This window comes from Aphidius gifuensis, linkage group LG1 (genome assembly GCF_014905175.1).
Source record: "Aphidius gifuensis isolate YNYX2018 linkage group LG1, ASM1490517v1, whole genome shotgun sequence".
Taxonomy (NCBI): Eukaryota; Metazoa; Arthropoda; class Insecta; order Hymenoptera; family Braconidae; genus Aphidius; species Aphidius gifuensis.
In genome coordinates this window covers 6,691,116-6,943,147 of record NC_057788.1, presented here as the reverse complement: position 1 = coordinate 6,943,147, position 252,032 = coordinate 6,691,116, and the positions used below count along the sequence as shown (strand labels likewise).

Sequence of the window (252,032 nt, the reverse complement as noted above, 5' to 3'; positions counted from 1 at the left end):
ATATATATAGTAGCTAGTTAAAAGTGCATAACACGCACGTATTTATACTATAAACAGTTACAGAATAGAACATATATAGTACAATGAATTAAATAATAAAAAAAAAAAAAAAAGACTTACCTTAATGGTGAATGTGCGTACACGCGCCAGTAGCAAATGTGATGTCGCTAATTGTTATGATGTAATGTACTCACCAAGGCATTGTAGAAAAATGTGGCATCAGCTGGATATAAATTGCCATGTGAAAATCCATCAAGACTAAAACAAAAATAATAAAAATCATTGTAACAATAAAATACATAAAACAAAATTGCCTTTTTTATGTCTTTAGAAAATTAATTTTATATAAATGTATGTGTATTAAATACCATGGTCAAAGATGCAAATAAAATAAAAAAAAAAAATACAACACAATAATATCAGATATACAGTCTCGAAAAAAAAAAAAAAAAATTAGAAAATATGCTAAATGAATCCAAGTTTATTTATTTTTAGTTATTAAAAGTTACATGAGAAATAATACTAAAATATACATTAAGATTAAAAGCATTACTTTAATGAATATATATAAAAGAAAAAAAAAAAAAAAAAATTAAAAGCATATTTATTAAGTATAATATTTTTTACATCAAAAAATATATCTAGTATTATATTGTGACTAAAGCAATTCTATTTATACGATCGCGTATTTAAATGTTGCAAAAGAAGAAAAAAAAAAAAAATTTGTATATGAGAAAGAGAGGAAAAAAAAAAAGAAGGGTGAAATAATGGGGACCAGTGTCCAAGGCGTCGGGATTTTCAAACGCCACAAGAGATCCGATAAGATAAAGATCCTTAGAGGCCATCAGTGAATAAGAATAATAAAAACAAAAAGAACTATACGATCCATTCATCGGCGCCACGATACCACACTTGGAATATTGTTGTTTTTTTTTTACCCTTTTCATCGACCCGGCATATTAGAGCCATTGTGTTATCTGTCATGGACGAGATATCCAATGGACCAACATTTAAACACACACATATATTTAAACACATTCAAATATATATTTTTATAATATATAATTTATGTTGTATTGGTTATAAACTATATATATGAGAAATAAAAGTGAGCGCACTTTGAAAGACCAAATGAAACTACTTGAGTGTCAGAGGTGTCAAAGAAATCGTGGGTGGTGAACCAGAATATTCAATGGATATATATTTTTTTAATTTTAAATTTAAAAAAATATAATTCTCTTTACACTTGCTTTGACAGAATATTTCAATACACTTTAAAAAGATCCATTGTGTGTGGTTTTTTTTCATCATCTTATGCGAATTTTTTGATTGATTTGAATTTTGTTTTTAAATTTAATTTTGGGTCAGTTGGTTATATTAATTATTTTTGTTTGTTTTAATTTGAGTTTTGGAACAAATATATAATGTACAATGTCTGTGTGGAATTTATATTTTTATAGTCAAAATATATTAGAATCATTGTTGACTACTCAACAAAGAGATAGGATTCAAGATAAAATAAAATTGCATACTTAAAAGGGTGACTTGCAAATTAATTGTGAAAAAAAAAAAAATGTATAAGATAGTTTTAGAGAGTGCTCTGGTGATTTAAATGAGATGAGAAATTTTTTATCTTGATGAATCTTTATCACTCAATAAGACGTATCAAAAAAAAGCTTTTTATATTGAAATTTAATTTATTTTTCAATATTTAAAAGTAGCTAGGTTTTTAAGAGTAATTGAAAATTTCTTTGTTTATTAAATAATAAAATATACAAATAAACAATTTCTCAATTAATTTATTTGAATAATAAATAACTAAATTGAATAAATTATTTTATTCAAAATAATTAAATTATATTTTTCAAATTATAAAAATAAATATCTATTTTCAATATTACAATAATTCATTGAAATTTATTTATAGAATTTTTATAAACTTGACAAGTTAACTAGTTAAAAATTTATTGTACAATTTCCATTATATATAAATATTATTGTTTTTATATAATACAATTAAAAAGTTGATAAATAATCTAATGACACGCGAATTTATGTGGGTTAGGGCGTCGACATTACTGAGTCATAGATTTCTGCCCACTTAATCCGGTGGATATGTGTACATCAGTTGAGAAAAAGAAGACTTGAAATAAGGTAAAAGAGGTGATGGAGAGAGGGGACACAATGAACGATCACAAGAGCGACAAGTTGAACGTAAAAACACAATGCGGGCGTGGGTCCTACCACAAGGTACTTTTTCTTTAATTTTCTCATAATTTTATAAATATTTTTTTTTCTTATTATTTTGCTAGTACACCCTTCTTTTATATATTTATATACTTTTCCTTTCATTTTACGTGACCACGCGCAGCGACACTCAATTATCAAATAAAATAAAAAAAAAAAATTGCGTAAGCTTTGAGATTTATTTCATGATGCTTTATCATCAAGAATCGTGAAAAAACTATGTACATTGTCTAGTGTAAACAGGAAGTCAAAAGACCTTGAAACAATTTTTTTTCATTTAAAATTTCTTCTTCATTTCTTTCTCACAGATTACAAATAACTGTTACACCCTAATTCACATATAATTTCAATTATAAAACAACAGATGATTGATATTTATATTATGCAAGATATATTTTGAATGATATATTTCAAAAGGAAGTAGTGTAATAAGCAATAATTAATATTCAATTGGTAAACAAGAATATTTGTTTGAATTTTGATGTATAAGTATGTGGCCCATGATGTTTAATACGAGTATGACATAGTGATTATTGACCCTGAGACTGAGGTAAGTATATCTTAAATATAACCTTGCTGTATATTATAATCACAGTCTCAATGTGGTGATGGAGGTGGTGGTCAATCGTGCTTGTATTAAGTTTGAGAAAAATATATGCGTGACCAGTACTGTAATATCATAGTAATGATCATTTATTTTTAAATACAACAATACCATCTACATATATAACACTTTTGCACGTTCTTTGACTTTCGATATATATATGCTTTGTGTCGAGTCAATAAAACATTTCAAGGTTTTTCATCATTATACATTTTTGTTTTTTCTATTTTTAATTTTTTAAATTAATAATAATAAAAAAGGATTTTTTTTTCAATGAATTCTTGTATGAATATTAATTAATTATTTATAAATTAATTAATAGTATTTTTTTTTTATTAATAATAAATTAAATTTGTTATAATTATTAATTAATAAACACAAGTTTGATAAAAGCATGCAAACACAAATAAGTGTTTTAATGATTTAAAAAATAAAAAAAAATTCATTGCATCAAAAGTTGATCCATTATGTGAACATATAACTTGAAACATTATATGATCATAATAATATACTCATATAATTCATTCGTTAAGTTTTTGTATCTTTTATATGAACATTATTATTACACTATTTTTTATTTATTTATTATTTTTTTTTTGTGTATTACTTGGAGAGGTAATAAAATGCATTAAGCGTAAATTTTATTGTAAATTCTTGGTGGTCTGTGATATTTACTTCTAAACATATATCTTTGACAATGAACCGACGATTATCACTCTTATTTTTTATTTTTACACACACACAAATATCCGGGATTGTTGGTAGGAATATATATAAATATGTATATGTTCCAATAGGCAGGTGTGTAAATGACCTCTTGAAAATCATTATTCTGTGGTGAAGCTATTAATATTGCAGTGCAAACTATAAAATTAGATCTCATGTATAAATATTGCCTTTTTATATATATATTCCTTTTTTTTTTCTAGACCATCTATTCATTTGAAAAAAATTTTAAAAGGTTTCCGGGTTTTTGATTTAAAGTGTGAAAAGATAAATAAAATAAAAAAAAAAAAAATTTTATTATTCATTGTCGGCGTAATGGAGGCAAAAATAAAATAAAAAAATTACTTTTAATATATAAAGCAATAAATTTATATTCTTTTAGTGGTTTAAAAAATATATATGTCGAATGAAAAAAAAAAAAAAAAATAGTTTAGCCATTTAAAAAAAATAAATATATTCTCGTGCAGGTGAACATCCGGACCACAAAAATTACGGGGGCGACATTGTCTCTGAATGACGTTTAACTGTGTGTTTGTGTGTTTATTTAAAAAAAAAAAAAACTATATATACAACTCCCTGATGTTAGTTTGTAAATAATATTTGCGAGTGTATATCTATCTCATATATGATATTATATAAAATTCAAGAGTTAAAAGCCCACACAGTAGCAAACATTGTTATTCAAATAAGCCATTGTTTCTCGCGTTCGAATAGATGCTAATTTTTATTTTTGTGTGACTCCTCACCCTGCCTTATTTTTCTTTCTTCATATATAAATATACAACTACCATATAGCCTCTCTCATCTAAATGCTTACACGATTGTCGCGTTTTTTTTTTTTTGTATAATAATGTGTCTGAAATCAGAGCGTAAAAAAACTTATGAATAAACAAACATAAAAGATTTACGCATATAATATTGTATATGATTATATTTATTTTCTAACAACTTACAGTACATTCGTCAAACAATTCGATACATCATCCCACACATTTAAAGTATCTTTTTTTTTTTTTTTAAAACACAAGTAAGCCTGAAGCAAAGGTTACTAGTACACATTGTATCGAGACCACATTCATCAGAGATCAACCGGGACTTGATAAATGTCTTTAGCTTGTATATTAAACAAAAATATATCGATGAAAATATATAAAATAATAACAATAATAATTATAATATGAACATTTAAAATAAAAAAAAAAATATAATAAAAAAAAAGAAGAAGAATAAGCAGACTAAATTTTGAGAAAAAATAATTTTAGTTTATTCGAAGAAATATTAAAATAAGATGCGACAAGCAAGGCAACTGTTGGTATAGACATATGATAAATCATTGGTGAAAGGTTTGCATGACAATTGATCACACGGAAAGTGTTCATTTACGCATATGTGTGAGTTCATTAAAAATGCTATGTGCGCGCATCCGGTAGAACGCGTTTGCTTCTGGGCGCTCCCTTGATAAATTGTTTTTTTTTTTTATTTATAATAATATGAAATGTCTGATCTGTATTATACATGACTCGGTTTATATTTAAATAAAAAACAATGATAATTGATTTTAATATTATTATGAAATAATTATATATTGACGATTAATCATTGGCCTCATTATGATTGTTTAAACGACAAATAATTGACGCCCAGTAGGATATATACTTTTGCAATTGAAATTGCATTCATGTAGGCGATAATGGGGGGGTTTTAAAAATAATATTATTAAAATCTTTGAAATAATTTTATACACGCGATCATGTATCATTTTATGTATTAATATTTAATTTTTTATTCATTTTTTTTTTAAAGAAAATAATGGCACGAATTTTTGGCATGCAAATTTTTTTGATATAAAATAAAATTTTTCAACGTAATTTTGGATTTTTGTTTGTAATTTTTACATAGGATTTTTTGTAATGTGGATTGAGAATTTTGTGGATTCTATTTGTAATTAAAGTTCTAAGTTCAAAAATTTACGAGGCAATTCAAAAAAGCTCTCGATGAATGATCATAAAATGAAGATTAAGTTTTGTCTCAAAAAATTTATTACAGACCTGATATAATGTAATAGTTTTCAATATTTATTTGTCATGTATTATTTAATTTTTATTTTCAATATACATTCGTGACAGATTCCAGTAGACAATTCGTATTCCACGTATGACAAGTGCACGTTTGCGACGTTGCCACGTGACATTTCAAAATACCTTGTTTGAATCATCTGCCATATAGTTCGGTTTTACCTTAGTCAATACTGAAAAAGGATACTCAACGTCTGGTCACGTATAGTTTTACTTGAAAAAAATTGCAATACGCACCCTTTGCAAAAGAAAAAAAAACAAAAAAAAATTATGTAATGCATGCCAGGTATATATTTGTCTGTAACTTGCTTACAAATTGTTATAAATTTAGACTAAATTATTCAACACTTTTTTCGATGTGTTTAAAAATCTATGAATAATATAATATTTAAAAATATAAAATATACTTTTTATTATGATTGGATGAATTATAAAAAATGTAAACCATAGTAATTTTCAAATGACAATGAGGAAAAAAAATAAATATATAAAGAAAAATATAATAAAGAGTTTTGTCAAGAGTTTTGTCAGTATAATAAAAAATATTTGTGGTAAATATATACGATTGAGATATATACCATTGAAAGGGATAATAGATCGAGATCAAGATATTGATCGGTGCATATCAATCGTTGAGGTTAATCTGACAGGTAAGACGACAGGCATCGACATAAAACGTTCAAGTAATCGAATTAAGATTAAGCTTGTTGATATGACAACACGCGCCCAACACCTTGTCACTTGAACCGTGGTACATTGCCTCAAGCAACTTTTACATATATATATTAATTTACTTGCTAAAATTTCAAAAAAAAAATTTACATACATCTTTACATTGTCATATATCAATACAATGAATTATCAGATGTGCTAAAATCCACGCAAAAAAAAATAAATTACATTTCTTTATTTTTTTTTCAAAAAATAATATTTTTTAACTTGAAAAATTTTTAAAAAACAAAAATATATTAAAGATTAACACTAAAATATATTCATGATGTGAGTTTTAGGTCAATGACACATACAACTGTCTGCAAAAGAAAAAAAAAAAAATAAAAAAAGTCTTTAAAAGAAATAAAAAAAAAGATTCATATGTATACATATTTTTTTAAGAACAAAATTTTTTAGTGATCCAGACATATGAGCAATCTCTAAACCGCAAAACTTCCACTCTCTTTGGGATAATGCATTCAAATGTATTCTTGGCGGCATTTACGCGCGACGCTTTATTAGCACGATATATCCATAAGACAAGTTCGTCTTTTTTTTTATTTTTAAAAATTTTTTTTAACTCATGTATTTTCTCTTTGACCATGTCTCATTCCATAGTCTGACCCAACGATAATTTAATTATTACGTTAGATTTGTTAATTTAATGCCTGCAGCACTATGCTGATGGTCGCACGAGTGCTTATTGAACAAGATTCTTCCATTCATCAAAGAAAAAAATTAAAAAAACTTGAATATAATTTTTATGTTAAGGAGTTTTTATTACTATTATTTATATTTTTGTTTTTGTTTATTAATAAATAACACAAGGGATGATAAATAGAAAATTGTTACGCTTGTCTTTGGACTGACACATTAACTGATATATATTTATTTATAACATGTGTACTCTCACCCCAGAGAATTCCTTGATGTTTCACCGAGGCGAGCCATTCAAGTGCATGATTTTTTTGCTGTTAGACATGTCACGCTTCATCACCCAACGATTAATACTCAATGGTATCGATCAACCGATTGATTAATTAATACCTCTTTTTATTATTTTATATATTAAATTTATTTGAAAAAATATTTTAATGACTAAACTCTGCGAAATAATTTCTTTTTACTAAATTTTAAAATATTTCGCATTTGAATATTCAGCTAAAAAAAATACATAAATTATTGTTGATAATTATCTAATTATAAGACGTAAATTTAAACTTAATTTTTATTTAATTTAAATTTGTTTTAGATGAAACTTTCATCATGAAAAATATTTTGTAATTTTTATTTTTAAATAGTAGTATATTTGTTGATGTAAAAAAAAAATTATTTTTGATATAAAAATAGAGTAAATTAAATTGTCGAAGAGAAAAAAAAATAAAAATAGTTGTAATATTGCAATTTTATGGTTGATGCACGACAAGTAGAAGACATTTAATCGTGACTTGAACAAGCATATATATTTTAAGTGTATATTCATATGGAAAATTTAAGTTGATAAAATACACTTGATACAAAATAAATAACTATCGAAGTTTAAAATTTATTTGGAAGTCAAATATAAACAGGATAAAATCGAGTAATATGAGACTATCCATAAAAAAAAAAACTTTCTACTCGACATCAATTTTCAATATAATAATCGCGATGATAATCGTCTTGTTTTTCTTTGTATTTCTAACATGGGATACATCGTGATTTTATTACTGAGATTATGCATTACTTACACATACACACAGTCAAATTGAAGTGCACATGTGTATTGAGATGATACATGATTGCATTAAATGCACGAGTAAATGTAAATATATAAATTTGAAGGAAAATCTATGATGCTTATAGATTCGAAATTTTTTAAAATGACTTGTTAAGAATGAAAAATAAAAACCACATTGTTGCCAGAAGTGTATATAATTTTTTTTTAATATTTATATTATTTATTTTCTTTTTTTGTAAATTCTACCACCAACAAACTCATCTTGTTATGCCTTGTTGTAACGCAAACGAAACTCTCATTCCATGTGCAAGAGCTCGTTAACGTGGCAAAACCCACAGCCAAGCGTAATCGCAAGCAATCAAGCGGCCTGCTTGAGCTGATGGCGAGACATTATAAATGTATTAAGTTGGAAAAACAATTACGATTTAGAGAGAAAGAAACTTGTATATAGAATGACGTGCGGTCTTTATTGCTGTGTATGTATTTCAACCGAGAGTCATAAGACCAATAAGAGCTACTTGAAATAACTTCATGAGAAAAAGACAATTGATGTTATACTATGCAGGTTAACATTCGCACCCTAAAAAAAAACCATGCGTTTATATATATTTAAAAAAAACATGGTAAAATAATTTGTAAACACAAAAATAAAATTAAAAAAAAAAAACATGACAAATTAAAAGTAAAATTATATATAGTTTTCTTTGATCATCAAGTATATAATTTTGCTGTTTTTTTTTTCTCTAAATTTAACAAGTAAATGACACAGTTGAGAAATTATCTGTGAAACAAAGTGGAGAGTCTATATAGACTAGTTGGTTAGTTTGCAAAAAAAAAAACCAAAATTGCGAAAATAATAAAAATGAAAAATTATAAGTAAATTGTTGAAAGACAAAGAATTAAAAGAAAAAAATGTCAACGAATACGCGCTTGAATGCATGCGATTGAAAGAAAGAAGGCGTTTCGTGTTCGTTTGCTGAAACGAGAATCATGCGTACTCCTTCTTCATCAATATTGTGTCATGGATGTCATAATATATTATATATAATTATGTAATTTGTAAGATTATATACGCAAATCGACCACTGAAATATTTGTCAGCCAAATGCAATTGATGGACACACAGTAATTTAACTTGTTATATTCTTGATTTTTTTTTTTTTTTTATTTTCAAAAGAAAGTAAAGAAAAGTTTTACTTTTAATCAACTAATTTATCGAAGTAATAAATTTAATTTATTTAATGATAAACTAAAAATATAATTATCCAGTAAAAAGAAAATCCAAAGATAAAAAAAAAATTCTTTATTACTTGAAAGAAAAAAAAAATCAACTACAATTTAAAAATTATGTTCTATGATTAAATTATTTCTCTATCAATGGGAAAATAAATTTTCACTCAGTGAATGTACAAATAATATATAAAAAAAATAAAATTATAATATAAAATTGTAAAATTTTGACAAAAAAAAATACAATAAACTTTAAACAGCTGAATAGTGGAAGATGGTTTAAAGTTACCTGATGATTAAATGATAAAAATACACGGCTGTGTGTTCATTGTTTATTGTTGCTTATATATACACATACGACAATAGAGATATAGTCAAAGAAATACATTGCCGGATACGCGTGTATCCCTCTCTCCCTCAATAAAACTTCCGGCCATGAGACATCATAGCTATCCCTCTCGAAAATAAAGTAAAAAAAAAACCCTCATTTTAGATTCACCTCGTGACATAAACATAAACATATATTAAATACAAATTTCTACCCCTACTCTGAACCACGTCTCAGTAGAATATGGAAACGAAATCATATTCTTCGTTCATTGCTTACCGATGAGCTTAACCATCATCCAACAATGAATTTTATTAATTTAATCTTACTTTTTATCCTTGAAATAAAAATATATAAAATAAATGTTAAATATAATTATATATTTTTATTTTATTTATATTAATTTAAATTTTAAATTTTAAATTTTCTCTTAATTTTTTTTATATATACATATAATAAACATTTTACTTTTTAGACATGTTTGATTGAGGTTAAATTTTTGTTATTTGATACTTAAAGAGTACTTGAATTAATATGTGGACAATATTTTTTTTTGTTTAAATATTCTCATCAGGTGCAATGAAAAAGACACGTCATTGCGTTCTCATGATATATACATAAATTTTTGGCTTGTTGTGATTATAATATGTGATGTGATAAATTGATAATTCAGTAATATAATATGGAGCATTATTAATATAATTGCATGATATTTTTTTATTGTTTATAAATTATTATTATTTTGCATAGTTGACTTGTTAAGAAAATATAGTAAAACAAATTGTTAGAAAAATAAAATTTACAAGGGACATGTAGCGTCACGCCTTGTAAATAAATCGTTGCTCTTTCCCCAAGTAGAGTTATTACGAATCAGATAAGGTGTGAGTAGAAAAGGATAGAAGGCGTGCAAGAAAACTCAGTAGCCCACCTGTCCCCCGCGGTGAGATTCGGACTCAGATTAGAGCATCGTAAATAGCGCGTTTTTCTACTTCCTTCATATAAATTTTTTTTTTCAACCTTTGTTCTTTTTTTATTATAAATTTTTATTTTGTAACTTTATTGTCACCTTTTTTTTTTTTACCCTTTGTTGTAAAAGGACTCGTTTTCAAAAAATATAAAAGAATAATAGAAAATATATATGAAAAAGATTTGTCGTATAGGTCGCAGATATTAAAAAAAAAAAAAAAAAGAATCTAAAATAAATAAATAAATTAAAAAACAAATAAACTTATCGTTTCTTTTTTATTTTTTATTTTTTAAAGACCAGGCACGTATGTCTTGTCTCGCCCGAAATACTCTTCCAAGTATCCTCGTTTTTGAACGTGAGAGCTTTTATGAAATAATCAAATTTGCATCTTGTTTAGTTCAAGCGAAAAAACAAAGTAAAAAAAAAAATAATAAAATAAAAATTTAAGCATCCGATCAAGATGAACAAAACAAATTGGAATAACCAATGAAGTTAATCGGGAAGTCATGCATTTTCAAATTCTCATTTATTTAATATATGTATGTGTTCATGATAAAAATAATAAAAAGGAAATATATATAGATATAAAAAAAACTAATAAAAAAAAAAAAAAATAAATTTAATGTAAAATAGTATAAATAAATGTATATGTTTTTTCTCGTTTGTATATAGTGGTGGTCGCAATGAGTCTCGCCAAGAAAATCGTAAAATAATTTTACCATAAAGTTAGATATACAATGGCTGAATGAGGGTGTTACCACCTGTCTCGTGTTGTTTTATTCTCTCTTTTTTACTCATCTAATTTTTTAGTATTGTCATGACAATTTGTCTCTTTTCAACGGAAATATTGAAATGACACTCGTGAAGTCTTGGCTGTACAATGAGACGCCAAGACGTGTTCTGGATACGTCTGTATAAATATATATATATTTTTTATTCTTTAACGTTACAAATACAAAACGAACAACACATATAAATTTTTCTCAAGCTGATAAATAACTCGGTATGTATAAATTTCAAAAAATAAAAAACATTTAAAAATTGTAATATAATTTATTTTTTTTTTTTGCTGTTTTTCATTTGATATAATAATATGATGTTCAAGAATGGAATTTATAAAAATTAAAGGATTGAAAAATGAAAAATAATAAAAAAAAAAAAAAAAAAATGATATTGCTCCATTTATCTTGGCAAGCTCCCACCGTGTCTGGCGTGTATTATCCACAGAAATTGGTTCTAGTGAAACATGGGGTCAAGAATGTATATGGCTGCAAGAGCTATATGTATATCATGTAAAAATGAAAATAAAAAAAAAAAGGTATGGATCGCGTGCAGAATCCCCAAGACTCATCCACACTCGCGTATTAACCTCAAGTGCCACTTACCTACACACAAGCACGAAGCTGTGCAACAGAGACGAGATATACCACCATATTATACCATCATATACAAGATATGAGAGTTTAATACACGATAAAGCAAAAAAAAAAAAAAAATAATTTTAAAAAATAAAAAAAGCGCGTGCCCTTGTTGTTGTTGTAAATTACTTGCGTATTATTCTCACACCCGGACACGATAAAACACTGGCCCTTTTGTATCAACCTTGAGATCTTGTGAATTTTCACATTTCTCGGTTCACGCCAATCTGGTCTTTTTTTTTTTTTATGCCTCAACCTTTATGTATCAATTTTTATTTTTTAGTATAAGTCATTTCTTCATGAGTCATGACCTTTTTTCTACCCTCGGTTAAAAGATAAAAAATAGTGAAAGTTTGCTAATTTGTATACCAATCTAGTGCAATAACCCGAGTAGAAATTCAGGTCAGGTTCGGATCAAGCCCTGATCAGGCTTGCCTGATTTCAAATCCAATCTGGATCCAGATACTGGATCCGAACCTGATCAGGATGTAACGCTTTTTCGTAAGGTTTGGATCCAGAATGGATCAGGATACCTGATCAGGCTGTAGTAAAGATACATAATCCATAATGGATCCAGATACTGGATCCGAACCTGATCAGGATGTAACGCTTTTTCGTAAGGTTCGGATCCAGAATGGATCAGGATACCTGATCAGGCTGTGGTAAAGATACATGATCCATAATGGATCCAGATTCCGGATCAAAACTGGATCAGGATACATGATTTATTCAAAAAAATAAAAAAAAAAATTGATAATTTCAAATTTATTTTTTTTTTTAATTTGAAATCTAACGCTTAACAGAATACAGATAAACTTTATTATTACAAACTGACCTAATTGATAATTTACCTAACTAATTATTGCTACGACCGGTTCGAACCTTCGACACGGGATTACAACGCTAGTACTTGACACGCTCGGCCATTGAGGCATTCGATAATTGTACTAACTTTTGTTCATAGGTTCTAATAATTGTTTGGTCAGATAGTCAGGTTATCTTATTTTATCCTTATTAGATAGCCTGATCCATTCTGAATAAGATGGATCAAGAAAAATTATTTGAAAAAACATAAATTCAATAATTTTTCTTGATCAGATTCGATCCAGAATGGATCAGGCTACCTATTAAGGATAATAAACAGATAGCCTGATGCTATCCTGATCAGGCATTTTGTAAAATTCAAGACGCAAATTTGATACTTGTTTCTTCATCCATTTTGGATCCAGTAGTTTATTTATCCTTAGAGTAGCCTGATCCATTCTGGATCAAGACTAGATCAAGAAAAAACTATTTGAAAAAAACATAAATTCAATAATTTTTTCTTGATCAAGATTTGATCCAGAATGGATCAGGCTGCTCTATTAAGGATAATTACAGATACTGATGCTATTCTGATCAGGCAATTTGTAAAATCCAAAGACGCAAATTTGATTTTTTTGCTTTATCCATTTTGGATCCAGCTAGTTTCTTTATTCATTGATAGCCTTATTCATTCTGGATCAAATCTTGATCAAGAAAAAATTATTTGAAAAAAAAATAAATTCAATAATTTTTTCTGATCAAGATTTGATCCAGAATGGATCAAGCTAATTATTATGATAAAATACAGATAGCCTGATGCTATCCTGATCAGGCAATTTTAAAATTCAAAGACGCAAATTTGATACTTTTTCTTTATCCATTTTGGATCCAGCTAGTTTTATTTTATCTATTAGTTTGATTCTATCAACCTTGATCAAGAAAAATTATTTGAAAAAAATAAATTCAATAATTTTTTCTTGATCAAGATTTGATCCAGAATGGAGCAGGCTACCTATTAAGGATAAATACAGATAGCCTGATGCTATCCTGATCAGGCCATTCCTACTCTATTTGTTGTTGATTTAGTCGGATCAGACTTGATCAAGATCAAATTATTTAAAAATTTAATAAATTTAATACTTTTATCTTGATCAAGTCCTGATCCGGACTGATCAGCTATCCCGATTCTGAAAAGATGTAGGTGCCTGATCCAGGCTTGATCAGGATGTGATAGAGTTACCTGAATAGGGATAGCCTTACGATATCCTGATCAGGCCTGGATCAGTGTTCAGGCTATCCTGAACAAGTTTCTACTCGGGAATGCAAACTGCCCCTTGACTAAAATTTCTCTCGAAAAGAAAATAGTATAACTACGTCGCATTCCAGAACCCCCAGGGTCAACACAAACATTCAAAGCGAATCTAAGTACTAAAAAAGTAAAAAAGAAAATAAAAAAATATGCGAGACTAAAATTTAACATGACACCGTGCACTTTGGTTTCTTTGGAAAAAAAAAAAAAAATGCAAGTGGAAAATTTAGTTATATATCCTTTCATCACTTTGCTCCTACAAAGCTTAAAAAACCATGGATGAAAATAAAAAAAAAAAAAAAAAGAAAACCATCTCAACTTAAAAAAGTCACCATGTAAATAGCGCAGTTTTTTATTCTTTTTCTTTTTTATTTATTTTCAACACATTGGTCACGGTGTTAAAAAAACTAACTTCAAAAAAATAAAAAAAAGGTAACTCTGTAAATCATTTCGAGGCAGTGCGTATACCTGGAAAATCATGGTCAAAAAAAGAATTGTAAATTTGACAATGTCAATATCGGTATAGCCTTGTACATGTGTACTATTTTAAAAGTATCGTAATTATATTTGTTTTTTAAAAAAATGTCCAAGTACTTAATACCTGAAGGGTCACCTTGGACACACAATCATCCCCTGTTATGATGAGGTCACGACTTTTGCACCTCATCGTTTCACTCAATCGTGCTTCATAAGATTTTATTTATAAAAATTCTATATTATTGCCTCATTTTATCATCTTCATCCATCAGATATTATCGGTTGCGGGGGCGAGGAAATCGGTCTCTCTCTCTCTCTTTCTTCTTTGAGTACCAAATTGTATATACCATTATCAAATTATTCACTCACACTGTGCGCCATCTATCTTCATACTAACAACGGTGTTATTATTGGATCCTCACTTTGTTAGTAATCTAAGTATAATACTGAAATCCTGTATTTATGTATATGCCATCAATTGAGTGCATCAGCAAAAAAAAAAAATGTACATAATCTAGGGTAGCTTCTCACGATCTTTGATCAAACCTGCTGATTCAAAGAAATACGAAAAACGTTCTATTGCAAAATCCAAAATCTATATATTATTTTACAAATAATAATTACATCATTTAAAATATGACGTGACTCTAATGGATTATATTATGCTATTATTTCCATGCAATGCAAAGTATTTGTAAATTTTTTCAATTGATTTTATGAACTTTAAATAAGAGAAAAAAAAATTTTTTTAAAAAGTATATAATTTGTTTGAATTCAAATGATACATTGTATATTTTTTTTTTTTTTTTTTAATTAATCAAAAATAAAAAATAGAGAAAAAAAAGTATAACTTTTATGTAGCTTTTAGGGTACATTAATAAATATATAATTATGTATTTAAAAAATAATATTCGAGACCGTAAATAAATAATAAATAAATAAACAAGTAAATAAATAAATTGATGCACGATTATATGCTGTTATAAAATTTTCACGAGTATGATTATCAAGTTTTTCTATATGCACACATATAGATGTGTGTTTTTAATTTTTTTTTTTTTTCATATTTTCTCAATCGCCCTTTGATGATTTCTCGTAGTTCAGTTCATCTTGTGAACCACACACACGGCACTATAATTTACGATGAGATTGTAGACCAACGCACGATTATCCGTATTTACCATTGGAAACTCTAATTGCCTTGTGTAATTCTCATAATCGTAAATACACGCGTCGGGGAGGTGTTGAAACACCAAGCACGCCTCAAGGAGCCCCGACCGATAAATAAATCACGGCCGCCAAGATACGTAATCTAATTCCGCGATATGGGGAGCTCTTTCTATGCTAGGATCTTGGATATATATATACTTTTGATGTATGTATGTAATATACACATATGCACAAACTTGTTACATGCGGCGTTCATGTACATTTTGTATGAAATATTTTGTTGCTTGTATACAATGTTTAACAAAATATATTCCCTGTATTTTCAATTTTCTTCTCAATTAAATATGAAATATCATTTTTAACATTATAATCATAAAATTAAATTTATAAAATTTATAAAATTCACAGAATAAAAATATAAATAAATATCCTAATATAAAAAGGACAAACATCATCGGTCTTCCGGACATTTGATTGGTCATTGTTTTTTTCTCACTTACTCTCATACGAATTTCTTTCTGTTTGCCTTTTTCTATTATTTTTTTATTTATTTCGTTTGCAACGAAAAAACGAAAAAAAAAGAGCAAGTAAACAAAATTTTTTTTGATAATTTTTATATTTTTTTTTTAAAATTGACAAATTAAGCTAGCACAACTTTCTCAATAATCATCGGACGTCAATGCACTTGGGCTTAAAATTTTGCGCGAATTATGTGTTTTTTATGTGTAAAGAAATAAATTTAAAAGAAAATTTTTTTTTTATTTTTTACATTTTTTTTTAAAATTGGCGTATTAAGCTAGCACAACTTTTTAAATAATTATTAGATCTTGATGCAATTGTGCTTAAAATTTTGTGCGAATTATGTGTTTTTTATGTGTGAAGAAATAAATTTGAAAGAAAATTTTTTTTTTATTTTTTACATTTTTTTTTTAAATTGACATATTAAGCTAGCACAACTTTCTCAATAATCATCGGACGTCAATGCACTTGGGCTTAAAATTTTGCGCGAATTATGTGTTTTTTATGTGTAAAGAAATAAATTTAAAAGAAAATTTTTTTTTTATTTTTTACATTTTTTTAAAAAATTGGCGTATTAAGCTAGCACAACTTTTTAAATAATTATTAGATCTTGATGCAATTGTGCTTAAAATTTTGTGCGAATTATGTGTTTTTTATGTGTGAAGAAATAAATTTGAAAGAAAATTTTTTTTTTATTTTTTACATTTTTTTTTTAAATTGACATATTAAGCTAGCACAACTTTCTCAATAATCATCGGACGTCAATGCACTTGGGCTTAAAATTTTGCGCGAATTATGTGTTTTTTATGTGTAAAGAAATAAATTTAAAAGAAAATTTTTTTTTTATTTTTTACATTTTTTTAAAAAATTGACATATTAAGCTAGCACAACTTTTTTAATAATCATCGGATCTCAATGCAATTGGGCTGAAAATTTTGTGCGAATTACGTGTTTTTTATGTGTGAAGAAATAATTTAAAAACAAAATTTTTTAAAATATTTTTTATATTTTTTTTTAAAATTGACATATTAAGCTAGCACAACTTTCTTAATAATCATCGGATCTGAATGCGCTTGGGCTCAAAATTTTGTGCGAATTATGTGTTTATTATGTGTGAAGAAATAAATTTGAAAGAAAATTTTTTTTTTATTTTTTACATTTTTCTTTAAAATTGGCGTATTAAGCTAGCACAACTTTTTTAATAATTATTAGATCTTGATGCAATTGGGCTTAAAATTTTGTGCGAATTATGTGATTTTTATGTGGGGAAATATAAATTTGAAAAAAAATTTTTTTCTATTTTTCCTATTTTTTTTTTTAAGATATAAAGGTTGCACAATTTTTCCAGTAAACATTCAATCTTGATGTGATTAGACTAAAAATTACGTGTGAATTATGTGTGATTTATGTGTAAATAAATAAATTAAAAAAATTTTCCGTCAATTTATTCATTCTTTTTTTTTTTTTTTTATGATAATACTTGTGTTTATAAAATCAATGAAAAATGAACCTTTTAGAAGGTATAGATACAGGCGCACGTAGCGCGCCAATGTGCTCGTATTTAAAAAAAAAGAGAAAGATAATTTTCAAATTTAGATATTCATGCATAAAAATTATTTGTGCACTTGAAAATTTTATTTCCATGATCATCAAAATTGATAAATAATTTAAAAAAAATTTTATAATTTAAAATTAAATAATTGACAATGATAATTTTATTATTTTTGCATAATAAAAATATTTAAATTTATAATATAAAAATATGTTGAAATATTGATTAATATTATTATATTTAAAATACTTAATATTCGTTGGACGTTATTGTTGAGAAAAAAAAAAAAAATAACAAATAAAATAAAATTGATACAAAAATGGTTTGTTCTGACCAATGCCATTCGTCAAATTCGATCACGTATCGAGTTAACGCTTTACATTGACAAGAGCGCGTGCTGATTTTTGAACGTGCTTAGCTCAATAGAGAGCTTATCGTAAAACAATTTATTTATTTATGTGATATAATAACTAAACTATCAATTAACTACGCACTTGAAACTGTCAAGTTTGGCATTGCAAGTATTTTTAATCAACAACTTTGTAAATTTAAATATTTCGATTGAAGGCTATGTCCTTATACTTGGATTTATATTTTTTTATTTTTATATGCATTATTGAAAATCAATGGATAAATAATAATAATAACAATGATTTATATTTTATTCGTTGATGGAATTGATAAAATAAAAAATGTTAATATTTTTTCAACGAATAAATAGTGATGCATCGATGATGATAAAGAGTTTCGGCTACTCGATATTTTACCACATGTTAAAAATCAATTGATATGTGAGGTGAAATTTTAAAATTAAAAGGGCTTCTTTGAAAAAAAAAAAATATACAAATTAACGAGTCAGCCGGATGCGAGAGCAAACTCATGGTATTGTCTCGAAACGTATTTCTTTTATCAAACCGACAAATTTTTCAATGCTGAATTGCATTTTAATTTACTTGCAACATCAAAAATATTTTTTATTTATTTATGATATTAGCATATAATTTTTTTCTTTCTTTACCTCAAAAACATTTCCGGTGTAAAGCTATACCGAACATAATTTTTTCTAGCATCAATAGTCATTCAAATGAGGAAAAAAAATATATATTTAAATTTAAAAGAAAAACTGTTTTTATATTTTCTGTACAAATTTAAAAAATATCTATCAATGGGTTTTTCTATGAGAATTTTTATAAAATTAAAACATGAAAAATTCTTTTTATATTTTTTTTTAACAAATAATAATGCTCGATAATTGCATTGACTAATCAAATATCCAGAAGACCGATGACTCTTGTCATTTTTATAATAGAGCAAAAGGATTGAAATATTTTTTAACTCTATTTTTACGTTTATTTTATTTATTAAATAAACAATTACCTAGTTAGTGTAATATATTAAAAAATGATTATTATAATAATAAATGTATAAATATAAAAAATTTAACCAGGATGATTTTATCGAATCATCGAATATAAAATCGTTTGGCACGATCAAAGTGCGGTGCGATTTATAAAACCGATCGTTGAAATATATATAGATATATAAATTTGTGAAGGGGTTAAAAGCGTGAGACACAAATCGAGTAAAAATTGCGTGAGTTTTATATATGTACATACAAAGCATTGGAGTATATAACAGATATATATGCAGTTCACGAGCGCATGCAAGATGGGACAGTATGAAATGAAAAAATAAAAAATATTAAGATAGAAGGTGAGGTAGATGTCAAGGTACGCATGAAGCATGCACTTGCTGTATTGCAAACGAACGATTTAACACGGCCCCAGGCTCACTGTATATATATTTATTTATTTATATACACACACAAGAAATGAACTATATGTTAGTTATATAGAACTCGCGTAAAATTGTTGAGGGGGTTAAACAAGGCATTTGTATCTTTCTCTTGGTTCTTGAAATGTTAACGCCAATATCTTCATACTCACACGCGCAATATGGATCGAGAATAAAACACCTTGACATGCGAGTGAATTATGAGGGGGCAACACCCATTTCCTGGAGGTCAATTATACTTATAAATTTCATCTTCTCATCCCTCTTTATGATGAAAATATACATATAAATTCTCACATTTTTTTATTTATTTATAATATTTGCAGTCAAGTTTGTTTAACCAATCGCATTTAAAAATATTAATCGAAAATTAAAAATAAAAATAGATAATTGCTATTATATATGAAAATACTTTTACTATGTCCAATCTATAGGTCGATGATGTTGTCTTATTCATCCATCAGATATTTATTGCTACACATGAGGGAGTGAAAAAAAAAAAAAAATAAATATAAAAATCATGCTTTTGAAATAATGATGAAATTATTACAAAAGAAGTTTTAGATAATTTTATATCGATGCATTATATTACAAGCACAATATAATGCACAGTATACTAATAGGGAATTTAAATATAAAAAAATAAAATAATAAGTAAATAAAAAATAAAGTTGAAGGAAAAAAAAAAAAAAGGATATTATATCTGATGGAGATGAATACAGGCACTAAATTGTCGTAGGCGGATCTTGAGAATTGATCGACGGAATGACGATCTGCGTATCGTCAGTAATGATCTTAATCAAGCGTTACATCATTTGTGTCTATTTATCGACAACGCAAATTCGTAAGAGCACACGCGCAACTATCTTGCTACTAACAAGAAGAAAAAAAAAAAAAAAACCATCAGATTGAACGATGCAAATATTTTTTTCCCAGGTAAGTTGTACCGCAACTATATGTATTGAGTTAAAAATTATTTATATACTGATGCATCAACGCGAGACTTTTTATTTTTTATTATAAAAATTAATTATCATCGAAGAATTATTATTTATATTATATATTTTATAAAAATATTAATGTCAACTTTCAATTTTCAGTCTTGGTTTGATGTTGAAAATCAAATTGTTGAAAATTAAATTAATTGACTACTAGGATCAAGCAAAGACATATTCAAATGATTCAAAAAATTCACCAGGAAATAATTTAAATGATACATCAAAGAGTTTGATAGTTTTATAATCTAAATATCAAAATAAAATAGATTGAAAAATATTCAAACTTACCCTACCTTCCGTTGATGATGAAAATTGAAAATTCATGTTGTGATCCAGGATGCGATTGATCCATATCATCTGCAACAAAAAATAAAAAATATATTAATACATTATTAGGATAAATATTTATCAGTATAAATACTAAATTTTCTTATTATTTTCGACATATATATATGTATAAAAAAAAAAAATAAAAAATAAATACTAATAATTACAACTATAAATTACAAATAAAAATAAAAATTAAAACTTGATAGTCAAAAGAAAAAAAAAAAAAATAAAGGTGTTATTCAAGAAATCAATTATTGTCATTCAATGTATTCATTATTATTATAATACGTATGTAAAATAATTTATTACAATCACATATGTTAAATTAACTACAATTATTTTTATAAAACTTGTCTAGCAGGATTTTCCTGTAACGCTACACTTGTTGAAATAACGAAAAACATATATCATCAGATCATAGTATAATCGTAATTTGCAACGACGATTGTATACAATCGTGTGTGCGAGCGATAGAATCATTGCTTGGATAGAAAAAAAAATAAAAAATAAAAATAGAATTCACATGTATATAATATATATTAAATAAAAAAAATTAGAATAATAACAATACTGCTAATAATAATAATAAATAATAAATAAATAATAATAAATTACAAGATGATTCTAGAAAATGTATGGTAATTAGAAAAGTTAATGCAGTTTTGTAGCATCGTCGACGAAAGATTGATATGAAAACAGAAAAAAAAAAAATCAAGTAGAAGGGATAAGACTTGATTCGCACCTCGTGAAATGACCTTCGTTGATCGAGGGCATAAATCGAAACACGATGTAAAGATAGTTAGTGAAAGAGATTAGTAATCGAGGGCGCCAACTTGATGCTGGTACAGATGAGTTTATGAATATATTGCACATCAATGAAGAATGATGAAAAAAAAAAAAAATAAATAAAAAAGTGAATAAAAATTATGATAATAATTATATTTAAAAAAATATATATTGTATAATGAAAAAATAATAATAAATATGAAATATTTTAAAAAGATAATCGATCCTCATATTCAGGTTTACTCGCGATATCTTATTTTTATAATATTTCAGTCGAACAAAATTTTTTTATTTTTTATATTTTTTTTGTATATTAATCCACGTGGGTAGACGCGATTTCTCGCTTTATCGTACATCGAACAATCTCACCAACAAACCAATTACGTTATAGCATTGCCGGAAAAGTTTCATCGGCCCTTAAATTATACTCAAGATAAAATGGGGAGTTACGAGAGAGAAATATACATTTGCTTGTTTTTGTGTATTATATATACGTTTATAATATACCAATACGTATTTATATATATTAAAATAAATAAATAATAATAATAAATACAACCAATACATAGCTTTTAAGCTCGTACATCACCCAAGGGGGTTACGCCTCTCGTATTTGCTTAAGTCGTGCATGGGGAGGTTCACCACAAGGCGGCGATGAAACAATTAATAATCCATATGCAATGTATACATACGTCCAAGTAAGACCGCGAAAATCTTGTTTCTTTACTCTAGTCAAATAAAAAAAAAAAAAAAATGAATGCGCCTTGTTTTATTAAATTTATTGTCATGAAAATAAAAAATTTAAAAAACAAATTATCATACATGTATAATATAATTTAATGGTTGTTTTTTATATAAATATATATATATATTTTTTAAATGTAATAATTTTGCGTTACTAATTATATAATTGATCTATTAATTTATGTTGCAATGTATATATGTATATCGTGGTAATTTGTCTCGGTCGAAATAACAAATAATAAATATATTTTAGAGTATTAATCTGGTTGTGTAAATATATTTTATTTATTTTATATTTTAAAAAAATGGTCAGATCGTGTGAATCAATTTATTTGATTTTTTTTTTTTATTTATTCATTTGCAATAAATATAGTTCGCATAGAAAGTTGGCAGGTTGGTATACTGTCCTACTCCCACGAATGTCCTAAGATGCCTTTAGCAAACTTTGGCGCACGCGTATATACAAAACGCCCACTCTTCCTACTCGATCTTTGTAGGCGTTACAGTAATTAATTTCCGCTTGATAATTAAGTTATCCAAGACGATGTTGAGAGATAATTGGAAGATTCATTATTACTTTCTTTTATTTTTCAAATATAAATATTACGAAATATTTTATTAAAATTTACACAGAGAAAATTTAAATGAAATATATATATTTTCCATTTCTTTTTTTTTTTGATTTGATTTATTATCATTTTTTTTTTTATTATTTATGAGAATTTCACAGGCCCACAATATAAATATATATTTATTTTTCTATTTCAACATTTAAAATATCAATGCAAAAAGTTAATACCATAGAACTCAAGTAAGTGCAGTTATAAGTGATAAAAATATGAGAAATAAAAAAATATATATTATATGTCATATTGATTTATGGAAATTTATAGATTTGAAGAGACAAAAAAAAAAAAGAAGGAAGTATATTTTTATTACAAAAAAAGAGTTAATAAATAAATAAATAAACATGAGTTTAAAATGAGAAAATAAAAAAGAAGGGCAAACGATAAGGGACTATAGCTAGCACGAATGTAAAAGTTACAGGAGTAATTTCAACTGGATGGAAACCTGACTACAACATTTATTTATTTTTTTCATTTTTAAATATATTTTTTACCACCCTACTTTACCCTTCATTCTGTTGAAGGGGTGTGGGAGTTTCTTAGCTTTGAGTTCAAAGGTTTGCGATTATAAAATTCCATGCATGCCGTTTCGTGTGCATCAATTCGGTACGCCAGTTTCCGAATGAACCAAAGAGAAATATGATAATGTGTATATATTTTTTTGTCTGTATGTTGAGATATTATATAGTTTTCAGATATTAATTTTTTATACAATTTTTTTTTTTTTTAAATAATTACTGCATAAAATATACAATACGTTAATTTAGTTCTATCTCAAAAAAAAATAAAAAAACATTTATATTTTTCAATGAATATATATTAATAAATTTGTCAAATAAAAAAAATTTAATTTATCTTTTATGTGTTATTGTTTTTATATTAATTTTAATAATAATTTGTATTTTTTTTTTTTTTGTAATTTATATATAAAATAATGTTGAAAAAAATTAAAAAATAAAGAAAAATAAAATTTAATGGTATAGGTCGACAGACAGGTTGGCATATAAATAACGATGGAAAAGTCCATGACAAAGATAAAAGTGTGTGAGAGGATCGAGCTGCACAAATCTCGTTGATTTCAAGCTATATACAGTAAAAGCTCAGTGTGAGAAGAGACTGAACAGCCTACCGAGAGCTGCGTCATTAGGGATTAATTATACGCCTTGTCAGCCAGCTGATGCCTATAGGCACACTCTCTTCTGTTCTTTGCTTATATATATACACACAAAAAAAGAGAGTCAACGACTCTAAAACTATCTTATATATACACACAATAATATAACGTTAGAGAATCATCAAATTGGACGAAGAAGAAGGTAGTAGCAATCTTCCTACGCGATGCATCTTGATTTACACCTCGCACTTATATGGTATACATGAATATGAAGGTGTAATTGTGTAAAAAAAAATCGATATATATATGTATAATGTATGTCAAAATATTTCAGGAGTCATTGGATATCTGACATTTGCAAGAATATAAAATTAAAAAAATTATAAATTAATTTAAAGAAAAAAAAAATGCTACAGTATGCAAAAAGGTGCTTTTTTGCATTGTCATCACGCAGATGTATGTCATTTTTTTTTTATATCCATTTATTTACTTTTTTTTATTATTTCATTTGCAAGGGATCTACATATATATAATTTTTTATTTTTTATTTTTAGAAAGTGAAATGAGCAGAAGATCGCGCCCCCCAAGATCTCTATCGACATTTATACTACAACTGAAAATAACATAAAAAACGTCACATAAGAGCAAGAAGATACAGCTAAAAAAAAAAAAAATAATATTATAAAATTGAATAAATAAAATATGAAAAGCACTGTAGAGTATATGTAGTCGCAACATTTAAGAATCACGTAGTACATTTTATGCCGAATGTAGCATCCATTGTCTTGCCATATAAGTTCTCTATCAAGAGTGCGGATCCACACACAATCCGGAAATCTACATTTGACCTAACATCTTGTTACTTTATCCCTTTCTCCAACCCCTCTTTAAGAATAAACCGTCACTGAATAATTGTAATACATAAAAAAATTTACGTCTATATATAAAAATGAATAATAAAAAAAAAAAATTATATATGAAATTGCAAGAATATATATACTGAACACGCATCAAGTCAAATGACATGGGTCAACACATGATGTCAGAATGATGACTAGTCTTGGGATACATATATTTTTTGCGGTCACTTGTTTGACTTTCATTCTAACCATTAAAAATTTTTTCAAAAAATTATATACTATCTGATACGTATTCCTGACAATGGCCAATATTATTATTTTTTTTTTTTCTTTTAGAAATTTAAAGCTTGACCTTAATCTGATAAGTCAATCAGATTATAACATTTGACAATATCATAAATATGATAATGATTTTTTATTTTATCCATAGATAAATTAGAGGGAAAAAAAAAAAGTTATAGATATTTTATTTCGCCTACACGCAAATACTATATGATAAATAAAAAATAAACTATATAGTTGATCGGATTGTTCTCAGGATATATGTTGAGAATGTCAGTTTTGTAAGTTTACGTTTGGGAACGCAGGTCGGTTAGCCAGGCTGGTTAACTTTTAGCCAGCGGTGTGTGTTCGCGTGCCCAGCCTTCAACCTGGATATTCAGCATAGTTCGCCTACGGGGTCCTCATCACTATTCCACAGTAAAATTATTCTTTCATCTTTCTCCTCTTTCTCACATTTTCACTTTTTTCATTTTTTTATTTTACTTGCTTTTATTTTAAATATATTATTTTATATTTATATATTTATCTCTTTCATTACATTTTAATTTCTTTTTATCTCTCTATTTTACTCATTCACACATTGTTTTATAATATTTTTTATTTGCATATATATAAACTTGTATTTATATTTTTTGTTTTTGATAGTATATAGGTATAACAACATTAACGTTTCTCTTCATTTCTACATTTATCCATGACGCATCCCATATGCCACCCTGAGAACATCGCCCACGTTATTTTAATTTTATAGTCTCAAGACGATTGTGCCTTTTCTCAGCACCTGCCCAAGTATTTATTATAAGAAACAGCTTGTCTCATTGGATATATGTGTGACTATCGAGCTGACAAAAATTTCAATTGATTCAAGTCTGTTTTCAAGTTGTCTACATCTACTTCAACTCTGCAGCTATCAAGTCTATCAAGTTTTTTGATTTTTTATGAAACGAAAAAAAAAAAAAGCTTGGGTTGTTATTTGTTTGAATTTAACATTTAGAAAATATTAAAAATTATTTTCTAATTAATTTCCAAGTTAATTAATCATTATCATCTTTAAAAGTGATTTAAAAAAAATAAAACGATAAGAGCTTTTGTTGTTTGACTCAGGGAATACTTGAAAAATTGACAAAAAAATTAGTAAAACTTTCAGATCAATTTAGATATAGATGAATTATCGAAATGATAATTTCATTAAATTTTGAAATTTATGTAGTATTAATAATTTTATAATCAAGAAAAAATATAATTCATGCACACAATGGCCTGATTGTAAAGAAAAAAAAAAAATTGAATACAATGAGTGTAGGGAAAAAAAAAAATATATATATAAAGAAGAAATATATAGTGTATAATAGAGTAAAGAGTTTGAAGCCGGTGTATCATTTGACGTGGCACGACCCCACGATTTTCGATTGGTATTCATCCAAGTCTGTAATATCGGTGTCGGCATTTGTGAATAGTCGATTTCAAATCGAGATTGCACTCTGCGGCCAGTTTTGTGGTGTAAACCATCAGTATAATAGTAAAAATAAAAAAAATTTCTATTGAAAGGGATGATATCGCGTGGAGGTTTAATAATGAGTTCGATCTCACTTCTTGCCCTGTTTCATTTTATTCTTGTATTACTGTTATTCTTTTTTTAAAAATAATTTTTATATTTATAAAGATAAAATTTGCGGCGAGAAAGTTTTTTTTTTTTAATATTTTTTTTCATGTGACGATAATGGAAAATATATATCTAATTTTTTTGTTTCCTTGTCTGCGTAAAAGAATAAAATATTATTTTGTTTGTTTGCTTTTGAAACGAGTTTGTGGCTAAAGTTTATTATCCACCAGAGTCGTTAGAACAAAAGTCTATTTTACCTCAACAAATTTTCTTAACCAGATGAATTTTTTTTCTTTCCCATCTTTTTATTTTGTAAAAGCATAATTCTTTTTTTAATTTACTTTATGTTTTTTTTTCTTTTTTTGTAATAATGCATTTAATTTTTTGTTGTGATGGAAAAAAGAAAAAAAAATTAAAAATAGACTTGTGTGAATATGTTTGCATATTGAGTTACGACTGACCCCATAAATTTAGTTGTTCTGCAGAGTTATTAGTTAGGATCTGTTACACCCAATCAACAAGACTTTTTATTTTGATGTATTATGACGTCATATATTTGTTATGATTTACGTTGTAAAATTAGAGAGTGAACATGGCAATTTTACCACATTGATTCTCTGTTTTTTTTAAAATATATCCTCATTCTTTTGAGAGTGCTTTAGTTTAAGGTTAACCTCATTATTATTTTTTTTCTTAAAACCTGATATATATTTAATATGTTTGCAAATTTTTTTTAATAATTTTTTTAAAATCTTTTTTAACAGTGAATTTAGTTTTTAGAACTTTCTACAGATCCATCATTTTAAGGCCCGTTAGATTTTCATCCGGGACAAATCATCGGTGGTTTTTTAACCTTCCATTTGGAGAGCAGAATTTTAGAAGCTTAATAACATCCTACATTTAGTAGTATCAAGGCTGTATCGTTTTTTTTTTTTTTTATATTAGAAAAAGAACACGAATGAGTTTTGGTAATCCGGTTTGAGGTCAAAAACGGTCAGCGTGATAGTTTTGTTGATCGTTAGTTTTTTTTTTTTTTTCATTTTTTTATATATTATTATTTTATTATTTTTATTTGTGAAGATCACAGTGATGTTGTTTGGTAATGTTGGAAGATTTCAATCATCTACATATAAATTAATTGCCGACGATCCATTTGTGCCCATTTTTGAGCACTTGGGGTTTACGTACCCACGGCAAACTATAATTCACAGCAATAGATTGTAATTTATTTCAAATGACTTCCACTCTCACTTTGGCCAAACCAAGAACAAACGATTTATATTTTCTATACAGTATAAACCGTAACTTTACGTGGACAAGAATAATTTTAAAAAATAAATAAATAAATAAATTGAGTTGAGAAAAATATTAAAAATTATTTTTCATTATATTTTTTTGACTTACTATACAGTGCAATATAAGCACCATATATAAATGTAAGCATTCCTAAGATGCGTGGGTGTGCAGGGTCATGGGTCATCAACGCCAAGCCAACGGCTCTTGATTCTGATACTACTACAAATATTTCATCGACTTCAATTGTTCATTATTATTATTATTAAAAATTTATTATATATTATAAGTGTGATTTTTAGAGATGCACACGAGACGAGACGAGACGAGATTTGATCGAGTCTCGTCTCGGTCTCGAAAAATGACCAAAACAACAGTCTCGTCTCGGTATCGTCTCGCCTGAAAAAATCAGAGTCTCGTCTCGGTCTCGTCTCAAGTAAAAAAAATCAGAGTCTCGTCTAGTCTCGGCTGTATAAATATAAAGTGAACAAAAGTAAACTTTTTTTTTTTATTATCAATACAACATTTTTAAATATATACATTCTTGTAATATATGCATATAAAATATTTTTTTTTATTTTTTACTTTTTTATAACGTATGAGTACTTTATATTAGTTTTTTTTCAATTATTAATTAACAATGAAAATTGGATTTATTTTAACTCAAAAGTATGTATCGATTGTACTGAATAATAAACAAAAATATATAAAATGAATATAAATTAATATTAAATAGATTTGTTTAAATTAAAATGCTTATTTATACTTTGATTTTAACATTATATAATGAAGATGTTCTTTTATTTTACTGTACGTCTAAATCAAAATAATTTTACCATTATTTTTTTAATTGCTGATTTTAATTTAATTTTATTCATTCATATATTTTTGTTGTTATGGCATTATAAAGATGTATAAGAACTTGAAACTAAAAAAGGCACAACAAAAAAAAAAAAAAAAATTAAGAAAACCAAATTTGATATTATTGACGTCACGACGAGACTCTCGCGAGAGTCTCGCGAGAAGTCTCGGACTAATGCTAGTATCGTCTCGGTCTCGTCTCGCCTGAAAAATTGTCAGTCTCGTCTCGGTCTCGTCTCGAGTTCGCGAGACGAGACGAGAAAGTGCCGAGACTGGTCTCGTCTCGTGTGCATCTCTAGTGATTTTAATAATTTACTATTTTTTTTTTTTTTTTCATATATATTTTTAAATTATTATAATATACCTAAACACATGATGAAAATTTAAATTTTCTTTTTAGTCGTCATCATTTGCGGTTTTTATTCTTGAACGTTTGCAGTTAGAGATGTTTTACTCGGTCGCATAATGTACACGAGACTCGTTCACTGAAGGTATATGATACTGATTGCCGTGTTTTTCAAACTCAAAAAGAACTCCTCCCGACAGTGGCCCGTGGGAACTTGTAATTCCGCAAATACTACTGGACCACGTTTGTATGTGTTCATGTATTAAATGAAAAATATAACAAGGTATTTGTATATATATACGCAAAATGTTGTTTGTATATATGCTGCGGGGTTTTAAAGACGGTTAAAAAATTAAAGAGACGAATGAAAAAAAAGGCTTTTTATTTTTTATTTTTTTTGAAGAATATAAGATCAATTTATACTTTCATGAGCGGGTTCTTGTTTTTTTTTTTTCTTTCATTTTTCATTTGTTTAAATGAAATTTTAAATAAACATGTTATTTATATGGGGGATGGTTATATTTTGTCTGGTAGAAAAAGTCTATTGACATGAGTGTTAAAATCAAATGGAGGAGGAACGAGTAAGTCTCAATGAAACTGGTGATTGTTGAAAGTGGAAAAAAATAAAAAGAATGATTCATAATGATCGACATGATTTTGTGATTCTTCTATGACGCCTGCCTGCCTGTGACTAACACCCTTGGGCGGGATAATATAGCGTGGTAGTTTTGCAAGTTTCGCAATTTTTATATATATGTATGTCTCAGTCAACGATCCTTATAGGCCTCACCTCACTAAAACGTGGGTGAATGAAACACAAATTACATCATATTATCATTTTCATAGAACAAAAAAGAAGAGTCAAAACAAAAATAAATAAATAAAAAAAATAACCATTGAAGAGTATACATATAAATATATAAATATTTTTTATATAAAGATAAATATAAGGTTCAACAAACTGTTCAGACCTTTAAAGGGTTTTTATTGTAAAAAAAAAAAAAAAATGAAAAAATAAAAATCTCAAACGCAATTCTCATAGATGCACATAGAGAATACAAAAATATATAAATCAAAAAAAAAAAAATCATTCAACCTCAATAATAATTGAAAATAATTTTGTTTTTTTTTTTAAATATAAATTTTCAATATCATTAAATATATGAGTCACGAATTTATATCTGATGATTAGAAATGAATAATTTGCACGCGATACAGCAGTACTATAGATCATCCAAACTCGTGATAAACAATCCAACAAAATTCTTCAGTAATTGGCTACTCGTTACATAACACATAACGATATTATCAATATTCAAAAAAGTTTTAACTTAACGTTATTTGGTATTAATGTACCAAGTATAATATTAACGAAGTGATATGAGTAATAAATTTTTAAAACTTGCAATAAAGCGTTATATAAAAATAAAAAATTTTAAAAAATAAATGTACTTGAAAATAAATTTACAAATACCAAGGCATACAAGATCCAAGGCATACGCAGAAATAAAATTATAAAAAAATAAATATACTCTTAATAAATAAAAAATAAAAATACTTGTATTGTATATATCTATCAATTAAGTGATCCAGGTGGATGGTAGTTTATACAAAACACGAGATATAATAAGACACAGAGGAAAAAAAAAAATCCTCAAGTTAAATCTACGAGTTTAAAATCATGGTAATATCGTTTACTAACTCCTCCACGATCAGGGATAAGATCAATATACGATATTGATCGGCCAGGTGTTGTCTAAATATATATATACATGTTACTCAATACATATATATAACAACAACAACAACAACAACTACATACAATTCGTGTACAAGATATTCTGTTGGTTTGGATAATTATCCAATCTTACAATTCAATATTTATTGCATGTTAATACTCAACACAACATATATGGATAAATAATTTTCCACTGTAAATTTATAAAATCATGAATTTCCATTTGTTGTGTGTGTCTATATGAGTCAGAAAATTAAATATTAAACTCCAACTATTTCTCAGAAAAATATATATATGAAATTGAAATGAAAAGGTGTCGAAATATGTGTAATGCAATAAATAAATTATGAAAAATATTATAAATATATAAATAAATATATAAATTAATGAAATAATAATAATTTTTTTTTTTCATTTTAAAAAGTCACGTAGGTAAATGCTCAGTCGTCCTCCCACTTATTCGATTGTCCTGAAGAACAGGCGTACTAGAAGTCATCATGGACTTGACCAGTTGGTGGGTGATTATTTATTTTATTTTTATTTAACTCTATTGAGTAATTGGAACATGACCTCTATAACAACTACCATCACCAACAAAAAAAAAAAATTGACTAATAATTTTATAAAATAATATTTTGACTTTTTAATAATACACTGCAGCTTTTTTCATCTAATTTATTTTCATTCATTCACAACTTTATTCACTGTGACTTGTCTATTTTTTTTTTTTTTTAATTTATGTTTTGAGATAAAAACTATTTTTGTCTCTTCACTTTCTGTTTCATACTTGCATGTATATTCACTTTTGCATTACGCTTCATTGTCCTCCCACGAGGATTTATGCTAATTCGATTCCCTCGACGTTACAAACCATGTCAGAATACAACTGAGGGAGTGTCGCCAGGATATTGCAAATAATTTCTTCCTTGCACACCTTCAATTGACACCCGTGAAATTTTCATTAACTCTGAACAATTGTATTACAGAATATATATATATTTTTTAAATAAAAAAATATGTTAAATTAAATTAAAATAATTATTTTTTCATTTGAAAAATTATAGTTTATATATTTTAAAATAACAACTATATTATTATCAACTTGTTGTTAATTTTTTTTGACAGTTTCATTAATGATTTAATTTATCATTTTTATTTCTATTATTTTTCATAAAATCTGATTACAAAATAAAAATTAATTATCGTGAGAATAAGGTGTTTTAAATGGTACACGTGGATATTTATTATTATATTTATATATTATGAGGAAGTTTATAAAAGAAGAAATAAAAAAAAAAAAACTATAATCAGTCCCTCGAGGGGCTTCCTCTATTTGCTACCAAACTAATTCTTCAAAATACCGCCATGTCCTAATATATTTAATGCTTGATGATGTTATGGCCAGCAGTGGCAAACAATTATTATTTTTCCAAATGTAAACGAGCGCAATCAGCATCCGAATAAGTCTTGACCCCGAGGCATTTTATATATTATGGCTCTCAACGACGTCTAATTTTTTTTTTTTTTTTTTTTTTATATTCCGTTCATCTTCTTAATTTTTTTTTTTTTTTACATTTCTATTTTGATTCATAAATGTTTCAAGGGGCGTGACGAAGTTGATGTTTTTTTTTTTATATATATATTTTTTAATTCAAACTGATTAGAGGAAAATATTTTATTTTATATTTTTTAACTCACCGATTTCATCAAATCACTTCCGCTATCCTAATTTCCTTTTCAATTATTAACACAATATAATTTTTTTTTTTTTTTTTCTTTTATATTTTTTTTTATTGCAGCATTTACCAACTTTTGATGCAATGAATGTGAAGCTCGTTATCATTATTGTATGTCATCAAAATTTTTTATAATTTCTAAATTTCTCTTCAACGGTTGTTTTATATCATTTCTCTTATTTCAATGAACAATAAGTAAATAGTTATTCTACAGGTGATCACTGACTTTGGCAATTATATTCACTATGGGTGTGTATTTGTATAAATCATGATAGTCCGCAATGAATTGCTATTCAACACACACATACATAAATATTTTTTAATCATTCTTAATTTATTTTTATTATTTCTATAATAATTTTTGTATTTTTTTTTTTCTTTTTAATTCATTTATTTTACTTGTTTGCCTTTTTTTATTTTAGCACACAAATCACGATGGGTGGCTTCGACATATCGTCAATGAAGATAAAAAATTTATCATAGATCATTTTATATTATTTTGATCATGTTTGTGCAAACTATCAAAGTGTAGATTTAAATCTTGATGTTGGTTCACGCGGGGGTAACTCAATTTGTTATATTACAAATGAGAATAATATGCTAATGAGAATTTATGATATTCTGTCATTTGTCTGAGTCTGTCAATATAGTCACTCGTTGCAATAGACAACAAGTTATAGGTTTCACTGCAGGGGGTGAATAACCATTCACCCTTTTCCTTTTTTTAAATTGATTTAACAGAGGTATGAAAATAATTTATCGAAAATAAATCAAAAATAAAATGTTTGCAATATTGATTTTGTATAAATTAAACAATTATCAATCTAGTTTTTTATATAAACTTTAAGACAAATAAATAAATGAATAATTGAAAAATATTTATGTAGTTATGTTTTGAAATTTTTATAAATATACAGCGCTACATGTTCCTAATTGTTTGTTGACACATTAAAGTGCCAAGAGTGACAGCTAGATTGTTAAAAACAATTGATAAAATAATCCATCAGATTTATTAACTATCGATCATTGATCAAGAATGACATGAAGGATGATACAATAAAACAATATATATAAAAATAAATAAATAAAAGAAAGGGAGGAATTGCAAAATTGACTAACGAGGTTGTTCTTATTGGAATAATGCGCTCATATCCATACATAAAAAATAAATAAATATAAATCGACCAGTGCTCTGAGAGACATTGTAAAATAAAAAAGAAAATATAATAAATAATTTTTTTTTTTTTTACGTTCATTTAAAATTCATATGATATATAATGTTGATCTCATATTCATAAATTTTTTTTTGATATTTATTTCATCGAGAACAATCAATCTTCCAAGAGGTCTGGATAAAATTAGATGCAGTGAAATAAAGAGTCCATTGATTATATAAGACAGTATATATATATTCAAACTGATAGTAGTATTATTTTTTTTTTTTTATTAATTTTTTGCGTGGACAATATATAAAGTTGTATTTGACAAGGATCGATGTGATCGATAGGGGGTCAAAGTCAACTTTATTTTTAGCAAAATACAAATGATATTTACTTGCATATTCTAAACGATTATTGCATTTATTAAAATATATAAATATGTATGTGTTTGGATTGTATGATGCACTTATGGTGAGATACTTGAGGGCGTAAAATAAGGCAATACAGACGCACTAACTGTGAGACCACTGACTGTGCACAATTAGGACTTGGCGCGGAACAAATTCATCTTCGTTGGATACGCGACTATGACCTCGGCGTCCAACCGATCGATTATCAATCATTCTGTTATACATATTGTATACACACGCATATTTATAAATATATATATATTCACCTTATGAATTTTATCCTTATTTTATTATTTTTTTTTTTTTAATATGAAGATTCTCGTAACGAACGAATTATGGCATACGTTTTGTTTTCATTCTATATTAAATTTCACGCAAGGCTATATCATACTGAAATAATTTCACATAATTTATTATTAAACAACCTTCGAGAATATATATATTCTTTTTTTTTATTTTTAATATTTTTAACTATAAAGAGAAAATAAATTACAATAAAAAAAAAAAAAAAAAGTTAATGTTAAAATTGATTAAAATTATACAATAATGAGAATATATAGGAATTTAACCACAACAATTGAAATTAATTTTATTCTGGTAAATTAAATTTAATCATCTAAACGAGTTGTTTCTTTGAAAACATCAGTAAAATTTATGATAAACAGTTTTTTTTTTTTTTTTTCTTATTTAATTGTAATATATACTGTTATAAGTGAAAGAAATATTTGTTTAAAGTGTGTCTTGATTTTTTAATCATAAAACTAATAATTTTATAATTTTTTTTTTTTAATTTTAATGATATTAAATTAGTGATATATATTTTTTTTATACTATTACAAATAACAGTGAATAATTTATTTATTTTTTATCTTAATTTTAATTAAACGCAGTTGTGAATATAAAAAATAATCATTAAATTTATATAGAAATTAGTTCAGCTATATATTAAATAATGTAATTTGCGATATATAAATTTTTTTTTTTTTTTTTTACGCGCGTAATTAAGAAGGCTACAAAGATTAGCGCATATAGCCAAGTGTATATGATATATGTTGAATAGTTAATGGTAAAGTTGTAAATAGTTACGAGAGAGTTTTAAAATCCACCGAATAAGTGCGTTGAAAAAAAAAAAAAAACAAATTATAAATAGTAAAAGCTAAAGTGAAAGAACGCCACAAGCATCATGAACCTCATGCACCTCTTCGACAGTTTTTTTTTGTTCATATTGTAAATCAAATGATTTATTGTTTGACACTCCAACTATCGTTTCAAAACAACGGTCAATAGTGCAAAAAATTTTTTTTTCATTTAAAAAAAAAAACCGATGACACCGTAAGACTTTCAGTTTGACTTGTGTTTTTGCATAATGTAATAGACACCATACAGTAACGAGTACACACATATTTTTATTAATTTTATTTATTTATTTTTTTTGTCTATAATAATTCTATAATAATTTTATTATTTTCTACACGGGAACAATGAAGATAAAGCTTACGGTAATAACCGGTTCTTTTTCATTTTGTTTTTTCTTTTTCTTACACTTATTTTTATTTATTGTATTGTATATATATATATTGAAATAAAAGAAGTAAATTAACCCGTGATGGATTGCAAAAAGAAAAAAAAATATATATATAAATGTCTGACTGTGGGGAGGAGGGTATCAAGAGGTCTAAAACTAATATCGAAAGAAGGCTACAATTGCGGTCTCGCTACCGTGTACCCACAGACTGTAAATATTTAGTCCTACCCTGATAGATTGTTGTAAGTTCTTGTGGCATCACAACAGTATATACAAAAGGCTTTCAAAAAATTTTCAGTCGGCAGGACTAATTTTGAATGCCATTAGTTAGCACACGCCGACCCGGCAAATATAAATTCAACCGACTGGACTTGAATTGTTATTTCTATCATTTGTTTTTATTTTTTTTATTTCATTTTTTTTTTTCATTTGGCTTCTGATTGTGCCGCCTTTTTTGCCAGAGAAACACGTTCAGTGAAAACAGGGAGATACCAAAAGCATCACAAACTTATATTCTATACAGTGATTTATTATTTTTTTTTTTTTAATTTTTTTTTTCAAGACGCCAAAACGGATTATAGTCGATTGCACGCGGTGTGGCGCCACCTTGACGGACCCTCATGATTGAATCACTCTGAGATTTTTCAAATAATGATAAAAATATAAATAAAAAAAAATATAAAGAGCATTATACTTCAAGCTAAATTAATCCTCAGTGATATTTCTTACATGAACTTCAGAAAAAAAAAATAAAAAAATTTTATTTTTAAAGTTCAATCACTCAATTTTTTCTGTAAATCATATTTATTTAAAATTTTTAAATAATTGAATAAATTTTCTAAATAAATAAATCTATACTATCAAATGAAAATTTGAATAAAATTTTATACATCTATTGCAAAATGATTATTGCCCATAAACGTGGTTAAAGTGTTTTTTTTTTTCAATTCAAGTTTGATAGAAATTTAAAAAAAAAAAAAAACCCTGAGTATGCCTTCAAGTAACTCACGTAAATTCAACTTTGATGTATACCGCATTAGTGTATTGTTGTTGCATTATAATTTTACTTTATACCACCCAAAGTTTCAATAAAAAATGATAAAAAATAAAAATATTGTGACTTTGTATAATAATGCGTCCGGTTTTGATGGCGTTCGATAATCAAATGCACTTGTGCTTCAACCCACCACCATGATTCTCGTTTTCTTGGGACAATATTATACATGAATAGAAAGGCAATGGATTTATACGTGATGGGTGTTTTCAATCAAACATTATCATAAAACTAAATACATGTAACTATTTTTGAATATATTTTTTTTTTGACCATGTCTTTTTGAATAAAAAAAAAAACTTAAAAAGAAAGCTCAGTGTTTTTTTTTTTTAATTTAAATTTTGAGACTAAATAAATAATAATAGTAAATTACAAAAATTGAAACAATTTTTTTAAAAAAGAAGAAAAAAAAGAGAAACAATTGAAATTGGAATGAACTAAAAAAAGAAATGAAAAATAATTGTTTTTTGCTTTGTTAAAAAGATATTGCAAGAAGTCAAAGAAATCATCTTTTTTGATTATTTGAATTAACAATCAGCAATTTTATATTTATTTATTAAAATAATGATATAATACTTTTTTTTTATTTTTTCATTTCGATTGTTTTTTTTTTTTTTACTGCAACCGAATGCAAAGAAGAATTTTGCCAGAATATTTTCAGACATCACGAAAGAGTTTGGAGCAATAAAAATCTAAATAATATAATTTTTTGTTTAGAAAAAAATTACGTATAACCAACTATAGCTAATAATCATTTTTTCTTGATTTTTGAATTTAGATTTTTTAATTATATCATTATTTTAAAATAAAAAAAAATTAAAAATTATAAATAGATAATAAAATAGTGAACCTGTAACTAGCTTCACGATGTATATGATGAAAATCAAGGAGCGTTTTTCTATACGCCCCTATATATAAATAATTGTATTTTATGGAAAAAATAAATGAAAATAAAAAAACTTTCTCATTGTAACTTCCTCGAACGATTAAAAATTTTAAACCGACATATCTGATTCTGTGTGTATATATAATTGACAAAAAAAAAAAATAAAATTTACAACATATAAAGCATCACTTTTAACGAAAAAATAAAAACAAAAAAAAAAAAAGTTTTAACCATATAAGATCATGTCACGCCTTGATCATAAAAAATAAAAACTCCCATGAATTATTTTATTTTCCTTAGAAAGTTCATTGAGTCAAATAGTTTTGTATATGGTTGTTGTAATTTAAAAATATAAAAAAATAAAAATAAAAAAATAAACACATTAACAAATTGGCGTATACGTTGATTGACCGACAATTGGTCATTTAATGTTCGTTGAGTGGTCAAATGAATGAGCTATACAACCACATTGGCGTTAATGAGCACTGACCATCGTGATCATTGAACTCATCTCCCGGAAGAAGAATTTTTTTTTAAGGCCCCCTGCTGACGTGAATATACGAAACAACCATTTCTGGACTTAAATAATATGTGTTTTTTTATTTTATATTTTTACTATGGAATTCTTTTTATTTTTACTTTCCCAAATCCATTCGTTTTAATCATTCATCATCTGACGCTTGTATATATTATATAAAAAATTTATAATCGATTCTATATCTAAATTTATATTTCAACAGATGCTCTCCCTCTTTCTCAACTAATTTTTTATTTTTGTAAAAATCTAAATACTGCATCTTGAGTATGTATCATTTTTTTTCCATCCAATTTACTCAAATAAATATTACTTGTATGTTATCTTGTATTTAATGTAAAGAGAAAAAGGATAAAAATTCATAATATATGTCAAACAATTAATATCAATACAATATCTGTATACACATACACTTGATTTTGTATATGAATTTATTGATATGAATGGTATAAACATGGAGCCCGTGTTATAAAGTGACAATGGCACGATAATTCCTGGAACTTTTTACCCTGGAATTTACGAGCATTCATATATCGTTGTTGGGATTCAAGTAGCACGTACTTTGCTGGACGTTGTATACAGATTGTATGTATGAGAAAAATTATTTTAAAAATAAAAAACAACGCAAAAAATTATAGTACACATATAACATACAGAAGCAAAAGTAAAGGAAAGAAAAAAAAAAAAAAAACACGACAGATAATAAAGTAAATATATATAAGATATAGAAAATGAAAGAAATATAATAGTATCTTCCTGGACACATTGCTCACAAATGTATATTTCAATAGAAGCATTATATTCAAATAGAAAAAAAGGGCGCGTCATAGTTAAAATATCATCCGTGGGATTGAAACTTTGTATATAAGAGATGAATAAAAATAATAATATTTTTTTTGTTAAAATTAAAAATAATATAATCAAAGCAATAAAATCAAGTCATTATCCTTATTATCGTTAGTTTGTTGTGAAATCAAGTGTGTGGGTTGTATGTGGACCGATCTATAATGAAATAACGATAAGATAATGGCCTATAGTGCATCCGTTCACTCTTTTTTTTTTTATTCATTTATTTTTTATTTTAATCTTTTTATATTCTATTTTTATTCTTCTTTCTTGTCTGTAGGAATAATGCGAGGGTCCAGAGATATTAATGAAAGGACAGCAAGGTCTCATCCGGTGGTCTTGGTGACAAACGAGTATAGTGCCCCAACGTTTGAATAATAAAAAAAATAAATAAAAATTCGCCAGATTGATTAATTGTGCTTGACAAAAATTCGGAGCTGTATTTTACATACATTGTAACTTTTTTATATTTATATTTTTTTTTATTTATCTCTGCCTGCACCTCTTCTTGTTCGTCTTATATATTTTTTCTTCTTTATGGATACATACACCTAGCTATATTGTATTCGATTTAGTGAGGCAATTCTGGGAGCAGCAGGTTTGTTTAAGGTGGCAAGATAGGACAAAGAATATCGTTTTTTTTTTTTATTTTTTTCGAGTAAAGGAGGAGTGCCTTTCAACGTACGTGTCACTGTGTAGACGGGTGGCACGCGTGGGTGAGCCCACTGAGAAGAAACTTATTAAAAATTTTTATAACTCTATCGATATTATTATAATATATTTTTAAAATATATCATATTTTTTTCCCAAGAAAACAATAAAATCAATTGGTAATATGCCAATTTAAAATTTATTATTTTTAAAATATATTTAAATAACAATTGTTTATATATGAAAATAATAATAATAAGAAAGAAAAAAATAATGAAAAAAGAAGCAAAGAAAAGAAAAAAAAAAAATTTATATTAGCGCGAGAATTCCCGGCACAGTCAAGGTTCGTGATTCGCGGTGGCCAAAGTGGCCTGGAGGGCTTCTGCATAAACTGGCGCCAGACCGGCGTTATTCAAACTCTGTCATTACCATATACGCGACCAGTTGCATTTATATATATATACTAAAAAAGTGCATGCGTGTATACAGTATATATTCATATAAATATTTATATATGTATATAAAAAATTTGTGGCACCAAGCATGATTTTACTGTAAAACGTGCGTGAGCACGTGCACGCGTTAATGCGTGGGAGTCGACGACGAGGTGTCTCTCGCTGAATTTCACATATAAACACAAATATACACACGCATACATTAATATGTATATAGAATAAATGATATTCATATATACACGCAATAATAATGCACTTTTCTGACCTCATATTCACATTGCAGCATCTTCCAATATAGAAAACGTAAATAGAACTTTCACCCATGTTTGTTTTGACAATAAAATCATTTTTATTTATTTTATTTTACATTTTTAATGAAAAAATAAAAAAAAATAAAAATAAAATGTATATATAAAACATTAACTGTGACTGCTATTCAACATCACATAAATCACACTGTGCACAGTGTATAAGGTATATAACCCATACACCTGTTTTGTAAAATAAATTTTTCCCAAGAATACATGCGGTAAAATTACTATCATCAACTTTACTATATGTATAGCGATGCAAGCGAATGAAAAGTGAATTTTCCATGATGGTATTTAATTTATAATCAAGTAGAAATAATATAAATTACAAATGTTAAGAAAAAAAAAAAAAATATTTTAAATTTTTATAGCTTTTTTGTGGTACTCGATAAATACACTAAACGATCGAGAGTTTTTTTTTTCTCCTTTTTGTAGTTTTATATTGTGTTTTACAAATTGTAGTATAACGAGAGAAATTAAATGTGTTAAATGAGACCATTTAATGAAGAACGCGTTCTGTTTGTATGGTGAGTATATATATCAGCTGTGAGTTTGTATGTGTATACGCGTATATAAATGTAATTACTAATTGTATATATAGTTATGGGATAATATTCCTAACATGTGTGTAAAGCTAGTAGAACTCAAGCAAAAGGGCAAGTAACTATTAAAAAAAAAAAAAACCTGCAGACAAATGTTTAAACTAACTATTTTTCATAAAATTTTTATTTAATGCGTGGATAGTTTAACTGGGACAGAATCAACTCTTCACTCTTCAGAAAATATTCAAGTTAAAAAGAGATGAAAATATAAAATAAGCAAAGTTGTGTATATAAGCAGTAAAACTTGCCTTGTGTGAAATTAATTCATAGTTTATGGGATATAATATTATGATTACTTTTTTTTATTTTTATTTATATATATTATTTTGAAGTTTATGTTTGAATGCCTTCTAGTCTGTATAGTCAGGCTGTTGTAAATTCATAATCATGCATCTTGGGTTTTTTTTTTTCTTTTTTATTCATCAAAGTATATATTGATTTTTTTTTTTATCGAATAATTTATCTTTGTTAAAATTAATTTCATTTTTTTTTAATTATATAAATTGCATAATTTTTTTTTTTTTTTTCATATTTAACTATACAGTAAAATCATATTATTTTAATATGAAAATTTGTCGCATTAATTTATCGAAAAAGTTATTTTAATTTGAGGGAAAAAAAAATTCATTTAAATACTTTGAATTTTTTGATTTTCTATTTTACATTGTTGAGCATAAAACCATTAACGTTGAGTAATTTTTTTTATAATTTTCCGACTTGATTTGAAGTGATAGCAATGCAAGGTTTCACAGGGTCGTTCGTGAGCATCGTCACCAAAATTACCACCAACTTTAACCCCGTTAAATTTCAATATAAAAACACTGGTAAATTAATTTTATCAAAATGAAATAACGGATATAAATTGTCTATTTGTTTTTTTTTTTTTATTTTTTAAAAAGATGTCACGACAACTTTCACGACTCAAGGATTTTATATCCCCGTAAATTCCACAAATATCAAAAAATTAAATAAAAAAAAAAAAGATAATAAGAACATTTATGCGCACGATACATATTCAACGATAAAAATTATTAACGTGACATTTTATTTATCCAGTTAAGTAATAAAATCGCAATGAATATGACAAATGAGTTGTTATTTATTGGTCTATTTATACCAATCATCTCGTATTATATTTCGTATATAATTGTGTATATAAACTATAAACACATTTATATATTTTTTTTACAATTTTATTATCAATTATATTTTTTTTTTCCATTCCATTAAATTCATGTAAATTTGAAAATTAATTTTTGGAGCAAGATATAAAACCTGACAATAACGCACTGTATAAGCATCAATAAATAAATATTTAATTTAATTTGATATATAAAATGTAAAAAATAAAATAAAAAAAAAAATTAGAAATTATCAAGAGAATGTAGGTAAAGTGTGGGCGATAAGTTAATAAAAAAAAAAAATGTTTATAAATGTCTGAAAGTACGTGAATATAAATATGAGATTCACGAGTCGAATTGGGAATTTGGCTGGATGTATCTGGTGCGAACGATTTTATCCCGAGGGCAAAAATACGTGTGGAAAAATATGTATGTCTTGAAGAAAAAGACGAAAGGATATATATGCGGGTCCATCCCTCTTCACTGCATACCAATATGTATTTATTTTTATTATTATTCCTTATTTTAATTTTTTTTTTTTTTTTTATTTTCATCTTCTTCTTTCCACACCGTTATAAAGTCGGACGCGTAAAAGGTCAACTGAGAAAAGGCATATTTTTATCTCTTTCTCTTCTTTAGATTTTATATGCAGCCGCACCAGCTGCCATTTCTGGCAAATAGAATCGACGATACATCGAGAACTAAATGCGATAGCAGTATGTCGTCTTCGTCGTCGTCGTCGTCGTTGTGCGAATTTGCGATATATCCCGCGAGAAAACGACTTTCCATGAATACCTCTTTTCCCCGCCTATTTAATGCTACACGATGTTTAGTTTCTTCATCGACTTGCATTTAAATAAAAACAATGAACGAAAAAAAACAAACAAATATATTTGGACATGATGAAAAATAAAAAAATACAAATAAACATGATTGTTTTTTGTACAGTAGAAAATTATTTTAAATCAATTCAAATTATTTTTTCGATCCATGGTGTCTTTATGGACTTACAAAGTATGAAAATCTAAATGCTCAATTATTTGATTATTCGCTGAAAAATCGAGTCAGGTTTATTTGTTCAAGTATATAGAATTTAAAAATTATTCATCATCAATTTAGTCTGACCCATAATGTCTATATCTACTTAGTATGAAAATATTTTTAATATTCAATTATGTTGTTAAAAAGACTCAATTTTTGCATGCTAAATTTAAAAAGTCACGTTTTTCAAACATTGAGTTATTTGAATATTATTAAATGTTTTTTTTTAATGGAAAAAAAATGGGATAATATTTAATACGTTATTTGATATGTTACATGTTTTATAATTGTGCAAGTTGCACCCATGAAAGTAATTCATTGTTAATAAAAGAAAAAAAAAGAAATATATATATATAATAAAAATTTATAAACAATTGGATTTGTTCGATGAGCGAGCACGTGTAAGTTGGGCGTGTTTGAAAGAGATGACTCTCGATATATATTCAATATGTACTGAAATATGTGCATGTAGATATTCTCACTTGTGCGAGCTGAATAATGTGTATTTGTAGCAATGGAAGCATTAATAGCATATAGCTCAGATGATCTTGTTCATTGCTACGAATACGAAAGTATATGAGATTGGTATGTTATAATGCATATTATTATTGCAACAAATCTTGATACATCCTATATTTCTCGCGGGATACAAAGTCGATTGAAGTTCACAGGCTCTAGATATCGATAATCTATAGTTTTTAATCAATTTCAAAAAACAAAAAATAAATAAAATTGAATAAATCAAAAAGTAAAATTGAAGTTCAAAAAAAAAATTGAATAAACATTTTATTAAATAAATATGTTGATAACGAAAAAAGAAAAATGAATTTCTAAAAAATAAAAACTATTGGTAAAAAGTTATCAAAGATATGAAAGTGGTAATAGAAATTAGTTTTTATCATTTTTAAGATAATTATATTTAGGTCTTATTTAAATACTTGAATGAAAATTTTATGACGTATATTTTATTGAAGTATATTTTTAAACAAATATCATTCTAGCTCGAAATACTATGAAATAAAAAAATTATAAAATTCAAAAAAAAAAAAAAATGAAAATAGATGAAATTAAATTTCAAAATATTTAGAATAATTATATTGAGGTGTTGTTTAGATACTAGAAGCATAATTTTATGAAAATTATGCTTAGTAATATTTTTTTTTCACGTAGAATCAATCATCGAAATTATGGAATTTTTTCTATTGATTCCGAAAAATCAAAGTAATTCAAATTAATTTTTTAAACATATCTATTTTGATATAAACCGAAAAAACTCGAGGCTAGACTCATTGAATAGGGAAATATTGATCCTAATAAAGAAACTATTTTAAATGTTAATTTAAAATTAATATTAAAAGATTTATCGAATAAATAAAAATTCGCGACGTCATAACAATGCAACCTATTTATAATTACTCACTAAAGTCATAACGAGCTGGAGAAAAAAAGAGTCGAGACCCTACCAAGTCTCTTGATATATAAAATAGTTTAAATTTTCTATAAAATAAATAAAAAATAAATAAATTAACATTTTTTAAAATAAAATCATGAATGATTTGTAGAGTCACTTGTCAGTGAAGTTAATTACAATGAGATTGATGAATCGTCTCGACTTATTGCCAATGATATATCAAATGATTACCTCATTCTGATCTTGAATCATAACATGATCATCGATTAAATTCCATTTAAATAACCAGTTTCCGGGTTGACAAAACACGTGATTTTTACAAATGCACATTTTTTAAAAAAACTTTTTTTTCCTTTAGCTTAATAAATTTATTATATTATAGGCCTATATAAATAAGAGAATTTAAAAAAATAAAAATAAATAAACCAGATATATAAATATATCTTTTTTTTTTTTTTTTTTATATATGCTGAGGAAAGAAAACATATTGAACAGTACGGTAAATTTTAAAAAATAAAAATACCTGTGTTTAAAGTAAACAAAACGCATTGGATGTTCTTGAGTCATGTTGTAGGATTTAAAAAAAAAAAAAGAATTTTTTTTCTTGCTGATCGAGAAAATCTTGAGACAGGAGACGTATGTACACATCGAGTTTTACGATTGCCCTCATACATTAATGTAAACGCTCTCGAATACGACGAGTTGAGATCGCATATATTTTAAGCGCAAAAAATAAAAAATAAATAAACAAGGACCAGAAATAAAACACGGAATCGGATGAGTTTCATAGATATGCCATCATTCGGTAGTCGATAAAACGATTAGAAAATTAAAACTGATTGTAAATGTTGTTGTTTATTTATATATATTTATTTATGGTTTTGAAAGAAGGGATCATCTTGCCGATGAAGACGACGAGGATGACAACAACAACGACGATGACAACGACACGTTTTTATATATGGATTTAGATTTTAATTCAAAGGAGTAAAACGAGCTTTCCCCTTGAAACATTGACGCTAAAGCGGAAGAAGATATTTCCTTATGTGCAAGCAATACCGATCATCCATAAATCAGATGTCGGTTCTTGCTATCCAAGTCGTTTGCCATCAGGTCAGAGGCGACGCACAGCCCGATGTTGGTCCGTTTGATATTGCTTTCCGGTATGCTACCCTCGCTTGCTCACTCGCATACATACATTTCCAATCAAATAACGATTTCATTTTATTTATTATATTTTTCATCATTCTAACAAATCAATTTGTCTTTTTTTTTTAAATTTATTTCATCAGTATTATATAGAAAATTCCGGTTTTTTATTATTTATATCAAGTATTAACACAAATAAGTTTTTATGATTTGTTAGAAAATTATATACATATATTTTCTGTTTTAGGATAACTAATGAATTATTTGAAAGTTACTGATTGTAATGAAAAATCTTGAAAACATGTAAGAATTTTGAATGTAATTAAAATTAATTAAATTATAATTTTTATTTTTTCAAATGGAAATAAAATAAATATAAAAAAAAAAAAATATTATGTAACTTTTTTTTGCTTTATATTTATTGTTTTTATTTTTTTTTAAATATTGTGGAGTATAAATAATAATGGATTGTACTTGATTTGCATAAAATTATTTATGTCTGAGTCATGTAAAATCAGTCTAGTAAAATATTTAAATTCTCCCACGTTTGTCTAACTGAGAAGCCGCAAATATAGAAAGCACTTAGCACGTCTTGTTATCAATGAATCCGGATCACGCGCGTTTCATTAAAATTTTCATTGGTTGGATTTTTTAAAATACCAACATTAAAAGTAATATTAAATTCGAGAGGGAATTTTCTTTCTATGATGACTAATTATACAAACATGTGTATGTAAAAGTCAATGTATAATCAAGCCATATTTGAATGTTAAATTCATTCAATCACTCTTGTTAGCTAAGAATTTGCCCTTGAGATCATCAATGAGTTGAAATAACTTCACGTTACAAGTTGATACGTATCGGTATGAATTTTAATATCGTATATTATTTATCATTGCGATAATATAATTTATGTTTCTTTTTAATTTTTCTATTAAGAAAATAATCAAGTTAAAATCATTTAAAGAAAATATTCGTTGAGATTTTTGGTATAAGGAATATTGTTTTTTAGTTTTTTTGTTTTAATAAAAACATAAAAAAGTAAATTTTTATTTATGTGAAAATAAAAAGAATATTAAATGACGGTAGTTTGTTTGATTATTATTTTATACGTATCATATATCGTCGAGTTTTCTCTCACGGTTAAACAGTACACGCAATTGAGGGGCACGCGTAAGTGCATATATATATAATGGAGCTGAGAATCTGTAACTGGCGAGTAATACCTGGCAATTAGGAGTTGTATTCAACATTCCGTCTTAAAAGACCAAGAATACCAATTGAAAATTATCAAAATAAAACTGTACGAAATGTTGTACAAAGTTTATTAAGAATAATTGTTTTATATGTATTTATTTTAAAGTTTATTGTCAAGTTTAAAAGAACTAATTGATCATTATTACTTTGATGTAGTAAATTAATTATCATTATCAGTTTTAATTTTGCTAATTAATTTGATGAAACTGATACTGATTATTATTTTAAAAGTATTGAATTTATCAACATTGATATACAATTCATTTTGAGATTATTAAAATAAAATTAAAATGAAAAAATACAAGTGTCTTACCTTTGTGAAGAACATGCTGCAGCAAATCAGCTATGAAGTCCAAAGATTGTTCAGGATGATCATCAAGTAGTCTGCTGCTATTCACATCACTTTACTTTTCACTCACTATCTGCAACAAATATTTTACAAAAAATGGTATTAATTATTATTACTTTAGATAACTAGATAATTTTCAAGGGCATATCGATAATAATAAAATAGAAGAATAATATTAATAACTATTGTTTATTTATTAATATCATATTGATGTTATTGGATATGTTAAAACTTAAAACTAATGTTTTTATTTTGATAATATCATATTGAAAACAATCAAATCGAATGTTTCAATCAAGAAATTTATTGATGATATTAAAAAGACTTGAAAAACTCACTGTGCTTTTTGAAGACTTGATGATTTGTTGCTGATGGCATTCTTCTTAGTCTTGGATACAAGAGTTGTTTTTTTTTATGAATTATTATTATCATAAATAAACACAGCACTGAAATATATTGAAATATAGTATTAAAAAATAATCCTTAACATGAGCATCAATGATATGTCCTGAAAAGTTTAGTCGTAACAGTATATAATTATTAAATACACTCAATAAAAATACTTTCTGATTCAATGATGATAACATTAAAATTACTAAATGATTTGTAATGACTCTAATTATTTTTTGAATCATTTGAGTAAAATAATCAAAACACACGTACCATCTGTTGTTGACATCATCAGTAGTTGCATCAAGTGATTCAATTGGTGCGCTACAACACTCTTTGGATATTTTTTTCTGCTTAATTATGACTAGATTGGCAGAAGCTATTGACTCTGATGAGAAAAGAAACATTAATGAATTAATTGGTACTTGATTGTAGTTAAAATAAAACAAAATAACTCACTTTATTGAAATGAATTTTCTGAATTTCAGCTCGGCTTTGTGCGTCATATGATTTATCAGTGATGTACACTTGGTTTGTTATCAGCTGGGCTTGATGAATCCATGATCAGCTAATACATAGCTTTATTATTGTCAACTAGTCATTCAATATGACAATTGATAACCTGTATTTTTTGGCAAAATATATTAGCAAGATGTCAATGAAAATATAAAATTAAACAAAATAAATATTTACCATCAGTAATGTTTTTGATTTAGACTGCATCTTGTCCATTGATAAATGAGCATCAAGGCCTTGGTACCTAAGCATTGATGTAATTAATTGATTAATTATGTCCACAACAAGAGTGATAAAAAATAATTATTGATAAATTATTTTTACGACAAACAGTCAATAAATTAATACAGAATAATTAATCTCAATTATTAAAAATATTATTGATTTTATTAACTCTATTTATTTAATTGTTAAAATGCGTAAAAAAAAAAAAAAAAAACTCGATTTTACTCCAATTTGGAGCCTCAAAATTGGGTGGCGTCCTTTGAAATTTTTCGTCAATTTAACACTCAAATTATACATTATATAATATATTTTTAGTATATATTTTTTTTGTAAATCAATCAATCCATTGTTACTTACGTTATTTTAAATAGATTGAACGACTGACTCCGCTCCAAATTATATATTTTTTTTCGATAATACGGATTGCGTCATTGCGATAGCGACTCAGCAGGAGGCACGAAAAAATGACGCAATGAGACTGAGAAAATGGCGGTATATAAATAGCTCTGACCATGTAGTTACAAGAATATCCTTATGCAATCGTTAGTGTATATTTTCGCCGCCAAGTAGCGCTAGCTGCATTTCCTTTTTTGCCGTATATTTTAATTTTTAATTTTTTCAATTATATTACAATGTATTACAATATATTACATTGTTTATTAATTAATTATAAATAATCGTTTATTAAATAATTATAAATAATTCCAAGGGGAAAAATATATTTATTAGAAATATAAAATCATTTTAGTTTATATTTAAAATATACGCGTGAATTAAATTTAATTGATGTTTTAAAAAATATAAATTGAATGTAAATTACATGTAAATGAAATTTAATTTATATTTTAAATATAAATTAGAAGGATTTTATATTTCTAATAAATCTATTTTTTCTCTTTTGAATTATTTATAATTTATTAATAAACAATATAATATATTGTAAAACATTGTAATATAATTGAATAAATTAAAAATTAAAATATACGGCAAAAAAGAAAACGCAGCTAGCGCTACTTGGCGGCGAAAATATACACTAACGTTCGCATAAGGATATTCTTGTAACTACATGGTCAACGCTATTTATTTACTTTACCGTTATTTTCTCAGTTTCATTGCGTCCTTTTTTCATGCCCGCTGAGTCGCTATCACAATGACGCAATCCGTATTATCGAAAAAAAATATATAATTTCGAGTGGAGTCAGTCAATCAATCTATTAAAAATAACGTAAGTAACAATGGATTGATTAATTTACAAAAAAAATATATACTAAAAATATATTATATAATGTATAATTTGAGTGTTAAATTGACGAATTTCAAAACACCACCGAACTCCAGAAATTGAGTAAATCGAGTTTTTACACGCATTTAACAATTAAATAAATAGAGTTAATAAAATCAATAATATTTTAATAATTGAATTATTATTCTGTTAATTTATTGACTGTTTGTCGTAAAATAATTCAATAATTATATCACTGTTGTGTTTATAATTTATCAATTAATTACATCAATGCTTAGGTACCAAGGCCTTGATGCTCATTTATCAATGGACAAGATGCAGTCTAAATAAAACATTACTGATGGTAAATATTTATTTAATTTATATTTTCATTGACATCTTGCTAATATATTTTGCCAAACAGGTTATCAGTGTCATATTGAATGACTAGTTGACAATAATAAAGCATATGTAAGCTCAGTTTGTCAGCAGCTGACCGCATGCTGATAAATCACATGACCGGCTGAAATTCAGAAAATCATTTCAAGCAAAGTGAGTTATTTTGTTTTATTTTAACTACAATCAAGTACCAATAATTCATTAATGTTTCTTTCATCGAAATCAGCTTCCAGCGTCATATGAAGCGAAAAAAATATCCAAAGAGTGGTAGTAACCACGATTGAACTACTGACAACTAACGATGATAAATGTTTTGTGTTTATTTTACTCAAATGATTCAAAAAATAATTAGAGTCATTACAAATCATTTAGTAATTTTAATGTTATCATCATTGAATCAGAAAGTATTTTTATTGACTGTATTTAATAATTATATAGTGTTACGACTAAACTTTTCAGGACATATCATTGATGCTCATGTTGAGGATTATTTCAACTATTACAGTGCTGTGTTTATTTATGATAATAATAATTCATAAAAAAAAACAACTCTTGTATCCAAGACTAAGAAGAATGCCATCAGCAACAAATCATCGAGTCGACAGTCTTCAAAAAGCACAGTGAGTTTTTCAATTTTTTTTAATATCATCAATAAATTTCTTAATTGAAATGTTCGATTTGATTCTTTTCAATATGGTATTATCAAAATAAAAACATTAAAAATTTCTCTAAAATACCAGAAATAATATTTTGAAAAAAATATAAATATATTTTTTTATAGCTAACAATTAAATACATTATCAAAAATATAATTTAATAGATTTAAAAAAAAAAAAAGTTATTATCAAGCTAATAAAATTTTTTTTTTTTTAAATCAAAAATAAAAAAATAATAAAAACAGGAGCAATAAAATGTTCCGTTGATAAAAAATTAGAAAAATAAAATAAAAAAATGAATAACAATAATAGTAAAAATAATAATAATCATAAAAGATACAACATATTATTTGAAATTGGATATATCTCGATGGCTGTGAATCGTCTCAGTTACAATTTGTGTTCGCACTTAAAAGAAACATTACCCAGACACTCAAAACCTTGATCTTCATATAATATCTCTGTCTTTCCCACGTGATATTAAAAAGAGTTTAATCGTGTGTGGTCTGCCGCATATAAAAGTTGGTTGACTTGGTTTTAAACTGACCGTATCTTGAATCGTTTGTTACCAATTCGATTGTCATACAATCGTGTGCACGCGTGCGTCTGCTCGCGACAACATGATATTTTAAAAATATAAATATAAAAAAAAATATCCAAGTAGAAGCAACAGTAATACCCGCACATAACATACTACTTAATGAAAAAAAATTTATAAATTAATCTTTAGTTTTAATTACACCGTTAAAATAGATAATAATCAAATAGCATCGTAACTAGTGAGCGTCCTCGAACTCCCTCGGTGTGTGACGCTTATTCCCTTGACTCTCAATGTATATTTTTTTTTTTTTATATATATAATCTTGTCAGACAGATTTTTTTGCTCGAGATTCGATCGGCACGGGCAACGAAGACAAGAGTCCTTGACATAAGTCGAGAGAGCAATTCTTTAGATCTGACAAATTACCATCTCGATGCTCTCAATTCATTCTATACTCATTGTGTTTTGCTCCATCAAACGTCAAAGTCATCCTTTCGATTTTTTTTTTCCTCATCTCTTGTTTCGTCATTTATTCATTCTCATTTTTTTTAAATTTTTTTTATTTCTATACCTCGTTTATAATATTATGTAATCAATTCATTTGTTTTTTTATTTATACATTTATTTTTTTTATAAGTTTAATTTGATTCATCAAGAAGAAGCTTGAATAATTTTATTTTTTTCTCTTTTAAATTTTATTTTGTTGTTTATTTTTTTACTTTTAATGCTATTCATGAAATCGTATGAATTGCTGGTGTACTCTGAGAGTGGGCAGATCATTAAGGGTCCACTTTCTGACTAGACTTTCATTGAGGTCCATATGATACTTGAATCTTTTGGAGACACATAACATGCACTCGCATGTAACACGTGAACAAACACTTAGCAACAATTATTTTTCTTCTCATATTATTTACAAATCGCCCACAATATAATTTTCAATCGAATTATAAATCTATTCAATGTCCAACACATCCAATATATTTATTGTTTAAATAAATATAAATAATAATATAACATATACAATTCTCATGAAATATATATATAGGTATTTTAAATGTCATAAAAATAATATTCACATGAATATTTAGGTCAATTTAATAATAAATTGATAAATTTTAAAATAAATGGAAACAAGAGTATGTATATATATATTATTTAAAATAATATTCACAACCAAAAGTATAAATAATGATCAGACTAAAACGGGACAACGTTAATTAGAGCCACAGCTTCCCTGTTTTATTAAGTGAAGAGGATTAAACTAGCCGGACAAAGTCCTGATTAATAGCAAAATTATTCCATTAAGCATACTTATATGTAGAATCAAAAATAAAAATAAAGAATTAAAGAAATAAAAAAAATATAATTATTATTATTTTGAATTAAAAAAATCAAGAAAAAATAATCATAATTTAAAAAAAAAAAGGTAGAGCCCCATGCTTTCATTTACATACCACATTTATGGGAATTGGTCTGTAGCGGATAATCGTTCGATTTATGCGCCCATTTCTTTGGATATTTTTTAAATAAAATATATACATATATTATTCGTTATTTTTGTATTTAAAAATATCATAACTTTCATTATAATTTTAATCGATAATGTACATTATGGAATTTTTTTATTTCAATGATTTATACTGTAGCATGTAAATAGATGTACATTTCAAAAAAAAAAAAACACACATATATACATAATGAATTAATTTAAAAAAAAAAACTTTCTAAGAATAATTTTTCAGTGTGATGATGATGATGATGATGATGATATGTCGGTAGAGTTGATATATAAAGGGTAAAGACGAGTCCAATTACTGAAACCCTCAGTGCGTTTGTAACATACGAATCAAGTATTTGCCGGCTTATTAGTAAAACCCCCCGCGTTGCAAGTAAATCGGTGACACGAAGCAGTACAAAGACTCTTTATATATTTAATGAAAAAAAAAAAATGATTAAAAATGTGATTGGAATAAAAAAAAGGGAAATTAAAATAAAGAAAAATTGAAATACAACTAAACTGTCTAGAAAATATATATATAGTATTTGCGATAAACAACAACGAGAAGAATAAACGAATGAAATAAAAGACAACAGAGCATACGGATCTATGGGACCGCTACTAGTTTTTTCTATCATTGTCGGCCTCGATCTGACGCGATAGGTCTTTTCGTTTTGCCGCTCGACTTGAAGGCGACTTCCCATTGAACTCGATATATATTTACTGTATATATTCAGTCAAACAGTTTATATGGAGGGTAAAACAAAGGGTGGTAGTGGGAGACTTATCAAACGATAAATTGTTCAAGTATATCTCGTTCTTCAATATGCCCCAAGAAGACAGTTAAATAAGTTGGTATATAAATTTTTGATTCACATTGTAAGCGATTATATATATATAAACAAACATATTATAAAAATTCAAAAGTGAATTGTTGTTTATTTATTTATTTATATATTTTTTTTTGTTATTTTAAGTATGCCTTTCTTCATGAACTTTCCAGAAAAAGACAGATAGGGAACGGTTGCTGGAGGATGATTCGGTGCTTCGTCACTGTCACTGTCTGGAAAATTAAAGACTTTGGCGGTTGAGATTTTTATACGGGGGTGTAGTGAGGTAGAGTGTAGGTAATGACTCTTCTTATTATTATTATTGTTGTTGTTAAAAAGTAGCATCACACAAATAATGGATAAGTAAAAAAAAAAAGGATAAAATTATGATTACAAGAAGGTGACCCAGATGTTGCGTCTACGGATAATTTGCTTCCGGATTTAATAATGCTTCTGTACTTTTTAACACACTATTTCATTTCAAGAATCAAAAACATGTACACACATACATTGTGATGACAAATGTTACATGACAGAAAAATAATATAAAATAAATAATAATAATAATAAATATAAATTAAATATATATACAAGTGAAATGAGAAAAATATATATAAAATTGTGAATAGAGTGTTTCATGGCACTGATTGCCCTGTTAGATATGTTGTTCATTTTGTGAAGGCCATTTACTACAGGCCATTTTGCCTTCACTCGTGTTATTTTTATATATATTTATAAATTATATTATTTATATATATAAAAATCTCATTGCGCGCATCTTACTCCATATCCTCCCTCGTATTTGCCAAGTCGCCACACTGATTTACCGTTTCGATGTCTAAACCATACGACCTCGACATCGATACCCTTTCGACTTCCACTCGAAAGCCGACAATGAGATCGATATCATGACTGATCTTTCTATATCTCATGGTGGCTATTTACTCCCTTCAATTTTCATCTTGACATGGTGTGTGCTTCTCGCGACTTATATATATATATTCCCTCATTGTCTTCGCATATACTGCATTTTTATTTTCATTTTTTATTTGTAGTGTATACATTTATGTATACACAACACACTGTGCAAACATATTATTTTTTTTTTTTTATTTATTTTCATCTTCTTTTATTCATATATAAATATATTTTTTTTATTTAATTTTTTATCATTTTATTCACCTTCGTCTTTCTTGGACTTTATATCTCGACACATGCTCGGTGGTCCCAATCACTTGGAAGCAAATTACCGTCTACGCTTTATGGATTGACAATGCGTGTTTCAAAGACATTACAGGTATCTATTATATTACGAGCGCGGACTTAATCGACATTGCAAAGTCGCAAAATATATATATATTGATACTATGAACATGTGTTGGGTGTTTGTGTGTGTGTATGAATATAAAAATTTCATGATTTAAGACATACACAACTATCTCAAGTGTTTATGTCCTCAACGAAGAAAGGTGTCAAAAGCGTTTTAGTTATCTCATTACCGAATGATAACATATTGCAACAAATTTGTTGTTAATTTTATACATTTTACAATATACAAACATACTGCTCTATAATTCTGTTGGCACTCTTCTTTTTATTTTTAAATGAAAAAATAAAATTCAAAAAATTATACCACATTCTTTGTACACACAAAGTATAAACTTTATGGATTTAATTTTTTTTTCTTTTTAATGAGAAAATAAATTGTATCTTTCTTTTTAATATTTTTTTTATTAAAAATTTGAAATTAGTCACTATGTATAAGAGAGACACAAAATTTCCACACAATTCGTATTCTTCATTACTCATTATAAATTATTCCAAGTCAATTTCTATTGTATTTTTTGCATGTATTAGATTAATTCACATGCACTTATATACTTTACGTAGGTAGACTGGTAAATGCTTACCACGATTATTCAAAAAGTGGGCGTCGAATCGAATTCATTCAATTTTACGTCTACTTTTTTTTCATCATATTCTATTATTTTAATTTTTTTATTTTATTCAACTTGATTATTTTTAAAGCTTGTATTTGTTCTTTTTTTTTTTTTATTATTTTTTATGTATATCACAACTGTTGCAAGCGAGTATAACAAACCGGCAATGTTAAAAAGAAATGTGGTAAATAAAATATATAAAAAAAAGTACAGATCTTATCATAAACCAACATGATTTTAGTGAATATTTTTTTCAAAATTTATTCAACTGATCTGCGGTGTATTTTATGACTCAATTTTCGGTTGAAATCTAGAACTTAATATAATAAAAGTTAAAAAATATATGCGGTATTTTATTGAATCAATTTGATAATAAATTGCAAGATACATATTTTATATATAAAGAAGCAAAGAAACGCGAGAGAATGCTCTCGTACGATTTGCATCTGGCGCTTGTTAACTGAACAGTGATTTTCTTGAGAGCTATGAAAAATCGATCTAACCTCTTATTTCTCTCTTGTTATTTTATTTTTTATTTGTTTTATTTTATTTTGAGTCTCTTTCTTTTTCTTTCGTTGGGTAAGTTTGCATCGAGTCAACAGGATAGCCATCTGTTGAGTTACAACACCCTGCGTTAGTCCAACCATCCTCAAGATGACAAAATGGTAATGCCTCCTGCGAACAAAGAATAGTTATTAATTCATGCTGGTGATGACATGAAAAAATAAATAAAAATAAAACAGTTTAAAAAATTATTATATCTATAGTAAATAAAAAAAAATAAAACACGATTTGAGCATCAGGTTTAAATCTTGAATAAAATCACTGATGATAGGATCATTGAAGATTATTGAGTAGGGTCCAAAAACAAGTGTCAATTGATGACCGATATTTTTTATAGTAAAAAAAAAGGACAGTTACTAAAATACTAACAGTCCCCATGATTAACATCACGCGATATTATTTTAAATTTAATCATCATCAAATTGTAATTCAAAAAGTAAACTCAGTGTGAGAAAATTATGCTATACAATTTTATATCGTGCTTTTAATCAACCTGTCTGAATATTTTGTTGATTTTAAAAGTTGTTATATTGTTAGTGGTATACTTTCTGGTACCACCAGGAGCATACACCAACTGCAGGACACAATACACAGGGTATATATTATTTATATAAATATCCTTGCAGAGCAGTGTGGCTTATCCTCGTGGTTACAGTCGTTAGAGTCTTGCACGAATAAAGGCCACGTACGTTAATTGGCTCGAGCCATTTTTGGCTCAACGAGACAAGAATTTCTATACCGTTAGTTCTGGTTCACGGATAATATACACAATACATATACACCCATATAAATATACAATATAAATATACTTGAAAAAAAAAAAAAAAAAAACACTTGGGGATGAAAATTACAGGTTATAAAATTCATTAGAGTTATAATTCAACGAAACGAAGATGCTTTAATTTTTTTTTTTTTTTTTATTATTCTTTATATTCATTTGGCTCTTTTATTTATTATTATTATTTCTTCAAAACACATATATATCTTTAGGATATTTACGGTGGTAAAATATATAATAATATGAAGATGTACGACTAGCGTTAAACGATGATTTTATACCATTGCCATCACGACGTCATTGTAAATATCTTATAGAGCATAACGATAAAGACTTGCAACTATTGGTAGTTGTAGTAGCAGCAGCAGCTACATCCTTCGAACACATAAATTCAATAATATTCGGAAGCTAGAATAATTTAAACGTCAAAATAAAAACAAACAAAAAAATATAATAAAATCATATTAAGCATGTTGTGTTATCGAAAAACTTATAAATATTAAAATATAAATGTTGTGGAAAATGCTTGCATATATATACTTGCAATAAGTCACCCATCTTATAGACACAAACATAGCTTCTACTTTTGCGTTCTTACATGTTTACTATCTCACTCGTTTACTTCGCACATATCCCGCAGTGTTCTTGCCTTGATATCTTTGATAATTTATCGTTGATCGTCGTCGTCGAATTGAGTCGTTGTGCAATGCTTCGAATACTTTTCTCCCTTCCCTTCGTAATTTTTTTTATTTTTTATTTTTTTTCTTCTCTTTCTTTCCTCTCACTGTGCAATTTATCGGTTATTGAACAAGGATGATCTGTATATATACCAGCCGGTACTTTTTATATAAAAATAAAAATAATAACACTTGGATCATAAAATTTGCTTAAAACATCAATAAAATATTCACTCTAGAAATTTTAGCAGATTAAAAATATGTATATATGTATACTAGAACTGATATTTGATATATTTTAATTTTTTTTTTTTCGACTTTATATACGAAATTAAATTTACATATTGTAATTTTTTTTTTTTCTTGATAGTCTAAATTATCGTAAAATTAACATAGACTGTAACGAAGTGATCAGTTTAATTTAACACATATTTTTATACCGCATCAAGAGCACGTGAGAATGTTTTGGATTATTTTTTTTTTATGCTAATGATTTTATTTTATTTTTAACCTATCACGGTTATATACTATTGAGTATTGATGTCTTAAATTGGGTGTGTGCAAGTCAAATAAAAATTCATGTTTCATGTTCATATAGTGTCTCTAGATATTTCAAATTGTGAAAGTAATTATGAATTGTAATTGCCATTAAATAATTTATACTATTTATTTAGTTTATTTAATTTTATTATATTTTATTGAATACATATATATATGTATGGAGTTTAACATTCATTTATTTATTTATATAAACATATTTATATTTTTTTCTTATTTTCTAAATCTAAACATGTTAATCCGTCTTTAACCTTTCGGTAAATGATCATCACGACCATGGTGATGATGAGGATGGCAAAATAAATATTATATGTATATTGTAGAAAGGACATTTTATATATATGTTGTTGCTATGATTGGAAACTTTTCTTGCTTTGCTAAATATTATGATTTGTTTGAGTAATAAACTCATCAATATAAATATCAAATTATTTTTTCTAAAATTAACTTGAAATATAATTAAAATTAATTTTTATTCAATATTATTTACATAAATTTTTAACAATGATCCATATGAATAACATGGAAAAATAAAAATTTATAATTTATAAAAATTGAATTTAAAAAAAAACCACAAATAATGCATCTATATATATAATTCTTTGAATAATAAAAACATAAGTATAAAATTGTTCGTGGGAATTTGTTGTATATACATTTCGAAGATAATACATCGACATATTCAAGAGACTTGTGGTCATATGCTGTGATTCTCTTGTGGACCAATTTTTTTTTTTTTTTCATTGACATCAATGAATACCGCTTGGGCGCCAGAGTGCTTTGCATTTGAATGCGAAAATAGTGGACAAGCTTGCGGAAGTTGTAACAACCAATAGGTATAGCCGCCGTTTTCAAATGGGGACTGTCACCCACCTTGCGTATAGGGTTATTAGATCGGTATCATTGACTACAACTGACAAGACTGTGAATTCACGCTGAGCAAACGATGCCATCCCCCTTTTATATATATACAAACATCTTGTACATTGACCAAGATTTAACTACGATTCTAGTGTTCTATTCAATTCAATTCGTTTATTTATTCATTTATTCATATGTTTATTTTTTTTTTTTTATATTTGTTATAAATTTTTTTTACCATTCAAGCTTGTTTTTTTCAAATTATTCTTCTTCTTCTTTTGCCCAATTGCTACTAATTAGTATTATTTTTTATTTTTTTTTTTCAACTTACTATACATGAATTAGACTTGGGTAAACAATATCTTTCAACATAATATAATAAATAATAGAGCTGATGAGATGATGATGATGAAAACGTATGACAAATTGTGTCGAGTGACAAAGTATTTAATTTTTGCAATTAACCTGCAGAAGGCAAAACGTGTCTGGCACATAAAGCACGTTTCACGTGAATGAATCACAGTATATAATTCTTTTATTTTTTGAACGATATATATACAATAATAAAAAATAAAAACAGTTATATTTTAGTTTTCATATTATTTTAATTATATAATTAAAATATATTTTTATTTGTCTATTTAATTGTCATCAAAATATAAATAATTCTTTTCATAAAAATTGTCCCAAGGATTTTTAATATCAGACATCTCGTGTCTTGATTGTTATCGCATTTTTTTTTTTTTTACCAAAAATCCATTAAAATCCAGCTTTCGATCGTTTTTCATTCATTTAGTTCGGAAATTTAAAAAAAAATAATATAAAATTAAAGCTTTCTGTTTATTTTTCAACATGAATTTATTTATTTTTATATTTTTGAAATAAAAATCATTGATATGAAGAAAGTGGATATATATTTTGGCCAAAAAAATTGTCTCGTATATGTTACTTTCTTATTACGTATGTGTCATCACACATTCTCCATGATTTTGTATTTTTAAATACATACTTTTCATATATAACTTCTTCTTCTTCTTCGTTTTTTTTTTTTCTTCATTTATTTTATTTATTTATTTTTTATATATTTCTTTACTTCTTTCTCGTTCTCCAACGCTTTATCGTTGGGTTATCAAAACGGCTCATTGAGGATTCTTAATTATAGCACTTTACGATCCTCCTTGAGTTCTATCGGTGGATTACGGGCGTTATTTACGGTGCGATAAAACGTTGAGCGAGGAAAAGAGAAATAAGAAGGATAAATCTCTGATTTTGCATGCTTTTTTTTATTTATTTATTTATTTTTTATTTACTAGCAATATCTGTGTATATCTTTTTAGTTGTTGGTATTCATCAGGATTATATGCCTATTGTGAAAGGAAAGTGAGATCTGATCAATTCAAATATTCAAATAAATAAAAATATTCAAAGATTTAAAAATAATATAACATCATATGTGTGTCTAAGAAAAAAACAAAAAAAATTAAATCAAAACTACAAGGGAAAAAAAAAAATGTCAACGAAAAATTTGAACTGATTATTTGCCACATCTTTACCTCGGGCGAAAATAACAAACCGTTATTATGTTAAATTGTATACAGCCATACTGAAATGCGCGACAAGAGCGAGTACCATCTTTTTTTTTTTTTTTTTATTTTTTTCTCACAAGATATTTATTCCGGCCGTACAGGTATATAATGCGACTGACTCGTAAATATCAAGAAGAGCGGAAAGTATAATCGGTGAGTTGATCAGGTGACCAGATTGACCGCGTTAGAGAGATTCGTAGTTTGGGGCTATACGACTTGTTGCGCAACAGCGACATCATTTTGACCTCCACAGGTGAAGAGGCACCATAAGGTACAAAAATAAAAAGAGATAAAAAATAAGAGGAATTTCGTGTCTCTTTATAAATATATATATAGTTACTCCATTCGTTCGATATCAGATCATTAATTTCTGAATTTAAAATACTTTTGGAATGTTTTAAAAATTTATAGTTTTTAATTTGATTTAATGGACTAAATTTTTTTAAATAATCATAAAATATACAAATTAAAAATATAATAATAATAATAATTTCATTGATTATCATCAATATGAATAAAGATATAAATTAATTTTTATAGATAACTTGTGATATATGTGAAAAAATTAAAATTAAAAAAAAGTATATATATAATTTTTTATCAACATGTTTTACAAGGATTAATGGTTCCCAGTTGGATGGTAAAATCTAGATCAATGAAAGTAGAACGAAACCTTCGAAAATATATTTATTTATCACGCAACGAATCATCTTGTCGTGTCGCTCAAGTCATTGCAAAGATTCACTGTCAAGTACTAATGTAATTAGTTATAAAAAAAATATTGCGAATCATTTGGAATCGAAAAGTATTTATATCGTTATTATATTTTGTATATGAAAAAAAAATTGCAACACATATTTTTATCAAACAAAAAAACGTGGCTTGATAAGTCAAAAATAAGCCTAATATTTTACGCATATAAACACTTTCATTCTTAAATTACGATATTATATTTTAAAAAATGAAAATTGTAAAATCATCGCGGGTGTCCTCGTGGTCATCCTTGAGTAAGGTCTTTTTCGTTGATGCAGACTTTCTGTGCACTGCCTCGTCTGTAAGGAAAATGTACTGTCCACGCTCTTGCCCTCAGCCACGTTAGATCGATCGTGAGACCGGCTCATATAAAGCCGTTCGGGTCACGAGCTCCACGAGTACTGTACCAGGTAGCAAAATTATTTTTTTTCTTCGTTCAATGTTCATCTAACAGTCATTTATCGAATTCTATATAGCTTGAATATATATATATTGGATAGTATTATAAAGAAAAAAAATAAAAACAAAACAAAATAATCGACTCTGGGGATAGGAAGCTTCTTGACTTCATCTTTATGATGACAGTATTCTCGTAATTCTGCAAAACGTCCCTCGTGTCTTCTCATTGACTTCCATAGCAGTACTAGAAATTCACAATATCGTCTTTAGACCACTCAATCTCTCGTTGGTATCTAATGCAGCTGCTAAAATGCTTTCACCATATATATACATTTTTTTTTTTTCATTTTTTCTATAGAATATAAAACGAATAAAGATGTGACTTTTTGCTATTCATATATATACCAACTAAGTATATATTCCAAGCTGCGAACCCATGAACTCTAAATGGATATTTAATAGTATTTGTTTATATGTAAATTAAAATCAAGTTATATAAGGTCGACGAAAAAAAAAAAAATTATTGATATAATTTACAAGTCTGATATTTAATTGACAATTTAAATAATCTCTTGATACTATTTTTGTAACAAAATTTTACTCTGTCTATTTAGTTTTATAATTTCTTATTGGTAAATTTGATTTAACGTTTTTTATGAAGAATAATTTCAGTGAGGTAAAATATTTGGTAGAAATAAAATTAACATAATGAGCAGAAATTTTGCAGATTTCTCTTGGCAATGGTATAACACATGTATGTGGAGATAAGAAAAAGTGAGAAAGGTTAAGGGCAATGTATGCACACCAATACAAACTGGTCTATGGTGCACGCGCAAAATCACCATTATCATTGGTTAGAGAGAGAGAGTCGTTTTACCACACTGAGAGAAATTTTAACTAAAAATTACAAACGTATAAGAAAAAATTACAAAGCGAATAGTAAAAACTGCGTTCCTCCGATTATTTGTAAGAATTATTCGTATATTGATAAATAATTTTTACAATAAAGTTACGTAAAAAATTTGGCCATTGACTATATACAACACTAAGCCATAAAAATTACATAATTTTATTGTAATTTGTCTTTAAAAAAAATGACTAAATTCACGAAACTCACAAGTAAATTCTAGCAGATTGAGAATTTACGCACTACCGGTTTTAGAATTTACTATATTTTATTATAAATTTTATTTAAAAGTTGGACTTTTTAGTAAAGTTCGGCAGTTTGTGCTAGATTCACGGAGAACGGCAATCAATTCCCGGCAACATTTTTTCTTTTCTGTTTACACGCTCAAAACTCGAAAACTAATTGATAAATAGAAAAAATTCATTCTTGATAAATTGTTCAGAAATAAATTACCAACAATAAACCTCGCTTAACCCCATACCTAGCTTCAACAGATAAGGCTGTAGAAATGCTTGAAATTACATGACAATTCAATCATTTGTTCAATCAGTCGGCCATCTTTGTATTATTTCGCCCCACAACCAGAATTTTTACAAAGCGATATAGTAAAAAATATTTAAGTCTATGCTAACTTTTATATGTGTACATGATAAATTTTATTATATATATTAGAATATTTATTAAATTGTTCAGTATTTTTTATTCGAACTTATAATATTTTTTATCGTTTTCACAAAACATGTATGTGCTTTATTTTAATTAACTCATAACTCATTATCTAAGACATTAATCAAAAAAAGTAATTCTTTATAAATTGTTTAGAATTAAATTCTCAATAATTAACTCCACTCAACCCCATGTCTATCTGCAATAGATAACGATGTACAGAGACTTGAAGTAACATAACAGTTTTTTGACATTGTGTGACATTTTACATAATTTTATTGTAGAATATCATCTCTCGCGGCCAATCCCAGAAATAAAACAAAAATTACAAAGCAGTATAGTAATTTCTATTCAACATGGGTTTTAATTTTTAGTTAAAATTTCTCTCAGTGCATGGTAATGAGTGGCCTATATGCAACTAACATAAACAGAATAAAATAAAGTCATGCTTTTATTCAACGATATACTCGCGTAATCGTGCCGTGCGAAAACAAGTGCCGATCGCTCCAATTACCCCTTAGCAGAGAGTGTGCTTCACAGTGATGCTAAATAAATACCATGTGGCCTCGGGTGGAACACACGACCTCACATTGACTTTTTATATACGGTTAAATGCGCGAGAATCACCACCTCATTCCTATCGTACTTATTTTGCATCACCAAACATATACGGAAGCAATTTAAAAAAAAAAAATCACATCGGGGTATTTAAATCAGATGAACAATTTGTCTCATGTTTTTCATCTTATGTACATCTTACTTTTAAAAATTAATTTATCTGCAAGTTATTAAAAAAAAAAAACAATAATTAATGATCTTTAGATTTTATTTTAATCTGATAAATTATATATAGAGCAGTAGAATATATATTTTTTTTCTTTTATTTTTCTTGGCTGGAATGTCAACGCGCAGCTGTGATATATATTTTAGTAGAGCCAAGTATATATGCTTGGACTCAGATTAAAATTTAGCTTGACACTAGCACGATTATACTCAAAAAACACAAAAGCAAACAGACACACACACAAACTCGTAAAAAAACTATAAAAAAATAAAATATATAATAAAAATAAAATAAACAACAAGACAACTCGAAGAATTCCACTGCTCGAGATATCAGCCATCCAGATTATTCGATGACGTAGTGTTTAAGGAATAAAAAATCCAGTCGGGAATTCTACGCATTCAAAAGGTCCTGGGATTCTGTGTCATTAACTCGTCCCTTATCGCTATGAAAATCTCAATGATTTATCTGTATTCGACTTTCATGTATGCTTTTGTCTAGAACTTATAATCTGCATCACAACAAATTATCAGCATTACAAGTTTTATAAAAAATTATACTTCATATATATATTGCAAATATAAACGTAGGGTTAGATGAAACGAGAGAGCGAGAGAGAAAATATACGTACGCTATAAGAAATAAATAAATAAATATAAAAAATGATGTGTCTAAGGGTCAAGGATATGTAGCAGGTGGCGGATGTTTGTCTGTGCATATAAGAAAATAAAATACAAAACCATATTACAGGCGATGAGAGGCGTAAGAATCACGTCTTGCTTGTCCAATGTATATACCGGTCTATATAATTTTGTTCGTCCACCATGTGACCCTGAAGATAATCTTCAGATGAGGGGGGTCAGTATTATTTTTTAAATCTTTATTTCATCACACAATAGACGAATTGTTTTGCGTTGTCGTTAATGTGTTCGACAGATTGTCGATAGTCTGCTCCATAAATACAAAGCTCTAAATTAACTCTAAATTAAATGATATTGATTATGTCCCTGACCCCTTTTGTATATTCATTTGGAAATATGTAGTCTAATTTCTTTTTTTCAATTACTGTTGTAGATGACATTTACCTCAATTGGACAAGTCAATGACATCAATCTACAATTTTCATCATCAACTGAGGGTAAGTTTATACAGCAATTTTAGTTTTTATTTTCATTTTGATTCTCCTTTATTTTACCAAGCTCTTGACATTAAATGAACAAGTAATTTAATTTTTTTATAACAAAAGAATGATCTGTTATAATACAGTACAGTAAAACTTTTAATAATTTCATTTGAAAGAAAACAAAAAATTAAATAAAACTCATCTTTCTTACTGCACGGTTTTTTCTGCATCGTATTACAAACCAGCGATGTTTGACTTCTGTATATTGGAGATCAAACACTGGGGTCATTTTGAAGTATATATTTTCGTTGAAAGTTTTATAAAATTGAGGCTGCTCCCCATTCTCAGTTATGCTGAGACTTCATATTTTTTATTTTTTTTTTCTGCTTCACAATCTGTATTTTTTTTTTTCCTTATTTCTCTCTTTATTCATCCACTCTGATATTTGACTTTAGTACACACTGAAGATCAATCGTTAAGGTCACTTTTATGAAAGTTTCAAGAAAATACAGTTGCTCTCAATATTCTTATAAGTATATATAAGAAAATTATTTTCGTATTTGTTCAATTTCTTATTTTTTTTTTTTAACTGCTTGTTACTATGTTTCTTTTTTAATCGCGCTATTTTTTTATTTTATATATTATACATTTTTTTTTATATATCCTATATATTTTTTTCGTGTTCATGTCAATCGAAAAGACATAGAGATCGAAAAGGAGATCAAAGGGAGAAGTATCAAAGCCTCCTTTCCCTGTCTTTGGTGCCGATCTTGTGTATGCCCATACCCGGTAAGCTTTATTATACAGGATTGTCAAGTGAGTGCGTGCCCAAGTCTCGATTCGCACTGAGAATCATAATCAGTTTGATTTTATTTTATCCGAGGCTTTGTTAACCTCTCCAAGATGCAATTTTACCTCACAAAAAAAAAATTATAAATAATTAAATTCCTCTATTTATATTTAACTATATATTTAGCTATAGATTACACTTAATTCAATTCTAAAACACCTAATAAATATTTTTATCTATACATATACTGTTTTTTTTTTTTTTCTGGAATATATTTTGACTTCTTTACTCAATGATGATAAAAAAAAAATAAGGTGTATAAATACGTTAACCATTAAAAACAAGCCAAGCGAATAGAAGTGGATAAGTCCATTAGTCGAAGGTAAAAGTCGGTGGTATACGGTTACGTCAACAGAGTGTAGAATAAATTGTGTTAATATGTACATGAGTAAAAGAAGTGACTTGACCTATCTGAAGGGTAGTGGCTGATACAGAGAAGAGTGAAATTTAAAAAAAAAAAAAAATCATCATTCAATGAAATGTATATGTAACCAACACCTGCACAAAAAGTTTCCATGTGTTCATCGAGCCATGACGTTTTTTATTTTCAATCTTTTTTTTTTTAAATATATTTATTGTATAAAATATACATATAGAAAAGTCAATATTATTTTTATTTTTAATCTTTTTATTTTAATGTATTCAAGAAGATTCAATACTGCCGCGGGTACATTTAAAAGGCTCGGCGGACAAACGGAGGGGAAGTTATTTATCGTCGCCATTTAGAGCGCTATATAATAATATACCAGAACGCGCGTACAACAATTTCTTAATGCTTCAACATTACAACCGATACTGAAAGACAATTAGGGCTTTTATGAATAAAAAAAAAAAAAAAACAAAATATATATATATATTCTGTAATTACTGGTCGATTCGTGAAAGTTAATTTTTTTTTTTTTGAAACAACTAGTATTTTTTTCAATATATATTCTTCAAGTATATCAAATATATCCAATTTATATATTTTTCATGTTATAGTTGATCATACAACAACTTTTTAATATGATTTAATATGGTCTCTAAGCATCTTGTTCTCAGTCACTTTTTATTTTATTTTTCGCTTCAATAATCTTTTTCATTTTGATCTCAACAACGATGGGTTGGCGATGAGTCATTAATTGAATATTGCATCGTTGTTTTTATTTATTTATTTTTTTTTTCTACACCTGCACGACACCGTGACGATCTACCAGTATATATGTACAACTCACACGCGAATTTTTGATGTTAAAAATCTTTGTACAATTCCGTTTTCTGTAGCATGAAAGGGCCATCATCAGAGTCGATCGACTAAATGATGTTACAGAAGTGAACTCATCCCCTTATATTCCAAAGTACATATGCACGGTTGGTCAGTATTAACAACAGTAAACCAAGAGATTGCAATGTATATTATATTATTATAATATTATAAGTCGCTTGATGATAGTAAAACGGATCATGCTTATGAGCGAGTGAGAAAATATTAAAAAGAAATAGTAAAATGTTACCAGGCTCATATAGTGGTATCTATGTTGTCTTGTAGATTGTGAACATGCATATGTATAGTGAAGCATAAAACACAGGGATAAGTTAGACGATGTTAGAAATTATTATGACGATGCCACGCCATGAGAATCCAATTGTGCATATGTATATGTGTATTTGACCTATTCCACGGTCCAAGGACTGGGTAATCGATTTACCGTCTCGGTGTATAAATTGATCGAATTTTATTGTGGTAATTTTGAACATTTTATATGTCAATTTGTGTAACACATTAGATTATTTAATTTTTTTTTTTTTTTTATTTAAATTATTTATTATTATTATTTGAAGATGATGAAAAATAAAAATCTTCAAATGTTAGATATATATTTTATATAGGTATTAATTTAAAAAATATATTTTTACATACGCATGATTTTTAATGATAATAATTTACATAATTATTAAAATACATTTATGGAGTTGTTGAGGGTGTTGAAAGAGAGCGTATCGAATTTGAGTTGTCCTCTTCATTTAATCTTATATATAGTTTTTGGAAGTTGATTGCATACTGAGATATACGGAGATGCTCATACCCGGCAGGCCTTGAAGTTGAGGAATAGGTCACCTGCTTGATCAGATTATATGAGGAATTATTATTTAAATATATCTTTGCACATCATAGATTTATTTAAAAACTAGAAAATTATATAAAACAGGTGTGGATACTTGTATCATCGCATAAACTATGATTTTTAATTAAATTATTTTATTAATTATATTTTTCTTTTCATAATAAATTATATATTTTTTTTATTATTAAGTTTAAAGAAAAAAATTAATAATCAAAAAGGAAGATGAAAAATAATATTTATAAATTGGATGTATGTATGCTCTTCCGGGTTTTGACCTCTTTTTTTTTTTTTATCACATCATCTACTTTTTTTTTTTCATCATAATTCGTATGGCCGCGACAAATCGAAAATTACTGAGTATCTGAAACTCCATAACGATTAAGATTAATTGAATATAATTTTGTTTTTTTAATTTTATTTTGGTACATCCATACTTGAAGCTCCATTTTCGGCAGAGCTCTTTCACATATACTTATATTATACTGTTGTATTATATTATGATGCTTTGGGCTATAATTTTAAAGATAATAAATTTACTATAGACATATAATATTTTGAATTAAACGAATTAAAAGTAGGTGATGAAAAGCTCATGACTCGAGGCATGAAAGTTATTAAATTAAAATTGATAGCACATAGAATTGCGTCAACGCGTACTCAAGCTGTCGTGTGAAGAGATAACCACGGGTTTCCACGCGTGTAATAGCTCTCTAACGACATCGTGTGAGGCGTTTACACGCCCCTTGGGGAACAACTCGTCAATCTCAACGATCGAATGCTTTGAAAATATATATATAATATCATTTATATATTTGCAATTTAATTTACTTAATTTATTTTTATTTTATTCAATTATTGCTATTTGTTTTTTATCATACAAATTACATTTATTTATTTGATTGAAAAAAAATAAAAGTATACATAGTTTTTTCATTTGAATTTTTTTGCTAGATATATACATAATAATTTATTTGACATATTATTAATATAATACAAAATAAATTATATACTTGCAATGCAATAAATAAATAATCTACCAAAACAATATATTAATTTGTTAGTTGAAAATGAAAAATAATACATTGATAGAAATTAATTATGTTTATATTTATTTTTTTTCGTTGTATATATTTGGATTAGAGAGCACCTGTAATATCTTCCCACGCAAAGTAGTGAACATTAATTGAAATGTCACTTGTAACGTGCGACATTTTAACGCGCACTAGCAAGCAAAGCCACTGTATTTATACTTCCTGGTTTGTGTGCCTTATTAAACGTTAAAATTAACATTGCCAAGAATATTAAGAGTACAAGAAAGAGAAGATTCACAAGCCACCCTTTTTTTGTTTTTTTTTTTTGTCCCCTTTTCACCTATACATAGCATTTTGTTTTTTTATTTATTTTTTTTTAAACGACAACGAGAATCGTGCATTGCCAGGGGCAAATTTATCACCATAGAAGCAATTAATGGGATTTTTCGCGCACCTCATCTTGCCCTCACCTCACGAGCTTACTCCCCATATTTTTTTTTTGCACTTGCGGTCACGTATATACATATATATACAACAGTAACGCATTAGACTCGTTTCGTTGTTATGTAATTTAAAAATGTATATAAATTTATGAATTAAAAATAAAGTTAAATTAAATTTAAAGAATAAAAAAAAACAAGCAAACAAATCACGAAATAATCGTTACTAAAAATGTTTAAGTGATATTATCGTTATTTCATCATCATCATCATCATCATCATATAGCCTGATTTTATTCTCACAATAATCAGATAAAAAAAAACATAAAAATTATAAAATATATATATCTTCGAACGATATTTCATATATACCAGATCTTGTTTTGCCATGAATATATATGAAGAAGGTAATTGGTCAGCCGAGCCAAGTAGTTGCCCAGCTGGGGACACGAATGCGCAAACGTGTCAGCTCATTTATACCCATAACAGGAGTAAAAAGTTCGAGTAAATAAATATAAATTTATATTTTATTTTGTTTTAAATTTCCGGTTATATATACACATCTTATACAATTTGAATGAAAATGAATAAATATAATAAAAATCATATAAAATTGCAATTCTAGTGACTCGTTATATACAGAGATGTAAAAAATATAAAATTATAATTAATGTAATGTAAAAAAAATAATAATTATAAGTAAGGGCCAGTTTATATATAAAGCTTTGCAAAGTGAGAATAAAATAAAAGTAAAGGCCAAAGTACCAAAACATCTTAGAATCTATACGCGCGTTCTTATTTGACGTTAATTGGCCGTAATTACTGGCCAAAGTCGCTTAATTAGGTGAGCTTCATGTGGTATTTTCAATGTGTAGGCAATACGTATGGGGAGAAAAGGAAAAGAAAGAGGGATCGAGTATAGTGATACCAAAATTTATTGGCCCAATGCCGTTATCCCAGGAGCAAAGATTGCGCCTAAGATCGTGCGAAAATAAGTAAAAACGAAGAGAAAAAAAAAACACACATACGATATAAAATAAAGAAAAACAAAATGGAAAAGAAGAATGGGCAAAAATAAAAGAATCTAAAGTAAAGAGTTTCATGATATCGAATCACACGATCAATACAAACACGAGTAAAGAAGCAAAGGCGTTAAGCGCATGCGCTATTGATCGTTAATTAAGCGACGCCGCCGTATGAGGGCGTGCTAGCTAATATAAATACGTATTATAAAAAAAAAATATATATAAGTGATTCCTTTGTTGTCAGCAGGATCGAGCCATTTTTATTGTATTCGATTTATATATTTACTTATTTTTCATTTAAAGAGTTTGCAATTTATAATCAGCCGGTTAAAATCAACTTTGCACTGTTGCACACCCGCATCCTTTAAAAAGCGTTAAGGTACTTGTAACGAAGATAGCCATATCGGGAAAGACCGATCGTGCGCGTGTCTATCCGGTCCAATAGCCGCTACACTACCCACAGGAAGAATGATTTTTACAATTCCATTCATTTCACACATTCACTCAGGTTTTTTTTTTTTTTCTTTTATTGTTTTTCATTTAAAAAAAAAAATATATAAAGCCAAAGATAATTAAATAAATGATCAAAATGCTCAAAAGTAAGAGGTAATGCAATAAAAATCGCATGACATTAAGCCGCTCCCGCATGCGACAATCTTGTAGCACAAAAAAAAAAATAAAAATAAATAAAAAGAAAAAGAGATGGACGACGAAGAAGCGAATGGCGATCGTCGCGTATATCCGATGGCCTGAAACTAGACAGATAGTACAGGCTAAATGTCACTGTTGGTGCTTTTGCTTAATCAGTAAAACGCAGTGATTGGTTCACACGACTCATCTTGTCTTGTTTCCCGCTATTTCAAAATTAATACTCTAAAGCAACTATTAGCATCACGCGATCGCCCCATATAGACAAAAAAATAAATAAAAAAAAAAACTGCAAAATTACGCATTTAGAAGATTTGACTTTTTGAAACTATCCATAATAAAAAGATTATAAATTAACATTAATAATTTATTTATTTTAGCAGCTTATATTATAAAATAAGATGTTTGCTTCGAAAGATTAGTGTTAAAGAATTTTTTTTTTATTTTTATTTTGATATCCATTGAAAGCACCCAAATAAATTTAAATGTTTGATAAAGATCACCACCCTGAGAAACTAAACAAGAGGTGAATAAGACGCCCGCGTTTATCTTGCCTGGAGTTCGCCTGGAAGATCATGAGAAAGTCGTTCACAGCATCGAGAGCACTACTCTTGATCGTCGTCCATGATTTGATCGTATCGATTGCTACCGTTCTATAGCATTTTACTCCCACTCAAAATAATTTTATTTATCGATAAAGTTCGTGGCCACAAGAGATCCTTTAAAGATTCAATGCAATTGAAAGTCTCAATTTTATAGTAGATAATAGAGACGAGTTGCTTCAACTTGATCTGTTGAATTTTTCCGCTATTTTTTTTTTACATTGACTTGTTAATCGTAATAGATTTCGTGCGACGATTTTAAAATTTTGCAATATCTGACACATTCTTATATTGTTTTATAGATATAAATGTTTTCTATTGTTATATTTTTTTCATTGTTGCTATATGCTTTTTCGATTATACTTTGTATAAGAAAGAATTGAAATTTTTTTTTAATCTGCGGCATCTGCAAGGAATGGAAGCTCAAAGGCACGCGAGAGGGTGTGTTATCCACAATATCTTCTATCGTTGTAGCTTACCGAACCAATGTTATAGAATAAAAAAATTAACACACGATTTTATGTATATATGGGAAAATATTGACCAATTCAAAAAGAAAGAAAATTATTTTGCATAAAGCCTGATGAAAATAATTGCTACAGCTTTTTTTCGATCAATCAAAAATTCACTCAGTTCTTCTGCAACTCATTTCAAACTAAACAAATTATTTTTACCAAAGAATTGTAGAAATATTTGTTATTTCAATAATAATTTGTCTAATTTCACACATTCAGTACTTGAACTATAATTTTCTGATCATCAAAGTATATATAACATTCATACTATCTTTTTCTACTATTTATCTGTCATGACATTTGAATTCTATTTCTTTCGTAAAATATTAATCCTTTTACAACACATATTTATATAACAATTGTAGTACACTTGTCATCATTTCATATCACTTAATCTATCATTATTTCTTTACAAAATACAACAGTCATGTTTAAAGTAAACATTTCTAACACCTTGACCTTTAAATTTTTTCTATGAATACTTTTATTTCGTAAATTTATATATTGTCCCATTGAACAAAACTTCTACACACAATTATGTCCAGTTGGTACACATTGCTAATTCCCATGCCACTTTTTTGTTACAAATACAATGCAAAAAAAAAAAAAAAAAAGCCTGTCATGAAAGCACTTGCATTCCAATTCAAGATGTTACTCAATTCTCATTGTATAACAAAAACATTTAACGTACTTTGTTTTAAAAAAAAAATTAAACAACAATAATAATTTGAAATAAAAAAATGAAATATTTAATTGACTTCTGCAATCAATTGAAGAATAAAAATAGCTTTTAATTAATAGTATATAGCTTTAGAAGCATAGAGTGATTTGTGCACCAGATGCTCGAGTTAACGACAGAACACTTAAATCATCCTCTGGTGTGTCACAAATAAGCGTTTCACGTATTCGTCACGCACGCACTTCCGTAGAGCTGTATAAAACACAGACACTTAAACACAATGATATCACAGGTGAGCTTGTGAATGGATACGCCTTTCAAAGTATGTGACACTCTCACCATATGTGGATATACATATCAGACAAACCACCGCACATTTGGCATCAACCGGCAATTAACAATGACATTTCAACATTCTCCATAGATTTATATATTAATTACATCAATTCATCCATCAATTTATCGACAATCAAGCAATAAATTCTCCTTTATTTATATTTTTTTTTCTAAATTCAATTATTGCAATAATTTATTTTGTCTTTTTTTTTTTTTATTTTAAATTAACTTGTTTTTCTTTTTCCATAAATTTGGTAATTAAAAATAAATATAACATTATTATCATCATTCATGTTCAATGAATATTTTTATAATTAACATTGACATTCAACAAATTATCATATAATACCAATGTTACAGAAAATATTTATAAATATATTGATTGATCGTTTATTATTTAACACTTCCATGCAGCCAAAAAAAAAAAAATATGTTATTATATGTTTATCATCTTGTGTTAAAAAAAAATCGAGTTAAAAAAAAGATATAAAAAAATTTTATAAGCAAAAGGAAGAGGCGTATGTATAGCTTTGTAGGATGTATGTTGATTAATCAATAATACATAGACGATTTTAAGTGTAAAGACATCGGTAGACTTAACAATAACATAACTCGAGTAGGATCCAACTCGTTATGTAGAATGAAACGCGTTTTAGGATTGACGAGATGAAACACAATGTCGGTCATGCCTATGGGCTTTTTCTAACGGGCCTTAATAATCAAATAATCACTTGGGGTCTAGTCGAACGATCCAGTTTTTTTTTTTTTTTTAATCTCCTTACAAAATATATTGTAAAAAAACGTCGGCATCATGACTTTGAAAATATATTAAATATTTTTTCAAATATATTTTCAAGGAGAATTAAATTTGTACAATGAATAGAAATAAATAGAAAAAGATAGAAGGAGAGAGACAGTGTCAAGTGAGAGTTAAAAATTTTGAAAGGAAGCAATTCGCAGTCGCGTAACGATTTAAACGTGCGCCCAGTAATCACATTGTTCTTCACAGTAATTGCGCATTAATAGATGAGAACTGGGTCTCGCCTAACCTGACAATATTGTGCAATATCATCGTGTTTACTACGAAATCGTCTTAACACAGAAAACATATATATACATAAACGCAAATATCAAAATTAAATTTTATGTTAATATATGTATATTAATAAATGATGCAGTGAAAAAAAAAAAAAATTATTGTTATAATTTTCTGCTATTAATTGATGATTCTCAGCAAACAATTTTTTAAATGATTGACGTGTCTCAAGTAGAGATGAATAAATAATATATTAAATAATAAATTCATAGTCATTCAATGTAACAAAAGATTTATATAGTAATAAAATCGATTATCCATAAATATATATACAAAATCATTGACCTTGAATGATTCTCATATTTGACTGATATATCCGTATAAAAATTATACCCAAGTTTCCCCTATCAATATAGAAAAATTCAATTTACTAAGTATAAAAAAAGTAGTCATTATTATCAGTGATATAATTACAACAATTATTAATAAAATTAAAAAATTTCTAATTAGATAATTCAGTTAAGAAACTGTTATTTACATGAAGCCTTGAACCATGAATATTAAAAATTTTTGAATCCTTGAAATGATGAAAATTATATTAACTTTCAAAGTGCTTTAAATGATAAATTTTATAATTTTTTATTTCGTCAATTATAATCAAATTTAGACCAGTTGAATATTTAATAAAATGATCTGTTATTTTTTTTATGTTTTTTCTGACAGCTTCACAAAAATAAAAATACTAGATGAATAAATATATCAAAATTTTATAATGATAGTTTGAAAATAATCGTTAATACCACCAACCAATGTGATTTATAAAAATTTACCTTGAATTATTTAATTACAAAAAAACTAAATAAAAGAGAATATGAAAAAGAAAATGAAAAAAAAAAGTAAAATATATATTTGCTTGTTATGTATACTGGATATACGTATATTGGATGATGGTATGGATAATAAATGAAGTGATATGATGTATATTTCGCGAATATAAGTACTGATATCGCGTTAACCTGTTGACGGAGGACAGGAACAACGCTTCATGAGTCAGATATTCTCTGGGGCTTCATCGTGCCAGGTCACAGGTCGACTGACGCTATTCTCCGTTTATTTTTTTCCTACTTGTTCACTCCTTCATCTGGACTTTTTCTCACTCTAATTTAATACATATTTACATCTTCCTCACTCTGTAATAATACTCAAGCGAACATCCATCGTCGCTTTGTGAGAGTCCTTGATATTAGAATGGTCCAGAGTACAGTCGCTGCTCGCTTCATAGTGACCGTTACATGTTATTTTATTTTTTTTTCTTATTCATATATAAAGTTTTTTTTTTTTTTTATATTTTTATTCTTCTACTTCATCGTCTTCTTTTTCTTATACTTGTCTTCTTTTTATTATTATGATTATTTTTTTTACCTGTATATATGCAGTCAATTCGTGTGCGACTATATCGTGACCGGTAAAATGACGACATCGCTTTATTATCGTCACACGAATTACCCATGGGATAATTCCACTTGTTGCCATCCCAACCTTACAATCTTATTTATCAAGTGTACATATTATTTTCTGTAATTAGACTCAATGTTCATTTTATTATTCCATCATTTTACGATAAAATCAAATTTAATAGCCTATTAGAATATTTATTTAACAAAATAAAAACAAAATTTCAATTATTATATAATATGGCCAATAATATATTTGTAATTTTATATATAAAAAAAATTATTTAAATTATTTTATTATACAATTTATATATAGTAAATATATTTATTTATTTATATTATTTTTATAATTGTGTCGAAGAACGCACTGAGTTGTGTGTTTTGCACTTTCGCACGCCTCGTCACCTTGTCCAATGTTCGCACAACAAGTACTGCAACATGAAGGTCCTGCATATATATGTATAGGATGGATACCAGACATACAGTTTCCAATCTTAGAGAGCCAATTTACATCAACCCAACTTCAAGATTCTGAATTTCCGGATTCCACTATTTTATATATTTACACACATGTGTTTTATAAATATATTTATTCAATTTATATACATAAAGAGATCAAAGTATATGCAGTCTCTATGCATATATTTATTTATATCGATTTGATGTTTGATAAATCGACAATGAGTATAGGAAAATATACCGTTGTCTATACCCTTTTGCCACCTTTTTTTTTTTTGCTTTTTGTTTTATTATTATCCTTCCTAATTTACCCCCTCAATAGTAAAAAATATAAAAAACAATTCAATTCTTGCACGCTTTTATCATTCTCACTTTATATATTTATTTTATTTTTATTATTAACAATCTCTCGATACCCGTGGGATGTTACTCAACTCACGTCTTGACTGTGTATATTAAACCGTTTCATACAAGACATATAACTGGCTATATATATAAAAAGATATATATCTATGTGTATTTTGATCTTGATAATCAAAATTCTTGATAATATGATGTGTTCAATAGACATAGTGAAAATTGTACTTCCATTATATCTATTGAACAAATAGCTATCAATTTTTTTAAGTATTTTATTTATTTTTTTTTATATTATATATTGAATTAAATTGCATGGTTATCAAATAATTCAACACTTGAGTTTCAATTTTTTTTCTTTAACATTTTCTTTCCAATTTCTTTATAAACTTTTTCTGTTTTTTTTTTTTTTTTTTCACAGTATATATAAGAATCTAGATTTTTTAAAATATAATTTATATGTGTGTAATATATAAAAGACGGTTATTTTTTTACGAAAAAAAAAAAAAAAAAACAAGAGATTCAAACGCGTGCGGACGTGATCATCGATTGCAATCGTCGTACGAATAACTATTACGTTGTACGGGACATGATTATTGGATGATCGAATAATAATTGTAATCATCGCCAAGGATAATGATGAGGCGCGAGAGTATATTGTGTTGAGAAAAATAAAATAAAAAATTATATACAATGCATGTGAGGTGACACCAGTTGGTATATATGCATGAAGAAATGATAGAGCTCACTTGGTGTCGAGGTGTGAGGCCAAAAATCTCATTCATTATAAATTTGCTCTGATGATCCTGAGCACAATTAAATTGTGCAAAGTCCATGTCTAACAAAAAAAAAAATAATACACTTTAAAAACAACTTTACAAAACACTTGTTGATATTTAAATATATCATCAACAAAATCTCCTTTGAAAAAAATAATTAAATTTCATTTAAAATATACTTAATTTATTCTTCGTTTAAATGAAAAAAATTATCAATTAACTCGCAATTATATTCATAAAAATATAACACCAATATAAAATGATATTTAACGTTTTAAATGAGAAAAAAAAAATTGGCAAATAAATCAATTGATTATAGTGACAATTTTAAGAGAAAAATTATCTCAATAATTATTTTTATGTTATTTAATTACCAATTTAATTTAATTCTAATTGTATATGAAATTCTTGCAAATTCTTTGGGAAAAAAATTAAGAAATATATCCGTATAATTATTTTTTAAGTTTGTCATAAAATGAGTATACGTTGATGGGATATTTTTGAATGACCTGTTCTTATCTTGATTGATTCAACTCAGTACATTCTTGTTTTATAAATAAAATAAAAATAATATATTTAAAATATATAAATGAAAAAAAAAAAAGCGTAGCTAATGGACGTGAAAGAAGGCGTAAACCTCTTCTCACCTTTAATGGACGTGATCGCGCTCTGGTTGATTCGCAAATGTTACATCGGAGATTCATGAAAAAGAAAGGGTTAGATAAGAAAATATCGTGCCCACCAATCGAAACTAAAATCTTTTGGTTATTTCGTTATTACCATGAACATTAAGAGCATCGATTCTTTTTTTTTAAATTCATTTTTCTTCCATTAAACTTCACATTGATATGATTAAAAAAAAAAACGATTATTTTCTTTTTTAAAAAAATTAATTCGTTTTTAATTTTAAGATTATCAGGTAGTTGATAATATAGCAACTGAGCTTACGCATTTTTATGCAGTATCAAAGATCAACAGTGTCTTGTTTATTACATTAATTTTAATTTTCATATATAAAATTTGTTGGAAATATTTATATGTTAAGTTTAAAAAATTTATATATATTATTTTTTTATATTTATTTGAAAATAGAGTACAATTTATCCACTCACTCTTGTCAGCAAGTAACAACGTAAAGTTGGCGCAATGTAAGAGGCACCTTGTTATATGCTTGCCGCGAACTCCTTTTATCTTGCTTCCCGCAGAGTTTCAGTGTGCGAAGAGGCTGTGAGCTCAAACCAAGACCTGTCACTCACGTAGCACACAGCCCCGTGTAACACAGAATTTGATTTTATCATATTCAAACATGTCCTTTCTTAATTTTTTCCCTTATTTATTTAAAAAAAAAAAAAAACAACAACAAAAACAGCTTTTTATATTTTTCAAAAATCCATATGTGTCATCTGCACGCGTTCATTTAAGTTGAGCTTTTTTATTTTCATTCAGCCAACAAGAAAATTTATAAAATCCTTGAAGATAATTGATCAATATAATTTTTATTTTTCTAAATAATTTTGGCTTGATAATCAAAGTAATAATCAATAATTTTATTTATAAATTATCATGAAAATTCAGTAGTTAATCATATGATAAAATTAAAAAAATTCTAAGAAAAAAACCAACATGACGAAGGCTTTCAACACGATCAATGAAGAAGGCATTAATTTTATAAATTCAAGAGCAGTTTTTTTTTTTTTTCCTATTTAATGTGAAAGGAAAAAAAAAAAAAAGAAGTTATAGCTTGAAGGAACTTGAAGACAATAGGTCGCATGTAAATGTTTTATAGGAACGTGAGTCCCATCACTGATCCTTCACTTCCAACCAACTCGTGTATTTATCCGAATGCTATCAAGATTCCCTTGGCCTCACTCTGTCGACTTATTCTCCTCTGTTTTCATTTTTATTTTATTTATTTATTTTTTTATTCATTTAATTTTTTATTTATATATATATTTTTTTATTTTTTCTTCTTCCTCTCATTTGAAATCTATCCGTGAGATTTATCCAACAACGTCACCCTCATGATATGAATATATAGGTACAAGAAAACTGTATATTTACAAACCTTAAAATATCATCAATTTAATAGAAAAAAAATGTTCGAATTAAAAGGGTTTTTTAAAAATGAAAAATCAAGTATTATAATCGTCAATGTGGGATCAATGCCATCAATGGATCCAAGTATATATTGAGATTATTTGATAATATATAATCTTTTGTATTTATGCTTGTTAAATAAATGCTTGCTGAGCCGAACAAGTTTAATGTAAATCTTTGAAAGCTACTGTGAATGGAAGTATGGAACTTTGTGAACGACAGAAAATACAAATGAAAAAAAAAAAAAAAAAAAAGAATGTCTTCCAGACTGTGTGTGTTGTCAACTACGAGGTCGTTTAGACACTCAACTTCCTTATCTTCTTTTTCATTATCTTATTTTTTTTTTTACTTATATATATTTTATTTATTATTTTTTGCAACATCTCTTCTACATAGCATGCAATATAAAAATTACGCGAGTTAAAAAAAGTGACGCAATATCAACAAGTTAGTTTTAATAGCATCACAGAGGTTGATATACCCAAATATCAAAATTTTTAACACAAAATTCTATAGTCTTGCGAGTGTCTGACACGAAATTGATGGCAATTAAAACCACACGCATCAACATTGAATTTTTATTACCATCTTGCTTGATAATTTTAACGACTTTTTTTATTTTCATTATTATATTATTATTTTTATCGTTTTATTTAATCTACCATGAGGGGGAAATATTTTTTAAAAAGTTTTACGCGAACGAGAACACAAGCTCCGCGTGCTGAACGTTAATAATCGACTGCTCTTTTGCCTTCTATATATTATATACATCCCATCCTCAATCTTTTTTACACGAGGACCATCATCAGACGTGAGCAACCATTTGTAATCGACGAAACTGGAACGAATCATATGGACCAATCAGATCATCATTGTCTTGTGAAATCGAACAAGGTAATAACATTAATTCATCACGAAATAATACACACACACACACATATACAAACACTCAAGTATGAGGATTCGAAAGTAACCATCTACAAATGACAAAATAAAAATATTAAAAAAATATCAACAAGTAAAAAAAAAAAAAAAAAAATGACAGATAAAAAAAATATATAATTGAAGAAAAATATTTATATATATTTTCTTAGTCAATCGAGGCCACCCATGCTGAATGTCATTAAGACTGTCAACACCCTGTCAATCAGAAATATTCATAAGCTTTAAATGTAACATTTGAACTTGAGAGAAACTCATCATCACTTTATCAGATGTTGATGATGATAGCATGGTTGTATATGTGTATATATTAATAAACATGTGAATGTTTAAATTTTGTGTTGGTAAATAATAATTTTTCATATGAGAATTAAATGCATTAATTTATACGAAACAACGTTGGTTATTAATCGCCAAGGTATCATGGACGAGGTGAATCCTCTTACGTGGGTACAAATAACGAACACGCGCGGCAACGAAACGCGAGGTGAACCAGAGAAATGTTTCAAGTCTCACAAATGCATATATATAAAATTAAAAAATTAAAAAAAAAAATTTATATGTATATATATATAGCGCCCACGCAGCTGTATGCACACGCGCTCACACATCAGGTCCTGGTTTAAGTCATAAATTAATGTTATGTATTATACCAAGTAATGTATAATTGTGCTGCATATTGTAAAACTTGGTGAGCTTTGGCGCGAGCCTTATACTTTCAAGCATGTTCAATGTTCATGTATTGCCATCACACTGTTGACAACCATATGTTATTTCTAGCAATGACATTTGACGAGTAATTTAATACTTTTTAAAACACCAAATTAACTTGCCTATATGCAATTTTTAATTTATTAATTAAAATTTAAATTGTTGAGTTGAGCTTTTTTTTTTTTTTGGAATTAACATTGTATCTTTTTCAAGTTGTTTGAGATGATTGGTTATTTACTTTGTTGATAATTAATTGATTAATTTTTTTCATGCAACATTGAATTATTAAAAAATTAATATTCATTGATAGATTGGTTATATTATTTATGGAATTTATAATCAAGTTGTTTATAAAAAAAAAATCATTAAAAAAAAATAAAAATATCAGGTTTTGCATTTGTTGGATCTTCAAGTATGCAATTGTCATAATTATTATTATTTTTTTTTTTTTATTATCTTTTTCTAATTCAGAGTAAATTTAATTATATAATTAAATTGTTGATGTTATAAATTTTAATTAATGATTCTTTGATAAGACAATTTTGCTCATAGGTTTTAATTTACGTGAAAATTTTCTGGAATTATATAGCAAGGTAGACTGATGTATATCATCAGGATAACAGTTGAATAAAATGCATGACACACTTGGTATGAAACATCTTATGCTCTGTCACCATCTGATCAAATCATTGTGGTGCTGAAACATAAATCGTGTTTTTAATAACAAGATCTGTGTAGTTTTATTTTTATTATATTTATTTGTTTACTTTTTTTTTTTTGTCTAACACGTTCAATTGACACAGAGAAAACTGCTCCTTTTTTTGTTTCAATATAGCAAATGTTTTTCTTGATTTAATCAATTTTTTTTTCATATACAAGACTGGCAACAATCTCTCTGTTATATTACAATTTAATAGCACTAATTGTATATTGTTTCAAAAAATAAATTCAACCCTCTGTTGATGATAAAATTTTTACCCTTAAAAACTTCAAAGAATTTACGTGTGGAATAATTTTTATTCCAAGCAACAATAATGAATTTTTTTTAAAATTAAAGTGTGAAAATAAATAAATGATATGATAAAATATAATATTATCACCATAATGGTTTAAATATATTTCAGTATATAAGTGAAATTATACGACACAGCAAATAACTGCCCTCAGAAAAACGTGACTTTGTGAATCTTCTTATTTGTTTTTCCCATATCGATCGAACATTACAGTGAATTTAGTTTTTAAAAGATTGTAAAGTTTGATTATATTCTTCTGACCTGTTCGTACGAAAAGAAAAGAAATAAAAAAAAAATAAAAATAATATATATTTTTTATTTTTTTCAAGAATGGAATGTAACCGAAGTAGAGGCGTCGCAAGTTTTCGAACGATAATAATCTGTATATCACGCCATATACCATAAATATACATATATAAATAAATAAATCCATTGAAATCATGTCGTTCGATTGTGTTTAAAATTTAAACCTTCAATCGTAAAATATTGCATCAATAAGTTAATGAAAATATTTATCGATATCGATGTATAATTACCTTGAATTGTTTTATGTTAATATTTTTTTTTATTTTTTATTGCATTGTTGAATGATTATTTGTAAAATTCTTTTGTCTATTGGTTGTGTATATATATACACAAAGTTGGGAACGGTATCGATCGATCGATAAATGACGAAGAGTCGTGATGTGGTGCGCAAACAAGAGGGATCAACCTTTTGCTTTCTAATCATACTCTCAAGGTTAACCCCGTTGAACCTGCTAATGTTAGTTTGTTACAGGTTGTTTGTTTTTTAACTGGACGCAAACAATCATAATCTATACTTTACTCGGGCTATAACTTTTACCAAAATCTATTATCCTTGGAAATGTCAATTATGCAATTAAGATATTTATCTTTTTTTTTTTCTACAAATTTTTCTTTAAATTTATTTATACAAATATCAGCAATTCAGAGTAAACCTTCAGTTATACCTGGGTACTTTATTTATATCTAGATAAAATCTAATTTAATTTTTTTTTCTTTTAAAAGTTTTATCATTTATAATTTGAACAACAGTCTTATCAGTCTATTATTTTTTACTCTCTCTTTTATTGATAACTGAAGAGGAACTTCTATCATATCAAGCATCACAACTTGAATGACAAAAACTCAATTTATATTCTTTTTTTTTTCAATAATTACAATCAACAAACAAACGATACATTTAAAAAAAAAAATGTGTAAACACAAAGAGTATATATATAATAATTTCTTTATAACTTTTGTGCAAAGTCACGATGACTTTTCACCCCATTTTTAGTTTTTTTTTATTTTTATTTTTTCATTTTGCTCGTCATGAAATGCTCTTTAGATATATTACACATATAGCCATATAGGTGCGAGGCAATTTTCCTTAAACCCCATTAACCCCATGAAGATGAACAGTGGAGACTGACTGAAGTGCATCTATTCATAAAAAAAAAAATTTATTTAAAAAAATCAAGAGGCTCACACTTGTCGTTCCCATATCCACACGTTCACTGTAAAATCGCAATTTTTCATCCTTTTTTTTTTTATTATTGTTGTTAATTTTTTATCGACTTTCTTGTTTCTTCAACGCGTTGATCTCGCTTAGGGGTCATATCAGCCCAGCCTCTTATGTAAACTGGCTTCGAGATAATCATTTTTATTTTTTATTTTTATCAAGAGAACGTCACAATAAAATTGTTGATGCGAAAAAAAAAAATAAAAAAAGAAACAGCTGTTATTTTATATTCAGCTGAAATTCAGCTTGGGTATTGCATTATTATTATATTTTTTTAAAAAAATTATAAATTCAAGTGTCGCAGTTAGTAGCTTCAGGCAAGAAATAAATTCTCCTGATATTTTCAATTATTTTACAATGTATATGTATTTGTTTTTTTTTATTTATTGATTTATAAAATATAACAAATATATATGGTAAAGTTGGATGAGAAAGAAAGCGTCGTGTCTTGTACAACTTTCGTAATTGTGGCAGGATCATTCTGGGGTCCGGTTCGTGCTGTTGACAAATTTGACAAGGTACGCAATCTATTGCTCTTAATCGGTGGTAATCGATACAGCGATCAAGTCACATTAGACGATGAATATCCCAGATCTTGTCTTCTCTTTGGTTTCATTGGTTTTTTGATCACGTCGGATGTCAACTCACGAGAAAATCAAACTGTACAGCTTTCCTGATATCAACAGAGTCAACAAACATCCCATCTTATGTATCCCATGCTTTCTCGGGGATTATAATTTTTTTTTTTATTTTATATTTTTTCCACATTATATTGATATATATATTTTATTTTTATTTTTATGCTTCCGTTCGTTGTAAATACATTTTTTTTTTTTATCCTGCTGGTTCTCTTTGAATGTTACAAATGAAATTCCGTTTCTTAAAAAATTAAATATTAATGAATTGATTTTGTTTTAAATTAAAAAAAAAAAAAAGATATATTATTAATTTCCCAATTTTTGTTTAAATATAAAAATTAAGAAATATAATTTATTTTTATTTTGAAAGAAAATAATTTTTTGATATTTTTTAAAAAATTTCTATTTGTAATAATTAAATTGATTTAAATATTAAAAATATATTTACATGATTTAAAGACTCACGAATTTTGATTAAAATATAATTACATAAAAAAGTTGAGGAAAATTAACCATAAATTAAATATTTGATTTATGTGAATAATAATGATGAATTGAATATCAGCAATTTACAGCCCACCACGGTGTTAACCAACACACTTTTTATACAAAAATGTGAGTCGTGCATCAGTGCGGCCCAATTACTTTAAATTGAGTTATAAACCGGCTCAAACTGTCGATAATTGATCAGCAATTTAATAAATATATATATATTTTTTTTACACCACTAATTTTCTGCATATCATCGTGTTTTGAATTTAAAAATTAAACTTGAAAAACAAAAATTAAAAAACATATTTTTAACCAAAAAACAACTTTTTAAATTACCAAATATTAGCAGAGAATAAAAATTAACAAAAATAAAATTAAAAAAAAAAATTTATATTTAAGAAATAAAGGTATTACAGTAGCATTGCCCAACTCATACATAGAGTCATGATGAGCATGAATGATTGCTTATTGCCATATGGTGTAATGTATAAGCCGTCGCAACGAGTTGACGCATTGCCTCTGGCTTCGTTTTGTTATATACAATTTGATGATGCGTTCTTTACAAGCTGTAGTGTGTGTACTCTATCATCATCGTAATACGCACGTGCTGATTTAAATTTGTTTAAATATTTCATCAAAGTATATTATCATAAATTTATCATTAATTAGTAAATTGTCAATAATAATGGAATTCAAACAACTTATTCTAACAAATATATATATGCGAATATCAAATTATAAACATAAAATCTTTGAGATAAAATAAAATTCACTACAGTCGTAATAGATTGTTATTTTTTTTAAATAAAATGATGACAATAAAAAAAATATATATATATATAAAATAGTTGATTGAGTTTAAGTTGAATTACAGAACGGAAAAAGAACGTATACGACCTGCCAAGGTTAAGTGTCGCGATCTAACGTTTATAAACATTTAATACTTAGTTGTGTATATAATAGTTGGGTATATGTTTGGTTTGATGATTTTGCAATCCATTGCTTCCTGGTGCAATTGATTAATGGTGTATAATTTAACAGTATACATTGAAATATATACATAAAGCTATATGTACATTTTTAGATTAAACATTAAAATGTCCACCAACGCATTTTCATAGGTCCCCACAAGGTCACCAATATCCAAGCATGCCCTCAAGTTATATTTGATTTTTTGACTTCTGCATTATTGGATTTCCTATTTTTTTTTTTTTTTTCCTTTTTCTTCCCCCCTTTGTAACTACTATTTTTTTTCTATTTTATTTATTTATTTTTTTTTTTTCATCACGATTTATTTCTCAACTGAGTGATTTGTACTCGGTGTTTTGAAATACTTGACCTCCTTAAAGCATATAGTAAATATACAAACGATATTAAAGGGAAATAAAATAAATCAAAATCTATCAAACTTTTTATATAATAAAAAAATTAAATAATTTATTTTATATACTGGCTTTATCATCACCTCTTGGTTTATTTATTTGTTTTTTTTTTTCTTCTGTTTTTCTATATTATTTGCGAGGCCTAGAAGATCACACAGCTTTTTGTGTTTTAGTGTTGTCGGTTATCTTGTCCTTTGGAGGATGATCCTCAGTCTTAAATACCATTACTTTTATAATAGGAAATAGGAAAAAAAGGAAAGTGGATTTGAGTGTCATTTAAAAGAGAACAAAATAACTTTTTAATTTTACATTCTTGTTGATTCGTGACCTGACTTTATACTTCCTTCGTTTTCTCGGTTTTATTGAAATTCAAATATAATTGTTAGTTTTAAAAAATTTTAAATTTTATTAATTAGAAATTTCAATTTTATTTTACAGAATGGAATGGACTGGAGATATTGACAGTGATTACAGTGGCAAGAAGACGAAGAAATACATTGATCATAAATTAGATCAAAGGTGTGTAAAAATTAATATTTTTTACCTTGTTTTATGTATAAATAAATAAATAAAAAAAAATTCATGATTTTATATTCATGATTTTGTTGTCATAAATATAAAAAATGTAATAAATTTTTTTCTTTATTTATTAAAATGTCAATCAAAATATAAATTGTGTCAACGAAGCCTTTCTTTGTTTGTGTCGTGATGTAAAACCACCAACAATATACCTAGGCATTGAATTGTTATGAATGCAATAATACAAAACATTTCAATTTATAAATTTTATAATGAAAAATATAAATATTAAATTTTAATTTATCAATGTTTAGATGCTAGTGAAATAATGGGGACAACTGAGTCAAGAATAATATTGCTGGTGTATGATAATTTCTTCGAGTCGAGTTTTTTCATTGACAACTTCTACTTGTTCATCGAAAAAATCATCGAGACAAAATCAACACAAAGTAAGTACTCAAAAGTTTTTTATATAATCAAAATTAAAAGGTAGAAGGTTATTATCAATAAGGACAGGTTAATAAATAACTTGAAAATTATATTTATAAATTTTTTTTTATTATCACTTCTGTATCTGCAACTCAAAGTGCAGTATTACGAAATATAATTTTTTTTTTAAATTGAAGATTGAACAATTGTTTATCTAAATAATTCAGCAATTTATTTTTACAACAAATATTATTATTTTTTTTTTTTTATTATACATCAGTTATAACTAGCTGCATTTGATGCTGCCTATTCGATTGATAATTTATCCATTATCTCAATTTTATTTAGCGTTCTACCTTCAGTCTCGACAAGTTAAAATCAAGCACTTTTTGACACCAAATAAACAGTTTATTTCAATATTATGTACAAAGATTTAAAAAAAAAATAATACACTTTTTTTTTCTGCAATTTTTTAATCGGTTTTTTTTTATATCATCGTGGATACGTGGTGTACAACAAGTCCCATTATGGTCTTACAATATTTACAAACATGAAACTTGTTTTATTTTTTACTTTTTTTTTTTAATTTTGTATTTATTTTTTTTTTTATCATTGCCAAAAACTACATTGGCTATTTAAACCTTAGTCTTTAATTGTTTTTTTTTTTGTCTGTGTTTATGTACATGAATATAAATTCTAAGGCACATTTTTAACTGGCCCAATCAGTTATATCAAAATATACTCTATTGGCATATTATTTTTTTTTTTTTATTTTTTTAAATTTTTTGTTTACAAATATATAGTTTTTTTTACTACATCAAAAAAGAAAGAAAAAAAGAAACTAGATATATAAATTCATTCATAAAAATAAAATATTCATTCGAAATATTTTTATAATAAATTAAAAAAATTTGAAAGTTTAAAATGAAAAAAAAAAAAGAAAAAAAAATCAACTATATACACATTGAACACATTTTGTGAGTTGTACAACCTGGTTCATTTCTCACATTTCATTCACCAAATAAAATTTTATAAAATACGAAAAAAAAAAAAATAATAATAATACAAATAAAATAATAATATCAATAATATCAATAATAATAATAAAATATTTTTTTTTCTTTTTTTGTTTCTGTTGTTATTGTCATTATTATTTAAATAGATAAACCAAGTTCAATTGGCCTTTTAACACTCAAAGTTAAATCCAATGGTTTACCTTTAATTGTAGTCTCTTCATTAATGCTACATCTACTTTTCGGTCTATCATTATTATTATTATTATAATTATCCGGACTAATAGTTCTTCTTAATGAGCTATGCGTTGATCTTATACTTAAATCAATTGGTTCATCTTGTTGTACAGCAACAAGAGCATGATTTGGACTAACAAGTAATAAATCACCACCTCTTGGTGAATGTTGTGATGTTGCTGGTGTTACAAGACCAGGTGGTGGATAAACACAATTAATTTGTGGAAATGGATTATATTGATTTGCTAATGATGATAATGATGAATTAATTTTTTTTGGTGTATAATCACGTTCAGATAATGTTGGTGATGTATTACCTTTAAAATAACTCATTGCTGAATTACTTCTTGATTCATCATTATCATTAACATCACAATGTGATGATATTGATGTACCACTATCACTTGGTGTTTCAGCAGTTCTTTTATATGGTAATGGTGTTGATGAAAATGGACGAAATACTTCTGGACTTGATGGTATTATCATTTCTTTTTGTGGAAAATTTTGTGGATATATTGTTGATGGATGTTTATATGCATATGTTGGTGATGTACAATCACGTGGTGGTGTACCAATATTTTGTTGTTTTATTTGTTTTTGATGTTGTTGACCAGCACGTTCTTGTTCTTTATGCCATGCAAGTAATTTAAGTTGATTTTGTAATAATGCATCATCTGAATGTGGTGATTTATTATTACGTACTTGTTTCATCATTGAATAATGTAATAATTGTGATTGTAATATATGATCATCATTATTTGGTGATGTACGATCATTATCTTTAAATACATTTTGATTTGTTTGTGATGATGCCATAAAATTTGGTAAATAATTTGTACCAAATGGATTTGGTGTTATACCTGAATGATTACTATTTGTTTGTTCTTGTAGCAGACAATGTATTTTAAACCAATTTGATCTTCTACCATATCTTGATCCTGATTTTGACATACCAACATATAAACATTTACGTAATCTACATGCTTTACATGCTGTTCTATTTTTTTTATTTATTACACAATTACCACCATTTTTACATTCTGATATACTTCCAAGATTATTATAGGTACGGCCAAAGAATGACTGAAACAAAAAAAAAAAACAATAAAAAATTATTAAAATTGATTATTATTACTGTCAATAATAATTCAAATAGTTTAAATTTAATTTATACTATAATTAACAGTCGTAATATGAGGCGTGTCTTGAATTCCATGCACATTATTAGAATTAGCATGCTTGTAGACATACAAAAAAATATTAAAATGAAGAAAAAAAAATATTAATATTATACATACAGATGAGGAAAATTCATAAATACATAATATATATAGCTGTGTGGGTATGTGTGTAGATATAAAAGGAGGTGGGCAATATACAGTATGGTTGATCGTAAAGTTAAACGCTTGTCGGCTGACGATAAAACCGCCTTGAAGAAGATGAGCCACATTGCATGGTAGTATATAAAAGCATCGAAGAAAAGCAGTGGTACAGGCTCACACGGTCATCGAGAATTAATTTACGATGTAGCTTTCAAAAGTCTTTTGTGAGAAATACGCGCGTATATATTTTATTTTTTTTCTAATTTCTATCTCAAGTCTCAACCTAATCGAAATTATAATAAAAAATATTATTAATTATTTATTTATTTATTTTTTCATGTTAATTTGAATATTGTTTGTGATTTTCAATTTTCCGGTCAAATATAATTTAGAAAAAAAAAAATTCTTTTAGTGGTTAATGTCAAGATTATATTTTAAAATAACGTGACATGTTTTTTTTTATTTATTTATTATTTTTTTTTCCATCATCTGTTGAATAGTATGATAGAGACATGGACAATTCTCACGAACCACAATAATAATTACAAAAATGACGTGTCATATTTTTTACTATGTAGACATATTCTGACCATAAACTCATCTGTTGTTTATTCACGCATATACGCGGTTGCAAATATAATATATTTTGTTTGTTGAAGAATATATATAAAAATGGATGAATGTTGGTGATGATAAAAAATGTTAATTATGATGATTGTGGTGATATGATAGAGAGATGGGTAAAAAAATTAAAATAATAAATAAATAAATAACTTAAAATATGATAAATATATTGCATTTTGCATAGTTTGTGTCGTGAAACAGTCGGACTTTTAAGTGACGAGATTCAACTAACCAGCGTCACACACAATCTTTCAGTAGCAATCTTTTAGAGATCTCACTACTGGGGTAGACCTAACACAAACACACCAGATGATCCACGACTTGTCACTGCTACTGTGCAAAAGAGGTTACCATGTCATTCTTGAATTTATAATTTATTTTATTTTTTAAAATCTTGATGAACAAAATTCAACAGAAAAAAGAATTCAAATTTGCAATTACCTATTTTAAATTTTAATATATCAATTTCTTTTTTTTTTAACTCTATTGAAAATAGTATTTTAAAAAAAATATTAAATAAATAATTTTTTATTTTATATCCATGTTTATTGGAAAATTGTTTTTTGCAAACGCGTTAAACAAGTGGCTTGAGATTGCTTTGAACGGCCGATGTACCATACCATTTAGGGGTCGCGTGCGACAAATCCGTCGTATATGCCGACAGGCAACTGGGATTATCTCAAATCAGTTGGCACGCCCGGAATCCTGAAGCGATTTGTTGAGACCATAAAATGTGTTACCACAAGGAAAAACTTTGTCACCGCGTGTGCTCAACGTATTTCTGATGGTAAAAGTTTTGTACGTTATCAGTATCAACGACTTTTGCAATATAGCTAGTGTAGTCACAAATCTCAAAGAATCCGGAAGACTATATACACACAACACATACACACACACATTATAAATAAATATATAAATGCATTTTTTTAAATTCCAAATGTTTTCTTATAAAGTTTACGTTGACTTGATATAAATTCTTCGAAGTAATATCTTGCAAATGGATTTGTGTGTGTGCGTGCAATTATGTTGAATGAGGATCGAAGATGTCGATATTATATTTTTTACAACTACAAGTGATTGAAGAATGTCAATCATTAATTTGAAAACGAAAAAAAAAAATATATATATATATATTAAATTTAATGAAACAGCAGGTATATAAAATTCGAATGATTTGTTGCTTTTTTTTTTATTTCAATTTGAATTATTGAATGATGAGTAAGCTGTAAGAATGAAACTTGAAAAAAAAAATTTTTTTTTATTGATCACAATTGATTGACACTGCCAAAATAAATTTTTGTTACGCCTTTTTAGCAATGTAATAATATATTAACAAGTATGTGCCGTGGGACAATTTAACCCACCCACCGATTGGTCAACCATTTCACCTTTCTTCATATTATAATAAACCTATCTTGATATAGTACATCACATGTATTTGTGAGCTAGCAAATATAATACACATCTGTGTTCGTTGAACCGTCTACTCCGTGTATCAACAATCTATATTAAGGACGTGGGAATGTGAAATGGCCTGTCCAGGCACTGGTACCGCGTGAGGCGCGCAAAACTTTTCTCTGTCTTTCTTTTTATTTATATATATATTTAATTTTTTTTCATTTCATTTCTTTCTCTTGTTGATTCTTTTATTTATTTTTTTCTTTATCATCATTTTGTCTTACTCATATATATTGTAAAGTTGGTGTGGTCATGTCCGCTGTCTAGATATATGTATAGTTGGGTGAGAGGGGTCTCGTGTCGCGCGTCATTGTCTTGACCTCGCGAATGTACCAGGCGTGCAAGTTACAGAAACGACGACCAAGCGTGGTTCCCATAACCACCTGTGCGCGCGTCATCATGAAATTATATGTGGACAAGTTGAAGACGTGCCCAAGCATCATTCATTTCCGGATCCACATACGGCTTTTTATAAAAAATAATATTTTTCTTTATAAATATCAAAAATAATAATTACTGCATTCAACAGTTTATGGATGTTTAATCATGTTGATTTTATGACATCACTTTGAATGATTATTTGATGATATACTTTGATGACAACTCTAATTTCATGACTTTGGAAAGTGAGCTTTCTACTCTGGGTATATATTTACTACATGTGAATATGATCGCTTTGAGATGACTTACTATTGCAATACATAACTTTCAAGATGATTCATCGTTTGATCTCTTTATATAAATATTTTTTTTTAATTTGTCAGATGATTTTAAATTGTTATTCTTTCCTTGATGACATTCCACAAAGCCATAATGATTCATCCATGATGCTGGACCGCATGAAGATGAAAAAAAAAGTGAGAAAGATATTCAAGGAAACACGGTCACTCGCATGGAGATGTTTATGATATATATTATTTTTTTTTCTTTTTCATTTTGAGTTTGGCAAAGACCCAAGACTATATAACTAGAACTCACGAGTTGTATTAATCGTGGTAGACCTTGAAGTTCTTGGACTCGCGACTGCGTGTGTTTGGAATGTGAAATGTAGCACTCTCGTTTTTCTTTGAAACATCAAATCGAAATATCGTAAATTTTTTTTTTTATTTTTATTTCAAAGTAGATCTGGAATCTTTTTTTTTTTTTTTTATCCTTTTTTGATTTAATTGTTTATGCAGTGACGATAAAATAACATACGAGAATGTTGCCAAATGACAGGCAGTAGGGATATGCGATACAGAAAGTTTAAATAAATAAATAAATAAAAAAAATAAATAAATTTTATACTTGAATGTCTTTTCACGTCTATAGAATTTCCGTAGATCAGCCGTTATGGCAAGATCCCCGACTGGCAGGATCGTACGTTAAGATGCTTGGCTTTTTTTTTATTCTATTCATTTTTTTTTTTATATATATATAGTTTTTTTATTTATTTACTTTAGCTTCTTTAGAGTCGAAGAAAAAAAAATGAAAAAAAATCACCGATAAGGCATAGAATAGAGAATTTGTCTGTTGGGCGATTTGCTTGCGTCAGTTAGTCAAACGATGGTCCAACGATCTTAGCAAAATATATCCTGGTAAATGCACATTTGTTAAACGCATATATACATAAACACATAGACAATTTGATCGGCTATTCGAATGTCTACTGTGTACAACATATGACCATGAAATCAAACGAGGATTGACGCGATACAAGTGCGGTTCACGTTTGTATGCACGCTGAAAGCTTGAAAAGTTTCTTGAATTGCCGCGTGCCTTGGATAAATTGACTTGATCACAAGATTAAAATGGTAATGGAAAGAAATTCAAACTCGATTGTAACAATAAACAATATAAAAAAAAATAATATCAATCAAAGACAAAGAATAAAAAAAAATATAAAAATAAAAAACTCATTGAATAAATTGCACTTGATGAATAATATTGCTCTTGATTTCGCAAAATAAAAAAAATTTAAACACAATTTTTTATGCACAATTATATATGCTACAGGTGTCAAGGACATAATGATTTTAAAAATAAAAAATCAGGACACACATGCATACAAATATATACGCATGCATCAACAAAAAAAAAATATCAGAAAAAAAAAACATTTGGATGCAATTTGATGATAATTTATTATACTAAGTAGACATTTGCTCCTGATTTTAAATTACACCATTGTGTATATGTCACAAATAACAAAACCCGTATTATTTTATTCATCATCATTTTTTATTTTATTTTATTTATTTAAAAATGACATTTTTTTTATTATTATTTTTTAATGAAAAAAAAAAGATATTTTTATTTTTTCTTTTCTCTTTTTCATTTCTTTTGTAATGAAAGGTTAAGTAAGAATATTTTCTTGGTGTCAAAGAGAATATTGTGCGATACTGGATCCTTTCATGGAGCCCAGAATTTATTTCCTCGTAAAGTCATCGTAAAGCGAAACGGATCGTCGTTGTCGGTTGTTGCGCGCACGCGGTTTGGCCCACATACGAGGGTCTACGGGTTCATCTGTAGGTGGGCCTTGAATTTTATATATATATATACAAATCAGAAACGAAGAAACAAACACACTGAGTCATGAAATAGAATGAATATATATACTTTATTATTCTATATGTAAAATATAATTAAATATTATATATTATTCTAATATTTATATTATAACATAAGATTTTAACATTTATTGGATATTGTAACATAAGATTATTATGAATATCAATTGCATATATAGAGTGAGTAATCTGAATAATGGTAGTTCGAACTTCGTTATGCTTTAATAATCGAGATATATATATTTCCTCGTAATTAAGTCATCGTAAAGACGAAGATAGTACATTCTGTCATTGTTGTCATTGCTTGTCATTCTGATGGTTGGTAGCCATTAATGACATATCATATTCATATCATGAATATTTAAATACATGAATTTGATTAATTTATATAATATGATTGATTATGAACGTCAATTAAATCAGATATATATTTATACTAAATAGATGAATTATGAATTATTATTAATATATTTTCATATATAGATTAAATAATGAATTATATTATAACTAGCCATTAAATGCAATTAATAAGACAAGACTGAATGACAATAATGAATGAAGATATATTATTGTTCATAGATATGTATGATATGTGATTTACTATATGAATACATGCGAAAAAAAAAAAAAAAAACTTAGTAAACTGAGTATGCAAAGAAAGGACGATCGTAAATCGTTTGCTTATGGGCGAGATCTGTGGTTCGTGGTTTCCTCCCAGGTCACACGGTTTTTATGATACTTTTTTTTTTTTTTTTTATTTCACATACATATACAAAGATATTTTCACATCTTTTGTGTCTCTTGATGATGGAAGATTGTATTTTCCTACTTCCGAATATTGTGATTATCATTTATTCATTTATTTATTCATTTAGCAAAGAAATTTAATTCAAAAATTATTTTATAGATGTATGAATGTATAGATTTAGAACAAAAATTATCAGGCAAAATGAAAATGTGTGTGTCAAAGTTGTAAAAATCATACAAAGCACTTGTTATCTAGAACCATGTATTTAAAAAAAAAAATTCAATATTGTTGGCAATTATAAGAGTAGGTGGATATAATAATATTTAATTGCAAATTTTCATAAATATTCAACACATTTATTTGACTTGTATATGCACTTCACTTTACGATGATACTAATAGTTTCTTATAAGTGTACTAATGCTAAAAGTGATTGCAGTTCAACCAATTTGATAGTTTGTCTATATATGTTTTTTTTTTTTTTTATAATTTTATTCTCTCAATTTTATTTCTTATCTTTTTTTTTTTTCTAATTTCACCTGTGCAATATGTTGCAAATATCTGTAAGTTTAATGTTAGAATATAACGTTATACGGAAATGTTGTATAACGACTTGAGTGCCTTTCTCCATCGCCGGAAGTTCAATGTTCCAAGTCTGTGACCGCAAGTCCACAAGATAAGAATATATATATGGTCACCAAATGTAAATGAAGATGTTTTTTTTTTATTTATTTATTTTAATTTGATGTAATACAAAAAACGGGATATATTTTTAAATACTATAGTTCGTTTTTCATCAATTGTTTTTCAAAGTAATTATATATTCGTTGTGTCAATGGTTAAAAATTTGAAAATGACAACCATGAAGAATCATTGACCTGTATGAGTCATACACTTGACTCAAAAAAGATAAAATTATTTATTTTTCTTTTGTCTTTTTTTTTTCTTTTTACAATGCTTTACATTCGTGCATAAATTTATATTTTTTATTTTGGAGAACTTTATTGAAATTTATTTGAGACAATGAAAACGCACCTTGTATTTGCATGATATTGGCATCCCCTCGACCTGAATTTTATATTGGTATATTTGTTTTTTAAACCTCCACCTCTACCCTCCCCCTTTTCTCTTTTAACCCTGTTTTGATTTTTCGTCACATCCCTGACTCTTAACAAGGCAACAAATATAAATTGTTACTGCAACGAAATGGAACACTCAATTCAGGAGAGAAATCGTGTTAATATTCATGTGAATTTTTTATTATTTATTCTTTAATTTTTTGGCCATGGCCACTCCTTGACTCACACTTTTTTGTATATATAGATTCACGTATGCTTTTCTCATCTTCTTCAAAATAATATTCAAAAAAATACATTTTTTTTTATTTTTGCATATCACGGAACGAAAGGAATTTCAGTATCTTTCGTTTCCCATCGAAAAATATTCACGAGAGCATATTTAGGGTCACGGAATTTGATGGTGAGGGAATTATGCTTGAGAAACGAAGAAGAGTATGAAAAAAAAATATAAAAAATAAATAAAATTCTCGTCAACATGTTAATTTATATTTTAAACTAAATAATGAGTTTTAAAAAATTAAAAAAAAAATATTTATTATTGTCAGTAATATTTCTAATCTCAATTGACAATAATAAATTTTTTGTATTTAAAAAAAAAAAAAAAATTCAATGCATTTAAAAACATAAAATGTTTGAAAGATAATCAATTTACTGTGCCCGATTACCACTTATAAATTTGTGATGGTTTTTTTATTTTATTTATTTTTCCGTCTCAGCACCTTCGAGGTCCAAGTCAATTAGTCTTGGCTTATCAACACGTCTTTTTTTTTAGTTATTATTTTATTTTTTTCTCAAATAATAATATCAACAAGTTATTTATTTTTAAATTTTTTTTTACTCGCGGTAAAATAGTAATATATGAATGGATAGATTATATTTGAATTATATAGATGAGATAATTTATATTTTTTAAATAATATTTGATTTTATTTTTTACCTTGCATCCCTCACACGTAAATGCTCCAAAGTGGAAGCCCGCTGCAGGCTCGCCGCAAACCTTGCACTGTTGGTTCATCTGCAATTACATAAATTATATTATTCGAGGGATTATTATACAGTGGCAGACCTCGAAATCTCAAGGCCGATGAAAGAGGCAATAAGAAATAAAATAGAATAAATAATATAAAACAAAAAGATCTGATAAAAAAAAAAGACAAAAAAGAAACACAATTTAATAAAAAAAACAAGTTTACGATAAGAAAAGAGGAAATTGTCAATATACAGTTTAATATTTGTATGCATTTAAATGCGCGGGGGTGTAACCGGTTATATGCACCTTCCACTCTACAAATTTGATTTTAATTTTCTTATTTTTTTTTTTGTTATTTCAATATATATAAACAAAAATGTAAAATTAATGAATGCACTTATATGCGCCTTTGTTTAATTTTTTTTTTACTTCCATTTGTTTCGATCGACATAGTCCATTAAATTTTTAGAGAGTTCATCCATTAAACAATAAAAAAAGTGAGAAAAAAACCATTATGATTTGGGCTTCGTTACGAGACCAAACGGAAACTCGTTCTTTTAGGACTATACTGTTTCATAAATCAGCGCTATCTACCCGCCCGGTGCCATCTGCCGGACGGAATATTTCTCGTTTTGCTCTTTCTTTTTAATTCTTTTCTACTTCTATATATCTCAGTCTAAATATCCCTCTCCAAATACTCATCCAATCTCCGGATCCATTTAAAAAAAAATTTCAAAAAATAAAAAAAATACATTTTTTATTTCTTTTTTATTTTATGTTTTTTTTTTGAGTAAACTGGAATAAAATTAGGCCACGATCTGATAAACACTATGCTGGTAACTTTACGACTCTCTGTGGTTCCTTTTTTATTTTTTTAATTTTATTATTTTATTATACTTTTTGATTCCTCGACAAATATAAAAAATTCCAAGTTCACCGACATCTGCCTTAGAACATCGTAACGGTTTGAAAATATTTGAAAATTAACCTATTTTTGTAATATATATATTTATTTGAAAAAATATATAAAAATAATTATAAGCTAGATCAATTTAGATAAAAAAAATTTAATTTATTAGTTTTTTTTTTATTTTAAATATATATTTGTTTATTTTTAAGTCAATGAAAATTTTTTAATTGGAATTATTTTCATTGAAATAATGCCGGAAGATACGATGTACTTTCTGAGAATTATGTCACACAAACTATTTTACGGCTGCTACCGTTTTAAAAAGAGGGTGTTGTTTTTTGCAAAGAACCGAGTCAGGGTATTTTAACGAGAATTTACTTGCTAATTAGTGCTTCTTGAGTCTACTTTTCTCTTGATATAATTGCGTTAAGGCCCAGAGTTATTTTCTTCTTGGCTTCGTTAACATTTTAAATTGTAATTTTTATAAAATAATAATTATTTTTTTTTTAAATTAGCCCTCTTTATTTACCCTCTCAATGTTCGCATCATGATATAAAAAATATAAAGCAAAAAGATGCGCTCCATTTTTTAAGACTTGATTCATTTAATGTTTCTCATCAAATGACAAAAAAAAAAAGGAAACAAAAAAATATGAAACAAAATACATTTAACATCACTCAGTTATTTTTATATACGTACATTAAATGCATTACACGTAATTTTTATTTTCATATTTAAGCTTTATTTATATTTTTTTTTGTCTTTCTTTTCTTAATATCAAATTACTAGGCACGTTCATCTTTTTGCCTGGAGGGTGTGTGCAACTTTTGATTATTAAGACACAATTTTTTTTTTGTTATTTTTTTTTTTACGTTGTATTTTGTATTTTTGTTTGGATTGAATATGAAGTCGTGGGTAATTTTTTATTTTTTCTTATTGTTATCCCAAACAATCAGATCACTTGAAGAGTACATGCATACAGAGGGTTAACCGCTTACCCTAGTTATTTTACTTGCGTCAATATTTGCCGACACTTGCAAGTTAATGAAGTCAAGCCAAAGCGCGTGGCTAAAAATATATGCTTTTACACATAGATAAACAGAAAAAAAAATAATACATATACACACACAGGCACTGATCATAGACTGTGCTGAGAGATAAAGTCAAAATTCGAAAAAACATGGTCCCTTTTTTACGCTTCCCCTCACCCTACTGTCTGCATTGTCGACAACCCTTCGGGGCAACCTCGTTGACTTTTGTATTTTGTGTATTAAACACAGTTAGTTGACGAGACACAAGACCTTGATGATGAAAAATAAGATAGAGAAATGCAAAGATGTAATAAAAAAAAAAAAAGTATATATTTAAAGGGTGACACAATTCTCCACCCTACTCTAGTTTACGCGCCATTAAATTCAAGAACGTACGACATTTATCTTTTTTTATAACTTCTTTTTTATTTTTTCACCTTCGACTTGGCTTTATATACATACTTTACATTTCCACCCCATGAAATTCAAACCCTTTTTTTTTTATTCTTTACCACTCTACCTGATTTTTCATTATTTTTTTATTTTTTGTTTGCCATGAATTGAGTGCTTCTTCACTACATATCACGCGCATATATTTATTTTATTTTTGTATCCCAAGCTTGACGTGATGACTAATTGTCACTAAGATTATAATTATATACTCAAAATATAATTTTATAAAATATCTATTTATTCATATTTTTATAATATTATTGATTTAGAAAAAAAATCAATTTTTTTAAATATTGTTTTTTGATACTTTGTAAAATTTTAAATGAGATGAATTTTTAACGATCATTCTGATGGATGAATCGAGGAACCAGAGACATAAGAAATATCAAAAAAAATAAAATAAATAAACCAAGGGTACGAGAATCAGGGTCCTTGAAAAATGATTCTTTTGAGGGTCGACAACTTGGGTTAATGTTTTCGCGATCCACAATACACTCAGACCAGAAGCTATCAATGACAGACAATTAATAACATTTCAGAAAGAATCATTTATTGCGACAGTTTAGCCTTGTTGGGCGCGCTGGTTTATAAAAGGGTCTAGTAACGATACAAAATATAAAAAAAATTGAATACAATATGAAATAAAATAAAGAAGATTTAAAAATGAAAAAAAAAAAAATATGAAAAATGTAAAATCGTAAACCGTAACCGATTCAATTTTTTAATTTCTCAAATATACCTGATGGGAATTGAAAAGCAAACGAAAAATCTATTACAAAATTGAGTCCACCAAAATTTATTTATAAAAGTGTATGAAAATAATTAAAAAATTAATATGATATTTATTTTTAAATTAAATATATAAAAAATAATTAAAACAGCTATATCTTTTAATTTAATATTTCAATGTTCATTAAGACGCATACAACATAATCAATAATAATAATAATAAACAATTTAAATTATTGGTGCATTAAAATACTCGTGTTAGATGTAAATCGATTCTTAGGAAATGGAGTAATACCTATAATTAGAATGTTTCCGTATGTTGAGTGGGCAATATCATACACATATTCCCACAATTATTTAAAATCAAATAATTCCCACAGCACTATTAATAATTACTTTTTGTGTAACTAGTAATTATACTGATTGATTCATTTATTATATTATATTTTTTTATAAATATATTATTTTAAATATATTTTTTCATTATCATTAAGGTAATCAACGAAAATCATATTTATTTATAAATTTTTTTTCATTTTTTTTCTTTCAATTTTTATCTTTCTTATTGTCTCGATATTTTTTTTTTTTTTTTGTTTCTTTTCTTGATGATAACCCGGAAGGCACGTGTAAGTTTTTGTTCATTTAAAATAATTGATAAGACATATATAGATATTTAAAAATTTCAATATAATTTTTTTTTTTTTTTTTTTTGGTAATTATGATATTTGGTTGTTGAGAAAAAATAAACTTGTGATAATAAAAAACAAAAGAAACGTATTAAGAGATGGCCTTGGAAATAACAAAAAAAAAAATCTATTAATATACGACGTTTGATTAAATAAAATAAACGCGTAAAAAAAAAATCTAGTGTTAGTTCAAAGGTTACAAGTGAGAGATATGATGCGTGAGGAAAAAAAAATTAATTTCAAGATGGGGAGGAGGGTAAAGTTGTACCAACAATAGTTTAACATACCGCAGCCCTGCATATATGCAAAATTAAAATTTTTTTTGACCGATATATATCGTGCGCAATAATATATTTATATGAAAAAAAAAAAAGCAACATAAAGAACTTGGGATGAAATACAACTTGCAATAAATATATTTTGACATGGGAGTACCTTTTGTCTAGTTATGAATAATAATTGTAACGTTTTACACACGACATACCGAACCTTTCTTACTTCCTTGTTTTTTAATTTTTTATCTTTGCATAACTTACCTTTGTCCCTTGCGAATTACCGGGCGAAAATATTATTACAACTCGATCTGAATACCCCAAGGGATACAATTTAAAATTTTATTTATTTATTTATTTTTTTTGATTTCTTTGGTGGTACTGTGTGGTCTGTATTGCACGCGCATAAAACAATTTTCATTGTTGACAATTCGTGGTCAAAAAGGTAGAATCAAAAAAAAAAAAAAAAAAAATCGGAGTACATATAAATATGCCAAAAAAAAGGAGTAAAATAAATATCATTTGATTGTATTGTAAATAAAATAAATGGCCTGGTTGAGAATATATTTAAAGATAAAAAAAAAAAAAAAAAAAGAGACATCAATGCCCAAATGACAATGCTGTATCTAAGTCATTTGAGAACAAGCAATATTTGCGAGAGAGCATTCAAGTCACTATACTATATAAACTACTGTAAACACTCACCTTATTAAATTTTCTTTGTAAATTGCTAATATTAAATTAACGAAAAATTTCCAATAATTTTATTGTTTATTATTTAGTTTTAAAAACTAAAAAATAACAGTCATTTATATTTTATCACAATTACACAATTATTAAACTTGGTCTTTGCAGCACACCTGAGATTAGTTCAGCACAATATATAATTTATAAAACTTGTGTCACGTGTTTTTTTTTAAACAATAATTATTATCAATTGTCAAATTATTAAAACTTTTTTTTAATTTCTCAATTTTTATCTGCCAGTCGTGAAAGACTAGATCGCGATTACTTTTTGTTGAAAAAAAAATATATAATAATTATTTATCTATGACATTAAAAGAAATTAAAGAAAAAAAAAAATAATAATATTTTTGACGTATATAAGCGTCCGTGGCAGGCACACAGGTGATACCGAGGTGCGGCCACGTCGGTGGACGGGAGAGGACTAGAGACTCTTGGTGTACCGCGACCTGTTGGTCTCGGATAAAGGTAAACTTTGTGTTTGACTAGCACCGTTAATATTTTGTGGAGGGAGACTGGAACAGCCCATAACCTACGCCCCATTACCAGTTCAACCAATTCCATACATGATAATTCAATCTTTGACCAATCACATGGTGCAATTGTCATCAGACCGCGACCACAATACTCCCATCTTCAGGTACTATAAACCCCCCACTATTTTTTTTTTTTTTTTTTTCATTTATTTAATTTACCAGGTGTGGGTACCAAACCGTTTCTTCTTTTTTTCTTTTTCTTTTTTTAAACCAAACTGATTCATTTTTATTATTTTAGAAATTTAAAAAAAAATAAAAATAACTTGTTAAAATTAATCATTTGATAATGACTTATAAGTAGTTTTTCATAATATATTTTCTTGTTTATTTTTTATTATTTAAATAATTTATATACTTTATCAATTGGTTAAGAATAAATTAATAAAAAATTATTATTATTTTTTTTATTTTTATTTTTATACTTGTTACTCCGATTTTAATTTTTTTTTTTTTATTTCGTTTAAATTATTTATTTATTTTGATTTAATTTATTGAATGTATTTTAAATAGAAAAAAAAAAAAAAAAAAAAAAAAATTTATATACTTTGGGTTGCGCTAAGCTTTCGCAGAATATTTAATTTTTAAATTTCGAAATAAGCATTATCGTATTGAGATTAGAATAATATCAGATAATCAATTCATTTCGAAATTCATAGTCGATTTATCTGTAGTCGTAAATTAAGGATAATACATATACTTTTTTTTAAAAAAATTATATATATTTATTTATTATATAAATAAAAAAACCAGTTTTTTTTTCGGTTTATTTCTTCGTCTATTTAACGACAACGAAGACGCGACAGTTGCTCCAAGTTTTTTTTGTCTTATAAATTTTTTTTTTTTTAAATACAAGTTATTGAATAAAAGTAGAGTTGAATATATAGAAAATGAAAATAATAACATCTATTATTATTACGTTATTGTTATGATTTATTTTATTTTTTTATCTGTCGGGCCAACGCGCACATAGAATGTGAATTTTTGTCGATGAAATGCTCAGAGCTGTGTGACAAATACAGTAGGCGCGTTTGGATTTGTGATCAATTGGCCGTTGTTAATTCGGATCTATGTTATTTTTATATTTATTTATTTTCTTTACTATTCATAAGTACATATCGTAAGTGAATCCGACGGTTCACGCGGGTCCACGATATGTTTGTTGTTCTCTCTGTGATCGTTCGTTCATGCAGAAGCATATTCAAGAAGGCAGATGGGGCTAATATGGACTCGATTCTAACACTGTGAACTAACAACTTCACGAAAAATATGAACTCATTCTTTTTTCATTGATCAGTCAACTGTATAAAAATAAAAATGATTTATTATACTTTTATTTTTATATTCATGATTGTCATTCTTATTTTTTTTTTCCTCTCTCTTGCTTTCTTCCTCTATATCTTCTATTTAAATTTCAAATTTATCAACAAAAAAAGTTATCTACAATTAAAATTTTCAAAAGATTAATCACATTGCTACATTTTTTTTCATTGGGAATTTTAAATGAAATTTCTTTATGTTATTTAAGGTTCATAAAAAGCAAAATTAAACAGACAGTTATTTTGTAAATCTGCATTTTGTTTTACCAATTAACTGCATGTTGATGAGGAAAAAAAAAAAGTAAGATTTTCTTGTTCACCTCGTCATATCGTTAACAAGAATTCTTCTGCGGCCTTAACACATTAATTTAACGAAAAAAAAAAAAAAGCACACACACAACGGTTTATTGCATTTTCACTTTCTCAAAATACAAAATTTCAGTGAGCCAATGTGTGCATGTCGAGTGTCTTTATATCAACTCCAATATCACCCACGTTATTTCCTTGTATTTATCTTCTTTCAATTTAAATATAGAATATGACTGGTTATATATATGAGATTTGTTTTTTTGATTCTCAATTGGCGTGTTGTTATGAAATATTTAAGATTAATGTGTGACATTTTTTGTTTTTGAATAAAACCTGAATGGTATAAACTTTTTGATATGCAAAGAAACAGAGTAAAAAAAAAAAACAAATTGATTGTTCAAGACCACCTTGAACGGTTGACCATATTGCCAAGTGGCTACGCGACTATTTTGTGGACAAACATTCTTTGGACACGCTTGCTCAGACCTCTCAAGTGGCCATTCAGATACACTCCTCTCTGACCCCTCTGTACGTCCCATCTACATCATCGTCGTCGTCGTCGTTTTTTTTTTTTTCAAGAGATCATTCAGGACAAAAGATTAAACGCGGATTGAAGTGGTACCAAATAAAAGAAAGGAAGGAAGGAAGAAAAAAAAAAAACTAAAGCATCACAGGGTTCAGAAAGCATTTTACATTTGTCAATGTGCCATCAGTGTGTCTTCTTTTTTTTTCGGCACTTCAAGAAAAAAAAAAAAAAAGCATTTTAGAGCTCAGTGGAAAGTTTTAGCTCACTGGTGCTGATGATTTGGCTGGGACAGTGTGTTAAAACTTAACGACTTTACGCTGAATTTCCATTGAAAATATAAAAAAATATATACAAAAAAAAAAAAAAAACTATTATTAAAATATAAATACGAATATATATTAAAAGAAAGGGCTTTTTTTTTTTTTGTTATAATATTCCATTTACTTGGTAAAATACAGTTGAAAAAGATCACATGGCTGATTGACTTTGGCTTTTTGGCAGAGGATTTTAGAATCAACAAGAGTACCGCACTCTTTCAGATGAAAAGATTATCCACAAAATATCAAACAATGATACCTACTAGAAAAACATCTTATTTATTTTATTTTTAAGAATTTAAATAATATATTGTCATGAATCATGATACATCTAATAATAGTCAATTTTATAATGTTCGTTAATTTATAATACATTCAATGAATGTATGTGCAAAGTTTCGTTGACACTTAATATTCCACTATTATTGAATCAATGATCCCTAATGCATATAGATGACGTAACAAGAGGGTATAAAAACTAAAAACGAACCATGACTGATTGAAATCAGGAAAAAAAAATATAAACCACAGTCTAACTAGCCACCACCATCGACATCTGTCGATTCGTTTCGGTGCATTTAGGGTTCTCTTAGATACTGATTTTTCACACCGCAAGCTCTTGTCCCAGTACTGTTTTTTTTTTTAACTAGATATCTTTTCTTAACATTCAGTAGTAACACTTTAAAATCAGATGTGTAAATAATTTATGAATAACACTAACGAGAGTCTAGTGCAGAGTCATGACATTGTCACATTCAGAATCAACCATGCCAAATTCAAACATTATCAAATAGTCTAAAAAAAAAAATATATTATTTTTTTAAATTTTCAAACAGAACAGTATCAAAAATAAAAGAGATGAATTACAAATATACAATTGTCATCTATTTTCTTATTGAAAAAATAGAAAAAAAAATAAATGAAAACTATTTTTTAAAAAATTCCAAATGTTTATATGTTTCATTGTTGATTGAGAATAATAAAAATAATATTTTTTCAAATAATAATATAATAGAGAAATATAAATTTCATTGTATATAAAAAATATACCTTGGATTGATCGTAAAGATAGCAAAAGTCAATGAAACGTGATTAAACTTTTCAAATAAATATAAAAAAAAAAAAAAAATTACATGATTATCGAGTGAGCAATGTTGAATGTTCCCTTTGGTTTATTGAATGAACAAAGCCACCAAAGCCACAAATCTGACCGCATAGAAGTTAGCGCCGAAAAGCCGGTGACATGTATACAACACTCGATAAATCTACACGCCGTTTAACGCACATTTTTTTTTTTCTTTTTTTTTTTATTATGTCTTTCTTTTATATATACGCACACACATGTTACAATATAAACTTGTCCCTATAGTTGTTACAATCATAGTCCGCGTGCGGGAGAATGAATGACTTTCCATGTCGATGAACATCGTCAAAGACATGAACTTTAGTAACACAACAGTCAAAATATTGGGGGAGTGTTGTGCGAGTGCAATTCTTCTTTTTATTATTGATATTATACAACTTTTTTTTTTTTCACTTCTATTCTTTTATTTATATCCATTTATTTATTTATATTTCATCTCCATTCATAGATACGTGATTTAGTGAATTATTATATTTTTTTTCTTCCCAAGAAATATCATCACTGCAGTGTCGTGTGGTTTAAAATTTTGAAAAAAAAAAAAAAAGGAACAAAATTCTAGCCGATATATTCCGGTTATTTTCCACAGTAGCAAATAATTTTTTTCTTTTATTCTTTTGCAAAAAACATCATTGAAATGAAAACGGAAATGGTTTGAAAAACTCGTTTGAAATACCTTTCGCAAAAATTTCTTAGAAAAAATTGGTTGGTGCAGTGACTGCTCCACCCCGTTTTGTACCTTATGCTCCACAGAATTAAAAAAACTCCGCCAATTCTAACCCCCTCTGGGTTTGCACATTTTCTTATAGTTTATATTTATTTTTTTTCTCTTTCAAAGAAAATAGAAAAAAAAAAAAAAAAATCTGTATAGTTTTTTTTGGCATGACCATCGGACATCCATGGACACCTATGGTTTTTTTCAAACTAGTAGTTTATTTACAATATGTAGTTTGTTATTGCTACCGACAGCTTTTGTAGATGACCACAGTGCACTCTACTGAGAATCATTCTGTTAACACATTCTAAATCATTCCTGTACTAATGGCCGCACTTAAAATTGAATATTTTATTTTTTACAACAAACTCATTTTATCTCATATAATTATAGAAGATTTTTCAACAAAAAAAAATCATAAATATTCATTCAAACTAATGAATATAAAATGTAATTATTAATAGTATATTCTGCCAATTTATTAATTTATGAAAATCACAATTTAATATTCATTTTCCTGTGTCTATTTTTTATTTATTAAAAAATATGATAAAAATATTTTTATATTCATTCATTATCAGAGTCATTGACACCAACTTTCTGATAGTATTAGATCAATTTTTTCATTTGTGGATGACTATTCAAAAATTAAAAATAAACGTATCAGCTCATTGTACGATAAGAAAACATTCAACCCGGAAAGTCGTTCAAAAATTAATAAAAAAAAACAAAAAAAAATACGTTTCCATGAATTTATCATTAAAACTTAATTGATATTCTTTTTATTTATTTATTTGTTTAAACTGACTTAAAAGTATCACGTTAATATCATGGATTCTAAATTTGGTTAATATGTCTTATTGGTGGATCACGTCAGCTAAAAGTAGAACTTGAAAATAATAAAAAAAAAAGGGAGAAAATATTCACGATGACTATTGTCATTTTCACGGTGGGCTAGAGAATTTTAACCAGCAGATTTTGAGGATAATCTTTGTATAGATGTATTGGTATATAGTTGGTCCACCGCCTACTGCAGTTTTTCGTTATATCTTGGTTTGGGCATTGTGACAAATCCATTTAAATTCGGATTAAGTCCCTTATATATTTCTATTCATTCTTTGGCTTCGAATGAAAGATCAGCTGACACTGTAATGTTGAAAGAACGATACTCTTGATATACGATTTTAGGGCAGGTTACACAGACTGTTGTGCTACACTTTTTCTTTGCCCTTTTTTAGTTTTTTTTTTTTTATTTTTCTACAAAAAGTCCAAGGGTCCATTGGGACAATAATTTTTGGTATCGCAAATCTATGTATTCGTATTGGGATTAGTGTAAGGTACGGTCAATCTATAGATTTAATAAAAAACATTTTTGTTTGGTATATTGCTGGTCAAAAAAAATTACAAGAGATAAAGTATGCTTGATAGAATACTCAAGTTCTATATAATTATTGTCGGGGCTAAGCCAAAAGTTTTTTCATCTTGTATAAAAAAAGAAAAATATATATACGGCAACTGCAAAAGCCATCAGTTCTACGAAAATATCATTAATATAACTCGGTGATTTTTTTTTTTTAAATTTTATTTATAATTTTGTCAATTTAATTTCAAGAAGACAAAAGGTATACGTGACAAAATTAATATTTCATCGAATGTTCTTCAACGGGTCATTAAAAAAAATTTAAAATTTATCATCAATTAGATAACGATAATAAAAATAATATAAATTTTGATATTTATTTTAAAATAATTTATATAAAATCTTTGTCAATATAATATTGTAATTTTTTTTTTTTAAATATTTTCAATTGTTTATTAATTTTTTAAGATGATAAATAATCAATAAAAAATCGATATAATTGATGATAATTTATTACATAAGTTGTTGTTTTTTTTTTTTATGTTGTTGGTATTATTTTTGTTGATAAAAATTTTATATGAATGCGAATAAAATTTAAAATATTTTATGAGTAAACAAGGGTAGTTTGGAAAAATAAGTCCCTTGAGACAAAGTCACAGACTGAGCAGAATTTTTATTTTAAAATACTTTTTGAAAACTACGTTTCAGCTTGAAAGAATGTTAATTTTTGGGGCGTGACTGTCACGAGCAACTCTCTATGAGACAGAACATTTGTTAAAGGCATAAGGTATACCTTAAAATGTAGAGGATTAACTTAATACAGATAAACGTATATATATATGCCCTGCTTCATCGAAGAAAAAAAAAAAAAAACGAGAAAGACATGTAGTTTTTGCCGACAGAAAACTAATTCATTGTTCTGCAAATTTTCTTGTGGTTTTTTTTTTTTTTTTTTTACTTCAAACTGAGTTGTCTGTTCATCACATGCACTATATTGTTTCTTATTTTTTTTTTTTTTTTCTTTTGATTTATCTTGTTTTACTTTGATCGCTATTATTCATGTGTATAACAATAGTGAGTACCAATATAATCCTAGTCATGTGCTCTATTGAAAATGTATTATTTTGTCATGGGAGGGGGGGACAAAATTTTCTTAAACTGAATGAACCAAATGTCTTTGTACTGATGCCGACAAAAGGGGTGAAACTGCGACATTGTTTATAAACTATTTATACAAGTGATGATTTATGGTTTTACTTATTTTAACAATAGAATTTTTGCTTTAAGCTGATTTAGTTTTTAATGACTAATTTTGAGAATTTAATTTGCATTATAATGTGTGAAAATAAAAATTATTAATGGATTAACATTGGCTTATATCTGTCGGTATAGAGATTGATTTTTAATTTATTTTTAACTCTTGAAATATTTTTTCGTTTCTGGAAAATAAAATAATATTCTTTGTAACTTTGAATGGAATTTTCCATTACTGTATAGACAGTTTTATTTTTTTGTTTTTTTTTCAAAAATTCTAGAGTCAAATTATATTTTTCTTTATCAGTTATTGAGATAGCGTTTGAAAAATTTGTTGCCGCAGGCAAAATCAAAAAAAATAAAACTTTCCACAGTTATATAAATAAATATTTTTTTTTAATTGTAAATTTTGCTCGATATTTAAAATAATTTCTACAAATATTTTTCAACAATACTTGTTACTCCAAAATGACATAAAAATACAAGCCCAATTTAATTTTGCAAAAAAGAAAAAAAACTATTAAAATAATTTAGCAAAAAAAAAATGAAAAATAAATAAATTATAAATTAAATTAATATCTCAAATTAAATTTTTTATATTTTAATAATTGAGTTTATAATTAAATTTGTTATATAAAATTTAGATATACGTAGTTTAAGTAAAATTTAATTATAACTATAAGGTGAACGACTTTATAAATTAATAATATTAATTTCAGGTCGTTGGCCTGATTTAATAAATAAAAAAAAGCTAGAAGTCATCGAACTGTTGTGTCGTTTATTTAGATATATATATCAAAAAAACCATTAATATTTTGTTATCAATACTGGTCACTCATTCGTCAACTAATTTAACAATAACAGAGTTCGATGAACTGGACTATTCGATAAGCATATTATCACAAAAAAAATATACTAAAATATATATTCTACCAATGTTTCCTCAATATGTCATTGACCTATTTCTATTTTAAATTCTTTATCACATATTATTTTGGTTTTTACGTTTTTTTTTTTTTTCTCTAATCTTTTCAACATGACAATGCATTTTACACGTTATTATTTTTTTTAATTCTTTCATCGCTTGCAACAAAATGTCAAATAATAAAAGCTAAATAATCCTAATAATACATAAATCGATCTCAATCTATGATTGATGATATTCCCATCTATCTTCTGTATTATTTTTTCCATTCTAAAAATTGCATATCACCTAAAAGTACATTTTCATTTCAAGAATAAAAACGTACCTTTAAATTTATACATTAAATAAATATGTATATATATTGTGATGATGCTGTAAGCAAAAAAAAGGAAGTCATCCATCTAGCTAGTGAGCACTCTGTTGACATCTACACTGTAAAAATATTAAAGGCCACTTAACGCTTTTCCTAATCCAACATATATTTTTTATTTTTTATTTTTTTCCTCACATCTTTGTGTTGATTGTGTATACATTGACTTTTATTTACTTTTAATATTTTTATATTAATTTGTCAAATGCAAAATGTAAAAATTTATCAATAGCATATTTTCACACCTTAAATATTTTTTCTATTTTTAATTTTTATATTATCAGAGTATATATTTATGCATTTTAAATGGCATTTACAAAATACTTCCCGAGGGTAAAAAAATAAAAAACAAATTTTTATTACTGATATTTCATGTGCAATGCATGAGTTCATGATGCAGTCGGTGTATATCATTCACAACACACAAATGCGCTATTAAACAACAAACAAAGTAACTTGAATAAAAAAAAAAATGAAATAAAAAAAAAGCAGGCGGTATGAAGAAGTTAAAAAAGATACAGTGCAACAAGACACAAGTTGAAAGTCTTAAACAAAATAAAAGAAAAAAAAATACGCATGATGCTACTGTACACAAAACTAGTTAAGAGTTCAAGATAGCGATCCTTAGGATATACAAACAATGCCGTAAAAAGTAGCCGGGTCGTTGTGAATTGGACGTTATGGCAAAAACGTGAACGATTAGCGTTGAATCAACTGTTGAGTCTTGGTTAAAATCTTTGGATACGTGATACGTTTGTGAGCGGTTATATTAAAGATCTCAATGATCACAGAACACACACACTTGTTTAATTTATTATTATATTTTAAATTCTTATCTTAATAAACATATATAGAACTAATGTAATTGGTAAATTACATTAACCATTAAATTGACAAGTTGATAAATATATTTTCATCACATTGGGTGGTCTGATACTGTAACATATTTAAGCAATTATAATTGTTCTTTTTTTTTTGTCAAGTATATTTTATTTATGTGTCTAATACACATGAAAAAAAAAAAATTTATAGTTCAACTTATGCGAGATTTAAGGACATAATAAAATGTACTTGAAATGTTGCAAATGCCCTGAAGGACAATCGCGCTCGTCAACCAAACGTCAAAACATCCCTCGAGGATCCATGACGAATCAGCATTCTCAAAAATATATATCCACATGAAATATATTATTCGAAAAAGAAATATATATTTTTATATATGTGTATTTTATATTCGTCGTATTGCTGAATATTTTTATTGACAATGTGTGACCACAAACAAACGAGTAGCAACGATACGGGGCGCCAATGTTGCATTCAAGATCAGACAGAAAATCATTTGTCACGTCTTTTCAAAATCTCTAATGACACGCACTGCTTTTGGACGCCTCCTTATATGCCAACTATGAGCACCTGGTATATACTTATTTTATTTTCTATATGTTGGTTCATCATATTCTTGAATCAACTCCCCTTTTTTTTTTCATATATATATTTTTTTTTCTTCTCTTGATTTTTTAACATCAACGGTTAAATTCAATTTATAAGGATTAAGAAAAGATATCATTCCATGTGAACCGGAAGTTTAACATTGACAAAAATATATATTCCATGCGATGATTTTATATTTTAAAAGTATTTTTTTAGTTTAAATATTTAATAGTTATTATTATTGTATTTTTTGTTTATTACAAAAATTTTTCTCATTTAAAAAATTGTGATTGCGGTTGTGTTTTAAACCACGCGTGTATAGACGAAGATATTACTTTATATATTTCTTGTATGATTTAAACTTATTGGGTGTCCATTTTTATTTTTTATTTTTATGATTTTAAATAAAAAAAATAATATAGTATTATTATTATTTAAAGCAGTGAGTGAATGTGTGTTTGGATGAGTATTAAAAATAAAAAAAATAAAAAGAATTATATTTTTTTTTGTTCAATAAAATAAAAGCTATAAGACAGACGCGTATTGCGGTTGCCCTTGCTACTTGTGCCACCGGGTTGTGCCCCCGACAATATTCGCAAAGCATCCTCTTGGTATTTTCAATGCCAGGTGGGTGGCACTGAAAAGACCACGAGAAATCGAGGGAGCGCTCCCTTTGCGGCAAGACCAAGTCGTTCTTATATTAAACCAGGACGAAGACGTTCTGACTTTCTATGTACCAACATCGTGTCACGTTTCTTTTGTCGTTCGTGGCTACCACACATCCACCTGCATCATATAAAATTTACTCGTTGTACATATTTTCATTCTTGAACACATCAACTTTAACATTTTGCATGAAAATTTTTTATCCTATTCATATATAAAGATAAATTGAATCTATATATTTATTTGATTTTTTTAAATATTATTATTTATGTCTCGTAATTTATTATAATATAATAACGTTTGATCGACAAACAGAGAAAATTCCGAGTAGGTATATAACGTGTATAAGTTTTTCTATGTTGAGGGTTACGATATGCCTTTCGAATAAATTAATGGGTGCATCTCAATCTATAGCTATATTATATTTATTAATTTTTTATATTCTCGAGTTGATCTGTGTATAATATGTGCAAACTCCAGGGGGCAGACGAACCATATTGCCTGATCAATCAAATGTTATTGTCTGCCAAGCTGCTCTTCATAAACTAGCATCCTTTTTTTTTTTATCATTTTTTTAACACTAATTCATTCTATATTTTATATTTGAATACAAATGTGATCTTATAATCCTGATGAATTTACAACCCGAGTTAATCATCATCACAAAAAATTGATAAATAGCATGATCAATCATTGTTGATATTAATATCATATTAAAATTATTAAATGTTTTGAAATTAATTTCATCAATTTCTAAACCAATTGTTTAGCAATGTTTTTAAATATTCTAAATAATTCATAGTGTTATTAAATTGTAAAAATTAAGATCACTCACTGTATTTTTGGACAACTTTGTCTTGATATTTTACTTATACTGAATAGAATATTTTTTTCATCAAAAAAATTAAGAAAATTTAAAATAAACTTACTACTTGTGACTGTTAGCATCATGATTGTTTCATCAATTGGTACATTTTCAGTTTCTTTTTCTTCCTGTCAACACAGGATGTCATGATGTTTTGATTTCAATCATCTTGAAATGATCTTTGAAATTGTATTTGAATAATAACCTTGTCATTAGTAAATTCACGAAAACTGCAATGATAAAAACAAAATAATTAAAATAATAAATTCAATAGTCAATCATTGTTTCATTTTAAAAAAAAACTTAAATAAATACACGTATAAACTTCAGCTTGACATTGTGTTGGCTTTTGGTCTATGATTTATCAGTGATGTACACTGATGTCAGAGATGTCATGATGGTTTTTTAACAGTTGGTTTTGATGAATCCATGATCAGCTAATGGTTAGCTTTATTATTGTCAACTTATAATCCAAATGAACAATTGATAACCTGTATTTTTTGGCAAAATGTATTAGCAAGATGTCAATGAAAATATTTGATAGAAATAAATCAATATTTACCATCAATAATGTTCTTGAATTACAATATTTTTTGTCAATTATTTCATTAGCAGCGAGACTTTGACATTTAAACATTGATATGATAAAAAAATTAATTATTAATTATCATAATTGTTTAATTGACTGAATGCAATCAACTTTACTATTTTGGGATTGATAACACACATTGTAAATAAAGCTCAGCTGGAGACATAAAAACCGAGAGAAAATGGCGGTAATAAGCTATGACAATGTAGTTACAAGAATGTTCTAATGCGGACGTTAGTGTATATTTTTCCCGCCAAATAGCGCTAGTTGTGTTTTCTTTTTTTCCATATATTTTCATTGTCAATTTATTTAATTACAATACCAGATATTGCATTGTTTATTGTTTAATTATGAATTATTGATTATTTATTGTTTATTTTAATCACTTTTATATGAATTAATTGTTTTATAAAAAAAGAAAAAAAGCCTAGTGACATTTTAATTGATAAAATAATAACTAACTTTCTCACTAGACATTCTTGTTTATACTGCGCAGTCTCAGTTTATAGCCGCCATTTGGGTAAACCGTATCATACTGTTGCATCATGCTGAGCGTCGGTCTCTCTCAATTTTACGGCGTCATAATAATCAAATAAATAATAAATTTGATTTTAATCGGTCAATTAATCCGTGATAAACATTGTGATTGTAAATAAATAGTAGTTTTATAAAAAAAATGGACATTGTTTCTGTTGGCAGTGAGGTCAGAGCACGACAAAATACGCTGATAAATTTTGGAGTAAAAAGTTGGAGCAAGCTGAAGTGAAGGTTCGTAAACGTTCATATTCTGCTTTAACATTGTTTAAACAATTAATTAAATAAATAAACAATAGTGAATTAATTAATTAAATGCAAATGATATGTTGAATTTATGTTTGGTTGTAAAAGAAGTGAAATTGATAAACAAAATATTTTGGAGCATTGTTGGGGCTGGTTGGGATACTCAATCAATTGGTTCATATTCTTCTTATGATTTTTGTGTAATAAAAAGATAAATCATTTATACTTCAATATTGATTAAGCTTTTCAATGATTCTTTGCTAATACATGTTTGATTTAAATTACAGGTCATAGATTGTTTATTTGGATGATAAGTGGACGATATTGAAGCTAAGCATCAGCTGATAATAGATTCATCAAATGCAAGTGTTAAAAAAGCGAGAATAGAGTGAAGCATCGCTGATAAATCATGAAGCAAAGGTTGTGCTCGAGTAGAGTAAGTATTTTAAGTGTTTTTTTAATTACACAATGATTGACTATTTGATTAATTATTTTGTTTTTCATCGTTACAGTTGTCCTAAATTCAATCATGACAAAGTCATTATTCAAATACAATTTCAAAAACCATGACGTCAAGATACTTGATATTGAAACAAAATGACATACTGCGGTGGAAGAAAAAAAAAAATAAAGCTGTAAATTGTTGATGAAACAATGCTGATGCTGACATTGATAAGTGGTACGTTTGTTTTAATTTTTTCATTCTAACATATTTAATAATATCAATATGATATTAATAAATAAGCAATTGTTATTAATATTATTCTTTTATTTTATTAATATTGATATTATCCTTGAAAATTATCTAATTATCTAAAGCAATAATAATTAATATCATTTTTTGTAAAATATTTGTTACAGATAGTGAGTAAAAATTGTACGAGTGAAAAGTGAAGTGATGTGATTAGTAGCAGACTACCTGATGATCATCCTGAACCATCTTCAGACATAAAGAGCTGATTTGCTGCAACATGTTCTTCAGAAAGGTAAGACACTTGTATTTTTTTATTCTAATTTTATTTCAATAATGTCAAAACGAAGTATATATCAACTCAAGCTTGATGTTAATTAGTTCAAGATTTTTAAAATAATAATCATTATCAGTATTGTCAAAATAATAATTGTACAGCATTTGGTACAATTTTATTTTGATAAGTTTCATTTAGCAATCTTCATCATTTATTACGTTAAATCCACGCGAGCCTTTCAATTGCTCTTACTGTGTAACTTGATACATGATACGTATAACTCATGATATACCATCAAATGAATTACCATTATTTAATGTCCCTTTTGTTTTCACATACAAATAATAATTTCCAATAATATTTATCCCAAAAGAATACCTCATATTTTTAACTTATTATATTATCGAAAAAAAAAAAAAAAAAAACCAAGCAGAAAGAGTCGACCAAAAATTAGCCATATAGACCATAATAAAAAAAAATTATATTTTGTGTGTGAGAATTTAACCACGCCTTTGAAAATATTTTTTGTGCTTTTATTCATTTTTTTAAGTTGATAATTTAAAATCATTGTAAAGAAGTCAAAACGTTCGATTTTTTTATGAAACGTTTGCCAAGGCTCTTGAGAACCACCCTTGTCAAAACGTTTTTTTTTTTTTTTTCTAAATATTTTTCGTTGAGCGTGTCTATCAGGGTCCATCCTCAATGACAAATGACACTCAGTCATTCTTATACCTATCAAAAAAAAAAAAATTCTCATGTTGATTTTCAACCCAGTCTAAATATTTAACTGTCGAAAAATAAACTCTATCAATTCTACAAAGAAAAAACAAAAAAAAAAAAAAGTTAACAGTAAAATTTTGCTAATTTTTCTATCTTTTTTTTTTTTTTCGTTTCTAATATAAACCCAAATTAAATTTAGAAATTTAGAACAAAGACCACCAAGAAGATACAATATTACTTTAATTCATAACAGAAATATTTCGATATTTTTTTTTTATTCACCAACTGTCTCTCTACTCTTTGAAAAAAGATAAAATATAAAAACAAATTATTCAGGATCTTTTTGCTTTAGTTTATTTCATTATTATCATTATTATTTTAATATTATATTTTTTTTTAAATATTAAATTATCATTTGTATATCAACATTTTATTTTTTTTAATATATAAATTTGCAATGTGTATCTCTAAAAGTCATGTTGTTTTAAATCGAATTCTTAATTCGATTTGCGGTCACGAGGGCCAACCGTTGTGATGCAGGTATATAATATTATTTATATATTTTTCATGGATCTATCTGAGCTGGATGATGATTCAAAGTCACGATCATTTTCTCTCTGATTGATCTGATTAGTTACCTAGACCCTGAATCAACCCAACCGGTAAATGATCCAAGACATCTCAATCAGCTTCTGAAAAAAAACGAATAAAAACTTTTTTTATCTTTTGATTATTATACTATCTATTGGATTCAAACCTTCGTTAATCTTTTTAAATAAAAAATATAATTTTATATTTGTAATTTAAAAAGAACGGTATTATATTATTATTTTATTTTTTTATTAAAATTATAGGTTTGCTAAACAAAGTTACTTTTAACATTGTCATTTGACAACTGATTTTTTTTTTCATTGTTGACAATTTCAATATAACTCACTTGCAAATTTATTTTTTCTTATTTTAATTATTTTTTTCTTCATCTTCTTTCTCTCTTTTGTTAGTCTCAATTCTGAGAAATATTATTGTAATAATATTTTTCAATGAAACTTTACATATCATTACTAATATTATGTTAGTAACTATTTATTTTTCATGAGACCATTGATTTATTTATTTAAATCACAATTTTCTTGTTATTTTTTCTTTTCAATTTATATATATTTTTATTATCAATTTTTTTTCTTTAAATTATATTCAAATAGTTATCGTTAAAAATATATTTTTTAATTAAAAAAAAAAAAACATAAAATAACATTAGAGATAAACAAAAACAACGATAATAAATTTTTTTTATTTAAAAAATTTGATATTATATTATTTACAAGAAAAATAAATAAAATTTAATTTTTATTATTCTAAAGAAAAATATAAAAATAGTTAATTGATATTAAATTAAAAAAAAAAAAAAAAGAAGAATTTTAATGCGTATAATTTTTAAACAAATAAATCATGATTATTTTATTTATTTATTCACATATAAATTTATTTTTTTTGTTCATATATAATATTGTTGTTTTAATCAATGTCTAAAACATTAAAAGTAAATAAATTGATGGATATTATATATATATATAAATTTATTAATTAATTATATTAATAAAAGAAATAAATTATAATTTAATTTAAATTATTAATCTATTATTATTAATTAAATATAATTATTTAATTGAATAGTATTAATATGAATGTTAATATTATAATTAATTATATAAATAAATTATTTAATCATGATTATTTATTTTATTAATTACAACATAAATAAATTTATTTTATTTATTATATTACATATAATATTAAATTGTAATTGTAATCAATGCAATAATTATTGATAAAATAATAAGTATTATAAATAAATTGAAATGAAGCACATTATATGATGATATTTATATTTTAAATTTGCTCAGCAACAGTTGGCAATAATTCATTTAAAAATCATGGTATATCACGCTTAATATAGAACAACCATTGGACTGAATAACTATTGTCCATTAATAAACTTATAAATAAATAACTCACGAGTGTATAATTGACAATTTAAATTCTCCTAACAGCAATGATGAATCCAATCATAATTTAGTTACATCTTATTAGACTCCCACAGTGCTAGCACACCATGAGATCATTCGTGCAACATTCACGAAATGGTTCCTCTATCAAGCAACCCTTGGTTCCTTTTTATTTTTTTTTCTTCATTTAATTTTATAAAGCATCTCATACAAATTCCAATTACGTTCTTATTCAATTTCCCCAAGAATTGATATCAATGATAGAAATAAGAATTTCTTTTTTTCTTTTTATTTAAAAATAAAAAAGAAATTATAAATAAAATTTATAATAAACATAAAGTTACAATTATTAATATCATCAGTATCATACTCATGTTTATTGCATTATCATTCTGATATTGTCGGTTGTTAAATTTTGTTTTATTTTTTTTTAATGTATATATAAGAAAAAAAAAAGGTTTGATAAGATATCGCAAATTGTTCGTGGAATCCCGCGGTGCAAAGTTGGATCATTTGACAGAGAGTGAAACTCGTGTGGTGCAATCAACGAGAGAGAGTCTAAATGTATGTTCATGTGGTTATATATATTGCAGTAAATAATATCGTTTGCACAAATGATTGTCAGGGTCATGATGAGGTCAATGATATATCGATATCTCAAATTGACAAAATGACATTTACTCAACAACATGAATGCATGTCATCTAAAATTTTAATTCGCATACACACACCTTGAATTTACTTGCATCTTCTTTTTTTCTCTTTCTTAATTATTTTTTTGATTTCACTATTTTTTTTTTCTTTTTACCTTTTCAAGTTTTAAGTAAATGTCTTTTTTCAAGCATCATAAATATTAGTTTTTTTTTTTTTTTCTTCGCTGCGTAGAAATTACATTGACATTTATATTATTCAAAAACCAAGGTTAAAAATTTGTATTATATTGTAATAGATATTGGCGCCATAAACCTTGAGACATTGCCTGCGATTTTAACTACCCCCTGAAAAAAAAAAACCATTAAAATCTTTCAAACAATGTTCAACAACCTAACGGTATCATTTGACCATTAGTTTTTATTTTTTTCTAACGGTATTTTTTTTTTTTTATCATTTTCCATTTTCTTTTTCATCCCTTCAATGAATAGATACATTCGTTCTGCTTTGAACAATCATTCATTTTTCTAATGGCTAAAACAAGTTCCAAGAAATTCAAGGACTTACTGACCTGGTTTTATAAGTGACCCCTGAAATATCACCACTTAAGTCATAAAATAAATAAGAAAAAAAAAAGATGTTATATCCTTGTATATAGAGAAAAGAAAAAAAAAAAAAAAAATGTTTCGAATTATCTACGCATATTTAAAAGAACACCTTCTGCAACACCAACAAGACATTTACATTTATTTTTTTCTTCCAAAATTTCTCTACAATAAATTTTTACTATTTCTTCCCCTCATTTCTCATTTCTCTTTTTTATTATTATTATTTTTTCTTCTTGTATTCTCGTCATGTAATCTAAAATCTTTGGTATCCTTTTTTTTTTCTTTTTCAATTCATTATGAAGTTTTTTTTATTTATTTTTTCTCGCTGGGAGAAAATTATTGTTTGACATTCGAGTTGATCGAGATTAGTCGCTCTACAATGTCATGGTGGTCGACTAAATCTGGTTTTTTTTCTTTATTATTTTTTTTTTTTTTATTTTCAAACGACTGAAGCATTCAGATCGCGCCCGTTTGCCCACGTGACATGCAAAAATCACCCTCACTAGACTTTTTTTCTCTCTTCAACTCTCATATTTTTTCAATAAAAACCTCACAAGTACAGTACATGCATCCACAAATGGAGAATGACTGGTTATATTTTGAAGGGAGGTCTCAAACAAGGTAAAATGAAATAAATAAAAAAATATCCTGGATTCCACAACGAACTAATTCAACTAACAAAACGAACGTTTACGCTTGTTTTGCATAAGTGCTGACTCATGGACGCCCTTTTTTTTTTTCTTGTCTAACTCAACTCCCCAGGACAATGTGGAATTTTTTTATGAGAAGACCACTCACTGAGTTTCCAGGTGATCCAATAAATAAATATAAAAAAAAAAAAAATTATACGCAACTATAGATAAAATAAGAAATTGACGCAGAAATGTTATTTCAATAAAATTTTTTATTTAAAAAATTTCGAGATGAGCAACTTTTGATTGTCCAAGATTTATATTATTATTTCTATATTTTTACTGGAGTACCTGTGCGACCACAGTATATATAAAAAAATATATATAAGAAATTACAAAACCACCTGCTGTGAAAAGTGCTCGGACATTTTAAGAGGGTGACTGTGTTTCATGGTTGCGTCAAACTTACAGCACAGTTATTTGCATCATCCATCAGTTAAAAAATAAAAAGAAGATGATAGAAAATAAATATATAAATCGAAAAAAAAATATATGAAAGAAAATAAATAAAATTATATAAAAAAGTGAAATGGAAGAAAGAAGATGAAATCAAATAACGAAAAAGTATATATTTTTTTTTTTTGAGTATGGATTCCCTGGGGATTCGCCCGCATTGTTGGTATCTACGGTGATATTTTATTGGGTTTATGATGTCATTAATCTGATCCCAAGACGCCCACTGTCAAATTCTGTCGCCATTGAAAATCATTTCACCAAGATATCATATACATGTCCTAGTGCCCCGTCATCTGGGAACTCGAGCAAAGAATTTCTCCATCTCTCCCTTTCTCTTTTTTTCATTTTTCATAAAATCTGATTTTAAAAATATAATTCAAGTAATTTTTCATATATAATTCACTGTACGCAGTATGCAGTATATTTAAAAATCACAAGAAAAGAAATTTATACATTTATATTATCTTCAATTTGAAAAAGAAAATTAAAAAGATTATAAGATTAAAAAGAAAATTCAAATGAGTGAATTGCAGTTGGCACGTTCAGGAAATAAATTCAAAGTAAAAAATTTATATCAGTGTGTGGAAAAAGGTATAAAAAAAAGGTCATTGTTAAATGGTTATTTTTTTTGTTCGTAGAATTTGTTGTGGTTTAAGTATAATAGACGATTCGTTTGACCATCAACAATATAAAAATTAAGATAATGATCAACAAAGCTTACATCTAGCTTGGGTTTTTTTTTTTCTTCTTTTTTTTATTTATATTTATTTATTTTTTTCAAAATCAAAGTATTCTCATCGTGTGTGCAATATATATGTCAAAATAAAAAAACGCAAATACATGCATCTATTGAGATTTTAATCTCAAAATGTTTCGTAACTATATAATCATGAAATCTAAACTTCCGTCCCGTAATAAAAGGTGTGTTTGCAACATAACAATATTGTATATAATTTTTTATTTAGTATTTATGATTTCAATATTGATTATAATGCTGACAGATTGTTTAGTTTTCTTATAAAATTTTATTTTCTATTTTTATATTCACCAGATGTCTTGTTTCTTTTTATTTTTTGTTGAATATATATTCAACACCCAATACTTCCTGTTGATTTTCATTTCTCAAAATTATATCTCAATGTAAAATATCAAGTGTGAAAATTTTGCTAAATGAAAAATAAAAATAAATAACTTCTATTAGAAATACGAGATCATTTTTTCGATCTATTATATATTTTTTTTAAATAAATATATTCATTTTTATTTTTTTTACAAGCTTATAAGTATTGGAAAAAAATTAGAAAAAAAAAAATACATATGATGTTGACTTAGGCTTGGTATTTTGAAGGACAATAAAAAAAAAAAATCTTTTGAATACTCACGAACCTCTTGTTAAGCTAAAAAGAATTAAATTATTTTTTTCTTTCTTTTCACTCTTGTTCACGAACAACCTCAATTTTCATGCAAAGAAAATATGGCTCTATTTACACGAGATAAATACACTAAGGTACCCCTGACCAGCACAGTGACACTAACATTCCAAAATTCTATAATTGCTACTCCTAAAAAATAAGAAAATAAACAATACAAAAAAGAGAGAGTTCCATTAGTTACGGAGAAATTTTATGATTTTTTTTTCTCCATGCAATTTTAAGGTGTTGAAATGTTTTTTAGAAAATGCAATAAAAGAAAAGTCAAGGTCAGTTGTGTAGGTAGAAAAACCAATTTCCAAACAATGAATCATTTATTATTTTTTTATTTTTCCAACAAACAAACAAATATATATATATTTTTTTTTTAAATAAATAAATTATACATGTGAATTTTTGTGAATTAAAATGGTAATAGAAATGTATCATTTAAATTGCGAATGTCATATATATATACAGTAATATTACCAGTAGTGCATTATATCTGTACACATGATTTTATGTATTATGCTAAACAGTTGGCTTGTTTTGAATTTAGAACAGGGCGCCATATTGCCGGCTATATGAATTTGCACTTTGACTCTCTTGTATACAGTAGTTAATTCGTGCACCAACAATCATAGTCATATTTTGCATATATAAAATAAACACGCATGGTGAAAAACCATAGCAATATAAGCGTCTCTATATATAATCCATTGAGGCAATATACAACTCGTGGTAATATTTTTTTTTTTTATTTTTTTCGTTTTTGTATATGCAATAGCCGTGCCCATATCCGCGACAGGTAGCTGCAGCGAACCCATTAACCCAAGAAAACAGCTTCTTCTTTATATTCTTATATTTTATTTTTCTTTCTCATATACGCATGTGTATTTTTTTTTTTTTCCACTTATTTTATTATTTGTCATTTGTATTTTTTTATTTCTATATTATTCAAACGTTCAACTACCCCATAAAATTTAAACTCATTCGTTGGTTAGTTTATATATTAAACTACTGTGCTTGATGGTTGTAATCTAAATTTGTTTTATTTTTTTGTCATTGAAACGTCGTAAAATATATAACAGATAACCGCAATATTTTATTTTTTTTTTTTCTACATATATTAAAAATGTGGTTTTGTTGGTTAACAATTTTTTTTTTTCTTTATTTTTGCTATTATTATTTTTCATAATAAAAAATTTATTGGTTATGTAATTTGAAGATTATGTTATTTTATTGGTCAGGGTGATGTGAGCTTTGTTGTAATCACTGTAACTAATTTTTTACAAACACGATTAAGTCTGGGAGGGTTTAATTTAAAAAAAAAAAAATCCCATGTATATATTTTTGCTGATTTTAGATGTGTTTTGTCTTTTGAATTTTCAATTTTATTCAGAAATTAAATGGTGACATTTAAATATTTGATTTTAAAGATAGGTATTACGGTTTTTTTTTTGTGGATCATTTAAGAAAGCTAAATGCTTCATAAGTAATCTATATTCGGGTTTGTAAAAGAGAAAAGAAAAAAAAAAATTATGCTGAACACCTGGTTTGACAAAACCCTTTTAGTCACGAAAGTCGGATTTGTGACTTGGGAAATGACTCGTTCCCGCGAATTTATGGGACCCGTCAGATTATCCTATCTGTCATTGTTGATTTTTATTATTTTTTTTTTTTCGATTCACTTTTATTTGTTCGGTTACACATAACGAGATCATAAACAGATGTCACAAGGAACACTTTTCATCTTATTAGATATGTGTGGAAACTCGTGTATATTTGAACATATATATTACAATGTCATAAATTTATTTAAACATATATTAAATAAATAAAATTATAATTTCATATATATTTTTATGATAGCATCAAAAAAAAGAGCCAACAAATTACTGTCAAATTTATCAGTTTGTTTAAATTGGTTTGTCTGTCATCGTCTCCAATTCTGTCTCTCAATTCGTCAAGCTTCGCATAGATTTAAAAATAAAATAAATATATTTCATGAATATATAATTGTCGATATAATATTTTTTTATAATTTCGACCACCAAGAGTGTGTTACTAGCTATTTGTTTAATATCACCTATTTGATTTTTTTGGGTTTATCTAGCTGTCAATATAAGCGTTAAAATAAAAATAATAAATTCTCTCACATATGTATTCTAGATTGATGGTATAGTTATTTCAACATTGATGTCGATATCTTAACATATTAAAAAAAATTTTATATAACATTTTAAATTCATTTAACAAACAGTGACGAATCGTTGTGATTTAATTTTTATTATGAATAATAATAACAACAGTATTAATATATTATATTCATGTGAATATAAATAAATAAATAATTTAATTTTTTAAAATAAGACAAATCTATATGAGTGACTTGTAACCAAGTTAAATTTGCAAAATATAATTGTATATGCGGTATATTCGTATTACTGATTGCGCTCATTGAACTCACCAGATTGACGGGTCATTGCAAGACAGATCTTTGCAATTAATCATACAAGCTGAGTCATGATAAATCCGTAAGTTTGTATATAACTCACAGACAAACTTGTTGTTAAAAAATATATATATGTTTAGGATCAAGTTCGGTAGTCAAGAGACTGTAACTCATAAAATATATAAAATAATATTTCTTATTTATCAATAAAAAAAGAAAATAAAAAAAAAAAAAATGATTTTTACAACATGAATAGAACCTTGAGAAAAATATTACCTAACATTTATTTTTATTTATTTTTTTTTTTTACTAACGAGAAATTGAAAAGATTCACGCGTGTTTTTATCTTCTTTTTTTTTCTTTTTATATAAAGTCAATGAATATATATGAAGGAGACAAAATTTTAATACCAAACAACAATATATGTGTAAGAAAAACCAAAGAGAGGCGTCTCACACCGCAGAACATATTTGAAAGAAAAATTTTGAATTGAGTTTATCTCAAAAGAGGCAATAATTTATCAACTTGCTCGGCAAATGCATCATTGACTTTTTCAAATGAAAAAAAAAAAACGAGATTGCTACACATATATTTTATTCTTTTTTTTTCATATTATTATATATATTTCTTTTAATACATATATATTTTTTTTATATTATCGTTATTGGAAAGATCAAGTTAAGCGTGACGATCAAAAAATTGAAACGGACCACTCGACAGTGTCAGGGAGCATTCATAAAAAACCAAAACATTCATTTTTACTGAAAATTTACAACAATAGAAATCCCCTTGACCGTTCTTTTTTTTTTTTTTTTTTTTTGTCAATGTTGAAAGACGAAAATGCTTGACAAGACCAAGTGGTTTTATTCACTCCACCCCCATGGCCATCAACTTTTACTGATTCTAGATAAAATTTTTAGAAAATTCATTTGAAAAAAAAAAAGCAATTTCAATTGATCTCTTTACGCACATACCAGTGTCGATCACTGAAAAAAAAAAAAATGAAAAGAATGAAATATAAAAAAGCGAAAAATAAAATGAAAATTTTATTTTATTTTAGTGAATTCAGCTAGACATAAATGGATCCAAATTTATATATATAGCTAAAAACAATTTGACACTTTGATAAATTGTTCAGACTGTTTTTTAAAATATTTTCTTTATGTTTTTCTGTTTATTTTTTTTTTATTTTAAATAAATATAAAATGATAATTGATATTGTTTTTGTCAAGTTGAATAATAAAATTTTTTCATTATTGTTTTGATAAGCTTGGCAAAAATAATATACAGCTAGAGTGTATTTCAAAGACTACAGATAAATATATGCAGTACTAGTATGGCTTATACTGAGACGACAGGTGTTATGATAATATTTTCTCGAAAGAAATAAAGGCTACTTTTGCAATGCAAAACCCCGCCATACACTGTGGGTGGTCATATACGAGTTGCACTCTTCCTCTATACCTCGTTTATATATATATATTTCTATATGACCCATCTTGTTGTGTGTAAACCTTCGATATATACAATATTTTTATATAATTTTTATTTATTTATTTTTTTACCATCATTGCCGCGATGATTAAATTCTCTTTTAATCGGCTGGCAGAGGAGAAAATTCACCTCTGACCTCACCAACATCTCGCGACTCGCCTTCAAGTATTTTTTTTTTTTTTTTTACATTTTTATTTTCAATTTATATTTATTTATTTTTTATTATTCTTCTTTTTTTTTCCAAGCCAGATCATATATACACTCTCTATATGTACATTTTGACTTTTGCCTTTTTAAAATTTAATTTTACATTTATATTTGTATATAAATTTTTTAAATGCCATATTATATACAAATTATCAAATCCAGTTTTTAATAAGATCTTTGAAAACATTTTTGAATTAGTTTTTATTCACTAAACATATATTTTATTGGCAACAATTTTTTTTTTTTTTTTTTAATTTATTTTCTTTCATTAGTTATATATTCAAGGATTTGCGGTATGATCCTACTTGAATATGTTTATTTATTATTTTTTAAATTATCATTCGTATAAATAAGAATGTTTGTTTTTGGTTTTTTTTTTTTGTACTAATTATACAAGTAGAATTTTTGTACATGATTTAACACTTGGAAAATTTTAATTGGAAACGTGCGTATGTGGTCAGAATGATGATTTTTGATTAGATGTTGGTGGTACAGCTAGTTGCTCGGTAAACGTCATGTTACTTCAAGGACACCTCTCACTTCTAGATCACACCGTCAATCAAAAATAATAAAATTTAAAAAACCTAATCATATACAATATTAAAGAAAAATAAAAAAATTAATTTCTCAAAAAAATATAACAATTTTAATATATATTAATAATCAAACTGTAAAAAAAAAAAAAAAAAAAAATTACAGTTAAAGAAAAGATATTATTTTATTATTCAACATATTGGTAATTTATTTTTTAAAAATTAATTTAATTGAATAGACTTTTCTAATTTTTATCGATTTTTTTTTTATATATATTATTATTAATTTTTCATCGTCTCGGTTGAGAACAAATGCATTCTTAGTTGATGTTAAAATATAATCAATCGACTAGATTGTGATAAATTGAGGGGTCTATCATCACTGCCATAATGATGATGATAATGATGATGATGATCATCATCATCATGCTGCAAGAACTCGAGCACAAGGTCGGCTCTCATATACAGTAATTATAATTAACTCCCACATATATATTATCTGAGAAAAACTTATTACACCTTCTATATAACATCTCAATATTTTTCCATTTGTACATATATCTTCATCGTATAATCGACAATGTTATTTCAATATATATACATATATAAAATCATGTGCGAAATGCGTATCGTCTGCATATCCTTGAGAATATCTCATCGTGAAACGGGACTGGTTTATACTTTTCTCTTTTAACATATTTATAACTATTTCTGATTGAAGGTGAAATTTATATAAATATACATCCTAATGCTGATTATCCATATTTATTTTTATATTTAATTTATATATTAAATATTGTTGATAATCATATAAAATATAAAAATAATAAATGACAAGTCATATACGCGCGTACTTGAAAATAATCTAATAGCTAATATTTTTTTATGTTTTATTAATTTGCTGTATTTTTTTTTTTTTAATTAATTTTTAAATGTCATTTATAAATATTTGTTAATCTGATAACTTGATTACTTTGAGCTTAACCATTTTTGGATATTCATATATATCAAAAGTATGTTTATGATAAATTTTTTAAAATAAAAAATATAGAACGATGATGATTGTATTTGTGTATGCAGGTATATATATTTATATTGTACATAAAATAGCTGAATAAAGTCGAGTTGACTAACGATGTCCAGAGGTCGTAATGCAAGTCTACAAAAGTTATAAATCATTGTGACAAGCGCTTAATAAACGAATAATGCAAAATATCGTGGTTTTAAATATTCTAGACAAACCAAGTGGTCGAGATATTACAGTAAAGTAATAACAAATTCTTGTCGCCTTATATTATTATTATTAAACAAACTAACAATATATTTTTTTGAAATATATAATTTTTATTATTTTATTTTGATACATTAATATAAATAATATATACAAGAAAAAATATATAATAATAATAAAAAAAAAGTCTGGCATAACGAATTGATTGTTGAGAATCAATTGTGTTTTCATTGTTGTAATAGTTTGAGTCTGCAAGATGGCATCTTTTATATATTATTACCGAATGATTTGATAAACGATAAATTTGATGTTTTTTTTTTTTAAATTCATTCAAGCAAGACGAGAAAGAAATATAAAAATTTAAGAGGATCGTATCACATCTGCGCACACTCTTTTGGTCTCTCTTGATCCTGGTTACACAATTTTTAAATCAATTCAAAAGTCAAATAATTATTGGTATACATTAAAGTAGCTATTTATAATTTAAAAAAAATTATCAGTTATTTTTTTGACGCACGAATGTTTATCATTTTTTTTTGTTGAATTTTATATTGAAATATTTGCTGGCGTTAAAAATATTATAAATTAATGAATTTTTATTAATACATGTATCATAGTAAAATTTTAAATATTTAATATTATTATGTTATTAATATAAAGACGTATATGAAAAATTATTTATTTTCATGTATGCAAAAGTTATGTGAATTTATATAAAATCATAAACACAATCTTAAATACGCGCTCCAACTATTTTAATCGTATGACGTTTTATATTAATTTGTTGTTTGTTTATTTATGATAATTTATTTTAACTAATAATTTAAAATTAAATAAACAACATTTTCAACATGTGAGTAAAGTATATACATGACAAAGATTCAATGAGCATTTATGTGAAAACTTTTGTCTCAAAATATATTAACGCGTCATATAAAATGACTATGCCATTCGATTATCGAGAATATCTCGTTGTTTGCTTGGATAATTATTTAAGTGTGCACAGTGTGTACGATGAAATTATATGAAATTACCTGTAGAGCGTGCAAACTCATTGGACAGATGGCGCATCTTGATATAATCAACATGCTGAACTTATAGATGGTAGAGAAATTTTAAATAAAAAAATAAATAAATATCTTGTGAAAGAAATATTAGGAAAAAAAATTAATATAATTATATATTTTTCTAAATCTATTGACAAGTATAAATTAAAATATTTTTATTATCAAAATTTCTAATTAAGAATACAAAAATTATATATAAATTTAGACCAAGATCAAAATACAAAATTCGAATTTATATGAATTTTTTATTTCTAATAATTATTGTAAAATTAATTCACAGCACGTTTATTATATTGATTGTAAATATTTTTCTTCCAATGTTACACGACCTTGAATAAATGACAACAATATTACGTTCGTGTGTGTGTAAAAATCTTAAATGCAGAAAATTTGTGAGACAAAAAAATAATGAAAGAACCAGAAGAAGATTATTGCGTATGCATTAGTTTTATAAACTTGCAGTCACATAAGCCCCAGGGTGCTTGAAGAGAAAATTTGATTTTTAATTTGTTTGCGTATATATACATAGTAGTTTCGAGTAAAAGAGAAAGAAGAAAAAGACAACTTTTTTTAACTTGTAAATAACCACACCAAATTCAAGTTTTGACACATTTTGACACAAGGACCACACAGAGAGACAAGTTGAAATTATGCAACACACACACACACACAAATAAAAATAATTTGCAATGTTATTTGATTCATTCACATGCTTGAAATATATTAGGTAAAGAGAGGAAGAATGAGTTAGGGACCTCCTTAGAGTTGTCGTCGTCGTCTTAGACGAGCAAGAAGTGATCCGATCGCTAAACTGGCGCCCTTTGCTTGAGTAAAACAGTGCAGCAGTCAGATTCCCCATGAGAGAATTAAATGAAAAACAAAAAAAAATAATACATAATATACTCGCACATCAATAAGAAGAGCATTCTTTTTTTTTCAATCATTCTTCGTTAATCGTCAACGGATATATTTATTACGTCGATCGAGTTTTTCGGTATCTATCTCTGATCATTTATTGAATGTCCCAATTGGAAACCCTGTTGTGTTTTCCACAAAATCATATACGATCCGGTTCCCATTCATCACTGACTTCATTATATTTTATTATATCGATGTTAAATTGTATTATATATTATTCAAGTGTTGGTTATATTATTATATTCTATTCAACAGTAATTTAAAAAAATTACAAAATATATAAATATAAAAATTTATCATCATACAATATAATATATTATATAAAATATAAAACTATTAAAATATATTACTGCACATGATTTTAGTAGGCTGTGTGAGAATCGTGTTGAATTGTTATACTACCATGAAATGGTAACATTGAAACAACTTTTAAACTAATCCAAATGGTTATTTATTTTTTTTACTTTTTATTATTTATTTAATTTTTTTTTTTTTTTTATTTGAGGGAAGAAAAGATGATGGTTATACACTGGGCTTGATGGTAAGCGGCATAATAATCCAAGAGGTTGTACCCGACCGACACTTTTTAGTGCTCGTATATCATGAAACAGGGGGGCGAACTTAATAAAAATAAAAAAAAAGTAAAATATATATAAGCAAGACAGAAATTGAAGTCGACTATGTGGTATATTTCCACACGGTATATAACTATATGGAGCTTCTGCTTTGTTATCTTTGCTCTTTGGTTTTTTATTGCATCTTCAGAAATTTGTTCACCTGACGTGTTCTCTCTACACTGGCGATATAATCAACATCAAGTGATTCATGAAAATATTTTGTTATTGTTGCCTTACTGGCCAAAAGACCTAGTTACCATAAATATTAAAATAAAATTTTAAAAATATATTTCAACGGTTATAAATATATCTTTTTGATGCGTTTTAAAAAAAATAAAAGAATATCCAATTTGTAAAATTAATTTTTTGTTATTTTGCAAAATTTTTAATTGACATAATTATTTTATTTTTTACATTATCATATATAAAATAATATAAAAAAATAAAAAAAAAAAATGATAAAAGAGAAAAGAATTCGCCCACACGCTACTTGGCTTGTCGTCGATTTTACCAAGGGTATAAAAGTGTCTGCAGCATTTACACAAATAAAAAAAAAAAAAACCTGACAATTGTGTGGTACTTATTGTATTCTGTACGAGACCACCTTGCAAAATTGAATAAATATGTGGGTGTTCAAGTATATGTACAAGAGCTATCAGCAATCTTTTTCATTGACAATTTAAATATATATTTTTAGATTAATTTGATCGTATTTTTAAGGAAGCGCTTTAAAATGATATAGTACTTTTATTATCTGCTGCTGGACAAATGGCAATATAATAGTCATCACAAATGATATTCAAAGCTAATATATAGTACATATAATAATATAAAAGTTATATAGTTTTTGTGTTTGTAAATATTCACATAATCACATATAACCAAAGATATGTTTTTGTTATTAGCAGACGTTGTGTATTATATATACATATATGCACACGCTCTCAATGTGAGTTTTGCAAAAAAATAAATATAAATAAACAAAAAATAAAATATGTATATATATATATTCTGACACACACGGGCGGGCCTCTTGCATTAGTAATTTATTGTTACTATTAAAATATAGCCGCGCGTCGCCTTCGTGGTGGGTAACAAACGTTATGGTCGAATATAAGTATTTCTATGGGTGCACGAGGCGTCTACCATGATTTACAATACCTTTGGAGTTATGACGACGTTCGAAGGAGTCGTCTTTCTTATACTTTCATGATTCTCAGCTTTACTCTCATGACCTCAAAAATATCAAAAAGCTCTCAAACAAGTCATCTACTTATTTGTGCATATGTTTGTTAACATGTTATATTATTATAGATATTTATTTATGCATTATTAATAATTCAATGTTAACTGATTGATTAAATGAATGTAATAATAATAGTATAATGTGATAATAAATTGTGTAAAATTATTATGTTTTTTTTTTTTTATAAAAATGATAAATATCTTGTCTTTTGTATTCGATGGAATCTGCACTAAACCAAGGACTGTGAGATCACTTGGTATATATAAACCTTGAAAATGAAAATAAGCTTGTTCTCGAGGTGTGTGGTCATAAAAATCAACCTACCAAAGTAAGAACCTGCACGTTATACATGCTATCAATGACATTTCAAGACTGTTAAATGACATTTGTACAAGCCACTTTTATTTGACGATGCCTTTATATATTTTTTATTTTTTTATTTAACAATTTTTTATTGTTTCTTTTTTTATAAACATTCTTACTTATACCTTCACTTTTATTTCCGTATTTTTCTTGTAATCATGTGTTTAATGGGCTTGTATTATTGAGAGTAAAAAAAAAAAATAAAAAAAATTACTGTGTGATGAAAATATAATTAAAAATAAAAAAATACAAATAAACTTACGTGATAAAAATAAAACCAAGACGTATATTATATTTATAAATAAACGTACACATAGTCTTGGGATTATTAATATTTTATGTGTTAAATATAGTATTGTCGTTAAAAAAAAAAAAAAAAAAAAAAACAATAATAATAAAAACAAAATTATACGTGATGTATAAAAATCATTAACATTTAATATTGTTTACTCGATGAAATGAAAAGTCATGTGTCATGTTTATGAATTAAAATTACAGAAAAAAAAAAATTAGAAATTACTTTATAGCTTGTGAGGTAAAATTATTATTCATCACAAAAATGTGATAAAAATTATTATTATATATATCTTATACAGAGACATGGAATGTCCATTGCATGAAATTTTTTACATTTTATGTTACAAAGATTATAGAAGGTTAATTTAAATTTTATTAAATATATTTTTTAATTTTATTTTTAAATCTATATATGTTTATGTAGAAAAAATACATATATATATGTATAAATGAGTATTTAAGAGGTTGGATAGAATTTAGTATGGTGCATGAATCTTGCCAATCACTCGCATGCAATCGGTATCGATTCTTGGAGAGCGTATCGATCGATACCATCAGCCACGCCCCGGGCGTGTCGTGAGCTTGAACGATTTGTAATATTTAATACACTCATATTAACAAAATATGTAGTATAATGAACCCGGAAAAAAGCCTTTCTTATTTTTTTTTTAATAATTTTTATTTATTAGATTTTTTATATCATTTTGTAATCTTATCATCATAGATTTTCATTTTTTTCCTGTGTCATTTTAAATCAAATAAATAAAATTATTTTAAAATATAGTATATTAGTAATTTTTTTTGTTGAAACAATTGAATATCTTGGATTGAAAAAAGTTCTAGATTTAAATACACAACAAGTGGTTTTTTTTTTTAAATATTTTTTTTATTCAAGTGATCATAAGAGTCATGCTCCTTCCTCTTTGCCACCAAATGTTTGTCTTTCTCACGATACGGTCACACTCATGACTTGCATACGTCAGTCAGGACGCCCATTGAAACGACCACCTTCACCATCTCATCTTCCATTACGACCACTTTTTAATTTTTTTTTTTTTTATTGTTATATATTTTTTATATATATATATTTATATATCTTTACTTTTTTTTTTTTATTCTCATCTCGTGCCTTGAATGTTACACTTGAGACAAAAAATTTTACTCTTAAAAAGCATCTTGTGTTTGCTCAAATCAAATCGAAAAAATCTAATTATAATAATAATAATTACACATGACAATACTGACAAGTGTTATCGAATATTTGTTATTTAATTTTATGGGTTTTAATTTATTTCTAAATATATTTTTTGATAAATTAAAATTATTATTTTTTATTTCGTTAGAATTTTATGGTATTAAGCAAGGTCAAGATACTCTGATATGTGTATAAAATTTTCTCATAAGCTTTTATAATGCTTATACATGAAATGAAAAAGACGACGGGTTTTTTTTTTTTCTTATTTTTTTTGCACTCAAATGCATCTCTTAAACACGATAAATTAGCATTAGAGTGTTATTACCAGTGTCATGATAGGGCTCTTTACATCAGTATGAAACTTGAATTGAATGTTTTTAACAAAATATACATGCTATTATTAAATCCGACAAGAAAATTCCAATATATTGTTTATTATTATTATTATAAATATAATTTATTAATGTAATTTGTTGTAATATGTATAATATCTAATGTACAATTAATTTACTTTTATCAATTAAGTACAACAAAATTATATGAATTAAAACAAGCAAGTTATTATTTGTTGATCCAATGCGTAATCTAGAATCTACCACTCCCATCGTTGTGTGTGTTTTTTTTTATCACATATACATTCTCGGTTAAAAAATAAATTTAGAAGAAAAAAAAAAGACAAATCTGATGGCCTTTTTCATCCCTCAATTAGAATTTTAATTTTTAATAGTTTATAAAATTGATATTTAAAGAAAAAAAAAATTATAAATATATAATGAAGCACACAACCTCACTGTATAGTTCATCTGATTTAAATAAAAAAATATCCGCACGAGTTTTCAGCAATATAATTAAATAATAAATTGATAATTAATCAGAAGGCTAATTGCAAATTATGACTGAGTCTAAACAATGCTTTGTTTTAATTTTTTTTTTTTATTTTAAAAATAATAATAATAAATAAACATAACAACGCACTTTGTTGAGAGAGTCAAGTGTGGGAAGATCTAATAGGTATATAGAAAGTCTTCGTATTTTATTTATTTTTTAAATTTAATTTTTTTTTATTTAACTATATTTATTTCATCTTTTTTTAATTTGCTCATCGAAAGTATATACATGTTTGCACTGCTTGAAACTCCTATTATCCGAAAAATAATTACTGACGTACGTTTTATATATACGCCTCTCTTTTTTTTTTTTTTTTTTTTTGAATTTTAATTTAATCAAACACTTTGTTTATCACTGTCTCTTTCTCTTTTAATTCTTTATAATATGAAGATGTGTTATATTCAACGGTAGTTATCACCGTAGCAAATCTCTTGTATCCAAACTTCTTGCAACAACTCACAATGTTTTTATTTATATTATTTTATTCAGTGTACTTTTAACGTATAAATATATTTTAAAAACTTACTTTCTATCATCATTTATTGCAATTGTGGCTTGCTATGTCTAATGAGTTACATGAGTTTATTAGTGCTAAATCATAAATTACAATATGTGCAAATGTATAATACAATATACACGCATAAATATATTTAAAGTATTTTTATTTTTTTATTTTTTATTAAACAAATAATAAACAACGCAGTCAAATATGATAAATCTTGGCTCTCGGCGACGATGTAAAAAAACAAGAGCAGCTAAAAACAAAAAAATGCTCCACAGTGTTTCGTGATAAATAAAAAAATAATATCAAAAAAAAATTTAACAATTTATTTTAAAAAATTACACGCTGTTTGGCAATCGCAGCCGATAATTCAGTAATGAACGTAACCGACGCAAAATTGAAAGCTATATAATTATATTTGATATCAAATCGGATAGCAAGGGCAAGACGATGCGTGAATCCTCTTAAACTTTGGCATAGTGAGGGAGGTCCAACCAACGTTCGTAAAAACAAATGAAAAATAATCATAATAATAAACAAGTAAATAAATAATAAAATCAAGTAACGTCAGAGTGATAGAGGATGTACATCGAAAGTCTTAGAATGGGCAGCTCTAAATTAATAAATCAATAGCAGTGAAAGGGTCTTATCCGATCATTCGTGGGTGGAGTTAGTTTGTTTAAGAACAGGGATTTATTAATTTTTCGTTGGGTGGTATTACCAATCGTCTCAGTGCATCCGGTCTCTTTTGTTCTTTGTTTTATTATCGAAACAAAAAAAAAAAAATTAAAAAAAAGAACAAGCAAACAAACAAAATTGAAAGAAAAAAAAAAAACGTGAAAACAAACGCCCCTCATACGAATACACTCTTTCCTTCCGTTTCTTAATTCAATTTCATCTCTCACTTGATTTATTTAATTTTTTTTTTTTATGTTCGATGCAGATAAACAATTACAATTTTGTTTTATATGCATGCAATTTATATTTTATCGTTTATCAAGAATTTATATATGATGCAGTTCAAACAATGATGTATATACTCAATGAGTGTGCCTATTGCACCTTGGGGTGACATCTGTCATCAACATTCTTAACCTGTATTTAATGAATATTTCATTTGATAAAATTCATCACAGATATATATTTTATTGACGATTTGATTTGTTTCAGATTCAGTGATGATGAAATCTGATGGATTCATACAGCATCAAGTTGATGGGGTGAGTAAATTATATTTATCTTAAATCTGCATGAAATTTTTTACCGAAAGAATATTTGAAAATAACAAAATAAAAGTTGCGGAATAATAAAAAATAAATATAAAATTAATAAATAATAAAAAATGAAAGACGGGATCATAATTGCTACAGAATATAACCTCGACCCTTACTTGAGACCCATTAGTATCAAAATCACCGATGGAAATCGAGTATTTTTTCCGCGTCTTTCACGGTACTTAATCCACTATGGCAAAAGGGAGGAGAGGGCGCGAGAAAGCGGCACCTTTTAAAACTTATCGATGCGCGCACTCGTCACCGTGGGGGTATGGATGGGGCCGCGTATACTTTCGTCGCGCACGAATGCGAGTTAATAACAATTTGCCGTCTTTCATGGTGTATAAATATATATATATAACGCTATATGTACTCGAGGTAAAAAAAAGTTTAAGTAAAGATATTGAAGTGACGAGAGCTAGACTCCTCGTAGTGAGTAAGATACGTCTGCAAAGAAAATCGCACGTGCTATCGACCTATGCGCTGAAAAAAGCATTGAAAAAAAAATCAACTTATTTAATATATATACCTTATGATGTATGATGTAATACATGTCAATCATTATTATTATAATAATTAATTAGTTATTATTTTTTTTTTTTTAAATTTAAAACTTTCACATCAATATGTGATTGAGTTTTATAATTTTAACGATGTTTTGTGCGTATTTCGTCACTCATAGTGATTGTAAAAAAAATTAATTTAATGTCGTCTTGATAAAATGAAAATTATTTCAATTATTCTATTTTTAATTTTCTTTGAATTTTTATGACGCTAGCGTCTAAGTTAGCGTCTCGAATCTCCTGATCCAGGGATGATTCGGGTCCCAAGGCCCCGACTTGAAAAAATAATTAAAAATGATATTAAATTTCATAGAAAATAATTATCAAACTATTAATTAAGTATTAATATACCCCAAAGAAGTCATAGATATAAAAAACACAACTCTCTGGAATAAGTTACATCCTATTTAAAAAGAACAAATTCAGGGGTTGTTGGCTAAATAATATTTAATTTATTTTTAATTAGGATGTAAGCTAGTTTAGAAAAAAAAATGGAAATTTTTGAAATGGTCGAAGGGGGTTAGGGAGTGGATTTTAATTGTTTTTAAATTTTTGACCATTTCAAAAATTCCCATTTTTTTTCCTAAACTAGCTTAGATCCTAGAAAATTTAATAGAAACAAATTACGAGGATAGCTCAACTCTATCATAGTCAGAAAAATTAAAAATCCTTAAAATTCACCCCCTACCCCTTTTTGACCATTTCAAAAATTATCATTTTTTTTTCTAAACTAGCTTACATCTTAGAAAATTTAATGAAAAAAAAATTACGAGGATAGCTCAACCCCATCATAGTCAAAAAAATTAAAAACCCTTAAAATTCACCCCCTACCCCTCTTTGACCATTTCAAAAATTATCATTTTTTTTTCTAAACTAGCTTACATCTTAGAAAATTTAATGAAAAAAAAATTACGAGGATAGCTCAACCCCATCATAGTCAAAAAAATTAAAAACCATTAAAACCCATCCCCTACCCCCCTTTGACCATTTAAAAAATTTCCATTTTTTTTTTCTAAACTAGCTTAGATCCTCGAAAATTGATTAAAAAAAAAAATAACGAGGATAGCTTTATTTTAATAACAAGTGATTATAGTTAATCTCGGGCTCAAGAAAACCCCTATGTTCCCTGTACTTTTAATTTCGAGACGCCAACTCAGACGCTATAGCTTCAGAGTCACGAATTTTTTTAAAATTGAAAATGTATTTATTATGAGAAAAATATAAATGAGAGAAGAAGATATTGGTGAATCTGGCACTATTGTGTTTGATTATTTACACATAGTATATATCATCTATAGCTAAAAGTATACATGGATAAATATATGCATATGTTTATTTAATAACAACGAATTACTGGGTTATTTTGTATAGTCATAGTTTCTAATTGTGACTACCAGATTACTACTGTGGACTATGGTATACATATAGTAGATGAACAAAAAGTAAAAAAATGATAAATAAATAAAATAACAAAAACGAAGCAGATGAAGAAGAAATCAAAAGAGATAGTTGATGATGCAATATGACGTTAGCTATAGGTAGACGATTCTTTATAATTTTTTTTTATTATTAAATACAATAACTTTGACTGGTAGACAAGGGAAGATATGAAGAGGTTGAAAGTGACTCTGTGAAGATGAAATTTTCTTGAGAGAGTCAAGTATTATGTAACGGGTTTTTTAGAATCCTAGATTATTATCAAAGGGTGGAAAGTGTGCCGTCTTCAATTTGAGGAAGTTTAACTAAACAAGTATAGAAAAAAATAGAAATAATGATAAAGAATAGATGAAGAAAAAGAAGAAGAGGAAGAAGAAGAAGAAGTATAGACAGACGTATGAACAAAAATAACAAGTGCCGCGCCCTAGCGTCCAAGTCTCACGACCTATGAACCACAGTCTCATAGTAACTGCAAATGAAATGAAAATATTAGAAGCCTCAAGCGATACCTCATCACCTTCAGTATATGTTGAATTGAAAGTATTTTTCGCATATTAATACTCAATTCTACAGTGACTTAAAAAATTTAACAAAAAATTAGAATTAAATATATATATCTCATAAAATATATTTATGCTATTAATGATAAAAAAGGAAAAAAATAATAATAAAAGTTAAAAAAAATTCTAAACAAATAAAAAAATAAATAATATATAGCTATATAGTAAAATTTGTAATGGTGGTTCTTCTCAAGCACCTGTTACCAGTCATTATATTCACAAGTCAGTTTAATTCAACGCACAAAGTACGGAAATCTATATAGCTTTTTCCATGATGATTACAGATGATCTTTCTATTTTCTTGTGGTTTTTTTTTTTTTGATGAGACATCACAACAATTTAGCTGATAATAAAGTGATCTATCTTGAGCTCAATTCCTCATCTTTTTCTCATTTTCTTAATCTTTTTTTCATACAAATATATATATCTATCTTTTGCTTATTATTTATCTATTTATATATATTTTTTTATTTCTTCTAAATGTCTAAATCAAATATTTATAAATTGATGACCAGCTTTATATTCATATTATAATAAAAATAATAATAATAATTGTGTTCTTAATCTGGATTTAACGAATCATTATAATATCTCTTGACATTAAAGTACACAACACTCTGCACCTTAACTTAATCTTTCAATAGATCTTAATTAGTGAATATATTCATGCATATATATATTTTTTATTATTATATTACATCTTGGTATATGCATTGACCAAGTTTAATCATATATAAATCAGTTGTAAAGGAGATCCAAAGACATAAAGTGTTATTTAAATACGCGCGTATATAGATCTTTTCTCACAAATATATATAAAGGTATTTGCAGGTATTATTGTAAATAAATTTATATATATGTATTTGCTGGATCATTCTCTTTATTCTAGATCCCTTGATCGTTCCCGCCTTGTTGGAGCCTTGATCACCCACCTCATGACGTTTTTAAACGACTAAAAAACTTCCTGATTTACGATCGATCAACAACTAATCCATCGATTGTGGAATTCATGATTTCCCCCATCTTTTATTTACCATCTGATTGATGTTTAACGAGTCTCTGTCTGCATGAAAAGAATTTATTACTCTTCTTTATATATACACAAAATAGAAAAACACCTTTGATCAAAAATATGTTTTCAAATTTTATTTCATTATTTATATATAATTTCGTTTATTTATTTATTTATTTTTTAAATTAATCAATTGGACATTTACTTGATGAATACAATAAATAATTGTCGTCATAAAAATTTTGTACTATCTACATTTTTTTACATGAATAGATGAGTCGAATTATTATTATTATTTTTTTTTTTTTAATAAATAATTTTAACGTATATCATCAGGTCACACATCCACATATGTAATGATATAAAAAAATTATTAATCTAATATGTTCATATGTAGTGAAAAAAAAAGTGAGAAATAAAAAATGTAATTTCTGATGAAAGTTAACACTTTATATTGCAAAGATATTCACAATGATTACGATGACTGGACGGGTTGAAAACGTCTCTTGATTCTGTGCAATTTCATTGCCGGTGGTAAAGTGATCTACCGTCATTGGTGGCGGTAGTTTGCAAAGACTATAAAATAGAAATAAGAACACAAGCGTAATACTGAAGTGAGTACAAGAACGAGTACCTTTTTTGTCCAAGTCAATATATCAGCAGTGGAGGCCATGTCTAACGGATAATGCACCACCCGATCTCTTTACTACACTGAACGACTAAAGCTTCTCTCTTCCCAATTGCCATTAAAATCAGCCAGGTTCATTGTCCATAATTATCTATATACTTTTTTTTTTAATTCTTTTATTCATCTTTTTTTTTTTTTTTTGTCGTTCTTGTTCCTAGCTTTGTTTTTTCTCTCAAGAATAAATAAATAAATGAAAAAAAAAATGTTGAATCTAGAGAAAATGATGATGATGATGATGATGATGATAAAAAGATACATCTTAAAAAAATTCTTTAACCTTATATCCAGTAAACTAAGTTGAGTTGTCTCCTATGTCTAATTAACTCTCTCTCTCTCTCTCTCTTGTCATAAGATCCCTGCAGAGACTATAATGACGGAATTTTAACTGAATTTAATTTTCGTATTATTTTTATTTCTTTTTCTCTGTCCGTTGGAAAAAAAAATCCATGGGCACACACTAATATATAAAATTAATTTAACCATACTAAAGTAAAATTCAATGATCAGAATTTCTTTGAAGTCTGACTATATGAAAAAATTTATATTTTATTATTATTTTTATGATTATATCTCTTTCGAAAAGAATAGAGAAAAGTTGGAAAATAAAAAAATTATTCAATTATATACTACTACTTAGAAAGTATAGTTAAGGTTACTATACTGGTATGGTACCACCACAAACTATACCGGTATAGTAAGTAAAAACAAAAGAAAAATTTTATACAGATTTACTATACTGTGTATAGTAAATTTAACTGTATGCTTATAGTATCTTTACCATATTGTATAAAAATTTATGCTTTGAAAAAAAAAAAAAAAACGACACGCACAAAATAAAAAAAATGATTTTAACTAAGCAAATCATAATAGCGCATTGAAAAATTAAAAAACAAGCTTATTAGCAAAATAATAATGAAGAAAAAATCTCACAAATCTTAATAACTAACAAAAAAACAATGTAAAAAATAAATATATATATGGATTTGATAAATTTTTAAATCAAATCTAGTAAAAAATATATTTTTATTTACTTTTAAAATAAAAATATTCATTAAAAACTATACATTTTATACAAGTATAACTACAGCTTAGGTATAAAAATTTTTTCTGATTGTTTAAGGTTATTACGTACGTAATAACTGCATTACCTGACAAAATCTCATTTAATTTCATCTCATTCAATATCAATTTGATTTTTTACTACAATACAAATTTTATTTTCACTTTTAATATGATATACAATGTATACCAAATAAAAACATGGTCCTTTTCTGATGGAATAATTTAAACGAAATCCTTACGAGGAAAAATACTTATATATTATTTTGTTTACGAAATTCAAAAAGCACGTTGTTCAGTTTCAAATTTGTCCAGTGGTGAATAAACCAATTGTCATGAATATTGTTAATAAATTAAGAAGTTATTGCCCTCAGCACGGAAATGATTTATTTTATTTTTTGTAATTGAGTAATTCAGATATACGCCAAAAATATATAAATTTTAAATTTTTTCCATAGAGAATCAGTTTTTGATATTTCATTAGTTAACTGATTTCAAATATTAGTAGCTTCCTAGTTTTAATAATTTTTCACTTCAATAATAATTTCAGTAATTTTGACTCGTGGTAATTCATAAAGATTTATATAATTTAGAAACGAATAAGGTTGCTTGTTTATCTAAATCTAAATAGAAAATTTTCTAATGATTTCAGCACATCTTTCATCAGAGCTATCCTCTTCTAATTTATCAGTATCTATATTGATAAATTTTTATTGAAACAGATTTTATATATGTATATTTATATTTTCAACATGTTGATCAGTGTCATGATCACTCAGTCGATGTCTTTCAAAACTACGATGTGACCAATATATTTTATTGCAATTTAATTCAGCCCACTTGAACAATTTCTCCTATTTACAAAGTGTTTTTATATGAAATAATATTGTTGAATTTTTGAGACACGGAATTCTAAATTCATTTGTAATTTTTTACGTAATCAAATAATAAATTGAGCTAAATTATAAATAAAACTAAGAAAAATTGAAGAAAACTACAAATCTGAGTAATTATTCGTTATAGTTTTTTTTTATTGTTTATTATAAATAAATTTAAATTTTATTAAATATTTTTGAATGTCTTGCCTTAAATTTATTTTTTGTTTTCTTTAAGCAACTTATTCAAATGATTTATTTGGTAAAAATTTTCTTTTTTATTAAATAAATTTATTCATATAAATAAAGAACTGTACCAGTATAATAATGATTACAATACAGTCTAATAATTTTTACCATACAGTATGGTAATATTTACGATACAGTATAGTAATAGTAACTGTACTTTTTTACATTTTTTCATGTATATACTATACCAGTATAGTAATACTTACTATACTGGTATAGTAACCAAAATTGTATTTATAGTTTTTATAACTATACGGTATAGTAAATTCAACCATACTTTTGTCGCTGTCCGAATTTACTATAAGTATAGTAATAAAAACTATAAATTTTTTTCCGTGTATATGCTAGTTAAATTTATTATTTTATTTATTATTTTTATTTCTCTTATATTCTTTCGAAAAGAATAAGAGAAATGTTGAAAAAAAGATAAAAAAAATTATTCAATTATATTACTACATAGATTATATTTGACTTGTTGTGAGCGTTGGTTTGAAAATTCTCACTACCACCACATACTAATCCTCGGTCACACAGCTACTCCAGGAAATAACGGGTCATAATTCACGAGTAAGAAGTTTTTCCCTGTGTAGACAGTGGCTTGGTACGTACTCGTTTGTGTATGCTGTATCGTTTTGTTGTATTATTGTGATACATGAAAAAAAAACCGCATATGAGAAATAATAAAATAGCTAAAGCTAACGACACGCACAGAGCTTAAAGCTGTATGATGATTCTCTACAACCCAAGCATCATAATAGCGCATTGAAAAAATAAAAAAAAAAAACAAGCTTAATATGCAAAACAATAAAACAAAGAAAAAAAAAAATTATTCTGCACAAGTATCTATGTATAACTAGCAACAAGAAAAACTGATCGTAAACTCGCAGACAAATTTGAATATGAATATAAAAATGGTCGGGCGCCGTGTGCGTGAGCTATATCCTTGAAATCCTTTGGTGTTTTAATTTTTTTTTTTTTTTTTTTTTTATGATGGTGAATGCTCAGTCATCCCCTTTACATGCTTCTTCCAACATTAAACTATCACTAGAATGATATACAATATGTAATACTACTACTCTTGTTTCATCAGTGGATATGCACCAGAAAGTGTTTTACGCGCGGTGCATTTATGGATTGTTTAATGGCAACCGCCTACAAATTAGTACAGTTGTAAATCAGTATCGAGGTAGACCACCAATTGTTTAGATTTAATACTACCAATATAAATTTCCGGATGCAAAAATTCTTTTATCCTTTTTTTTTAAATATATAACAATGTCAATTTATCATATTTAAAAATAAATAATTAAATTTTTCTTTTGTTTTTTCTTCATTCGAGACTTGATACAATTTTTAGATCGAACAAGGAATTTTTATAGATAGAAGAAAATTCATTTGTCGGGAAAAAAATAGTCACACTGTCATGTTCTTTTTTTTTTTGACAAAAACAAAAAAGAACCAAATGACTGTCATTTGTACAACGCTAGTATGAACAATTAGGAACGAAATTAACCTCAGTACAGATCATTAGAACATAATAATTCAACGAAAAAATAAAAAAATCATTAAAAAACGTGTGTAAAAGAACAAGAAATACATGTATAAAATAGACAAAAAAAAAAAGCTCGGTATAAAAAAGACCAGAAGAAATAATAAGAAATGTAATCGTAGTGTGGCAAGCCACTGGCCATTACAGCAACTGACCGAGAGTAAAAGAGTCCCCGAGCTAGACAGGTGAGATAATCAACTTGCAGCAATATCGTTAAAGCTGTTGTGGCGACAAAAAATTTAAAAAAAAAAACAATTTTTCTCACATGCAATACAATACCGAGTCATATTATTGATCATTTATTTTAAAAGCAATAAAATTAATTTTTTAATATAATATTACATTTAAAAAATATTGTTTATCTATTATATTTCTTTAAGAAAAAATTGCAAAAATAAAAATCATAATTGTTGATCAATGTGCACCAAATAAATATAACAAATTCCAACCAATAAATTATTATTTTCATAGCACCAGTAGTAATTTTAAAACAACGTACATCCCTTCTACAATAATAAGCTTTTTTTTTGCCAATGCTGAAGGCGTGAGACATTGCCCTTGGCTATATTGCGACTATAATGATAATAATGATACTACCGTAGAAAGATAAAGAAAGAAAAAAAAAAAATGTAGAAATTTAATGACAAAAAATGGCACTTGATCATGTAGACTTTTGCACACTCGTTTTATATTCTGCCACTGCGCAAATTGTCATCTATAAAGGCAAATTAAACAAAAAATTTAAAAATAAATAATAAAATAACCACAATAGGATGTTGAAGAAATCGTTCAGTATAATATATTAATATATATATATTATAATAATACAAAAAAAGAAATAAATGGTATAGCCATCAGCTTGACTTCGTGCATCTTTAAATATAAATATAGTTATAAGAAAGAGACTATTGGTATAAAATTGGCCAGTAAGCATAAAATATATTGCAAAACTATCGATTTTCTTATTCTTATTTTTGCTCAGCTCGTTTTTTTTTTTTTATTCGACTACCATACACGAGAGACAACTGCTGTAAAAGATCGCGTTAAAAAGATGCACGTTGAGTTTGAACTTACGACCCTCTTTTTGCCTCTCTTCTTTTCTCAATATCTTACATTTATACTCATTTTTTTTTCTTCTTTTTTTTCTCTACTTGTGTGTGTATATATAATCTAAAAAAAAAAAAAAAACACGCGTGCTCGTTGAGTTTCTGATAATCGCTGGATATTTGTATTTATTGTTTCCAAAAAAAAAAAATATACAATTCTGATGTTGGAGAATATCTTTTGCATTTATAAACAAAGGACAAAAAAAAAACAGCTAAATAAAATGAAGAGAAAAAAAAAAAAAAAATTCATATTTGCTGTAAATTTACGTATATGTGTGTTGGATGTTGGCTGGGTATAGTTGGAAGACACCATCCGTACATTTTGAATTGCCCATAAACACCATTACGGCCAGCTTGAACGACTTACAGTGCACTTTGCCAGAATTATTATCCAAGTATACTTGAATTAGGTACTCGTTACTGGTATTACATTTCATACTACCTTATTTTTCTCAAGTACATTGCACATCTGGTAGCTGCAATCTTGCAACTTCCACAATAACCAAATACACACTCATATATATAAAACAATATAATATTTTTTCTATACAGTATAAATATAAAATTTATTTTTCCCAACTTGTTAAACTTCTACCTCATAAATTTAAATATATACCTATATAAAACAAAATAAAGCTTTTATTTTATATTATTATCATCAACAAATGTTGGCTATTCAAAAACAAAAAAATAATTGTTATTTTAATATTTTCTTTTTTATAAATACGAGCACATTGGCGCGCTACGCGCGCCTGTATCCATACCTTCTGAAAGGTTTATTGTTCATTGGATTTATAAACACAAGTATTATCATAAAAAAAAAAAAAAAGAATGAATAAATTGAAAAATTTTTTTAATTTATTCATTTACACATAAATCACACATAATTCACACGTAATTTTTAGTCTAATAACATCAAGATTGAATGTTTACTAAAAAAGTTGTGCTACCTTTATATCTTGATTTAAAAAAAAAATATAAAAAATGGGAAAAATTTTTTTTTTCAAATTTATATTTCCCCACATAAAAAACACATAATTCGCACAAAATTTTAAGCCCAATTGCATCGAGATCCGATGATTATTGAAAAAGTTGTGCTAGCTTAATATGTCAATTTTTTGAAAAAATGTAAAAAATAAAAAAAAAAATTTTCTTTCAAATTTATTTCTTCACACATAAAAAACACATAATTCGCGCAAAATTTTGAGCCCAAGTGCATTGAGATCCGATGATTATTAAAAAAGTTGTGCTAGCTTAATATAACAATTTTTAAAAAAAATGTAAAAAATAAAAAAAAAATTTTCTTTCAAATTTATTTCTTCACACATAAAAAACACATAATTCGCACAAAATTTTAAGCCCAATTGCATCAAGATCTCATGATTATTAACAAAGTTGTGCTAGCTTAATATGTCAATTTTTTAAAAAAATGTAAAAAATGAAAAAAAAATTTTCTTTCAAATTTATTTCCTCACACATGAAAAACACATAATTCGCACAAAATTATAAGCTCAAGTGCATTGAGATCCAATGATTATTGAAAAAGTTGTGCTAGCTTAATATGTCAATTTTTTGAAAAAATGTAAATAATAAAAAAAAAAATTTTCTTTCAAATTTATTTTTTCACACATAAAAAACACATAATTCGCACAAAATTTTGAGCCCAAGTGCATTGAGATCCGATGATTATTAAAAAAGTTGTGCTAGCTTAATATAACAATTTTAAAAAAAAATGTAAAAAATAAAAAAAAAATTTTCTTTTAAATTTATTTCTTCACACATAAAAAACACATAATTCGCACAAAATTTTGAGCCCAAGTGCATTGAGATCCGATGATTATTGAGAAAGTTGTGCTAGCTTAATATGTCAATTTTTTAAAAAAATGTAAAAAATATTTTAAAAAATTTTGTTTTTAAATTATTTCTTCACACATAAAAAACACGTAATTCGCACAAAATTTTCAGCCCAATTGCATTGAGATCCGATGATTATTAAAAAAGTTGTGCTAGCTTAATATGTCTATTTTTAAAAAAAATGTAAAAAATAAAAAAAAAATTTTCTTTCAAATTTATTTCTTCACACATAAAAAACACATAATTCGCACAAAATTTTAAGCCCAAGTGCATTGAGATCCGATGATTATTGAGAAAGTTGTGCTAAGTTGTGCTCTAGCTTAATATGTCAATTTTAAAAAAAAATATCAAAAAAAATTTTGTTTACTCGCTCTTTTTTTTTTGTTTTTTCGTTGCTAACGAAATAAATAAAAAAATAATAGAAAAAGGCAAACAGAAAGAAATTCGTATGAGAGCAAGTGAGAAAAAAACAATGACCAATCAAATGTCCGGAAGACCGATGATGTTTGTCCTTTTTATATTACGATTATTAACTATTAATTATTGACCTTTTATTATTTTATGAAATCTTATCTTTCATTCATGACAGTTTTAAAATTTATATATTTGTCCCACGATAGAAAGTGTGTATGAAGATTGAAGAATAACTAAGGTCACGCTTGCAATATGGATCGAAGAATCGATTTTAGTACAAGAATAATTCGTCACGCAATGCGTTGTAAGTTTATAACTGCACGTTCAAGTATAATATCTCATTCGTAAAAAGTCCACATATAGTAAATATAAATGCCTCAAGTAATTTCACACGTTAGAAGTGAAATTGTCCATTGGCAAGACTAGACGCGCTATGAATTGTTGTATTTGTTGTGTTGGTTGAAAATTGTTCTAAAGCTCGTTACACACATACACTTGCAAATATATATTACTGTACATATAAATACTATATATATAAATTTTCAAAGCAGGATATATACACAACACAACTGGACGCATACACATATATATTAACAGCTCAAATGGTGTTTGTTATATATATTATATGACATGAGTACAAGTGCAATTCAAGTCAAATATATTATGAAAAAAAAAAAAAGAATATAAATAAAACAAAGAAGAAGTTTGTATACATACTGATATTAAAAATAAAAAATTTTATATAGATGAAGTATGTCTATAGAAATGGTTGACGCGTGACGTGACGATGATTATTGCCAATGAATTTTAAATAGTTTTTAGACACATGGAACTTTATTGTACACCTGTATGTTCAACACACATGTATATATTTTTTTTTTTTACCGCCCTGTAGTCATCGTTATATGTGTATTCATATATTAAATATATAGATAGATATTTATACTTGTAAAGAATGCCCTCAAGGCACAACGCATCTTCAAGAGTACAGGGTAATTCCAGGAGGTATATCTAGCTGTTATTTTCTGACGTTAAACGATTTTTTTTTTTTCTCTTTTTTTCATCTCATTTAATTTTATTATTATTTTTATTACTACCTATTTTTTTTTTTTTAGTAAATATAATTCATCTAACGTTCTGATTTATATCCAACCATCACGAGAATAGATAGTATGAAAAATAAAATTATTATAAATTTAAAAAAAAAACAATATAAATATTAATTTGTATTTGACTCTAAAATTATTCTCAAGCTTAAATTATTATGCATTTTATACTGTTGTTTTAAAAAAAAAATTATATTATATATTTCCTTGGTTATTTGAATCAGTATTTTAACCACAAATTCATGACTCTGTTTGTATAGTTGTATATAACATTGAGTCAACATTACAGTCAACATATTTACTTGTAATTTTCTTTATAGTGTTATTTATTATTTTTATTATTCCAAATAGAGAGTTGGATAAGTGATTTGTATTTTCGTTACTTTAGATTTAATATTAAACTTGAAGATATTGAAATGAATTTTATATATATCCAGCTATTAGATTAATATATTTGATAATATTCATTATTGTGTAAATAGACATTTAGATGACCACTGAATGCAATTTGTGATATTTGTATATGTAAAATAACAATGCCACAAATGACATTTAATCAGATTTGTTATTTTATTTACTAGTTTGTTTGTTTAATTTGTGGTTTTATTTTTTTTTCTTCTTATAAATATATTTTTTTTTATTTAACAGTCTTTGTTCTTTGGTTGGTGTTAACGTGTTGTGTTCTGTAAAAAAATACACAGAGAATTCGATGAAATAATTATTTTTGTTTTCTTTGCTCTGTTTAATTTTAATTTGAATTATTATATCAATTTGTGAGTTTATGAGAAAATTTGAGATATGTAGAAAAGTGCCAATGAGAATTTAGCCATAGGCAAATGGAGAAGCACGATATATGCAACTCGTCTAATAGAGCTATACATCATTAACGTTGAGCGACCGTATTCTCACGGAAATACATATATATATTTATAAAAATATATACATAAAGTATTTTCTTGGTCTCTTGTTGTCTTTTGCATTATTTTTTTTTTTTCGTTTTGTATGGATCATTCTGTTTTCATCATCGACCACAGCAGCTGGCCTCTTTTAACCATACTTTTGCCATCAAGTTTTCTGCCACTATCTACAATTCGGCATGCCACTTATTCACGCCTGACATTTTCTTGCAATTTATTTATTTTTTATTTTTTTTCTTCTCTTCAACCAAACTCAATAATCTCTCACAATATGTGTCGGTGTATATAATATTTTGTATACATATCTATATACGTTGTATAAATAACAAATGTATGTCTTTTGTTTATAAATATTTGACATTGAATTAGAACTTATTTGCTGTATTTAAAATAAAAAAAATCATAATTTAAAAATAAATATAGAAGTAAGAAAAAAAAAAAATATATATATAGGCACGTAAATAAATTATTACTATTATTTTTTTTAATAAATGAAAGAAAAAAAAATATATTTAAATATTTAAAATACATGCCAGACAAACGAAGGATAGTGTGCGAACATATTAACACTATAGAAGGATTTATGATATTGGCATCATATTTTGGTGTGCTATATGCCATGGGTGTCTTTAAAAATTAAAAAACAAAAATTAAAAATAAAATGGGGTTGCAAAATTTAAGCCACATAATAAACCTATGTATATAATTTATCCTTGGGCAGTATATTTTTGATGCTGAGTCGATTTTTTTTTTGTACTTATTTCATTTCTTTTTGGAGCCAATACGTATCAGATCAATGATCATAGTCAGATGGTCAATATACTTTGTGAGAGACCTCCCGTCATGCCACCTTTGACCCTCATAAAAATAGCTCCACATAACAAGATGAATAATAAGACAATTTTTGTTTTATCAAAAAATAAAATTAAAATAAAAAAAAAGCACAAACACATCAGTCCCATTTAATTTTCAATCCTTCAGCATGCCTGAATGTTAAATTTATTCAGCAACAAAATATACTCTTTGCACACTCATAATTTATTGCCAAACAACACGCATATTTATTATATTATTTATTTATATTTATATATTGTATATAATGTGCACAACGCCACCACGACCCTCGCAATTTTCACTCTCAATGTAATATCTCGTTAACAATAATAAATATATATATAATAAGGAGGAGGAGGAGGAAAAGGATGAACAAAATAAAAATAATAAAATTACTTTTTTATTTTATTTTTTAAAAGTACATTCAAAGTGCCAAAGGTATGGATCGTGAGATAGTCAAACAGACTAAAAATATATATTCGTATTCTTGTGGGTGAGGAGATCTGTAACGTGTCTGCCGACCCCTTTTTTTTTTTTGTTTCTTGATTTTTCATGATTTCTTGGCTGTCTGTGCGACTCGCAATAAATCTTTATATTTTGTATATATTTGAGTTGGCAATATGAGGATACTGGTAATATTGTCGTGTGAACGCCGCGTTTATTTATTTTTTTTTTCTCTGTTTGGTGAAACAGTTTGACAGGGTTACATAATTGCAGAGCAAACGTTGACTGTCTTTTTTGAAATTGACCAGCCGAAGGCTAGTACAGAGAATGAGTAAAAAAGTAAACATTGACAATGACACAGAGAATCATGTATATTTTAATATATTTTTAAAAATAAATATCTGTATGGAGCTGAAGTTAGCGGCAAAATTAGCTGCAAAAGAGCCAGAGGCCAGAAACGAACAGGAGTCTCTGGGCTCCTAGCATGAAATTTTTTTCGAACTCAATTAAATTGCAATATAAAGGCATAGGTTGATAGATTATTGTCGAAATAGTAATAATACGTAATATTTGCGATAAATCGACGGAGAAAGGGAAGGTAAAACGGTGAATTAAAATTTGTTTTTCTATAGAGTTTTACAGATTAAATTTTTTTAACTAGGATAAAGGGCCGATTATATAAAAATTCCAACGGGAGAAGGTTAAGAGATAAATAAAGATAATGCGTGGAATTTTTAAAAATAATTTTCTACGCGATCGGTAACAAGTAGATTATAGAGAAAAAAGATTTCAAGTCCAAATCTACCCCAATCTACCCCTTACCGATCGCGTAGAAAATTACAAAAAAAATTCCACATTATCTTTATTCATCCCTTAACCCTCTCCGGTTGATATTTTTATATAATCGGTCCTTTATGTAACTTTAAAAAAATGATTTTTCTAAAACTCTATTAAAATCGAATTTCAAGCTCCTATTCGTCCCTGGCCTCTGGCTTTTTTGCTGCTAACTTCAGTTCCATATAGGTTGTCTACAAATCATACCAAAATTCTAAAAATAAAATTAAAAAAACCGTACAAATATAAATTAACAAATTTAGTTTAAAATAAATAAATAAATTATATACATCGTTAGATTTGTTTCTTATCATTTTTAATTGTGAAAACATATATATATATATAAATAATCGTAGTATAGGGTGGCCTAAATTACTGGCAAATTGGCACAACTCCCACACATTTTTATTTTTTCTATTTTTTTGATTTATAACGAGCCCTTTATAAACCACAACGTATATATTCATACACTATTACGTTATATGCTCACAAGTATATGTAATTGCGAGCATCTTTGCACAACGACTCTTCACCAAAGCGCATTTGATTTATGTCTTCATAAGCGATGTGAGGTAAATGTGATGCGTGGGCCCATGCGTTCATTTATTCAGTACAGTACAGTGTTGTCTATATACATACATACAGTATAAAACATGCAAGGAAATTATGATCGACACTCTGTTGACTTCAAGGAGTTCAGCAAAATCATGCATTTTATCATTATATCCATACTTGTACATATCTTTATGCTCATATCTATATATAAAAAAAAATAAAATAATAATAATAAATTGTGCACTCATTACTGAGAAAATATAAATACATCAAAGAGGCAATTAACGAGAATCGCGATTCACGGATCAAAGTAGAGGATAATGATAAAATGGGGTCTAAAAAAAAAAAGAAAAAAAAAATCAAGTATGCGTGTTCTGTGTGTGTTTGAATTTCTAATATGTATGTGTGTGTATTAAATTATTATTGTATGGATGAGGTAAAGATAGACAGGTATAGGTTAACTTTGTGAATAAAGAACAAAAGCTTTTAAACGATCACGAGGACCTGTCCGTCATGCACGACGATTGCAGGAGCACCCACCTCTTGTTCAGGGCGCATCCTCGGATGCGGATCGTAAGAAATAAGGTGATAGGTTAGGCAAACACGAGGTTCTTATCTGATGGCCCGTCGGCGAAGCGGGCGCCACTTTTGCCCTTGCTATCCTCACTCTTTCTCATATTTTATATTATATGTATATACCTATATATACAAACAAGAAATATATTACTATGTTCACTCTTCATTTTAACTCAACCAGAAACAAAATACTCAAACATACTCAACAACAACATGCCTTAATCCTTCAACCTTAAATTTATTTTTCTATATGAATCAGACATTTCACTTATTTCAACACATTTATAATCTAAACGTTATTTTATTTTTATTTTCTTTGGAAACTTGTTGACATATTTTCCTACTGTATATAATATATAATTTAATTTTCTATTATTTATTTAATATAAATCATCAAACCAAATAGTATTGATGAAAAAAAAAATAGTTGACAAGACTGAAAGAGTCTCACGATCTTTGCCAAGTTTTTTTTCTGTTATTTTTTTATTATTATTTATTTATTTTTTTATTTTTGAATGGGACAATGCTTCATTAAAGCATTGTTGATGCACAATATCACACAATTAGCCTGATCGGCATACTGTGGTGCTTTCGCCCTCGGCATCAAATGATTCAAAGGACCTCGATCAACCGATCACCATTTCGATCGAGAGCCAGTTCGATGCTGCACATGTATACACGCGTATGAATATAAAAAAATATTGGAAAAATGATTTTTCTATATATAAAATTTGCGATAAATAAATAAAAATATCGTAAATATTTAAAAATAAAATTTCAAAATCAGTCGAGCTTTGTTTTAATTATTAAAAATGTAATTTAGAAATATAAAAATGTTTTTTCCTGATAATATATAATTCATAGATGTATTTTTTAAAAATAAAAATATAAAAAAATTCTCTTCAAGAATAACATTTCAATGAAAATTATGTGATCAAGATATTCGTAAAGTGAGGAAGGATTTAAAAATAAAGAGAACCTCGAATGGAATTTCATGGGTTTCAACAACGCAACGTTATCTATGTCTTGTGTATAAAGATATACCCTGGGATGGTTTATATATTTATATACGAATGAATCTAGCCACACTTTTCTTGACTGCTTTCTACTGTCTTCCGTCACGACAAAGTCTCTCGCGCTAATGAAAATTCCGGTAAAAATTTTTATATATATACACGAATTCAGGTATATATAAATGTATGTTAAGAAAAACGAGTCACAAATGGAATGCAGTCCAATTAGTGAACGCAGTGACACACACTTTTTTTCTTTTTTTTTTTTCTCTTAAATATTTTTTTCACGTATATATGCAATCATCAATGAAATTTAAAAATGAAAAAAATTAGTTAATTATACTATATACCTAAATATATATTTCCCACAAAAATATACATCAATTTTTAGCTCGATTCAATTTTTAAATTAATTTTTTTAATAAGATTTTTTAATGAACTCAAAAATTAATTTAATATTGATTAATATACACCTACCTAATTGTACAAGTAATTACAAGATTGACCATCAGTGTCGTTGATCTGGTGCCGTTGATCTTCAAACACCTTTTTTTTAATTTTATTTTATCAATTTTTTTATTATTTTTCTTCCTCTTATATTACAACGTCATCTTGTATACATATTCATACACACTAATAATCATCGTTTCCTTTTCAAAATTATATTCAAATAAATTAAAGGACAAATGAGATGAAAAAAAAAAAAAATTAAAAATTATCATGCGCGTATATTCGACAGAGAACGAATTGATATTGGCTAATTTTTTTTTTTGTATATTTTTTATATATTCATTTGAATTTATTATAAATTATAGTATAAAAAAAATTGCTGGTTATGGATGCGTAATCGACTTGAAACATTTATACTGTAAAATAATGATGATGATTATAATAATGGTCCAATGCGAAAGAGTGTAGGATAGTAGCCAGTCGAGTTGATTTGTAAATAATGAAAATAAAAGCTCCATTTTCTTTTACCCTTTTTATTTATTTATTTTTTTTTCAGTGAGTATATATTTTGTATATTGAAAGTTATCACAAAGTCATTTCACATTGGCTACTGTTCATCGTAATATATATTATACACTGAATGTAATATACCAACATACAAATCTACACGATTTACTGATAATAATAAATCAAATAAACATACACTCATGCACAAACCCATATATTAATTTATTTTTTTTCTTTATTTATTATTATCTTGGGTATTTCGATCTGATTAACATATATGAAGAATAAAAAAATGAAAAAAAAAAAAAATATTTATCAATCAAAAAATACAATTAAATTCAAATGAATGAATAAAGGATGGAAACATTGCTGCATTTACCTCAAAGTTTAAATACATATATACACATACACAGCTACGACTACAATCAAGTATATATTATATCCCGTTGGTCAGTCTTTCTTTATTATTTATCTAATTTTTTTCTCTCCTTCTCTCTCTTTTAACTCGGCAAGGGGGCATATCCGCCTTGAAATAAAATCACTGATACTATCTCTACTCAATGAACTCTCCCACGCCTATGGACCCGTTCTTCGTTGGTGCAAACGGGCCTCATCGGGTCTTATGCCGCGAAAAAGTAACGTTCATGGTGGAGGTCTGATGGTCAGCACATGTGCATTACAACTATACCAATATAATATGAGTTTGTGTGTGTGTTGGTTTGTAGATGTAGGTATATCACAGGCGTTGGGAAAATTGGTAGGAAGAAAAATATATATATATAAAGAGGGAGAAAGGGAGGAAGGGAGGTAAAGCCAGCATATATTGCTTTTTTTTTTTTTAATTTTATTTTTAACCACCCTGCTATCTCCCTTTACCCTCTCTCAATAGCCTCTTTGCTTCTCATTCAATGTGCGTTTTTTAGTTGTTTCTTTTTTTTTTTTCCCTTTGAAAGCACAAGAAATATATATCTCTCGTTGAATCTAGCTGTATTGCGTGCGTTTGCGCAAAAGAGTATATGTGTGCAGTCGATGTTGAGAGGGCGGTTGCAAAATCAAGAAAGAAGAAGGGATTTTAAAGATGAGAATAATAAAAATAAAATAACAAAAAAAAAATATATAGGGAGAATATACTTGAAGGGGTCTGTTGAGGTTCGACCCTCGACCCCAGCACGTATTCGCCACACCCGCACACCGACACAACGTCTTAGTACCATGCAAACGCCAAAGTAAGTGAGACGATGCGAGAAATTGTAAGAGAAAAAGGGCCCTATAATATGAGTTTGTATTTAGAGGGCAAGGTGGAGTCCATGCGCACAACTTCAGAGGGTCTCATATACATGTATACATTTTCATTTATATGTATATGAATTTGTGTTGGTAAAATTAATAGCCAACTGATGTTTAAAATAAAAAATAAATAAAAATATATATATTTCTTGTAATGTGATTACGATGCGTGCTGTCTTCCAAGATCGTGATCCGTATGGGCATCAAAAATGACATTAACTATATTTTCTTAAGAAATATATATTTTTATTATTTTTCATATGCTGACAAATTACAATATATATTTTAAGTTTATGGAAACGACGCATTACAAAAAGCCAATTTGTGTTTGTATTCAAATATTATAGTTTATATGGTTTATTTATTAATATTTTTAATTTTTTTTTTTAATACAAGCTGCATCAGGGTATAGGTATATCTTTGGTTAAAAGGTGATCGGGATAAAATTTATTGAATATAAGAATAAGGCAAAGAAAAAGATTAAAACCATTTTGTTGGATCGTAAAGAGTCAAACTTACCCTCATAAAAAGTTCGTTCACCAGTTTTTTGTATGTCGGGGACATAACCCCAATGTGTTTATATACACGTTGTGTATATGCCGGCTTGGCATCATCAATTTATTTATTCATTTATTTATTTTTTTTAAATATTTTTTAAATATCTGTTCTGAGTGGGGTTTCATCGGTTATATGAACGTGCTGAAAGTCGCGCAGTGGCGATTCTCGATTATTTGCGAGAGCATAAATTCTTGGGTGGGCCCCAATGAAACCACTGAATGAAAAAGATAAAAATAAATATTAAAATATAAAAAAAAGCAAATAATATATATTTATAAATGTTAAGAGAAAAATATAAAAATTTCAGAAGTCATCTATACAAATTTGCCTGCTTTTTTTTATAAATTTATTTTATTGTTTTTATTTTTTTTTATTAACATGATATATTGTCATTCTTTTGTATGTGAGATTTAAGACTTTTGCTGGATCACGCCGAGTTACGTCTATGCAAATATGAAATATGCAAAATTGAAATTCCCATTTATGTATAAAATATACAGTGTCACATCACGATCGATTAATGAGTATATATGAATAAAAAAAAAATATGCAACTTCATAAAAGACCTCCCCAATTTTAATACCATTTAAACCAATAAATTTATGAATTTTATTTTTAAATTTTTCGACATTTAGCAGCATGTGTCTGACAATATTATAAAAAAATGTTTAAATTTATATATATTTTATTCTGTCAATTCTAATAATTATAAATCAGCCTAATTATCATGAAAAAATAAAAGAAATTTTTGATATACAAATATGGATGTTTAAAATTTATATTTAACTTGCAACAAATACGCCCGCGCGTTGAGTAAAATCATGCAACATATAAAAAAATACATAAATAAATAAATAAATAAAAAAAGTAGACATCGAATGTAATACGTCTGCCAGACGTCTAAATGTTGACGAGCCTCGGCGAGCAGCTAATAGCCGTTTAATAAGATTATGTCTCAGGGCGAACAGACATGACGTTGTCAGAACACGTTCTCTCCTTCTTTATCCTTTTATTCGTGCGTCTGTATAAATAAATATTTTTGAACATGGTCAGGTTTTACAAATTAAAAACAAAAAGAGTGAGATATACTTATATGAAAAAAAAAAATAAATAAATTTAAAAACATGAATGAAAAAAATATACAAGAGAGATGAGAAAATTGATTCTTTATAAATACAATATGATGATATGAAATTGATAAGTGTTGTATAATTATGTTAAACTGTTAAACAGGGTTAAACAGTGATGAAAAAAAATAATTAATAATTTTCATTTATCATATACAAATACACGGAGAGATATGACATCGTGAGAAAAATAAAGCAAGTACTTGATCAATCTAGAACAACCCACGCATAATAATAATAATAAAAACAATAAAAAAAAATTATAAACATACTGAGAATGGTGGTGTATATGTTTAACAATTCGAAAATCTTGGCATCGTCATTCTTAACGTAGATATTTTAAGATCAAGCGTGCACATGGTATGTTGTCGTGTTACAAACATCGAAATGACTGACATACAGACGTGTAACATGCTGACCCCCTGCTGTCCAATGTCGTCGCTATGAGATTCAGCTCATATTATAGAGTGACGTTATGTGAGTGAAACTTTTCATATCATGATTGTGTAAAAAAATAAATATAATAAAGTTTATATTATTTTCATTATTACAATAATTTGTCGTTTTTTAAGATCATTATTTTGCCTTATTTTCTCATAAATTGAATTAAAAACAAAAAACAAAAACAAAAGTACATGTACAGAGAGAAAATAAGGTGGAGATGAATAAAAAAATGAAAAAAAAAATAAATAAGCTTGATTATATTCTGAATTTTAGCGGCATCTAGATGCTGTTGTCAGAGACTCTTTGGTATCTTGGCGTAGATCGGAATTCAGGTACACGGTAGCATTACCTTAAGGCAAAGAAACCAAAGATGAGGGCAAAAGCGAGCTATACTGAGTTAAGGAAAAAAAAGCAAAGAGATGCAAAAAAGATGTATATAAGTGGTATATAAGCTTCGGGGAATATAAGTGTTCTTCTTATACACGAAACAACCAAACAACCAAACAACTGCATATATGTGGATAAATGCATGCAAGCATATATATGTACATAAAAATAACACATACATGGTATATATATATAAAATAAATTTTATTCTTTTGTGGGTACTCTTTGCAAAGGTTTTCGAAGCCCCCGGGTGATCTACCGTCCCAAGCCAAGCCCCTCATTAACGCTTTTGCTAAGAAATTACACGCAGTCGGTGGCAAACAAGAGCAAGAAGGTGTCGACCGCACGATGTTCATATATATACATGAAACTCACCTCTTATCCTTTTGCTCTATGCTTTTTCTCTCATTTTTTCGTATTTATTCTCGTTCCATCCCCCTTTTTTTTTATCTATATATACACATTTTGTTGCTGGTGTTTTTTTATTTTTTATTTTTTTAACTTCTTTCCGGTTCATATCTATTCCATCGATCCGTGTGAACTGTACCCAATATCAGCGATATTTAAAGTCAAACAACTTTCTTTTTAACACACTGTATTGTTTCACAATATATATACCTATTTATTTTTTTTTTTTTAATTATAAATTAAATTATAATAATGTAATTAAGTATAAATTAAAAATGAAAAATGAGATTGTAAGCATGTTGATTCTAGCAGTGTTTATTAATTGAACATAATGCAATTTTACTTGATCTTTTGTCCCCTCATTTTACTCGGTATTTATCTCCTCATTTGCACATCATTTTAACGTTAGTTGTTTTTTTTTAATTTTCAATATTATTACTCACAAGATATTCATCATATATAAATATATAAAATTGGAAAACTAATATTAAAGATATACCTATATGAAAATAACAGGAGAAAAAAAAATTAAGAAAGCTTTATAGTATATTGAACTTTCTCTGTTGAATTTAGACAAGCATGCATCAAATCCAGAAAAAATATAAATAAAAAAATTAAAAAAACAAGTAAATTGGAAAATAAAATTGTGTCTCATGACATATATTGCAAAATGGTTTTGTTTGAAGGACAAAAAAAAATTTAACTCAAGTCAGTAAGATGCACTGCTCATAAAGCACGTGGCATAAATCAGAGAAAGGGAGGTATGTTTTTTTTTTTTTTTTTGTTTTTTTACCTCTTTCGGTTCCAGATACATCTCCACCACCACTCATTATTTTTGCGCCATCCTTTTTATTGCTCTCCCTCTCAGTTTATTTCACTTCTCAGCTCATATGTAACTATAAATGTGCACTCTTCCTGCTGCACTCTGAGATATTTCTTCGGACCAACTTTACATTTACAGCTCAAGTATATATTCTCGCTTTGGTATATACAAATTTGCCTGCGAACATTCTCCATCCAAGTTTTATTTTTTAATTTAATATTAGTCCCACCTGTCAACCAATTTTACCAAGTAATTACCTTCAAACATTTACCTATTTGTCGTTACTTATTTTTAAATTATCTTCCCATTAATATAAATTAAAATAAAATTATCAAAACTATATGCACTTTTGTACACTTGATTAATTAATAAACTTTCAAATCAACAGTCTGATATTTTCAATATATATTACACCAAAGAAAATCAGCAATAATAATTGCTATTATAAAAAAAAAATTCAAATAAAATATGAAGACATCTAGGAAGTGTCTTCATCATGTATTATTAACTAATATAAATATTTTTATATGGAAAAAAAATATTAAATAAAATACAAATCAATATAATTATAAAGAAAAAAATAAAAAAACCAGACGATTGATTGAAATTATTATTTTCATTACAACTTCAATAGAAATAGCACATGTATAATATACAAATCGATTCAACAAATATATACATGATAAAATTAATGCAATATATATTTTTTTATGTAAAAAAAAAATATATATAATATGTTATATACAGAAATTGACTCGTTAGAAAACCCCTTACTACGTACGCATTTATTTACAAAATGATTATAAGTTGTTGTTGTTTTTTTTTGTTTTTTAAATAATTTTTTTTTTTTTTTTCTCTCAAGTGTATTGAACATTTCTATTCTGCTATATACCGATCATTAATCAATAACAATCAATCTTGTGCTGTATATTTCTTGTGAACTCTGTACGGCTACACCACCGCACCACATGCCGAGTTTATCTCAATTAATCCTCAACAGTGTGCATTTTCACCACTTTGAAAAGACTTTATATATATAAATAAATAAATATGCATTTGAGGTGATCATCCATACGTCGAGAACAACTTTACAATTTACGTAAAATCCGCAACAGTATGGTTATACCATTTTCACAATCATCAATCTTCATCCATATGCTATTTTTTTTTTTGCTCTTTAAATATTTTATTTTTATTTATAAATAAATATACATGATTTTATTTCATTTTTTTTTTGTTTATCAGTTATCGATGTGTATACTCGTGATATTTTTACAAAAAAAAAAACAAAATATCTACATGTAAAATATAATTAAACGGTTAATATAAAGTTTGACATTTTAACAAACAGTAGAAATAGAAATCTAATGATTTTTTTTTCTTTAATCGATGAATTAATGTAATGAATTTTTTGTTTGTTTCAGGAAATAAATAAGGAGACTTGCTGCAAGTACCCATGGGTAAGTGCTATATATATATTTATAAAAGTATGCGTAAAGTTGACTCAAGACATGGGTGAAAGTCTTGGTATAAATATATATAGAAAAATATATTTTATATATATACGTAGGTCACTATGCGCTTTGAGTTCTCTTCACTGGTCAAAGCGCATAACCGCGAAACTCATATGCCATCGCTCTGTTTCTCTCGACAATATAATATGCATTCATATATATATATGTGCAACAAAAACCATTTATAAATATACATTTTATTCTCATTTGTAAAAGCTTCCTTTTACTTTTTATTATTTTGCACGAGTGAGAAAACATTTTGACCAAAAGGGTCTTTGAGTTAGGTATACGGTTCATCGTTGTCATTGTAAGCTTGCCAAGAGAGCATTCTCGAAAAACGATAAATTCGCGCTACCTTACGTTGCAAAGGCGTGTTGTGAACTTTAGGGTCAAAGCCACAAAGACCTGAGTTGTTCTTCGCTTTTATTACTCTCTTTGTGTTTTTCATATATTTTTTTTATTTTTATATATTATTTATTTATTATTTTTTTTTTATATTTTTAATCTTTATTTAAATTATAAATGGATATTATTTAGAGCAGCGTAACACGCATTTAATAATATCCCTTTTTTTTTTTACGAAATGATTTTTCTTTTGAATTTTTTTCGAATGATTTCTTCACTTAAAAATTTTCGAAAAATGATCAGAAAAATTCAGGTTTTTTTTTTCATTCGAAGGGTAGTTTAAATAAATTTTTTTTGACTTAATAAATTAATGAAATTATCACATGAGATTTTCAAAATTGTTTAGTCAATAAAACGACATTATAAAATCTTTATTTTTAATATTAAAAAAAAAATTCTATTAGAAATTATCAATATGTACTTAAAAGCTAGACTATACCAAGACCTTAAAAAAATTCCAGACTTTGTTGTTGAGTTTAAATACGAAAGATGACACACCTACATACTTGTGTATGCCGGTTTGCTTTGATTTCATTAATGGAACGGGTGCGTACTAATGCGCGTCTATATTTACAAAGCTCTCAGCTTGCGCATTAGGAATATATGATTATTAAATATTACAATATATGACTATTAAATATATACAAAAAAATAAAAATTGTCACACGCATTTATTACTAAACGAACAAGTTTTTTTAACTTTTTTTTTTTCACATTCGTCGTTAAAATAAATGAGATAAAATATAGAAAGCAAAATATTTTAGCCTCGTGCTGTTTGTGCAATTATATTTTTGTATTTTATTTTTTTGCTAAAAATTTTTTCATTATATTATTATTTTTTTTTTTTTGCGTTTCTACATTTCAATGGGGGCGACCTAGCAGAAAATTAACACTTCTAGACACAACTCTTCGCTTGAAAAGTTTGCTTATGTTAATCCAAAACAACTTTACTACTTTCTGTCGAGTCAAAGATATTAATTAACATCATCATCAAACTGAGCATGTTGAATATCAGAATACACTCAAAATCTTTGTCTTAATATATTTTAATATTTATATTTATTTGTTTTTTTAATTTTAACTTTAATTTTTCCTGTTTCTTTTACGTCATTCTATGAAGGCCATTATGGCACGAATAGTTAAGTTTATTTGTAATTAATTTTGCATAATTATTCAGCAAAGATTAGTATAGCAAAGTGCACAGTAGATATATATACATAATGTCGATTCGACATTATGTATATTGTGGAAGACCTGATTCTATCGTCGTTTTTTTCAACGGCTAATACACGATCTTCCTAATTAGTTGAATAGTAGTTTTACTAATCAGACTACTTTTTATTTATGTATATATACAGATAGATAAAAAAAATAGTGTAAAAAATAACAAGTGAATTATCTGAGAACATTTAGTTGTGTTGTTATAAAAAGTCTCATTTCCATACTAAATTATTTTATCCCTCTATTGTTGGTGGTATTATACTGCACAAACAGGACATAACCTAAATTCATACTGATTAATTGTTTTTCATGTTTCAACTCAGAATCATTGCAATTAATTTGAATTATTTCTTCTTTGCTGGGTTTTTTATTTTTATTTTTTATTCTCTCTTTTCCTGCATAAAAGAAAAAAAAAATTAAAAAAGAAACGATGAGATCACGGCGTTACCAATATACCTTCGAGACCAAGAGAGTCAAATTCCGCTCGTTCCTGGACACAGTCTGCCCTTTGTCCACCATTATTTACTGCAAAAAGGGAACCCAAAAAATATTTATACACATACGCAGATAGTCAACTTAAAAAAAAAAAAGAACTCGTAAATTATTGTTGAAATTTAAGTTTCATAAATTATCAAGCAACATGTAGAGCGACAAATTCATATAAAAAAAAGAAAAAAAAAATAATAAATAAAAATGAAATAAGATGGAGAAAAAAAAAAAGAAATAAATAAGCATATAGCTACAAATTTTATAACGTCTTAAATAAAGTAATAAAATACATAATATTAAACATTTACAAAGTCAAACTAAAATCGGTATATCATTAATCAGCGCATTCACTGTATATAGAGATCTTCTTTAGCCATCATCTAGCATTTGTTATTCTTGTTAGCCGTTATAATGTTACAGCAGTTAAGTTGCGACGTGTTGAAAATGTGTGCAAGACTTCGTAAAGACTTTGAAAATCTTATCAGAGTGTCTTTTATTGCTCCATTCATTCTAGTCACATTGAAATTTTTCCCTGATTGGAACAAACGTGCAGTAAACACTGATATCAAACAACAAATTTCTATACACACTTGTGATTCTTAAGTGTCGTTGTACTTCCTTACCCCTAAATTTCATTCCTCTGTCTATGCTCAATACAAATTTAATATTTTTTTTTTTTTTCAACTTTAAATTCTATAGCCTTCAATGTTTTTATCTTTACAATACTATATTGGTATGCGTATTATATAGTATAGAAAATTCACATTGTAAAATACGATATAGCAAACAAAAAAAAAATAAGAGAAAAAACTATTTACCAGTAAAAAGTTAGTGCAAGGTGCACACGTTATATTCTCAACAGTCTTAACAGTTTCAACTGTGTGCCATACATAATAGAGGTTAGCCGCAGGGTGGTAAATCACAAGACGCCATGCGGGTGTAGTTATATCGTGCGTGCGTGATGGAAGATTAGTCCAGCATTGTGCAAGCACATAGGTGGCACGCGATGATTTATAGTTTACAAAAACAACTCACGGGTGTGTCTCACTTCTTTACATTGTTGCATATACATTTAAAAAACTTCCAATAAAGGGATGGAATTAATTCTTTTTCCTCTTTTTTCTCGAGTGCTTCTGGTATAACCAAACTAAGTCATCATCATCAAAATATATATGCGCTCAATGTTATTTAATTTTTTTCCAAATAAATTTCAAGGATATTTCCCACGTTTATTTGGAAGTCGTTCAATGTCTCAAGGCCATTGTGCTCAAGATTAACATTGGCTAAATGTTTATTTATATTATTTCAATGAGTGGAAAGAGAAACAAAAAAGGAATCCAATGAATTCCAAGTGTAAACGAAACGGTAGAAAACGAGAATAACCAAACATGAGTGTATGTATATTATAGAATAAAAATTTGAAAAAAAAAAAAACAAAGTTACATCAATGTTGGTAGCAGCAGCAGCAGCACATGAAACGAGTAGAGGGTTGTGCAAGCGCGCGTGTATAGTATTTCTCGCACTATCCCTTGGCATTATTTCGTGAGACAGTTGGTTCTACTGGTGTTGTTATTTGCTGTGTTGATATACTTGGTGGTGATGCTTATGTTGTCTTTCTCTTCTTTGGAATTACACCCCTTTTTTTTTTTTTTCAAAACTTTGTTGAGAAGACCACCTTCAATGACTACAAATTGCATTGTTTTGTGGCTTGTTTGTTGTTTTTATAATGGTCTCCTTGAGAACCCACCAAGAGAATTTTTTAGTTGTTACAAAAAATACTTTAATATACAAGACTTTTATCAAATAAAAAAAATAAATATATATTTAAATGTTTCTTTGGTTTAAGAGGTTAGTTTATTTGTTCGTGAGAATGCGAACGGAAAAGTCGGCAAATGACAAAATAAAGAATTTAAAAAAAAAAAAAAAAAAAAGAATTAAAAATAATATATATAAATAACAAGAATATCAATTCACAAGAAAACGATTGCCTGCGTTCCAGTGTGAAGAATTACCGTGATGACCTCTTCGTGATCTCAATTCTATGCTTACATGTACAAAAATTATATAGTTATACATAAAATAAAGTCTTCACGCAGTGGTCTCAATTCAAGAATGTTGCATTTATATTTTTCATTGCAATTAGCTGGATGTTTTTTTTTTTTAATTATATTTTTAATTTCTTATTTTTGCAATTAGAACAATTACTTAACTTGTACTTATAGTTACTTGCCTTGATCGTTTAGTTGGAGGTTTTTTATTTTTTACTTATAGATACTTGTTATTGAAGGTTAAATCAAAATGCAATATCATTAAATTTATCATCATGAATCTGAATAAAGTCAATTGATTCAGTGTAGTCTGTTGTAACCAAACAAAGGTGAATTTATTCACGTGTAACGAGGCAAAATGCATTTCCATGCAAGTCCACGTATTTGGGTCTGTCATTCTTTTACAGTGCGGGATGAGTAAAGATTCTGAGCAGGAAGAACAAGTAGAAAAACGCTCGCGCGCGCACACACATCTTCGTGACCCATAGGTACTAGCAACAACAACAACAACAACAACAACAAAAATAAAATATTATAAAAAATAAAACAACAATAATAATAATAGTCATAATAATATATACAGTAGTTGTGTATAGACTGTTGAATAATTTTTCTAAGCGGTCCAAAGCTGCAGAATCTTCAATGTATTTATATACTCAAAGGACCTCTCTTTCTTCAACCCAACAAGTAAAGAATGAGCGTTAACCCGATCCGTATAGAAGATGGGAGCAAATGACAACGCGTGCTTTGCATGTCGAATACTGAATCTTTATTTTTTCCTCTTAACATTTTCTTATTTTCTACACATTTTTTTTTTTTTTTACATATTTATTTATTTTCATGTGATGATTTTTTTTTTCATTCTTTATATATTTTTTCATCAACTTCCTTCCTTTATTTGTTCTTTACCTCAGTCCAACATTTGTGAACTCAGAGGTAAATAAAGCGAAATCTGCACGTCGCATTGTTTGACTTTCCGGACGAACGTCCAGGGCGACAGTAAAGGTACCGACTTGCAAAACGACAAGACCACAAGAGACAGCCGCGGCTGATTTGCCAGAAGCTTATTTTTTACTATATGGTCACTAAGATCTTTCTTTGTGAATATATATCCACAAATTATCTTTACATCTATCTATCAACAATGTGTATAAAATTTATACTATTTATTTATAAATATATTTTAAAAAATCAAGAAAAAAAAAAAACAACAAACTCTTTGTTAAATGAAAAATATATATATATATTTATTTTATCTAATAAAGCATAATATGTCGTAAACAATTACTCTGTGGGTTTGATCAACCACTACATAAAATAATGCTTAAAGTCAACGCTTAACTATCACATTTGGGCGGACCGTTCGATCCTTACGGGCTCACGACTCTTTGCCATTATCGTGACCTGCACGACGTCACGTATTGGCTTCTACCAATGATAGTGTTTACAAGTTTCCGCGAAAGCACCTACCTATGGTGAAAACGTGGGCATTATAATATATCCACCAACCGTTGGAAAATATCTCACGTGATTTTTACTCGTGTGGCCAATTTGCGCGCACGTATTTTATATATCTATATATATATTATACACGTTGGTCAATTGCTTTTGTAATTTAACCCTTTTATAAATTAGGGATTGTCTCTATATATATATACTTTAATAAACATATTTATATAGATATCTATTTATTGAAAATAGAAGAAATGAAAAAATTAAAAATTCTTAATTCTCAAGAACATGAGTTCTCATATACTAAACAAACAAGCTCATAGTTGCTGTAACGGTGCTCAGAAGGGTAAGAGGAATTGAAAAAAAAAAAATATATAAGAGAATTTAAAAATACTTATTCAATGGTGCTTTAGCATATAGACACCCGGATGTTAAATTTCAAGAGCCAATATTGCATGTGTATTTGCGTTATGAGATAATAGATCATCAACATTCAAAAGAATATAATTTTTTATTTTTTTTCCTTTATTTTCTTTTGGCTTTTAAAATATAAATTTTAATAAATCAACGTGATTATTAATAATTATCATGTTGATAATTATTTTTTTAATATAATTAAAATTATTATTTTGCAAAAATAATTTTATTTACAATTAAATTTCAATATTAAACTAGATATAAAAACTTTTTTTAAATTAAAAAATAAACACAACAATATATTTAAAGATCATTAAAAATATTTTATAATATATACTTGTGAATATTGAATACTACAATATACCAAGTAAATTAAACTTCTCGTGGAATATTTACGAGCTCTTTGGCACTTTTATATGCTTACATAAAAAAATGTAAATATATATGAATAAACGTTACAATTCAAAGTGCCATGATGATACTGAAAAACAATAGAATAATACTATTGTTATATCTTTTGATATCTGACTTGAAATGCACTCTTTTTTTTTTTTATTTATTATACAACAAGAATGATACACCATGTACATTCGCATTTATACAATTGGATCGTTTCGAAATGGCAAACTCTCAATTATTTAAATAATCGATTGGGATTGTATTGTTGATAAAATATTCAATGTGAATATAAATATATATAAATTGATAAATATAAAAATAAAATGTGATGAAAAAAAATTTGTATACATGCAATGGCATATTACAAGTGCGTCTAAACAATTAGCTTCTGGTAAATGTTACAAACCTCCAGACAAACTCACTTATTTGTCACATGAGATTTATAGCTTCATATACATTTAGCTCTTTTGCAACAAGTATCACTGTTAACTTTTTTTATAAACTAAATGCAATCTTTTCCATACGCATGTTTTTAATAATAATAAAATTAACAAATAATTTTTTACTCATATAAATCTTATTGATTTAAATAATTTTATAATAATTTAAAAAAATAAAAATACTTTAATATTTTCATTCAATTTATTTAAATAAAAATATATATTTTAAATTTTTTCAATAGTTTAAAATAAATAAAAATAATTTTCTCTGTATTTTGAATGATTAATGATTGTATTTTTCGTACGTTGATCGTGTTACTTTAAATTTTTTAAATCGACTTTTATTTTATTTTATTTGTTGATAAGAAAACAAGACGAGTGATCACTCGAGAAGAAACAATGATACGTAGCTATTAATATTAGCCGGATTATCATGCTTTTTAACACCAAGCCTTTTTATTTTTTACAAACACACATGTATATAAATGCATATATGTCATGGACAAGATGAACCACGAGTGAGCGAGTAGAGTATAGACAAATGAAGAAGAGGAAATTCAAGAGTCGAAGACATTTTCATGGTATATTAATGTCCCTCATCATGTCCACTCTACACTGCATTACTCAATGCTAAGGGATTTACCATCTAGTGTTTCGAAAGACGCATGCCATCGTCTTATTAATATTCAGTTGATTTATTTTTACCAAAAAACAATAAAGTTGATGGTATATTTAACCGTACATAATATATTCAGAATAATATATTTTTCAACTGTTAAATATATTTATATAAAAAAAAAAACAAGTTTATCTATATTCCAAGTAAATTGTGTATATGAAAAATAGTATTTCTTTTGAGGTTTTATGTCGTTGTATTATCAGAGCAATATGTCAACAGGTGACAGCGGTGTGTAGACATCAATCACATAATAAAATACATTTCTCACTCAATTCCATATAAGCCGATTAAAATATATATATAAAATAAAATAATAAACTTTTTAAATTAATTGTTTGTTTATTTAATTTTTTTTTTTTTCATCTTAATATCTTATTTTGGATGCGTAAAAAAATATTATATATAAATATATATTGCCTCATTTTGGCTTGTGGAATTTAAATATTTATTTACAAGTGCATGTAAGCATTCAAGATCAAAATGAAGAGAGTCTTGAATGGAACTTTGTTTTATTTTTATTAGGTATATTAAAATTGTGGATAAACATTTAAAGAACGTTACAAAGATGTGCGTGGTTCGCGAGCCATCGTGAAAGGGGATGTTTTTTTATTTTTTCATTTGTATTTATTTATTTATTTATTATATATTTCATTGGATGAACGTCAGTGTGACTATATATATATACGTTAAGAGTAAAGTCGTATGTTGGAATGCAACGGGGCCGGCTCGAATTAATAGATCGCGAGACCCGGGCGAATTTATCCGCTTCGCGAGTCGGCAAGTTTAAAAGCAACGCGGGACTTCTTTGCATCTCGATCTTCTGCGACGGGACACGATGCCCCGTTTGAACATTTGTATGTATATATATAAAATTTCTGCGTTAAAATAAGTAAGAATTATATATAAATGGGAATTTGCACGACAGGAAAAATCTAACTTGTAAGTATTTTTAGACATATGAACAATTTCAAAGTTGAGGTGAATAAATGAACGACAAATTCAATGGTTTACTGTAATCAAATCATTGACTATCATCATGATCATCATGAGGCTAGACATTTTACACGAGTTATATAAAATTAATTTAAAAAAAAAACATAATAATAATTCAATCACAGTAATGAAAATTATATATAAAAAGAATGACGTGGGAAAATTGATGTTTCTTTAAATTATACCTACCCCTGACGTGTTACACCCCAGGCGAAATAAATTTATTTATATATATATTTATCTATTTAACACAGTGTTGTTCATTTGATGTTTGATGTTTTCTTGTATGTTCACTTTTCAATATTCTACACAACATAAACTTCGTGATCCTAAATTCAACTTTAACGCTCATACACTGTGTATAAATACAGATGAAAAAAATGAATATATATTTTTTTTTATTAAAGCACATATAGTATGCAATTACTAATTTAGAGGTGAGACCACAAGACCGCCAATTGCCGCCCTCTTTCTCTCGCCATTTCATATTAACATGATGTCTTCGGTATATATATTGTTGATGTTTTTATATGCTTTTATAAAATACATTATATTATTTTCTTTTTGGTTTTAATCTTCATGATTTTACCCTCTGAAATATCGTATACAAAAGAGGGTTGTTTGAGATACTAATACCGCCTCTATATGTCCCAGTTGATGTGTCTCGACAGGAGTCACTAATTACATACCTGTCTACTCGACTAGCAGTAAGTGTTTTTTTTTTTAACACAAGTCGCGTTGTAATTTTCTATCTTGTGTGTATACTATATAACGACTTGAATCACGCTAGAATCAGTTAATCCAACCAAGTATATATACAAGACAGATGAGAGATATATTTATTTTGTTAAATTATAATTTATAAAAGTAAATTAAATATTATAATTATACATAAATGTGACGTTAACATTAACAGACATCAGATTAAATAAAAAAAAAATTAAAAAAATATTCACCTTAGTTGATTCATAACTAAGCTAAATTTTATATGAAAAAAAAATAAATATTTTTAATTGAACTGGAAGATTGTCAGCAGGGTGAAAAAGAGGTTTTTTTTTGGAGATGGGGCGAGTGAGAAAAGTCCAGGGGGCGCAGAAAGTTCGAAGGTTGGAGGTGTCAGACGCCGTAGGGGGTCTATGACTAGCTGGTGCTACATCATCCACAAGGACAGGATATCCACTTGTTAGCGATGCAAGCACCAGCCACTACCTACAAATACGTTTTCAAACCACAGTGATAAATGGACTGCAACAGTCGAAATAAATTCCTACTCCGGGCGTATGCTTGATTAATGAACTGTTAAGAAAGATTTCTGTGGTTACAATTTTACACTGGCAACGTGGTCCTATCATTTTAATTTGTTTTAATATATCATTTATCAAAGAAAATAATAAAAAAAAACTTGTGCAAATGTATTTTTTTTTTTTATTCATTTTTGTTTACGTTAAATTTAATATTTATTATATTATTAATAATAAAATAAATATATATAAATAATAAAATATAAAATTTTAATAACAATTATAAATCAATTTTTTTTTTTTTTTTATTACAAAGACATTTGTTTAAACGAACTGGAATAATTGAAAATTATTTGCCAATAGAATTTTGATAGATAGAAACTGGTTAACTGGTTCATACATCATTTTTATGTGTAATTATTTATTGAGCCTTTGGCGTTGATGATTTTTTTTTTTTCTTGTATACACAAGATGTTTATTGTTATGCTACATGTTGATAATACTTTCAAGATTGTCTTCTTGCTTTCCATCCATATTTGTTTAATAGATTGTAATTTTTTGGAATGACAGTTGTCGTTTTAATTTTATAAATTACAATGTATCATTTAGTTATTTAATTTGATTAAAAATGTCATTTACTTTTTTCACTTTGTTGGCATTTTAAAATGGAACATTAACGTGGTAAAATATATATTTTTTTCCACTTATCATGTAAATTCGTTCGTTGGCTCAAATATTAGCGAGTGTGGCTTGGCTGGGTCAAGTCGACCAATAAATCCAATACACCATGGTTCTTCTTGTGTAAAAATAAAAATAAAAAAAACCAGCAGTTTTACAATTCATGAATTTATTATGAGTCTGCTGTTATATATATTTCTATCCCATTGATTTATTGTTACGTTCTCTGCCACTTTCACGAAGTAAAAAAATAAATAATAGAAAAATAAAATATTAAAAAATATAATATATTGTTTTTTTTTTTTTATTATTTTTAATATATACAATATAATAAAATACATTTTTTTTATTTTTTCAAACAACTTTAAATTATATTTATTATTTATTTATTTTTTTTTTTTTCTGAAACTTATTTCATGTTTTATATAATAATAATAATATGAAAAATAAAACACTAAATACATAATAGTAGTGCAAGTTGGTATTATTTTAAAACAAGATAGAATAAAGTCTTTTACCTCGACATTGAAATGATCGTTTATTATCGCCGGACCAGGTAGATGCCACCCCATGATTACCCTATCGGCACACGATCGAATGGCGACAAGCAACTATCGTGCCTATTATGCGATCGACACCTACCGAGACACCGCGGTAAATCATCGACTAAACGGAAGATGTGTTATTCTATATGCACATTTTATATAAACATATAAATATTCTTCTTTTTATTTATTTTTTTTTTTTTTATCTTTATAAAAATATAAATTACAAAACGATTTATCTTGCTGAATATATATTTTTTATTATTTTCAATCTAATTTTTATTAAACGACAATATTTGAGCCATTTAAATAAAATTTATGAGTCTTGTTTTGAACGAAATGTCATCATAATTTAATTTTAAACAACGTGAATGTAAAATAAATTTTTACAGAGCATATTTGCTTGTTGTTGGCACAGCGGTAAATTAGACTCTTGGACCTGACGATATTTGGTTTAGGGTATACACACAAGTCCACCTGTGAATTGTGATATATAAAAAATAAAAATTTAAAATAAAAAAATCAACAGAAGGGAAGGTTGTATGTAAAAATGAATAATATTCAAAAAATTACATGATTAAAAAAAAAAAAAGACAAATGTATGTACAACGAAAGATGGTGATATCCCGTAGTGCTGGTCAGCACTCCTGATTAAAATTACTCTTTCCCTACTCTCTCTCTCTTCCTCATGAGAGATCAAGCAAAGATCGTTGCTGATGAAATTTATATTAAATTGCCTGAGGGTTATTGTTTCAAAGGAGTCAACGGTGACTGTCCACTCATGAGATTATTAAAGATAAGAAAATCTTGGTAAATTTAGAAACATAAAAGTAGAATATGTATTATACGACCTCCCAGTGTGAAATTAATATTTTTTTTTTCTTTTAGCAAATTGAATTAAAATTATTATTATTTATTTTTTTTAATAATTAAAAAAAAAATTAATAAATTTTGTGTAAAATTTATTTTTTTAATTATTAATTTAACAAGTAGGTATTTTTTTGGAAATTAATTATCAAACAATTTTGATGATAAAATTTGGATATAATTTAGAGAAAAATCTGAATTTTCATTTAAAGAGTCTTCATTATATAAATCAATAAATGTAGTATTATTATTATTATTTTTTTTTAATAATAGGTACATATTGAAACAATAATTAGAAATACTTGTCTTAAATTTTTTTTAAATTAACATATCTTTATAACGCACTCCCTCGATTCAATACCCTATTATTATTTAACTGCATAATTAACTATTTAATTACAAACATATTGATATAATAATTTCAAAAATAAACACGACATTAATTACAATAAATTTTATAATTAAATCTATACATTGAAAATTAAAATTATACATTCAAATTGATTAAAGAATATTTTATCAAAAATTGACAGTTTTTTAAAATTAATTTCTAAAAAAAAAACTTTAAAGTTTATTATATCCAAATTTATTTATTTTTTCTATTAAAAAATAAATTTATAAATTCCTTATCATTTCGAAATTAAATATAATGTATTATACGTTTAGAGAAATTTCAAATGTTGCATCATACCTTTAGATGTTTTCAAGTGTATCAAATTAATTATGTCGTGTGAATGAGAATAACTCGACTCATCCATATTATGAAACGATTTTTATCTATCGCTTTCAAAAAAAAAAAAAAATATATCTGTACACAGGTTTATTTATATTATATATATATTTTATCTTAATGATGTGATTTCATTGATTCGGTTCTCAAATAAAAAATGTGGGATGAGTGTAAAGATATACACAAGTATTTTTTTTTTTTTTTATTAAAATTCTAAACGATATATACGCAGGCTTAGTTAATTTATGAGGATTATTACCAAACCTTTCGATAGAAATCGATTTAAATACTCGGTCACATCTTCAATATGATTTCACAATTTTATAAATTTTCGGTTTTATTTTATTTATCTATTTTTTTTTTTTCATAAATAAATATATGCAGATACAATACATTTTTTTAAAAATATTTTTACTTTATTTATATTTTTTGTGTAGTAATGCAATTAATTCACTTTGTATTAATTAACTATATGCTTAATATTCAATTCGAAATATTTCATTTTTGTTTCTTGTTTTTCGACATAATGTTTTAAATTTATTTATCTTCATATTAGCATTTATATAAAATCCATATTTTTTTTTTTTCAAATTAATAGTATTAAATAGAAAAAATTCAATACTATGTATTGATAAATCAATATTTTTTTTTTTCATTTTTACCATAATAATTACTATTATTTCATCAATATATATTGAAAAATAATATCGAGTTGTAATTTTTTATTTTTTTTATTTTTTAAATCATAAATTTAACAAGTTGTATGGTGTGATCGGCTATATCATTCAAGTCATTCTTGTTTATTTCTTTAAACTTATTTACTAATCTTGTTCCCACTATTTAATTTTTTTTTTTTTTTTGAAATATAATATTATTTTTTTTTTTTTATTTGTTGAACGACTGGGCGGATCGTAAAAACTAAGCAAACGCGCGTAAAGTTGAGAATTTATGGAGACACTACTTGGGACTCTGCGGGAATTAGAAATCGACCTCTATCTTCTTTTTAAACTGAGGGCCGTTATGATAATTCGGTGAAACTGGAATTGGAGTATTTCTATTATAAGACAACCATAGTGAGGATAAAACTATTTCATTCGAATTTCGAGATACTAAATTTTATATATAATATAATGTTTGTGTGTAATCATTGAAATAAATTTATCGCTATTTTGACCTCGTTTAATATATTAAAACAACTTCAATTATGGCGACACAAACATATTTATATTTATAAAACTACATAAATAGTGCATTAGTTAATAATAAAATATATTCAACTATCAATAAAAAACAATTGTATATATTTTATTATCAATCATTATTATCAAATTTAAATAATAGTAAATATTGATTATTTAAATGCAAATCCAGAAGTCCATGTAAGACTTTGTATTTTATTGTTTTTATTTTCTACAAATAAAAGCCTAGAAAAATTTCGATTACCAAGTAAAAATTTCATCACACAAAAGCCATTATTTTGTTGAATAAAACATTGAATTTCATTAAATTTAAATGTCTCAATTAAAAATATATATCAGTCAATTATTAAGTGCAATAAAAAGAAATTGTTTTTTTTTTCTCAAATTGTAAATTTAAATAATAAAAATATTACATATAAATAACACATTGGTGGTGAATAAAGTTGTATTTAAATAATCTTGTATATATATTTAAAAATAAATTAATAGATAATAATGTATATTAAATAATTAATATTATAATAATAAATAGTGTACAAACATATACTCAATTATCGTAGCATAGACCGTGAGAATCAACAGCAGTTATATATGACGTCATTCAAAAGCAACGTGCTTGAAAAATAATTGCAATTTTAAATATATATATATATGAAAGTATCTTGTCATTAAAAATACCAAAGTTATCATAGAAATTTTGTGTCGTTCACAACAGATATGATTATTAAATCATGATGTTTATACGTCAACCCCAGGAATATTCTATCTATCATTTTCCATAAGCTCTTTTGACCTTGGATAATATTTTTTATCAATAAAATTATTAATATATTATTTAATAAATACGTGTATTTATATATTTTTAATTCAATAAATAAATAGTATATTGATAATTTATCTAATTGAACGTGTGAAGGAACAAGGCTCAAATCAGTTGAAAATAATTTTAAAATTCAATAATATTTTTTAACATTAAATATTGATCTTTAAAAATATTAATTTATTCATTTTTTTTATGGTAAATTATACTAATAAATGTTGACAATAAAAATAAATTTGTTTTGATAAATTTACATTGCAAATTTTTGACGATACTTGTCATAATCTAAATTAATTATTAAGTACATTTAAAATTAATTTATAAATAATGATAATAATTATTTTTTAAAAAACACTCTTTAAATATATATTTAAAAAAGTAAACTTTTTTTTTTTTTCAACACAAAATTATAGGGAAATTAAAATATATAAAATAGTTATCCAATAAATAATAATAAAATTTTTTATTCGCACAAAAGGTGAGAGATCGGTTTAACGCTAAGATACATTGCGATGGATCGCGCACACGTTTGCTCGTGGATATATCGGTAATGGGACAACGAATCACTGATGGTACCTTGTGATCTTATCGCAAAATAAAATCTTGGGATCGTGCGCGATAACGTAAGATAATGTGAGATAATATTATATGACCACGTCGGTGATTCAAAAGATCCCACACCCACACTGCTATCATCAATTTTAATTTTCATAAAAATTTACTATTTATTTTTTAATTAATAACAAAATTTAATATACATATTTTTATTATACTCATTGATTATTATTTTATTTTTAAATAATATAATCTTCCGAGTATAAAATGCGCGTAAACATTTTTTTTTTTTTTCTTTTTTTTTTGTTTAGAATAAAATTTCTCAAGAATAAGTATTTAATTTTATGTCAAAAAAAATTAAATAAACACTTTGTTGATAGTTTATCGTTCATTACACCACTAAACACCTGTAAAAAAATAAAATAGGTCGCAATTAAATGTCGTATATAGAGAAAAGCTTGTAAGAAGTCTTTCAAGATGATAATTAACGACTTCACAATGTCTTGAACGCAATAATCACTGGCAAATCTTGGAAACATGTTTTATAAATGTTCAGAAAATCTGTATATCCAGTTTCAAGACATCTCTTTACGACGCAAATTCCGTAAATATTTTTCATAATTTCAACGATTACGTTATTAACACTAAAAATTGTGAGTTAAAAAAAATAAAAATAAATATAAATATATAATAAAAATGAAACATGAAAAAGAGGTAAAAAAAAGAAAAAAAAAAATTACGGTTATTATCAGAAATTCATTTTGTTGACTATATACTCTCACTTTGAGAAGTTCACATAATTTTATCATGAAACTGAGAGAGTGAAAAATCATTGACTCTAAAAGTTGATTTTAAATACACATTTAAAATACATTAAAGTTAAATTTGTGTATTAAATGCCATTTTATTTTTACTATTATAATTAATTTATTATTTATATTTATTATTGTAAATATATATTTTTATTATTGTCACAATCTTTTTTTTTATTTATTTATTTATTTTTTTATACTCTTTTATTTAATTTTAATTTTTTTTTTTTTTAATTTTATATTTCAAACGTGTCGATGAACTTTTATAATATGTTAAATAATTTTTTTATTTGTTTAATTTTTTTAAAATATAAATAAACAATAAAAAAAATATCATCAAAATACATGATATCAAATTACAATCAGTGTGTCACTATTTCGTTGACATAAAATCGCGATTTTTCATTTTATAAAAATTTTATTTTCGGTTATATATAATAATACGTTTATTTTTTTTATTATTGTTTATATATTTTTTATTTGGTTTTTTTTTTAATGGTTTTATTTACTCTTTTTTAATTTTTTTTTTTTTATATTATAATTTTTTTCTTTCTTATTTCTCAACGTGTGGTCGACGTAGAAAAGGTATAAAAGTCCAACTGATACGATCTTTTTGGTATCACAATGTTTATTGACCCAGTAATGTTGTTCCCAATGGGGGATTTAAAACTTAAACATCTCGATAGTATATTCAAATTGTGATCATTAATTGCATTTATAATTTTTTTTTTTCTTATATTTGGAAATAATAACTGGCGCCAAGTTGCATTTTATCACGTGGGAAGTAGTAGTGGTCCTTACCACTCAGACAATCAATAAAAAAACAAAATAGAAATTACATACAAAATATATTTCTTTTATTATTTTAATTATGAAAAAATTGTACTCAATATTTATCATTAAAAAAAATATATATATATTATAAATATAAATCAAATTTATAATTGAAATAATTAATAAAAAAAATATATATATTAATTAGTCACTTGAAGTTATTGCAAATGATTTGCAAAAATTTTTATATATTCAATGAATTGCATAAAATAAATTATACTTTCCGACAGTTTGATAAATTCTATATTTGTATGTTATTATATATATTTCCGTAATAATTGCTCATACATGTGAGAACTTGAATATGAAAAATAAAAAAAAAAAAAAGAAGAAGAAATTTAAAAAATTATTTTAATATTATACTTTGATAATAAAAGGTATATGAACGAGAAAATAATTGATACTCATTGAGTATAAATAAACCTACGTAATGTGTACAAACGTGATTAATAAGTCATTTATTAATATAAATGGATCTACACTTTACGAATGATTTCATGATGAATTGAATGCATTTAACGGTGCCTGAACGCCCGGCGGGTGTGAAGAGTCAACGTCAATTTACTCTTTTAAATGTGTGGATTCTCTATACCAACATGTCCTGCTGCGAACATAAATATTTCATCCCTTTTTATATTTAAAAAAAAATTATAACAAAAGCAAAAAAAAAAACAGCAAAAATAAATTAAACACAAATGTTTATAATTTAAAAAATAAAAATATACTAATTGACGCTTGTAATGAAGATATCTGTTTTTTTTTTTTTTTTTTTTTCGCTAAGAAAATTATAATTGAATGTATACACTCACTGATTATATAATAAATCATCAAAAGATGATATCGGAATTGTTCATCTCATATTAAAATTATTATTCTGTCTACGTAAATATAAATGAATAAATATATATACTAATTAGTTGAGAAAATATTACAAAACAAGATAATTAAAATTTCTATGCTCAATTGGTTTTTATCATATATGCATCATAAAGTTCCGTTTGAACTTAACATCTGTCAACAATATTTTTATAGTAGTTTTATTTAGCCCAGAAATATAATTTTTGCAACATTGAAAAAATTTTTAAAATTATAGTAGACACTTGTTGATTGAAGAAAAATAAATATTTAATTAATTAAAATAATAAAAAAATAAATACATTTATATTTTGTTGACACTGTAGTGATAACGACAAACTTTCTATATAGCAACATCTTAACAAACAAAAGTGCCAAAGTGAAAATAATATTTTCACTTTATTTGTACTTTTTGTTAAAAAAGAAATAAATATCATATACATAATTTGCAACTATTTTTTATAGCCTGTCATAAAAAAAATCATCACGTAACAGTGTCTTGAAAAGAATTTAAAAAAAAAGACAAATATAAATACTATAATTATTGTTTAATTATTAAATATATTCAAAAGAAAGTTTTTAAAAAAAAAAAAATGAGAACAACAAAAATTATATCTTAATTATATATTTATATTTGTTTTTCCGTATTTATATATATTTTAATACATTAATATGTTGTGGTAAATAAAATAAAATAAAATAATGGATCATGAAGATCGTAAAGTTTGTGAGGGACGCAAATGAGTCGTTAAAAACCAGACGAGCAACCCCGCTGACTCGTGTGTGCCACAGACTCTTTAAATTGAGGTTCAACAAAAATCTGTTAAATGAGGTCTTCCGGGGATTCCCACGATAAGAGTACATAAAAAATCACAAATAAAAATAAATATAAATTTTATTTTATATTATAAATTTACTTTTTTTTTTTTTTGCAAATTTTATTTTCAAACAAAAAAATATTCATAAAATGTAATAATGATTTAGTTGTATATGCATTTGCAGTACTTTCTTGCCCCTTTATATATACAAAATATAAACTGTATTATACATATTAAGTACAACCTTTATAATTTAAGTGTAGCTTTATAAATTCATTCCATTCTCACTTGGCGTGTGATCGTCATGTGTGGTCCAAGACATAAACAGATTAGCACGATCAATCTGCCCTGATCTTAGTCCCATCTTAATGCCCTCATTTTTTCCCCTCTCTCTCTCTCATTATATTTTTTATTTTTATCTCCCACTCACCCCCCAGTTTCATTCACTCTATCACACGCCCCTCAACAACAATATCATTTTTATTTATTTATTTTTATATTATTTATTTTTATACTTGAACAAAATGCTAATAGCTAGTTTGCAGATATTATATATATACATAGAAAATATTTAAATATCGTAATTGACTGGATAAAATGTGTGAGGGAAGTAATATCTCTATTAATAATGTAAATGCTGGGCACCTGGTATAAAATCGTGCATCAAACTCACACGACCATTAAGAGGCGCAAATACTAATTTTTTATTTTTTATATTTTATCCCTCTTTATGTATATATGTACTAACTCCTTATTTTTTTTCTCATCATCACCACCACCACCAACATGAACCATTATTATTTTTTTTTTTTTTTCTACCATCATTGCTTATCCACAACAATCTTGATTTTGCAGATCGAAATAAACCCGCCCCTAAAATCTCGTCTTATGAACTGGAACAAATTTCCTGGATCACGCAAATCGACCGTTAATATTATTTTTTTTTTTTTCGTCCATATATATTCTTTATAAATTAAAAAAAAAAAAAATATAAATTTTTGTTTTTTACACGTCCATTGTGATATTAATTTTAAAAAAATTAAATAAATATATAATTCAAATTATTGAATACAAATTGTATGATTATTTTATTATTAAGGATGTATTGTGTAAAAAGTCATATTGAAGAATATAAAATTTGTGGTATATAGTATAGTGATTGATAGCCTTATGAATCTATGAAAGTGGCTCAAGTCATAAATAATTTATTTAATTGTAAAAAAAAAAAAGAATAAAAATAAATACTAGTAATGTGTGTAAATATTAATAAAAATTAAAAAAATTCAAGTTCTTATACTTGATAATAAAATTGCATTAGCAAGGTAATGGATGAGAGTAGGATATGTGGTAGCTCATTCAGTGTTGAATAGGAAGTGTCACCTCTCTTGGTTTCAAGTGCATATTTCTTTCGTCTTTCTTCGCAACTTTGCATCTTTTTTTTCATTATTTTATTTTTCATTTTTTACTCTGGTCATTTTTTATTTTTATACATATACATACACACACATGTGCAATTTTTATTTATATATTTTTTTTATTTTTTCAAATTGTGCAGAATAGCAGAACTTCCACTGTTGAAGGCTCTCTATCTTGCTCCAAGACGACGCCTCGTGCTTATCCATTAAGAGGGTATTTCACGGCACGTCACGTTTATGCTGACCACGTGACTTTTTCATGACACTATGGTCAACTTTAGTCGGCACCATTGCCAAAAGGTCATGACTCATGTAATTCATTTCTAGCATTGAATGAAAAATATAATAATATTGTTCTTATGATCGATTTTTTTATTTATATTTTATTTATCAGTAAATTCAACTTGACGCATTATTTTTATATTTTTCATTTAAACATTAAAACACATTATTATTTTTTGTTTTATAAATATATATTTATAATTTTATATCATTTACCTTTTGTAAGTCTGATATATTCACAGAGTAGATCATTAATTTCAATTATATTTATTTCAAGTTAAATTCAAATAGTCATGTACAGTGTAAATACAGACATGAAAAATATATAATCTTAACATTTGATGTGTTTAATTTTTATGTATATATTTTAATTTTTTATATATACAATATACTTTTAACAAAATATGCATGCATAATTTTAAATGAAAAAAATAAATATTAGAAGTTTATATTTCTCACGAGGCTTTGGACCCTTTAGATGAAGAACGATGTAACGATTAATAATTGTAGCGTTTACGTTTGCTCCTGAAGATTTTTTCATTGGTTATTTTTTTTTTTTTCTTTCAGGCAGAGTATAGACCGAATTGCGGCAATCAATGACACGCAATCCAATTGCAGCAATTAGTTACTCCACTACGTGACTATACATGGCGCTCGGATTACCTTATTTCGCAAAACCAGGTATTTATATTTTTAATATTTAAAAAAAAAAAAAGAAATTAGTGGTTGAAAAAAAAAATATATAATAATATCTATTGTATTATTTATATCTTATTGATTTTTATCTAAAATAAATTATATATATTATATTGGTGCAAAATAATTTGTGCATGCACAAAAGATGATTGAGAATATATGTAATGCCGGTGAAGATGAAAGTGTTAAAAAATATTTGCCAGTTAGTTTTGACTGTGGATCAAAATTCGTTCCAATTTTACATGATGACATAGCAAACATACAGTCAATTCTTTTTTATTTTCTCTCTCCCTTTTAATCGTCATCATCATCATCATCATTTCAGTTCAAATATATAACATCAGCATATATATCTATTCTATTTTCACGTCAAAATATATATGCTTCCAATTCTCAAATGAATGAAAAATTTATACTTAAAAGTCGGTATACCGCTTTGAAAAGAACTTGTGAAATGACTATTGAATTATGAACCACATAATATAAAAAATCCCAAATATATTTTGTCCAACTGATTATATTTTTTTCTTTGAACTCAAAATGTTTATCATTTTGTAATTGACATATATATCTAAATTCTTGGAAAGCCAACATGTCGACACCTGTTAAAATATATACCTGATGATGCTATAGACAACAGCAATAATTAGATGTCTGACTTGTACATATATTTAATGAAATATAGTTATCATAATTCATTTGTATATACTAATAGTTTATTTCATAATATTTCATAGTAAATAAATCAATAAATAATTATAAAAGGGTTAAAAAAAATCCTTTTTTTTTTTTTAAATTTAAATATGTTTAATGTATTTAATATTATTATTTATTTATGAAATGAAACTATAAGTCTTTACAGCTATTTAAAATATAATAAATAAATTTACAGTGAATGTGGTTAATTAAAGTCGTCTTGAGCAACCCCTTCATTAATTCGCGAGAACTATGAGGCAATGAGAAAATTTCACAACGGGGGTTTTTATACACGACGGGTGTATATAAAGTCCCGTATGAAAAATTTTAAATAGAAATATGTACCCCCATTGAACATATAGACTCTATGTGTTGAAGAGAAAATAACGCGATAAAACATTATGTCTTTTTGCGTCATCGAGCGTTCTTCTCACCGCAGGTGGTGAAAACTTGATTATTTTTTTATACAAATGGTGTATATTATACGATATTTTTTTAATTCTGATAACTCGGTGGTAAGATATTGTTTAAAAAAATATATTATTAATCAAAGTAAATATTTATATAAACTTGTATTAATTTTTTTGAATTGATGGGTTGGTTTTTATGTTGCACAAATTTTCTCTGAATTTTTTTGCAATAGAAAAAGTCTTGTTTAAAAAATTTTTAATATAAATTGTTTTTTAATTTTTTTTTATCTACATATCTGAATAATATATTGATAAAAATATAAAAATAATAATATAAAAAAAATTGAGAATTAGAAGGCCGACGAAAACTGTAAAACATGACATCTAGATTCCCCTCAGGTGGTCCAACATAAAAAAAAAAAATACAGTCACTGTCTACACAGTGTGCGATACCATTTTATTTATTCTATTTTTTATTTATTATTTATTATATTATATCCATCGTTTTTCTTTCTATGCTGAGAGTTAAATTCAAGGAGAATACGCGATTTGATCTGTGTTGAACCAGGGTATATCTGTTCCCTGCTGAGAAGTCACCAACAACTTCAGCATATATATCCAGAATATGGAAGAAACCCGTTGATTTTTTTTTTTTTTTAAATTTTTTATCCCTTTTATTTTTATATTTATTATTATTTTTTATAAATAATAATAATAAAAAAATTGTATATTTTAAGTACAAGATATATTTGAGAATGAAATTATTATTTTTATTATTTTCTTGTGAATTAAATTTCTTTTTTTTGCGTGCATATTATAGACTTGATGGTGATCAAAGTAACAAGAATTATTGTGAATAAAAAGCTTGGAGAAATACATAGTACATTTATAGTGAATCTAGTGGTATAGAGGTGGAGGCTTGAGTTTATATCAAAACTGAGTTACGCCCATTTAGTCCCCCACTTGCAATATTTCTCTATATACATTTCTAATTTTTTTTTTTTTTTTTATTTTCATTTAATTCACGACCTACGAACTATGACCCTTGCGTATAAACACATACGCGTAAATTGTATATATACACTCAATCTAGCCAATAACAATTCTCATTTTTTTTTTACTTTTTATACACCCCCATTTTTTAAATTAAAGAAAATATAATATTCTCTTGTTTGCAACCACTTGTTGTGTTTCTCATGACTTTATTACTTTCAACAAATTATCACTGAATAATAATCTTGATTTTTAATATTTTTTAAATATAAATTTAATTATTATTTAATAAATATCAAAGTATATATTTCAACAGATTAAATTATTAATTTTGTTTTTTTTTTTCATTTCGTTATATCAATAAAAATTATATTTTACTTTTATTTATAATTGTATCATAAATTTTTATTTATTTTATTTAATTATTTATTTATCTTTATGAAAAAAAATATGTATATTATATGAATGTAGCAGTTTTAAATTTTAAGTCGTTAAAATTTCGCGTTGGTAAAATGAATTATCGTTTATATAAATACATATACAACAAGAAAATTTGCATTCACAGCAGTCGACATGTCCCTCACTCATATTCAGCCCCACTTTACACCTATGTATATATATTTTTTATTTATCATTTTTTAAACTTACTAATAATCTATCCGTTATTATTTGTTAAATCCCCGTCGTTTTATGTCGGAAAATTAGCAAGGGGGTCGTGCTCAATGCCATCATCACTTAGACCCAAAGATTCATTCAAATTTTGTTATTTTCATCTCATTATCATTGTTTTATTTATTTTTTAAACTGCTTTATTTTAATTTTTTTTTTTCCATTATTTACATATTAAACTAAAAAATAAAAGCTTTTTTTTTCGCTACTTTATTTTTATCTCAAGATATTTTTTTTTGTTTCGTAAAATTTTTTAAAAGACACCTTTTTTTTTTTAGCATTCCTTAGCACATTTAACGCGCGCATTACTCGATATTATTAAATACGAAATATTAATATTTTTTTTTATTTAAAAAAATTAAATTTTAACAGTATATTATAAATACATAATTTTGCAAGTAAAATAATAAATTTTTATGTTAATAAATAATAATGTATCAAGAGGATAAAAAAAAAAAGGTACAAATTGAAATCAGATGATATTAAGTTGAAGAATATTTAAGCAAGTATAAAATATATTAAATGAGTATAAAAAAAATGAATATATATAAAATGAAAAATATATAAAAATATCGTAAAACGAATGATTATATCGATGATACACCTCTTACGCATGAGGTGTCATTCCAACAAATGGTGAGATAGTATTATAACGACAATTTTCAACGTTGGTGGTCTGTATATGTAATGCCTTAGTTTCTATGCAAACTTAAAATGCGCATTCATATATTAAACATAATCGAGGATTAACATGGGAATGGCTTGGTAAACCTGTCTCTTTGAAAAGTAACTACAAAAAGGCGTTCGAGGGACAAAATCTTGAATTCTTCATATAATAATAAACCTTTTCATATACATACTTAATACAAGTAAATATATTTTTATTTATTATTTATTTTTTTTTTATTTTAAAAAATATATATTTATTTTCCGTATATATATTTTTGTTGAATAACAAGACACCAAGATATTCTTGACATCGATCATCTGATACTTTTATTATTTTTTTTTTTTTTTTTATAAATTCAAATGGAATGTTTAGGATGGTACGTGCGGACGACATCTACCAATGATTTACATGAAACAAGTCAAATTGCAAAAGTTGAAATGAAATGTAAATTGATGGAAAAAATAAATAGAAAAAAAATTTTATATAGACAAACGACCATCACGTAACAATATGGCGTCATGGAATATCAAGAAATCGCATACAGCAGTTTAGACTTACTGATTGCTCGCACTGAACGCCTTCATCGTCAATATACCGTATATATATATTATTTGATAAAATTGCATTATATCTCATCCAGGTTTTTTTATATCATTTTATTTTATTTTTTTCGTTACAATCCGACTGGTTTAAATTGATGGTCCTCACAGTGCAGTGTCATTCATAGCTACAATCGATCACGTAGTTGAATAAAATATTATTCTCATCGATTCAGAAGATTCACTAACACTTCACTTCACAGTTAAGTGTCCAATCTTAAAATTTAGAACGCGCCAAACACACGTCATATATAAAATATAAATTCCTATAGGTGAGGCCAATCAACATCATGTTCATAGATTTTCAAAATCATTTTCAATAGTACATTCAACAGATATAAATCTTTATAAAAAATATTAAATATATTTTTTTATTTTCATTTACCTTTAAGCCATTATATTATCAACAAATTGACTATACATAAAATAAAAATAATAATAATATATAAAAATGAAATAAACATGATACTTGTTTATTTTCTTTTTTTTTATTTTTTAAATTTTTTCAACACAAATGACAAGATATTGAATTGATTTTGTATATGAAAACTGTTTCATCGTAACCTCTTTAATAAATAGCTTGCAAATTTGCAATATTCGCAATGTTACCTCGTTCCCAGAAGCATTACCTTCATGGCATCTTCGGCAACTTGTGGCCGATCATGGATAAGATAACAAACTTTATACATGATATTAACATATGCATGTATTTATTTTGAATGCAACACCTACATACAGAAGCAACTGCGACAGTTATTAGTCAAGATTAGCCTTCTGGATATTCACAAATGCCTATATATTTTGACAAGGATCATCTTCAAATTAATCGACATACATTTGTTCTCTCAGCTGGATTACAATTTGTCTGTATTAACATGCATTTATTTAGCTGCATATGTTTATATATACTGTTAAGATATTACAAGTATCAGTTTAAAAAAATATCATCGTGCAAAGTGGTATATTATTATTTTGTATTTTACATTTTACCATGTATGGATAATCAAAATCATTCAAGTACAGTAGCTATATGATAAAATTGAAAATTGACTTTGGATTGTGACATAATCAGAAATATATATTTTAAATAAAATTTAATTTACTATTTTTATTTATTTTATGACAACTTTCAAGTTCCATATTATTAAATTGAATTAATAATTAATATTATATTTTGTTTAAATTTTTTTACAGATTGTCATGAGCTGTAGACTGAATTCTTCATCATGAAAATCATCAGAGTCTAGGGCTTTGTTAAGAGTCTTCACTCAGAGTCAAGGTAAGACTAATTTGCCATTTTATTAATATCATTTTGTACCATTTATATTGTTGTTTAATGCATTAAAATTTTCAACAATTAATGACCAACACAACACGCGACAATAAATAAATTTTAGCAATAATTGATCAAGAAATTAACAGGTCAAAATGATATTTTATTTTCTTAAAAAATATCTAATAAAAATATATATAAATGCGTATATAATATTAAGATATGCTTGTTGGCTAATTAATTTATATGATTTGTTGAAGATAAATATTTTAATATTGTGATGAGGTATGTGACAGGCATGAAGGATCCTGTTATCCTGGCATATAACGGAGTCGACGATTAACAGCAAGTCTCTAGTTTTTCTTTGAGGACAAAATTATCAAACGATAAATGTACCTTGTTTATATACCAAGATTGTTTATATATTTATTTTTTATTTTTTAATTTTTATTACGTATATTTTTTTCTATATATATATCGCTATATTATAAGAATAAAAGACCACCCCTGTTGTGCTTGGTACACTCATCAAGCAAGACTTCAAATGTCCAGTGCTTCATAATATTCGCGCATATAACATATTCTAAGTTACGAGCAAGGTGTCGCACACCCATCGTATATCTCATTCTCGGTCCTTTACATCAATAACCAGAAAGACATTTTTGTAATATGCAAAAAAAGAAAATATTATATAAATGAAAGAGAAAAAAATTACAGAAGAAAGTAACATGTAAATAAATAACTACCATTGAAAATTTTTACGTATAATTGAGAAATGTCAAAGTCATGTCAAGTATATATTTTATTTTTTTTTTTTTTTAGTGCAATTTGTTTCTTGGAATATGCATTTCTTTGTTGCTATCGCAAATAAGCAAGAAGAAAAAAAAAATTTTTTAAATTACATATAGATAAAAGAAAAAAAAAAATATTTAAATGTTTTTTTTTTTTATTTTTTAAAAAATCTATAATCATTTGTATGGATGATTTTTATATATAAATTTATTTTATTTTTTATTCTATATTTTTTATTTAAAATTTGAAAAAAAAAGATTTATATATACACAACGATTATAAAGAGGATAAAAATCTGTACTTTTTACTCTGAAGATGCATGAAAGAGACAACAGACAACACATACCGTGGGACTGAAAAATAGTAAGGTGCCTGATAGTAACAGTCAACACACAGCAAGGGACTTTTTATCGTGACCATTTTATCCACTGCCCACGCATCGATGTTGAAGGGCGTCACACAAGTATTATTTTTTATTTTTATTTTTTATTAAAAAAGAGAATGAGTTAAACAAAGACAAAATATTAAAACAACTAGTATCGAAGAGATGCACTGAAAGTTCCAAGCAAGCAAACAAAATGAAAAAAAAAAATGAATGAAAAAAAAAAAAGTAGTGAAGAAGCGATTCTCAACGAACGCCCGCGGCCAGATCCGATATCACCGGAAGGCTGTTGGTTACCACTCCTGTACGTCATTTGTCTCCGATTTCTTTACATCGGTATCTTGCATATATATACCTGTACACACTCACATGCAAAAAAACTTTGAACTGATCTGCAACGTACCTGGTGGTATCAGCCACCACTGGAGCAGTCATTTTAAAATTACAAAAGTCCAATCAATTGCAAAAGACAAAATTATAAATAAATTTTTATAAAATTTAAGGAATTTTTTGAAAAAAAATATATGCTTTTTTAAATTTAAAAAAAAATATACAACTAAAATGTCGATAGAATAAATAGATGGTAGTTCAAAACAACGACTAGGGTTACAACACATAGTGTGCAATTCAGAGACCACCCACGGATTGAATCGATCAGCAACTGATACCTTCTTATACAAGACAACTTTAACAGAGAATAATATATATATAAAAAAAAAAAAGAAAGCATATATGTACGCGTGTATGTATATATAGACAAAGTGATAAAAAATAAAGTAAGATTTACAGGTGTATGCACCTCTTTGCTTATACTTGCTCAATTCACGATAACAGGATTCGGGCAACGTTTCGCGGGTACTTTAATGTCGATCTTATCCATGGGGTGAATTATTGTTCGAACAGCAACCGCGTTTATACGAAAACAAATCGCTTGGTCTCTTCTTAGCCCCTCACTTGAACATTTCTTCTTTATTTATTTATTTATTTTTTTGTTTTTTTTATTTTCATGTATTTCTCTTTTTTATTTTATTTTTTTTGTTCATCGTTTGTAAGAGGACACCAATGTGAGTCTTTCAAGTAAATCGATACGAATATATGCTACTGTATCTTTAAATGTCACATAAGATTTTTCGAAATGTTATCGATTTTTTTTCGTGCAATTTAAACATTTTTTTTTTTTTTTTCATTTAAAAAAAATAAAAGATAAAAAAATAAAATAATAATATATACAGCAATAAATGTACAAAAATTAAGGCTAAATCGATGTTTAAAACATAAAAATAATCGCATGCTGTGAATTACAGGTGGAATAAAATAAAAAAAAGAAAAAAAAAAAGATAAGAAAATTTTATATTTATCTTAATTTTTTTTTTTATTTTTTGATTTATAAAAGAAAAAAAAAAAAATAATAATATTATTCATATCCTATATCGTCATTTCAATTATAGTACCTCTTTCGTATTTCCAAATGGCGGGCAATTAGAAACGATGGTAATGAAAGTGCCATTATGTACGCGTATTTTGAATCCATAAACGATAAAAAATCATTTTTATTGTCCCGGTTATATATATATACGCAACAGTATCACTTTAAATTCAGGTCTCTCCCTCTTTTTTTTTTGGTTTTTTTTATTTTTAAACTTACCTCAACAAGCCAGCCAGTATTCGCAATACTGATCAAGTCTATACATTTGATGTTGTTTTTAAATGATAACCCCCTTTGCTTATGCGACGACAATTTGGCCCCCTGCTAAGTGCCTAGTTATTAATTAAACATAATTGCAAATATTTATGATATCGTTTGGACAACAAAACTCTACATCAAATGAAAATACAATTAAATATCATTTATTTATTATTAAACGTTGAATCATTATAAATATTACAATTGTTTAAAAAATACTTAATTTAACAAATTTAATTGAAAAAAAAAAAAAAATTTTTATACTTCAATTATAAAATGATAAAAAAATATATTCAAATTGAAATTAATAAAATTGTCATTTATATACTAAAAAAAATAATCTAAATAATTATTTAATTAAACTAATTAAATTTAAATATTATTAAAAATTATATAAACTTGTTATAAATAATAATTTATTATGCAAATTCAATTTCAGTACTTCCGGCAAGTTGCCAGGCAAGTTTATCAACCGGAAATTTATTATTCTTATCAAATAAAACTTCAGTAGTTGAAGAACCTTGAAAAGCATCATTTTGAATACTGGTAATGTCATTTTTTTTTAAATCCAATTGCATTGTAGTTAATCCATCAAATGTATTTGCATTAATAGTATTCAATTTATTATTATTAATTATTAAATATAATATAAATGAATTTGAAAATGAATTTGGTTGAATATCAGTAATTGAATTTCGACTCAGGTCAAGTGTCCACATGTGAGTTCCATCAAACATCTGAGGTTTAATTGTTGTTAAATTATTACCCACAAGATGAAGTTCAACAAGTGCAAGTTGTTTATTAATAGCTTTTGATTCAATTCTATGTATTCTATTCCAAGATATATTTAATCTACTCAATGCATTAAAATTTTTAAATACATCATATGGAATTGTTGTCAATTGATTTCTTGCAATATTCAATGAATATAAATTTTTTAAATTTATAAATACATCTTGCTCAAGATATACTAAATTATTTGAGCTTAAATCTAAACGTACAAGTTTCGTAAGATTAAATAATATATCTTTTGATAATGAGCTTAATTTATTATCAGCAATATTTAAAAATTCAAGATTTTTTAAACCATTAAATACTCCTTTTTCAAGTATTTCAATTTTATTTGATCCTAAATTTAATAACCAAAGATCATGAAATTTATCAAACATATTTATTGGAATATCGGCTAATAAATTTTTATCTAAACTTAGTGTCTTTAATTTATGAAGACCTTGTAGACTTTTAAGTGAATGACCAGTTAATTTTACATCAGATAATCTTAATGAACCAATTGCTTTAAATTCTTTAAATGATTCTGATGTGAAAGGTGATACTGTACTATTAATCACTTCAAAATATTTAATTTTTTTACAAACACCACAATTACCATCAAACAATGAATTTTGTATTCTACTTTTTAAAATTTGCACATTCATGTTTGTACCTTTATACTGCATTAGTGAACCTAATATTGTTAGTTGATCAGCCGAACGTATTTTAACTGCATTACTTTGTAAATTTGTTACTGGAAAAAATGCACGTTCAATTTTTGACATAAGTTTTCTTTGAAACTTGTAAAAATCTAGTCTTTGATTGCTATCAAATTCTCCTAATTGTATATTTAATAAACCAATTGGAATTTCTTCGAAATTTGGATATTTTAGATCAAAATATGGTGCTTCTTTTCGCATACTTTTATAAATTGACATATATAATTCTGATTTTGCACTCATTTCATCAGCATCAAATGATGAATAATCAAGATAACAAAATGACAATGAAATTGTTGATAAAAATACTAATAAATATTTTATAAACATTTTGTTATTGTTTATTTTTAAACACCACAAAAAAAAAAACTTGTATTATTTGCACAGAGTTAAATTCGATGTAGAGCCTAGATGACTGTCTATGTGACTGAATAAAAACTGGAGGAAAAAAAAGAAATTTCATCGTGATTTTCATTTTACAAAAAAAAAAAAAAAACACATGGTAAAACGAAATTTCACGATGATATCCGATGTGCACAATGATCCCTTAACGCATCCGTCATTCAAATATTTTTAACGAAAAAAACGGCGTGTCGATTTTTATTATTTTTTTTCTATTGTAAGTATTAGAAACATGAGGAAGTTAAAAGACACCGAACAGATGTATTTGACACCACCCACTGTGAATACATCTTTCAAGATTTTATATATTTTTTTTTCTATTTTTTTTTTTTTTTTTTATCCTCAATCTTTCTACAGTCCTTCGTCTTCGTAACCTTACGTGAATAATTATCATCTGCAGTATATTTGTCCATCCCTCAGTTATCCTTGAAAAAAAAAAAAAAAAATTAAATAAAATAAAATAACAAATACATTGTTGAACGATAATATTTCAGTCACATATATGTTCAAAGTCAAGTAACAACGTAGACCGATATTATTTAGGGTCATGAGGTCATATTCACTTAACCCTCAGCACTTTTGTTGGCCACTAAAATGCCACCATGCGTACTTATATAAACCTTTATTTATAAATAAAAAATTATGTATATTCTTTTGCGATTATATTACCAAGTAACAGAGACAAAAAAAAAAATTAACAATGAAAAAGACAATAAAAGAAAAAAAGCATGATAAATTTAATAGAATGAATTTAAAAAAATTTTTTTTTTCTGTTAGATTTATACTGTTCCATTGATTAAAATATCATATTGAATATTTATTATTATATATGTATATTTAAATAATTATTTATTTATTTTTTCTCTTTTAAATATATATATTTTTTTTTTTTTATTGTCATTTTTAATGATTTTAATCACTCTTATGAGTAGGTCTCGAGCGATTATAGTTGATACGATATCTCCAATAAATTCATACGACACATTCACTATGTATAAATAACTTTAAAAAAAAAAAAAACATGGAGGTGAAATCTCTGGCATTCGAATCATCACAGAATGATCGTAAACATAAGAATTAAAACCTCGAGTGTGTCTTGTATATATGTTATAAAACTCAAGAGTGTTATGTCCTCAAATAAAATGGTCAAGTCTCTGGAAATTAAATATACATGATGCAACATATTTAAAAAAAATAAATAGTCATAAAAATATATATATTTTTTTTTTCAATTCTCAATGATTGTTGATTTCTGAATGATATAAAAATAATAATAATAGCATTTTAAAGTAAAATTTTAAAGAAAAAAAAAAGCGAAAAAAAATTTAAAAAATTTCAGTGTATATAGTTTTACAGTTTGATATCAGAAATCTACGATGATACGTGACTTGTTTTCAAACGCCCCATTCAATAATGATTGGTACCAATATGTATATCTATACTATCACAAACTAAAAAATAAAAATATAAGAGAATGAGACAGCTTGTCTTGTTTGCAGACTCTTTCAAATTGCCATGCATCCCCCGCAACTTGTTTTGAGATCAATCGATACATTCCATGATCCCAAAAATGGTCCTTTTCTTCTTCAACATAATGTAAGCAAAAAGCCAATTAGTCTCTTGTCTTTTTATCCATATTAAGGTATACACAATAAATAGAAGAAAAAAAAATATAATAATTATAAAATAAATAGATAATTTAAAATATAAATATAATACAGAAAAATAAATAAAAATGTCATAGGACAAGGCAAAAGTGTTATGATGATCGTAAACGTCAAAATTAAAAAAAAAAAAAAAATGTATATTATTAATATTCCATTGGTTTAAAGACCATTTGATGATTCGAAAGGTGGGTCTACTGCATTTTTGACCTGTCAACCTCATATAATCACATATTTACTTTTTTAATTTTTATAAATTCTAATTTTTTTTTTTTTTTTTAAATATTCAAAGTACCTGCAGTGCAACGCACGTGCAGGTGTGCAATGAAAAATTTTATTTTAATATTTATCATCATGATGCATATACACAGACATATCACTTGTAACTTGCGCAGGTCTATTGCTTTTTTTATTTTATTTTTTTATTTCATATATCTCAACTCAATGTATTTTCAAGATGCATCAACTCGCCTTCAACGCCCACGTGAATTTCCACCACCACCACCTCCTACATCAACTTAATTTTTTTTCTTATAAATATTTTTATTAAATATTATATTTTATGTGTGATTTTTTTTTTTTTTTTTGGATTATTATATTTGAGATGAACAAAACTATTTGATTGGGTGAAAGCATCATCAATACATAGAATAACGGAGGCACTTTGATCCTTGCGTATAAATAAAAATACATTAAAGTCGGTGGCGCTTTGTAAAATAATAAAATAATATAAAAATAAACATTATTAAAGCCATCATCGATATATATGCTGTGTTTGAATTTTAACGCTAATGCAAAATTTAAATAATAAATAAATAAATAAATTTTTTTTTTAAATATACAAGCGGATGAGTATTTTTGCTCATCGAAAAATATATATATTCATTCATTGATGATAGAACCGATTGAATAGCGATATCATATCTAGCAAGATTCATGCATGGATCCCACGACCCGGCAACACCTTCAACAGATATTTTTTATTTTTTATTTTTTTTATTTTCATAGTTTTACTATCTATCTGATTGATTTTTCTATCTAATATTGTAAAAATATATAATACTATTATTTTATCTTTATTTTATTTTTATTATTTTTTATTGATAATCAATAATAATAAATATATTTGTGAAAAAAAAAAAAAAAATTAATTTTCATGAATCAGTTAATAAATTTATGCATGCTATTAATTTTTTTTTATAATCAATCATATATTTTATGAAAATAAAAATAAATTACTAGAAATATTTGGACAATATAAACTGGCAATTTTTTTTTCTTTTTATTGTTATGTATATCATTTTTTATATTTGATTGATTATTGTAATTTTTTTTACACAGAGAAATGATATAAAAAATTAATGTCTGAGGTGATAATTTTTATATAAGAACACACCTATTTTATTTTATTTATTTTTTTTACGACGAAAGTGCCGAAATTTTATGAACAGATGCGGAAACGGGATATAAATTAAATGCGTGGGTGACGATTAAAAAAAAAAAAAACGGCGAATAATGAAGAATAAAAAGAAGATTATGTAAAAAATATTTTAAGAAATAAAAAAGCGAAAAAATAAAAGAGTTAAAATAAAGCAGGAGAAATTCCAGTTGACTTGAAAACTAGGAACGGTCATCTTTTATTTATTTTTTTTTTTCATACATGGTTTTTTTTTTTTTTTCGTTTAATATTTATTTCACCTTGTCGATATATTCTTCATGTACATATGTGTGCACAAACCTGTGCCTTTTTATTTTATTTTTTTTTTCAAGTGGTAGAATACAGTCCCAAGACTCTGATTTTCAATCCATCAGAGATGAATATTGACACGAAGAACTCGTGACTTTGTAAAATAAAAAAATAAAATAAAATGATAATAATAATAATAAGACGGAGACAAATATTGCATGTGGTCTTGAGTATTTTTCAAAGTAGGGTAATGCAAAAAAGAAGAAAAAAAAAAAAAAGGATCAGATGTCTTTGCCTCACCTCAAATAGTAAATTACCTTTGTGAATATACAATGAATTATTTGTACAGTTAAATAAACATCAAATTTATAGATAAATTATTTTAATAATAATTTGATTTAAATATATTTCTTTTATTTATATTTTTATATAAAATAACTTTTATTATATATTTACAAAATAATTATAATATTTCCTACTACATGACAGTACTTTTTTTTTTAAATACAAAATATATTTATTATTAAATTAATTTAAAAAAAAAAAAACTCGCTAATGACATATTAATTTAAACATATATTTATTTTATTTATATTAACTTGAATTCATCTTGCCATAACTTGAGCAATAAATACGATGAAAAAATTAATTCTCGTGGCATTATAATTGACATTATAAAAAAATTGCACTCACTTGTAAATAACATTAAAAAAAAAAAATATTAAAATACTAATCACTTGAGCACGTGAGTGATGATGATAAAATAAAAGTATTTTTTTTTTTATACATACGTACATGCAATATTTTAACGCACTTTTTTTTTTTTTTAACACTATTGTACAATATTTAAAAAATAAACGTCGTGTGTTTTACATATCAAGCAATTGATCTTATACATTTGACTATCGATCGAAACACCTGACACATAAAAATTATTTCTAATCGTTAGAGTCAACTCTCCATGTAACCTCACCAACATATAAATATCTTTTTTCTTTTTTTTTCTATTTTTACTTATAAATATAAATATTATTATTTTATTAAACTAACATATTATATGTGTGTCATGTTTTCCACGTTAAATCTAAAGGTGGACCAATTTCTTTTTCAATTTCATCATTACTATCAATATCTTCTTCTATTTTTTCAATATAAATATCATTAATATTTTCATTATCATTATTACCTATACTATTATCATTTATTTCACATGATTTTGCACTGAGATCCATTGGCTCATCTTGTTCTGGACCAAGTGAACGTAAATATGCAATACTTTTGCCATTTATATCTGTTGTAATTTTTGATTTTAATAAATTATTATCATCATTATCTTCTTCGTCTTCATCGTCGTTGTCCTCATCATTATTATCTTCATTATTCTCATCATCTTCATCATCATCATCATTATTATTATTATTACTAATATTATTATTATTACTTCTATTATTATTGTTATTAAGAGATTGTTTTGGTGATGGTGTTGATCTTGGTGTAATACTATCACTAGATGAACTTGATGGACTTGTAATTGGTATTTGTATACCAGTTTGATTGACAAATGGTACAACAAATCTTTGTTGAAATGGAAAAAATGGTGTATTTAATAGTTGCATTGGATTAATAGCTGGATGAAAAAATGGTGGTGCACGCCATCCAGTAAATCTTGTTAATTCAGGCCTAATTAAATCATGTGATAATATATCATTATGTAATAATGATGTTCTTGATGTATCAATTTCATTATTATCATCTTTATTGTATAATCTTGATTGTTGCATTGATACAGTATTTAATCCTGATGCTGTTGCTAAACTATTATTGTTGGTGTTGTTGTTGTTGATGTTGATATTGTTGTTGTTATTATTTGGAGTATCATGTGAATTAAAAATTTTATCAAATGGTAATTTATTATTATTTGAATGATTTTTTAAACGTGCTTGTTGTGCTTGATGTGATTGTTCTTGTAGCAGACAATGTATTTTAAACCAATTTGATCTTCTACCATATCTTGATCCTGATTTTGACATACCAACTCCAATACATTTACGTAATCTACATGCTTTACATGCTGTTCTATTTTTTTTATTGATAATACATACACCACCATTTTTACATTCTGATATACTTCCAAGATTGTTGTATGTACGACCAAAGAATGACTGTGTGTTTAAAAAAGAAAAAAATATATATACAATATTTTAATAAATAAATTAAATAACTGCAGTTGAATTTTCATGTTGTAATATATAAATAAAAAAGAAATAAATTCAGATATATAAAATAAATTAAGAAAATACAAAATAAATAATAAAAAATATTAAGTATTACAGTCTGGTATTATTGGTATATTAAAATTTATGAGTAAATTTCATATATTTCATTGGGATGTATTTTGTACAATGGAAGAATCAAAAGAGAATATAGTTACTGACCTTGCAACCCTCACACGTGAATGCACCAAAGTGAAAACCTGCAGCTGGCTCGCCGCATACTCTGCACAACTGATTCATCTGCAATCAAATACCAATCATATTTATATATTAAAAGTAATGAAAAAAAAAAAAAATATACAAATAAATGAAAGCTTTAAAAGTTAGTTTTATTTTTATAATCCGTTATTATTATAACATATTGATAATAAGCAAATAAAAAAATTAAAATAAAAAATAATAAATTTATAATTATTATTATTTAAGTATTAAACATATGACGTACTTGTCAACATGCGGAAATTTCATGCAGATGATTTGTATATGATATCCTGGTGAGAATTTAAGATAAAAAAGGATAATTTTTATTTCAAATAATTATTTGATTACTATTTTGCGAAATATAATTATTATAATAATGATAAATAAAAAAATATTTATTGTATAAATATAGCTGAGGAAAAAAAATTGAAATATAAATTATATAAATGGGGGAGGATGATGTCTCATTAGGCAACATGTTCTAATAGACACATACAGGAAAATATGAGAAAACATAAGGAACCCCTTGGGCACAAGTAGGAAATGATTAAACGATAATCATTGTGAATGGACAAATGAAAAGTCCTTGGTTAAATACAATCAATTTAGATTTTAGATGACAGGAAATGCAATATTTAACCTCGAACTATACCAGCGGTGTTATAAAAATATACTATAAAACATACTGACTTTGAATCAGGGAGAATAAATATTAAAAATGATATATAAATAATTGTAATCACGATGGTAGTTATTACTCATTATCAGTGTGAATTATCATTCTATAAACTGACGCAACAAGGCGGTCCAACAAGAATTGTAATTTATGACAAATAGTGTGGTAATGATTTGAAAAATAATAGAACAACAAATAAAATATATGAAAAAAATTACAAGGTTTTTAATAATATTATTATGAAATTTTTAAAATTAAAAAAAAACTGATTTCTAATTACAGTATACAATATTTATAATCATCAAGAGGAAATAATTTATTTGAATATTATTTTATTTATTGATGTAAATTATTGGAAATTTATTTTAAAAAAAAAATATACAAAGATTTAAAAAAAAAAAAAAAAATGTCATACAGATGTAACAGTTGGTATATGAATTAATAATTTATTAATTTTTTATTATAATTTAAATGAAATATATTTAAAAATGTTAATATATAAAATTGTGAAAATATATTTATAAAATTTATATGAAAAATTATTATATACTTACCACGTCTGTATTTGAGGGAGTTGTGACAAGAGTTGATGCTGATGTCCACCATCCAGAATTGATATATGAATTTGTCAAGTTATTTTGTTGATTATTTGTAATGTTATTATTATTAATAATAAAATTCCCGGTACTTGTTGCCGTACCGAGAACGGCTGTTCTACTCCTCGCCAAACCAGCTGCATTCGATAATTCACCGACGTCCATTCGGACCAATTAATCTACTTGAAATTGGGCAACAAAGTGCCCTTCCGTACACCACTTTTACGAGCCAAATTATTTTCCATTTTAGTTGTTGTTGTTTGTTTTTTTTATTTTTAATTAAACCAAATTTATTTTCTTCTTTTTCAATTCTCTCAGTGTTGATAGGTTTATCGATTATCTCTGCACAACAAAATATATATATGTTATCATATAATTATTAATAATATATATAAACTTTATTATTTATATATTAATATATATATATTTTTTATTAATGATTAAAAATGATTGTTCTGGATTAAAATAAGTCGACAGTTGGGGCGTTATTTTGTGTAACTTTCCATTACCAAGTCAACGGATATATCTCATACAAATATACGAAAGCTAATTGCAGTGTCGACCGCATATTAATTTCAACCACACGCCTTGTGAGTTAAATAATAATAAAAAAAATATATATTAAAAGAAGGTAGGCGGTTATATATGAAGAATCAAAAATGAATATACTCGTGGCAAAAAATATGTGTGAAAGGCCAGTGTGAAATAAACCAAACCCAAGTATTACATTTATTATTATATACAGCTCAACTATATATTATAAATAAATCAAAAAAATATAAAATAAAAAAACATTAATACAATTATTTTATTTAGAAAATTATTTAAAATAATATATATTGTATTAACGCACATGACATATTAAATTATAATTAAATGTTTTTGATTTAACAGCATGATTTTCTCAATCTGCACATTGAGCACCAACATTAATATACATGTATGTAATTAAATAAATAATTAGTTTTTTTATTTTTTTATATTATTATCCGTACATTATATCTTGTGCTTTATATAACATCTCATCTATATAGCAAGTAAATCAAATTTCAAATGTACATAAAAAATAAATATATTCACCGTGACATAGTGAGCAAAGTATTTCATTACCCCACAACTATATATCTACTTATAAACATATATATGACTTTATTTAATTTATTTTTTTCAATTAACAAATGACAAATTAATTAAGAGTCGTTATTTCATACCGGTTATATATATTCCATGCTTTTACAATTTCTTATCTCAGATTTTATCCTTAAAGAATTTATTAATCCATCATTTAAGCTTGCTTTTTTTTTTTATTTATATATATTAAGTTTATACTATTATTTATATTTATTTTGATTTGTTAATTACATGCAACTTATAATACGACATATATATGTCAGTAAATATTTTAATGTTATTATTTAAATTTTCATTTTTTTATTTTGACAGTTAGAAGTGCGATTACACTCGATAAACGATTAGAGGTATACTAATCGTGGTAGGCCTTGTCACTCAGAATCCTGTGATATTCATCCGACGGACAGGTCCAGAATATTATCCGATGCTGATCAATGACAAATTAATTCTTCAAGTGTCCAGATCACCATCAATGAAGGTTCGTTTTTTTATTTTTTATTTTTTTATATATATAAATGCTAAGATGGTAACTGAAGACTATATTTAAAATAAATATCATTCATGCATATTTAATACTTACATATATAATAATAATTATATAATTAAAAAAATCCGTTGATATAATTCAATTCACTTTATCCAAGTCTGATTGACACTAATAAAATATGACACACATAAATTATTAAATAAATATGCATTGTTATTATTATCACTAATTCAAACAAGTTTTTTTTTTTTTTAAATATAATTAATCATTTTTTGATTTTTGATATATTGTATATTTATATATGCAAAAATATAAAGGGCAATAAATATAATTAAAATTATTATTAATGCACACCGGCCGGTGCGGGGCGTGCGTTCATCAAGCACGTGGCCACAAGACTGAATCCCCTACCTTTTAGTACGTTTGTTCGGTCTTCCTTATCTTGCCTATACTCCAACCATGTGAGAGTCATCTTATAATACCTGTGTCCGGGATATATACTTTTTCAATCTTTTCTTATGCTGAATATATCTCCCCCCTTTTTCCTCCTACTTTTCATGGGCTAATGGTATATATATGCTACATAGACCAACACTGAGTATTGAGTAGGTGGAATCAGTTAAAAAAAAAAATTATATATAAGCATACAGGTAGGCTTGTACAACCTGTTCTCTTGTTCTATCTTGCATGCTTAAGTTCACATGTCTCAACTATCTCTCTTATGCGTCTACCTTATGTATTTTATTTATATATTATATAGCTATATTTAATAAACGTGACGGGAAAATACAAATATACATTTTGATTTAAACTAATATTTGATGATTGTTTTCTTTTTTTTTACTTTTTATTTTTGGGGAAATTAAGTACTCACCAGTTTGTATACAGAAAAATTAGGAAAGAAATATTTTTTTTTTTTAACGAATGAATTGACGTACTGGTAGTTTAGTTAATAAATTTTTTTTGATAATTACTTTTGATTTAAAAAGATAATATTTTTTTTATTATTGAATTTGAATATATTAGAGTTTATTGATAGTTAATGAATTTTTAAATGCCACGATAAATTTATAAAATGTCTTTTTTAGAATTTTTTCATTGCTTTGAACATTTGACATGAAATGTATGACTTTTTTTCATTTTCAATTAATAAATTTTAAACCTGAAAATTAAACGAATGAATTATGATTTTTTGTTTTTAAATTGACAATATTTGATGGTTTGAATTATATTTTTTAAATGATAAATATATCAAAGGGTGTTTTAAATTTTTTTTCAAGTGATATAACATTAAAATAGTCAGACGCAAACAAAAAATAAAAAACATAATAGATCAAATGGTGATGTGTGTTTTATAAAGAGAGTAATAATAATAAAAATAAAAAATTATTATCATGCAAATTGTTGAATTGTGAGTACATGACAAAGTGGGAGGTGGCTTGATGATCATCCAATAGAAAAAGCAGCCACCCACGAAGAGGTAAAAATTAATTTATCGTCAGATCACACGCCTACGCCATTTGCTCAAATGCAAAAATAACATTCTATAATATCACGCAAGATAGCGTTATCTGTCGGATCATATATAAAAAATTTAAACATTGATATATAAATAAATAAACAAATTGTTGTTTAACTATTTATAAATAAATAAAAAAATATTAAACTTAAATAATTAATAGGAAAAAAAGATAAATTGTTTATCGTGATTTTATCATTAATTTACTCTTACTTCCTACTGATAACAAACATTTTTTATAAATATAAAATAATTCAGCATTATATTCTCTTTAAAACTTGTGCTTTTTTTTTTAAATTGTTTTTTGAATATAATTTGTAGTTTGTAAAATACCTAATAATTTTTTGAAGCAATTTCTTCATTATAATTTTATTAATTCATTCGTGTTAATTAAATTAAAATGTAAGATAATTAATTTGATTTAAAAAAAATCCTAATTTCATTTAAATTTCTCGTAAAAGTTTTGTATATGTGGGCACTGGATTTAAAGGTGAGAAGCTTTTACTTGTTCGTCGACACTTTAATCGACACTTGGTATTAAAGAAATTCCATATTCTCATATCGGTTTTATATCGACAATCAATATTAATATAAATTATTTAAACTGCAAATGTAAATAAAGTGATTAAATAAATAATATTAACTTATAATTAATCTTTAAATATTTTTAAATATTTTTATTGTCATTGGTAATAAATATTTACATTCACCGGAGTAAATATCAAGTAAATAAATAATTTTAAAATTTAGAAAAAATTTATAAATAGACAATAATAGTATATAAATACAAATTTTAAATTTTTCAAAATTTATTTTATATTTATTAAATTAAAATTTATCAAAAGATATTTTGTATGATGATTATTATGATGTTTATTCTTTGATGATTCACATGTCCCCTGATTTCTAAAATAATATAAATTTTTTCCCAAAACATTTTCACATTCATATTCTGTCTTGGAAAGAGAACACAGCTAAAATATGAGTAATAAAATTGGTTTAATTTTGGGTGAAGAAGATAATAAATTTATCATAATTCGTGAAATTGAATCAGATGAATTTGAGGGTATTTATGAAGCTCATCACATAAAAGATAAACAGGTACAATTTTTAATCATAATTATTATTTTTAATAAGTTATTACATAAATTTTAATTTTTCTAGATGAAAGTGGAAGTTAAATTTGAGCGAATCAACGCATCATCTTCTTTACTATATCGTGAAAAAAAAATATATGATACACTTGATGGTGTCATTGGAATTCCATCTATTCATTGGTAATTTTTAATTTAAAATAAACATATTTTTAATTATATAATTTTTGCTTAATGTTGTCTTTAATTTAATTTAAAAAAAAAAAAAAGGTATGGTCAAGAAAAAGATTGCAACGTTCTTGTGATGGATTCACTGGGGCTATCATTAGAAAGTCTTTTGTCATGGTGCTCTGGAAAATTTTCTGTCAAAACAGTATTCATGATTGCTGATCAACTGATTCAACGAATTGAATGCATTCACCGAAGAAATATTATTCATCGAGATATTCATCCAGAAAACATTGTCATTGGAAACAAACCAAACGACAACCAGGCAAGTTTTTTTTATGTTTTTTTTTATTAAATATACTGACAATAGTATAATCAATTCATTGATTAAAATAATTTATTTTTTGAATAGTAATTAATTTAATATATTATAATCTTGCAGCTTTTCATAGTCAACTTTGGCCTTGCTCAAGAATATCAAAAGAAAATATCTCATGATCAATATCATATTTACAAACATATAGCTTACAGTGATAATGTTAGACCAACAGGACCAGTTAGATTTTCTTCAATAAATACACACTTAAAAATTGAACATAGTCGTCGTGATGATTTGGAAACGCTGGGCTATGTGTTGTTATATTTGAGTCGAGGTTCATTGCCTTGGGATAATATCAAGGCTGTCAGTAATGAACAAAAGATTGAAAAAATTAAGGAAATCAAAATGGGAACAAGCAACAGTACACTGTGTGAGGTGAGATAATTAAAACATGTAATTTGTTATTTTTTTTTATTCAGTTTATTTGACTCTGGCAATATTTATTATGATTATTAAATTACTGAGTAAATTCAAATAATAAATATATATTTTTTTCTTTTTAATTTCAGGGTTTTCCACACTTATTGGAATATTTAAATTATGCAAAAAATCTCAAGTTTGATGAGACTCCAGACTATTTTTATATACGTAGCTTATTGAGAATTAGATTCCTCAAGCTAAATTATAAATATGATTGGATATTTGATTGGATGTAACTCTCGAATCATCATGTTCTACAAAAAAAATGTATCGAAAATATTAATGAAGTTTAAATGAATGTTTAATTTACTTTTTTGCAATGTTACATAGTTTATAAAAAAAAGGTTTGCTATTAATTAATTGCTAGTTGTTAAAAGTTTAAAATAAAATTAAATATATGTATTAAAATAGTATTAGTTATTTATTTATCGAGTACTTAATAAATTTAAAAATAAGCTGACACATAGATAAAATTTTTAATGACTCAAATTAAATATTTCCTAGAAAAAAAAATACTGAAGAAACTATATCGACAAAAAGGTATACTTTTCTTTGTCAATCAAATCGTTATCTAAAAATAAAATTTTACTAATGACTCACACATTTTGAGTCGTCAAAACAGAATGATTAAAGTCACGTTTAAATAATCTTATCATTAAAAAGTTTTTAACAAAAAAAAATAACAAATTTTTGTGGAAAAAAAAATAATATCTCGTGCAACGGACAGAGCCCAGTCGTTTTTTTTTTTTATTGTTCAGTTGGTTTTTTTTTTTATACTATTTTAATAATAATTTTATTGGTGAAAAGACAAAAAAAAATATAAAATTGATACGACTAATTTAACTAGAAAATTTTCAATTAATTTAATTTATTATTTTTTTATTTTATGTGTACTTGTTTTTGATGGTAAAGTCATATGACACGTTGACAAGTAAAAAATGTCGGATTAAATAATAAAAACTATACACCAGATTAAAATAAATTACTTGTGAAGTTTTAAAATTAAAAAAAAATAAATAAATAATAATGGCTCAAGTTGATCCAAGAGTTCCACTTTGGGTTGCTGAAAAATATAAAGTTATCAAAAAAATTGGATCAGGATCATTTGGTGAAATTTACAATGCAATCAACACATCAAACGGCGAGGTTATTTATTTTTTATTTATAAAATATTACAAGCTAATTTACAAATATATATTATTAAAAATAATTTCAGGAAGTTGCTATTAAATTTGAGTCTATTCATGCACGTCATCCACAATTGCTTTATGAATCAAGGCTGTACAAACTTCTCAGTGGTGGTACTGGTATCCCCCAAACTCGTTGGTAAAATTAAAAAAATATCCTTCATTATATTTAAATAATTAAAAACGATGTATTTTGTTGATAAATCTTGATGTTAATAGGTATGGACAAGAGAGAAATTGGAATGTACTTGTGATGGATTTACTTGGTCCATCATTGGAAGATCTTTTTACATTTTGTTCTCGAAAATTTACCATGAAAACAGTTCTCATGTTGGCTGATCAAATGATCACCAGAATTGAATATGTACATGGTAAACATTTTATTCATCGAGACATTAAACCAGATAATTTTATGATGGGAAATAAACGACAATGTAATAAAGTAAGAACTTCATCATAATGTTAATAGTAATAAATATTTTTAATTATTCAATTTCATGTTGTAATAATAAATATTAATTTTAATGTTACTTTGCAGTTATACATCATTGATTTTGGCTTAGCTAAAAAATTTTTCGACAGACGTACCAATAGTCACATACTTTATAATGAAGGAAAAAGTTTGACTGGTACCGCACGATATGCATCAATAAATGCTCATCAAGGAATTGAACAAAGTCGTCGTGATGACATGGAAGCATTGGGATATGTTTTTATGTATTTTAATCGTGGCTCATTACCTTGGCAAGGTATCAGAGCAAATACTAGAAAACAAAAATATGAAAAAATTAAAGAAAAAAAAATGTCAACGTCTATTGAAGAATTGTGTGAGGTAATAAACATATTTAAATTAATCCATACTAATTAATATATTAAATATAAAATTATTAACTCTATGTTATTTTTTTTTTTTTTAGAATTTTCCAACAGAATTTGCAATGTATTTATGTTATACAAAAAATTTACGTTTTGAAGAGAGACCAGATTACATGTATCTACGTAAAATATTTCATATTTTATTTCGCTCATTAAATTATCAATATGATTATATATTTGATTGGTCAATAATGATGAGAAAGCCAGAAAATTCTATGCCAATTACAATCACACGAGTGGAAACACCATTGAATCAATAATAATTCAACGAAATTGACAAATAAAATTTGCATATTAATTACGTACAGTAGTTGATTGACATTAAATTCAATTGTTATTTGATATTATGTATTAAACTCGTCAATTTTTTAATAAGCTAATTTAATATTTGAAGAAAAATATAAAAAAAATTAGATGTATAAACTTGAATATTTAATTCAATGAATTATTATTAATTTAATTTGAAATTTAGCTTATTTTTAACTCTTTGTTTATACAAGTTGTAGTTTGTAGAATAAAATATTACAAATAATAATTTTTTTTTTTTTATAATTATATGCTTAGCTGGTAAAAAAGTGCGATAAATAAACAGCCGATAGCTGGCACTGCTTTATCTAATTGTTGATAAAAGAAAAAAAAAGAAAAAAGTCCAACAGAATTACCTTGTGGACCTTGTGTGCCTTGTGTCAGTAAACGTCATTGTTTAGGTAAAAATATAAATAACTAGTTTTTTAAAAAATTAAATATAAATTGAATTGACAATAAGTGTAAATTAAAATCTTGTAAATTTTTTTATCAAATAACATCCAAACTGATGAAGCATATTTCGAACAATATTGTGACTAAAAACTGTATTTTTTTGATGGTTGAGGTTAGTTTTATATTTATTTTAGTCAAGGTTAAGATAAATAGAAAAAAAAAATGTAAATATATAAACATGTGACTTTAATGAATTTGCAAACTTCTAATCGTAAATATTTATTGAATAATAAATTGTGTAACAATTGCATGATGTTTAAATTTAAAAAAAAAATTACTCATAAAATGATGAAATTAATATCATTACCATAATTAAAATATTAATTTTATAATGTTTTTACAACACATGCAATTTTTGGAGTAAATCTTTTTGTTTTTTTTTTTTTTTTATTTTTATTTAAATGTATTTTTATTTACACTTAATTGATGATAAACAAAAATAAATAAAGAATTGTTTACATTATTTTTCAAAAATAAAATTTAATATTTGTTTATTTTATAGACACAGCCAGTTGAAATTACAAGCCACGCTGACAATAAAAAAAAAGTTCAACACATAAAATCAAATAGACAAAATTGTATCTACATTATTTGATATAAATTGAGGAAAAAAAAAATATAAATTAAGGTGATGAAAATAAAATGGCAGAACAACATAGGCAAGCTCCAATACCAATAATAATTGGTGCACAATATAAACTTACAAAAAAAATTGGATCAGGATCATTTGGTGTTATTTATCATGCAGTTAATTTGCTGAATGGCCAGGTAAAGTATTTTTAACTTGAATCGTATTTTAAACATTTAAAAAATTATTCATGTTATTCAACTTGAAGTTTGACATTTGCTTGGTTTGTAAATTTCAGGAGGTGGCTGTAAAACTTGAAAACAACAAGACACGTCATCCACAGTTGGAGTCTGAATCAAAATTATACAAATACCTTGTTGGTCCTGGTGTTCCACGGACTTTTTGGTAAATAAAAATTTATTTTATATGTTTTTATAAAATGAATAAGATGATTTACCAACATTGGTATTATTTTTATTTGTTGATGAATGAATTAACAGGTATGGACAAGAGAAAGATTGGAATGTACTTGTGATGGATTTACTTGGACCATCGTTAGAAGATTTATTTAATTTTTGTTCTCGAAAATTTACCATTAAAACAGTTCTCATGTTGGCTGACCAAATGATTAAAAGACTTGAATATCTACATAACAAACATTTTATTCACAGAGATATTAAACCAGATAATTTTTTAATGGGAATTGGTCGTCATTGTAACAAGGCAAGTATTTAAAAAGCAAAAAAGAAAAATATTTAAACAATGTTATGATTTAATTGATATTTATAATGAAATTTATATTAATATCTTGCAGCTTTTTCTCATTGATTTTGGTTTAGCTAAAAGGTTTCGAGATCATCGAAGAATTCACATACTTTATCGTGAAGATAAAAATTTAACAGGTACAGCTAGATATGCATCAATAAATGCTCATCAAGGAATTGAACAAAGTCGTCGTGATGATATGGAATCACTTGGTTATGTATTAATGTACTTTGTTAATGGTGCATTACCTTGGCAAGGTCTCAAAGCTGGCACCAAGAAACAAAAATACGATAGAATATGTGAAAAAAAAATGTCAACACCTCTTGAAGTACTCTGCAAGGTAAAATATACATTAAACACTTGTATATTATTTCAATACTACAATGGATATTATTTATCAAATGTTTATTTTATTTGTTTTTTTTTTTTCTTTTTAGAATATGCCAGCTGAATTTGTAACGTATCTACAGTATACAAGAGATCTTCGTTTTGACGAATGTCCCGACTACGTGTTTCTCTACCAACAATTTAGAATGTTGAGCTTTAAATTGCATACACCATATGACTACATATTTGACTGGACAATATTAAAGCAAAATAGACCATCTAATCTTCCTTCAAATTTTGTCGACAAAGAAAGTATTACAGCACAGTTGATAAATCATGTATGATTTTAACTAGGCTACTTAACATTTCCGAACATAAATCTCCAAAAATTGTTATACCGTGTTTCAAGTCGTACATAAAAATATATCATTTATATTTTCTCGAATATTACTATGGACTTTTTTTATAAAAAAAAAAAAAGTTCTTTGATCCTAAATTTTTGTTGTTAATACTTTGTTGCCAAAATCGAAATCCTTTGAGCAGTAATCGGTTTTGTATCATCAACAAGCTACATTACCAATTTATCAATCAAATTATATCTTCAAATTTCTAATTCATTCAAATTTAAACCATCAATTGCAATTAATATTAATACAAATTGCATTTATATTTCATAGTAATATTAATTGAATTTAAAAAATTCATAGCTCCATCGAAATTCCATAATTTCGAATCTCCAAAATTCCCCATAATATTTAATAATCGTAACTGACTATCAGCTATATTCTCGCTGTACTATAAAAAAAATCAACCAATCAAATTAAGGCTTGGCAATATGATGGCGTGTAACATCACTTCCGTTCTATAATAAACTCACTCGGTAAATATATATATATCTATTTCAACATCACCGCCATTGTTTCCATACCCCGTGCCCATTTTTTAACTTCTCGGTTACCATCGAAAGAGTCTCGATTTTCAAGTCATCATTTTATCTCTTTCTCTCTCTTTCTATTTTTTCCACCCAACCCTCCCAGTCTTCTTGAGGCGGTTCTCATATCACCAACCTGGTGATTCGCGAGTGCCAGTGAGTCCGTCATATTTTTTTTAACTGTTGTTCGTTTTTATCCCGTTCCAAATACTCATTAATATATTTTACCAATAACTTTTCTTTCTCCCTCTATTTTGTTTTTTTTTTTTTCCTTCTTTTATAACTCTTTTATTTTTTTTTATATTAAATTAAATATAAAATTGAGACAAGTATACATATATAACTCGTTGTGTCGTCGTCGTCGTCCAGCCTAAAGAAGAGTATAAAAATGTCGATGCATTGGTGGGATCTGTAACGATATAACTTGTTACTAGTGACTTTCGCCAGACTAAGTCTTTTCAGCATATTTCAGCTGTGATCATTTGTGTTGTTATATATATTATTTATATATGTATATGTGTGGAAATAATCGTCGTTTTGCGACTACAAAGAAAGTGAGATAGACGAGTAAAGACGGCTCAAGAACGGTCATCAAAAACGACAAGTAGTGTGGTAGACGACCTGAGGCCGCCCAACATATTTTGGCTTCGGTCGCGATTGTAATATATATATTTATTTATTTTTTTTTTTTTTTTGTTTTTTTATTTTATTATTATTTTCCCTACTGTGTTCTTCTAATAACTTAGTCATTGGAACAAAGTGATCAAAGTCAAGTAAAAAAAAAAAAAAATTGTGATTTTTCAACACTAAGGAATATTGTTATTATTATAAAATTAAATTTCCCAAGCAACGGATTAACCATCTTGTATGTACAACAAATATTTGGCTGAGTATTATTATTTTTTGTGACTGTTTCTTTCTTTTTTTTTTTCCCGTTCTTTTTTATTTCACGAGACTGTTCGTCCGCTTGCGCGATCGTGTTCTTTTTATGAGAATGTTATTCTCTGGCTACAGTGCTGTATATTTACAGTTTCAGTTGTAGAATATATTATAATCCAGGAGCCATAGAATAAAATAAATCTTTTATTGTACAAGAATTTTGATTATTATTTTTATTTTTTTTTAATTTAACTTGACCTGTCTTAGTGAAAATATTTATCCACTTTCTCCAAAATTGAGCCATAAGTAAAGAAAACTTGGACATTTTCATCGCCTTTTTTTTCCAATGAAAAAGCAAAGAGTTTCTCTATTTTTTCGTTTGAAAAAAGATAGTGTAAAAAGTGGATAAATATTCCCACTAGAGTGGACATGAAACTCAGTATTTTTTTTGCTAAAAGCCTCATTTTTTAAAATCATATTTTACGAAATAAATTTCGTGAAATTATTGCTCCAATATTTAAATTACATCAATGTAAAATTATTCGATAAGTTACTTATCTAAATTCCAACTGTTTTTATTGTTTTTCAATTTTTTAATTAATCGGGACTTGAATCAATATCATTGTAGGATTATTGCTCTATAATTTGAATAACCATGAAATTAATTTATTCTGTAAGTGAGAAAATTTAAATGATTTCTAATGTTTTTAAAATACAACCGCGTGTTGCAAATATTCGCGCTCCTCGCCATTTAGCCCAATCAGAGTCAACAGAGTAACCAATTGTAAAAAATGAAAATTACTAAACAATAGCTAAATTTCTAAATTTAAATTACACAAAAAACTTGAAGAATAAAATTAGATTAATAATATTAATATAAATAAATTTAAATAAGTAAAAAAAAAAACAAGGCAATTTTCAATTTTAAACAGTTTCAATAATTTTTTTTTTACTAAAATTAATATTATTATTTCAATTATTTATAATTTTTTATTCATTTTAATATTTATCTTGTTAAGGATTTTTTATTTTGAGTAAAGAAAGTATATTTACCAACTAAAATCATGTTTATCGACTTAATTAAAAATGATTTCAAAAATTATAAATTTTCACTTAATATTAAATCCAGTTTTTTTCTAAAATAATTTTTTTATAACAAAAAACAATTAGCACAATTATTTTACGTTTTTTAAATTCAGCCTTATCCAGTAATTTTATATTTCCACAGTTGGTAATTCTGATTAAGTTAAATGGCCGCAATCGAATATTCGATTAGTCGATACTCGATCGTGACTCGATGTACATTATGCATGAGCCAATGAAAATACAAATACAAAAGTATCAACCAATGACAAAACAAATACAATAGAATAGCTTCATACTGAAGTGAGTCATTTTTCATGTCCTTTTTATAATAAGAAAATTTATTTTATAATCTTTTTTTTTTTTTTTCTCAACACATTTTCTTTTTTTTTTTTTATATAAATATATTTTTTTTTTTCGTGTGTTCTCCGTGCTGGAAAGATTGGGGAAACACGTTTGTCAAAAAGGATATTTTTCATTATTATTATTATTATCATTATAATTTTTTTTTTTTTTTTTTTCTGCTCAAGACCTGAGGCAGAATAAAAATCATAGAACCACGTAGGCGAGGCAGTAACTGAACGGGAGAAAAAAGAGAAAAAAAAAAAAAAAAAAAAATTGAGTGTGCGTGTTTTGTTGGTGACTGGATTTATTGGTTACTACTTCGAACTTTGAGGTCGTGAAAAAAATAGACAGGAATCATGGCGATGCTTGTTGGACCGCTTGGTAAATCTGAATTTGTCGTTGGTGGAAAGTACCGGCTTTTGAGGAAAATTGGATCAGGATCATTTGGCGACATTTATCTTGGCATCAACATTTCCAATGGCGAGGTGAGAATACCGTTTACTTTGACTTACCATAGTTACTAGTATTTTTTTTTCTTGTCTTTTTTATACATACAGCTTTTTTGAGATATGTATATATAACTCTAAATCATTAACAACATAATTAAATCATCATTAAGTTTTTTTATCAACTCAATATTTATTTTTATTATCAATTTATATTTTTTTTTTTATTTATTATTATTATACTAATCTTTATTTGACGTCTGTAAATCCAGAGCATCTTGTTGATTTATTTACTGTTATTATATTTCTTATTTTTATATTTAAAAAAATCTTGTTACTTGATATATATTATTAACGATAAAACAAACAAAAAAATACATCAACTTGGTAAATCATTTGACTATGTAATTAACAAAACAGACTTGTTAGATTTTTTTTTTTTTTGTTTTGATATATAAATTATTAAATGTGAAAGAAAGAAATTTCATTGTTTGCTTTTAGTCATGGTTAATGATTTCAGTTATTTTATTATCTATTTTTTTTTTTTTTTATTATAAAATGATGATATATTATTGAGATTAATTAATTAAGTTAATGTGTAAATATTATTTTATTATTTTTAAATGTTTAATTTTTATTTTTAAAAACAATAGGAAGTTGCTGTTAAATTGGAAAACATACGAGCACGTCATCCACAATTGCTTTATGAATCAAAATTATACAAAATTCTTAATGGTGGTATTGGTATACCACACATACGCTGGTAATTATGGATTCAAAATAATCTTTATTCTATTTATGAGTTGTTGATTTTTTTTTTTTTATTTCTTTAGCCTTTCTCTTTTTTTATTATTATATTTCCTTTTTGTCTTTTGTTTATTCATTTTAAATATTGAATATTAGGTATGGACAGGAGAGAGATTGGAATGTACTTGTGATGGATTTACTTGGTCCATCATTGGAAGATCTATTCACATTTTGTTCTCGAAGATTTACCATTAAAACAGTTCTAATGTTGGCTGATCAAATGATAGGAAGAATTGAATATGTACATTGCAAACATTTTATTCACAGAGATATTAAACCAGATAATTTTTTAATGGGAATTGGTCGTCATTGTAACAAGGCAAGTATTTAAAAAGCAAAAAGAAAAATATTTAAACAATGTTATGATTTAATTGATATTTATAATGAAATTTATATTAATATCTTGCAGCTTTTCATCATTGATTTTGGTTTAGCTAAAAAGTTTCGAGATAGTCGTACAAGATCTCACATACTTTATCGTGAAGACAAAAATTTAACAGGTACAGCTAGATATGCATCAATAAATGCTCATTTGGGAATTGAACAAAGTCGTCGTGATGATATGGAATCACTTGGTTATGTGTTAATGTACTTTAATCGTGGCTCATTACCTTGGCAAGGTCTCAAAGCTGCAACTAAAAAACAAAAATATGAAAAAATCAGTGAAAAAAAAATGTCAACGCCTGTTGAAGTACTCTGCAAGGTAAATTTAAAAATCATTTCTTTTATTACTCTAAAAATAGTTTATAAATTAAATTTAGTTTAGCCAGTAATAAAATCATTACACAACTATCAATTTACAATCATTTAAAACTGGATGAGGAAATATAAATTCACATACAGCCTTGAACCATTGAAAAGTAGTTTATCCTTGAATTGCTCAAATTTTTTTTTAATTTCCAACTGTTGTATTTTTTAAACCAATTGGTAGAGTCCATCATTTTTTTTTTTTCTTTATGCATAGTCAGGTTTTTTTTCTTTCAATAAAATAAGCAAAATTTGAGGAGCGTTTGTCATTTAACACAGTTAAAAATAACTAAATATAATAATAATAATTCAACACAACAAAACGGTCAATTGTCTTTGAAGCAAAAAAAAAAATAAAATAAAAACAATAGATAAAATAATTATTTCAAGAAGCTATGATGAAAGAAAGAAAGAAAGTTTAAATAAACTGTTATTATATTGCTGGAACAATAGAAAGATAATACCTTGAAGTATCATTATTATTTATTGCTATTATTATAATAATAATTTTATTATTTTTTCAGGGTTTTCCAGCAGAATTTGCAATGTACATAAATTATACAAAAGGTCTTCGTTTTGATGAAAGTCCCGACTACATGTACCTACGTCAACTCTTCCGAATTTTGTTCCGTACCTTGAATCATCAATATGATTACACATTTGACTGGACGATGTTGAAACAAAAAATTGGTACATCTGTATCAGGTACTGTTCCTGGTGTTGCAGCAACAGCATTGCCTGGAACAACTGGACAAGGTCAGCAGACAACTACTGAAGCCAACGCACAGGCTGTCAGGGCCAGAGAATCGATAGATCTTATCTAAATATATTTTCACTTTCGTCTTTCTACAACATTTTCATTTCTACACATATACATGTATATATTTACGTATATTAACTATTATTTTTTTCTTCTTATTTTGGCTTTATCTATCTATTTTTTTTTGTCTTTATATTTCATCTACTTCACACTCTTTGATAACGATAAACAAAAAAAAAACACACATGACGGCTTCACCGGACCACCACCGTTATAATATATATTTTCTCTCAACAATCATTTTTAAATTCATTGTTCATTAGTAATCATTACATTGAGTAGAAAATTATTGATTTCATTTACGTGAATAAATTTTTTTTTTTGGACATTGAGTGGTCCAGACAAGCCGTATGAAATATTTGACGAAAAACAAATAACAACCAGTGAAAAGTTACTCCCAGTCACAGCTAGTATAAATAAAATAAATTACATTTAATTTATATATGTATTTATATTTAAATATATAAATACATATGAAAAATTTTGTTAAACGGTAAAATGTGTTTTTAAAAAAATTAAAATTATCATCAACAGCAAATGACATGAAAAAAATATCTCGACCTGTTGAAGTTACTCTCAAGAAATGCTAAAAATTCAATGACATTATCCCTCGAGAATTTATATACAAGAAAACAACAAAATTTATATATTCTGAAATTTATGGAAAAACAAGGAACAATTAAAAATATAAATAATATATTATCTGGCTTTATTCGTGTGTTTTAATCTGATGAAAACCGCCACTACAAATTTATTTTCTTCTATCAATTTTTTTTTCTGTGTCTTGACCACTGATCAACGGGATTTTTCAAGGATTATTTATTTTGTTTTTATCTCTTCTTTAACATGCTAAATAGAAGATAAAAAAAATGTGTAAATTAAGGATTCGAATTTCTGTTCTTGAACACCTTCGTCCACACCTGGCTAGTAAAGTACCACTCTTAATTTTTCTTATATATTTTTAATTTGTTTTTTAAATATTATTTATGCATAAAAATTATCTTTCGGTTCTATTATAAATTTTCGGGGCACTGTCAGTGATCTTACTTTTGGTCTATTTTTATAATATGTATTTTTTATTCTATAAAATTTGTAAGCATGACTAAAGCATGAGTGAATTAATTTGCGAATTAATTATGGATCTTTAGATAATTTCCTGGCAATGCCCAGAATGATATATATCAATTTACAAAAGAAACAAACAAAAAAATAATAATAAATTTTAAAATTTTGTAAATACCCTCATTGTGATTTGGTCGTCTCTTCGAATTTGTTACAGGAGCGCCTTAAACATTCTAACTCCGTGTGATAGCACCAAATCCAAATGCGATCGCAGTGGTATCAATATCCAAATTGATACATATACCCAGTTAACCCAATCAACCAACCGTGCGTAAAGGGGTCACACGAAGAACAATCAAGGAACAATGCATAATTAAAGTATATTTAAAAAAAAAAAAACATTTAAAAATTATAACAAAATATAATAATAAAAAGAAAAAAAAATTATTAAAACGCAAAACAAAAAAAAAATCCAAGTAATTATTGCGTTTTGTTTGTTTTTTTTTTTTTTTTATAAGATACGGATATGGATGATAAATAAATTTTTTTTAAAAAATTAATTAAAATCAGAAATCAAACTACACTACATTTTGGTACAAAAATAATATAAACAAGAAAAAAAAAAACAAACTTAGATGATAAATATTCACTCGGCTACATCATTCATTCATTCGTTCATATATTTTTATTTTTTTTTTTTCTAATCAATTTTTTTCTTATGCATTATTAACATGCATCTTTAATTTTTTCTATCCACTCAATTAATCGCTTGAAAACAAATGTAGTCTTCACTTTGTTACAAATACCTATTAGAAAAAAAAAAAAAATATCCACGATTAATTTGTTTATATATATTTAAAAAAGAAAAAAATAATGATAGTAATAATAATAAAAAAGAAAAATGGTTGAGTGAAATTTGTGTTTTTCAATGTAATATTAAAGACAATTATTAAAAAAATTTACAACAATTTATATAAATGAATGTGAAAAATAAAATGTCAAGTTAAAACGAGTGATAAAAAATATTTAAAACAAAAAAGAGAGAAAGAAAGAAAATAATTAAAAAAGAAAAACAGTTCAAGTTCGCAACGTGTCATCAAAGTTCAATGCGGCAAGTGATATACGAATATGTGTGTGTGAAATGTGTAATATGATTATCATAAAATTATTAACGACATTCTTTAAATTTGGTTGTTTATCAATCAACAAAAAACGAGTGGAAAAATATAGCTTTTTTTCTTTTTATAAATTAAATAAAATAAATTTAAAAAACACTGATAATTTCTGGCCAGGATGTGTGGCGAAGACAAGACAAAGGTAGTGGCAGGTTTTTTTTTTTTTTATCAAAAACAATTAAATAACGAAACACACCGAATGATAGGAAAAAAAAAATATAATTATCTCCAATTTGAATAAGTCAGTCTTATTATTTTATTAACAAAAATAAACGGCACTAGAATTAAGAATTTCATATATCCTAGAAATTGTTTTTTTGTTTTTTTTTTTTTAATTTTGGTTAAAAACCAAATAATCCAGTTAAAAAAAAATATCATAATTAAATTTAAATTGACAACAAAAACAATTACGTTTTTATTTTATTTCACTTTTTTTTTATATATATAATTAATCATGTGAACACGAAAAAAAAAAATGAAAAACAAAGCCGAAAGGAAATATAAATATAAGAAAAAATCTAAATCGTGTATGAGAAATAATTATTAATTAAATAATAATTATTATAAATAAAATGAATAATGTGTGTGGAATGTTGAAATGAAGTAGCAAATGAATTAAATGAACTAAATGAATTTTTGTCGTGTGCATGAAATAATGTGAAAGTGTACTTCAGTATGAATGTATAAAAATTAGTTGATAACATTATAGAAAAAATAAAACAAAAAAAAAAAAAAACTAAATAATAATAAACAAATAACAAAAAAAAAAAATAAATAAACTCAATATTATTGAAGAAAAAAAAAAAAAGTAAAATTCTTTTCAACAAATTAAATTGAAGAAACAAGAAAGTGCATAAACATTAAAAACAAATTTTAGTGTAAAATATAAAAAAAAAAAAAATACAACAAAATTAAAAAATGATAATATAATTCGTGAAATTATAATTAAACAAACAAATGTTACACATGCACTTGCTGCTAAAGAAATACAAAAAAAAAATTAATAAAATGTATGTATGTGTTTGTAAAATCTTGTGGATACATATATGTACATACATATAAATACACAACAATTATTATTATTATGATTATTATTAATATTATTATTATTGCTTTAAAAAAAAAAAAAAAAAAAAAAAAAAAAATGTGACATTAATTGACTTACTCATTATTTCATATTAAAAAATATTCAGCAGATTTAATTCATAAAAAGATTATTGTAAGTTTTTGAAAATGTTCCTCCCCCTCATGCCCCTCATTCGTCTCTATTAATAATAATTGTACTATGCTCTTGTTTTTCATCTATCATGTATTTATAAACTCATATTATCGTGAGGTAAATGATCTTATTGGATGCCAAAGAAATATTTGTTTCGAAAAAATAAAAAAAAAGGCAAATTTGTTTTTTTTTATTTTTTATTTTTCAAGTTATTTTTACAATTGAAAATAATTTAAGTTAAAAAATAATGAGTCAATAGATGAATAACTATTTTGAGACACTATGATGAAAGCTATTTTACTATTAATATTTATTTCTGTCAAAGAAACTTGTGAAAGATCAACAGTTATTTCGAAAAAAATTTATCATCTTTTTTGCCTTTTTTTTATTTTAAATGATAATTAATTGTTGGATCATTTTGTTATGGAAAATTAAATAATCGTTTTTTTTTTTCTTTTTTTTTTATGCATAAATTTTAATTACATTATATATTACAAACAAATACAATTTAAACATCATGTTAATCACATCAAACTAACGTCTGAAAAACAAAAAAAGAACTGGTTTTGAAAAAATAATAATATTAATTTTTTAAAATTAACTAAAGTTTCCAAATAACACAAAAATTATTTTTATATTTTTGTGAACTAATTGGATAGAGTATTATTAAAATAAATATTTTTTTTTATTTTAAATTGCAACTAAATGAAAAAAAAAAAAATTGCAAATTTTTGTTAATTAATTAAATTTTCTATCAAATTAATTAGCAATGTTTTTTTTTTTTTTAATTTTATTATAAATATGATTATTATTATTGTTATTATTTTATGTATAATATTTTTTTTCGAGTCTTTAGTAAGTTAAGAGTGAATGAAGTTGACGTAATTCATTTGTTCCAACATTAACTGATTGCACACAATTTGGTCCATTGTATGGAATATTAATCTGTGCAGCAATTATTTGTTTTTTTTCTCTCATTGCTGATGCCATTTCAGGACATGGAAATATACCAAAATTAGTTGGTGCTTGTCCACCCATTGTTCTTGTTATTTTAACTTGACATATTTCATTATTAAGATCTTCAACTTTTTTACCTAATTCTTTAATTAATAATTGTCTTTTAATAATTTCATATGCTGGTGATATTTTTTCAATAACTGGTGGTTCAATTTCATCTGAATGTTTATTATTTTTTGTTAAATCTGGTATTTTTGGAAATACAATTGTATTATGTATTTCTTTAATAAGTTTATTTCTTTTTTGTTGTAATAATTGTATTTTATCATCAACTTGTTTAACTGGTGCTATTATTGGTATTGGATCAAGTGCATCAAGTTTATTTTTTAATGATTCAGATAATAATTTTTGTTTTAAACGATTTTCATTATTTAATGCTTCTTTTAAAGCTGATATTTCTTGTACAAGAAGACGATTATCATGACTTGATTGTCCAGATGATGTAACATTTATTGATGCACTTGATGTTGTTGTATTATCACCAGGTGTTGTTGGTATATTTATTCCATCATTGACAGATGATGGTATACCTGGTATTGGTGTTGTTTTTTTTCCATATGATTTTAATTTTTCTTTTAATTGTCCACGTTCTGATTCAAGACTATCAATATCTGTTTGTAAATGATCCATTGTTTCTTCAAATTCTTTTTCTTTTCTTTTTAATTGATTTTGTGCTTCTTCAAGTTTTCTTTTAAGTTTTTCAATATTCATTTCATTTTCATGCTGTTGTGTTGCTAATTTTTTCTCAGCAAGTTCTTTTCTCAATGACATTTCTGATAGCTCTTCTTGTTTTTCACGTAATGCTATTTTAACTTCACGTACATCAATATCTCTTGTTTCTAATTTTCTAGCAAGTATTTTAGTTTCTTCAGATTCTTTTTTAACAATTTGTGATCTAATATTTATTGGTGATATTAAATTATTATCATCAGTTTTTTGTGGTAATATATTTTGTCCAGTTATTGCAAGTTCATTTTCACATTCAGCCATTTTTTGTGCAAGATTTGCAGCTAATTGTTGTAATGTTATTAAACTTGATTTAATTGTTGATACTGGACCAAGATCATCAGTATCATATATTTTTTCAGTTGATATTGCAGCCATTTCTTTTAATTTTGATGAATCAATACCAGTATCAAAATCACCACTAATTGTTATTGTTTGTAATGCTGATTTTAATAAATCTTGTAATGTTTTTGTTATTTTAATTGAATTTTGATAACAAGCTGAAAATTGTTCACTCCAATTATTATCAAGACCAAGATTAATAATATTACTACTTAATAATTGATCACGTGGTACTCTTCTTCTTGCTGAATTTAAATGTTGTTGTATAACTTCACAATTTGTTTCAATATGTTGTAATAATAATCCAATATCACCATAATCACCATCAATAAGACATTTAATACCAATTGCTTCAGTTGTTATTGCATCACAAATACATGATAATGTTCTCGTACCATTCATAACCATTTTAGCTTGATTTGACATTGACACAGAACACTCACCAAATAGCACTGAAAACATTGTTGAAAAATATGATGAACATTTTTCAATACCTTCTAGTGGTACATTTTCATCAAGTTGATCTTTTTTAGCAAGTTGAATGAAAAAATCTAATGATTTTTCTTGTGCCAACATTTCCGGATAAACAGCTCCAACTTTTAATAAATTATCTGGACTACAAGTATTTAAGCATGATTCGAAACAACCTAATACTGTTTGTAATGCATACATATGTCCACATATACGTGATTTAAATGTATACTGATCAACTGTATGTCCTTTTAGTAATGATGAACGATCAATTTTTTCAATTGTTTGATATTTATCACGTACTTGTGATATTAATATATCTGTTTTTTGTGTCATTCTTGGTATTAATAATAGAGTTAATATTGCATCATTATCACCACCACGTATCATAAATGTTGGTGGCATAAATGATAGTAAATATTTAACATGATTTCTTGCTTCTTCAGTTTCAAGTCTACGTAATTCTAAATCAACAGCTTTTGTTTGTGCACGTGTTTCAGCAAATGTTTTTTGGAAATCAAGTATTTCAGCTAGCTGTTGATCAGCTGAACCACCAGATTGCATTGATTCACTTGATTGTACACGATTTTGTAACTGTAAACATTGTTCTTGTAATTGACTTGTTAATTCACGAAATTTTGTTATTGTTGTTTCACGATCAGCAAGTGTTTCTAATGCTGCTTCTTTATGACGTTGTGCATCACGTACTGAACCTAATGCTAAATCTAATTCTTCACGTAATTCAAGTTCTAATTCTTTTGATGATTCAGCAAGTTGATCAGACATATCTTGTAATGCTTCAAGATCAGAAACAGCTTCTTCAAGTTCTAATACACGTTCTTCTAATGTCATTTTTTTTTCACCAAGCATTTCAACCATTTCTTCAGCACCAAGTGCTGCATCAACTTGTTCTTGTAAATCAGCAATTTGATGTTCCATTTCTTCAACACGTGCTGATAATTTTTCTTTTGTTCTTCCAAGTTCAAGTATTTCAGATTTTTTTTGATCAAGATCTTTTTGTAATTTTTGAAATTCATGTTTTTCATGAGCTGATAAATCACGCATTTTAACAAGTGTATCACGTAAACGTATATTTTGTTGTTCTAATTGTTTAAATTCATAACTTGTTGTTGTATTTGTTGATATATTACCACCCATTCTTTCAGACATTTCTGTACGCAGAATTTCTAAGTCAAGTGATTTTTCTTCAAGTTTTTCTTTCAATTGATCAAGCTCAATTTGTAATGTTTCAGCTTTTTCTTCAGCCATTTCTTTATCTAATGTTGCCATTTCAACTGTTTCAGCTAAATCAGCCATTTCATCTTGATAATTACCTTTTTCTTGTTGTGCATCACGTGCTTCTTGACGTGCACGTTGAAGTTCACGTTGTAAACTTCCTTGACTTTCCATAACTTTTGATTTAAATTCTAACAATTGATCTAATTGAAGTTTTGTTTTTTCATATTCTTTCAATTTTTCTTTATCTTGCATTCTTTTTACACGTAAAGTTTCTAGCTTTTCATTTAAATCAGTTACCTTTAATAAAACAAAATTATAATTAACAAATGAAAAAGCTAATATTACATTTATTTAAATTACCTGTGATTTTAAATTTTCATTTTCTGAAAGTAATTGAAAATGTGAAAGTTTTTCTTCATTATTTGATCCAATACCAGATGACATTGAACCAGCCATAGCTTGTCCAGGTACAAAATGTGGCTTTAAAGTCTCGACAAATCCAGTCTACAGTAAAATACAAAAAAAAAAAAAATTAACAAAAATACAAATGACAATTTGTAAATTAATTAAAACATTGATAGATGTTTTTTTTTATTTAATTTTTTTTTTCTGCAATTTTCGAAACAGAAAAAAAAAACAAAAACATCATTGCACATGAGCGTTAATGATTAAGACAATTGTCATGTTCAGCAACTCTAGAAGTCAGTCTTATTTAGATTTAAGAAAAAAAAAAGAAACTGAATAACAAACATCAAATTAATATTATAAATAAACATAATGAAAAATACTGTGAAAGTGAAAGTATTATGTTGATGAGAGTTAAATGACATCGTTGCTTCAATGAACTATTGTTATTTTGAATAATATAAAAAACAAAAATTAATAAATAAATAACAACTAAATAAAACCGTGTTAATTTAGAGGCAATTTTGTGTTGTGCATAATAATTAGGTTTCTGAATAAACTGGGATTATATTAACCAGATGAATATTTAGCTAAATGAAATGATTATTTAATAGCTATATATGAGAGACACATAAATGTTAAACTTTGAGTTAAAAACATTTAATAAATTAATTACATTATTTCGATCGTCTTGAGCCTTTTGCTTTTTGACGGGAGATGAACTCGTGCTAGGGGACTTCTGAAACACGCACGTTGTCAATCTAAATTCAATTTAATCATTTACGAAACTTCACACTTTCAAGTAGTATCATTTTTTGTTGTCACGTTATCAGTTCAGAGTCTCAGTTAATTATCGACACAAAAATAAATGTGCAGGTAGGAATTAAATATAACAATTAATAATATCTTGAGATATTATTATTAAAAATAAAAATATACCTCAACAAATGATGCTCTTTTAATTGTTGTTGGTAAAGGAATACCAGATTCAATACCAATTGATGATTCTCTTCTTTCTAATTGTGGTATATGTGATACATTTAAATTTTCTACACTTGGTGAACTCAGCTGACTTCTACTGCCAGCAAGTGACAGTCTTGAGCTGAAAGAAATTATATTTCTTTGTTAAAAATTATCAATTATTATTTGACATTATTGTGCAGAAAACAAGTAGCCTCAGTGTACTTATTTTATTTATTTTTTTGTTGTATATAAACAATTATACAATATACAAAGCAGCAGCAACAATATTTAACAAAAAAAAACAATTTATCATAGGATTAATTGGACACAAAAAAAAGGATATTAATTTGTTGTTTTTTGTTTGTGTTATTATCTTACCCAGCTAGTTTTTCAGTATGCTGAATGATTGGTTTGACTGGTGAAGTTTTTCTTCTAATTCTTTATTAATTAAGCAGCGTTTAGTTTAAAATATAAGATAAATAAAAAAAGGTAATTATGGATGTTTAATTAGGATGAAAAAAATGTTTTAGAACTCTTTATTCAATGAGTTTGAATAATTTTATTTTTAAAAAAATAAACGTAAATTAGCAAAGAAAATAAAAATGTTTTATTAATTTATTAGTAATAAAATAAATCTGTTTTACTTTTCCAGTAACAGAGACGTTGTAAAAAAATAAATGAATAAATTTTTAATCGATTTATTAATGAGGTCATTTAAGTATTGAGAAATTTTTTTTTCTTTTTTAAGAACCGTGTGTAATTGTTGTTATTAATTTTAAACTCAAAATTTGAATAAAGAAAACTTAAACATTTAGGAATGACTTAATAAGTCATGGGAACTTACGCGGTAGGTTCATTTCTCCTGCGACTGCTAGTGCTAGCATGAAATTATTATTGATTTATCATAAAATATTAAAAATCAATATTGGATTTTGGAATTATAAATTATCTAGTTTAAAAAAAACATAATTGTACATTGTAAATTAGCTAAAATGTAAAATAATAATTACTTGTTAAGACGTGATCTTGCCCTCGCAGCTCCACTATCATCATTGATAGCAGATGGAGGACTTGTTGGATCCATGACATTTCCAGCATCATCCAAAAGTTTGAGCTGTATTGGTCGTACAAACATTCCATGATTTTCAGCACACTGTTAATTAAGATTTAAAAATAGAAATTTATAATTAACAAATATTTCTTGTTTATTGATATTTAAAGGTGCAGCTGTCAAATAAATCTAACCTTAAAATAAGCCTGTCCTTTGACAGTACCATTATTTTTTCCTTTTGGTTCATCCAATATTACTCCAATCCATTTGCCAGCTGCAAATGATGGATGACCTGTAAATGCTACTGTTCCATAACAATCTTTGTCTTTTATTTGGACTCTGTCACCAACTTTAACTGAGTTCACTGACATTTTTTAATATTTGACAATCACCCATCCATTTAAAAAATATGTATATGTCATATGAAAATAGATAATAATAATAATAGTAATAATCATAATTGTAAACAATAAATAGTTGGATATGAAGAAAGGATTTTTATCGAAATCGAAATGCCATCTCTGATGTTAAATCAACAACTTTTACGTCGCCATTATATTAGGTAAAATTTGAATTTATTTATTTGAATAATAGCACCAGCGGATTATTATTTTTTTTCTAAATTGTTTAGACTCTTTCTTCTAATTAACTAACTAATTTTTAGAACAATCCTTTGATGAATTTAATAGCTGGAAAAAAAATAAAAACATGCAAAATAGTTGGCTTTATATTTTTTTTCTTTTTCAAATTAAATTTCGATTATATTAAAAAAATAAAACTATTTGAGCAAAGAAAATTATAATTATATATATTTTCTCGTTACAAAAAATTATTAGAGCGATTATGTCGTGTTGTAGGACGACCCTTTGTTGAATTCATAATCTTTGAAGTTCTTGAATTGTTTTGAAAAATTAAACTTGGTGTAATACGACTTTCAATATATTTTTCTAAATCATGAAGACACTTGAGATCATGTTGAATTTGATTTAAATATTTCCACCGGAGTTTAATTAAATGTGATAAGTCACTGTGATTTTCATGATGATTTTTTGATTCATCTGAATTGTCATCTTGATCTGATGTTGTTGAAGTACTTGTCATTGATTTTCCAATGTGACGCTTAAAAAATTATAATAATTATTTTATATATTTTTATCAAGAACAACAAATATTTTCTTTTTTATTACCGAAATATTTTTTTCATTAATAAAACCATCAGGTTCTCGTATCAGAGCATCTTCCATAACTTTGTTTATTTTTTTATTTATATTTTTTCCATTTTTTTGATCTTCAGCAATTGATGATAAGCCTGGTGAATTTAAAAAAGATGGTTTTTCTTCTTCACTATTTTCGTTTGAATTTATTCGACAATCACGATCTTTATGACAAGTTAATGGACTTCTAACTTTTTTTAATCTTGAATAATATACAAATTTAGTTTTAAAATTAAATATAATATAATATTATTTAATTTACCTTGGATTTTTACTTGTACATTCACAATGAGATACATTTTGTTGTTTCAATAATTTTTTTGGACCCGATGATTTACTTTTATGGAGTCGGCCATGACGTGGATGACACTCAAAATAATCATTTTCCTACAAGCAAGAAAAATACGTGAATATACTTATCAATTGTATTGAATCATTCACAAATTAATTAAACTATTACCATTTTTATTTGTTATAAAAAAAAACACTAGATTATATCAAAAATTAAATACAAAATAAAAGTTATGATAAAATTAGTTTTGTTGACAAAAAAAATATATATTGAAAAAAAACAACATAAGCGTCGTGAAGTTGGCAAGCTAAACATTTCTAAAATGCTTTTTACGTAATATAAAATATTCCGAATAAATGAAAACCTCTATTGTTTTATTTAAAAAATTTCAACTTTTAATTAGTAACTAAATTAACATAATATATAAGTAATTGCAATGTTGTTCAACACTCGATCGTCGTGTTTTATCATCACCAAGTAATTGTCTTAATGCTGCTTGTTCACTTGGAAAACGTACTACACAAGTTTTTTTATTAACGATTAAAACTGTTGGAAATGATTTTTGTGTATCAAAAGAAGACATATAGGAAGCAGTAAATACAATTTTTTTTTTTCGAGAAAATTTGTGCAGTGGGTACATAAAGTTTCGGCGGATACAAAAGTTTAAACATGAAGTGTCAATCTCATTGAGGTCGATGAACTAAAATCACAGAAATCATTTCATTGAAAAAAAAAAATTAAAAATACTTCGATAGCTATATTTAAAAAAAAAAAAAAATAAATAATATTTAAATTAATTTTCATTGAAATTGAAGCTATTTTAAGTTTTTTTTTTTTTTCCTGTAAATTTCTATTATTTATTATTTAAATATAAATGACATCACAAGTTTTTTATTTATACATAGTTTATTTATATTGCTGCATATGTTACCAACATCAAGAATAAAGGCATCGCTCATAAATTATTAACACTTTGCTACATAATAAAAATATACATACAATTCGTCTTACTGTTTTGTTAAATTTTTTTTTTTCATTTTCTTTTACATATTGACTATTTTAAAATGTAATAATTAAAATAATTTATTTACATTGTCATTTTATATTTATATAAAGTTATAAATTATTTTATTTAATTTTTCATTGGATATTAATTAAATTTGATAATTATTTCAAGTGAAAATTATACTATATGATATTAATTTAGGTTTTAATTAAATTGTAGAAGCTGAAAAATAATAAATAAATAATTACAGGTAAATTTAAAACGTGTCTTTTCCTAGTCACCCGGGAGGTAAGACACTTGACTCGTTTTTTTTATCAAGTGGTTTCTCCAGTAGACCTATTCCACTTTTCGCGCGCATTTTCTAGCTGCAGCTAGAATTGTTTCGATCGGATTGTTAAATTTTTCGATTGCGCTCAAAGCAGCAAGTACGGACGCACGCGGGTTTAAAAAATAAATATATAAACATCACTATATACCCGCGCTCATAGCAGCAGGTATATTTTTGATTATTTAATGCGTGATAGGACATTTCTAGGCTCATTTCACTATGCCACTATCACTTATTGTGATAGGACATTTCTAAGCCTTAATCACTATGTCACTATCACTAAATATTATTATCACATGTTTCACTTTTTCACTTTATAAAATCTTGAAATTCAGCAAATATTAAATGTCTTGAAAATTATAAAAATCTGAAACAAAAAAAAATTTTTAATTATACAAATCCTGAAACAAAAAAAATCCTGAAACATTAGAAACATAATATTAAAATTCTGAATATAACTCGAACTCCTGATAATCCTGAAACATACAAAAAGCTGAAACATATAAAAAACTGAAACAGAAAAAATCCTGAAACATTAAAAACATAATATTAAAATTCTGAATAACTCGAACTCCTGATAATCCTGAAACATATAAAAAGCTGAAACATATAAAAAACTGAAACAGAAAAATCCTGAAACATACTTTAAATTTGATTATTGTTTTTGGAAAAGTGCATTTAATATCAAAAATATAAACATACATCGCGAATGGAAAATAGGGTGAAAATTTATCTATTATAAATTTTCACGATAGATAATAATGTCCTAATCACCCTCGTCTACTCTGTTTGAGATAGACCAGGTCGATTCATTTTGACTTTTACACTACAACTATTTAATTTGGCATTTAAATTGAATGTAAATTATTGTAAAAATTAGTCAAAATAAATCTATACATAAAATAATAATTTGGAACGACAAGAAGTTTCAAAAAATATAGCAACAATTTTTTGAAACTTCAAGGATATTGAAGCACTTTTCCGGGATAGGTTAAAAATTACAACTAGTCAATCTTGATCTAGAGGAACCTACCTTTTGCGAGTGAACATCCAAGTAGAAGTTGTCCAGGTATTCTCCAATAATCCAATTAAATTCCATCATATCCTTTTAGCAAATCCATGAAGAAGTTGTCTAGGTAGTCTCCAATAATCCACATAAATTCCATTCCATTTCTCAGCGAAGCCATGTAGAAATTGTCAAGGTAGTCTCCAATAATCCATTTTAATTTGCGGTTAAATCTTCTCAGCAATAATAATAATCCCAAAACAGCAACAGGCACTTTTTACACTTGAACACTTATTTCACTTTTAATATATCACTTAATTTTTTTTTATATATATTTCTTTTTTAATAATATAATCACTAGCACTTGCACAAACACTTTCACTTTTTTTTTTTTTTTTTATGACCACGAGACGATCGGCATATGTGGTCATTTCAAACTAAACAATATACACTCCGCGAAAACTGACGAAAGACGAACTGACGAAAATCTAAGAAACTATTTTACTATTTTATAAACTTGCACTTTTTATTTTTCAACACCGAGCAACCACGAGGTAATTAAAAATATTTCTAACCACGAATTTAACAGACGGAAAATTTTAAGATGATATTAACCCGACGAAACCGAAGAAGAACTGACTACAATTCGTTTAGGACGTCCTTTATATATCCTCGACAACCCTAGACGAGAACTAGAGGTCCTAGAGGTCGCTTTTTCTAGGATTTACTGTCTAGTTTTGCCCTCTGCAGATCAGTCATTGGCTAACGCCAAGCAAAATTTTTTGAAACACTTTTCGCGCCAGGTGAAAAAGAAAATTTCACGTGGTTACATGCTCTCGAACCTAAAAAAAAAACACGTGCAAAAAAAATTTTCATATATATTTTTTTGTGAATTTTAATAATTTGTAAAAGAAAAAAAATACATAAATGTATGTACCGATTATTTTAAAATTAATTAAAATAATTTGGAAATTAAGATTTTGACTGATGAAATTTTCTCGCTGTTGCTTTTCACTGGTGACTTGGAAATTTTACTGAAAAATTATTTCGACATATAGTATTTAAAATTAAGTAATAAAAAAAAAATAAAATTAATAAGTTTTTATTTTATAAATTTGTTGAATCGCCAATCGAAAAATAATAATTGATCAATTAAACACATGCATCTTATACGAGGTAGTGACAATTTAAAATTCGGTTAGAATTATTTTAAATTGCCTCGTGTAGACCACCTCGTGGAATTTTATTATAAAAAAAAATGTGCAAGTGTTTAATTGATCAATTTATTTTTCGATTGTCGATTCAACAAATTTATAAAATAAAAACTGATTAGTTTAATTTGTTTTTTTACTTAATTTTAAATACTGTATGTCGAAATAATTTTTCTGTAAAATTTCCAAGTCACCAGTGAAAAGCAACAGCAAGAAAAGTTCATCAGTCAAAATTTTAATTTGCAAATTATTCTAATTAATTTTAAAATGATCGGTATATACATTTATGTATTTTTTTTTCTTTTACAAATTATTAAAATTCACAAAAATAAATTTTTTTTGCACGTGTTTTTTTTTTTAGGTTCGAGAGCATGGCACGATTTCTCTTTCACCTGGCGCAAAAGGTATTTCAAAAAATTTTGCATGGCGTTGGACAGTGTGATGTACAAGTAAATTTATATTTTAAAATTAATTATAGAATAATTTGCAAATTAAGATTTTGACCGATGAGTTTTTTTTTTTTCATTACAAAATTCCACGTGTTATTTTAAAATAATTCTAACCAAGCTATTAAATTATTTTACGAGACGAAAAAATTTTGAATGCTCTCCGGAAGATAATTAAATTATTTTTTCTGTTCAGATTAAAACGAAAAATAATTTTGAAAATTGTTTTACACGCGAGTTTTTCTCCCTCAGACATCATAATATCCAAATGAAAAGGAAATTTTTATACACAGCAAGATGTCCAGGTGAAAAAAACGTTTAATTTTGAAAAAAAAAATTTTTTTATTTTAAAAATAAATTGTCAAAGTAGAAAGAAATAATTAAATCAACGAAAATAACAAAAATCACTAAATTTATTTATATTTCCCTTTAATTGTTTTTTAAATTATTCAATTTTAAAAATAAACAAAATACCATTATTATTTTTATTTACATGAGTAATAAAATCTAAAGAATCACTAAACTAAATTTATTTATAATTTAAAAATCATTTTCCAAATTATCTTCAAGTTTTAAAAATAACTAAAAAATTAATTACATTTTGTCTATACATTTCCTATACATATATAATTTTAGAATGAATCAAAAATTTTCTATAATATTAAAAAAACATATCAAATTTATTCTAGTCAATATTGAAATTATTCCAAATAAATTATTTATTTATTTATTTATATTTTTTTAAATTAATTTTGTGAATTATTGTACATTTTTTGTATTTTTTATTTTTCTCCTTATTAACTCAAAGATAAATATATTATTATTTTTAAATATGATATATTGTTTCATTCAATAATCGATTCTTTATATCTACAAAAACATGGCTTAGTAATTCGAGCGCTGAGACTTATAACACCTTTTTTCATTATGAAAACTAAAAAAGGACGATCAACTCGTACACTCAAAGTTGATTTTTTATGTGACCAAGTACTGCTCTCATTCGAATCATTATTTTCTAGATATAAACAGTAAATTTAATTAATATTAAAATTAAATAACCATCAAGCAAAAATAATTAAAAATTTATTCAACATTCAATTACCATAAGAAGAAGAAGAAGAAGCTGAAGATGAACAACCTTTTTCATTAACATTGATTTTTACATTTTGTAAAATTTTATCAACTGAAACAGATTCATCTGTCATACGACCAAAATTTGCATCATTTGTAAATATATTTTTTAGACCAAGATTTTTAATAGGCTCATCAAGATTCCAATTTGATTCAATTTTAAATTTAGGAAGTTGTACATGATATTTTTGTTTCTGTTTATTCTTCCAATTTCGAATTGAAGCAAGTTTTTCATTTTTAAGTTCTTCCTCAATAGCTCTAAGTGTTGAAGACCTTTTTGGATAAATTATTATCATTTTGTCACTATTGTCATCGTCATTGTCATCATCATCATCATCTTTTTCATTTTCTTCATCATCAATATCATAAATATCATCGTCATCATTCTGCAAAAATAAATTTTTTCATAGATATAAAATTATTTAAATAGCAATTTTTAAATATTGTTATATACTTTACCTTAAATAAAAGTACAACATATTGAGCAGGAATATTTTTTAATGTTCCTGCATCACACATAAATGTTGCTGACATTGTAGGTACATAAATTGTTTTTCCACCACCAAGTTGAAATTTTTCTTTCCTTGTTTTACTAGCATCAAATGGAAATTTCCAATATCCAGTGAATTTAATTGCATTGACAAGTACAAGCTGTGTTTTTCTATTAAAATCAGCTAAAAATTTACAAGTTTTTTCAATTAGTAAACCAAACTTATTTATTGAAATAATCATAATAATAAATTTCTCAAATTATATACCAGGAATAACAATTTTCGAAAAAGTTGAATCAGTTTCATCATCAATCTGATAGTTGATGGTATCACTGGCTTCAATTGGATCATGGAAATCGATATTTCTAGCAGAAGATTGAAAAATTGATTTAACAATTTTATTAAAATCTGGATTTATGGTGATATCATCAGCCAAATAAATCTTGTTTATCCATATCAATCCACTGCTACTGTCTCCCTAAATTCAATCAACAATATCATTTTCATTAATTATCTAAAAAAACAAACGATTATATACAGTTAAAACAAAAGCATTACCTTGAACGTTTTAATAAATTCTTTTTGAGCTTTTAATATTGTTCGTCGAGACTCTGGACCATGTCCAATAACTGGATGAAATAAATTTCTTGTTTTTTCAGCAGCTCCATGGTAGGTCATTGAGAGAAGCAACCATGTACCAAGTGCAGAAAAAGCTCCATTATTACTTTCTGATGCCAAAACCTATCATTTTATTTACAATATATTTAAATAAATATTCAATCTTCCAATGCATACTGTTGATTAAATTTTTCATGAAATATTTGATCATGTTTTACCTCGTGAAAATCTCCTATGAATTTATTTACATTTTTGTAGATCCAGGAAGGTTCTCCACACACTGCTATTATATTCAAAATAATTAATACTGTTCCAACTTTTAATTTCCCTGAAAATATATACACATGTTATTTTAATTATTAATTAAATAGAATTAAAATATTACAAGTACTTACTCATTATTTTTTTAACAGAGATCTTATTGTTTTTTTCCAAATATTATTTATGATGATCAGCAGTAATGAATAATAGAATGATTCTCAGCAAAGCTGTCTTATAATCTTGTTTCAAACAATACATTTTTTTTATTGCATAAAATAAAACAACTTTTGTTGTGTTATGATATTTTTTGTTGACAAATTTCACAATAGTTTTATATTTGTTACAATTGTCACGTACGTTTATTATCAAAATCGAAATGACAAATGTACATGATTTCCTCAGAATACTGATGTAGTTATTACTAATTAAAGTTTACTAAATAATAGTCAATAGTCATGTTTAAAAACTATTTCTATTTTTTAATAATAATAACATCAACTTGTTTTTATGTCGGTCGAATAGATAACTGATAGATCTATTATCATCACAATAAATCTCTCTCTTTTTTATTTTTCTTTCTTTCTCTGTCAATACATATGTATTCAAACAAAACAATAATAACAAAGAGGTTATATTGTTTATAAATGATCTTCCTTATTTAATTTATATTTAAATAAAATAATAACAATTAACACAAAACTTGAAAATAAACAATAAAATGTTTTCGACAATTAGACATACTTCAAGGTTGATAATTCAACGAAAATTCCAACCAACACGTTCTGTTTATGTAGAAAAAGAAAAACCTGGAGCAAATATACCACTTCCAGGTATAAATAATATTTTTTACAATAAATATTTAATTGTTAATAAATGTTTTGCATTTAATTTTAATATCCTATTGATATAATAAAGTATTTCAGTATCCAATAAGTCGTCCTGGTGATAGAAGAGTTTACGTATGGGGATTAGCTGATCATGGTGGTCTTGGAACCTTAGGAAAAGTTAAAAAATCATCTGATGATTTTAATTATATACCAAAACCAAGTCGTTTATGGTTTGGTGAAAATCATAAAGTAACTCATATTGCATGTGGTTATGGTTTTACTGTATTTGGAGTTGATGATGGTAATAATGATAAAAATATTGTTTATGGAAATGGAATAAATACAGATTCACAACTTGGCTTTGATGATAAAGATTTAAAACATTATAAAAATGATATTATACCTGTTTCACGACCAATACCATTACCATTAAAAAATACAAATACAAAAGTAATTAGTATAGCTGCTGGAAGAGCACATCTTTTAATATTAACAACTGAAGGATTATTTACACTTGGTAATAATGGATATGGACAATGTGGTAGACCAATTATACAAAATGAAGATTATAATCATAGTCATGTTATTCATCATATACCAGATATTAAAGGAACAAAAATAACTAAAGTTTTTGCTGGTCAAGATCACAGGTAAATTAATTTAACAAATGTTTATCATGTTTTTTGTCACATCAAGGTTTTTAATTTTTTAAATGTTATTATAGTATGTTATTAAATGAAAATGGAGAAGTGTACTCATTTGGTTGGGGAGCTGATGGACAAACTGGACTTGCACATTATAAAAATGAATACGTACCAAGTTTAGTAAAAGGAGATTTATCTGGTGAAAGAATTATCAAAGTTGCATGTGCTGCTGACTGTGTTCTTGCTCTTAGTGGTGAGTAATTTAAAATATTAAAATAATGAACATTGTAATGATTAATTGATTGATTTTTTTATATAGAAAAAGGTAAAGTTTATGGCTGGGGAAATGCTGAATATGGCCAACTACCAGTTCAAGGTGATAATCGTCAAATAAATATTGCCACTGAGATTGAAGACTGTGCTGATCTTGGTCATGTTGTTGATATTGCTTCTGGAGGAAGTTATTGCATGATGCTAACAAGTAAGTCAATTAATTTCTTTTTGCATTAATTATTTAATTAAATAACTAATGTTAATTTACAGAGGAAGGTGATGTTTATGTTTGGGGATTTGGTATATTAGGACTTGGTCCAAAAGTTGACAAAATAACAGTTCCAACTAAAATACCAAATACACTTTTTGGAAAAAATCCTTATCAACCAAATGTCAAGGTAATTTTATTAAATTAATTAAAATTAATTTAAACAATTATTTATATTTTTATATTTTATATAGGTTGCACAAATTTATAGTGGAATGAATTCAATGGCAGCTGTTACAAGCTCAGGTGATCTTTATGCTTGGGGAAATAATAAATTTGGAAATTTAGGAATTGGCTCATGTTTAGATCAATTTTTTCCTCTTAAAGTATGTATATTTTTTTTCTCCTCAAGTATCTTTAATGTTATTCACGTTCATTGGTAATTTTATTGGAGTAATAATTTTATAAATATCATTTCAGGTTGCAGTAGGAGCTCAAGTTCAAAATGTTGCTTATGGACCAGATCACACAGTGACAATTTGCAAACCATTTATATAATTTTAGGTATTTTATAATTTTGTAAATATCTATAATAAATTTTTTAATATAAAATAAAATGAAAAACAAACAAGTCTATGTGTAAACTTCTGATTATTTGTTTTTACATATTTATAAAATTAAAAAAAAAAACAGATATGCCCTAAATTTGTACGGAAATCTTTGCTTATCTTATCACTGGTGTCGTTGTAGATTTTATCTCTCACCTCAACGAATGATTCATTATTAGTTGACGATGAAAAATAATACAAGTATGTCATTTTAATTTATACGTGATATGAAGTTTAAAATTATAAACTATTTAATATTAATTTATTTAATATTATTTTTAAGTATTAATAATTGTCAATCACGTATTCCAAGTTATCTTGAAGAATGTTACGAGAAAGAATTTATTCAAGGACCACAACTTCCCATGAATCTTATGGTGTTAATTGATATTATAAGAAAAGCTGAAAAATCATGTGAAACAACAATGGATTTAAGATTATTTTCTTCATCATTATTACACAGATTTAAATTTGATGGAATTGAAAAACATTCTGATATTAAATTTGATAATGGAATATTGCCATTTAGTGGTACGGGTTATCAACGTATGAAAAATAGTATTATTCATGATCTTGTACCTGGAAATTATAAAAATTTTCCAGATAAAAATTTAACAATTTATGAACGTTGTGCATTACATCGTGCAATATCAAATACAATTTTAGATACTGAAAATCCAGAAAATGATAAATTTTGTATGGAAAGACCAACTGAAAAAATATCAGGTTTGTTTATTAATAATTAATTCAAAATTATTATATTTTGTTGTCCTAATAAATGATTATTATTTTAGAAACATTAATGTCAAAAAATATGAGAAAGTGTCCACTGGAGCAAGGTGTTATTTTAACACCTTATGGTACTTTATCACCTGGTGCAATTATTTCAGCAATAGCAGCAGCTCTTCAGCCACAAAAAGTTGCTGTTAAATTACTTTTGGATCAGTCAAATGAATTTGCATTAAATCAAGATGATGTTGACATTATTTTTCCAGATAATAAAATGATTGGTGATAAATCAATGTGGTTGAAATCAATTTTATCATCTTCATTGGAAATTGATAATACCTGGGCAGCAACAATTGCTGGTAACATTTAAATTTTTGTTAATGATAAAATTGTAAATAATTTGGTAAATGTCTCCAGGTGATTTGGCAGAAATGGCAATATATCAGGGTCCATTACATAGCACAAAAATGATGCTTGGTGGTACTGGTTTTTGGAATAATACCATGAGACCACAAGTATTTTATTTACTTGGTAAAGATGGTACATTTGATGCAACAAGATCTGAACTTATTGGAGATATTGATGGATTTATAATTGCTAAAAATTTACAATATTGGAAAACACAATATAGTAATTTAAGATTAAGTCAAATTTTAGATTTATATTATTCAACAAAAGGTAGTGTTTTTCATTCAGATGTGCGAGCATGTACAAGAGGTAGAGCATTTTGGTTTGTTGCCTTGAGAACAGTTCTTGAAGAACAAGTTTTTGCATTTGCTCAAGTATTGGCTTATCGTCGTTCAATTGCACACATGACAAATCAAGTATTAAAAAATTTAGTTACACAAGTTGTTGATAAATTTACAGATTATACAAATAATCATTTATTTCCTGAGCTTTTTTGTATCAATGAAAAAAATCATCCAAGGGTTGAAGTTCTAGTGGCTTTTGATGGAGCTTGGAGTGTAGAATATACTTCAGATTTTATTGCGTAAGTATTTATTGTCATTTTTGTTTAATAATAATTGATTATTGGTAATAATTGTTTTAGGGTACTTTTAGAAGACTTGGATGTATCTGTATTTGGCTCAAAGATTGGTTTAATAAATGGTGAAAATGGTAGATGGTTATTAAATGTTACAAACAGTCCAGCAATTGTTCATACAGCATTTTACAATTTAAGCTCAAACTCTTGGCCAAGTAAAATAAATTTATCTGCAATTTTTAATCAAGTTGATAATTATTTTACTGACAAATGGATCAAAACAAATCAACAACTCAATAGTTTTGGTAATTTAGGACAAGTTATTCTTATTCTTGCACCAACAATTAAAATGACAACTCAAGAAAAACAATTAGCTGTATCGACAATGAGTAATCTTCGTAAAAATCATCCTGATATTAATATTATGTATTACACAACAGAAGAAAATTCAAAAAATCTTGATGGCCTGTTACTCGACGAGAGAGATTATTTAATATTTACATCTAGAATTGATGAAATTGTAAGATTTCTTTTGACAATTCCTCGTAGTATTAGACCTGGTAAATGCAGTCAATATCCTTATCGTGAAACCGTCAATCAAATGGAAGAGTATGTTCAACCATATGAAACAATTATTTATCGTTTAGATCAAATGTGGAAAATAAATACAAAAGAAATAGCATTAAATTTTTCTGTTGTCGGGTATGGAACAATTGAAGTTTGCACATGGAATCAAAAAAGATACGATGGTCGACAAGAAAAATTATATTGTCGTGAAGTATCTGGACACAGTGAAACAACTTTTATAGAAACTTTTAAATGCCATGATAAAATTAATTGCACTGCCATTCATTATCAAGTTAGAGGAATGTCTTCGACAAAAAAATGTACAGGTAAAATGTAAAAAACAAATGGTTATTTGAAATTAAAAATATTTATTCAATTTTTTTTCATTTTTAGAAATTGAATGTAGAACTCCAGAACATATTCGTTACTTGATGAGACTTGAAAATTATTTGTGTTCTGGTATGTCAAATATTTCACCGAAATTTTTCATGTTTGTAATTTTAATTTTTTTCATAATAAAATAACTCAACATAGATCAACACGTATTATTTCATTAAAGAAATAAAAAAATTTTTATTTAAAACTTTTACAAAATAAAAAGAAGAAAAAAAAAAAAATATTTATAAGCTTAGAAAAAATTGGCAATGATTATTTTAAAAATTATTTATAATTGATACAATTGTGAGGTATGTTCGTAAACTAATTTAATAAGATACTGAAAGTTACTTGATGCTTTAAGTTCACCAAGTTCTGGTTCATTCATTAATTCATCAATTGGAGGCAAAAAATAATCAAAATCAACTCCCATCATATGATAAAGACTTATTAATTTAAATATAAGAGTTTGTGATATTTCTTTATCTGGATTTTTAACAACAATATCCCATTTATTTTTTTTTGCTGCTCTTGCCCATATTCTCAGTCTCAATGATTCTTTTTCATCATTTATTGTAATATATTCAAGTAAATCAAGTGATTTTTTAAAATCAAATTCATTTGCAAGTGTATTTTCTTCACATGTATAAAGTGTTATTAATTCAATTGGATTTAATACTCGTAATTTTTTAGTATCATAACCATATGCTTCAAGTACTGAATCTGGTAAACTTTCTTGATGTCCAATTAATTCTAAATCACTATCAATTGCAGCTAATGTTTCTTCAAATTCATTATCAATATCTGTCAAACATAATAATGCTAATTTACTCATTGATAACATTGTTTTTTTTCTTTTAACAAGTTCAACTTCTTGTGTTGCCAATGAATGTAATGTATTTGCTGCTAAACGATATTCATTTGTTAATGATGCTTGTAGCCATGATAACTCTGGATGTTCAGCTAATTTTTCAGTTAATTCAGTAGCACCACCTCTTCTACATCTCTCAACAAGTTGTCCCTGTTTACCACCTTTAACATACCATGAAAATAAAAAACCAACAAAATCTTGATTTGAAAATTTTTCTGTATAACTATCTAATAATTTTTTATTATCAGTTAATTCACATATTTGTACAAGTGTTGCAAAATCACAATATTTTTCAGCTAACATTGCTGCATTTTCATAATGTTGATGTTTAATTAATGGCTGAATTAAATTTGTTCTTTCTGTTTCATATTTTTTTAATAATATATCAAATTTATCTGTACCACGTATACTTTCAAGATGACATTTTCTACCATCAAGAATAAGATCAATTAAACCAACAATTTGATCATAAAGTTCACGTTTAATTGTTGCATCATTTGTACCATTAACACCATATTTTAATGTTAATTTTTGCATTGTATATAATGAAGTTTTAAGATCTTGTTTACCAGATGCTGCTGTCCATGGTAAATATTCAGTAATGGCATTTAATGTTTTAGATGGTACATATCTATCAGCATTATTTTGACGATATTTAATAACTTCATGCAATATACCAAGTATAATTGTATTAACACGTAATATATACTGTGATATTTGTGGTGTTGGCATTTCAGTTTGTGTCATATCATTGACTGTATTAACAAGATACGGTAATATATTATGTATTGTACTAACTTCACGATAAAAAATATCTTTTGATGTTAATGAATCAGATATAATTGTATCTTGATTTAATGATTTTTTAATAATTTCATCTAATATATCTGGATAACGATTTTGTAAATTAAATATTGCTAATGCAGCAATTATTTTTTCAGCATATTCACCAAGTACATATGACGTTGACATAATAATACCACGATATGATACAGCACAAAATCTATCCCATAAATTATATTCTTTTAAAAATGTAACATAATGATCAAGTGATTTTAATTTTCCCTCAAGTTGATGTTGTATTTGTACTGAATTAACTGTTGTCATTGTCATTGATGTATCCATATGATTTGCCCATCTTGGATCATTTGCTGGACAATCATCAATTAATTTTCTACCAACCTTCAATACAAGTGTATCTAAATTTGCATCAATATCCATTATTGGCTCTTCTTGATATGGAAATAATTCATTTAATATTTGTTCACATTCTGATCTTTTTTGTTTTAATGAATAAACAAATGCTGCTGTTAATTGTTCAATACCTTCATTACTAAAATACATTTCTTTTAATTTATCATTTGTTATTGTTGTTGTTGTATAATTATAATTATTATCATTTGTATTATTATAATCACACAAACTATTATTAACATCAGCAATACTATTATTAAAATCATGTGATGTAAAATCACTTTGTGTTATTGTAACAAGTCCTAAATTTTTTGTAAATAATACTGGTGTACCAGAACATAATGAACCACCAAGTATTGCATCTTCATTACCACGTATTAAATTAATTTGATCTTGTTCATATTCATTTGTTGTATTAACAACAAGTAATGTTGATGAATCATATATTATTGCTTCCCAACCACAATATATAAAACGAAATTCTGATAAATCATAAACATTATCATTTTGATATGTAAAATAATCAATTTTAACTTGTGTAAACCATGTAAATGTATTTGATAATGTTGTACCATCAAGTGACAATAAACCAATAGCAAATGATATTTTACGTGATATATCAGTAATATGTGCAGCAACAAGTAATATTATACCTTCATCACATACTTGCATATCAATTGGCCATGTTTCTAAATTTTGTTGATTAATAACTGGTGATTCAAATATTCTTCTTTGAAATGCTTGTGATATTATTGTTCCAATATCTTTATCAAATTCCATTTTTTCAATATCACCATTTGGAAATGACCAATATTGTAATGATGAACCAGCAAGTATTAATACACGACTATCTTTATTATTAATTGTTGTACATATTACTTTAGCTAATTTTGTTTCAACTGGTTGTGATTGTGGTATTGCACGAAATATTGATGACATACGACGTCCAATATCACTTAACCAACCTTGACTACGTAGTACACGACAATTAATAATATTTCTACCATTATTAAATTGTGGTTGTAATAATGCAACAGTACATGTTGTTGTTGCTAATATACAACCATGACCAGGTACATGTGTTAAACAATCAACTTCTTGTCCAGCTAATTCAGCTGATGTTTCAACAGATGTTTCTTCTTGTGCAACACTTGCCCAATAACGTACAATACCTTCTGGTGATACTGCCATACAACATGGTACTTGATGACCTTGTGGTAACCATACAGCAATACAATCAGCTTTATGTGCAAGATCACTTTGTGGTAATATTAATTCACGACATTGACTTTTAAATGATGGACGTTGTTTTGGATCATGTATTGTTGTTTTACATTGCCATACTAAAAGACGACGACCACATACAAGCCATGCCCAACCAGTTTCAGATAAACTAACACTAACTGATGTATTTGGATCAATAAATGTTAGAGCTTCTTTTACAAGAACTGGCAATGATGAACCAAAACTCTCGACAATATGATTTGCTGATCTACAGATTATTTGAACTGACTGATTTGAACGACCTGATATACTTGGTACACTGTATTAAAAATAATAAAAACAATTAATTTATGTCTAACAAAATTATGAAAAAGTTATATATTTTTATGATTTACCTGCTTTGTCGTTTTAATGATTGGGCCATTGACATTCTTTTACGTGGTGATGTTATTCCACGTCCAATAAAACCTCCACCGATACTTTGCCGATCCATTATTTATTTTTACTATTTAATTATGTAATTTTTAAAAACAACTGAAACAATATTTGTCACGTAATTAATTGATAAAGATTATAATATATTTTATTTATTCTTAGACAATTATTTGTATACCTTGCCGGTTCCTAACCTCCTCGACATGAAATGTTTATATAAACAATACTTATTACCTATCACATACACAATTTTAATTATTTTATTTATTCTAAACTGTATGAATAATTATTGAAACAATTAATTTAATTATATTGTTTATGTATATTGTAATGAATTGTTACAATTTATATAAACAAATCGAATAAATATTTTGGCGCTTGTTCCTCTTTTTTTTTTTTTTTTTACTTCTCTTTTTTTCTAGGTATATTTTTTTTTTTACCTAGTTATTTTATTAATGAGATTGTTTCATACAAGATAGCGTTCAATCCTTTGTCTCATTGTTTTCATATTTATTTTTAATAAATACATATATTATAAACAATAATTAACAATTGTTTAATTATATTTAATGATTAAACCATATAATTAACGTTATAAAATAATAATTAATGTATAAATAAATTTATTTAATTAAAAAAAAGACAATTAATTACCATCTAGCGGAGAAAGTTACATACTAGAGTTCCCGCTCACACATTTTTGTTACTATGTGGCTCGAGTTCATTTCCGTCTTGTTCGCATTCGATAGCCTCCATCTTGTTCTACGTCAGCTCTGCTAAGTCTTGATCTAACGGTTTTTTTATTACTCCAAAAAAAATTCTCAATTTTATTGTAATCTATCAATTAATCCGTTGTAAAATGTTGTTAGTAGTGATTAATTAGTTATTTTACTTATTTTTACATAAAAAATGAACATGTGTTGGCAGTGGTCAAAAAACAATAAAAATGCCGACTAATTTATCAGCAAAAAATAGCACCAAAGGTTCGTGAAAATTTATATTTTTTACTTTTTACATATAAATAAACAAATAAATATATAAATAATTGTTTATTCATCACTAAAACATAAATACGTACTAAAATTAAAAAGAAACATTTGAGGTTTTGGCTTGGTAATGAAAATGTAATGGTATTGTTTCAAGGTCACTAATTGGAGTAATGACTCATCAAATACAACTAGTAAAATCATGATTGAGGGTATCATCATCATCATCAGGAGTAAATGATTGAGGTACCATTGACAATGTCAGCTGTCATAAACACAGTAAGTTGATTTAATTTTTATTTGAATGAAATAAAACTGACAAAATTATTAAATAATTTTGTACTCATTTTTTTATAGACAACAACAACCTTACAGCTGTCAGGATCTTGTTTGTGACAAAGTCATTGAGAAATATAATGTCAACTGGTGCAACTGATGATGGTGACAGTGATAAATGGTATGTTTGTTTTGTTATTTTTACACAAATGATTCGACTGATTAGTAATGTTGACTATTGTCATGACTACATACTGACACATGTAAACAATTAAACAAACATTATCTAGTCTTTTTTGATTTGTAAATATTTTGTCATTACAGTCAAGACTGTGCTGCTGTGCTCGTGATAATCAACCTACTGATGATTTATCAAAAACAACTTGGACATCATAACAATGACATCAGCATTAAATAAGTCGGTCAATAGTCAACATGAAGTCATCCAACAATATAGTAAACTTTTTAATTTCTTTTTAATAAAATATATCAATTGAATTGTTGAGTAATTATGTTTTTAATTTTTATATAGATACTCATGAAGTGGCAGTTATTCAATGTCGATGAATACTTGACTGAACAAGTGTCAAAGGACCAGCTGCAATTGAATAGAAAATTCAATTACAAATGAATTGACTACGTGTGACTTCATGGGACTACGTGGGACCCCGTTCAAAAGGTATTTGGCAACGTGAGACAATTAAAAAATTTAATTTACCCCTACAGAAAAGTCCACCACAATGTTATCTTTATTTTAAAAAATTTAATAATTAATTATTCGTTAAAAATCCTCGTTTATTTTTAATTCTTTATGAATTTTTTGTTTATTATTATTTTACAGTAGCGTTGCTCATGACAATCACACCTCCTGCCCTCATTTTAAGTTATGAATTTTAAATTTTTTTAAAATTTCCGTGTCACTTATTTTTTGGTACAGTAGCAGTTTTAAGAACATACGTATCAATTTTAATCCAAGTCTGATTTTCCACCATTTCAAATCGCATATGATGTGACACTAAATAGTTACAATAGGGGTTTACATTGTATGTTATATAAAAAAGAAAAAAAAAAGGGTCTTTCCCCGTTCTTATTGTCAACAAAAAATATATATATAAAAAAAATAAAAAACATACATGCTCAACGAGTTTATTTATGAATTCAGAGTAAGTAATGCACAAGATTGGATTTACAGCGATTTGAAATCTATCTGCGTAAAATCTCCTGAAAAAAAATTATTCTTTTTTTTTTATTTTTTCTATCATATATTTATTTACAATTTTATAATCTGTCTTGTTAAACACATACGTATGTCACCGTCTTAAAGACGATAAATAAATTGAATAGAGTTTTTTTGTTGTTAAAAAAAAACTAATAAAAATAAACTTGCTAAATTTAAATATCATAGAAAAAATATAAAAATAAATCATCGCTTGTATTGCATCGATAAATAACAGTTTATTAACACACTAAAAGTATAGAATTAACAGGAAAAATACAACATGCTGTGTCTCTAATTAAAACAAACGTGATTACATGTTTTAAGTTTAAATATTAATCATCAAGTAAATTATTCAATCGCGATGTAAATATATTCCACATATTTTTAAATTATTATTATTTTTTTTTTACATTTTTCATTAGTTTATTTTATTAATTTTAAATCTATTATTATTTTTGATTTATACGAAGGGATGATGATATAATATTTAGGAAAATTGAGATGTGATGATGGTTCATGTAATATCTCTTCTATATCCTTTCTGCAATTTTACTAATCCCAAAGTCAAACACATTGTCACGGATTTTATAAATTTTTTCATCCCCCGTTTTTTTTAACTTTGTTTGCACACGTGTTTTTCTACCCTGTAAATTATTCAATTTATTTTATTTTAAAAATAACCATTTACCATACTTATTTTATTATTTATCATGAATTAACAATCATTTTATTTTTGATAAATATATTTCTTCAATTATGCCAATGAAAATTTTAAATAAATTTAAAATAAATGTAATATTTATTTGATGTCTACAGCTATAAATATTATAGAAATATTAAATTCTATTTTCGACAATCGTATAAGTAAAAAAAAAAATCATTTATGTATTGCTTTAATTAATTTTAAAGCTGTAGATAATTATTAATTTTTATCTTAATTATTAGGAAGTTATTTTTTTAACCAAAATTGATAGATTAATATTTGATTATTATTTCATTAAAGCTTGAGATATTTTTTATAGATTATTATTTAAATCTGATTAATTGATATTTATTCAAATTAATTATTTAATTACAGTCGTACGGTGTATTTAATTTGAATATAAATTTTTGAAAAATTATCATTTGATATGAGCTCAATGTTGCCCGATGTAAATGTCATCATCATCATCAATATCATCAAATTAATCTGACAAAAATTTCAAGTTTTAGCTGATTGATAATAAATCTTTTTTTAATTTTAATAAATTAAATAAACCAAATATTATTTTGTTGTTGTTTTTAGACATTCAAAAATGTTTGCAATTATTAAACTTGAGATTAAACTTGATCAAGTTGGACAATAATTATTCTTGATAATTAAAAAATTTTTTTTTCTGATTAAATTTATAAAAGTTTTTAAATTAATATACTTTTTATTTATTTAAATTTTTAATATTCCATAATTAAGAAAAAAAAATAATAACGAAGAAAGTCAAAAGTTTAAAATACAAGATCAAAAAAGTTTCATGGTGCTTTCTTTAATTACAAACTCGTTATTGCTTTGTTTGTATCTATATACGAAAAAATTAACAGCTTGCACAGTCGGGTGTAACGCCAGTGGTGCTGCGGTATACCAGGGCTTTTATTAATTTATCACTGTATGTTTATTAACAGAGCACAAGCTTGGTGAAATAATACCAGTTGAATTACACACACACAAATAATACATCACATATTTTTTTTAATTTACAAAACCATCGCGTGTTTTTCATATTCATATTAATGCAAATTATTTACATACATATTATACGACAACTATGTTATGTTTGGTCAAGCAAATTGAAAAAATATTTTCATATAAAAACAAAAAAAGTGATGCTTAAAAAATTATATGTACGAGTTGTAATTACATAGTAATTAGGATCATTTCGTTGTGAAGTATTTAAAAAATTCAAACGATATTATATCAATTTTTTTTAAATATTTTTTTATTAAATATTTAGCATAACTATGCATTTATAATATCCAAAAAATATATAGCAGCTACTTCAAGTACATTAAAAAGAAAAGAGAAAAAAAAAAAGAATTGAAATGTATCACGCTAGTTTTCTATACAATTGATAGGGGAAAACGAGTTAAAATATCTTGAGAAACACTTGGGGGTCCCATTTCTATAACCATCTAATTGTTTTACTCTTAATAAATATACACTAACGATATTATTTACTGTCGACTCAATATCCGCCTTATAGATAAGCTTGTTATCAATGATCAAATTTTCTCATCATAATGGGGGATCTATTGGTCAGCCAATTGTTGTGTCACATGTATATATAGACTGATAAATAACACCCTCTTATACTTTTATTTTCAACCCATCAAATTGATAAACACGTTTCACTAAAAATTTACTATTCATTGATATACAACATTATACTGATTGAGGGTTCTTTTATATGTTGAATTTATTTCGAGCTCTTGTATATTTTGAAAACAAAATTAAAATATGCTGGTAATGAATTATTCACGTAATAAATTATTAAACTTTTTTTTTACAAAACAAAAAAAAATAAATAAATATTTAAATAATTTTTTATTTATTTATTTATTTGTAAATAAATAAAATATAAATTAATTTGGAGATAGATTATTATCTAATTAATTAAATAAAATTGAAATAAAAAAAAATAAGATTAATTTTGGTTTTTTTTTTTGGTTTAAAGTGGGTTGAATATTTTAAGACAAACGTATTATTAAACAGTGGCAAAAGGGCGCGTTATGAATATTGGGCATCTGTTGAATGTGCAAAAGCCAGAGAGGATTTTGAAAGTTGAGGATACTGGCCCGGAGGGCGAAGAGGATTATAATAGGTTTTGTTTTAGTAGGCGTAAATAACTTCTGTGTTAAAACAAGAAATTAACTAATCAACTCCGCCTTTATTTGTGTTTAATTAATTTTTTATATATGATATATATTTAAAATTATTATTATCATATTAAAATAAAAACTGATGCGGTCAATTGCAGCTTAACTATTCAATTTTTTTTTCTCTCAATATATATATTATTTTTAAAAGAAAATTAATAACACGTTAGCTCCTAAATAAACCAAATACAATTAAATTTTTCAAAACTCTAAAAAAATTTATTTTATACTATAATAATATTAAAAGAAAAGAATTAAATTTTATTTTTTTCCCGCCCGTTGGGTTTCTTATATTTTAATATGAAATATCCATTTTGCTCTACTTAATGTTTTGTTTTAAGATTAAGTCAAAATAGTTTGTTGTATATTTATATATATATAAAAATAAAAGTTAAGACAACGATGCGCAGTGGCGTTTCATCGTGTATATTATATAGGTTGAACGTAATTCTCAGAGTTTGAATTTCGACCCCTGGTGTTCGCGGTTGGACGCCATCTTATTTATTGTTTTAATTATATCAGAATATATCGTTAGAAAACGTCAGGGGCCTCTCTGCACCGCCAAATACATGCGATTTATGATAAAGAAAACGACAAAGTATTTTGTTTTTCTTTCCTTAAAATTGTTCCTTTTGTGTTTAGATTTATTATATATATTATTGATTTGTTTATCAACTAATCAATCAGTTTTAAATATCAAAAATTCATTTTATTTTCTAGTTTAAAAATATGTCCCTGTTTCATGTAATAATATAGTCCATAAATGCTTCTTTACATTCAAGTTACCAACCGTCAAACCAACAAAACTCAAATGATCATCAACGGGGGGTGCTAGCGTGTGTTGACGCGTGTAATTTGTTGAATCGCATCGTGAATGAATTATCAATTTATTAGCAAAAACGGGATTGTATTATTTTTTATATTATTTATTTTATTTTTTATCATCAAACTAATATATACCAAAAAATCGTAGTTTGCTTCGCACGCAATATGTTTTTTTATTTTTTCTTTTTTTCATTTAACTATTTGATTTAATTTTTATATGCTAAATATTTCTGGTTATTTAAAAATAAGAGACAAGTAATAATGGTCCTTGTTGAGAATATTTTTGCCTACCAAATTGCTAATTTATTACCAGTGGGTTGATTTCCATTGTTGCAAAGTTTTTAAGCCTCACTGCGTCGAGACCCTTAGTTTACCAGATGCATTGATACATTTACATGATATACCCACATGATTCAAAAAAAAATTTTAATTATACTTTTTACTTCAAGTGTGTAATATATAAAAAATAGATAAATTCATTTTCTTCTATTTCATCTCATTCTAATTGATTAAAATCAATGATTTTATTATTTTTTATATCGAGAAAAATATCTTATCAATCACTAATTGACTGTTCTTTTACTGTTTTACATTTATTTATTTAAAAAAAAATAAAACAACAACAACATGAGATTAAAGAGATAAAAGCATTTAATGGTAGTGTATATATCTTCATTATTATAGTGTATCCATAGATTTAACGATATGATTGAAGAAAAAAAAAAGAAAAAAAAAAAAAAGAAATCTTTAAAATTAAGTTTTTTTTTTTTTTGATGGAAAATTCAAGACAACTTTCTAGATAGTAACTGATGGTTATTTTACTTTTGGTAATCTTTTACTTTATTGTATTTTGGTTTTTCTTTTTGTTTGTATATCTTTTTAGCAGTGTGCTTATTTTTATTTTATTTTTCACTGCACCATAGTCAGGCGGCGTCTGGGCGCGCGCCTGCTGGTATGTCTGGTATTTTTGGCCAGTCTTTTTGAAGCTCCAACCCAATCAAATGTTGTCCAGATTCTTTCACTGCAACATCCACACCTTTATCATTCTCCCACTCTTTTTAAAAAAAGACAAAAAACAATGACAAAATATTCTATAAATTATCAAATAATTTAATTGAAAATAAAAATGTTTATTTTTAAATTTTCGTACAATTGAATTATATTTCGAAAAAAAAAACAAATACAAAAACAAGTTCAATAAAATTTATATAGAGAAAATATATTCAGGTGAATACACGCGATCATGATGATCTCTATCTTTGCTTGATAAATTATACTGTTCATTCTTGACCACCTCTTTCTTTCTCTCTCAATTTTTTTTCCAATGGTATTATCCTTTTCTAGTCTCAACCCCAAATTCAACTCTTCTGTTCACCTTTATTTCTTTACAATACACATTTCAGGGCTCACCTTAATATTAATTTGCCCTTCTATTGTCCACTTTTATTACTCACATATTTTACATACTTTTATTTAATTTTATAAAATATATTATTATTCATTTGTGTTTGTCGCGTTGTAGTCACTTTTCATTTAACTTTTTTTTTTTTTTTCCATAGCAACTTGTCTACTTATAAAATTCAGTAAGAAATATTATTAAAAATTTAACTCAACTTGGACATTTTTTTTCTTTATTTTGTCAATTTAAAATAATGAATAAAAATATATTTTTTTAATTATATTTACAAACTCAGGAATATATACTGATATAGGCATTTTTTTTTTTTCATATTTAATTATATCGATTCGATAAATATTTGAGTTTGTTTTTTATATTTATAAAAGTATATAAGATATACAACTGGTAAATTGATTTGAGTTTTTTATTTGTTTTAAAGTGTATATATTATTATAATAATGATTTTATTTAACAATTTTAATTTATTGATTATCGTCGAGACAAAAAAAAAAAAAAATAAATAAATTTTCATTTAACTGGTCCTCTCAATCCTCTCTGAATGATGATGTATTTCTTTTTCACTGATGACGTATGGTAGAGTAGTTTCAAATCGACGTATTTTTCGTTTTATTCCCGCGAGAGTCAAAAGAGCTAAAAGATCCATAAATCATTGATGGGCTTGCGTGGCCAAAAGAAATACCGAGGACGGTTACAGTTCAGACCAGGTATCCACAAAATTCCAGCAAAATATTATATATATTCTCTCACCTCTCTCTCTTTTTCTTGCACGCACATTTTTTATTATAATATTCTTTAAAATAATTACAAACTTTCTAAAAAAATATATTTATTTTTTTTTCAAATTAAATTATTATTTTATTATATCTATAAAAAAAAATTTATCTAACAATCATAAAATTTATTTTAATTTAATATATTTTTGTTTATTTTTCGTTTCACTCCTTAATTTAACACTTCCCTCCCACTAAAATTTACTTATGCCAAATTTATTGACAGTAAAATTTTTATCTCCACCCACAATAGTATAAACTTTTATTACTAATTGATTGGCCAATTGAAAATCATCAAGGAAAAACCAACCCTAAGAATTGAAAAATAAAATATATATTAAAATATATTCAATCCCTTATTTTATTTAAAAAAAAAAATAAGTATAAATACCTTGTACCTCCGACTGTGAAAGCCGTTAGTCACTGACATGTTCTTTGCATGGAGAACCCATTTGGTAATCAAACCTAAAAACGAAAAAAAATAAGAATTTTTTTTCCTTTTTGAATTAATAATGAAAAAAAAAAAAATTACCTTGTTTTCTCTAATTGAATTTGAGGAAGTAAAAAATTATTATTTCGTGAATTGTCATCATTAAAAATAAATATTATTTGACTTATATCTACTTGACAAAAAAAATTTTAATCTGACATGTTAAAAATTTACAAATTTCCCCAAATTATTAAGGGC

General features: G+C 26.2%; 12 protein-coding genes and 2 long non-coding RNA genes across 27 annotated transcripts; 7 read left to right on the top strand and 7 right to left on the bottom strand.

Moving 5' to 3' along the window:
• Nucleotides 1-48,394: 48,394 nt before the first annotated feature.
• On the bottom strand, nt 48,395-49,334 carry LOC122847440. The gene is made up of 4 exons (XR_006373367.1): nt 49,220-49,334; nt 48,815-48,881; nt 48,581-48,743; nt 48,395-48,509 (listed from the first exon to the last, which is right to left on the bottom strand). It is a non-coding gene; the product is annotated as an uncharacterized LOC122847440 (long non-coding RNA).
• A 1,698-nt stretch (nt 49,335-51,032) lies between these two features.
• On the top strand, nt 51,033-206,198 carry LOC122847439 (casein kinase I-like). 3 transcript variants are annotated; one of them, XR_006373366.1, is made up of 14 exons: nt 51,033-51,103; nt 65,559-65,622; nt 87,162-87,242; nt 87,557-87,691; nt 115,515-115,583; nt 115,883-116,031; nt 116,108-116,274; nt 116,457-116,581; nt 137,289-137,338; nt 162,453-162,488; nt 183,304-183,417; nt 188,664-188,748; nt 202,033-202,198; nt 204,891-204,992. XR_006373366.1 is itself a non-coding variant. In XM_044145121.1 (5 exons), the coding sequence occupies exons 1-5, from the start codon at nt 202,145-202,147 to the stop codon at nt 206,021-206,023; spliced, it is 849 nt and encodes a 282-aa protein (XP_044001056.1). In that variant the 5' UTR covers nt 202,104-202,144; the 3' UTR covers nt 206,024-206,198. The 3 variants fall into 3 exon arrangements, 2 of the variants coding, with proteins under 2 accessions (XP_044001056.1, XP_044001055.1); XM_044145121.1 differs by lacking the exons at nt 51,033-51,103; nt 65,559-65,622; nt 87,162-87,242; ... (7 more) ...; nt 183,304-183,417; nt 188,664-188,748 and adding exons at nt 205,091-205,313; nt 205,431-205,742; nt 205,877-206,198 and having other exon boundaries at nt 202,104-202,198; nt 204,891-205,003; XM_044145120.1 differs by lacking the exons at nt 51,033-51,103; nt 65,559-65,622; nt 87,162-87,242; ... (8 more) ...; nt 188,664-188,748; nt 202,033-202,198 and adding exons at nt 204,677-204,827; nt 205,091-205,313; nt 205,431-205,742; nt 205,877-206,198 and having other exon boundaries at nt 204,891-205,003.
• LOC122847438 (protein embryonic gonad-like) lies at nt 87,779-102,961 on the bottom strand. The gene is made up of 3 exons (XM_044145119.1): nt 102,457-102,961; nt 97,638-97,715; nt 87,779-90,004 (listed from the first exon to the last, which is right to left on the bottom strand). The coding sequence occupies exons 2-3, from the start codon at nt 97,713-97,715 to the stop codon at nt 88,826-88,828; spliced, it is 1,257 nt and encodes a 418-aa protein (XP_044001054.1). The 5' UTR covers nt 102,457-102,961; the 3' UTR covers nt 87,779-88,825.
• On the bottom strand, nt 197,236-202,686 carry LOC122847437 (putative uncharacterized protein DDB_G0285119). Of its 4 annotated transcripts, XM_044145114.1 has the most exons (5): nt 202,619-202,637; nt 202,301-202,375; nt 200,548-200,931; nt 199,279-199,356; nt 197,398-199,005 (listed from the first exon to the last, which is right to left on the bottom strand). In XM_044145114.1, exons 3-5 carry the CDS (start codon nt 200,752-200,754, stop codon nt 197,908-197,910), a joined length of 1,383 nt encoding a protein of 460 aa, XP_044001049.1. In that variant the 5' UTR covers nt 200,755-200,931; nt 202,301-202,375; nt 202,619-202,637; the 3' UTR covers nt 197,398-197,907. The 4 variants fall into 4 exon arrangements, with proteins under 4 accessions (XP_044001053.1, XP_044001049.1, XP_044001050.1 ...); XM_044145118.1 differs by having other exon boundaries at nt 197,236-199,005; nt 202,301-202,686; XM_044145115.1 differs by lacking the exon at nt 202,301-202,375 and having other exon boundaries at nt 202,619-202,671.
• A 615-nt stretch (nt 206,199-206,813) lies between the features above and the next one.
• LOC122847907 (casein kinase I-like) lies at nt 206,814-208,110 on the top strand. Its single transcript, XM_044145764.1, has 5 exons — nt 206,814-206,933; nt 207,004-207,113; nt 207,194-207,416; nt 207,513-207,806; nt 207,892-208,110. Exons 1-5 carry the CDS (start codon nt 206,814-206,816, stop codon nt 208,108-208,110), a joined length of 966 nt encoding a protein of 321 aa, XP_044001699.1.
• A 381-nt stretch (nt 208,111-208,491) lies between these two features.
• On the top strand, nt 208,492-212,065 carry LOC122847436 (casein kinase I-like). Of its 2 annotated transcripts, none has more exons than XM_044145112.1 (6): nt 208,492-208,557; nt 209,112-209,377; nt 209,476-209,582; nt 209,678-209,900; nt 209,992-210,282; nt 210,380-212,065. In XM_044145112.1, the coding sequence occupies exons 2-6, from the start codon at nt 209,252-209,254 to the stop codon at nt 210,611-210,613; spliced, it is 981 nt and encodes a 326-aa protein (XP_044001047.1). In that variant the 5' UTR covers nt 208,492-208,557; nt 209,112-209,251; the 3' UTR covers nt 210,614-212,065. The 2 variants fall into 2 exon arrangements, with proteins under 2 accessions (XP_044001047.1, XP_044001048.1); XM_044145113.1 differs by having other exon boundaries at nt 208,505-208,721.
• On the top strand, nt 210,672-218,747 carry LOC122847434 (casein kinase I-like). Of its 3 annotated transcripts, none has more exons than XM_044145110.1 (7): nt 210,672-212,065; nt 213,693-213,992; nt 214,607-214,716; nt 214,857-215,079; nt 215,170-215,463; nt 216,032-216,263; nt 217,607-218,747. In XM_044145110.1, exons 2-7 carry the CDS (start codon nt 213,864-213,866, stop codon nt 217,615-217,617), a joined length of 999 nt encoding a protein of 332 aa, XP_044001045.1. In that variant the 5' UTR covers nt 210,672-212,065; nt 213,693-213,863; the 3' UTR covers nt 217,618-218,747. The 3 variants fall into 3 exon arrangements, with proteins under 3 accessions (XP_044001045.1, XP_044001046.1, XP_044001044.1); XM_044145111.1 differs by having other exon boundaries at nt 210,672-212,090; XM_044145109.1 differs by having other exon boundaries at nt 216,032-218,747.
• A 1,478-nt stretch (nt 218,748-220,225) lies between these two features.
• Nucleotides 220,226-226,417, bottom strand: LOC122847433 (dynactin subunit 1). 6 transcript variants are annotated; one of them, XM_044145103.1, is made up of 8 exons: nt 226,192-226,417; nt 225,957-226,099; nt 225,791-225,823; nt 225,325-225,384; nt 224,923-225,085; nt 224,660-224,722; nt 223,939-224,082; nt 220,556-223,875 (listed from the first exon to the last, which is right to left on the bottom strand). In XM_044145103.1, exons 1-8 carry the CDS (start codon nt 226,366-226,368, stop codon nt 220,636-220,638), a joined length of 4,023 nt encoding a protein of 1,340 aa, XP_044001038.1. In that variant the 5' UTR covers nt 226,369-226,417; the 3' UTR covers nt 220,556-220,635. The 6 variants fall into 6 exon arrangements, with proteins under 6 accessions (XP_044001039.1, XP_044001041.1, XP_044001042.1 ...); XM_044145104.1 differs by lacking the exon at nt 225,325-225,384 and having other exon boundaries at nt 220,226-223,875; nt 226,192-226,409; XM_044145105.1 differs by lacking the exon at nt 224,660-224,722 and having other exon boundaries at nt 226,192-226,409.
• A 360-nt stretch (nt 226,418-226,777) lies between these two features.
• LOC122847432 lies at nt 226,778-227,774 on the bottom strand. The gene is made up of 4 exons (XM_044145101.1): nt 227,672-227,774; nt 227,474-227,598; nt 227,185-227,413; nt 226,778-227,116 (listed from the first exon to the last, which is right to left on the bottom strand). Exons 1-4 carry the CDS (start codon nt 227,672-227,674, stop codon nt 226,817-226,819), a joined length of 657 nt encoding a protein of 218 aa, XP_044001036.1. The 5' UTR covers nt 227,675-227,774; the 3' UTR covers nt 226,778-226,816.
• Nucleotides 227,775-232,345: 4,571 nt separating this feature from the next.
• Nucleotides 232,346-233,800, bottom strand: LOC122847906 (alaserpin). The gene is made up of 5 exons (XM_044145763.1): nt 233,681-233,800; nt 233,390-233,600; nt 233,086-233,305; nt 232,603-232,904; nt 232,346-232,515 (listed from the first exon to the last, which is right to left on the bottom strand). Exons 1-5 carry the CDS (start codon nt 233,798-233,800, stop codon nt 232,346-232,348), a joined length of 1,023 nt encoding a protein of 340 aa, XP_044001698.1.
• Nucleotides 233,801-234,622: 822 nt separating this feature from the next.
• LOC122847431 (RCC1-like G exchanging factor-like protein) lies at nt 234,623-236,511 on the top strand. The gene is made up of 7 exons (XM_044145100.1): nt 234,623-234,831; nt 234,917-235,478; nt 235,553-235,725; nt 235,792-235,953; nt 236,016-236,143; nt 236,208-236,339; nt 236,434-236,511. Exons 1-7 carry the CDS (start codon nt 234,720-234,722, stop codon nt 236,509-236,511), a joined length of 1,347 nt encoding a protein of 448 aa, XP_044001035.1. The 5' UTR covers nt 234,623-234,719.
• A 225-nt stretch (nt 236,512-236,736) lies between these two features.
• Nucleotides 236,737-239,376, top strand: LOC122847430. The gene is made up of 5 exons (XM_044145099.1): nt 236,737-237,287; nt 237,356-237,649; nt 237,708-238,281; nt 238,342-239,168; nt 239,236-239,376. Exons 1-5 carry the CDS (start codon nt 236,789-236,791, stop codon nt 239,364-239,366), a joined length of 2,325 nt encoding a protein of 774 aa, XP_044001034.1. The 5' UTR covers nt 236,737-236,788; the 3' UTR covers nt 239,367-239,376.
• Nucleotides 239,255-243,242, bottom strand: LOC122847428 (nuclear pore complex protein Nup133). Its single transcript, XM_044145098.1, has 3 exons — nt 243,120-243,242; nt 242,902-243,040; nt 239,255-242,825 (listed from the first exon to the last, which is right to left on the bottom strand). The coding sequence occupies exons 2-3, from the start codon at nt 242,997-242,999 to the stop codon at nt 239,507-239,509; spliced, it is 3,417 nt and encodes a 1,138-aa protein (XP_044001033.1). The 5' UTR covers nt 243,000-243,040; nt 243,120-243,242; the 3' UTR covers nt 239,255-239,506.
• A 634-nt stretch (nt 243,243-243,876) lies between these two features.
• Nucleotides 243,877-244,384, top strand: LOC122847427. Its single transcript, XR_006373365.1, has 3 exons — nt 243,877-243,924; nt 244,085-244,206; nt 244,285-244,384. It is a non-coding gene; the product is annotated as an uncharacterized LOC122847427 (long non-coding RNA).
• The last annotated feature ends 7,648 nt before the right edge of the window (nt 244,385-252,032 follow it).

What these genes read in the sequence shown, in the direction of transcription:
- LOC122847430 (XM_044145099.1), top strand. Translation starts at nt 236,789, where the DNA reads ATGAAGTTTAAAATTATAAACTATTTAATATTAATTTATTTAATATTA. An exon ending in CTGGGCAGCAACAATTGCTG is followed by an intron (nt 237,650 to 237,707) that starts GTAACATTTAAA and finishes AAATGTCTCCAG; the next exon opens with GTGATTTGGCAGAAATGGCA. An exon ending in TATACTTCAGATTTTATTGC is followed by an intron (nt 238,282 to 238,341) that starts GTAAGTATTTAT and finishes TAATTGTTTTAG; the next exon opens with GGTACTTTTAGAAGACTTGG.
- LOC122847906 (XM_044145763.1), bottom strand. Translation starts at nt 233,800, where the DNA reads ATGACCTACCATGGAGCTGCTGAAAAAACAAGAAATTTATTTCATCCA. An exon ending in AATTTATTAAAACGTTCAAG is followed by an intron (nt 233,601 to 233,680) that starts GTAATGCTTTTG and finishes GATTGAATTTAG; the next exon opens with GGAGACAGTAGCAGTGGATT. An exon ending in TTCGAAAATTGTTATTCCTG is followed by an intron (nt 233,306 to 233,389) that starts GTATATAATTTG and finishes GTAAATTTTTAG; the next exon opens with CTGATTTTAATAGAAAAACA.
- LOC122847437 (XM_044145118.1), bottom strand. Translation starts at nt 200,754, where the DNA reads ATGGACGTCGGTGAATTATCGAATGCAGCTGGTTTGGCGAGGAGTAGA. An exon ending in CTCCCTCAAATACAGACGTG is followed by an intron (nt 199,357 to 200,547) that starts GTAAGTATATAA and finishes ATTTGATTGCAG; the next exon opens with ATGAATCAGTTGTGCAGAGT. An exon ending in TCACGTGTGAGGGTTGCAAG is followed by an intron (nt 199,006 to 199,278) that starts GTCAGTAACTAT and finishes TTAAACACACAG; the next exon opens with TCATTCTTTGGTCGTACATA.
- LOC122847907 (XM_044145764.1), top strand. Translation starts at nt 206,814, where the DNA reads ATGGCTCAAGTTGATCCAAGAGTTCCACTTTGGGTTGCTGAAAAATAT. An exon ending in ATAAACGACAATGTAATAAA is followed by an intron (nt 207,417 to 207,512) that starts GTAAGAACTTCA and finishes GTTACTTTGCAG; the next exon opens with TTATACATCATTGATTTTGG. An exon ending in CTATTGAAGAATTGTGTGAG is followed by an intron (nt 207,807 to 207,891) that starts GTAATAAACATA and finishes TTTTTTTTTTAG; the next exon opens with AATTTTCCAACAGAATTTGC.
- LOC122847434 (XM_044145109.1), top strand. Translation starts at nt 213,864, where the DNA reads ATGGCGATGCTTGTTGGACCGCTTGGTAAATCTGAATTTGTCGTTGGT. An exon ending in TCAACATTTCCAATGGCGAG is followed by an intron (nt 213,993 to 214,606) that starts GTGAGAATACCG and finishes TAAAAACAATAG; the next exon opens with GAAGTTGCTGTTAAATTGGA. An exon ending in GGTATACCACACATACGCTG is followed by an intron (nt 214,717 to 214,856) that starts GTAATTATGGAT and finishes ATTGAATATTAG; the next exon opens with GTATGGACAGGAGAGAGATT.
- LOC122847439 (XM_044145120.1), top strand. Translation starts at nt 204,708, where the DNA reads ATGAGTAATAAAATTGGTTTAATTTTGGGTGAAGAAGATAATAAATTT. An exon ending in ACAAACCAAACGACAACCAG is followed by an intron (nt 205,314 to 205,430) that starts GCAAGTTTTTTT and finishes ATAATCTTGCAG; the next exon opens with CTTTTCATAGTCAACTTTGG. An exon ending in GCAACAGTACACTGTGTGAG is followed by an intron (nt 205,743 to 205,876) that starts GTGAGATAATTA and finishes TTTTAATTTCAG; the next exon opens with GGTTTTCCACACTTATTGGA.
- LOC122847438 (XM_044145119.1), bottom strand. Translation starts at nt 97,715, where the DNA reads ATGAACCAACAGTGCAAGGTTTGCGGCGAGCCTGCAGCGGGCTTCCAC. An exon ending in TTACGTGTGAGGGATGCAAG is followed by an intron (nt 90,005 to 97,637) that starts GTAAAAAATAAA and finishes TTTTTGTTTCAG; the next exon opens with TCATTCTTTGGCCGTACCTA.
- LOC122847436 (XM_044145112.1), top strand. Translation starts at nt 209,252, where the DNA reads ATGGCAGAACAACATAGGCAAGCTCCAATACCAATAATAATTGGTGCA. An exon ending in TTAATTTGCTGAATGGCCAG is followed by an intron (nt 209,378 to 209,475) that starts GTAAAGTATTTT and finishes TGTAAATTTCAG; the next exon opens with GAGGTGGCTGTAAAACTTGA. An exon ending in GGTGTTCCACGGACTTTTTG is followed by an intron (nt 209,583 to 209,677) that starts GTAAATAAAAAT and finishes ATGAATTAACAG; the next exon opens with GTATGGACAAGAGAAAGATT.
- LOC122847432 (XM_044145101.1), bottom strand. An exon ending in TGTACAAGTAAAAATCCAAG is followed by an intron (nt 227,414 to 227,473) that starts GTAAATTAAATA and finishes ATATTATTCAAG; the next exon opens with ATTAAAAAAAGTTAGAAGTC. An exon ending in TTAATGAAAAAAATATTTCG is followed by an intron (nt 227,117 to 227,184) that starts GTAATAAAAAAG and finishes TAATTTTTTAAG; the next exon opens with CGTCACATTGGAAAATCAAT.
- LOC122847433 (XM_044145103.1), bottom strand. Translation starts at nt 226,368, where the DNA reads ATGTCAGTGAACTCAGTTAAAGTTGGTGACAGAGTCCAAATAAAAGAC. An exon ending in CTCAAGACGATCGAAATAAT is followed by an intron (nt 224,083 to 224,659) that starts GTAATTAATTTA and finishes ATTTTACTGTAG; the next exon opens with ACTGGATTTGTCGAGACTTT. An exon ending in ATGAAAATTTAAAATCACAG is followed by an intron (nt 223,876 to 223,938) that starts GTAATTTAAATA and finishes GTTTTATTAAAG; the next exon opens with GTAACTGATTTAAATGAAAA.
- LOC122847428 (XM_044145098.1), bottom strand. Translation starts at nt 242,999, where the DNA reads ATGGATCGGCAAAGTATCGGTGGAGGTTTTATTGGACGTGGAATAACA. An exon ending in TCATTAAAACGACAAAGCAG is followed by an intron (nt 242,826 to 242,901) that starts GTAAATCATAAA and finishes TTTTTAATACAG; the next exon opens with TGTACCAAGTATATCAGGTC.
- LOC122847431 (XM_044145100.1), top strand. Translation starts at nt 234,720, where the DNA reads ATGTTTTCGACAATTAGACATACTTCAAGGTTGATAATTCAACGAAAA. An exon ending in TTTGCTGGTCAAGATCACAG is followed by an intron (nt 235,479 to 235,552) that starts GTAAATTAATTT and finishes ATGTTATTATAG; the next exon opens with TATGTTATTAAATGAAAATG. An exon ending in ATCAATTTTTTCCTCTTAAA is followed by an intron (nt 236,340 to 236,433) that starts GTATGTATATTT and finishes ATATCATTTCAG; the next exon opens with GTTGCAGTAGGAGCTCAAGT.